The following is a 279,860-nucleotide window of genomic DNA, read 5'->3' on the forward strand; positions in this document are numbered from 1 at the left end:
TAAAAATCTATTCTTCATATGCAAATCTCTGTCACTAGTTTGTTTCTTCTGTTTTCTCTCTTGTTTTCAGGTTTCAATAATCTTGTAAGGAAAATAACTGGTGTTGGCTGATTGGGGTTTTTTTAAGATAGAGTAGTCCAATTTTATGTGAGGCTATTCTAGAAGCGTACAGTGAAGGACCTGATCACTTTAAGGTGTTGAAAGCTGAGACTTAGACTTATACCTTCAAAGCCCCCTATCAAACTAAAAAACAGTTTACACTACTGCTCAGACTATCAAACATCTCCTGTCTGAATAGTTCAGGTTACAGAAATGGTTGGTCAACCTCTGCTGTAAATTCACATTGATATCTCACTGTAAATGGGAGCAGGGTTCAAACTCTTTGAAGCAACAACTAAAAAACTCACAAAGCACATCCTTCTGACCAAAAATGTCTCTTTTCTAATTTTACATAGTAAAAAATACTTCACGAAGAGTAGGAGTAAATGTGACATCTAATAAGGTAACTCCTCCTGTCAGGTGAACAGTTTAAAAAAAATTAATGCTGTTCAATGTGTTGAATATGTTTCTTGCCAGACAAAAATTTCTCTACTTTAAAGCACAATGATGCCTGCCCTCCTTTCCTTGTCTGACACCTGCTCTGATATTCCAGTACCTTGCACTTTGTGTGTGACAAAATAAGTTTTTGACAAAAGCAAAGGCATCTTTTAAAGAAATTCACTCCTTCCGTAAGAAATAAAACCTAGCATCCACAAGTGTGTCTATAGTGGATTTTTACCATCACAGACTAAGAAAAGTGCCATTAAGTGGAATTATGAGGTTTGAGTTTAAAAGCAGGCTTTTCTCTCTGCAACAAAAAATGGACATACACAAATACATGCAATTTACAGAATGAATGTACAGCAATGCTTATTGCATTTTACTTTCACACAAGCTACTTAATATGCTAGGACAAGAAGGAGAATAGATGTTGAAGCCCCCTGAAAACTTCAGTGACAAGGATAAACAACAGCTCAGCTGATGGTGATTAAAAGGTCAGGTAAAAAATCAGAACTAACTAAACCAAATCTTTTCACTGGAGCAATGTCGTCATTGTCTTTTCTTGACAGCTTACCAGAAACGGGTCCAAACAGCAACTCAAACTCTCTTTTTCATTTAAGTGCTTTTTAATGATAAGCAACTGATAAAACAATGCAATATAAAAGATGTTCATATTCATTCATGGTGGATCACAGCCAAACTCGGCTCCAGATTTGGACTCCAAACGTGCCAAAATTTAGATATAGTCAGTGTTGGGTTTTCTATTCATTCTAATTTTAATAAAATTATTTCTAACTTCTATTCCACTTCTGGCTTCTGCTGGGAACTGGAAGGAGAAATCCCAAAATAGGCATATGCTGTACCATCCATTTATACACTTAAACAGGAAGGGAAAATACTAAACTCTGCAATGTGCAACAGGACTGTGAGTCAGAACTGCAACTGGAACCTGAATTTTGTACTTCCGGACCTTTAACTATTTTAAACATGTAGTCTCAACACTGAGCTGGCACGAGACTTTGCATTTCTAGTATAAAACAAGTACTCAGTACTCAAACACAACTCTATTTTCAGGAGCTGTGTAAGGAAGCAAAAGCTTTCCTGTAGCCTTGCTACTACTGCCTGCCTGTATTTGTTTCGTGGGCAGCTAAGTACGAGATGTCTGATCAGGGGAGTATCCATGCATTGCGAAATGGAGAAAACAGGTGAGCGGGTGAGGAAATTAGGCTTCACGCTTTTCTTCTAATCTAATAAATACTTCCATGAAAGTGTGTCGCTCACTCTCTCTGTCCTTTTCCCCCCACCCCACCTTTTCTTCACTTTTGGACACAGAATCAAACGACCCTCTCTTCACTGGGAGCTCTGTATTAGCCTTACCAAGAAATAAAAACAGTCTTTCGCACAAGAGCCTCGTTTAAGCTAGGGCTTTCGCCCTTGGCCCTGCCAGAGCTACGCTGCAGCAGCACCACAGCCATGCCCATGCCTGGCCACATACCCCACTGATGTGGACTCTGACACTACCCTGCAGACTCGATTTCCCACGTTGACCTTGGATGTGCCTTGCCACTACAGACTTGCCTGGCAATCACTGCACTGCGTCTGACCCCAGTTACTGTCCTGACCTGACCCGGGCCCCGACGCTCTGGCTGACTCCTCACAGCTTGACCTGCTATCATGGTTTAACCTGTCAGCCAGCAATCAGGACGTGACAGCCGCTTGCTCATCCCTTGCTGGTAAGGATCCTGTCACCTACCAGCCTTTTCACCATGCTGCCCCAGCTGTTCCCTGGCACTGCTCGTGGGCTTGCGCAGCAGCCCCACGGCTTTCCACCAGAGCTCTGACCCCAGCTAATCCCACACAACGTGCAAGGTCTAACAGGATCCCGCCAGAACAGCAATGTGGCTCAGGAGTCGTCTTTTCACCCATTTCTATTTTCCCAGGGATTCACCTTCTCTCCGTATAACGAGAAAGGAGGAAGAATGCAGCTGTTGCAAACAAGGCTGTCAAATCCTGTATTCACCTAAATTACTACCTCTAAGTTCTAGAGCTGAAAAACTCTCCATTGCTGTCTAGAATAGTGCATTTTAACATCTTTTCTTCTGCTATCGCTTAAAAGGTTTCCTTAATGAGCAAGTACCTCAGAGAGCAAGCTAACTATAAGCATGGATCATAAAAGCACATTCAGCAAGAACATCTCATACCACTTCCCTCTCCCTGTTGGCATTAAGACAACTGTATGCTCTGCGTTTTATGGATAAAAAAAAAAAATCAAAAAAACCCAAGTACATTATTTGCAAGTCTCATTTCCATAACAGATGAATAGTTTCTAAACAAGATCACATCAGTAGCCCATTACCATCCATTTTAAGACACTAGAAGGACACACTCTGCAAAACAAAAGAGGAAAAACTCGCACTTTTCAAAGATACATCTCTCACTAGACCCCTACCTACACTAGGGGTAAGGGAGACATGAACAAAGCGTCAGGAGGCCAAGGCAAACAAGTATTTCATGATGTGCAACAGACACTTATAGAATCATAAACATTTGAAAAGACCTCTAAGATCACCAAGTCCAACCGTCAGCCTCACCTCTTTGATCATCCTTTACATCCACCAAAATGGTGCCTAGCTGACAAAGACTGACAAGAGGCAAGAATGATCTGACAACTAGGACTGGTACAGAACACAAGACTTTATATCCAGGACCTGCCTCCTAAGATCTCTGTTGGCATACTGAAGCATGGCTTATTTGCGAGGAGCTGGCAGTGTTCATGGTGCTACACAAGCTGTAGGAAAATATAAACAAACTGATACAAGTCAGCACAAAAGCTCTGCCGACTCATATTGGTTGAAAATTAGCCCCAAAGATTTTGTTACCTAGACGACAGGAAGGAAGATAATTCTTCTAGCACCATAAGAATTGGCAAGACTGAGCTGTTTTCAAAGTCTGTTCTCGATCAACATTTTCAGTTTTTGGTTTATAAATTATTTGGGCCCCTCCATAAGGAGATGAATCATATCTGCCTTAACCCTTATTTCTTTTCTGAGAAATTCTCCGAGCTTGCTAAGCAAAATAAGACATCTGGTGCTCTAAGCAGGTGCAAACAACCCCATGGCTAAAGTACTATCAGCATCAGTCTGTATCAGACTTCTCACTATTTTTTCAGATAGAAATAGCTGACGATGCCTGTTTAAACCCAGTCTGCAGTTGGAACGTGTAGAGATGTGGCCCTAGAACTCTGAAGCGCTCTGACAGCACAGTGACAACCCAGACTGCCCCTGGGACAGGGGTTTCTGCTCGTTGGTTCCGCAGCAATGGAGAAAGAGGGAGTTAGTTTCCTCTAACTGGCTATACTAACAGCTATCGATACCAATACTGCTCCTCAAGAACACCTCTCAGGGATGCCCACCCCACAGAATAGGCTGTCAGGATTAATAGACGTGTCTGCAACTATTCTTTCTCCCTGCTCTGACATCTTTCTCCCTTCTCTGACAGTGACCAACGCAGGAATCGATTCTGAGCGTACAACAGCACTAAATTCCAGCCAGCTAAACAGCATACTCTTCAACTTCTACATTGCATCAGAGAGGAGCAAAAGGCAGCAGGAGACAGGACAGGCCAAATCTTGGCTTTACAAAATACACATGGGATTCTTAAAGTCCATAGCACAGTTTGTCTTGAAAGACTCATCACTCCTTCTTCCACAATGTAAATCATGCAACTGACTTTTGGGGACGTATGCTTCATAAACTAGAACGGCCTTCCCTGAACTTCCATGAGTTCACAGAAAACATACATCTGCAGACAGCAGTAGAAAAGACTGGGCTGGTTTATGATCTGACCTAAATGCATGCCTTTGTAAGGCACTGCCACTGGCTTCAGCAGGACCTGAATAGAACAGAAAAGAATCCAGCAACGGGTCCAAAACTCACATTATCCTTAGGATAGGCATGGCCCAGCTGAGTGTTCTCTGGGATCTGCATAACAGTTTTGGAAGGAAATTCCCCATTTCGGCTAAAAGGGACATACTCCTGCTATCCTGGACAAAGAATGGGGAAAAAATATTTCTAAATAAGTCCCTTCTCAGTCCCTTGCATTCTCATTTCTGTGGGAGAAAGCGATTAGACCCTTGATATTTAGGTCATCAAGCCATTCCTCCCTCCTTCACTTGAGACAATGCATTATAAGCATTACAGCAATCTCCTCATGAGGTTAAGGAAAAAACTAAAAAATTCAGTACTTGGAACAAAAATATACGAAAAGACTAGAACTAAAATTTTTTGTGTCTCTAAATGGAAAATTAGAAGTTTTTACCCCTCCAGTCCAGCAATATATCAATCTGCTTATTGTATTTATACAAACAAAATTATAAAAAGAGAACGTAGAGGCTATAAGAGTAGCACAGCAGCTGATGGAAAACTGTTTCAAGCAGTGGATAACTTTTTCCAATAGTGTTACAGCTTGGAAAAGCAGCTTCATAATGGAGGAAGGCACGAACAACACGCTTGTGGGCCACAGAGGAGACCTCAGTCCTTAGCCAGCCAGGGAAAGATTGTGCTAATAATGTGGGACTAAGGGAGGCACAGCTATCTTAATCTTCATTGGAAAGGGAACTCACTGTTTGGGTATGGCCAATACATGTCTCACTGAAGCAACGAGGCTATTAAAACAAAGTTTTCTGGAGCATCAGCTCATCTTGCAGGCTGCCTTTGTAATCCACCAGCAAATTTTGCCACCACCAGACAGAGTGCAAAGCTTGCCCCAAATATATTAAAATTTGGGTTCTGTAATACCAGAGTTCATAGACTCCAACCCTTGAAATACCCCAATGTTATAATATATGGATTTTCCAGAAGTGAGACCCGTTTCAGCCTTCACACACTGCTCCAGCAATATGGCAGCAGCCACAGAGCAGCACAGGGCCTGCATATACTTGTACAGTGCCACCACCATCTCTGTCCTTGGCACAGGGGCAATGACAGGGATGGGGGCATGATTGAAGCATTCTGTGCTCCAGAAACAGAAGCAGCTGGGCAAAGCGTCTGCAAGAGCACCCACGGGGACTGCTCTAATTTAAACTGGCCCCTGAGCAGCTGAGAAGCTGAGGAATAGAAGCAGAGATGGCCTCAAGCCACTGTTGTACTCTCTTCCTGAAACTGCACCTCCTGAAGCACAGCAGAAAATAACAGCAGATTGTAAAAAAGCCAGGAATGAAGCTGGGAAAAACAAAGTCTCTTCACTCAACAAAGTCTCTTTAACCCAGACACCAAAAACACACCAAAATTGCAGCCCTGCTGCAAGCTAGCATTGCTTGCTGTGTCACCTAAATAAGGATGAGGAAGAGTGAAATGGCTCAGCTTCTGACTATGTTTATCCCAGCTCTAGTAGTGAATAATGACATTTCACTTCCACAACATTGCTTTTGAATTACCCCTAGGAAACCAGGAGCAGCGAGCCCGTCTTGGCATACAGAACTATAAAAATTTGAGTTTTAATCTTGGAATCATCCCAGACAGTCAGAACAATCACTTTGAGACTTCTCGTAATCAGAGGAAGAGGGTTAAAGAGGTAACAAGCAAAGAACTCCACCATGTCTTACAATTAATGAATCTTACCCAAGCACAGTGCACTGATATAGCAGGACTGCCCATGTGAGATAGATTACATTGGTTGTGCAAATGAAAATGCTCTTCCCTAATAACACATGATTTCAGCGGGAAGAGTTAGGAAAGGGGTAAGAGGGGAGAGAGAGGGGAGCACAGGGGAAGAAAAAAAAGTAAATCAGCATTTGTTCCATGACACGGTGGATGTAGAGAAGCTGAAAACGGGAAACTGGAAAGTCTCCCACGTCCCATACAAGCTGTAATGGATGGTCTGGATGCTCAGCCCTGCTGGTGAAAGACTTTGGCAAACCCAGAAGGAAGAAAAGCATTCCCTTCTACCGGTGCTGACTGCTGTACGTCTGACAGCGGGGCACGAGTTCTAGCTTAGTAGAGTTCATTTCTCATTCGGACTCACTCACTTCGTATCTTAGAACTGGGAGGAATGGGATGGCCTCCAGATATGCCTCCAGCTATAATTCAGGCTTAAGGACATGGAGAATTCAGGATTTTATTTCAAACCAAATCAACGTTAGGCTTCTCCTGTAAATTTAAAAGTGATTCTGTGGAGATTCAGACCTGTAGGGCCCTCTGTGATCCACTGCATTTCTGGGAAATGTTGTGTATTCTTCAGTCTAATTACTGACAGATTTGAGCACACAACTAGATCTCTAGTCTCCAAATAACTTTAAATAGAAGTGCTTGGTTTATCAGCCAAACTCATCTTGAAAACTGAGTCTGCAGTAGCTACAGTATGCAACTGAAAGCGTTTGTCTTAACTGCCTCTCTTCAGTATCGGTCATCCTGCCACCCCTTGCCAGCACTGAATACAGATCATCACAAAAGAGAATGAAAACCTAGTGCTGAGCTTTCTTACATGGAAAGCCAGCACCCTCGAATCCTCTGGCCAGCACAGGGCACACTGACCACATGACGAGATGGCATTAATAAGCTCCCCATTGAAGCAGGAGCTTTCCTGAGCCCACCATGCACCATGTGTGCACACTTGGCCTGGGAACAAGAGGTGCCTCGTGGCACCTGGTCCCCGTCGCCCCCCCGGGGAATATCTTCACAAGTTATTTAGAGTTTCTCTGCCTTGGGGAAAGAGCATGTGCACACAGAAACTGGCAGCCATGAATGTAGCAGTAGAGGGGCTTTCATGCAGCTGGTGCAATACTCAGTGAAAGTCACCTTCTCCTGCATGACCTTCTTTCTCTGTACATCCTCCTATTGTTACTGTGAGGGTAACCACATTCCCCACCTTACATGGATGTTGCAAGAGGAAGTGCATCAAAGCTTCTAAGTGCTGTGGTAATCAAGTAAGCAAGTCTTAACTACATAAAAGGCAACAAGAATTTGTTTTGAAAGTGGAGCGGGCTTTGTAGATTTATAACAAGTACAAACCAACCAAAACAACAATGCCAATTTTCATGGAGGGTAACTAGTCTTTTTGCAAAGACAAGAAAGGCAAGAAAGCTATATTTTTAGCCTGATTAATCAAAACTAATGAGCCCCTAAAACCTTATGTTTCTCTCAAGCAGCATACTATCAGCAGTGACACTATACTAGTCTTTCTCCATCAAAGAGCAGCCCAGAGGCCATCTAATGACACTCCAGTGTGAGTGACTCAGAATTTCTCCATAAAGTAAAGCTTGCCTAAATTTCCAGACCAGATGGTTGAACTGTGAGACAATCCATCAGATGGCCCTGAAGCATTTAATACAATTAAGGATATGCAATCTGGAAATGCCCTGGGCTCCGACAATTTGTCCACAGATTTCTGTAAAGCTTTCAGAAACAAAACTGCACAGTCTCCTTCTGAACACGCTTAATGATTTCTTAGCCAACAGCAAGGGAATCGGCCATTAAGGGAAACAAACAGAACCCCTTGCTAATGCCTTCTCACCCCTGTAATGGGCAAGATAGTAAAGTAACAGAAGATCAACTGTTGACAAACATCATGAAACAAGCTCAGTTTCTCAATAGCAAACATTTCATCTGCATAGTGCTTTCCATGCAAGCAATGGAAACATTAATTCTCTCTACACTCCTCAGACTTGCACTTATACCTACTGTGCAAATAGGAAAGCTGAGGAACATTGCTGTGCAGCTTGTCTTCATTCAGAAGATTGTGGGAGAACCGGGCCTGCCTGCCTTTTCTTCATTACTCATGCTCTTCTCCCTTTCTTTGCTTTCCATCTGCACCACCATCAGCTGAATCGAGCAGCTCCCAACCCCCTAATGATTTCCCAAACTCAGGAAGACAGCTTGCCTTTGACACCAGGAGGGACAGAGGGCTCCAACTGGAGGAGACAAGCTCATGCTTCTCACTGCAAAACAGCAGAGCTGAGCGGAGAACGTGGACAGAACCACACCAACTGATGGTCCTAACTACTCTTGTTGATGTGATGGTTGACAAAGGGTATCTCGGTACCAGGAACAGGTGTACCTGGTAGCAACCATCCTGCATGTGACACCTCTCGCATATGTGCTTTGTCTACTGTGGAGTGAAGGGAGAGACTTACTGCCTAAAACATACATCCACAGAGACAGAAGGAGGAAAGGAAATGGATGGAGGAGAGGCAAACTGAGAGGCTGAGCTGCTGTAGCACAAAACTAAAAATTAGTACCCATGGGTGAGTTCAGGATCTCCTGCTTCCAGGTGTGCTTAGTGATCTGTTAAAAGGGAGCAGGGAGATCACCACAACACAGTTGGGCAAGTCAAATTCACTCCAGGCAGGGATTCATCCTCTTTGATCCCCAAATAGAAATACATGCAGAGCTTGAGAACACTTACCAATAACTTGAGGTACACTGTACATAAAGCATATTACATGTGTTTCAAAAACAAGCAGTGAAACTCCATGATATTCAATTTAAAGAAATCTGTGTTAGATCTGGAAGAACAGAGAATAATTGCATGGGTACAACTAAAATCTGTAAGTGCCTAGAGTCATGAGCTGTGGTTCCATGACTACTTTAAGCCAACATAATCACCAGTTGCTGCCAAAAATTACTCTCCCACTTCCCACTGCTGTCATTCCTTCCCATTCCCACTGACAACTGGGAGTTGTATTAAGCTGTACTGGTTTTTGAATGCTCGTGCCAGCGCTGATAGCAGGATCCGAGAAGGAGAGATGGGAGTGAAAGGCTGGAATTGATTGTGGCATTGTCATTCCAGATTAAATTCACCTTGCTTTAAAAGACACATGTAACTTCTTTTCCTACCCCTCATACTGACCTTGCAGCCCACAGGTCTGACTCTTCCTGCCAAAATGGTGCATGCCATGCTGCTTCCGCCAAGCCCCACAGCCTCCTCTCTATGCTGAGCTTCACAGCACAAAACACTTCCTTTTGACCCTGTAGCTCATGAAAGAGGTTGTTGTGTGGCCACACAAGTACCATGCTTACCACTGCCCAACAACCAGATGGGAAAAAACATGCGACTGCGCTGTTGAGAATTGTATTGAGAACTGTATTCATTGCACATGTTCAGATGGACAAATTAAGGCCTTAGATATTAGCTTCAGGTCCTGCAACACCAAATTCCTGAGTGTTTATTTTCATATTTTTTTTCTACTTCAGGTTTTCCTTTGTGATATAACTATGCATGCACAGAATATCCTCGTCCACTGCGCAAGATTCCTGATGTAGCTATTCCTGGTTAAATGTCTGTGCACCACACTACACAGCATACCTAAAAGTGAAAACCTCCTACTATGTTGGGGGTTTTTTTATGTATAATAAATGGAAATTGTGGCTGTAAGAACAGAGGGATGAATGTGACGCTAGACTTATCAAAGAGCAAACAGGCTGTCAAAGGTATTTCACACTGGAAGACACCATCTACTTACCTGCCCAGAAGGTCAGAACTCAGTTCAGTAAGTACATCTTTAACAATATAGGATTGCCAAGATTGAAAATGCAAATCCAGAGCACCTTACAGCCTTTAAACCCAAGGATTTGTGGCAGATCAAAACTAAAAAGATTGCATGCATTTGTGCCCTAATTATCATGTTTTACATCTCTCAGCATGCTGGGAGGATATGACACGACTTTCAGCATTCAAGGTGTTGGGCTGGCTGCTGAACACAAGGACACAACAGGAGCACTTACTGGGAGGCTGCATGCCCCCTTGCATTACGTTGCACATGGCCCACGTGGATCAGTCACTAGTTGGAAGCCTCACCAGCTCAAGATGAGTTTCAACCCGTCTCGTTCAAAGACGGGATATAGTACGAGCACCCTTCCAGTTCCTACACCACAAATACACCATCAGACTTTGCTCAAGCTAGCAGATGCAACGACACAAGAACTGCAGGAGCCATAGCAATTGAAACATCACTGTTTCCACCAGAAGATGTTCCCATGCTTCTCCTTGAATCATTGCTGTGCTAGGCTGGCAGGTTTAAGCAGAAGTGACCTGCTATGACCTTCTACATGAGCAAGTGAGTCCATTCTTTAGAGCTATCAAGCAGTGTTAAATTTATAGAGTTTTCATGCAGAATATTTTCAAATTAGTGTAGTATGTATCAGAGCTTTCTTTAGTGTTATGTAGCCAGTTGCACAAAGCGTGGCAGAGCTTGAGATAAATTCTCCAACTTCACTAATACATACTTGTAATCTTCTCACATGACCTGTCTCACACACTGCTCATTGGCTCCCTGTGCTCCACATTCTCACCTCCCAAGATCTCATCCTGCATGTAACATCTGCAAAAAAACCTAAAAACAGCTCCAGGTCCACTCTCAACCTGCTACACTCCCTCTCTCCCCAGGCTCATGAAAAACACCTTCCCTAGACAGCTGCTTCAAAGAAATTCTTGTCTACAGATGCTTTGATAAACAGCCTGTATTACCAGAAGGATGTATCTATTAGGTAGTGTAACTGGTAATTCTGAGATAGGGTCCCCTGGTACATTTTCACAGCATTTTCTTACTGCTATTATTCAGCAGAACTACTGATGAAAGTCCATGGGATGACGAAGATAAATAGTAAAAGCCAAATAAAGTCTTCATGCATTGTGCCATGGTCTCTCAAACACAGACAGCAACCTACAAAATGCTGAGCTTCATGCCATATGTGACCTAGCAGACTAGTGACACCATACATTATCAGCTGTCTAGCCTTGGCTGGAGGGGCAGAGAAAGGCAGGTGGCATTATACAGGGAAAATACTTATTTGGCTCCTGTGAGTAGTATGGAGGTCAGCAAATAGCTTCATCCTGCTCTAAATCTGAAACGTGGGACATTTTGGCTGACAAAGACAGCTCCCTTATTTTCTTTTTGATAGCAACTTTGGACAAAGTATTGTATGTGCAGTTTTATATATTCCAACTCTGACAGTTTCAGATTATGTCTTTTCCTGCACAACAAGGACATTGTCAACCTCAGTGTGTAATTCACATCTCATAATTTCATTGGACAATTGCAGATCAGAGCTCTGAAAAGGTCTCACTTTCTTCCCCCTGCTTCTGAGGCGAAAATGAAAACCAGAGGGGAGCACTTCATGAAGATTTCGTTGATGGGATCACCTACAGTTTCCTCTAATGGTACTGATCACAGCTTATAAATTCAGACATAAAGAACTGTTTTTATTAAATAGCATCCCACAAGGCAAATGATTTTTCCATCCTGCAGCAGCTATGAGAGACAGAAAGGACGTTAAACAGAGCAGCCTAGTTTAAAATGTAAGCACCTCAAAAGAATGTCCAGATCCTGAATTACATGGCTCAAACTGTCATTTAAAAATCATAGGCTTAGATTGTCATACGCTCAGATTGTCATCTAGCATAGATTAGAACTGCATAGTATAAGGTAGAATCTGGGCTTCACAGTGTAAACATGACACATGACTTGGTCCAATTCACTCCTACAAGAAAGAAACTATGTCCTTCACTTCTTTTCTGACCTGCTATGCAACGTATGTAAATTTCTCATCCTCCACAAAGTACATCAGTTGGATGTACCACAGCGCTCTCTCTAATACAGGGACTAGCTGAACTCATGATCAGCCAGAAGAGCTTTGCGAAGCTCAACCTGTAACATTAATTGAGTAAAAGATTCCATGTCTACAGCATAGCATAATTCATGCTGCCAAGCATACAAAGGGCCTTCACCTATGCCTGTCACAGGAGCACCCAGAATCTAGGGTACACCCACAGGGATCTGCAAGGCAGCCACTGTCAGATAAAGTGATCATTTAAAGTCTAACAGCTACATCCAAGCGTAAGGAACACTTCAGGAAGCAGCTTCCTCAAGGACAAAGCATTATGGCCTTCCACTGGTGAGGACTGATACCACGAATCTGGGACTCCTTGCACCAGGCAGTGCCCACCAGCATGAGTAAAACAGATGATACAGCACCCAAAACAGATGGGAGGTGGACATACACTCTTGCTGTATTTGGGTACTATGTACCAGAACAACATGTACGCGTCATTCCAATCTGGGCCACACCACAATGATCCACAGAAAGAGTACCAGCCTCAGTGATGCTGCTTTTCCAAGCAATGCTTACAGAGAACATGAGCTTTGAGCTTCCTTTTATTGCACCATGAGAGAGGTGCTAAAATGGGAACTGGGAGAATGAGCCTGGAGAAGCCATTGCAGGAAACAACCCTAAGTCAGAGGGCTGAGATAAAGGTTTTCAGGCTCTGCCAATTCATCTAAACAACACTGCAGTCAGGCCCCAAACGCTTTGGCATTTTCATCTACATAATCTTCAAGTTTATCAGACTGGCAAGTTTTCAGGTTTTTTTTTTCCTCTTGGCAAAGGTGTATTTGTAAAAGGAGAAGTATTACAACTAAGGTGGAAAAAACAGTCCCTCCCTGCTTCCCCCAAACACACACAGAGGACACTAAATGCACACTGCAGCAGTCAATAGCTGGTGTTACCAATATTTTCTAACCTGTCCCCCAGCAGGTCAGGTGGAAAGGGTCACTCTGGGGTTTCTTCAGCTGAAGTATGATTGATCAGCACTTGCTGAACCAAATTGTTTCTGTAAGTGCTTCTGTAAACAAACTAATTAACACAACCCTACTAGACTGCATTTAGTTTACACATTCAGCAGTGGCATCTGCACAAACTAAATCAGACTGGAGCGAGCACACCTACCTCTGGCACAGTATTTAGCAGAGTAAGCATATTAGACTTTTCCGCTCATAGTTTTCCTCCTTTCCCTCAAACCCAGTGACCCTCTGTGACAAAGATTTATTGAACTAGCAGTCTGCGGGGGTCGTTGCAGAGCAAGCAAGTATAAAATGAAAATGGAAGAGGTAACTGGAGATTAGCTTAAACCTAGATTCATGTTGTACAATTATCACTGTAAATTCAGGAGTTCAGAGGAGACAGCAATGTGCTATTATTTCTCACGAAGCATGTCAGAGTGATTTAGAACAAGTGACCATCGGTTCAGCTAGAAACCACAAATTGGTCTTGAAATTACCTTGACTTGCTACTTGCTGCTTTAAACATGAGCTGCGACAATCCACCTTCAGGTCTACAATTCTCAATTCTCATGAGGAAAGACAGCAAGATCTGAGATTTTCAGCAAGATATTTTTAAAAGCATCCCTTTTCTGGGACTGCTGAGGAACGTTCACTGAACAAAACGGAGAAATGAACACCAAAGAACAGAAAGTCTCTTTGCATTGATTTATTCTCCAGTTCACGTTCTTAGGCACTGAATTATCCATCTTCTATATAAAATGATGTATTTATTATTATCTATTTTCCAGACATCCCACAATATATACCAAGAATTCTCCTTACAGAGAACTCTCAGCCCAAGGACGTGTCTAAGGGGATGGGTACAAGCAAACGCACACTTCTTTGCCTTTCCTTCTTAGCTTAGTGTCCTAAGAACAATGTGTCTCCCTACTCTTTCTTTGTAGACATGTTCAAGGACTCCAAATGTTAAACATATACGTGAGGCATAAGAATGGTTTAGGACTGAGCATATGCACTCCACACTAACGCAAAAGTATTTGGTGGACTGGAGACTGAAGTAGTGCTTCTGTATCACTGCTGCTTCTTGTTCTAATCTCCAGAGGACTTTAAAAGTGCATATATTTATTCTGGGAAGAATCCAAACAAGTTTCATTCACTTGTCCTATAAAACCACAATAACCGAGTCAGTCTTTAAAAGCATTTCTCTGTTTAGTGTTGATTCCTTCATATAGTACCCATTTAGTTACCATAAATAGGAATGGACCAATTTTTATTTACTTGAAGATGTGACTTTTTTTTTTCCAGAACTGTTTAGAAGAGAAATTTCCCATCTTAATCTGTTGTATCGTGTTAATGCGCACTAGTGCCTTCAACCGTAGAACTAAATGAATAGTTAATTAATATTTTTTTACAGGAAAACAACAATCCACCACTGGCCAGATTTATCCCACTGCCATAACGGCTTTCACCAGAAGAGCAGCCAATTAAACAACAGGCAAATATAATTTTCAGTAGGTTTTTGCCTAGGATTGCACTGGTGGAAAGGTCACCAGAGCTGGATCCTCTGTAGGTAAGGCATCTCATCCTTTCTTTTGCAATTTTTCCAGAACACTGATTCAGAGCTTTTCCACCACGCAGAGGAAACGCTAGCAGGAAAATAAGAATGCCTCACAAACACGCCCACACCACCATCCCACAATCCAGTACTGTCTTAACTGTAAGACTAAGAACATTTCATAGAAAAGCTGCTAAATGATTCCCTGCTTCATAAGGGAAGATGTATTTGATAGCCTAGAAAGTATAAAGCCACTGTAAGACCTAACAAATACCAGGCAAAGGATATTCCATGTAATCTATATTTGAATTGCCCTGCTGATAAGGAATGTTGTCTTAACACACAGCATTTCATGCTCCGGGTCACAGTGGATGACCCGACTCTGTTTCACAGCCTGTATTTCAGCAAATGGACTGACTCCCTGTTCCTCTCCTCGTTCTCAATGGGAATGACTGGACATCAAAAAAAAAGAAAAACAATCAGTACAACAACAAACAAGGCTTCCTGAAGAGCAGCAACTCATTACACTTCCCAAATGAAGACATACTTAGAAGGCACGGAAAAGGACTATGGACTGGTAGAAGCCAGATATTTTAGCACACTTCTGAATACCATTGAAAGTGACACCACTTAAATATTCTGCTGATCTGAGATCTAAACAGGCTCAGATTCATATATACAAACTCCTCAAAGGATCATAGAAAAATTTGGGTAGGAAGAGACCTTTAAAGGTCATCTAGTCCAACCCTCCCTGCAAAGAGGAAGGACATCTTCAACTAGATGAGGTTGTTCATCACCTTCTTTCAATCCCACTGGCCATGCAGGTCCTGTATTTACCAATATAACTTGTAGACTGATTTGATTATCATTTATTTGGCAGAAGTGTCTCTGACCCTTCTCACTTTCTGCTTCTGACTACACAGAAATATTGACCTGGTCTTTCCACGGGGGTTGAATAAGTTCCAGTCCACACTGCAGAAATCATGGGCTTGGTAAACCCACTGCCCTTCAACCACTCCTGGCTGGAGGTTAAAAAGGAGTCACTTCTAAACTTACTCACATAACAGCAAAGTAAATTGGGATGAGCATTTCCCAACACATTAAGAGCATTAATACATCAGTTACCTAAGTAAATTACGATGCTCAAGATATCTTCTCTACCTTACAGCAGGTTGAGGCATCCTTCAATTAAATTTTGGTTAGGAGAAGAATTAATAGGCAAGTACAAGCTTTGAAAGAGATTTGTCATGTATGAAGAACAGCTGCTGATATTTATGCCCTACAGAGAGGCTCACTTGGAGTTTGATTACAATAGTTTAATGTTCCGATTTGTGAATTACGCTCAAGAACAATTTATCCCCTCATGCAGATGCAATCTAACCTCATCAGTCCCGTTTGACATTCTCAGTGGTGCTTTTAAAGCTTTTGGGCACATTTGATCATGCAGTCAGCTTGACAATTCTGCTTGAGGGGATTTGTCAAAGCCATTAGAGTGCAGATTGCATACCAGTGTCTGAAGGATGCAGTACCACCTGCGTTAGCCTTCATTAGCTCACCGGGACCTCAGTGGTAGATATATCTGCACTATTATATAGTGAGCTAATTTAAAAGACACAAGCCTCAAACCAAGAGCTTTATACAAAGCTCCAAATTCTCAAGATTCAAAACATTTTCATTCATTCCCTTCCCATTCATTTTCAGCTCTGCATGATGCATTGCATTTGGGAAAGCCAAAGAAAACAGACAGGACCGTGAGGAAGGCTGTACTCTCAGTATTTCCAACCCAATTGAAAGAAGGGAAAATGCAAAAGCAGACACAAACCCAATCACAAAGCTGAACCATGGTCCAAGCTTCCTCAAACGAAGGGAGGTTCAAGGGTCTGCAGACAGTTTGGTCCTTCAGAAACAAAGGAGGGACTTTGAAACAGTCAATTACTCACCACTTTGAAAACCTGACAATACTTTGTCAGTAAAAGCACTCTGAAACTATAGCACCTGCCTCAAAGCTGAAGGAGCTGAGATTTTCCACACTCAGTGGGCAGGCTTACAGAAACAGTGGCAGAAGATGAGCTGATCACTCAAAAGCCAGCCTTCAGATCTTTCCAAAATGTGGTTCAGGAAAGCTTTACAGCAGCAACTCTGGGAGGAGGGACTTCTACAGATTACTAGGATAAGGCTGCGAGCAGAATCGCAGCTTCCCAGCATTCGGGACCGGTCACGTCTCAGATTGTTTTCTGGCTCATTTCTAACAGAAATGAGATCTGAAGAAAGAATACTCGGCTGGTTTACTATCCTAAAACAAAGCCGTTGCTAGATTTCACGCAGTGAGGCTGCAGCATACCTATGAACTGGTTGCTATTTTTGTTCACCTCAAACTGTAGATATTCGTAACTTGGTCAGAGCGTACATAGGACCCTCAGCAATCTGGCAACTGAAGATAACAAAACCAGAGTACGCAAAAGTGCAGCCACCTGTGCAATCCATGTTCAAAACCTCGACCAGCAAAAGGAGCCAAGGGACTGGATTGCAGAGAAGAAGGACTTCAGTATGACACAAATTCACAAGTGGGGAAGTATACAGAAACTTTCCGTCCAACTTTTTTTCATTTCATTTTTTTCTGTGTCATATGTTGGTCCAGTCCAGTAACTGGGGAGATGAATGTATTCTCCTGGGAGAGCAGAGCAGAGGTGCTGAGCAACACACTTCATCCACAGAACAACTGATAGGCCTGTATGTAGACAGGACCATGCAAGTCCATCCAGCTTAACCCTAAGAAGAGAAAGGAATCTGTAAATTCCCATTCTCATTTGGTGTCCAGGGGCCACTGACCCTGCCTGGGGACTGAAACACCTGGTCCCGGTCACTCCTCCAGAGTGTGTTTCTGCTCCAGTAGAAGTGTCCCGGGCTGCCCACCCTGGGGTGGTGAGGACAGGTCTCCGAATGCCTGGAGTACAGCTCTCCTCAGGCACACATGGAAATAGGGGCAGGATATTCTGAACTAAGTGCACAGAAGAATAACGCAGGGCCACTTTTGTGACTATAACCCACAAACTGCTGTCTCTAGCAGCAAACATACGGCAAAATCAGAAACAGAGCTGGGAACAAAACTGTATTTTCAGTTCATTTACTTCTCCCAGGAGGAAAAAATACAAATCACCTAGCTCCAGTTATCACGTCTAGCACTTAAGCAACAGTTGGCTTTTCACAGTTCATGCATTTTATGTATTATTTATTATACATGCATCTTTCCTCCATCTACCTTATGAGAGCTCCAGAACAGAGAACAATTTGTTCCTTGATTAGCGTAGAGACTGTCTGCCTTTGGGACTCAGCTGTGTTTCACAGGAAAGGAAATGTGAGCACTTGAGGAAGGCCCCTGATAGTTGTGACAGGTCTTTCATTTTGCCTTTCCCGGTAACTGAAACCCAGAGCAGATCCACACATTTGTGTCTCGCTTGGGTAGCTGCATCCTCGGTTGAGCCAAATATTGAAACCTTTGCAAACAGGCCATCGCCGAGAAAACAGCCTCCCATCTACAGCAGTGCTGGCCACACCGGGACACGTCCCCATTTCCCTAATCCCATCGAGCTTCAAAAGGAACTTAGTACCTATAGCTTTACCGCTCCTTGGGAGAAACCATCACAAAAAGTTTATTTAAAACGAGGATTCTGAATCTTACCAAGAAGCTTTGTTCCTTGGGTCTAAAAACAGCAACAGAAAAATGAACCTGTTCATATGTTTTTTCAGAGGCAAGGAGTTTTGGGCTATCCTGTTGCTACATTTTTATTCCATTACAGCCCACTTGAAATCTTCCGAGTCTATTTTTACGCTGATAATAATAAGACTTCACATTTATAGAGCATGCTACAAACAAACACATCCGCTGTCCCTTTGGGAGGCTGGAAGTGCTGGAGAGCTATGGAAACAGGGCACAGGGTTAAGTAGCAGAGTCCGTATCAGTGTAAGGATGGGGGCTCTGGATCTCCTAGTTCCTCTGCCTCACTCTCATTCCCAAATTGTCCATTTTCCAAAGAATTTTAAAAGCTTGCTTGGAAAATGTGATCAGTACATTTTTAGATTGGCTTTCCTTGGAAAAAGGTTCATGTAACCACACCGGCTGTCAACACAACTCCCAAGTAACTTTCAAATTCATTAACTGGTTTCAGTCAAATATGAGAGGATTACAGCCTCCAAGATAGTCCTACAGTCCTGCACTTCTTGAAAACCAACAACTGAGCAGAGGCCTTCAGGTTAGTGTCTCCAGAGATGGAGAACACAGCTGCTCTACACTTTGCTTGGTGGCATAAGCGTGCATACTTGTGTATATACATACACAGCCACATGCATACATGTCTAGTGACAGATCGAGCAGCACGTGCACAGCTATGGGTCAGCTATTTCCTACCTTGTGGACTGCTACAGGGAACATGTGAGGACAAGAAGCTGGGCGATGGCAGCACACAGCTTTCAACGTGGTGTCTCCTTCGGGCAGCTGGCATAGCTGACACACAGACCAGGGCTGAGGGGCACCGTGCAGCCATGCTTCGCCTGCAGGGAGCCGTGGGCAGGTTCAACATGCTTCGGGGGGTAAAAAACACACCCAGCCAGAGGACACCACACGCAGCTCCACCGGTCAGAGCACGGCAAGATCTCTGTTACAGCACCTCCTTCACCCACCTCCTGCAAGACGCCAACCCCACTGGTGGCTCCCAGCAGGGAAGCCCTCATGCCCTCCCGGAGAAGTGAAGCGCTGGGTGATCTCTCTGTCCCTCCCCAGCTGGGCTCCAGGAGCGTGTGTCTTCAAGGCAAAGGCCAGGCATGGTCAAGTCCTCTTCTGCACTTTGAAGAACACTATGTCCTTTGGCTAAGATGCAAGCCTCCTAAATGTTTTTGACAAGGAGGAGATCTTTTTGATAGTAACACAAATAGACACAACTTCTTTTTAATCCAGGGCAGGGGAAAAAAACAAACAAACAATCTCCTCCTCAAACTGTCATGAAAACATCTGTCACTTTCAGCCAGGTTAGCTTGGAACAGGTAACTTCTTAATTTTTCAAAGATGCTAAGAGTTACCATCTACCTTATTATCACAATCAGAAATACTTTGTTATAACAAATAGCTTCAAATCTGATCTGGATCAGAGAAATAACTCTGAAGCAAACAAAATTAGATTACTCCTTTCCTGTTTCAGGAAGAAAATCATAAAGCACTTGAAGACAACATTTCTTCTGTTTGTATCCCCTACATTACGAAAAGTGCATAAGATGCATGTTAGCTTCAAGAAGGGGAAGAAAAAAAAAAAGTAACTTTATTGTGTTCCACAACAGGAATGCACAACGAGGCAGAGACAGAACCGTTACTCTGGAGTACGACTTGAGAATAGTGATGGCTTCTCCACGGAAAAGTACTAATGCTCAAATACGAGTGATGAGCACCACAACACCCGTTACATGATCTGGCCTATGAGCAAATAGAGATGCATGGAATATGATTGTCTTTACGCTTCCCTTGTGTGCTATGTCACCTTTCTGAAGAAAAAAAAGAGAACTGAATTTTCACAGACACATCAGTCCCTGACTCCTCTTCAGAGCTGCACAAAATGCTCTTAAAAAGGCAAAAAAATTTATTGCATGTGATAATGGATGTTTGTCCAAAAGAATAGTATTGAGACTACTAAAGTAATTTTGAAAGGTCACCTTATCAGTTGCGTGTTTGAACTTCTTTCCTATGGAAAGCCAAGTATCAGAGAAGGGGAAGGGTGCACACCAGCATCTCATGCTAGCATGGAGTAGGGATGCAAGCAGTGCACGAACTCAAACCTGGAAACAGCCTTCACAGCACCCTAACCAGCCTCTGTTACACAAGATAACTGTTAGTGGAAAAATCATAGGAGGTTAGTTTTGCTGATTTTTATCTAGTTCTAGCTCGTATTTTGTACCCAATGTTTCAAGGATGAGTGGATCATTCCCGTGTAACCTGAAGAACAATGTTTTTTAAAAGGATGGATTGGCTCAAAACTACAACAGGACATTTCCTCAGGGACATCTCAATCAAACAGGACTTAAGCTACACATGCAGAAGAGAAGGCAGGCCTCAGCCACATGTTGAGATCCTTCAATGCCTAAAATACCCCAAAGATCAGCTCCAAAAGCCACCCAAACTCAGCAGGAAGTGTTCCCCTGATTTTAATAACATTTTACTCATAAAAACTCCTTGCATTTGTGCAAGACAAAGTGATCCATCAGCACTTGCCAATTAAAATGAATAATATTAAACTCAGACACCTTTAGGTTACTACAGAGTTTCTTTAAGAAATAAAACCAACTGTACTGAAGCTGTCAAATAATTAAAGCACCCAGAACATCGCACTTCACAAAAAGACTGGAGCTGTGCTGCAAGTCCTTTCTCACAAAGGTTGACAAGGAAAGGCAAGCATGCCAGTTTTTCTGATCTGTACTTCTGCTGAGAATTCCAGGTGCATTAGGCTTCCCCCAGGACGCAGAAAATCACATGATGAGGAGAAAGGCAACAACCTGTCAGGAGACACACCAAGTCTGCAGAGAAAACAGTCACTGCTATTTATTTCACACCGCTGCAGCCCAAAACTGGTAGCTGGTTTGTGCAATAAAGCACTGAATCCTGCAAAACACCAGTAAAACTGAATTAGGCAGGGAACTGGATGGCAAGCCAGGCAAAGGAGCTTAGAAAAAGAGAATACTATAGCATAAGATAATTACTAAGGATAGTTCATGAACCAGGTGTCTGAAGAGTCATTTCTTTGGTTCACTTCTCCTGTTAGCATCTGAATGCAAGATATGGCAATAAGATCATATGGAGTATGCATGAGGTTAGCTCACTGCTCTTAACAAGATGGATGTAAATTAATGGCAGCACAGTTGACATCTGTGGACTGACACCAGCTTCACACACAGTTAAACACGCATTTGTTCAGTGGGGCTGTTAAGGACAGTCAGGAGCTACTATCAGGAGGAACCAAATAATTTTTTAATAACAGCCTCAGTCCAGACTGAGGGCAAAACTACACCTATTCTTACACTAGCCACTCTTTTTCTAGCTGGATGCCTGTCCTTGGTGTAGAGAAGGCCTAGTAGGTATCTTTCAGATCCTGCTCCTTCTTAACAGCTTTCATCAGGAAGAGGAAACTTTTCTGCATGCTGCTCCCAATAACTTTCAGCATGCCTCCCTACCCTGGGAGTGTCTGTCTTACAAAACTCTTCTATAGCAAAGAAAAAGCCAAATGTGTTACACCAGTAGGCAGTTTGCAAAGGGCCTGCCTGCCTGCTTGCTTGCTTGCTTTCACAGGGCCTTCGTTAAACAGCTGCTACTAGTCCTCCACTCTTACCAGCATTAATTCACTGAACCAGATGAAAAGTACACATGCTTGGGAAAGCTGGTTTTAGCAAGGGGGACACACAACAAATTTAATCTTACTGCAAATCAGCAGAAATTTTACAGAGCATATATAAACGTGGATTTTTAAACGTCTTCGCACATATTTAAAGGTAAATCGTCCTACAGATTGTTTTAAAAGCCTGTGTGGTAAAAATTCACTCTTTTCAGCACTTCCAAGTCTGTCAAAACATTTTCCTCATCCTTCCACGCAGTACTTCGGTTCCACCTAGTGGCTTTCAGCAGCAATAAGCAGAAGACTAGGCAGGCATTTTATTGCCCAAATGCTTAATTTTCAAAATCTGTGTGTCTAGTTGTAGAAACATTCATAGAGTCTTCTTCAGACATGTAATTTATCTTGCTGTCTCCCTAAAAATTCTCTTGGTCTTCTGACGGGAATTTTCCAGCTACAGTTATTCTAGTTTAAACATCAAAACCAAAAGGGTATTAAATTAAGCTAAAGCTTATTTCTGTGCAAACGAGGCTGAGAGGACGGGCTGGAAGAGCACTGGCAGCGTGCAGGCAGGAGCTCTGCAGTGCTGCCGTGCCTGTTAAATGAAGCAGCTGCTGTACCCCTCCAGAGCCAGGGCTCAGCAGGGTACCTGCCCACCAGCAGAGCTTGGTCAGGTACAAACCTGTCACGCCCACTGAGATGTGTCTCACTTCGCTGCTGACGTTTTCAGCATCGACCCCCTTCGCAGTCAACTGAGAAACCGGCACTTCTGGACCATGACTCAGGCGACCTATTTGAGAGGTTTACCTTCAGGTGAGATGAATCGCACCCTGTAAGTGTCTCATCTCCTCATTTCCATTACAAAGAGAAGCTAGAGGGCTTACTGATGCGGTACCTCCATTACGCATCTTGAATCCCACCCAGGGTGTCTGACTAAGACTCTGTCTGCTACGCAGCATTTGAAGGGTAGCCCACCTTGCAGTGAGCTCTAAGCAGGCAGCAAAAAGACTGGAAGCAGAGCAACCCTGGCAGTTACAGACTTTGCACCCAAGTTAAAAACCCAGTAGAGACAGGTAGCCATGCTATTCCAGAAAGCTTCAACACTGTGCTGTTCTCAGAATACACTTCACCCTGCTGCTCAGTTCTATTAGACTGATGAAGGTAGGTTTGTCTTCTAGCAGGAAAACTGTAAGACAGCTCTGCTCCCACCTACTTTAAGGTTATAAAACCAGATACGCTTATATTTCGGTTCCCTGAGGTATTAGCAGAACACTCACCACAGACATTTTAGCCCTCTTTGGAAGAGCTTTACCAACTCTAAAGAGCCACTATCTTCAAAGGGAAGGGGAAAAAAAAGCAACCATCAAACAACTGTGAAACTTCGTGAATTTATCAGCTGCCACATTTGAGGTCAAAAGCAGGTATTTTAAAGTAATTTTAGTGTCTTACATAAACAAGAAGACAGAGTTCACCAGAACTTCTCTAGTTTGTCCACAGAGATCATATCCATTTAAAGACAAGGTGAAATAAAAAAAGGAAGTTGACCTAGTTCATGATTTGTGGAGTGTGGGATGGATGAAAGGTCTTTAACTCTTTAATGCAGCTTTTTCTGTCTAGTCTCATTTCAAGGAGCTTTACTTTTGGTCAGACGCAGTTTGAGGCTTGCACCCAGCAAATCATGTCTGCTTTTCTAGAATGTGACTCCAGCGCGCAGCAGAACTGCTCAGATTTATTACTCCATAGCGGGGTGTCTCAGTTTCTTACCTTTTCACCTTCACCTAAGCTTTGATGGACGAGGGCTGCACATGACAGAGTGGCTCCTTTATGCAAAGGAAAGGAGAACAACTTCAATGGTTTCAAACTTCCTCGCTCTGTAAAAATGAAGAGAGAAACTAAGCCTTCACGATGCCTGTCTTGCTGGTGGGTTCATATCCCAGCCAACCTAGATTTGCAGTTTATTTGCAAGATAATTAAACCCTTTTTCCTGTAACAGTTATTTCACAAAACCCGAGAAGATTTACAACACCAAGTTGATTATAATCTTACCAGTTCAACTGACTTTTTTTTTCCCCTCCACTTCAGACAAAACCGTACATGTCACATCTTCACCCCCCAAATCTTGAATCGGCTCCCACCACAGGGAAGCAGCTGCTCCCTCCCTCACAGCGCAGAGGACACTGCTAGATAGAGGGGGGAACAGAGAACAGGCAGCAACCCTTGAAGCCATCTTTTCAGGAGCCTCAGTCTGCCACTGAAATACCTCTCCCTGCAATGGCAGTTTTACTCTAAATTTGCAGCAGGTGCTGAAGGCGGGGAGGCCCCCCCGGCCGATGCCGTGCAGGTGGGGCGGAGGGATTTGGATTTACACACACACCTCCGCCACGGGCAGCTCTTCGCGGTGGGGGAAGCGCCAGGGGCCTGGTGCTGAGCTGGGGGAGCCACAGGTGAAGCCCCCTCAGCGACCCCGAGGCGCTGCCGCCCCCGGCCCTCCGCCGCGGGGTGGGGAGGGAACCCGGGTGCGGCTTCCGCGGCTTCGCCTCTGCTGGCGCTACCACGGGCCGGCGCCCGGGCGGCGGGCGGGGGACGGGGCGGGCGGCTGCTGCCCGCCCGGGTGCTGCCCTCAGCGGGGCTGCTGGCACCGCCCAGGCCCGAGGCCTAGCCTGCGGCAGCCAAACCCGCGGCGCCCGCCGGGGACCGCCCGCCGCCGGGCAGACGCCTTGTCCGCCGCGGCCCGTCCGTGCGGCCACAGCGGCCGCGGTCCCCGGTCCCCCCCGAGCTGGCGGGCGGCGCGCAGGAAGGGGACCTGGTGAAGGCGACAGCAGCCATCGGCAGGGATAGTAGTGATAGGTGGCTCCATAGCTCAGTGGTTAGAGCACTGGTCTTGTAAACCAGGGGTCGCGAGTTCGATCCTCGCTGGGGCCTTCTTGAGGTTTTGTTTCCCCGTTTTCAGTTTTCTTCCGCCGAGCGGGCCGGGAGTTTCCCTCCGCGGGGGCGGAGGGGAGGGAAAGGCGGTCAGCCGCGCTGGAAGTCAGGGCGGCGGCAGCGCGTTGCTGCTTTTTGCGTCTCGAAGCGGCGCGGCCGGCGGGTGGCGGTAGGAGACGAAGGTGACGTGCCAACTGCAGGGTGATGCCACGTGCTTTGACGCCGGGGAGAGCCGTGGCCCGTAACCCCCCACCCAGGGTCCAGAACCCAGCCTGGGTGCAGGGAGGAGCCAGCTGATGGCTCGATCCAGTTACTCAGCCGTTACCGGGACTGGCGAGGCTTGCCTTGATTTGGTTTGTTTTTAAGATTGGCTGAACATTGCCAGCCCTTCCTGAAGCCTTTGGAACCTGCAAGTGATCCATACCTTGAAAACATATTGCTTAAAAAAAACCCAAAAGAAAACAAATGTCACTGTGTGAGAGACAACCACTCTTCAAATATACTTTTCACTGCATTTCAGTTAAAGGACAAAAAAAAACCAAAAAAGAGAAAGGTGAGGTCATTGATGTGTGTCTCTCATATTCTTGGATAAAAGATGCCAGTCCTGAAAGGTGGAGGCACCTGGATTAATTGGTCATACACAGCCAAATCTTACCCATGAATGTCCAGCAGAGACTCTCACCACTACTTACGTCAGAAAAGGATGCCACAGTAACTTTATTTGCAAATTCTGCTGTTAGGAGGCTGGTGCTGTGAAGGTTTAATAGAACATAGAGACTGCTAACACCGACATTAATGGAGGCGCACCGGGGAGCACTGGCGTAACATCAGCTGGTTCTCTTGTATTTGGTCACTATTCAAAGCAAATGTTTCACCATCTTATAACTTGCTTTTTCTGGGACACCACTGAGCTTCAAAAGCTTCTTAATCTGCTCGCCTTCCTCCTCTTCTCCAGTTTTTCCTTAGCTGGTGCCGCTTTCTTTGGAAGAAGCTTCCTGGTCCTGGTTAGGTGGGAACTCTTCTGTTTTGGCGAAGGTGGTGCTGGTGTAGTTCTGGAAACACGTGCCATGTTCTCTTTCTGCATTGGCTTGTGATGTTTGGCCTCGGCTTTGATTTTCTGCCTCTTCTTACCAGACAGAGCTGGTTTCACTGTTGATGATTTTATCGTGGTGGATGGGGTCTTTTTAGCTTTCTTAGAAGAAACAGTTGGCACGGCTGCAGTGGGGGCAGAAGATTTTTTCGGAGGCCTGGTTGTTGAAGGTTCATTAAGCAGCTCAAGGACAGTCTCTGAGGAAAGTAATTAACATGGTTCAGCATCCCTGCTTTAAGGTAAAAGGCCAATTCAGAGATATGACTGATACAAACCCTTACTAGAGCTACAGCTAAGAAAAATAGCTGACATTCTGAAAGAAGAAATACACATTATATAAACCTCTTTTCTTCCATCAAAAGAGACTTGCATTTCTTGGAAGTAAAATTTGTTTAGTTTTAGAAATGATGGATGTATATTTAAGGAAAATAAGTCCAGACAGAACATGATGAAACCTTGTGCACTTCTTTGGCAAGCTTAACAATACAAATTTTTTGTGTTACACTAATATCTGGAAATCTCAGACAAGATAACCTCAAATTGCTAAACACTTTCTAGTCAATAATAAGATGTAACCCCTGCCCTAGTTGCATGGGACATAGGACAGAGAACGACCAGAGAAACAAAAATTGACTCCTCTAGATTTACTGAGAAGGAATTATTTGTCTCAAGGTACTTGCCACAGAGCCAGGGACAGGTGCTCAGAACTTCCCAGATCAAATCCTATGCCTAAATATCCTATGCCTCCATCAGTTCCCTTGGGATGCCCATTTCCACTATTACTTGGCAACACTTAGTGGAAAAAAAAAAAATCAGAGACTGGGATTAAGAAAAGGCATGACATCTAGTAGATGACAGAAGCACACATTAAATGTGATAATCTAACTCCAGGATTCTTCCTGCTCAATGCTTTAGTTTTTAAGACTGATGAAGATTTCAATCACATGCCTGGTAAGTTGGTTATTTGTTTTGCTTCTCAGTAAAACTAAAGCCCAACAACTTACTTGCACGTGGAACAAATGGTATCCGCTTACTCTTTGTGTTCACTGGAACAGGCTTGTATTTACACTTCCCTGGTGGAGCTCTCCTTGAAAAACAGAAAGCAGATATCTGAGAGATTGTTAAGGAAGTTTATTTATTCCAGAGGCAGACATCAAACCCCCACTGACACTTGCCTCTACTGGAAGAGGCATGAAAGCACCTGGAGTGCAAAGCAGGTGGAATTTAAGAGCCTAACTCAGGGCTGCAAGCCATAAAATCCCTGTCTGAAGGGCAATAGCAGCTGGAAGGCTGCAGCTTCTCTTCTACCACCCTTCTGGTCAACTTCCTGCTATCAGGCAGTCTGAACTGTCTTTATCCAACATCAGTGGCTGGCTGGTTTGTGTGTGGTCTGCCTGCATGAACGTGTATCCCACCACTGAATTCAGGGATGCTGGTTAGGTGTGTTCAGCTACACAACCTGCTGCTGGAGGCACAGCGCAGCGCTGCTTCTAGGAGCCTGGTGAATGCACTGGTTGAACATCAGACTATCAGTCAGTTTGGGTTGTCCTCACCATACTGGCTCGTGCATCCCATCTTGAAGTGGAGCAGTCTCATACACATAAGGCTTGACAGCGACAGTGCTTTCTGCTCACTCAGGCTGCAGCGTAAGGATCTCTGTACACACAGCAGAACACTCCCACACAGCCCCATGGAAGGTATGGTGACCTTCAAAGGGTGTCACTTCGGACACAACATAGTGCTGCAGCAAAGGGGGGCGAGAAAGGAAAGGACCAGGCAAGGAGGGAGGAAGCAACAACTGCAAAGAGAATGTATCTGTGTTCCTCTCCTGCTGTACCCTGACAGCTTCCCACTGTACAAACACACCTCCAAAAAAGGCACATTTTCCCTGAGGTTAAGCTGTCATATGCAAAATGACAGGAAGGGGGTACAAAGAACAGCAACAGACCAGTGTTTTCTGTTCCCCACCAAGGGAACTGCTGTAGGACAAGTAAGAACAGGCTCTTTCAATCTAGCATGCTTGACAGCACAAAGCAAAGCAAAGTATGACTTAAGGCATCACATTTTCTCGTGATTAGCATTATCCTTCAGACATGGGCAGAAGCCAAGTGCTTCATCCACACCATTTCAATTAAGAAAAAAAAAGTTACTAAAGCAGGGTTGTTGGCATTGCTTGTGGCTTTTTTCTGAGAGGGTTGGTGTAGTTGCCCCCCCCCCGACACCTCTTCCCTCTGCTCCTGACCAAGGGGATTTGGTGCCAATCCAGGCAGAGGCACACCAGCCCCTCTGCTGTCTCCTAGAGCACTGCTGGGTAGGTAAGCTGAAGTGTGGCACAGGACACTGCTGCCATCACCTTTCCCGGGAGGTTCCTAGGGAAGTTTGAGTTGCCATCAGGCGGATGGCAGTGGCCCTGCCAACATTTTGCGTGTCTTGCTGCCCTTGCCAGCGTGCTTGCTGCAGTGCGGGCAGGAAGCAGGGAGTGTCTGGGCTGGACAAACTGGGACTGCGCCCCTCAGAGGTGTCAGAGGAGCCAGTTATCCCAGTGACCACCCCCAGCGAGATGGAATGGAAGAATCCCATAAACAGCATTAAAATGCAAAAGAGAAAGGAAAAATCTCCGCTTGTCATACAGTCAGGCGGAGGGCAGAGCACAGCCCAGGCTCTGGAGGTGTTAGGACTCCCTGCTCCAGGGCCAAACAAGCTCAGCCTCCAGGGGAACAGTCAGTGCTTTGCGCACCCTGGACAAGCTCGCAAAGTGCTTAAGCAAACAGACAAAGGGCAAAGCTGGGCAGAGCAGCATCCGAGCTAAGGTAAACAAGGGGAACCAGAAAATACAAGAATAAATTCCAAAGAGCCAAGGGAGTAAGTGCCTAATCCTCCCCTAGAAGTGATGGATATGAAGCTCCAAAAGCACAGAGGAGAGCCGGCTTCGTTCCAGAAAGCCCTTCTGACCAGTGAAGCCATCGCACTCCTGGCAGGGGCTTGCTGACCCCCGTGGAGTCACCGCAACACGGTGCATTACTGCACACCAGTCCTCAGGCAGGCAGCCTCCTGGAAAGGCTCCCACAGGCTGCTTGTAAAACACAGAGCTGCATTTCTTCCTTTACAGCAGCAGGAAAGAGAAGAGGATTTATCATCCTGGCAGTCTTCGTAGCGCATTAAGGAGTGGCATAGGGACTGCAGGGCTCTTTTTGTGAGAGCATGCTCAAACTCTCAATACTTAAATTAGCTCACAAGTTGGGTTTTTTTAGTTGAAAATATTACATTTTGGTCAGCCACAGTCAAGGCAGTTTAAAAGCTTCCTGACAGACAATAAGTTGTTAAAGGCAGGGGTCTCAAGTAGTTACAGCAAGTAAAAGACTCAAGTTCCTATTCCCATCACCTTGGTACGGAGCTTGAGTTAACTATCTAGCTTTGGATTTAACTTCCCAAGAAAACATCTTGTTTTCTCCATTTTGTTAGTGTCAGAAATCCCTGCAACAGCACAGGCACGTTAGTACTGTATCTACTTTTCAGGGTGATCTGAAACTCATTTAATGCTTTTTAGCAAGATCCAAAAGCCTGTGAGGAGAAAAAAATTACATAAACATGTTTATTATGGTAAAAACAGACTTTTGCAGGGACAACTGCTTAATGGGGAAAAACATTTTGCTTAGAAAAATGCAGGTTCAAGCTCCATTATTATTTGAACACTGCATGAACCAGCAGGTTTCACTCTTCTTTGTGAAGAAAACTAAACTGTGGGCTGCAATGTATCTATTTATATGAAAGTGCATCATGGATATTTGATCTCATGATCCTGAAGGATAAGCACTGTAATTTGTAAAACACCACTGTGCTATACTTCAGATATGCAACCAAGGAGACATTGTTTTCACCCTTACTGTCCCGGACCTTTAAGGTATCTGAACTCTGTCTGTTTCTGGGTGCACAGATATTACGAGTGAGGAATAAATTCACTAAAACTGATTAAAGTCGCACCAGATGTATGGTGGGTGTACAAAAACGAAGGACTGGATACAGAGGTCAGTGAGATTATGTATCAGTAGTACTTGGCATTCTTTCTACTGTGATAGCTGGAGAATGTATGGTGATTATAGAAGAATTTGGCATGGGAAGACATCCTTTATCACTAACCTTGCAGGATCAATAAACTTGTAGAGTGACCCGTGTGGTGCATAGGCACTGGGATAAGAAGTAGACATAAAATACAGCTCACCTAAATGGAAGTGAAAAAAAAAAAAACCAGTGTCAGATTCAAGTGCCCAAAGGCGAATCCCAGTTCTTCATTTCCCTCTCTTCCCTGGCTCTTCACTAGTTCACACAGTCAGAAAAGAAAGCCCCTTCAGGCACTCCCTCAGTTATGTTTTACTATCAAGAAGTGGGCTTTGGTCTCACCTTGCCTGTGCAGGTGGTCTCCCAGGGACACCAAGTGATCTCTGTTGGTCGCAGCAGGGTTCAACATAGAACCAGCAGCCCTCGGGTGGGCACAGTGCCTGAGCAGGACTTTCATTACCTCACGTCAGTGGCCCTCCAAAAGGCTACTTTTGTCTGTGTAAATATGTATTTTTTAAACTTGTTTGTACCAAAGCAGCAGCCAGAAGCTACAAATACAGGGGAAGACCACACAAAAAATATTTAGCTATCTCATAGTCATACCAAAAAAATCCAGTGAGAGCTAAATTGGTTAATCCATGGAAAAAAGACGCTTCTTATTCGTGTATGGTTGTCAAGGAGAGCAACTACTCCTCGTGCCTTCCCTTTAGCACCCACTAGAACAATATCCAGGCAAATTATAGTAGCTTGCAAAAGAGGCAAAACTGTTATATTTCAAATTACATGACAACACCATATTGGTTTCTAAAAGAACAACTGGTAGAAGAGATGTTTAACATCCACTCACTCCACGTGTTGTTAGAACAGTTAAAAATTGCACATATTTCATGACAAAGCCTGCATTTCCCTGAATCTTTGGCAGAATATGCTAGCTGGATGATCTAGGATCTTTTTCACTACAAGCAAATCTCTTTTCTGCTGAATCGTGAAGCATCAGAGCTCACTAAAGCACATCTGGGTTCTCAAAAAATTTACAGTCACTTTTTGTATTACATAGCTCTGTCAGGAAACTGTACAAAAGTGAACAAAGTATGCATTGGTGCTTTCACCTTGGTGCGAGATCCGGTCATCGTGACCATAGCAATAATCCTATGCAGTCAGGCATTTCCACTCAACTTTCAAATTAGTGGCTTTCCTCATCCCCAAATACAGCCTTGGTGTATAATCCAGAGTGAAGTGCTGCTATTGTGAATAAGACTGAGGAATTTATACTAATGAAGTGGGGGAAATTCAGATAAGCTGTAAGAACTCAAGTGAGGATGAGCTGTTACAATGAAAGAACAAATTGTATTGATATAGTCTTTTCATTAATGAAACAGCATGAACAAACAACAAGAGGACAGGGAAAGGCTGAAAGAAACACGAGTTCAAACTCCTGAGAGAACCTGGAGCATTCAGACTGCAAGTTCACATGAGGATCTGTCCCCTGAGCTCTCCATCAAGCCGATCTGCAGTAGCCTCACAGGGCAAGACACTCCTCTAAACCCCATACAAACGCTACCTGCCATGCTGAGACAGCCACAGACCTGTTTTGCAGTGCCTGCCCTCTAGCAGCATGTGAGGAGCAACAGAATTTTACACATTTGCCCTACAACACAGAACTGACAGTACAGTTTCCAATAACGGTACAGCTAGCATGATACCTACCTGCTTCATCCTCAGCAAATGAGATGATGAATTTGCTATAAGAACTGATCATTCCAGGGAAAGCACAAGCTTTTCTGCTGCCAATGCAGATATCTTGCTGCTTCCACTTATTTGTCTTCTCCTCTTCCTGTAAAGCCATAAGTCGACTAGATGAAAAAAATAAAACCCAGTGTTTTATGTTTCCATTATCAAGATTAGTTCCTGTCAAAATCATGCATTACTCGAAAAAAAATGCGAGTGAGGACCCTGACTGTTGACAGGCTTTAATGTTTGACTTTTGGAAAAATGGACCTAGACAAAAGCAAATCTATCCTAAGGACTCTAAATTGGAAGAAGTTTAGATTCCAACCAAAGTGGTGTTATAATAGTCAGAGCCCTTAATGTAATACACAGACATCTGGGATTCTCATTTACTCTAGCTCAAAAAGTTTCAGGATGCTCTGATATGCTTATTTGCCCAGATAAGGCAAATATGGGTACGGAATGGGAGCTGCAGAGAAAACAATTAGTCTCACCCGTTCATGAAATCACCAAAAATATAGAGGCCGTTCAAGTTGGGTGATTCACATCCTCTGTATACATAACCTCCAGTGACGGACTTCCCCACGTTGCGGCCATATGCAAATATTGGAAGAATGTCATCTGTGAAATATAGAAGCACAAGAAGCAAGGAAATTTACATCCAGAGAGCACCAAAGAGTAATTGCTCAATGACACCAACAGGCACAAAAATGACTAGCAAGGCTGGTACAGTTGAACAAACAGCATACTTAAATTTCAGTGGGAATTGAGTAGCTTACTCCAGGACAGAAGAGACCCAAGGGCTTTGAGGAGCTCTCTGTGTAGTTGCTTACCAAGGCTTAGTCGTGATGAGCTTCCATAACACATAGGATCAAGATCAAACAACTGCAAGTTAATTCAACATCTTTGTAAGTTTGCTGACACTCTCAGCACAGAACATGCAAAAGTGTGCTATCTCCATTTTATGTCATGAGTCTTATAAAATAAAGGCTTTGCCTCTGGCAATGTTAAAATTGAATTCAGCCCTTTCTTGGGTTGAATATCAGATCCCACAAAATTTTAGTCTTGTCCTCAGTTTTTCCCCCAGTTCAAGTAGCTTGTCTTCAATCTTTAATGATGAGGATAAAAATCAACAAATGCAATTCATTAAAAAACAGATGTTAACAGAAAAATCTAATTAAGTTTTGTTGTCAATTGAGAATTGGGCCATTAGAAAAAATAACCAAACAAAGAAAACCTTGAGAGCCATGTGGGTACCAGCACAGCAGAGGATAAATGTTGTTAACATACTCTACGCTTGCCTGCTCACACGAATGTTTCACAAACATCTACATAAGCTTGAGACCAGGTGTTTTCTTCCAACAGCTTAATGAACATTGTAATAATACCCAGTTCTTCTACCATGCTTTCCAGAGAGCTTTACGAAGACCACCAATATCTGCTCTCTTTTAAAGGCAGCAAGTGAGTTTGTCCATCACACCCACAGTCAGACCCAGAGCACAGCTTTTGGGTGTTCTACTGCAGCACCCTACTTGCGAGACACACTGCCTCTTCCACAGGGTTTGTTTCAGGGTCTCAGCATCAGCCTGGTCCACTCTTCTTAGCCTTAGCTGTGGCTCAAGAGGTTCTGAAGAAAACACAAGATTGCTCTTCTACTTAAGCCTGATCCATTGCCTTCCTAACTTCATGGGGAAAATTCTGTCTGTCTGCAAAAGGCACAGGCTTTGACCCTAAACACTTTGTCCAGTGCAGCGTATGACAGGGAATTTCCTGAATAAGCAGGGCATCATTTCATACAAACACTGCAGAGCTGGGAAGAAGGAATATTCTGCTCTTAAGTAGTAAATAATCTCTGTTTAACACACAACACTGGATAATTTATCTTCACTGGAAAAATGGACCTGTAGTCCAGCAAATACACATGTACAATAAAGTAATCTTCTGTAAGAAACTTCCTCCTTACCCAAAGAGGAATTGTGGCAAAGCTTTGTGTCGTAGCATTCAAATCCCTCCTTTGCTCTCCAGCCGTAGTTCCCCCCTTTAACAATGATGTCTATTTCCTCAAATCTGTTCTGCCCGACATCCCCACAGAATATCCTCCCTCTTCCCTTTTTCGTGACAGGGTCCCCTCTGTCAACTGCACAGCGCCACATGTTCCTGACCCCGTAAGCGTAAACCTCGGGGCGGGCCTTGGGATCAGACACAAATGGATTATCAGGAGGGATGCGATAAGGCTTTCCATCAGGGCTTTTTCCATCCACGTCAATCCTCAAGACTTTCCCCAACAAAGCACTCCTAAAGAGAATGACAGAAAAAGATAAATCCCAGCATGAGAGCCAACCGAAAATGAACAATTCTCTCCCTCGTCTCCCTTTCCAAAGCAAAAGTTATCTGGCCAAGAGATAAACCAACAGCTGGTATGTATTGCAACCTGTTTAAGTCACAGAAGACTTTACCTGCCCCCAAAAAATTAGGTTCCCTCAGCTTTCAAAACATAACACTTGAATTTTTGAAATACTGCATTGGACAGACTTGCAGAGGCACAAGCACTTTCAGGTAGCACTCTTACTTTATTCTTCCACATGGCCTCATTTCCAAACCCTGTGTCCTGGTGGACAAGCTCAAGGCTTTCAACTGCCCTCCTACTTACTTGTTCTGAGCATTCCCAAATTTTCCAAAAGGGTCTCCAGCTTTCCCTCCATCCCCTGTGAAGAGATACATATAGCCATCCACACCGAAAAGCAGCTGCCCACCGTTATGGTTTGCAGCCGGTTCTTCAAGCTCCAAAAGATTCCTGAAAAAAGAGAAAGAACTCCAGATGTAGCTACTGGAAAGGACTGAGTATTCAGGTAGGCCACAGAAATATTGCATCACTTCTACGATTTCTGCATTTCTTCTAAGAAAGCAAGATTTCCCAGCTGGACAGACGTGTCGGCTTTGTCAGATAGGGTGCTGAGTTGCGTCCTGTTTCTTGTGAGCTGCCTGCCTTACAGCAGAGCTCCTGTCAGTATGGCATCCCCTGAGGAAACGTGTTTCCCATGAGCTGTGCAGCACTGCAGCCGCCCCACGCACTACAGCTCTGACCTGCACTGCATTAACGCCTCTTGTGCTGCGGAGCTTGCCCACCGCCACGAGCACAGGAGTATCACAGCTCATCTGAAAACACGGCTGCAAATACATCACGTGTTCTTCTTCAGGGAACACTTGTCGCCCTTTAAACTTTGATTGCAGTAGGTGTGTTCTGCTTTCTTATATGAGAAACAACTGGTGAATTTGAGGGCTTCAGAAGCAGCTTATGGTGATTGTGAACATCCAAAACAAATAGATCTACTATTATCAAATTATTCTCCATAAGTGACAATTAGGATTTTTTCTTAGCAGGGCGACAAGGCAGGTGCATACATGTCAGATCAAATGGATGTATAGTACTGTAGTGAAGCATCCCAGTTCTTCTATGGCACAAAACACTTCTAGGGCAAATGTTAATTTCACAATAGGCTTAAGGATATTACTGCTCTTTAGAAGGCAATACAAGATGGAGAGAGAAAATGACCTCAAAATCTAGATCCTGGGTCCTGTTTTCGGTTTTGTTCCTAGTCTGCAGTGTGACCTTGATCCAACCTGTCTCTGGTAGCTTCATATCATGCCAGTTACACACCTGAACCAGAGTGACTGGGAATGTGCAGGTTCTGCAAGGGGGGAGGGCAGGGACAGAGAAAAATAGTTTCTCATCATGGCACAACAGTAGCATTCAACATGAACTTTACCTTTCAGAGCGTGGATCAGCTTTGTTGACATCAGATGCCAAAACCTTCAGTTCACTGATCCTGATCTTTTCCACTCGGTTCTTATCCATGTATGAGTAATAGATATAAAACTTCCCATTGTATTTGTACTTGGGGTGGAAAGCCATCCCCAGAAAGCCCCTCTCATCCCCTATCCATGGTGTAGCCAGCACTATACTTTTAATATCCAGAAAGGGCTCCTCCAGCCGGCTGCCATCAGGCAGGTAGACCCAGATCACGCCCACCTGCTCAGCTATGAACATGCGGTGGGTATGGTCGTTCGCGTGCACCATGACCACCGGGTTCCTCAGGCCATTGGCAACCTCAGCCAGACAGAGCTGGAGGCAGCCTTTGCGGTCCTCCACCACTGAGCCCAGGTTGCGGTTGAGGGCTGTGTTCTTCAGCACGTTGGGAAAGCAGTAGTCCTCATCGTGTAGGTGAAGCAGGTTGCAAAAGTGCGTCTTGTTTGTCTCACAGCACTCTTGGATGTGCTTATCACTTGTCAGCAGGCTGATGGCAGAGTGGCAGTTGAAGTGAAACTCGGAGCAGTAGTCAAAACAAAGTCCTGGGAGGTTTCTTAGGGGTGTCCGAGGGTTTTCTGCATCATAGAGATGTGCAGCATATGGAGAACATTCCTAGAAAGTAAAAGAAACTAAACACGTGGCTGTGTACACACATGCAGAAGCAGCCAATGCACCTTCATGGAAGCAAACCAGTTAGTAAAATGAAAAATTAGTAAAGCAGAGAACATAATGAGTCATCTTTGAAATGGTGTAGTAGAAGGTCACTCAGAATATTGCTAAAGGGGATTTAGAAGTCAGTAGTTGTTTTCTTTACCAAAGCAACCAGCTGCACCTAAATTATTCCCAACAGAAGGGGGTCTGTGGAGGCTGTGGATTCTCCGTTACTCGAGGTTTTGAAGGAAGTGACAGGCAATGTCATTTTGCAATTTCTTCTTACATTTGCTTTTAGAAATCTCCCTTAGTTTCCCATGCTAGATTTTGAATTCGGTATTTTATAACCTGTGCTTAACAGTTTGGGAGAAGAATTTAAATCCCTTGCCGCAGCAACCTTTTGCACTATGGAGAATGTTAGCCTTCATACTTCAGACTTCTCCCAAAACTCCCAAATCTGAACACCTCTTTTTCATCAGCCAGCATCACAGCCTTTTCCAGATACATTTAAGATTTTACTTAAGCCACTTAAGCCCATACCTAGGTCTAATTAAGCATCAGGAAAGAAAGAAAAACAAAAAAACTACAGGTTCACCTGCATCTTCAACACTGTGCACAGCTTTGGTCCCCCTCCCAAAAGTAACATCAGGAAACAAATCCACAAGCATAGTCAAAGATACAGAACAGCTAATTAAGATGGGACTGAGCAGTTTTGCAGAGAGGTGGTCCAAGTAGGGTAACGGCCTGACAGAGGTCTGTAGATATCACAAGTGACATTGAGAAGATGCATGCGGACCACATGTTCACCCTTTACCCCAGAAGAAAAATGAATGAGCATTAGATAAAGCTAGCAGGAGCGAGGTTTAAAAAGGAGGTGAAACTCTCCCAGAAGAAATTGTAGGTGCTAAAGATGTACATTGGTTAAAGTAACAGGCTAAGTTAATCTTTGGTCTGATGCTGTACAACTTTGATCATGTTCTTGCATGCATCACTAAAACAGACTGTAGTTGAGATTTAAAACTGTTTCAGATAATTAGATACCCTCTTATGCAATTCATGTAGCTACCATTGACTATATGTGATCTTCAGGAAAAAAGTACTGCAGGCAACATTTTCAAGTGTTGTGTATCTAAAATTACGTCCCTTCAAATATCATTAAGTTTTTAGCTGTGCAAAATGTAGGTTAAATACTGGAAATCAGGCATTCTGTTTGAATTTGTACCTAAGTTTAAACTCATCTTGCAAAAATTCTGGGCCAGAACTTCCATAAAATATTTCCATTAAGATCCCACCTCTATCTTAATCAGCACAAAACTGCAGAAGTTAAAACAGAAGGAGCTAAATTCTGCAGAAAGATAATTTTACCGGTTTTCTTGCCAGCAGCCTGAAACAATCTATCCAGAGATTTTATTGGGCACACGTGTAGGAAGGTAATTACATAGACACTTGATAAATGAAGAACTACTACACTAGTATTTTTTCTGCCTCATTAAACAAGTTTGCTTCATTAAACAAATATGGGGCAGTTATACAAGCAGTGACCTTTTTTTTTTGGTGCAAGTAGCAGCCTTTCCAGGATATTTGATGTGAAGGCTGTAGACCCTCATTCCAAACTTAGCATAGCAAACTGTTTCCTTTGCTCACAGAAGAACCCGAGGGCTTTTGGCCATACTATGAACAGATACAACCTGTAAGGAGTAAAGCCCTTTCAACTCTCAAATGGTGTGGGAAGTTTCTCACTTTCCATTGCTGCCATTTGGTTATAAAGCTGCACAGAACAAGTTGGTTTCTGCTGCTTTCACATTGCATCTGTAAGGAACCTCTCCTCCTCTTCCCAGATCAGAAGTCCCCAGTCTGCAAAGGGAAGCCAAGTCCACCAGGTCTGTCCTTGCAGCCTAAGCCCAGCCTTAGTTGGCAGAACCACACCATTTTTCCGATGTTTCAGGTCTTCCCAGAACAAGGAAGGGCACCGTTAGGCCAAGTGCCATCCCCAAAAGCCAAAGCCTCAGGTAAGTGCCTTTCTGTTCTCACCTTCTTGAAGGAGCGCAGCTTTGGTGAAGGCCTTCAAGAGCACTTGGCTGCCATATTCATCCGCTGACGGTTACTAAGTCCATTAACCATTGCTCACCCCCTCCACTTTCACCAGTACACACTTGCACACCCCCAAATATTGTGAGTTTCTAGTTACATCATAGTTTTCACAAAATATGGTGCTGATCTTAAGTGACTAGGAGACCAGGAGAGGTGACAGCCTGATAAGGTGTCACTAAGAAAAGGTGGGGGAGAGCAGACAGAGCCTAACCCATGCTGCATTTTGAGTCCCGGGAAGTTCCCTTGTCCCCGCTCGCACGTGGTGACTGCTGGCTCACTGCTCCCTTGTGCACAAGTCGCAGTCTAAAGCTCCTCTCAATTCAGTTGTGAAACAATTACTTTAATAAAGTCTTTGAAAACATTTTTAATTTCTCTCAATAAGTTGGGAACAGAGTCCAGCTCCCAGACCAGCAATCTGAGAAAACCAGCTTCCTCTGAAACAAGGCATATTATCACCACCTCTGAGCTCCACCAACAGTTTGCAGTATAAGGGTCGTGCAGTTCATCCTCCTGAGTAAGCGTAGCCCCTGAGTGGCTGCTGTGCTTTTCCAGCCATCGGGCTTTCCACACAGCGTTTGCCTGGCGAACGACGCCTGCAGCACACAGACCCAGCAAGGCACACGAGACGGATGCTGTTCCTCAGGGTCTACACAAACTCCCAGGATCAGGTGGCCTCACTGTTACCGCTGGTTGCCTGCTTTCTTCCACTCAAACGTGCATGAAACAATACAATTAATCTCACTGCTTCATAGAGCGGAAGAAGCAGAAGCTGCTAAGATCAAGTTGATACTTCTCTGCTGTTTTGCAATACTTTCCCTGCAAAAGGAGTGTGCATTCAGCAATCAAATCAGGCCTCAGATGAAAACCGGCTTAAGAAGTATGTTGCTTTCCCTGCGCTAGCTCCTGTCCCATGGTAATATCACAGCTTTCAATCAGCTCGGACAAGGCTTAATTGGCCTTTCTGGTTTTTTAAGCCTCTCCTGTAGGAGCTTTCTGAACAGAGAAACATCTTCTCAGCCAGCTTTTCAAACAGCTGTTTGAGCTCATGTAGCAAGGTTTGCATCCAGGGAATTTTTATAGCCACGCAACTTGCACAACACCTCCTTAAGAACATTATGGGCAGTTTTCAGAGTTCCACATTCAGTTTTTAAGATAAATCCTAGATCAGACTCTAAACCTATGAATGCTTAGAACAAGTGTAGCTAGCAAAAATAGACCCAGATTTTGCCAGATGCAAACCGAAGCAGCTCTACCAGCAGAGCCAGATTGCTTTAGATGCCTCTTCCAGCCTGTTAGTTTTAAAAAGAAACAGATCTGGTTCAGAGTGACAGCAGGAGATCTATGATCCAGCACACAACCCCATCTAATTGTCTTCTATCTGGTAAGAAACACACAGCTCCACTGCCAAGGTAAGGTGCACTCCATGGCATCCTTCCTGGGCTCTGTGGAACCAGCAAGGCTGCTGCAGCCACCAAAACCAGCTTCCTCTGTGTAACGCTCAGCACACCACTCATCACCATGCCAGGAAGGCTGGAGGGGGGGAAAAAAATTGTCTGTTTTTTTACTGTCTGCTGGTTTTGGCTCTGAAGGAACACCTGACTGAATGAGCTGCTTTGTTACAACGCATCTCTACTACTCTGATCTCCCCCAAAGACATGAATAATGCTGTTTTCGCTGAATTAGAGTGGCTACTAATCATTCAAGTTTAGCAAAAAAGCACCTACACCTCTTTCTTGAAATTTGTTTTGTTCAAAAGACAAAAGCTAATAATACTATTTTGTCTACCATTGCTTCTGAGTCTAATCTTTGCATTCCAAGTTCCATGCAAATAATATCAATAAAAGCACTTGTTACTGGCAGCAGTTTATCTGAAGTCTGCTGTACACAGCAGAAATAAGCATTTGGCACAATTACATCCTGATCACGTATATGCATCTGTCTTTTCAAATTTGACGTGGCACTAAGTACATGTCAACATTTTATGGGTAGTGACTACAAATTGTGAAGATACTGTGGAGGTGTTAGAATGGAGATGTCATTTTCCATCCCTTCCACATGAGATCATCAGTAACAATTTAATCCAGCAAAGTGACACCACTAAAGCAAAACCATTCGGTAGATCTTTGCTCCTCCACTCAAGCAACAGCCAAACAATATTTGTCAGACAAGCCAACCTTATTCCCATAGCATCACTAACTTGAACAGGAAGAGCAACACATAAAACAATCACAAGCTTCTCCCCAAAGATTTAACAGTAATCTTACTCCAGAAAGATATGAAAAGAGTACTAACTGATTACTTTGAAAATATAGAAGAAAATACATAGGGTGGGTTCACTTTTTTGCTACAACATACTCTTAAAACAAGTGCAAAATTAAATTATGCCCTGCAGAACGAGCAGAGGCAACAGGCACGTTTTTACAGTCTTTTTTTTTTTTCTACTTGCAACATGGTGAAAAATCTTCAGAACACCAGTGCTGGTGGTTCTGCTGGAGCCTGTAACACATCTTTTTCTGCTTTACCAGCTGTAAAATGACAAACAACCCTGATGCTACTTTTTTCAGCCCTGGTGCTGTAAGGGTGTCCCAGCCCTCCCCAAGGAGGTGCCAGAGTCCTGCCAGCATCCAAAAGGAGTGGAAACATTTTGGTATACAGATAATATTTTAGGGCTAAGGAAATATTAACCAGAAGAGTTTTATATGTTTTTAGTAAGACTAAGCATGCCTTTTGGCTGCTTTGTGTTTTGGCATGCAGGAACTCCAGCTTTGCATGACTAACATTTGTTAAAACAGCAAGTCAGTTCTGCCCTCTAATTACAGGGAGCAGGGAAGCTCAGGAAGAACAGTGTCTTTTCTCATTGCACAATGCCTGTTTCTGCAAGCCAGGAGGACAGTGGGCAGAAAGCACTGATGAAAATGCGGTGACCGAAGCCTCAGGACTTTGCAGCAGCTGTGTGAAACCACTGCCTATTGAATTTTGTTCTGCCTTAACAACCACACCATTTGGAGCATCCTCAGCAGGAACACAATCAAAACACGTCCTTCATGGGGTCCAGGGATCCAAACACTTTGATAATTCCCATATTTCATCTGGTCAAATTTAATCCAGCACCTAGTAGCTGCAAGCAGAAAGCAAGTATTGGTCTGCAACTCTCCCCTTTGTTACGAAAAAATTAGCAATGCAGCAGGATTCCCATCATAATCCAAGTTGGGCAATGCTTTCATAAATCACTATTGCTAGCAAATGTCATTAAATATTGCCAGACACCACAAAGAGATGCACTTTACACAAAGCACTTTGCAAAATGCATGCTAAGGATTAGGTACCGTTACTCTGTCAGCCCACATTTCCCCTCTTCCCACACCTCTTTTCACAGCAACACAGCTATGAGGCTGTCAGAACCACAACTGATCCCTCAAGTCAGCCCAAAGCATAGGATACAGACACTATTTTTCTGCCCTACCTGACACAGGATATCTTTGATATACGTTTCACATAGCTTATGCCCCTGGGGATCGATATAATCCATGATGTCCCAGTATTTTGCTGCAATGCTGTTGTCTCTCTCCTGGTCACAGCAGCCAAAATTTTCATATGCAGAGCAGAACTCCAAATGAAAAGGGGGCTGGAAAGGTGGCCCATAATCCAGACACTGAGGATGTCCCAGCAGACTGCCTACGAGGCACAACAAGCAGAGGCAAAGAAATACATGTGGGCAAGAAAAAGAAACTCCAGAGCTCCTGCTGCTGCTCCTTCCAGTGCATAGCCAAACATTCACTTCCACCAGTGCAGGTTTCTTGAGGTCAGATGTATAGAAATCCCGGACTTCTTCGTAGCATGGTTCATTCATCCTCTCCACTTTATCAATTGCCAGCCCCAAAGCACAGCAGTCACTCAGGTTTGCTTACATTCTCTCTCTTTTTCTCTCTGAAGTTTACTACTTGGCAGCAGCGAAACCCTCCGGGCTGCCTCTTCGGTGTTCCACACGTCACATAGCTGAACCCTCCCCTCTGGAAATTTCTCATGCCCCTAGAAGCACTCAGAAACCTAATCCTTACATCTTCATCTAAATTGACTGAGAAATCCTTCACCGAGAAATATGAACAACATACAGAAATATGAAATGTGATACCTATATACAGAACCTGATCATCTCTCCCCATTTACAAAAAGCACAAGATAAGTAATTTTCAATTGCTAACTACCATTTTACTCAACTCAAAATGCACCAAACTGGGGTCTGGTTTTATAAACACTGAACAGGGGTCATAAATTACAACCTAATTAAGGCAGCAGTTAACCATAGGTACAACTAATTTCAGGACAAAAAGCTTTACAGACATATTGCTGTTACCCACAAATCCAGGTATAAATTCAGGGTTAAAATAAGAAGAAATTCAGAAAGTGCGGAAGAGGAAACACACGTTTAAGGGACCAGAACAACGTGAAGTCCACTGATATTCTGTGGTAACCCTGTCCTTTAGGTAACCAATTTCAGTGGGCTTTATCTCAGCTGCCGTTAAACTGATTTAAAGATACACGAGATCTCTTTTCTGCCCACTAGTAACGAATGCGTGAGCAATCCCACCAGTCAGTCGGTGAGGTACAGCATCAGCTGCATATGGAGGTGTGCCACGTTTGTACACACTGTACTCAGCCTGCCTTTCCGAGAGTGACATTTCCCTGGTGTCATGGTTAACCCGGCAGCCGGCAACCGAGCGCCAGACCACCGCTCGCTCCCACCCCCAGCAGGATGGCAGGGGGAAAGGGACAAAAGGGAAAACTCATGGGTTGAGATAAAGACAGCTTAATAAGACAAAGGAAAAATATTAATACTATTAACATTACTACTAATAACAAATTGTGTAGCCAGTTCCCAAGCAGTGACTGCGGAACATGGAACTAACAGATTTTGCAGAACTCCCCCCAAAATGACTGAACTCACAGAAAAGTTTGAGCTCCCAGAAAAGAGGATCCCTGCTCCCCGCCCAACCCCTATTCATAAACTGAGCATGATGTCCATGGCATGGAATATTTCCACTGGCCAGATTGGGCTCTCTGCCTGGCTGTGCTCCCTCCCAGCTCCTGCACTCCTGCCCATCAGCTGAACAGGAGAGACCGGAAAAAGTCCTTGATTTCATAGCAACAGCTGAGGACATCAGTGTTATCAACATTCTTCTGGTACTAAATCCAAAACACAGCAGCTACTGGGAGGAAAATGAACTCTATCCCAGCTGAAACCAGGACACGTAACTCCACTCCTCCAGAAGCGGACCAAGAGCGCTTTGACCACAACCAAGCACTTTACCACAAAGAAACACTTTTCTCACTTTACCAGAAACAAACATTTTCCTCTCATGTACACATTGCTACTCGTAACAAGGCAACAAACCCACACGCACCCAGAGCGCTCATCACCACCGTGCTGTACGCACCACGAGGCACGAGTTAGGCTCTCGGTGTGTTGCTGTTCTTCAAGTGATCCAACACGGAGGAGTCAGGCACGATTTCCCTAGCAGCTGCGGGAGCCATCAGCCAGTCTGATGCTGTTCGAAAGAGGCTTTAGCATGCACCCACCCACTAGACATTTCCATACAGGAAAGCTTACTGGAAAGTTAGGCTTTGTGATCTGTTCCATTACTTCTGAAACATCAGTGAGGAGCCAAGCAATTAAAAAAAGCAATTAGCTGTTTCTCCTCCCCACAGATCCTAGGAGATATGGCCAATGCACAGATAGCCTTTGTGCTGTTACTAGTGCCTTCTTAGTTGCTGCTTTCCCTCCATGGAGCACAGGCAGAAAGTGGGGAAGGGAAGCTGAAGGCAGAATCTCACGTGTAGGGATTCTTCCACTCATCAAAAACTCTTTTCCTTCTCCCCACACGTCACCATTTACTCCAAGGGTCTATCTGCTTGTGGCTCAGCACGGGGGGAAGTCAAAGCTCCCAGTCCTAGCTTCCCAATGCAATAACCAGTGCAACATGCCAGCTGAGAATACTCCCTGATTATAACTCGCCTCAGAGTCTTTATTGAGAAATGACTCTTAAAAGATCTCTGTGTTTTTAACCATCACCTGTTTTGCCATGACCAACTTCTGGCACCTTGATCATCCAACAGCCTGCCAATAATAACGTCTCTGCTTAGGACTTCTGTGAACTGGAAACATGCCAGTCACAAGATTCAGCACTGTCAAAAGATGAAGCATTTTAAATCCAAGTATTTAAATCTGCTGAAGGATCAGCTTATCTCAGTTATTACTCTCATACACTGGAGACAGTGACTGAAATTAAGGCATTACTTTGGTGTCCCCTGGCAACTGACGTATTTTGCAAGCACAATGAACAGCAAGGATAATGAGTGAGATCATTCACATACTCTTCACTTGTAACTACAGCTGCAAGTTCCCTATGCTTTTAATTCCTTCAGCATTACTGAGCTCTTTGTGGTAACTAACATCATCATCCACCAGTTCAACCCATTCCTGTTAAGAGAATGTGAGCACTTCTCTCCCTTTCCTAGAGACACATCACTTGCAGATAAAAAACTCAGAATACTCACTCATGTAGAGAACTGCACTTTCCACTTACTGGATACTTTGGACCAGGAGGCAAGAAGACTCCTTGCTGCTCTTTGATGAGGGCAGAAAAGCTAGCACAGCTTTACTTGCATTTGGCAAGGAGAGAACGCGTGACCTCCCACAGCGCTTGCTGCTCACGTTACCCAAGGACTCCTTGCAGTGGGCAGTCCTTGGCCAACGCACCACCTCCAGCCATTCTTTAAATGCAGCAAGATAAGACTTAGTGGAACTTTACATTTACCATCGCAGATAAGAACGCTAACTATGGAAAGCCCTGAAGAACTGCAAATTTGAACCAGTAAAAGGCTCATCAACCCTCTGATTCTGCAGTGACTACTCCAATGGTAACATGCACCTGTTTAGCACTGACAATATGCTTAGACTGCTCTGAAAGCTCAGGCAAGGCCTGCCCAAGTTTCCACTATTAGCCAGCTGCTCAGAATACAGAGAGCACAGTGGGGAAGAAGGGGGTCAAAACACATGGGATCGACATCCTTTAAAAGCAGCTGACGCTTCATCAGCTTGCTTTGCTTGAGCGTCAGTAAAGACATTCTTAAAACAGGACGGCACAAGCAGGAGTATTGAAAACACACATGGAACAACAAGGAAAGATGACAGAGCTGAAGTGAATTGCAATTTTGTGTAATCATTATGTTAGGTTTTAATATTAAAAGTACCAGACCAAGAGATGGAATAACAGGACAACAGACACTGGGTCTGTGGACCAGAAGATGTGGATTCCCTGAACAAGTTCCTTGCCTCTGCATAAAGGAGATCAGCGGAGAGACATGCTCTTAGTTTCATGGTAGGGGAAAAAAACCTCACACAAGTTTTCCACACAGGATGAAGATGTTAAGTCATAAGAAAACCAAACCTAGACCACAGAATCCAGAGCCAAAGCAGAATATTCCAGTCTGCTACGAGTTACCGTATTCAAAGTACAACACACAAGCTTGAAAACACCGTACGCACTGAGTAACTTACACAGGAAATTACACTCAGAACTTGTGATCTGCAGGTTTGTCAGCGTAAGTAGTATGGTGTCAGGACACAGCAAGTTTCTTGCAGGACATTAAAGAGCAATGCTTAGGACAGTTATGTGAAAGCTGGGACTGTGCTGCTCTTCTACTTGCTGACTGCAGCATGATAGTTCTAGCACCAGGAGAGAACATGATCCCTCACAGCAGTCCTGCTTCCAGAGGTCACAGGAGAAAGCTGTAAGCACAATGGATAAACAGATTTGTCTCAGCTACATCAAGCTCCTCTTTGTCCTCTCAATTCTCCTTACTGCATTCTTCTCACCTCCACCCCAATCTCCGCTGCTTTGTTTCAAATTTCTTCCGCAATAAAAAGATGGTTTCTCAGTTGCTGCAAGGCATACATATCTCCCACAGGCAGCTAAGGAGACAGAAGGGAAATTATATGGGACCTCTCAACAAGCAGCAGGGGCTCTAGCATTCAAGTTTTGTACTATTCTCTGTTAGGTTATATGATAACAGGTCCTCTGCACACCCACAAAGGAGCACAGAGGGACAATGGAAGGGGGAAGCCCATATAATACCCTGCTGGGATGCTCCCAGGCCCATCACAGGAGAGTCACCAGCCCATCAAAGGCAGATCTCCGCAAGTCCAGAGGAGCAGAGGGTCAAATGGCAGGCAGGAAGCCAAACCAAGGACTCCAGGGAAGGGACACCCTGCCTGGTTGCCTTCTAGGCTGTCCCAGGACAGCTTTAGCCCCACTGACCAGGCATGAAACCTATCAAGATGAGTCACTGGGAGCAACAGTCTGGATCACCTTTTGGACTAAGTGGGAGTTGCTTCCCAGGGGTGTGGGACACATCACAGGAGTGAGGCAGGAGAAGACTGTTTTGAAACTTCACAATCTAAATTAAAACTGTCAAAACTCAGTTGAAGACCTCCAACAAAAAACTAGACTACTAAGGAACAAGTCAGCAGCATTATTAGGGAGTCGGAACTAAGCTAGCACACAGGTCTGGAATGACACGTAATTGTTTTGCGTTTGTTTTTTTTTTTTTTTGATAGAACATACAGTTATGGCAAGTAGCTCACTTAATGTTTAAGACACATTGTCTTGAGGCACATATCACAAGACCCATGTTAACCCATACCAAAATCACAGATAAACATTCAGCTTTTAAAAGCATAGCTGTACTTATCCATATACTACTATGCTATTAGAGATATCTTTATTTCATTCCCAGAGGTAGTTCAAGCAGTTCATCCACCAGAGTTCTACAGATCTGTCATTAAAACAGAAGTAGTATTTAGAAGCCATTTTGTTGTTGTTTGCAAGGAAACTTGAATGCTAGTTTGTGACAAAACAGTAACATTTGCTTTCCAAACACAGCAGCAGTGCATATTTCAACTCACAGGCAAGACTGCAAAAAGATTCTAGAAAGTCTCTTCCACCAGGCAGAGAAGTTTTCAGTAGTTCCGTGCCTCCACCCTTTCAAAGCACTGCAACACTAGCTTTCCTATGTAGCCATGCAGCTACAGCAACCTTTGACTCTCTCCTACCAATAACGTGAAAACAATCCCTGAACTGGACACACAACCCGTAAGTATGACATGTGGGAAAACTGCCTTTGGCTATGTTGAAATGTATCATCAATTTGAACAAGCTGCAGTAGATCTTCACAACCTATAATTCTTCTCAATATACAATGCAAAAAATGTGACACATGCCTCCCCATTTTCAATATACTTCAGGGAACAATCAGTTAGAGGCAGCAGGCTATGTAACCTTTACAGGTTGAGAAAGCATTTTCACTCTACATCATATCCTGTTCCTAGGAAGATACTACACCCATTATGAATGCCACTGCTACTCCTGAATGGATTTTGACCTACATTCCAGCAGTCATTTAAATCACCATCTATGCATCTAAATGTAGGGAGGATCAACCCTACAATACTACTGATACAGAAATTCCACACCATAATACTAAATATTTTCCAAGATGTATTTGAAATCAACGTTGTTTGCATTTTACACAGAAAGATGGGACTAATATTAAAGAAACTCCTGAATGGATTTTGACCTACATTCCAGCAGTCATTTAAATCACCATCTATGCATCTAAATGTAGGGAGGATCAACCCTACAATACTACTGATACAGAAATTCCACACCATAATACTAAATATTTTCCAAGATGTATTTGAAATCAACGTTGTTTGCATTTTACACAGAAAGATGGGACTAATATTAAAGAAACTCCTCAACCTTATCAGTGGATTTTATTCATTTTATTATAAAAAAATACAAACCAAAGCATTTTTACAAAAATATACGAAAAAGTCTAGTACTGAGTCCATAGAGTCTGCCTAGAAGTTTTAGAATAGCACCAATACAGAAGTCAGCTTCACAGAGAGGAAAAAAATACAGCAAGAACCTTAAGGATGCCTTCTAATCAAGGTTGTACAGAGGAGTCTGGAAGACCACATATTCTCAGGTAGACAGGATTGTGCTTATTGACAAATTTCTTCAGTATCCGAAACCTTTTCACCTGAGCTTTGCAGCCTTGGTGTGATACATATTTAAAGTACTTGCAATCTAAGAAAGAAAAAAAAGAAAAAGCATTGTAAGTTATACCATGCTACATGCAAATACGAAATGCTTTTACTGTTTAAATAACATGCAAACATCTAAGAAAGTTTTCAGTAACTAAAAGTAACAAAATAATCCAAGACATCCACATCAGAGACAACTGCAGCATTGAATAATCTGTCCTGATTTGACCCGTAAAACATTCTACATGTACAGAACTGTATGGTGTGTCCTGCAAAATATTTTTTCTCTTTTGTTTTTACTTTTCAAACAGATTAGAAAGTATTCAAGAGCGTAAGGAAGCATTGATCTCATACGTTAACTTATTGCATTGGATAAGGAGAAGAGAGGCTCATACTGACACCAAGAGCAGAAACTTCATTAAAGAGAATTAGACCTGGAACAATTTTATTAGCCATCTGGAAAAAATCTGGGAGACATTCGATAACATATTAATGAAAGCAAAACAGACCTTCAATATGAGAATTTGTCTTATGAAGTCCAGAAGATAAAGTTATAGAAAAGCTGACAGTGAATAAGTTGCCTGTCAACCAAATGTCGAAACCAGCATATGAGCCACGGTCTCCACACCATATTCTCATTCTCAGTTTAGCAGCTGCTTCTTGTCCTGATACTCCACTTAGTTTTGGCAGCATTTCAAAGAATGCTACTAAGGAGCTCATGATCTTCACCTTCTTCCCAAACTGCTGATGGTTTTCATTCTCTTTCCTGCATTACAAGACCCCCACAGTCCTTACTGACCAGCTGCTTCCCAGTATTTCCCAACTCACTGCCTAGACTGGCATCCAGCAAGCACGCTCTCTGCGGTTCTCACAATGTTCACTCAGAAGCATGTTGTGCATTTTTGGAATTGTGGTTTGAAGATTAAACAGCAAGATAAATAGTATTTTGACTGCTCAACAGGGCCAGATAAAACAGAACTCTAAACCAGAATAAAACAAGTTATGCAAAACATGCCTCGCTGTCAAATATCAAACCAATTTAAACATTTTTTCTTCTCAAGTTCAGCTTCAAAGACAACAATCTGTCCTAGAAAAAAGAAATTGCATTTCTTCCAGGGAGCAGATCAGCTGCCTGCTTTCTCATTAGGGCAAGAACTAGACATTATTTCTGTTCTACGTAGTGAGAAGGAAAGAATATTTAGTATTACCCTTTCCCAGCAAGATTCCAGCCACCAGAGCTTTTTCATGTGAAAGGCTTTCGTTTTCCTGCCAATTCCTTTTTGCCAAGTAACGGCTAAAATGGAAGGCTGGCCACCAGTCCTTTCTGGAGCTCCACTCTTGCTTGATCCAATCAAGATGCTTCTCAGAGCTGAAAAAAGATAAAACAAGTTACAGAAAAGCTTAAACTGGAATGAAAAAATTATTAGGAGGCACTGAATTTTATAACCAGCTTGCTACAAATCTCAAATTGCTAGGCTAGACACACTGACCTTACACTGCAGGCTGAAACACTGATCTAACCAGAAATAACCTTTTTTTTTTTAATCCCTGGCAACACTAGCGAGGCAGGAGGTGAACTCAAGCAGTCTTATTTAGACTTGGCAATAACACAGATTATGGTGTGAAATGAAGCAGCCTTTGACTTGTGTGCCAGTTTGTCAATAGTAATAAGAAAGTTTCTTGAAGTTTGTCAACATATTAGTAGTATGAAGGGGCTGGTTTGTTTTTAGAAAAGGTTTGTGTTGCTCTATGCATACTCAAAGACTAACTTATCCCAAAGACTTATCCCAATAACTGTTATGCAATAAAGACCTTAGAAACTACCTACAGCTGGGAAGTGCTGTTCCCACAAAATGACCAAGATGCCCAGTATACTTCAAGATACTCTGAAGTTGTGTCTTTAAATACAAAAATGCAGGCAAAGTTAGAGTATCATAACATTTTTACTAAGTCTATGCAACAACACTCTTAGCTTTAATCCACTAGCTTCTGGATCTCAACAGCAGATCCTGTGCAGGTGGCAATAAAACAGCAAAATGGGTCAAATTAAGTACTGAATTAATTTACTGTAGATACATAGGGCTTAAAAAACACTACACCCTGTTTGTTGGGTAAAATAAAGTCTAGACATTAGAGGCCTTACGGGCATGGATTGACCGAGATGGCTCCTTCTGAAATCAGAGGCCATGTCTGTCAAGTATTGGCAAGGACACATCAATCCCCAGGCATGTTGGCTCAGCTTTTAAGAATACACTGGCTGCATTCTGTAACAGCTACCACCATCGCATAACATGCCAGTCTGTACAGTACCAGTCATGCCCCTATCGCAGCCCAGCAGTTCTCAAACCAGCTTCAGATAATGCACACACAGTCACAGAGCAGCAGAACCAACAACTTGGTTTCCCACACCCCCCCAACCCCCAAAAGAGGGAGATAAGTGATGGGCAGTCAGTGCTACCTGAACATCTGAGTAACTCTTTCTGCATAAGCATATAACCTGGTAAAAAAAACCAACAACTTTTTTCAGGTGATGATAATACTGGAAATTTGGAATTATCCTCAATAATAATTTCTTCTTTTCTCCCAGTGAAAGCCCACTGAAGCCAAGTACTGCCACAGAACTCAGGATAGCCCAGATGATAATTCTGTTCACCAACAGGGAAGACAAAGGCTACAGAGTGTCACTCTGTCAACTGCCCTTTACATATTTGTTTTTAGCACATTGTATCAGAGATACTTACATTACGATTTGTTTCACCTGCCTTGCCAAACAGCTCCATGCTTTTACATTTTCCTTCCAGCCAGCATAATCCAATCCTGCAAAAATAACTTCTAGCCCCAGTCGACGTTTTTTTCTTTTCCCTGGAAAAAGATTAGGCTGATTAACAAATTGCTTAGATCAAGCTGAACTCATTAGTAAGCCACAAGTGAAATATGGTTCTCCACACACTGCTACTTTCCCTATCACTGAGGGTTCCCCCCATTGCCTTCTGCCTCTTCCAAGTGACAAAGTTAAGGAATACTTCCTGGCTCTAGAGCACAACTCATATCAGAGACACTCTGTCCCTACTCCCACCCTACTCAGTAACTGCTGGGTCAAGAGGTAGACATAGGACCACTCCCTTATCCCACAATGCCTGGCTTACAATAGCTGCTCTTTCCAAAGCTCACTGATCAGTGCTTCTAATGGGCACTGCTGTTCAATCTGTTCTTCCCATGGGAATGGAACACAGTGCCTCTGGAACACTTCAAATCCCAAAATGCCACCAAAAAAACCAAACTCAAATCTGGGACTGATATGAATAAAATAGACATTTCACATCAGTAGTTATACGTATCAGCAGAGTTCTTAAAACTACACTTGACCTGTTGCAGCAGGTAAATACAGGAAAAGTTATGTTTATCAGTATAAACTTCTTCAAAAACTAGATTTTCCTCATTAATATGGAAGTTAGCAAATGTACCATGCTTGAACAGAAAAAGGGAGGTTTCAGCCAGGAGGTTGTTTTTTCCGCCCTCAATGAGGAAAAGCAGAAGAGAGAACAATCTTGATTCAAGGACATTTCACCAATCTGCTGACTTGCTGGAACATACCAGGCACAAGAAGACAGACAGTATGGAATGCAATTGATCAGCATGGAAAAACAGTCTCCAGACTGGAAGACTTCTCTACCAGCCTGAAGATAAGGAAGATTTTGTTCTTTTACCAACAACAATGAACTAAAGTATAGATTCATCTCAATTCCTCCAGAAGAGAAAGAATAAATAAATAAATCAGGAACACCAAAGAAGGAATGGAGACCCTGACATTCAGAGTTGGGTACCTCAAAAAAAACTTTTCAAGTTATTTTTGAGACCCTAGCTGTGCCTTACAACAGTTTGCTTTGATCAGCCTTTAAAATGAGAAAGGCACTTTTTTACAGAGGTTTGTGACCGCCTGCTCACACATGCAACCTAAAGGTTCCTGTGATTGGAAAGCTGGGGGTTGGGCTTTTTTTTTGTTTTTAACTACTTCAAAAAGCAGAAAGAAGGCTGCAGAATAATTTCAGAATATTAGTCTAGATTAACATAAAGGAAAAGAGCAAAGATATTGAAAGACTTACTTGATTTTTGAAGCATGGTATTAAAATCTATCATTAGTTCATGAGAAGGAACAATATCATGCAAGATCTGAAAAAATAAAACCACAAAACCCAAATATATTATTTTAATGTGAAAACTTTTGAAAACTTCTACCTGATCAAGAGAAGCACAGGCTTCAGAGTTTTGAGTGTTTCAGTTAAGAAAATTAAGCAATCTAGTACCTTACTGCCTTGACATAAAGAATGAATATCTAGGTCCATTTTGCACATCTGCAACACTACTGTGACACAATGGATGAAATACCTTGATGGCTACTGAAAAACACTGCATGTGGCAAATACAGCGCTCTCAAGTAACAGCCCAAATCCACATACAGTGTCCCCTTTTTAGAAGGCAACATAATTTTGTTCCTAGACCAGTTCTAGCTCCTCTGTCTACTGCTCTGTGTGTTGGACCACGGTTTCTGGACCTATCAGACCAGTTCTTTGATTTGTCACTATCTTGTAAAAGACCAGTGTATAAAACCACTGCTAAAAAGCACTGAGATAATGCAATTCAATACATATATGCTACAGTTTAGAAGTATAAACTTTACGAAGCTTTTCTAAAACATCTGCCCTAATGAAAGCACGTTAGTGCCATCAAGTGGCAAAACAGGCTGCAAGACATTGTTTGCAAGAAGCTACCAAGATAAATGAGCCAGGGCAAGGAAAGTAGGAATTTAAAAGCAACTATACAAAAGCATAATACAGCAAGGCCTTGTCTGCTAACAGACAGAAGAAATTCACCTCTATTTTAGCTTTAATGCACGACTCATTGAAAACCAGCAGGGAAACTAATTACTAGACAGGATCAATATGTGAATGAGCAAGCATCTAATCGTTTCTTCAATACTGTAAAGATGAAACAGCAGCAGAAATCAATGCACGTTATGTACAAGACTCCTGATACAGGCTTCTGGAATCACGTAAACACACCCTCTGAACTCTAAGTCAGTAAACTTAAAGAATGTTTCAAACTTTAAGTCAGTAGACTTAAAGAAGTTATATAATGGATCAGTTAAGGGGAAAACAAAAAAAACAAAGTCTTTAATTCAAAGACAGTAAAGGATCCTATTTGCTCCACCCATTAGCATCCCTCCCAGTAACTTTCCTTTAACCCTCTGCTTCCCACACAGAATACAATACGGTAAATAACATAACAGGAATTCAACTGAACCAAATTGTCAGTTCACCATGCAGCATGAATGACCACAGACTGTATCTACAATATAATATATACCTTCAGTGCAGATATGAGCGATTTCTTTGATTCACCATGTCTCTTCAGGAAGTGATAGAGGTAAACATGAGCATTGGGATTAGCAGGAAACTTTGAGTTGTAGGCATATTCATTTAATACTTGGCGAGCTTCATCATGGTCTCCATAGAACTCCAACAACTACAAGAAGTTAAGTCTGTCATTAGTTTGCCACATATTAGCAATCGTACTCCTACGACTAACTCGGGGCTGCCACAGAAACATCCAATTGCAGTCTGTATTTAAGAGTGCAGCATATTAGACGAGGCTAACACCAAAGTATTTTCATTTTACTGGCTACTCTCTTATCACATATAGACAAAAATTCAAACATAGAAGCTGCTACAGGAGAAAATTCCTTTAACACTTATTTAATTGTCAAAGAATTACCAGCACTTGCACACTGGAAAGAGGCACTGAAGCAGCCTGCCATGTTTTTAAAGAGAGAACTTGGCAGCTGTCAGCACCAAACAAAACTCCGTAAGATGTGCTTAAAGAAGTCAGAGCTTATCAGCATTTACAAAAACTCAGTAATTTAAAAGATTTCAAGATTAACTTTAATTCTTAATTACAAATTTGAAGTAGATATTTTAAAAAACCAAACAAACAACCAACAAAACAAAACCCAGAGGGACTGCATGTCCGGTGTCTTTAACATTTAGTGTATCCAGAAAAGCACTGCCCTGCCAAATACAGAGAACTTGCTTTCAGGAATTTAAACAAAGCAGCTGTGCTCCAATTTCTGCACTAGCACCATGAAAACAAAATATGCAAGCTGTCTGTCTATTTCTTTTTTTTGGCAATGCACAGATAAAGTCCTTTTTGTACTCCGTGCAGACTCTGCAGCTCCACCAGGAGTAAATCATGCTCTAAATCAAAGCCAGTGAGATACACATACAGATGTGTTGCTTTTAAAATATTTTGTTGTCACCCCCATACACATAAAAAAGATGCAGACAGACATCTTAATGAAAATTAGACAGGGAAACACAAAAGGAAGTTATCTGTAAAACCTGCCCTTACATCCACATAGCATTTCACGAAGAGATCCCAGACTCCAGGTATTTTAATAATCTCCTTTAAGTTCACTGCTGCCTTCCGAAAGCAACTGTGCATTTCCTGTTCAACTGACAAGTCTTCAAATCCATCCTGATCTACCAAAACATGAAAGAACACCACAAAGTTAGCGTTGTTAATCAAAAGAGATCTTGAAGGAGAGGTGCACTTAAGAAATGATCACACTTCACTAAGCAAGGACTCCAATCAGCGAGTTTTTAGAAAAGAGGCCTCAGTTTCCTCAGTATCAGAACAAGAAATTTTCACTGCTCTTCATTCAAATTTATTATCAACCAATTTCAATTCATGGGGCATGACGAGCAGTATTCCAAGACAGGACACTGCCAGTGCAAGGTCCACAAACCAAATTCAATACTTAGTTTTCATAGAAACAAGCAGAGATCCAATGCAACTGATAACACACAGACAGCAGGTATATGCAGAATTAGACACCACACACAAGTAGCAACTTCTGGATCTTTAAAGAAACTAAAATTCAAACACAAGTTTTGTGGGCTTTTGCTAGCACTCAGAAATCTAGCAGCAGTCAAGCACTTACGCACCTACAAAGTAGCCACTGCTGTAGGTGAATACCTTCCTTTGATCACTGTTTTAGGTGATGCTGCCTGGATACAAGAAATGTGATTCAGGGGAAAAAAGTTTCAGAATAGCATTTCAGGACACTTCAGAAAAGCATGCCATTTTGGCACTGTCATCGTTGCTGATACGGAATTAGGTACCATCCATGCCATCACATTCTGAAGTCCAGTATTTCCCTCTGGGGCCTTCACGTGCAGATAAATGCAGAAGAGCCACCCGCATGGAAAAGGTGTCATTGCAAACCACGGTGTCTGCACGAGCAAGCAAGGTGAGGTTTACAGCCCAACACAAAAACAACTCGAGGACTTACCATGCTCCAACAGGATATTTTTCTGCTTAGACCAGCTATAGTAGTCCAACAGTCCCTTGTAAGCCTGAATCAGTTTCATTTCTTTATCCTGAATCACTGTTTGTTCTCCAAACCTCCAGCTTTCTGCCAGGGACAGGTTTTGGTAAGCTTCATCTATTAGTCCGTTACAAAGGAGATGAAAAGTGTGCTCTAAACAAACCTGCAATTCAAATAGTCCATACCACAGCGTTTCACATAATAAATGGAGAGAATCTCAGCAATACAGCAAAGTTCTACACAGATGTGCAGGGAAATAAGAGACTCATTACTGACATGCATATAAAATACTAAAAAAACAGTAAAGTATTTTAATTAAAAGAGCATTTTACACATACTCTTTTCTTCAAACTGTATCTTTACAAGGTATTTTGGAGAAAAATGCAGGAATGGGAGAACACAAGCATCACTGAGGGCAGGGAGATAAGCCAAGAACTTAAGTAATGTTTTCCATCTGAGGATGCTGGAGAAACACTAGTAATCGTATCTGATATACAAAGCTGTGTCCCTGGGAGGGAAAGGGCTGAAGCTCTTGAAATCTGTGGGGCAGCAAGACACCCACGTGGTGGCAGACACTCCGTCGTACAAGGCAGCACAAAGCAGTTGTCTCAAAAACCTGCTTGTCATTAACAAGTGCTGTACCTATTAAAGAAGGTCCAGAAATGACCTGAGGAAATCCAGATGGGTCACATTTGCTGATTTTTCATTTGGCTACCCAGCTGCAGAATACCTGAAAGAGGGATGCCCTACCACCCTATCATGCTGATTAGGCAGGAAAAGTCTAAACCTTCAGTTAGCTCTAGTAAACTCTTGTATAGAACTTCTGTTGAAGGCCTTGAGCAAATACAACAGAATGAGACAGAAGCATCATCACAAGTCAGGGTGTCAACGAAACCAAAACAATATAGGTTTTAATGAGCCACCACAGGAAGAAAAACTACAGCTGGGTGACACAGGGGTCCGCAGTAGGCCTACTGTTTTATATATGGATCAGTTACTTGAAAAGTGAGCTGATAACAATGGCAAAATTTAAGTACAAGTGTTTAGTCAGGAGAACAGGGGCCACATTAAAGACTGGAAAAAAAATCGGCAGGTGTTACCATGTAATTAGATGTTACTGGGTCACGCATGAAAGAATTTAACTGTTTCAAATTAGAAAATTAATTGAAGGATCTAGGTACTTTTAAGGACTGATAATATGCATCTGTGATAAAATACATAGACCAAATAGGATATGGGTAGGTACAGAATAACCTTTAAATTATCATGCAATTGGTAACTCAGATGTACTATCTTTTTTGACACTATTGTCAATAAAACACTTCAAGAGAGAGAGGTTAGGAAACTAATACTCAAACGTCCAGGTAAACATGGAAAATCATCAAGATTAAGTACACTCACCTTCAAATACCTTTTTACTCCTAAAGTTTTCATCTGTTCTATGAAAGAGTTGAACTCTTTCATGCTGCTATGGGAATGATGGCACAGAATTTCCGTTCCTATTCTCCAAATCATCTATTAATGGGGAGAAAGGGATTTAAAAACTAACTTTAGTGCAAAAAATGGGAACAGTCACCATACATACCATCTTATAAAACCTGTAGTTACTGTACATATGAATAAAATGGACATTTGAATTGCAAATAGAAAATGAATACTAAGTGTTGTCTACTGCTAGAGTCATCTAGATACTCATCCAGTAGTATTTTTACAACCATTCAGTGGGTGCTTCACAACTGCTCATTACAAATGCAGCACTCCAGCAAAGCTTGTGAAAATTGCACTTGTCAGAACGTTCCCCCTCCTGTTACTGAAAACAGGATGTTTCAAAGTTACTGAAAACTTATGGTTTCCTTTGATATGTCTCCACTGAGATGTAAGGTACACACAATTATTTGAACCCAGTAGTAAAGATTATTTCCAATTAGATGTAGCTTCCCATCTACATGCACTTGTTTTCAGCGTCTGCCTACAGAATGTAATTAAATATTCCAGCAGCCTAGCCTTATTCAAGTACTCCATTTACATAACTACTCTGATCCCTTCCCTCCTACTTCTCAGTACCTGCTAGGAGTCTTGAAAGGAGCCGATAAAGACCTAAAATAAGCCACAACTTTCGAACAGATTCTGACTGATGGCATGCCAGTGGAAAACATATCTATTGCTTTTCCATTTTAGAAGACTACATTAACACGACTTTTCATAGATATGCTCCTGATGCAATTAACATATACCAAGCCAAGCTTTCACCTGTTGTGTCAAGGGTCTGTTTAAAAAAAAAACAAAAACAAACAACAACAAAAAAACACACAACTGAAAGCTCCAACAAAGCCCACAAAACCAGCCTGCAAGCTCAGAAAACTTTTCAGGAGCACTGAACACTCAAGAAAAACATGAGGCAGCACTGCAGATTCTCAGCACCCCTGAAAGGGAGATATCAGCAGAATTCAAGCACCAGCAAGACTGGTTAAACCCACAGCAGAGGCATGCCTGTACAGAAGCAGACTTCTGGTGAGTAATTGGACAGCATGCTGCCTTGAGCACTACCAGTGATGAGGTCTGGTGTACTTTCTGCAGCCTGCCATCCAAGAATTTCTACATCAGCAACTGAATAGTTTCTTATTTGATTCTGGAAGCTTCAGTGCCTTTTTTTTTTTTTTCTGTAGAAACCAGTTTGGTTTATAAAAGTTGCCTAACTTTTCAGGTCTTGACATCTGATTTTTTTTTTTAATAAAAAAAATTGAGCCTATTATTAGTTAATTAAGACAAATGTTGGTCCGGAAATATTACAGATGCTTCTTGCAAGTATTTTTTCAACTGCAAAAGAACTCTGATACGGGACGCTGGCTTACCTCTGATGGACCCATGTATTGCGTAGAATAGTCTTTCTCTAGTGACTCAACATAGAAGGTCAGAAACTCTGCAGCCCTTTTCCACTGCTTTTGTAGCATGGCATCCTGAATGTAACTTAAACACACTTCCTTACTCTTCTTGAAGTTTAATTTGTGTTCACGGGAAGATGCTAAACAAACAAACCAACCAAAAAAATCACAACCAAGCCCACAATTGTCCCAGCCCTTATTCAGATAACAATGCGCCTACCATTTCATTATGTCTCTCATATCACCTTTCTCAGACACTACAGAAAGTGATCTTAAACTATGTGGTTTTGAAGTTAAATGCACCTGCTAGCCTGCAGGGAAGCAAGGCTAGCAAAAGCTGGAAACCTAATATGAAATGGCATTTTCCACAAGCAGCACACAGCTGCAGATACTTGAGACAGTGAAGAGCCAATTATTACACAATGCTGTCAGACCAGAAATAGAAGACCACAGTGCTTTGATAACTTCACAGTATGTTTTGTTATATTTGAGGGTCCATTCTCTTCCCTTACTAATTAGCATCTAAGTTTGTGACCCCACTGTATTAAAGATTTGCACACACACATACACACAGGCCCTTCCAGTACCAAGGCTAAACAATTCTCCCTAAAAACAAGGATACATGTAGAGAATTATTCTCTTTCTAGTACAAGACTGGGAAGCAGCCACTGACCCTTTTTACATGGATACTGAATCCAACTCCTCGTACAGCACAATACTGAAACCTCACTTCCACATCTGTTTAAAGCCCATGGCTGTATGCCACGGTCTAATGTGGCCCCACAGCAATGCTCAGGCCATAAGAGCCTTCTGCGAAGGACACACAGAGCTCACCAAACTACGACCTACCTGGACACTGTAGGCAAAAGAGTAACCCAAACCCTGGCTTGAAGCAGTTTTATTACAGTGAGTTCTACCAAATTAGCTCTAACCTACTTGCAGGTCTAGTCTTCACATCTATTTCTAACCTCACAGGTTCCAAGTACTAAAAAAATGAAACCCACAGTGAACACCACAAGATTAAACACACCGAGGATCATGGCTACGGTAGGGAAGTCCTATATGCAAGGTGCTGAGAAGTCATCCGATGTGGGCAGAGCTGACGTAAAGCGTTTCACTACAAATCTATTTTGAAACGAAACCTTCTCCAGAGGTTCCGCGGACCACCACGCTTTTGTTTTCAGCCATCTCATCAACCCTTGTTTTCCGAGCAGCGCGCTTGCCGCCTTCAAGCGCCTGGCATGCCGCCGGGCCGTCCGCACCCCGCAGCGAGGAGCCACCCGCAAACCCAACCGCCTCCTCGCCGGGAGGGGGCAGGCCGGCCTCACCGGCGCCGGGCACAGCGGGGGCAGAGGGCGGCGTGCCTCCCTCAGGGCCGGACGGCGGGGGAAGGGGACGGCGGAGCAGCTCCGCCCTTACCCGGTCGATAGAGGTGCGGCGGGAGGAAGGGCAGGTGCAGGGCCGGCAGCAGGGCGCTGCCCGCCTGCGCGGCGAGGCTCCTCTTCGCCGCCGCCTCGTCCTCTGTCTCCTCCTCCAGGAAGCTGTCCATGGCGCCCCGGGCAGGCCGTCACGCCCGCACTAAAGGCGCCTCGCCGCCCGGCGACAGCGGGGAGCGGCTATATCTTGGACCCTGCGGGCAGCCACCTCGCTGCGAGGAGACCTCACGAGCCTCCGGGCGCCCTCCGCTAACCCAGCGAAGCCGAACTCCAGCACCCACCGGGCCGTTCCGTGAAGGGGGCGGGGGGTCGGGCCGAGCTGCAGGCCGGGCTCACAGCGCGCATGCGGCGCTCCCGGGAGGCGCATGCGTCCTGAGGAGACATGGCGCGACTGCCGCCATGATGGAAGGGGCGGGGAGGGAGGGAGACGAGGAGTGGCGCGCATGCGCACTGAGGAAGCCGGGCAGAGCCGCCGCGATGCTGGCAGAGGCGCTTTCTCCCGCGCGCCTGCGCGGTGAAGGGGCGGGGTCACGTGGGCGGGAGAGCCCGCGAGCCGTGGCGGACCCCAGGGAGGGGCCGCTGCCGCCGTGACCCCGCCTCTGCGCGCTTGGCTGCGGCCTTGGAGAAGGCGTGGTTCGCCCTCGGTGGTCAGCGCCCCTTGGTCGCGGGGGCTGGGCTGGGCAGAGGGCGGTGCAGGCCTCGGGGGGCTCCGGCAGGCGCGGAGCCGAGCCGGGTGGCCGGGAGGTCGGTCGGTGGGTGGGACGGCCGGGTGCCGCCCGTTTAGATGGGGAGCGAGCGGCTGACATCGACGGGCCCGGCGCCACCCCGGGTACACCCTGCGTCAGCGGAGGGCACGGGCCTGTCTGCGGCTGTGGGCTGGCGGGGGGCGAGGGGCAGCCGCATGCGGGGCCGGTGCGGGCTGTGCCCGTGCTCCGCCGTTAGTCTGTGGTTCAGAACGTCGCGTTCCGCAGGAGAAAAGGGTTCCGAATCCAAACCCTGTGCGTTGTAGAGCAATAACATCGCCTGTGCTTTGGCAGAGTGCCTGGGTTCGAGAAACCTGCCTCGGCCACAGAGCCTGGTTTGTAGGAATTTGTGCTGGAACCGGTTTCTTTGGGTCACTGGCGGCAGCTGGCTGTGCCACGGAGTGCCGTGCTGCGTGGAGAGCCCGGTTTTCCGAGTGAGAGTTCACACGGGTTTTTTTCAGAACAGCTCTGCCATGTGAGGGTGAGTAAATAAACTGGGTCAGGTTAAAGGTTGGTGTGATCCGGTGTCCTGGTTCAGCTGTGATCAATAACAAGCGTCACGGGAGTAGCACAAGCAGGAGGGTTGTTTGTAGCGTCTGAACATTTAGGCTCAGTATCATGCCTGAGTATGACATTTAATAAATCTACGTGTGGGTAACAGAAGTCTCCCTTTACTTTTTTTGTTTTTTAAATCCTGTGTTCTTCCAATATGTGACCAGTATTTCAGTTCATAAGTGTTCTGTATTATTGATAGTTAACTTACTTGACTAACTTGGTGATAAACTGTTATATAGCATCACTTTAGCAGCGTCATCTTCTTTGTCTGTCTCATTGATCATTGGTGTTCCCCGAGTGTGGTGTCACTTCCTACAACCTTTCTGATCTTTTCTCACATCATTACCCTAATTTCACTGTCCATCTTATCCCATTTTACTTCTTAAAGTCTGCACGTTTGCTTAGAAGCACGTTTACATTTGGCTTGTTATTTTTATCTTCCTGTGTCATACATGAGTGAGAGTCTTTGCCGATTCTTACGTAAAATTAGCTAACTGATCTTGTCAATGGGTACCAGGTATTAATTTGGTGGATAGTTTATCGCAGCAGAGATGGGAGAACTGCTTTGTAGTGGTAGATACGTACAAGGTTTTAGATTCCTCATGTACAGCAGGACTGCTCTCATAGTTGAATACATCTGTTTCCAAGATTGGGGTTGAAGACTGAAGGAAATTTTGTCTGAAATATCTAAATAGAACTAACTGAAATACTTCTCTTTTATGTCACACATAAAGGAAAGCTGTGGGTACATAATTACTATGAAATACTTGAAATTGCAGGGAATGCTGCGTGATTGTGGTAGTAAACTCGTGTATGTGTATTGACTGAGAGCCACTGATTATTGCACAATAAAAGCAATGACTTAACGCAAGAACTATGTGATCTTGTTTCTTTTCACATCTCCTTTTCTTGCTGCTGTCTTTATTACCGCAGACACTGTTACTTTTTATCTTGGTCTTTTAATAAAGATAAGCTTGGTAACCTCATACTGACGGGAAATTACCAAACAGCTCTGTCTTCAAGTGCAAGTGGACTTAAAGATCAGGCTGGGAATTAAGCCACAAGAAATGTTAGTCAAGGGAGAAATGACTTGTCTTTCATTCATACAGTCATCGTAAAATGTGACTTGAATATATTTCCTTCCATATTGTAAATCGTGATAAAATTCACCTCTAAATTTTACGAGTTAGGGTTTCTTAGAGCTTTTTGTCAGCCAATATCAGCAATAGCAAGTAGGTATCACCTCACTTTACAGGATGTGAAATACCAAAATGTCGACAAAATTCCAGGGGGGCTGTCAGCAATGCTGTGTGCTATAGCTGTGATACTGCGCTGGGCCTGGAGAGTGTGTGTGGGCGCTGGGTGAATGAATCGTTGCATTCCTGTAGCGCGGATGTTTCCTTCATCTTGGGACAGACCGAGCTGTAAGAACTGGCAGGATGTCCGAGGTGCGTTGGCAAAGAGGTACCAGAGCCATTCGTTGCAGCACTAAGGAAGATACCTGTTTCTGTCTGAATGCTTTTTCATGTGATTAAAATATTAGAGTGCTCTAGGTGGGGGCTGAAAATGAAATGCTTACATATTTTTCAGAGATTGTGTCTCAGTAACTAAGCTTGGATCTCGGGCCCTGTACGATGGGGCTGTGGAAATGAGAGTATGTAGAGCAAAAATCAATAGTCGTGAGAATATGATAAGCACACAGCAGAGCCTCTAATGCAATCAGCAGTGGTGATTGCTAGCTCTTGTGCTGGGAGCTGGCAATAAGCGGAGCAGTAGGATCAACTGCTTCTATCATAGTTGCAGAACAAACCTGAAACAGCTGAAGTTAAGAGTGCTTGCAAATATATCATTCAAAAGGGCTCTTAAAAAATGCCTCAGCTGTTCAGAGTTCTCCTCCGACACACACATAAAGGCAGAATCCTTCACCTTGACCATCAGTTTTGCCAAGTGCCTATTCATTTTGGGAGCAGCGTCGGAGTTTGCCCTTGGGAAAGTGAATTTTTTTTTTTGTTGTTCATTTGATGACCCAACCAGAAGACTCTATTGTATTACCTACCCCTTCCTGGCTGCATCTTTTATTCCCTTTGCCCAGTCAGGAGCTGTGCTGAGCGAATCGCAAGGGCCTGAAAAGAGGAGGGAGAAGTTTTACACGTTTTTCTCCTGCACGAGACCGCTGTGACCCCTGCTGTTTACCATTTTACGCGATGGACGTACAGCAGAGCTAGCGAACCAGCGCAGGCACGGGTGCAAGCAGCACAGTTTTGCTTTGCAGATGTTCACAGCTCAAACGCAGCCGCAAGCGGAGCCCGGAGCCGCAGCGGGGCGGGCGCAGGCCTGCGGGGACCCCGCGTTTCCAGCAGCTCGGGCGCGCACCCCTGCCTGTGCCTGCGCCTTCCTCGGCGGGGCTGCGGGCGGGCGAGTCGGTGTCCGCCCGTTACCGCGGGTTTAACCTCGGACTTCCCGACGTCACCGGGGGACCTGACGGCCGCTCCTCTCCAGCGGAGCCGCGCTCTGGGGCGGCTCCCGTTGCTTCAGCGACCCTTGGCCAGTGACAGCCGCCACAGATGAGCCCAAAGACGAGCCCCGCTGCGAGGAGGGAGCCTGAGGAACTGCCCGGCTCCCGCCCGGCGCAGCTGGCGGGGGGTCCCGTCTCCGCGGGGGCTGGGTGGGGATCGGGAGGGAGGGATGGAGGGAGGATCCCGGCGCTGCCCTCCCTCTTCCCGCCGCGGCGGCGGGGCCGGCCCGGTCCCTCCCCCGCCACATCGCCCTCCCGCCGGCGCTGCTGACGTGTCTGCTCCCTCCCCGCCGTCGGCGACCGCCAACATGGCCGCAGCCCCGCCGCCGCCGCCGGACCCCCGGCTGCTCCTCGCCCTGCTGCTGCTCCTGCCCCCGCCCGCCCTGCCGGCTCCCGACCTGGGCCGCCGCTTCGCCGAGCGCAAGCGCTGCGCCGACCCCGAGTGCAGCAGTGAGTGGGGGGCGGCGGGGGGCCCCGGGGGTCCCTGCGGGTCCCTGCGGGTCCCTGCCCGGTCCCCGGCGCTCGGCAGGGCCGGGAGGCGCCCCCCCCCGGGAAGTTGTTACGGGAAGAGGTGGAAGCGCCGCGCGCGCGGCGGGGGCATTTCCCAGCGGCCCCCTCCGGCGCTGGCGCGGAAATGGGGGAGAATCGGGAAAACGGGAACGCGGCGCCGACACGCGGCCTTCCTCTCCTTTCCACCAAGTTTTCGGACCCCCGCAGCTCCTTGGGTGTTTTGGGGTTCCCCCCCCCCCCCCGCTGCAAACCCCTCTTGCGATGACCCTGCTCTGGAGGGGCTCCGGGGCCGATTCCGCAGGGCGGATGTCATCCTTCGGCCCCTCTAATTGAACACTAGCGATTCGCCTCGAAGCGCGCTTCTGAAACGTAATGCCCAAGTGCTTTGTGGAACGCTTGCCTGGATCAGAAAGCTTGTGCTTTCGTTTTATTTTTTTTTAAATAATCTCTTATTTTAGTTACACTTTCAGGTAAGTTCGTATCTCTTGCCCCAAGCTGGAAAACAGGAAACCGGTGCGTGCGGGAGACCTTGTTTGCTGCCAGTTAGCAAAGACCCTTTTCGGGAAACTGTTTTCTTATTATTATTATTTTTAAAGTAATACCCTTCTGTTTCCTTTGGACAGTGTTAATGTGCCGAGGGAAGGCAATGCAAGATTTCAAAGGTCCGGATTGTCGCTTTGTAAATTTTAAGAAGGGAGAAGCGGTGTACGTGTATTACAAACTAATAGGAAAATCGACTGAGCTTTGGGCTGGAAGCGTGAGTACTGTAAAGCATTTCTTCTGCTTGCTCTTCTTGCTGCTTTCTGTTGGTAATCTTTTTTCCTTCCCTATGCCTTGTATGTGGGAGAGCGCTTAGGGCTTTGAACATAGTTAAATAACATCATGAATGCCGTTTTGTCTTGAGACCAGCGTGAAGTGGGTTGTGGTTTGGTCAAACCAAAGGCATTAAGTGCTGTGAAAAGGGAGCAACGCTAATGTGTGCTAAAAACTGTTAGAAACGGCCTTTGTGTTGAAAACCTCCCATTGCAGCACAGTAAGCAGTGGCCCACGAGCCTGCCTGGGAGCTGAGCCTCCCTTCCCGTCTCGGGAGGCTTAAGCCTGTGCTTGTGTTTACCCGTGGCGTGGTCTCATCCTGCGCTCCATAATCCTGATCGTTCCACGTACGCGCTTTAATCATGTTTCTCTTCCTAGTGTTCAGCTGCTGTCTTCCCCTTTTTCATTAAGCTGCATGCAGAACTGTATGGAAAAAAAGTAGTAAAACTAAAAAGAACTGAGGTAAATTCAATGTTTCAAACGTCTATCTCTGAGCTTTAGTAACACGTTGTAGCAGCTTGCAGAGTAGTGGCCTTCTCCCAGTCCCTGTCATCTTTAGGCAATCAAGAGAGGGTTAATGGGAAAGGAAGGTCTCCATACTCGCAGTTACTGCATAGAAAACTCCTCTCAGCTTTCATGATAAACACCTTGTTTGCCTGACAGAAGCAGAACAGAGATACCCTAGAGGAAGAGCAGTTTTTGTGGGCTTTCCTTGAAAACACTGGCAGTCTGGAGGTTGCTTAGACCCAATCCCCGTTGCCCCCTCCCCAGGCTTCCCCTACATACATTCTTGTGTCCGAATCATTTACTTCAACCTCCTTTCTTACTCTGGTCTTCTACAACAGAGAGACAACTGCCTGGGACAGTGGTCTAGGCTGCTTGAAGCCACAGCTGGGCGTTAACCATGGGACCAGTGGTTTAGTGAGAGGCAGATGTATCACTTTCTCCAACCTGTTTGGGCTGGGTGTGGACAGCCAAGCTCTCAGCAGGAGCTGAATCCAATTAGAGTGATACAGAAGAAAGCAGAAAACTGCAGCACGTGGTTAAAGAAGAGTTTATAATTGTATCATGCTGGTAATTCCCTTCTGACATGTACTGTACCATAAATAATCTGGTTAATTAGCTGGTGCAGGTTTCCAGGGCTGCCAGTTCCTGAGACACAGAGTAGCAGCGTGGGGCCAATTTTGCATCTTTTAGCAAAATGTAATGCAGGCTGCAAGATCAGACAGCAGGTTTAGGTAATTGCTGAGTTAATATTCAGTTTAACTACTCACTGATAGGAAGCTCATGCAACAATTAGGTGTGTCTCCAAGTTAAAAGGATGTTTGCCTTGAGTGAACAAGTTTTTAACTTCAACACAGCTGAAGTTGGCAAGTCTAAAAGAATTGCAAAGCTCCATTTTATTTGTTGTGATTTTTTTAAATTGTGTTACGCTATTTTCTATGTTCCTTTTAGGGCAGTGATGACAGACGAATTCCTCCCAGTTCGTGGCTATAATCTTTATTTCTTTTTTTTCCCCGGTTTTATTGACTGCTGCTGCATTAATCGTAATACTGCAACAACCAGCGTGCAATCGCTGCGGCGGGGTCGGGGGTGCCCACCCTTGCTCACTGAGTAGGGGACCAGCATGCCTGACCCTGACCTTGCAGATAGCGTGGGGGTCTCTCTCATGCAACATGACTTCCCGTGCCAGATTCGGCTGGGCAGCTTGATTTATGCAGACCAGCCGTGCCTGCTGTGGGCAGTCTTGGAGCTAGGGGGAAGCTGTTGCTTGCTAATTAAAACCAGGCCACCTCGTGAGGTCTGTGTTCAAACAAATTCCAGCGGAAGGCATGTTACCTTCTGCCGCAGCCCTTTTGGGATCTCATCATGTGACTTTGTGTGCTCGTGTGTATCGTTTGATCCCATCTATCTACACTTCTGCCTTTTTCTATTCCCCAAAGTTTTGGGGGAAAGTGTTTGTTAGAACATGATGGAAGCTATGAAATCAAGGGATAACCAGTATTCTGGTGTTCAGATGGGGGCAGAGGTTAGGGGAGTGTGTGTATGAGAAGCTCCAACTACTGCAGCCTGGGGCTTATTTCAAACAAATTGTAAATACAGGCTCTAATCCTGAAATCGATTTTCAGGAGCCATAAGAAATACAATAGTGTTTCTGACCTGGAGGGAGATGATCTGATAAGAAAGGAGCCTTTCACCAAGGCTGAAAAATCTATAGCAGTTGGGTCTGGGCTTTATTTGCCTCTGCTTTTCTAATTCACTCCGCCCTTTTCAAGCCATTGTTGATTTTTTTTTTCTTTTTTTTTTTTTTCCCCCCTGTGCCAGCAAACATGCTGTATTTTAACAAAATATATCCTGTATCTTATGATCCCAGTCTTTTATATTTTATTGCTTGCGGAACTCCCATTTGAGTTTAGTGAGTGTTTTGCATGTGAAAAAATTCTGGAACCCAGCTAAGAATATATATTCTATATGTTATATAGCATGCAGTTTTTAGCAGAGCTGTTGAAACCTCATTAAAGCAAAACCAAATGCTTGGACAGTATTTTATGACTATTATTTTATGACTATTATGTTATGAATTTCATGATGGTGTCAGTTCCAGGAAAATACTTGATTTTTTTTTTTCCCAAAGCCAAAAGGTGGGGCACATCTGGAACTGTAATTGTCCAATGCACCCTGTCCTGCTCTAGAACCAGTCTCTTCTTCAGCATCCACCTCACATTGTTTACACCATCAAGCTGTGTGATGTAAACTTTCCTTCCGTCCATTTCTCCTGCCCTCTCCCCTCATCTTTAGCAGGGTCCAGAACTCCAAAACTACTTCAGATAATGCCAACTAGAAACTGCTGCTTTATGACAAAACATTTCGGCAAAGATATTTTAAATTCTTGCTGCAGAGGATTGTTATTTTATCTTGCGGCAAAAGGCTGAACTTTATTCCTTTGATTCAAGGTTAAGAAAACGATTTCTGGCCTCACATTATAAGAAATGGACTTGGCTGCAGATCGTGGCTTTTTTGAGTGGTGTGGGGTTTTTTGTTGTTCTTTTCAAATCTTAGGGCAATAAGAAAGAAGACAGGAGGGGTAAATGTAAAGTAAGACAGGAAGACAGAGTATGTCTGGAGGAACCGGAGGATCAGGGAATTTTTTCGTGCTGTTTCTGTATTTTCTTAACAATGCCAGCGTTCAGAAAGGGCAGACCAAACCAACTCTTCTTTGACCAGTGTTCTGCAGTTTTCGGTACCTGTGATGCTTGTGCTTTAGGGATGTGGGCTTTAATCATTTGAACATTGTGTTTCCCAGCGGTCTTGTTTTCTGCCACTGCAGTTGGTGGTGTGAGAAGCTGGTTTCTTGGTAAGAAGTGGTCAGTGAATCTGCTGCAGCTGGCTGCCAGACATGGGCACTGGTGGGGACAGATGCTGTGTGCTCAGCTATGTGTTTCATCCACCCACGGCGTTTTAGCTGGGAAGAGAGCAGAACTGAAGGATGCACTTTTTTCTCCCTTATGTACTTGGCATTCATAATGCCTTCCCTCTGTCGTGTCTGTAGAGAATGTAGAAACTTTCCTTCATTTGCACAATGGCGCATTTTTGTCCTTACAAGAGAGGACTTGTAAGGAGAGGAACAGACGAAATTTTGGGCATGCAGATCCCAGATGGTTCATAAACCAGATAAATGGCAAACTGGGTCACTGCAGAGGACTTGTATGGTCAGCAGCTTGAATTATGCTAAACGAGTTTAAAATTGTGATGCCTAATTATAATGGTAGTCATGGAGATTAGTCTGTGAGGAGGCTACTTTGAAGCTTTGGCTTTTGTTTTGAGAAAGATAATTTAAAACTTGAATAGGAGTTTATAGAGAGAAACTGGCCAATTTAGAATAAAACTGTATACTGCACAAGGACAAGCTTTGAATTTTACTTGTCTAGTTTAATTTGCCATTCCCAGTAATTCCCAGTAATAAACCTGCATACATTATCTCTTTTCTATAAGAGAGTATCTCTATATGTTTACAAAAGGTGGGAAAGTAATAGATTTTTTTTTTTTAATATAGATGTGTAACTAACTTCAGAGATAATCCACTACGGAAGGTAAAATTTGAAGGAGAAATAGTTAAAAAGGAAGCCCTATAATGTATCGGTGCTTTCTTCTCTTGCATAATTAAAAAAAGCCCAAACAAACAAAACCAAAAAAGCATTACTACATATTATTTTTCTCTTTTTTTTTTTTTTTTAATTCCATTGTAAATCCAGAAAACTTCAGCCCAGGTTAACCTATTTCAGTGGTATCAGTGTAACAATATGTATATCTATCCATAATTGTTTTCACATAACCGGTTTCCTTTTAAATTTGATCTTTAATTTAGTGCTCTTCCCAGACAAACTCTTCAAGAAAATTGGCAATTGTCCTGTTCCTCCTATAACAAAACATTGGGGAAATGACCAACGCTTTTCTTTCCCCCAGATACTCTTGTTGTCTAGGAACTCTGTACCTTTCTAGGTGTGTCTTCCAGGCTCTAATTGCCTGGATTATCTAATCGTGCAGCGATAGCATGCTATTAATATTGGCTTCTTGACAGCAGTTTTCAAAACTCAAGTGAGAGCATTACTGTGTAGATCTTATCTGGTCAGTGATAAGAGAGATTTGTCTTCCACTCTTTGCCTTGGCTTAGCACACTGACTTGCTTGAAAATAGGTATCTGCTACTGATTTTTGCTTGTATTAGTCACTGAGGAGCAACAATGCGTGTGCAGAGGGGGTTTTAAAATAGATTATTACCTCAGGTACAATTTTGCATTTTCCTAAAATCTGCTTTAAGATTTTTTTTCTCCTTTAAGCTACAAAGTGAGCATATTTCAGGCTATAATATTATGTGTGGATGTAAATCTTACTAGTCAAAGATCCTCTTCTGCTTACTACTTGAGAAAATACTTGAGGCATGTGTGGTGCCAGTGATAGCACACAATAGCAGTTAAAGCACATGAGCCAGAATGCCTGGGCTTCGCTCACAGCGCTCCTTTGTTATAAGTCAGGCTTTAAAACATTAACAGTAAAACTTACCAACTTCACAAGGGTGTTGTGAAATGTAAGTATAAAGCCTCAGTGAAAACTCCTGCGTAAACAAGGTATTGCTAATCTTTCTCTTTTATTCACTGTGTTAAACTTCATTTGGAAATACTTGAGAGTGAGTTTGATGTGTTTGTTACCGGTGTCTGTAAAAAGGATTTTAACATGATTTTGAAAGCTTCTTTACTGCTTTTTGTTTGCTTGTGTTTGTTTTGTGGCAGGTTGGAAGTGATTTTGGATATTTTCCAAAGGATTTACTTGAAATAAATCACAATTATTCCAATGAGGAGCTAGAATTACCAACAGATGTAAGTCTTACTTGTTATTCTTTAATTGGGCTTCTTACTGTTTCTTACCTTGCCATTCAATAAAATCCCTGAGGAGGAGAATGGGAATATCAGATCCTTAGTTACCTTTTGCTAGTAGGCAGCTACCTATATGCAGAGATGCACATATGTGTTGGGGGGTGGAATGTTTGTGCAGCTATGTGGATGGGTGTGTAAGCATCTGCCCAGAATGTGGGCATTGATCTTTCTTTTCTTGAATATTCTGGTCATCTTCCAACAAAATCTGTTTGGATTAAGCTCTAGAAATGGTGCTATCTGGCTCGCACAAAGGTTGTTTGATATGTGTTCAGAATTGTTTCTTTTTCTGAACTTTGGAAGTTTAAAGCGCTATCGGAAACAAACAAAACCCGATACAATTAGCCGTTTCATTCTAGGATTGGTCCTTCAACCCTTACACACATAAATGGCTTTCATGCACTAATAGCTGGTAACTGCAGAGCTGTGTGTAAGGCCCGTTTTGCGGATGCAGCTTCAGACCCTTACGAAATTGTGTTTGGTGGCTTGCAGTGCTGTTTAATTTATTTTTCAGAAATTATGTGACAGGCAGCTCCTGCTTGGAGGACTTGGTCATTTGAGGAGAGACCAGCTGAAAGAGACTGGGACAAATGAGCTTAGTGACATTCGTTTTCTTCTCCTCGCTGGCATTCAGTAACAGAATTGTTCTTAATTCAGGATACATGCGATCAGTAAATTATAATACTGTTGACTCCACTGCTGACTTCCAGTTTGTTCCTCACTGGGAGGTCTTTGACGAGGCTAAGCCGTAAGCTTTTTATTTAGTTTTTTAGCAGCCCTTGGGCAAAACTTTCACTGATTTCAAAGAGAGTTCTGGTTAAGGACTTAAGGGGTTAATTCTGCATGATTAATATAATCTATTTTGCTGCTGCATCTCTCTCTAACCAACCAAATGGATTTGGTCTCGTCACTGTAATAAAGAAAATAATATTTGTGACTACATATCATTTTCCATTTCAGGAAACAGACTTTGTTTGCTTTGATGGCGGAAGGGATGATTTTGATAATTATAATGTGGATGAGCTTTTGAAGCAAGAGATGATAGCAAATGAAGGGGAAACTGAATCAAGTGATCCAGGAGCAAAACCAGCTGAAGGAACTGAGAGGGATGAGGAGATTGAGCAGGCTGATACAATAAATTCCCCTGATGCTTTGGAGACAGCCAATCTTGAGCTAAGCACAGAAGAAGACAACGAAGCACTCGCGATGACAGAGGAATTAGATAGTTCTCTTACAGGAGGAACTGAAAATACTGGAGGAGACTCCAGTGTCAATAGTCATGAAGAAGACTCTCAGGGAGATCACGTTGCACATGAGCACTTGAAAGGAATGCTACATGGGAAACTAAAAGGGCTAGAAAGCGAAAATACCAAAAATACTAGTATTCCTCAGGGTGAAACCAGTCAACTTGACAAAGAGAGTGAAGAAGTCAATGCCTATACACTTTTAAACAGAGAGCTCTCTGTGAACTTGAAAACAAAATTTGGCTCAACTGCTGATGCTGTTGTATCAGACGATGAGGTGACTGGCCTTGTTACATCGCTGGAAGATGATTTTAATGAAGATTTGAGCATTAATACTTACGATGCAGAGGAGGAGCCAGACTTTGCAGATCAGTCTGAAGAAATCCCTTTACTGTCTTTTACAGCAGAGGAAGAAATTACATCCCCAGCGGATTTAGATGATGATGAAAATGATGACATTGAGTCACAAAATCATGAACTTGAAGATGCAAAGGGTGCTACAGAGCTAAATAACCAAAGAGACAATGAGGAAGAACATGATTCAGATGCATTAATTCTTAAGGATGCCTTCAGTAGGAGCAAGAAGTTAGGTGACAGTGTACATGAGGACAGGTTTGAATCTCAACAAATTAAAGAGAAAGAGGATGAGGTGATGATAATTAGTAAGAGAGAAGCACCAGCAACAACTCAACCTGGGGATCTCTCCAAAGAACTCCTTAGAAAGGAACCTGTAGGTAGAGGTGCCCTGGGTTCGGGAGAAAAAGCAAACGAAACTGAACAGTTTGAAGAGCAGCTCACGGTTGATGGAACTGAGTCATATACTGAAGAGCTGAAGAGTACAGCTGTGCCTGATCCTCATGTTTTGCCTAGTCCAGGAGATGATCTGGAGTCCAAATTACTGTTTAAAACCAAGCAAGATGCTTTAAAACCACCTGATGGTGATATCAATAATAGTCCAGAAAGAACGCTGCTTACTCAAATAGAGAAAGATGAGAAAAAGTTTGAGGATGACACCTTGGAAGAGGTCTTGGAAAGTGATTTAAAGCACAAAAATTTATGGGAGAAAACAAAAGAGAAAGGAAGAGCTGAGGACAAGCATTCTGTTGATGTTCCAGCCAAACTGGTGGAAGAGGTAAAAAATGCATCTCAAAGTGACTTAGGAGATACTGACCTCTTAAAAGAGAAACTGGAGCATGGAATGCCCGCTGTGGAGAAGGAGCCTCTAAGCCATGAAGAAGATTTGAAACAAACAGGGGAGACCGATCGTGAAAATCAAACAACGGCTTCTCTTAACAAAGAATCTGGAATAAAAAGGGGAAGCATGAAAGAAACCCCTGCAGGGGAAGGAGACCCAAGCCATGGAGGAGATGTCAAGCAACCCAGGCCATGGGAAAATGAGGCTGAGTATTCGGAGGCAGATACGAAAGAAGCGCTTTCAAGAAATCTTGGCAGGATGACAGTGTTTGAAGAAAGCATTGAGAAAAGTCTCCCTGAAGAAAAATCTACAAGTATTACCCAGAACACTAACACAGAACATCTTACTCGGCAAGGAACTGCTCGTACTGAGGATGCAGATTCAGACAGAAATCTTGGCAGAAATTTATCTAAAGAAAAAATGCTACAACCAGAATTGCAGTCTGAAGAGCCCGATGCTGAAGATGACCCTGATCTGAAACAAGCAGAGGAGGAGCTACTGGAGGATGAGAATGCTGCAAGTGCAAAGCTGTCACAAGCAAAGGCTGCAAATGCACAGGGTGATATGCTAAATGCTACAAGTGCAGACCCTGAATTAGAAGTAAGAAGTCAAGCTGTTCTGGGAACTGCAACTCTGACTTATGAAATAGGAGAGGAAACAAACTCATTTTCTAAGGAGGTTAAAAAAACAATCAGCATGCAAGATGCAACGGAGAGTGGGAACAAAGAAGTTGACATACCAGTGGGCGAAGATGCTAGACTGGATGAGATGGAACGTTTCATGGAAGATGATGAAGAGTCTTCTGAAGCTGAGGAACCGTCAGCTGTGGAAGAGCATAATTTCCAATCTCCTGATGTGGAAGACAACAATGACTTTAACCAAAGGAAAGACCATCTCCCAGAGGACATTTCACAAAAAGACTCAAAAGAGGTGCAAAATTCAGAGCATACAGGAGATGACCACCAGCAGCCTGCACATTTCCCCAGCCCTGCTGACAGCTCAGCAGCCACAAATGACACTGTAACAGACTTCAGTGAGTCTGTGAAGCGTCTCACTATAATCAGAAATTTTCTTGATGAAAAGCGTGTAATGCGTCTACGAAAGTACCTTGGGCTTCAACACATGGTTAGGATAGAAGCCATATTTCACGACATGAAGGTAGAGATGGAGCTTGCTCAGAAGGCAAGCCATAATAACGAAGATATAGAAAAAGCCTTGGACCAGATACTGGAGTTTTCAGAATCGAGCATTATGGATATTGTGGGAAAAGTTCTGGATTCTAGAGTGGCAGAAAATAAAGAGGAGGTGGTGAGAGAGATGGATTTGTATGATGACGAGAGCGCACTGATAGATGACCTTCAAGAATTAATATATTCTTTAAGGAGTAAATATTCATCTGCTAGTGAGAGCGTCCCACTTGCATTTATTCCAGAACAGGAAGATGATCAGCTGCACGTTCAAGGTAGGATGTTAAACCATTTAAAAAACAGATGAGACGGAAGTAGAACCCTCTTGCAGACAACACTGTGTAACCTAGAGCTTTAAGAAGAGGGTGAAGGAGCAGAATTGAAAGAGGCCCTGTGGAATCTGCCAGGATTTTGCTTATTTTTAATGCATTTTTTTGGCACTATAATGGGTCTCCCAGGGACAAATCCTGAGAGAAAATGTTCAGCTCAGCATGTCTGTTCTTACAAGAAAGTGGGTTCTGTGCAAGAAAGTGGGATCTGTGCATGGATATGGCTAGGAGCCACTCAGGTCATATCTATGCCCCTCCCCCTTTCAAGAAAACGGGATTCACATACACTAATGTGCTGAATGTTCTAGAGGGTTTAGGGCAGTCTTTTTTTCTGGACTAGCTAGCACCTAATTGTGAGAGATCTGGTGATTAATGCAAAGTTCAGGCACTAAATACATGCATCTAAAAATCTCAGGTGGTCCCTATCATGATATTTTTGCCCACATTCATAAAAAACTGCCTAAGCAGAAATACTGAACAAACAGGTCTTTTGATGAGGGAAGAACCGGGAGTAGAGTCTCCTGCAAACTTGCTGTTTTTTCTAATTAATGTGCAAGATGGTTAAGATATGCTCTTAGCAAGGCTCCTTTTACAGTAGTACCTGTTAAGTATGTGATTTCTGATAAAGTCACGAATGACAACAATACTTCGACTTGCATAATTCCATATAAACATTTAATTAGATGTTACTAAAAATTGATTGAGAATATACTGGAAGCAATACATAAGCCGAAGTGTTTAAAAAGTTTTTGTCAAATGCAGTATTTCACTGGAGACAGCTGCAGGTAAGAAATACACCTTAGTTCAGTGCTTAATTCGTGTCTCCCTGTCTGTCTAGATGGTGCAAAAGAGCCTAAATATGACAGAGTTTCTATCAGCAACGCAAATGCCATTGATAAGAGCAATCAGAAATTTCAGCAGCCTGAAGATAAGACTCCAGAACAGCCTATTGAGGAGGAAGAGGAGGAGGAGGAGGAGAAGAGGGCTGCTAATGTTCCCCCTGAGCACGAAGAGGCCAACTTCGCAGATAATAGAGAAGCTGAAGAAGGATACAATAGTGAAAGAGGATCACTGCTGGAAGATACTTCCTTTGGGCCAGTTGATTCGGGACAGAGTGCCAGAGAAGATACTGTTGCAGGTAACCTTTTGGATTTGGGTTGGTTTCTTCTTTTGCTTTCAGAGGAGCATGGTTGAATGGTTTTTAGGCAAATACCAAGGTTTTTCGCTAATGTTTTCACTGTCTGTTGCTATAATCCCAATGACTTTCACTAATGGGTGACCGTCGCTCTAGTGGCAGTATTGTCTTGGTACCACTTGTCTCAGCAGAGAGGTTTTTCTACTACCTTTTCATGGTATAGAAGAAAAGTGCCCCTGTAAGTGCCATATTCAGAGCGCGGTGCTCGGGCTGGTGGACTGTGTCTGAGGGTGGTCGTGGATAAAGAGCAGGCATCACTGGAAGCGTACCATCGGCCTAGGTTTCCTCCACTTTGTAGGGGGACTGACAATCTAACCATTAGACTAGAGAATCATGTGAGCTCTCTTCTCGCCCTTTTTAACCTGTGACTCTGGGCTGTGTGACTGCCAAAAATCCTTCTCCAGGGAAGATGAAGTGTAGCTTCCCTCAACCAGTTCAATAATTTCTGGCTAAGGTGTTTGTTGGAGTAGGAGAGATGTTTGGTTCCGCTGAGGACAAAATAAAATCGGGCCTTCTCCCTCTGGAGCAAGTGTGCTGCCCTGTGCTGACTGGTCACTGTGGCAAGGAGGGATCCTCTTACCGTCATCTTCCTCAGCTCTGTTTTGGCACGAAACTACCTTTGACTCCATTCTCGGTGCTAAGCTCAGCTTTGCTGTTCTGCATTCACCTCTGATTATGCTTAATAAATCTGGCTTCACTGAGCATTTAGAAAAAATTGCTTAGTTTTTGTATGCTACTGAGGTGCTGTACCACCCCCACAGCCAAACACTTTTGAGCAGCCTCTAAGTTCTGAGGGAAACTCTAGGTTGAATGTAAAGATACCTAATGATTTTAAAGTGGCTGGTGGATTACTTGTGTGGTTAAGCACTTGGAAGTTCAGCTGTATTTTAGACCATGTTCCATTCCTTCCTTAATGGTGGTTAGATGCTGTTTACCAGTAATTCGCTGGGAAGAAACAGGGCGGGTGCTCGCAGGATGGCTGGTCACGGCAGCGGTTCCACAGTGTAACGCCAGGCTGGGCAGGTGGTTATGTGAGTCCGCTAACCTGCGTTCGTAGCAACAGCAGCAGCCAGAGGAGGAGGCAGGCTTCAGATCAGGGTAGAAGTAAAGGCGGTTTAAAGCTTACGGCCGTACTAACAGTGGTGTAAACCTGCTGGAAGATGGAGGTTGATGGATGGAGGTTGATGGATGAGGAGCTGAGGAGCGTGTGCCGCTCTGCTGCCGTCGCCTTGCTGCTGAAGGAGCTGTACGCGCGCCGGGGCAGGCCTGGCAAAGCGACCTTGTGGCTCCATCTCCCTCCCCGCGGTGCCTTCCCTAACGCAGCCTGCGGAGCGTCGCCACCCCTTCTGAGGGCCTTCGCCCCTCTCTCTCCAGTGCCCCGGAGAACCGGGGACCGTCAGCTGGAATCTCGCCGAAGACGCCGCAGAAGCCCGGTGCGGGGGGGGGGGGGGAAGGAGCCGAAGCGGGTTCCGGCCGCAGCCCGCCGCTGTCCGCAGGCCCCGCTGCCGGCGGGCGCTCCGTCAGCTTCCGCCTCTCTCCCTCTCTCTGCAGGCCCCGCCGAGGGCGCCGGGCGGCCGGCGGGACGCGTGACGGAGCCACGCGCCGCCTCACGGGGAACCCTCGGCGAAGCGGCGCGCGCGGCGCGGGAGCTGCTGCGGCGGGTGAGTGGCGGGCGCAGGGCGCGGTGGCGGCGCGGCGCGCGCGCATGCGGGGCGGCGCGCCGCGATGACGCGCGCGCCGGGCGGCGGCGCGGGGGGTCGGTCTGGGCTGACGTGTGCCTGGAAGTTGGCTCGCGCCGCCATGGACCCGGCGGGCGGCGGCGCGCGCCCCGTGGAGCCCCCGGCGCGGCGGCTGCTGCAGGTGCGCGAGGGGGGGAGGACCGGGGAAGGGGGGTGGTCGCGCGCGGCGGGCGGGGCCGGCCGTTGGGCGCCGTTACCGGCCGGCGGTCCGTGACAAGCGGCGGAGCGGCTCCGCCGGTCGGAACCGGGGTGCTCGACGCGCCGGCTGTCGCCCTCCTCTCCCCGGGGGAGACAGTTCGGGAAGGGGTGGGGGGGTCGCCCCTGCCGTGCGCCCGCCCCGCTCCCGTCGCCGAGGGACGGGTTTTGCTGGCCCCCGCCCCACGGTGCGGGGCGATCCGCCCGCGTCGCGGCGGGCAGGGCTCGTTGCGGGGCCTCTGGCCGCTCCCCGGCGCCAGAGGGGAAGAGGGTGCCTGAGGAAGCACGCGCTCGCCCCCGCGCTGTGCTGTGCGGGGGGGGGAAGCGGATGCCCGCACGTGAATCCCACGCGTCCGTCGGCTGCGGCCGTCGCTGTGTGGCTGGAGCCGCTGGTGTGCCGAGCGCCGTGTCCCTGTCAGCCCGCGGGCTGTACCCGGCGCTCGCGCCCTTTGCGGGCAGTTGGTGCTCTCTGGCCGCCGTATGACCCTGGGACCCGGGTGACAGCGGCGAAAAGGTCCCGGCCGGTTTTACTGGGTTGTTACGAGCGTCCAGGTGTAAAGCTGGCTTTTCCCTATGTTTTTCCATACTTATAGCTCTGTTTGGAAACAGATCAAATAACTGCTAGTGCTCTGTGAGCCAAAACGTGTGTATCGGCCTACTTTGGCATAGCCGCTCTTTGCCCGCGGGTTGTTACTGTCAGGTGTCTTCCGGATACTCAGGCTTCTGAGCTGAAACGCAAGTGTGGAGCTGCTTTGTGGTTTGCTTCGTTTTCGGTTGACAGGAAAACTGCAAGAAATCTCTAGATGGTTCTCTGGTTTTATGAGAGGAATAAAAGTGTTTGGCAGTCTGCTTATGTTGCCTGAGTATTTAATGAAAACACATTCAGAATTGTCAATGTTGTCGGTTTTCAGCTGGTTGCTACCCTGCCTGAGGAAATTCGTCCTGGGCCTGATTTCCATGGACTTCCATGGGAGCCTGTTATTATCACTGCCCTGGTGGGAATTGCCACACTTGCTATAATTTTCTGGAGAACCTGCCTTTCAGTGAGTATAATTCACACTTGCCAGCCTGCTGATACTTCACTTACTGTGCAGTCTTTTGTATGGTTAAACTGTTTAAGCATTACTGGGGTCAAAGCAGTGTATAGTCTTTTGCGATTTTTTACTTTTTCCATTTAGAACATTAGTGTGAACTAAATGCTGGACTCAATAGCTGAAGTAAGTTGTAATTTTCTCCACGCTGAGAAGCATTTGCTTTAAGCTATTAATTGAAGATTTTTTAGTAAGGGGCAGTTTTGAAAGTGAAATAAGGGAGTATGACGTAAATCAAGAAGGCGGTGGAAAGGGTCAGCATATCTTTGAAATGGGAAGCCTTCCATGTGCTTGAGCCTGCTGCTGACCATCTCTAAAACAAGCAGTTAATCCTCCCCCCTTCATATTGTCCAACTGCTTGTAGGTGCCACATTTAGAAACCTAAACATCTGATCTTAGTTCTCCCTGGAGAGCCCTTTCCACTCAGTGCCTCTCACTTTGCATTTGTCCTCCTTTTCCCTGCACAGATAATTTTCTGTGCAAGAAAAATACCATCACCAGCTCTCAAGTATATCAGTGCATCTCTTAGGGAATTGACAGATTAAAACCAGATAGGTCAGTGTATTTTACAGCTGTCCAGTTCAGTGATGATATGCTCTGGAAGTCTGAAATACTTTGTCTTGGCTTGACAAAAGTAAATTAAAACTAAATATTATCTGTAACAATATTGGTGTTTTTTTTCCTTTCTTAGTTTTGATATTGAATACACTAGGTCAGTTTGAAATGCCAAGAAGTGTTAACATAACAGCATAAAAAAAGTACTTCTGAAATTCTTCTTTAACAGTGTTAATTTCAAAATGAGCAACTGCCATGTAGACATACATTGCGTTAAAAGGGTCAGAACTGGGATGCAAGTGATTTTTGTGTTTGCAAGTTCGTGAGTGTTGTTTGATGCAAAATGGCTTTATTTTCTTTGTTACAGATTGGATGTGGGCAGTTACTGCAACCCTTTTAGTGACTGAGTAAACAGACGTTTACTAAGGCTCTAGGACAGGGCATTAACCTAGGAGCTTTTATTAGAAAACAGCTAAGCTTGTTTGTAGTGTTATTCAACACTCTTGTTGGCAGCGATAGATGTGTTTTCCATATGCTTCTTGAATCTGCATATAAGTGGTGGCTTTTTTCTGTAGGGAAAACTAATGAAATTTTTCACTTACCACTTTTTATGACTAATTTTTTTTTTTTTTCTCTCCTGTAGGTAAAGAGTAGAATGTATCAAGGTAAGTTTCTCCATGCTTTTCAGTGTACTTGGTGCTTAGGCATGTAAAAGTTTTGAGTATTGTTTCGGAGGACCAAGTATTCATCTTCACTCCCTTTCAAGGAGAATGCTGAGTCTAAGGTTACAGTGTAAGCTAGACCAGTAGATGGTACTCACTTGAATATGAGGATTTCAATTTTGCTTTTGGTAATGCTTTGATAAGGAGAAACAATGCAGCTCGCACCTGCAAATTAAACAAACAAGGAAAAGCTCCACCTTATTTGACGTAAATGTGATCCATTGGTTTATTGGTACAATGGTAGTGGGACAGAATTTGTTTTGTTTTTCTGACTAGCAGTGGATGTGCTTTTGCTTGTTGCTTCTCACAAAAAGCAACAGCTGTTTCCTCTTGCCTTGCTGGACTGAGGGGAGCCTGAACTGATGGCTCTGCGGTTGCAAAGAGACCTTCTAAATGCAGACGTGAATATGCAGGTATTCCTGTGGCTAGCACTTTGCTTTTTACAGGATCATTTCTCCAGCTTCAAGTGTATAAAATTAAACTGTACTGAATGGAAAAGAAATAGAATTCAAAGTAGGGTGATTGCTGAAATTAACAATTGAATACAGAACAAAAACATGAAAGAATTGTCTTCACATGAACTATGAACTCTCTGCCTCTTTCTTCGTCACAAACAGTACTACTTATCAGTCATTGCTCTGTAATTTTGTTGTAGTTCTGCTGCAGTTTCCTTCTACACAACTAATGCAGAATTGATGAGCTGAAAAAAAATTCTAAGATCTGTAAAGTGATTTCTATACTGCAAAACAGTTATTGTTACTAGAGATGGGAGCGAGAAAAACATTGGTATTGGTTGTGTAGAAATTACTTCGCAGCCTGCTCTAAAAAAGTAGGAACTTAGGTCTAATCCCCCCCGATATTCTTCTGTGTGATACTGTATAAAAACTACTAAATAGACATTCTTTAAGCATGATAAAGGTCATATTGTTATTAAAATCTTAATGCAGAATATAGGAATATGAACAGTGACAAATATGCTTTAAAAGATGGATTATATTTGGAGTCCCAAAGGTAAAATCAATTATCTAATCTTCATGAGAGTAATAAAACTGGGAGACCAAGCTAATGCAGGGCTTCCTGCCCCCATTAAACTGATGAGAACTGTCTTGCACTGCAGCAGTGGCTTGTTGGCTCCCCTCTCCTGGAGCAGGAGAGGCTGGGGACCCTCTGGCCCAGAAGCCCTCTTGCCGGAGGGGAAGGAGGAGCAGCAGTTGTGTTGCACCCTGTGGGATGCAGCTGGAGCAACCGGAGCTTCCTGTTTGTGCGGCTGGATTTGTTGAGGCAAACGAGGCTTGGGGTGTTCAAATACAGAGGTGGTTTAGGACTTGAAAAAGAATGACAATTGGATGTTCTTTAATTTGCAATTAAATAATTTAAGTATGTTAATGATTTTCACTGAATCCTAAGGGTTGGTTGGTGGCCTGTTTAGGTTGAGAAACAAAAGACTGTTGCTCAGTCACAGCCCTTTTGAGGTCTGTTAGATAGCTGTGCAGTTCCTTGAGGGTTACTGATGCTGTCTGCTAGCTGGCAGTCTCTTTTCTGTTCTCAGTGGGTCTTTCAAGAACTTTCATCCTATTACCTTTGCTGACCAAACACTCAGTTTCAATACAGCAGGAAGAGGTCGTTGTTTGGGAAGGTGTTGCATCTCCCTGAGTGTCACAGCAGTAGTCTGAGACTGCTCTGACATCCTTACTGCCAGTTCTTCCCTTGAATAGACCTCATCTGTGCGTAGCCAGCACCTTACTGTGCTCTACTGTGTGTTCTCTGACCAGCTGCTGTGAAGTGGATGCGAGAGCTGTGTGCTTTGTTTCACTGTTCAAGGCTTTACTGTCTTGTTTTCAAGCATAACTTCAAATGAAAGCTGGAGATGCTTAAACTCCTGCAGAAAAGGTTGACGGCCAGGGAATTGACACTATCCTGATTTATACTTTAGCCCTTACTTGAAAATGTTCCCTGAAGTGGCAGTAATGATAGCTCTGAAGTACAGTTACTGGTAAGCTTTCTTTTTCTTCCTAGTGACTGAAAAGCAACTTGCTGAAAAGATTAAAAACCTTCTGCAAGAAAAAACAGAAATCTTAGAAAAGATGTCAGAATACAATCAAAAGGTATTGTTCTGAGTTCTCATCCTTTGCTTCCTAATTTTCTGTTACTGGTTGCACACGGTCAGTGCAACAGCCAATATCTTTTTATTTTCTATTCTTACTGAATATTACACTGACAATTTACTCAGTTCTGTGTGGTTGTTTCTGTGCTTAGATAAAGGAAGCAAAGGAATCTGTGAAAGTGGCCCAAGAAGAAAAAGACATTCTCTGCGATGAAACTGCAGGGCTTAAGGTAAGAAACAGTTAACTGTCTCTGTACTGAAAGCAAAAAACATCAGTAAAAGAGCTTGCTGTAGTCTCTTTTTTTTTTTTTTTTAGGACACTGTCAAAGGACTGGAAGAAGCAAACCGTCAGCTAGATGACAAAGTAAAAAATCTGCACACGATGCTTGAAACGGAGAGGAAGAAGAATGAGAAGAAACAGAACAAGGTAAGAGCAATCACACTCATGTCTTACAACGTCCTTAACTTAATGTGCCCTAAAAGCTGGTCATGACTTAATGGGTGAACAGAGAGAGGCAGAGTAAACAAGACGAATCATCTGGAAAAAAACAGAACTGAAATGGAATTTCAGATTCATCCAAGCTCAAGTGGGGGAATCTGTTGATTGTATTTAAATTTTTCTTTTTTTTTTTTTTTAATAAGATCTTGATGAACTTGTGTGGTTATGTGCTTTCACACACAAATGGATGTGTTCAAGTCATGGGCTAGTCTAATACTTCCTAGCCAGAGCCAGGAAGTTCCTTAACATCAAGGGCTGAAGGTTTCAGGTTGACAAAAGGCATTTTGTTGTAGTTAGAGGAAGCATCTAGTTCTATAGTAAGTGTGAAGATCTCCAGGCTGCCCCTCATTCTTGTTGTCCAGAGATGTATGTATGTATTAATTTATTTTTAGTGTATTTTCTTTTTTTTTTTTTTCCATACGCCTGATCTTCTGTAGTAACAGTAAGCTCCAACAAGTTCTTTGGTCTTGCTTTGATCAAAGGTTGTTGCTAATGACAGCAGCACGTGGTACTTCTGCTCTGGACTGTGCAGGTGTAGAGAACTTTCCCAGCCAGGCAGTCACAGGGGAAAGCTGATTCTAGTATGCTGTGTGTTTCTTGCTGATAAGGCAATCCTGTATTGCTGCGATTCTAATGGCTGCTCTAAATGGAAATTTGTTGGTGTTTTGGCTTGCTTTTCATGCTTCCAAAATATGTGGGTAAAGTAATTGCACACTTGGGCTAAGGCAAGTACCAGGCTAACACAAAGTCCCCACTCATCTTTTTCTTATGTAGATCTCTGAAACCCAGAAATCCTTGGAGAAACTTCAAGAGGCTATCAGTGTGCATTCTGTAGAGCTTTCAGAGGTAAAGCATTGTCTACATCCTCTTAACAGTCACAGCTACAGCTTCTTGTACCAGAAAAATTTTTATCTAGGATGTAATAAAAAATGCTAGCTTGGCAGGTTGCAGGTTGTTTATGCATATATTACCTTTTTCTTTTCCATTACCAGGTAATATGTAGCTCTTGCTCCATTACAGTTTGACTGTAAGTCGTCTTGTTCCTTTTTGTTTCATATGTAGGTACAGATAGCCCTTAATGAAGCTAAACTAAGTGAAGAAAAGGTGAAATCTGAGCTTCATCATGTGCAGGAAGAGAATGTTAGGCTGAAAACGAGCAAGGAGCAAGTAAGTTATGCCTAGGCCAGGGAACTTTGTTTCTCTTTTGAACAAAATATTTGGGCTTTATTTTTAGTTTTCTTGAATATAACTTCAGTGCGTCTCTGTTTTCTTAATGTGTCAGAGTTCCACATTTCATATTATCAAGATAAAATTTAAACCCCTTGTGCCTGCTTGCACAGGCTTTTTGTGCAGGTGAGCCACGTGTCTTCAGTATGAAGGCTTTGTCAGTTCCAGTGATTCGTTTTTTGTCAGCAGCTTCACAGAAAGTCTGTGCTGATGTGGTGGTCACTGCATGATCGGGCGATTGCTACTTGGGATCAGGACTGAAGGAAGTCATGGTAAAGAATTGCCAAAAAGCAATTCTGAAACTAAGCTAAATGGGGAGGACCTTTAGCCCTGAAATGTCATGACAGTTCTTTTACAGATAATTGTAAATATCCGTCTGTTTTCTTTCTCCATATGTGGAGGTTTGATTACCTCTGGACTGCAAATAATTCCTCATATTTTGAAGTGTGTGAGCACTTTGGTTCCGATGTTGAGATATTAGCTAAGAAAAGGTCAAATTTGTAAAATCACCTAATAATACAAAGTGCATAAAGATCACCAGCATCCAGTTCTACCAATGGACTAGTGATGAGCGTGATAACTGTGAAGTTTACCCTTTATCTGTGATCTATGGTGGTCAGTTATCACCAGAGCTGGCAGTAATATAGACTTTAATTAGATATACCCTGTACTAAAAATGAAACAAGTAATCATCTTCCCTTGGTGCTTCATACAGCTGCTAAAAGAAGCTGAAGGCTGGAGTGAGAGGCATACTGAGCTCAGTGAGCAGATCAAACTGTATCAGAAATCTCAGAAGGACATAGAAGAAGCACTTGCGTACAAGGAAAATGAAATTGAAGTAGGTTCTTTATAACAAGCTTGTTTTTGAATATTACACATCATAAAATACTTTGGACTACTTTACAAAATGCAGAGCGATTCTCCTTCAGTGAAGCTGTGATTTCGTTACTAGGTTTTAACCAACTGCATTATGCAGCTGAAGCAGCTCGACATGGATTCAGCATCTGAGGCCAAGAAGGATGGTGAAGGGGGTGAATGGAGCGCGGGAGACGATCTGGCCAATGGAGAGTTGCCAGGTACAGTAATCCTACCTGCTGGCCAATAAGTCCAGTGGCTAAAGCGTACGCGGTGGTACGTTCCTGTCATGTCATACAGGGAAGGGGAATCCAGGCATGGAGCTGCCTGTGGGTTAAGAGACTGCCAGCTTTAGTCTTCAAACACAAAATACCTCCTAAATGAAGGGAGAAACAGTTAAAAAGGCCAGTAATTGCTTTTGGATTACCTTTTAGGTATATCGTAAGTGTAATGACATGGTTTTAAAGGTTGCATGTAAAGGTTAGTAAATAAGCACATTCAAAAGCTGAGGATCTCAGCTTTGTTGTTATGCTATATTTATTTTTAGTATGGATTTTTAATGAGTATTGTGCTTACCTCCAGACAGATAACTAATGTAGGTAATCGCAGCTTTTAACTCTGAAAGACCGAAATACACATTTTCAAAACTACTCAGGAAGTTTGTCTTTCCTGATGTTGCACGTGTATTTGCCATATCCCTGGTTTTGGAGTCCTCTTTTTTCTTTTTTTTTTTCTTTCATTCTTCTCCTTTTTTCTAACCATACTGTAGATGTGGGCTGATTTTCACATACTATGTCCAGTAACAGATATTGCATTCACGTTAATATTAGTACTGTAGCTAGAAGAAGTGACAAGAAGGAATCTTCTGAATGCCTTTTGGAATAAATGTAGTAGTTATGCTGGTCACAGAATTGCTGTTGTGCTTTGTTCACTACCTGACTGCCCTATTTTTTTTTTTTTTTTTTTTTTGTATTTTGACCACATAAGGAGACCTATCCCAGATTAAAGTGTAGGAAGTGTTATTTTTAACAGCTGCAGAGTCCAGGATTAGGGTTAAGAAACAGGGAAAACACATATGTTTTTCTCTTCTAGATAATGAGAGTGAGAAGATGAAGACTCAGATTAAGCAGATGATGGATGTCTCCAGGGTATGCTGCACAAGATATCTAATAAATGCAGCCACATTACTGCTATGCCTGAGATCGTAAACTTTGTGCTCCTCCTTTCAGGTAAAAACTATGTTATCCATAGTTGAAGAAGACAGAAATCTTCTGCAGTCCAAACTGAGTGATGAAGTAACAGCAAGACACGAGCTGGAAGGTAGGCTTAGCAAAAGAATTGCTTTGGATGAAATGCTGCTTGTGGTTTAAAAAGAAACAGAGCGCTTAAGCGGCATAACTGTTCTCATTGCAACTTCCTTCAACATCTGCTTCTCCAACAGAGCAAATAAAAAAATTAGAACATGACTCCTGTTCGCTCCAGTCAGACAAAGCTCGACTGGAAAATGAATGCAAAACGCTACAGCAGAAAGTGGAGATTCTTGGTGAACTTTACCAGCAGAAGGAGATGGCGCTCCAAAAGTAAGCCTTGCATTACTCTTCCCCAGCATAGCATATTATTTCGTAGGCGCTACCCAAACGCTCTTTTCTCAGAAGGATCAAATAACGTGAAGCTGTGTTTGGAATGAAAAGTGACGACGACTACTGTTTCAGTATGGTTGAAGCTAGTACCCCTTTTTTACTTTTTCCACTATTCCAGAGATTCTAAAAAGGCTACCAAGTTGCACACATAATATTGCCTTCTACTATTAAAAAAACAAACAACTTTTGGAGAGGGGAGGTGGGTGGCTTGGTCTGCAAGTTCTGTGGTTGCTCACGTTGTCCAGAAATGTCAAGGAGAATATAGTGGCCGTTAAGATTTGTTTCAGTTACTCTGACCTCAGTTCAGTGAGTCTAATTCTCGTAATGTAGACACTCAGTATTTTAGCGTTGTGAGTTTTTTGCATTCTTGAAGGGCTAAATTAAGGCTGAGTACATGGTGGCAGCTGAGATGAATGAGCTGCTAGCACTGAAGAACTAATTATGCATCTGTGTTCATTCCTTATTTATTTATTCATTTATTTACTTACTGAAATGCCTGTAATACTATCTCAGTTTTGTGGGGAAAATTTGAGATAGGATCCAGGGACGTTTTCAGCTAAATTCTGTGGGAAAGCTGAAATTGTGAGGGAGAAGCAATTGACGGTTCTAAGGTTTGGGTGTGTCGGCTGGGGGGAAGCATGGGGCTGGAACAAGGTAATGAGTGGAGGCTGTGCAGTGCCTCAGCAGTGAAACTGCCTGACCTCGTAACTACAGGGTCCAAGTGTAGTAGACACATAATGGAGAGGTGAAGGATAGCCCACCTTTTAAGGAAAACTTCCTCTTGACCTCTCTGAAGGATTTCTATTCCTTCCAAAACTTTTAGGAAGTTAAACTGCCTGTTACTACTTCTTGATTAGAATGAAAGGCTTCCTGCAATTTTTCTTATTCTGGAAAACTGTTTCCACATGTAGCTAAGGAAGTAGATTGTGTTGAACTGGCTATTAGCAATAGTTAACTTACTAGTTTAATGGTCCCAGTTTTGTGGGATAGCTCTTGTAAGTTAGGAGCACATTGTGGACCTGTTAAATACTTCCAGAAAAATGTCAAAAATGGAACAAGTAATGAACCATGAGGTTATGAAAAGACTGTGGAAATTGGTCATGTAATAAATCGGTAGGGAGAGTACTTGGAAAAAGCTTCTTTCCACACAGTTGATGACTGCTGAATGTGTATTGAACCTGGGCCTTAAATTGCCTCTTTTTCACTACACGTTTATTTCTTCAGTTGCCTTGATTAGCTGTCAGTTTTGCATATTTCCTTGTTTGTACCTTTGTAAATCTGGATTACCATCTGTAGAATTGGTAAGTAAACTGCAGGATCTGAAGAGATGAACTGTCTGCAGTTGTTAGATTCTGGCAAATTTTTAGATGCTGACAGAACTTTCCAGTTAACTCTGCATCCTTAGTTTTCAGGTGTTATACACCAAGGGTTTGTTGGTTTTGAAAGGCAGTATTTCTGTCTCTTAAAAAAAAAAACAACAAACAAACAAAAAAAACCCACAAAAAAACCACCTCTCTTTATTCCCTCTCTGTATTCTCACACATTGTTATAGATTCTGATATCACTGTTGTTAGTAGGGCAATACTTTTTATTTTTATTTTTTTTTCGCCCCCCATGCAGAAAACTAACCCAGGAAGAATATGAGCGTCAGGAGAAGGAGCAGAAATTGTCTGCTGCAGATGAAAAAGCCCTGCTAGCCATTGAGGAAGTGAAAGTTTACAAGTAATTTCAGTTTCTGAAGACTGTTTGTGTTGGTTTTTTTTCCTTTATTTCAGCTATTGAAGCAAATTCATTTAAACCTTTCTCCTTCCGCTCTTTTTCCTTCTGTACAGGCAAAGGATCCAAGATATGGAAGAAGAACTGCAAAAAACAGAGCGATCTTACAAAAACCAGGTAAACTTCTTTCTTGCTGGTTAGTGTCACCTTTTACTGCATCATTCCAGTTCTCTGTAGCGAGTTATTGGGAGTACTAGTAGTTGGACAAAATAAACTAAACCACTTCTTTTCTTCTCAGATTGCTGCTCATGAGAAAAAGGCACACGACAATTGGGTAAGAATATTCTTCCTTTTCTGATGCAAACGGTTTGTGTTTGACTTCAGGTTGGTGCAGTTAATGCAGCTGGCAAAATTTTCCCTAACAGCTTATTGCGCGCTCTGCTGAGAGAGCTCTGGCTGAAGAAAAAAGAGAAGCAGCCAACCTGAGACAAAAGTAGGTACCATACAGAGCGCTTTTATTGCTCTCTGAACAGGCCGTGTGTGGCTTGGGAGAGAAGGAGCTCAAACAATGCAAGGTGCTCAGTGAGCCTGCTTGCTCAGAATGCGCAGTGCATATCTGAGTTGCTAACTTGAAAGTGTTTTGATGGTTAAAATAAGATTTCTTGGTGAAAGCTGTAACATTTACAATGTAGTTTGCCTGGTTACATTGTAACAAGTATAACTCACATGTATTATTTGACTAAAAATACTCTTTATTTTTAAAAATTAGGTTAATAGAAGTAAACCAAAAAATCGTCATGCTTCAAAGACCATTAATTGTAAAGCCAACGCCAGGCAGACCTGATCGCCAAGTCCCACCCCGACGAGGTAAATGCTGCTGTTTCCCCCAAAACTTTGGTCTTTGAGTCAGTATATCCTAAAAGCAAGGCTATGATAAATTCTCCTTTGGCATAGGGCCCTTAAGCAGAGATGGCTCTTTTGGCCCGTCACCTGTGAGTGGCGGAAATCCATCACCCACACAGATGATAGAAGTTCCTGCTCGGCCCCTTTCTGCTCCTCGAAGGGAAGGCTCAAGAGGTGAATTTGGTAAGCAGTGAAGCTTCCCTTCTGTGATAACTGTCTCTTATGCTACCAACCCAAGAATGCGAAGGTCTGATCTTGTTAAGTATTGATACTTGCTTTATTAGTACTCGGATGAGTGGTGGTGTGGTTTTTTAGGGGTTTTTTGGTGTTTGTTTTTTTGTGGTGTTTTTTTGTTTGTGTGGTTTTTCTTCTTTCTTAAACAAAAAAAAGAGCAACAAGTAGCTCCGGCATGTGTTGATGAGGATCTCTGGGATTCTTGTTCTTACGGTACAGTGGTAGACGGCCCCCCTGTTCCTCGAAGGCCACCAGAGTTACCTGGAAGGATGTCTGTTCCTGGTAAGCTATGTGGCCTGCAGCCAGCTGCAGCTCATTCAGTTATTCTTTCACTTCAGAAATGTAGTTTCAAAACCACGTTCCTTACCCCAAGCATACTAAGACATACACACGTGGCTCTCTTTACAGATCTCGGACCTGCTGTCGCGTCCTTGATCAGTAGTGGGCCTGGGCCAAGAACCTCCTCCCCTTCCACAGCAGTGGATGGAGTGGTAAGCTGAAGAAACCCCAGCCTTCACGAAGCGTTTCTAATACACGATTCACTGTACTTCCTGCTGCTTCTTTAACTGTATCATGTTCTGTCTTGTCTATATCCTGTCGTTATCCTTATTTGCTGTCCAAAAAAAAAAAAAAAAAAAAGCAGCCCTCTCCCAAAGAGCCTGAAGCCCCCTGTGTCACTACTGATTCACCTTCATCTATTGAACCGGCTACAGTGAGTATTCGGAGGCTGAATACGGTGTTGCTCTGCTTTGTTGGAGAGGAATAACAGGCTTGGTGTTCTGAACTGCTGAATAACAAAATGCTCTGCGAAACTAATCAAGGGCTTATACCTCTGTCTCAAAAGGTTTCTCTAATGATGAACAGTTGCTGTCTGGTTTTTATGGAATTGAGGAAATGAGATCTTTCTTGTTAAGGACTGCAGGCAAACACTTTGGAGTGACTCCTACAGTAATCCTAAGCAGCTGACTTACCTGTGGTATTTAAGCACAATTCCATACGTAATTAAAGGTGCCAGGCCCTTTACCAAAGGGGTCTCCACCCAGGACATTTCTAAAGGGATCAAACTTTTCTGTGAACAACTTTAGCTAAAGAAAACTTGTCATCGCAGAAGGTACATTCAGCGCTCACTCCTAGGTAGCGCAGGCAGTGTCCTGGGTAAAGGGACAGGGATGGTGCAGTAACTTTCCCTATTTTGTCCTTGGTTAATGTGTTTTGTGGTGTGGGTTTTATCTTTTTTTCGCTTGTTTTTCCTCTCTCTCCCACCTCTTGACCTTTGGGTGAGTGCTTGTGGTGTTCAGCAGTGTCAGTACTTCTCTGCAGTGAGTAACACGCTGAAGTATTAACCTGATCTTGCACAGGCTAATGCTAGTCCCAAGGGCCCGCCTTCCTTCCCTGGGACACCTATCATGACTGCCCCCGTGATGGGACCTCCGCCTCCGCCGCCTGTTCGCTACGGACCGCCGCCGGCTCCTCTCCGTGGGCACTTCGGGCCTCGACCTCTTCCTGTGCCCCTAGGTAGAGTTGTGTTGCTGCATGCTGAAACATAACTTTTCCCAGCATAACTTTACCCACTGTGCTTCTGGGAAGCCGGCTACAGAACGGCGATCTGCCATCCGCGAGCGCACAGCTGCCGCACGCAGCATGGGGCTGAGCTGTCTTGCCCAGTAAGCTTGGACAGGTGGGGTTTATCAAGCGTGCCTGATGCCACGCTGTTTTTCCTTGTTCAGTCTGAAATGGAAACCAGCAGCCATAAGTCACTAGAACGTAATTCGTGGCCTCTGACATCTGCATGTGCCAGTGACCCACCTCAGAGCTGCTCCAGAGAACGAAGAGCGAGTCGGGAGCTTCACAGGCTAGGTTAAAGCGAGATGTCGCTTAACTTGGTGTTTTCTTTTCGTTCTAGTTCGTGGCGCTCCCTTGCCACCTCCAGCTGCAAGAGACTTCTTACCTGGCCCACCCTTAGGAATGAGAGATCTGCCGCCCGGCCCACTCCCGCCGCCTCCGGATCCCAGAGGCTATGGACGTGGGCACCCTCCTTTTCGACCCCTAGGTCCTCCTGGCCCAAGAGATTATCCTCCCGGCCCGCGGCTGCCCCCGCCTGGTTCCAGAGACTATACGCCTTCTCCCAGCAGAGACTTGCCTCCGTCGGGACCTAGGGACTACCCCCCAGGCCCCCCACCGCCGCTGCCACCGCCGGCGGGCTCAAAGGACTACACCCAGCCTCCCGCGCAGAAACCCTGACCGCCAGCGTCTGGTCCGCAGCTCCACGGAATGGACTCCAGCGCCCTTCTTGTGGTCAGGATTTTAGGAAATGGCTCTCTCTTTGAAGCCGTTCGTCTCACTTCGGTATATTTCGGCTTTTGCGGGATTAATTTTTATCCAATTGCTACAGACATCTTATGTGCATTTATGATCACCTTAAACTCATCCATCCTCTTGGGCTGCAAGAACCGTTTTGTGATGGACTCAAACCTACTCTAAACGTGCAATAGAAAGGAAGTACCTGTGTGGCTAGTTTTAATTAAATGTAGCCTCTGTAACCAGTTGGTGAATGAACTAATTTCGTGAAAAATGTAAATCAGATCATTTCCTGTGGAAATAATTTTTAAGTAAAATGCTATCCTACCTGCCTTCTCCATCACATCATTAAGCTGCAGTTACTGTAGGCTGGGGGTTACGTGAGGACTGTGAGGTGGCTCCTTTTTTTTTTTTTTTTTAAAGGATGTCTGGTCAGAGATCAGAAGCACAAATGACACTGTATTCAAAGGAAAGTTATAATAAAAAGCAAAATTTCTTTTGCTAAACCCTGAAGGCTTTGTTTCAGTGTCATTTTTTTGTTCAGAAAGAACAGCAGTTCAGTAGTTTAGCCAAAGAACGTCACAGCTGTGCTGACCATGTTCAGGAATTGAATCGAGGCTGAGTAGCTGCTGCTGCGAGATTGATGACTGAGTTGCCCTTACACTGAGCCGGTCAGGCACGTAAGGGCAAGGGGGGAGTACAGCCTTCCTCAGCTGCAGGGCTGGTGGGGGCTGGGGGGTTCTACAACAATTGCTTTTTCCTTTCAAGACGGGCTTGCAGTAGTAAGCAAGGCTTGAGAGTGGACTTCTTCATCTTACTCAGTATTTAAGATGGATTCAGCTTCCTTAGCGCTAAGGCTTTATTTTTACAGCCTTTTCCACTTGCTTACATTAAAAAAAAAAATTTCCATAAAGCAGAGTGGGTGTATGTAAACCCTATTAACCTGTATTGCTTTACATCTGTTTGTGTACACAGAACATGGGACAGCTTTAAAAACACCCCCTGCACTTGTAGATGCTCAAAGAAGTCCCTGAAGGCGTTAATTCAAGGATGAGTATGTAGCACTTGGCAGAGCAGGCCCCTTCTCTAGACACTAAGGTTCTTCAGAAGTGCTCTGTACAAAAGTAAGCAAGGAGAAAACAACTGGGAATAATAAAAATACCCCTACTGAGAGGCCATTACAGCTTTACTGCCAGAGTACAAGCAGCCATTACACTTGGCATGGAGGTGTTACATTCTTACAGTACAAGTATTAAGCTTTAGACTTAAGATGAAAGACACAGAACATCACTAAAGCATAAAATAATACAAGAGCTTGTGTGGCGGGGAGTAGTAGTCCTCTCGGTGAAAGACAGTTCACAGAAAATGCAAAGGAGAGAAGCATCTTCAAAAATGATATTTCACACTCCACAGCCATGAAGTCACAATGAGTTAAATACAAAGCTCTACTCATGTATTTAACAAAAATGCTTCGAAGTTGACATTTCATATGACTGGAGTTAATACAAACATCTGCAAGCTGGGGCAGGGTCAAGGCAAGCAGCTGAAACAAGGAAGTGTTTGGTTGCAGGGTAGCTAACAACACCCACACCGATGAGCACGCATGTGTGACACTTCGGTTCTCCAAGCTGAGGAGCTCTGGGATGCTTCCTTGGCACCTCATCCCTCGCCCACCCCATCAGCAGGTGGCATCACCCCCAGGGAGCGAGCAGAGGGGTTCTGGGAGGCTCAGGCCTGCCTGACCGCAGCGCTCTCCTGGCCAGCCCGCAGGGGACCCAGGGGCAGCAGAGCCAGGACAGAGCCCCACAGCCACCCATCGCAGGGGGTCACGGTGCTGTGGAGGCAGAGGAGGAGAGCCAAGCCAGCCAGGGACCCCAGGCTGCTGACTGAGCTGGGATTCACAGCCACAGACCAATGCATTGCTCCATCCTTTTCCAGAGTTCAAAGGATGATTTTTATTTAAAGAATTTTTGTATCCTCCTTTTGGGTGGTATCCAAATGGTGCATTCAGAGGTATTTCCATACCTGAGGGATATCTTTCCAGGGCTTGGTATTCAACACATCAATCAGCTGTAGTACCACTGGGGTATTGTAAAGATGCACAAACAGAAAAATTCAACTGCATTTTTCTTTTCTCCTCCCCTGAGAGGAAGTGTGGCTGACTTTTGTCACAACACCTCAATAATTTCATCCCTCTTTATGCCAGAACAGAGGGAAAGCATGAAAATTAGGACATCCAAAAATAGGTTTTTATCCTAATCAATATGGTAAAGCCAAAAATGCTGAACACCTGGCTGCAGACAGACAAACATGACAAGGAAAAGGAACATCCTTCCCATCAAAGCATGATGTAACAGCGTAGGGTTACATGACACAAAGGAGGCCCTGGTGAGACATCTGCATCCAGACTGTTCAGAATAAACATACCTGACACTATTCTGGGAGCTGGGTCTTTTGTCAGCATAGCAGAGCAATTAGGCACTAGTTAGATACGCGAGAAGTATATCAAACCTTAAAGTATTGTATTAAATATCCACGCAAATATATGAAAGATTTGACTGGGTTCTACTTCTGACCCTTTATTCGGTCAAAAGGGGAATGCAAGTGTGTCGTAATAAGCCAATGTCCTGCAGCTTATTACACACCAGATTAAAAATATAGAAAATAAATGATATTCCTATCTACTTACTTACATAAAAAGGCAATTTTTAGACTAAGTTTCCAGACTTGCACCGCATACAATCAGTTTCCATAAGAACAGCAGTTTCAGGTGAAAGGTGGGTCAGCCCGCTAGCCAGATCGACTGTAGCAACAGCTCTGGAGAATTGACACTCGAACGCCGAGGGGCCTGTCCTGCTGTCACGAGGATGAAGCCCTGGAGGAAGGCTCTCTCCAGCCCCCATCCACCTTTGCAAATCACTCTGTGACAAGATACAGAAAAACTACCTCTGACGGTTAGGGAGTAACAGCGATTTAAAGGACTGTAACATCTATCCTATCCAAAACTCGGGTACCAGTGGACCAGGCAGGGCTGTTCCATCCTAGTTCAGCGTTCTCATCTGCAGTTGTCCTCCTCCCGGCCCGACCAAAGCAGAACAGCCAATGAGGAGCTCTGCTGTGGCCACCCCACCTGACCCAGCACCCTCCTCTCTCTCACTTTGAACCACTCGCAGTACTTCGAGCTCCTTCCTGCCCCACCTCGTCTTTCTCCCAGTCTTCTTCTGCCACCCAGCCTGCTACAGAGGACTCCGAAATGCAGATGAGAGGAACTACAATAGCACAGCAGTGTAAACAGGTTAGCAGGCCTGCCACATCTTTATTGCTACAGGTTTGGCAAAGGGGCAGTCTCCATCCTCAGGTGGAGTTTGAGGCAAAAGGATAATAACGGTTAAGATAAAAAGTGATGAACAGCAAAATTAGGAAAAGCAGTCAACACGTTTCAGGGCTCTCAGAAAAACCTGTATCTGGAAGGTACTGAAAAAGACTTGCGCTTGAGTGGTGGGCTTGCCTCCGGCCCTGAAGTAGTGCTGTGTGGTGTGTGATGGTCCCGTCCGACCTACTGGCGTGGATACAGTCCTGCTCCTGCCCCGAAGGCTACGGCTACGACACACAGCTACCATGACTCGTGGTTCAGTTCACAGAAGTCTCACAACTCGGGTCATTCCTTGTGCAATGTTTGATGGAGGTGAAGGTAAAGTGGTTTCTTGGTCAACAGTTGCAATTTCTTCCTTTTAAAGTCAGTGGGTTTTTTGTACCTGTAACCCCAAGAAAGTAAGTTAATCCAAGTGCTAATGGCTGTGCAGGAAGGTGAAAGCACACTGGAAAGCTTGTCCTGTACAGCTCTTATTACCATAATCCTTTATATACATCTGACAAGACTTACTGGAAGGAACAATAATTAACAGATTTACAGGAAGAAACTCAATCCAGTATTTTCTCTGTATTATTGTTTTAACAAAACACAGATTTCAATTTTTATATGAACATCAGGTTTTTGTAAGAAGAATTCATGACGTAGTACTCCGAGCCGCAGGAAGTGCAGTAGCTCCTAGTTCAGTACTCAGTATGCCCGTACTGCAGTGGTACTCCCACCAGCACAGACGAAGCACTCTTCCTAGAGATGCCCCGAATTGCAAGCTTCGCCCTCCTCCTGAAAAAAGCTCTCAAAAACCTCACCCCGACCTTCAGCCCCGCAGTAAGGGCAGGATGCACACCACAACCACTGCGGCATCACCGACTAATCTATTTCTTTGTCTATTTAGAGCGGGGGAAAAAAAACAACCACCCAACAATGCTCTGACATCTTCATAAAATTCAATTGCAAATCAGTGTCCCGTGTCTCCAATCACTTCTACCTTACAGAAGTTCTGTATCAGAAGATTGTGGGCGTTGAATTTTTAATTTTTTTTAAATACAGCTGCTCTGACACTCAAGCTAAGGTCAAAATTAAAATCTGTCATACAGAATTTGTTAACTTCATATAAAATTTAATTGCAAACAGCAGCATTTCATTTGGAAATAGTTATTTTTTGAGAAAGGTCTCTAACCATTTTGTCTAAAAGCACATAATTTTCCCTTCTTTATTAAAAATGCAATGTTCCTTACAGAAATCAATCTAACGAGTCCACAAAACCTTCCTTGATGCAACAAGCCACCCATTGTAACCAAAGTCTAGTTCATTTCCTCTGCCATTAGCATCTGTAATTGCAAGTCACTTACAGTTCTATAACAATTGCCCCAGGTTTAATTTCATCCATCTCCATGAAAGCAAAGCACTTGGTGCTAGTAAACCTTTTCTTAGGCTTATAGTGTTTGAATTCGAAGAAAATAGCTGCACCTAGAGAGGAAAATGGTTTAATAGAGAAGTTAGCAGTTACGGCCAACAGTTATTTGAAAACTTTTCTGCCATTAAGATGCTCTACAGACATTGGAGGGAATTATCTCCAACACTTCTGTTACTTACTCAAAAGCTACACCATGTTCTTACAATGCTCCTCACACTCACAAGAGCTTGTAATCTTCACTCACAGAATCACAGAATGTTAGGGGTTGGAAGGGAATTCTGTGGATCACCTGGTCCAACCCCCCTGGTGAAGCAGGGTCACCTACAGCAGGCTGCACAGGACCTCGTCCAGGTGGATTTTGAGTATCTCCAGAGAAGGAGACTCCACAGCCTCCCTGGGCAGCCTGTTCCAGGGCTCCGTCACCCTCAGAGTGAAGTAGTTCTTCCTCGTGTTCAGACAGAACTTCCTTCAGTTTGTGCCCGTTGCCCCTTGTCCTGTTGCTGGGCACCACTGAAAAGAGTGTGGCCCCATCCTTAAGATATTTGTAAGCATTTATAAGGGCCCCTCTCAGCCTTCTCTTCCTCAGGCTTAACAAGCCCAGCTCCCTCAGCCTCTCCTCATAGGAGAGATGCTCCAGTTCCCTCATCATCTTTATAGCCCTCCACTGGACTCTCTCCAGTAGCTCCTCATCTTTCTTTGAACTGTGGAGCCCAGAACTGGACAGAGTACTCCAGATGGGGCCTCACTAGGGCAGAGCAGAGGAGGAGGAGAACCTCCCTCGACCTACTGGCCACACTCCTCTTAACGCACCCCAGAATACCACTGGCCTTCTTGGCAACCAGGGTACTGCTGGCTCATGGTCCACCTGTCATCCACTCGATTATTCACACCCAGGTAACAGTTTGTCCAATGACTAAGCAGGTGATAAAGCAGCTCAATACCTGTGCAACAGAGCAGACTGCTGCTTTTTTATCTCTTTTCATTCCTCCCTTGTCTACAAGTCATCATGATGACCGATTTGAAAGAGACAGGATGCAGAGTTCTATTTTTATCCTTGTCTGGACCTTGAGCCCTGCAGCAGTGGCTGCTTAACAGGGCCCGTTTATTAGATCAGGAGCAGCCTAGTGTCTACGCTCTCAAAGCTCCTGGGCCTCGTTTACGGTCTCTGACACTGCATACCTTTCGCAAGTTTTTCAATGTGTTTCTGAATCTCGATGTCCACGTTAAAATGGACATATGTGTCCTCCTTCCTCAAAGCCACAGGAGTATCTTGCACAGGAGTCAAATCTATCCCATTCAAATCTGCAGGAAAGAAACAGCATGAGAACAGCAGAAGCTTCTCAGACCTTAAGGTCCTGCTTTCAGAGATTTACGAATCACTCCTAATACTGCCCCAAAAAGTCAATACACACCTGGATTTTTCCCCCAAACTTAAAGGGACAATCATGTTCCTTCACAGTCAGTGAATTTTCTTTTTGATTGCAGCATGAAAGCAGGTAAAGTTCTGACAACATTTAAGATCCAAATTTGGAATTAGCCCTCTTTGTATTTTTAAGAGCACTTTCCTTTCTGCTGCCGGCAAAGGATTCCATTCCCTCTGCAAGGGGGACTCCAGCAGGGCTTCAGAACTGCCAGCTGAACTGGCAGAAAGGGATACGCACCAAGGACTCCCCTCCACACACGGTCTGCAGGGCACAGCTGGCATGGCTCACACAAGCTGTATATGCCCTGCTCCCTAGACTCAACGTGCGTTATTCCTCTTGGTTCTTCCACGGGCAGAAGCACAGCGGGGCCATGGGTTGGTCTCCAGCTCTCAGCACTGGCCACCGGTTGTGCTGCTCAGGCACAGCCACCACAGACAATATTGTTTCTCACAGCCTCTGCTGTTCACACAAGTACATTTGTCCTCTCACTCTTTCGGAGCTCTTTATAGGAGCTTGCAAACAGAGCGCCACATGTCAACAGAAATAACTTATTAGGAGTAAGCCTAGCAACACACGGTCTCCCTCAGCTCCAAAAGGAAATGAGAGCTAGCTCTGAAGGCACGCAACAGTTTTAACAATACGTAATGAGAAAGACAAACACTTCAGTGGCAAGGAACAACGAATATTTGCTTTACAAGTTCTTATAAGTCCCAGGATCCAGTGTTAGAACCCAGCTAGGGCTGGTATTTTCCTGTTGGCTAAGAGAAACTCAGCATGAATTAATTAAATTTGATTAAACCCGCATCCATCCAGCTAGCCCCACCACTGAAGTCACCCATCCCTCAGCTTTCTGGCATACCAGAGGCAAAGAAAGATCCACAAGCAACTACAGAAACAGAGCCTGAAGAATAGTTACACAATCTAAAGTAATGCTGCAAACCTAAGGCAACACCATAAACAAAGAAATACTGCTTGTTTCCAAGGCTGAAAACACGAAAAGGCAGTTGTATCAGCTGGGGAGGGAAAGGTCATGCTCCAGCTTCCATCGCAACCAGGTGAACTCCTCAAAGGTCCAGAGAGAACTGGAAGGCTTCACCACTGGAAAATCATCACAGGAAGCGGGACTGGATAAAGCTTTCTATATTTTGGCAGGTAACATCTGAGAACGTCACTGGGATTCAAGTGACATTCAATACCGTGACCCTTACTTCTGCCAAAGTACTTGTCTGGTGGAGGGAAGCATCTGATCACACAACTTTACATATATATATAAGTATATGTATATAGTTTGGTATCCAACAGCACATCTAAAGAGGACACATACAAGGTCGCTAACACAACTGAAAATAACTGGACGCTGTTGGCTCAGCTACAAATTTTTATGAGATAAACAAAAAAAATCATACACTTCAAAACATCGTAGAGATAAGCATAAGTCAAGCAGGGCAGGTTAAGCGTAAGCAATTCCGACTATAGGTGCTTCCTTCTAAGAAAAGCAAAATGGGGAAGAGGCAGATGCTTCCACTAGAAAGAGTCTGAACACCAAAAATCTCAGCCTCAAAAGACATCAACCATGTTGTCATCTGAAACAGCGAGAAATCCTCATGTTGCCTACCCTGGACTGACAGTGAGAGAGGTTCTTCCAGATTCATGGAACCTCTCAGAGAGGCAGGGGCTGTTAGCCCACCAGGCTTTGGCCAAAATATTTCACCGCCAAGGCTAAAACATATTTCATATTTTATTTCAAATCTTCTAAACCTTAAGCTTCAGTAAGATGATATTTGTTTTACTAAAAAATTAGTTTAATGACAGGGAAAGAACGGAGCCAGCGGGCTGTGGTTCACCACCTCCAGAAAGCTCAGCAACCAGTATGTGTTGGGGAGTACAAGCAGCCCAAACAGATCTGTACTTGAGTCAGCTGAAGAAGCTGAAATAGAGAAGTACAGCCTGCCAAGTCACTGATACTCCGCTCCCAGCATGAGGAAGGCACCCAGGAGTGCACAGATAAGCACATCTCCTGCAGTGACTCACCTCCCAGGATCTCTCAAACACAGAATTTTTTTCACCCTTGATTAAAGCAGAAGTCTTAAGTCCACAACAGGAAATGCAAGTACCAACGCATATTTTTCCCAGCAGGTTGAAGAAATCAATACAGCTTTCGGAAAACGCATTCTCTCCCAACTAGAAATGAGGGGCCAGGAACAGAAATCATTACCCTTTACACTGACTGTGATGTAAGGATCAATGCACTGCCCAGCATCTTTCAGACCAATTTTCTCTATGTTGATGGTGAGTAATGTCATCCCGGGTTCAGACGGCAATCTGGGTAATAAAGTACCTGGAAAGAGTAAAACATATTATTAACCCTTTGTGTCATCTTACAGCAGAGGTCTTGCTTATCCCATCATCTCTCACAGAAGACGCTATTCTCCACAGGGGGTTCAAAGCCCAAGGATTCATATCCCAGTAGTACACAGCACTGTGGGAAAATCTGCGTGCACAGACACATAACATCATTCAACAGATTTCAAAGCCCGCACCAAAAAACTCTAGGACTGCCTCAAGCTAAATGAATTAATAAAAAAACTAATGTCATAAGAACAGAGAGGAGCTTTGTTTAAAATGTTCTTTCTTGTTCTCATGCAGAATAACTCATGTGTGGAACTGAATTTATATCATTTTTAAGGATTAAATTTGGGAGCCTGGATTCAATCTGCAGTTGCAGGAAGTTCAGACAGTTAATCAGGAGTCCCACCCCACTGAACATGACTTGGCTTCATGTTGAACGTTTAGGCTGGGAAAACGCGGAGGAAAATGGCATTGCTGCAAATCCCACTGGACATAAGGGAACCAGAAGAGAGATTCTTAATTATCTGAGTTCTACTGGCCTCTACTTAAAGGAAGGAGATAAAAATAAGTAAAAGAAAACAATAGCGTTTGCATTCCCCAGGTTCCCATCTGCCTTAAGGAAGGAGTTCCCAGCTCTACAACAAGGACATTTAGCATCAAAACTTCATGTTCATTGTAGGTGAATCCTGGCAGTGCTGAGGAAGACAGTGCACCTGGCAAGAAATCCACACTGTTCAAACTCACTAAAAGCCATGAGATTCTGTCATCAACAATGGAGTAGATTTCTTCATGCTGACTTTAGCAAAACCTTGCCCCTCTCCAGTATTAGGTAAATAAGCACCAAGACAGAAAATGCTTAGACTCATGAGCAAGTTTGATTTAAAGTTATGGTTTTCTAGTTTAAAAAAAAAAAAAAAAAAAGTTATCCCAAGGCTTGAGACCTAAACAAAGTAATAGTTTCCTTTGGCAAGTCCAGTACAGATTTGCCTTGACACTTTTTTTCCTCTTGATCTGCCTGAGGAGCTGCAGAACCAAGGAGTTTTTGTCCTATAAGAGAGACTGGCTTCACAAGAGGGGACCATGTATTCTGCTCTTAGAACTAGAGCCACAGCTTCAGCAAGGTTTCACAAGCACTCCCACACCCCATCCCTCTTTCGGGATCATCAGCAAGACGTGAATTCACATCTGTGAAGCAGTATGTTTCCGTATTTCCCGTCTTGGCTGCTAGCAGATTCATGACCTGTGAGGTACCACACCTGCAGGCACCGCACAACGTATCACGGCAGAATTCAACCCGCCTTTCTGAAGTAATGGGACAGGCTTCTGACCATAGTATGAGAAATGTTGACAAGCAAACTTACTAGAGAGTATCCATTTCTGCAAAGAAGCATACACACTCTAGTTCGTCTTGCTGTCTCTCTTGAACAGATGTTCAAAGACAGAGTTCTTCTTTCAATCTAAATGAGGGCAGAAGCAAGCCCGTCTTCTCTTTGGCACAAAACTTCGCTCTGCCATCTTTCAGTTGTCTCCAAAAAGCAGCATGCCCCCCAGGAGCCAAGAACAACTGTAACTTTCAGTTTTCCTATCCGTCACTCAAAGGGACTAAGTGATGGGATACTTGACACAAAAATCACCTGAAAGATGCATCAGACTGGCATTTATTATAAAAACAGTAGCTTAAGAAAAATTATTCTGTTCTTGAAAAATGCTTTCCAGAATGTGTGAAATCGCAGAGCTGCGACGAACAGAGAAACCAAGCTCCCTTCCAGCAGGTAAGAGAACAGCAGGACAGGTGGTCTCCAAGAAACATGGTTTCCTTTCTGCCTCAGCCAAGCCAGCAACGGACTACAGCAGCTGACTGTAACCTGTCTCACATGAGCCACAATCACCCAAGCAGGTCTTCCACTGAAGCCTGTGTAGTCATTCCACATGGGAGCTGTGAGCTGACAGTAACCTCTCTGTGGTGTGACTTTACCAGGGCCGGGCATCACACTGCCAGTCTGCCACCGCAGCTTGGGCCCACTGGCCTTCAGCTGGTTCACACTGGGGCTTTTCATGAGAAAACTGCCAGCCATTTCAGACAAAACCACAGGGCACCATTGCCAGAGGGGGAAGGAAGCATCTACAAATTAAGTAAGTGTCCTTGTAGAAATGCATATCAGATATACAAAGCTGAGCCCACCCAACAGCTCGCTGCCACCAAGACACAGGCGTTCAGTCTCCCCGTTCCCAAACTCCAATTCAGAGAAAGGGGAGAAAGTGACAAGTCTCCTGCAGGGTTCACAAATGGAAATGGGTCACAGAAGAATCCATTGCCAGCACAGCACTGGAATAAAGTAGTATAGAACCAGGAGAAAGGCAGGAAACCTTTGCTGTTAGAGGCAGCAAGCCATTGGTCAGTTCAGCTCCATACAGCACAGAAGTCCTGTTTGTGTAAGATTTCCCTTCAAATGTGTATTCCACTACAGAAAATCTGGCTACACCCACCTTTGGCTACACTGCAAGTCAGAACAACTTTGTTAGCACTGTAGGGCTTCTAGAGAGCTACGTAAGGTGCATCATCAAACACGACCTTCCCTTTTTCTAGTACTGAAGGCAAACGAAGATCAACAAATAGATGCCTAGTACTATGATTGTTACCAAAGATTGTATTTTGACGGTTGAAACCAAGAGCTGAATGAAGAGTATCACAGCTACACGAATGTGATCAATGAAATAACTGTATATACTAAAAAGTTATCATACCTTCATTGGCTCCTGGGTTAGATGAATGGTGCAATGTGATAACGATGAAGCCATGCATGTAGAAGACAAGACCACGGTCAGTTAGACAATACAGTTACGCAGTATGGATTAAAGGCATATAGAAGCAAAGAGTGCAACACAGTCTATCCTTTCAATATGGAAAGTCCACTTTACTTATAAGGCACACCTCAGAAGGCTGCAAACTGCTTTTGTTTAAGACTCATCACCCAGAGAAAGAGCAACAGACCAACCCCCAATCAGGTAAGAAGCACCACACTTATTTACATTCAATGGGGAAACAAGATCTGTGTTCAGGTAGTACAAAACCACTTTAGGAGTTTAGATTGTTGCAACTATGGGGAAGTTTACCTTAACGCAAAAACAAAAAAATCAGAAAAGTAAGGTACGCAATTTATGGAGTAGATGACAATGTAAAATATCAGTAAGTGCAGGAGTTGCTCTCACCTCCTCTTAAAAGCATGGGTTTATGGAGGAATAATTCTGTAACAAAGCATATGCCCCAAACCTCTCCTTGTTCCATTCTGGCTACACTAATACTTTGAAAATCACTTAACTGTAAACTCAGTCTGCCATCAACTTCGAGTCTTTGTCAGGCACATACACAGCTTCTATGTCCACTATACGTGCACAGCTCTAACTGTTGGCACTATGATAATGGTCACAGCCCTACTGATTCACCACCATACCAAAAGCTACTCAGGGTCTCTCTGCTGTACATTGGACAGACAGAATGCATCTTCAGAAATGGATTTATCATGGTGAATAATAGAGATAGTATATGTCAGCAATAAAATATCACAATAAATTATAGTCTATTTACGAGCTCAGCAAAAACAACTGTAGACTGTGCATACCTACATCAGTACAGCCTGCAGGGATCATATTCAGTAGCATGCATTGGCTCAGATCTGAGGACAGAAATGTGTTTTCTCCAGGCATAAGTAATGCAACACTCCAGCTCTTTTGACCACAATTCCAATACTAGTTTCCCTACTTGTTATCTCCTTCCTGAAATATGAAGTTTGCCAACCCGCTCTGAAACCAGAAATTTGTTTCTTCTGCAAAGAAACTACAGCAGGAACCAAAAGAACCTTGTTGGAACATCCTACCTCTCCACCCAGTAAATTGTCAAAAGCTGAAGTTACACGAAGACCTTCTCTAGAATCTGTAGGTATATCCAGTTCTACAACTGCTTTCACATGGACAAGCGCTTAAGCTATCAAACCCAAAGCTAACCCCTCTTTATCCTCTCAGAGCTTGTGTTTAGCCTAAGCCATTGTCTCATCAGATGATGCAACACAAAAATAACGAGCAACAACTTATCACATCTCTAGCAGGATGTAATGCTCCTTGCAGGAGAAACATTGCCAGAATTCACATTTGAATGAGTTTGAAACACTTCACATAGTACAGTTAAGAAAGTGCATGGAACGAAAATACTGAGCTTACATTAGCCTGTTGCTCCTCATCCAAACTTTTCAAATCAGAAAGGGGCTTCTCAGAGACAGAACTTACACACGCTGCATAGGCTGGCATGGCAAGGCTAGTGCCCCTACCTGGAACTCTAGCAGGAAAAGAGTCTGGAGACCCTGCTCCAGCTCCTCCTTCCTCATCATCCTCCTCAAACTCTAAGTGTTCCTCTTCTCCAGGTGCTAAAATCTTCCTGTAAAACATGAGAAAAAAGATTGAGACCAAAGATCATTCATCATCTGGCTTTCAACTCACAAGTCAGCATCTGAGTATAAAGCAGGGATAACGTGCTTTAATGTCAGTTCATACCTCTTATTAACTACTACTCGTACCTATAGAGACTCTGACAGAGATTTCAGGAGCTCAGCCCAATAGAAAGCACAGAGTCTAAAACCAAGAGACAATACTGGCAATTTCAGAGAGATGTAGCGATGTATCAAGTCCCTATTTTACCAAAAAGTATGGCTTTGATTTTTAGTGATACCTAGACAAACAGAATTCAAAAGTTCTTTTATTAACCAGTTTGCCCAAAGCAGTACAGCAAGTAGGTGGCTGTAGAAATTCTAGTGTTTCAGATGTACACCAGGTCCCGGGCTATGCTCCCTTTCAGATACATATCTGTACATGAAGTGTCCCAGTTCTCTCTTACCTGAGTGGGACAGGCTGGACATCAAAGGGGAATTCCTTATTGTAAGTGAGGATATTCTTTAAGACTGCAGAGAGAGGGGAAAAAAAATAAGAATACATAGCCATAAACAAGCATTAATTCTACTACTTTGCACAGCTATGTCCATTCTCACAGCACCTTCACACACAAACAAATAACACTACTTAAAAAATAATCAGATCATACAAAAAAACCCCCAAATCCTTCTCTCATACTTTAAACACCACTACAGTCCTGATCAGACCTATATCACTATAGCATTCAGACAGGCTAACTCAACAGTACATAATCACTACCACACTTACACAGACAGGGAGGATAAACACGGCAATAACCCAAAGAGACAAAGGTACAGGCCCTGGGGTAATGGTAGCAATCTTCAGTGGCTACTGAAAGGAGGGTGGTGCTGTGACTGGCACCAGCTCCAAACAGACTGGAGCCTCCAGAACTGACACATTTAAGCCCATGTGTAGGCTGCACATTCAGACAGCCACATGTGAGTCCAAGCACACTGGTAACACATAGCTTAGTTGAGATTTCCTACTTCTTCAGGCATGTGTGTTGGGTTTTTTTGGTGGTGGTGGTGGTGGGTTTGTTTCTTTCTTTTTTCTGCCCTCAGATGACTGGGCAGATCGGCAAGATTCAGAAGACGTACAGTGCAACATCTGAGCATCAAGCCCCAGAGACACTGACGAAACTCTCCACAATTCAGTGGGGAATGGCTTTGCTGTTCGTATTGGAAACTTTAACTAAAGTTTTAGTAAACACAACTTTAACTGCTATTTCCAAAAGCATTTACAAGTAAAAGCAAAATTTGCAAAAACATGTGAAAGAAATAAGCATTTCATGATGGCTAAAGGGCCTAAAATTTTACAGGGGAACACCTGCACGGAGAGGCACTCTCCTCCCACCAGACAATGAGTGCCCTAGACTGAGCAGTGGGAGAGGAGGTAGAAAAACCGAGTCCTCTCACTGAGCCTCACTTGCAATAAGCCCTCTCACAGCACTCTTTAGAAATCTCCCCTTAGGACTACTGAATGAGAACAAAACTGTTTTAAAACAGTGTTAAGATTACACAAACATCCAGAGGTACTTAAATACCAGTTATATCTAAGGAACCACTGCCAGGCCCCTCTGCACACCACAATTCAGCCAGCGCAGGAGAGCTTCCTTGTCTGTCTTCACATCCCTCCGTATGGGCTCCATCATTAACTTACCAGACACCATCCAAATGCTACAATGAATAACGAATCCCTCAGGAAAACTAGAAAGCACCCAAGAAGTCTTTCTAGTCTTTGCTCATTCTGATCTTTTTTTTTTTTTCCTGACTTCTGTACCACCACCTGAGAGGTTAGGTACTGCCCGATTCCAGCTGGACACAATACATAGAAAGCTTTAAGTTGCCTTCAGCCAGAGATGTGACAAACTGATGTCAAGTCTCTCTCTCTGAAGACTTCTACTCCAAGGGATCACTAACATGGACCTCAATGGGGTGGTGAAGAATCACAGCCACATCCCAAGAAAAAAGCAGCTGACTAATAGCAAACAGTCATCTTCCAGCGCAGCTGAGGTTCAGGAAAAGAAGGGGATTTTTATCACGCAGAATTCCCCAGCTCTTGGAGAGCTACATCATACTGGTGACAGAAAGTGAAACTGTCACAGGCAGAAAAATCTCAGTAAAGCGAGATCTCTTACAGATCATAGGCAAGTTATACAGAAGCAACCGGAATTACAGCAGCTTTTCTCCCACCTTCCAAAGGTTGGTAAGCTCTATAGATTCCTCTCTCTTCCCAGTAACCAGTTTCTCTCACGATGTCACTGAACATCCCCCGAGAAAAAAAACCTTCTAGTAGTACATTTCAGTCATCAGCAGAGGGCATAAAATACTCCACCGACCTGAGCATGAGGAGAAGTCAAACTGCTTCGCAGGGCTTGAGATCTCAGTGCTGCCCAGAGCCAGAGCTGAGCCCAGAGCCACACACACGGGTGTCCGCAGCGGACCTGTCCACAGGAGCCCGCTACCTTCGGACACCCGCGCCACACTGGTGGCAACGGTGATGCTCGGAAACACTCCTGGGAACACCACCCAGAATCTCTTGCCTGTTGCTGCAGAAAGCTGTGGATCAGGTTTTTAAATGGCCTTCAACTCGGTATGGCCACCAGCAGCAAATAATTTCGCGAAGCTGCAAGACAGCGATTTACTAAAGCGCTCCTTTGAACATCATGGGGATGAGAAGCAGATCTACAGCACTCAGCCCGGTGAAACGCTTACTCAAAGTCACTTAGAAAAAGCAGAGCAGTAAAACAGCAATGCAACAATCATCCTTTGAGAAAAAGGAAAATCCTCTTTACATCTATCACAAGCGTGAGTTTCAGTTGATTCAAATAAAAATAACCAGATCACAGAAAAAAACCACATTAGGTTACAATGAACACGAATTTCCCTTGCAATACTGCGTAAGACACCCAAGCTTTAAGAGGTTGGTTTGGGCTTTTTATGGTCTTTGTTTTGTTTTCAAAAGCACACGTCACCTCTGGGAGCAAGAGCACTCCCCCTCTGTAATGCTGCTGCTGAGAACATGAGGCACAGAAACTTCTCCACATGTGCAACCAACAGGCAGATCCCAGCATCGTGGCCTCCAGTTATGTTGCTTTTCCAACAGAAGTCCTTTTAGAATACTGTTCTGCAGGTTCTCATGCAGAAGCTGCCTTTTCTTTTGCGACATTGGACAATATCACATTGATTTCATCAGCAGTTGACTCTCATGAAGACTTCTAAAGAAGTTATCAACATGCGCCACAAGACCAGTACGCACTAACTTGGTAAAGACCACTGTCCATCTCAATTTTTAGTGACAGCCTATGATACCTGTACTTTTCTTTTTTTAAATAGACAACACAAAATAATTCAGACACCAGGCTCCCCAGTACAACCCAGTATCTACTCCTCTTACAATATACATACACTGACTTTGAAACGAGTCGCTTAGTGGCTAGAATTATCACACATGAACACAGGCACATGGATGTCCCAGCCTACGGATTTGTAACATGTACTATAACACCAGTGTAAGCTTTTACAAGAAAAGGATTTGTGAGATCCAGTGTGTTAGCAACAACTTCACACAGTGTAGTCTCAAAAGACCTATTTGTATGTACAGACCCTCCTGCAGCATTACTCCAGCACAAAAGATCCAGTGACAAATCCTATAAACAAACAAAACTGGCCAACTGCTTCACTTTCCAAGCAGCGTGAAATGCAAGCTTAAGTGGGAAAAGTTAGAACTTGACAACATGAGATTAAAAAAAAAAAAAAAAAAGGGTCAAATCTAAGGGCCCTGGTTGTTATAACAACACCTAAACCAAATTTCTCGGCCATTTTGACAGCTTCAGGCACAAAAGTAATTAAAACAAGCCAAATTGTGTGAATAGCTGTTTTCTTTCCACCCTAACAGAATGGCTTGACCTAACAAAGGAATCCCTTATTTGCATTGCCAGCCCAGGGCTTTTTGTGGGGTTTTTTTTAGCTTTTTCTGGTAGTACGAAAGAGAAAATAGACAATACACAAATTAAAACACTTCACGGTATATTTTATGAAATGGCTGGTGTTGGCCTGATTAAGATTTACTCTGTTCAAGATATACTTAAAAAGCACAAAACAGAGGCACAATTCGGAGAGAAAGAGGCCAGAACAATCCAAGTCAGACAGCAGCATTAAGAACATCAATGTTCAATCGTTGCTGTAGAAGCACCGGTTCTCCTCCAAGGAAAATAACTCAGTGTCTTTGAAAACTGACGGCCACACACTCTCGCTCAGTTTTAACAGAGTTGCTTGTTGTATGTGAGGCATGGGCTGAATGCACTTCACACTGCTGAAGAGTTTTTTTGACAGCTAAAAATCAATTCTCTGATGAAGGACAAGCTAAGTAACAGGACTGTTGCACCATAATTGAAATTTTGGCTTTTAAGAGAAGCAGCCATTTCAAGGGAAGCTTTACATCTGTTGGCAGAATATAAATTCTGACTAAACCCTTCAATAGTCACTTCTTTTGTTTTGTAGAACAGTTTGAACAATTAAAACACAATTCCTCTCCCTCTTCCATCATTGTCACTCGCAGAGCATTTTTACAATGGAGTCTAAAATCCACAGTCATTAAATGATTACACCATTTTAAACACTTTGTAAACAGAGAACAGGCATATCTATACAAAACAATCCCGAATTGGAGGATGCAGAGGCCAGACATGCAACATGTAGATTGACAAAGACCTAATACTTCCAACACATAGTTAAACCCTTTCATGACTTGCCGTCTTCACAGACCTAGCAGTCTTGTAACGCACCTTCACTTTCCATTTTCAGGGAACACTTTAAAAGCACTTAGACTCTATGTTTTGGTAGAGACATTAGGAAGCTCAATTCAATGCCCAGCTCCTTGACAAGCTTCCCTTTAGGATCCTGTGCAGGTTACTTAGAGACCGGGAATGCAGAGAGTCTCAGCTTATTAATGAAGTCGAAACCCTTGCCTGTCCATTATTTTTATCCCAACATTCCCCTTAACGATACAGTTGTGACAGGAGCAAACTAAAACCACCTTTGGCAGCCTGAAAGAAGCTCTTCTGCTCCTGTTTCCCAAGAACTGCAGAAACATTAGCATTCAGGATAATACTGCTTAGGTGTGGAAGCTCTGATCACAAGGATGCTTTGAGAATAAAGCAGCCAGTGTTATGAGAAGGAAAATGTAGCAGATAAATAGATACTTCCTACATGAAAAAGTTATTTCTGGATTGACATACCAAGAACTGACCCAGGATCAGCTAGGAAAAAACAACATCATACAAACCCCTTCAAAGACTGACTCACATCCTCAACTTTGACGCTTAACTTCGTTAGTCTGGTAGGATTACAGTGGTAGGTGACAGGTGATTGGCTACCATGAGCACAAGTGAAATACTTTTAGAAGAAAAAATAAATTTCATGGTGCAGGGAAGAAGACCACAAAGTGTTGGAATTCAGTGCAAATACGAAATATGCAGGTAAATTTTCCAGCTGATTATATACTGTACTACTGATTGCTTAAATTACTATTTTGTGCAAAAAATATCACAACCCAAAAAATTACTTATTTGACGAAAAAGACAAATACATTATCTGAAACATTAGGACTACCATACTTTGAAGTTACCCACATGACATTCTTTAATACACACCAGGTTTTGTCTACGGGGTAACAGATATTTGGAAGAACCACCTAAAACCAGCATTACTGTCAAACCACATTGTGGTCAGTCAGTATTCACGCTGCTGTCATATTTTCCACTGTAATAATAAAAGTCACTCACTTAAAATAAAAGGATACTACTTACTTGGTTCCAACTTCTTCAGATCCTCAAGCTTAAATTCATCCTGTGATTGGGTGGACTAGAACATTACAAAGAAAGAGTTAGAACTTGGCGTGCACCTTCCCCCTCAGAAAGAGCTACCACATCTTAGAATAAGCATGCTTCCTTTGTTGAAGTATACCAAGTTACTTCAAAGCTATGTCCTAAAAAAAGGCAAACAAAATCTCCCCAACATAGGCTAAGTTCACAGGTGAGGTGGAAAGCACATTACTTTTCATTTATTGAGAACAAATTTATCCCATGTTCCAAGCTCTAACACAATATAAATATTTTTAAAGCAACTAGTTGCTCTTTCGTACTTACTACGCACAGGAACATTAAGACAGGGGGACTTGTTTTAATTCTTCCCCGATCAAGTCATTCTGAAGCAAGATCAGCTGTAAGACTGCACTACAAAGTGATGCCCCAACAGGAGCATTCACAGTTCAAGACACAGGTCCAACCTTGTAACACTGGCAGAAATTACAGTATACAGCATGCGCTTGACAAAACACTCTAAGCTAAGAGCTCACTGCAAATGGAAGAGGGATTCCCATCTCTCCTTTCTCCAACTCCGATGGTGCAGATTCCTCATCTGCCTGGAGCATACGTCTGCGACTCAGTAAACCTACGTGAGTTACTAACTCAACAGAAAAGTTTTTAATTTTTTATTCTGAGGTAGTTCAGCAACAGTTTGGCAAGTCGAACTAACCTATTACGAGATGACAAGTGGCAGAGCTGGCATAAGAAAAGTGGTGCAAATAAGAGGATTGACACTAGACATCCTCTTTTAGGCAGAGAATCAGGTCTTATCTATTGTGTCATTGCACCCTTGACTTCTCTTAAGATAATCCATTGTTTTCTACATTTCTTTAAGACCTGACAGGCTTTTTTCCTGATTTTGCCCAAGTGTCAACAGGGACCTTCTGCAAGAGTACAGAAGGACAGTAAAGCGGCCATACCCATACCGGTAGAAGCATGAGAAAAGACGACCACATTCATTAACAGCTTTAGTCTCTGCTAAGAAACCATAACAGAACTGCAGCAAGTGAAACACTCCCCAAAGTGAAGTGCATGAGAAGCTCTAGTGCCCTCACACAACGTTATAAAATCCTTGAGTTACTCGTGAGGAACCAACAGCAAGGAAGACTGTTCTGCCAAGACATCATCTCTTCAGTTTGGTAGCTTATGACATTGCTGCATTTTCTGCTGTTACTTTGACATGTGACCTGACCCACGAAGCTGTCCCACATTGGAACGTGCCTGCCCTCACCACAAAGTCACACTCAGAACAAGCGCAACGCTGTTCAAACACCCCAGGTTAGATCAAAATAGAAAGACAGGTAGAGCTAACCAAATAATTCTGCAAACATTGCGCAGCCTTGAGACTGGTCAGCCTCCAGCTCATTAGCCCCGCTCCAGCATGCTGCCTTAATTGTCACTATATCCCAGCCTCTCAGACAATTGAAGGCAACACAACGGAGCTGCTGCAGCTTGTACAGCAACATGAAGTACTCAGGAGTGCTGCTGTGAGTAACTTGATGCAAAAATTGGATGTCACCACTCTTTGTTGGTAAAGAGGTAATCCAGTAACCCAAACTTTGCCTCAGTTGATTCATCCCTCCCCCATTCGCACTCTTTCGGAAACATCTCTCACTTCATGTTTGTTTTGGGGATAACATTGTGCTGCAAGAAAAAGAAATTCACTTCCATGACATCTACTTTCAAAAAGCCCAAAGAGTAGTTTCTAAATCATTATTTTCACACATTTGCCTACAGCACATCCAGTTTTCATGATGGCTACAAACTAATTTTTATTCTATACATTGTTCCTCATGCTCTGCTATGGTTTGTGAAGTGACTGAATTGGTGGAAGGGTTACTCCAGAGATCTTTTTACCATTGCACACAGGTTAGGAACTAATCAGTTCTGAAGGAGGAAATGAGGCTAAGAACCAAAGACACAAATCCTGCAGTTAAATTCCTGTACAAACCCAAATACAGGCTCAAATAAGCACTTTAAGGTTTTTAAGGCAGCTACCTAGTGTATCTTGTGGACAACCTGAAAAGTTCAAGGGTTTGCTCACCCTGCTTTCGGAAGTTTTGGCTATGACTGAAGACACCAAACTGGCTTTAAAAAGCTCAACAGTTACCTTTCACTAAAGTATGAAGTCACATGGAAAAAGACCTATACCTGTAAAGCTGCACTTCTCAGTTCCAAGCATGTTGCAATTTTAGCTATGGTTTTCTGAAAGGAAAAAAAAAAAAAATGTAATGCTGAAATTATATTCTTCCATATTCACTTTTTAAAAATATAAATAATCAACAATTTTTTCTTGCAAATATTTCAGATCTATTGTTCAGTACCAGATCATTCAGCATCAAAAGCTTTTTATATACACAAACAAGATTTTTCTGAAAGCTCAACAGATGAAACAGACATCTGCCACTTAACTCCCCTCCCACAGATCATCAACACAGATGGGGGTCATTCACTCAGCAGAAACTGTAATAATGCCTACCACATCATAAACTGCTTATAAACTCAACTGCTCTGAAGTGATAGGGAAGAGAAAGAAAAAAAAAATCCAAACCAACTAGTACATCACCTTCTGAGAGCCTGAGCAATTTGTTCTAATTCGGCCTTTTAAGAGTCTCGTCTACAGTTCCTCTATCGGGCTTAAAACCTCAATAGATCAAGTCAGCCCTCCTCAGAAGTTACAGAAGCCCAGTATCTCAGCACCGAAAAAACACAGTCCGCTTTTGTGGGTTTTGGTGGGAGAGGAAGTATAAAGGTGGATTGTTTTTCTAACTTTCTATTTTTGTAATTTTAAGACATTTAAACTCTGAGTGAAGCATGAAACAGATTCTTTGATTCAAACTTGTCAGCTATCTAAAATATCCCTGAGCAGAACTGTAAAGTATATGTTTCATTTTTATTCAAAAATGCAGAAAAGAGGGAAGGGCTTCAAAATAGCCCATTGCTAGCAGTATTACTTTGAAGAAAGTGCTACTTAAGCTTTTGTCTCACAAACTAAAAAGCTCAAGCAACAGTCACATTTGTTTCTATTACTACCAGCTGAAAATATCAAGTGGAATTCAGACTTCATAACCGACATCAAGTAGACACAACTGCTACCTTGCTTGACCATCACAAGTTTGTTCATTAACTAAAAGGTTTTAGCAAAGAAAAACTAAGTCCATCTGCAGAGATAAAGGTCAAATATAATGCAAAATGCTCTGTGGAACATGTATAGGGCAAGAACAATAGCAACAATGAAGCTACAAAGAAAATCAGGTTATTTTCAAAGTAAGATTTCCCCTCAGAAGGAAGATTAAAGTTGAAATACGCACCTGTAACTCATTCTCTCCTTTTAAACCAGGCAGTATAAAAACAGCTCACCCCAAGCTGGATCTAAGGGGAGGAAAAGCTTTCCTAGAGCACAACTCTAGCATCAAAGAACTTCAAGAGTATGGGCATCTGGTAAGTTATGTGGTATCAGACAAAAGCCAAAACTTCCCTTTAAAGAAGGGTTACATTGTAGGGCTCCAGGAGGTTTGGAGGAACAGACAAAGACTGGGTGTGCTTTCACAGCTGCCTTCCCCAGTCATCCACCTTGACTCTCCCGCAGCCAGAACTGCTTCTCAGCCAGCTCCTGGGCTACCACTAGTTTCACTAGGCTGGGCTAAAAGCTAAGTGGCTCCAGTTTCAGTTCACCTTACACCACACTGAAAGTTGAAAGAGTTCAGGAGCTAAATCGTAAGCAGATCAGCCATCAATACCTCAAGGGCAGAGCCAACAGCTGCAGTGTGTAAAAGCCTCAGATACCCAGTTTTCATCTGCCACCACAGGTTCATCAAAGCTTTTAAAGCCATTTCTCCCCAACTGGTATTTCCTTTCACCTCAAACACTCTCTTACATGGCATTAGCCCAGACTTTACATCCTCGTAGTTTGTATTAGTGTCCACTGTATGGAGGTCTTATAAAAATTTCAATTATTTTGAGCACCTTCCAGGGAAGTAGCGAGTGATGCACATTAGCACAGGACACACATTGTTTTCTCCTCTATCTAGGATGCAGCATGTGCAGCAGTGTGCTGTTTGGGAATTTTAATATGGAGCAATGTGACCATATGCATGCATGCAACATGGCAGAGTAAAAATACTACAGCTCCATTTCTGTCAAGGTTCATTTTATAGTCTAGGTTCAGTCACCAAACTTCTACCCCCCTGAAATAAATTCTGCTACATAACAGAGATCCATAGCTGGATCTCCAGTATAGCTTGGAACAACAGAGATTTTTGAAAAAGAAAGGAATATGTACAGTCCTGGATTCACTTTGACACTTTCAGACCCACACTCCACACATGGGTGTTGTGGATTTACACGTACCTTCAGGCTGGGTAGGAAGCTACCAAGCAGTACTACAGAAACAGACTCTCAGTCCCTAGGGTAAGAATGCACTACCTCCGTCTAATCGGCTGCAGCATAACAAAAGGAATTCCTTTTTATATTTGAGAACATCTGGAAAGATACATTTGCAAAGGTAGAATCTTAAAGAGGAAGGTGTGAAGTAATGGGTAAAAGAAAGGAATCCAGAGGTTCCCTAGGGAAGGGAGGGGAAATCTCTGAGGTTTGACTACAGCCCAAACATTTGTAAAAAAACAGCTGTTTCGATGGTTTGGGTGTTGACTGCCAAGAGCATGCCCATTCCGTGTCAGATCAAAACCCCTCCAACTGCACCACAGAAAGAGGGCGACGAGCTTGCAGGGTGCCAGAACTGACTCCGTGCCCCACCACGGAATCAGAACGTGTAAACAGATTTTCACACAACTATTGCCCTCCTGGTCTTGCATGCAGAGCATTAAGCCCACACCAGAAATACAGTCTCCAGAAGCACTACTCAACCCTTATCTCTTTTGTCAAGTCACCGATAAGCTCAGCAACATCCCTGTTCCTAGTCCTGTAGATTCGTAACGGTGTATTCTTAAGACTGCCTGAACTAGGTACCTCCTAACAGGACAAACAGCAATACAAACTGTGTGTCCTCTGGCTCCTGGGGGCTGAAAGGCAATAATGGCTCTAGAAAGAGAGTAATTGAAGAGAGTTTGGGAGTCTTAAAATAGTAAAGAATAGGTTTTATATGGAATCTATTGAAATATGGCAAGCTCCCAGCAGGCATTATTCATAACTATTTTTTTAAGGGACCACACCCAACCCAAAAGTTAAAAATGCAGCTAAACACTGCTATCATTTGCAGCTGCAACTATCCCATGCAAAGGCTCCTTTTTGCAGCAGGGAAAACATTCTGCATCCCACTAGAAGGACTGAAGCCATAATTAACTTTGCTAGTTTAAAACAGTTAAGATTCAGTTTTATGTAAACTCGTGATTAGAAATGGAAAAAGTCAGTTGATCTCGTAGTCAAGGTTTCTTCAGTGTAGTTGTGTGAGTAATGACTGTGCTAACTGTAATGCAGTCAAAGATGTTTGCATAAATACAGAGCCAGAGCCGAGTTTGGCTTTAAAGAGAGGTCTAGGCTGTTAGGAGACCAGTAGTTTAATGAATCATGCTAAGACTGTTCAACAGTGCTCTTATTTCAGCAAGTTACCATTGCATAAAAAAAGCATGATTTTCTAGTACTGAAGAAAACTCAGCCTAGCACAAAAACAGTTACACGAGAAGCAACAACTGCGGTTAGAAAAGTGCTTTAAAGGTCAAATTTATTGCATAGACAGCTGAGTGAGAGTAACTGTAGCTGGAGGCGAGCTGACAACCATGGCCAAACCTAACTGGAACGATTCATGTAGCAAAACACGGTGGTTGATCATGAATGAAGATGGGATTTTTAAAGAATGAAGGTAAAATAAAGAACAGCAGGACGCAGATGTTAAGACTGAAGTAAATCCACCAGTAACTGCATCTGTTAATATTGCATACTTGCAGCTTCTAGGCGATGAAATTGTTGCACAGCCTCCTTAAAGCTGTTGCAGGGTGACGAGATCTAAATGCAATGATTTGTTGTTTACAGTATTTATCTGCAAAGAAATTCTTCAACAAAATTCACAATCATTAATGAAGATTCCAGCACTGTCTATTATCCAGGTCAAGACAGAGCCTTCCCCAAGCACTAAAACTCCAGAACTATGTCAAGCAGTAGATATAACACAACCACCTTCCAGGAGCTCAAAATCCAGGAAGGAACAGCAAATTCTGGAGACCAGTCTGCTCTATCAAGAGAAGTAGCATGCAGTGTTTCAAAACACAGCCTTCAGATCAAGAGCAAAAAGGCAAGATGCAAGTATTTCAGAATCTGAATTCTTACCATAAACAATACATTTATTATAAGATAAATGATAACTGGCTCACAGTATGCCTAGGAAAGAAATTAGTGGTATCTGTCAAGTGTTGTTATATTAACAAATTGTATGATTACATTAGCAAGTAACATGCCATCAATTATGGTGTGTCTGTATCTGCACTGTAACACCACCTGTGATGCATGAAATAAACCCAAACATGGTAAAAGTTTATAGAGACAGATGGGGCTGAGGATTTGAACCCAGCCTTGTCCTTTCCCTGTAGCTGCAAAGCTAGTAGTTTTCCCCTGGTACAGAGGAATCACTGCTGAAATCCATCTTCCCCACAGAGTATGTGAAGAAAGAAACAATGACAGCCTCACAGTAATTCTCAGCAGTATCTATGGTCCTTTGGAAAACAGCTCATTGTAAAGCTACACAAAGACTGGAATAAGGGCAGATCAAGCAACTGGAAATCACCATTAGCTTCACAGCCTTGCCTTCTCCAGTCTATGAAATTCTGTGCACAGCCTTGCCCAGATAGCAGACAAGCAAACCCTGAAGTTTACACACTGTTCTACATTCGGAAAAATAAGAGGTGGCTCTTGTATGACATAGAGAACATCAGAAAGACAAGGCATTAGGGAAAGAGACTTTCTGGAACCAGGAGGAAAGAGTGTGCTGTACTTGCAGAAACATAGTTGAGCAGAAGTGGCTGCTTCGGTATGTAAGTTTTTGAAGAGTGGCAAGACAGAAGATATATTTCTATTTAACCAAATCGCTTGAAAACCCAGAAGTGTGCTAAACACTGCTCCTACCCGCCAAGTGAATGATAGTAGCAATGACAGTAATTGGTCATGATCTCTGGATGATACTGGCCAACCTCCTGCAGAAATAGGGAAGACCAGAACAGCAAGGAGCTTAACATCACACTAAAAGATTTTGCTGTACAGAGTTTTAAGTGCTTCTTTCAAAGCAATAGCAAGACTCTTATTTTCATTGTGACTAGCATTCTTCATGGTAGAGGAGGGAAAACGAATATTCTCCCACCAAAACACTGGGGAATTCAGTTGTGTATGTGGCTAATGAAATAGGCACCACCATTTAATAACCAGGCTCAAAGCTTCAGTGCATCATCCCCTTACTGACGTGCAAAAAAAAAAAAGCAAGGGATATGTCAACCTCTTTTGTAAGTTATGTCAGCTTTAGAAACAGGTATCACTCTGCAAGGATTCAAAACAGCCACTCCTTACTACTTCTTTTCAGAAGACTGTCGCCTTAAGACACGATTGCAGTTGCGCATCTAACATCTGAGGTCAGTTACCTCTGCTTCCTGAGCCCCCAGGCCTCCCCTCATGGCTGACCTCACTCACTTCCACAATCTGGTCCAAAGTCCTTTCCACAAGATCCAAGGAACATCTGGAAGCAAAGCCCTGCGTGGCTCTGGTTCCCACAGTGACAGGAGATGATGCCTCCAGTAGCGAGATTAACAGTTTCACCTTCATGAAGTAACCATATTTTCAAAAATATCCACAGAGCGGGGACACGCAACAAAGATGACTACAGCTGAGAATGACGGAGAAAGCTACCAGCAAGGCATAAGCGAGCAGAAGCTATCAAAGATCAAACAGCTGTCCAACATTAACAAGGCTCCCAAACCTTCAGGTCAGGAAAGGTCCGCCAAATCCTCCTCCAAGATTATGACAGTTTAAGGTGATCACAAGCCTTATTTGCAGAAGGTAAACAGAACATGAAAGACCAGCTCTTTGCTTTTCTTATAGGTACATGTTGAGGAAACAGCTACAAACCACTGTCAGACTCTACATAAAAGCGTATTTCTTTGCAATGAGTTTCTTGAAACACATCAAGCTAATCTCCATTTTCTGTAGTCGGGACTTGTTTTCAGGACCAACATTTCCAAACACAGATCCCATTACACTAGCACCCTATTACCACAGGTGGGATTCTGGGCTAGCAAATGTCAATCTTCAGGCAGCGCCATTGCTCAAACAACTGATCTTATGACTTGGAAATCTGGAAATACAGGGGTTCTCTAATTTAGTATTCCTAAAACAACCATGCCTTTAAATAAGACACAAAAATTTAGCATACCCTCGTATCTCAAAAGATTTTTTTTTTTCCTGAAAATGCTTGAGTGTATGAGACCTCAGCTAGCATTTTTCCCTTAAATCCTGTCTCAGAATTGCATTAACATGATGCTGAGACAAGAAACAGCCTTTTCAACTGAGGGGAGGGAGGAAGGAGTAAAATAATTTCAGTATTTTGAAAGATTTTAAACAAGTAACATTCTAAGAGACTCGTAGGGAGTATTTCTGCCAGGACCCTTCCCAGTCAGGTGTTACATGTTAAGCTAACATCCTCCTCACATACCCTCCATGTCTGCAGTTCAAGATGTTTTGTATTAAGACTTCACAACATAAATTGTGCTAAAGTTGTATAAGCAAGTTATCAAAAGGTCACCCAAAAAAAGAAACACCCAGGTTATGAAGGACTCTGGCCAGCATGCACGATATTCAATATTACACAGCAAAGCATCTGTCACATCCAGTGACAGCAACTGTTTCAGCCATGCTGGGCTCTCTGTTTGTGTATATCGAGGGAGGAAAAAAGGTCTCATAAGGCTCTGGTCTGCAAGATACAAAGAACCATAGTACATATCAACATCTACAAGTCAAGCTCCTTGACCGAGCAGACAACAACACTCACCTTTTGATCTTCTGTGAATTCCGAGTTGTTGTGCTGAGACTGCGCCTCTTTTTGTAGATGCCTTGCTAATCTGGATGGGCAGGGAAAGAAAATTGTGGAGTGGGAACACAACACAGAAACACAGACATCCCCCAGTCTCCAGAAAATGTGTCAGTCAAAAGGTCCACTGGCTGCTATTCCAAATAGTTTTGGGTTTTTTTTTTAACAAAGACTTCTATAACTGTGGTAGGCCATACTTAAAAAAAAGCCCAGAAGATGGACAAAGTATGCAACCCAAAGTATACAAGGTGGGAAAGACTACGTATATAATGTATCGTGAAGGCAGAAGGAGTGAGAAGGTCCTTCTAGCAAACAGCCTCTTTTATAAGCACTGACCTTTTCCCTCTTCTCATCCCCTTACTTTCTGACAACCGACCATACCCCCTGTGAAGACCCACTGCGGTACAAGCCCACACGATTTTGGGTGGAGCGTTTGAGGCAGGTCGGACTGCCGGGCGGCGCAGGCACCCGAGGCGATGGCCGCAGCTCTCCCAGCACTGGGAGCCAGGCGCAGGGCAGCTTGGCCCAGGCTGCCGGGTGTATCAGCTCACATTCGCGCCTGTCATCATCCCAGGAGGAGCAGAGACATCACCCCACCCCTTGTCAGCACAGAGACAGGAGTACCAAGGGGTTTGGAAAGTAGCTGTAAGTAAACAGCTCCAGAAAGCGAAAGGAAGCTAGAGGGAAGCTATGGGAAGAGTTACAGTTTCCGTCCGGGGAGGAAGGAGAACATTAAACAAGCAAGACCTCTGGGCAATTGTTGCCATTCCCTGTAATTTTTTTTTTTTTCTAAAAAGCAGAGGGGGAACAGGGGGTTGAAGGGAAACCCAAGGACAGCAGCAGTACTCAGGGCATCACAACGTGCTTCCATCTGGAATCGCACAAGTTTGCATTGTTAAAAAGATTCAGCCTCTTGCCGCCATTGCAGTGGGCATTAGCCTGTTTTTTTGGGGGGGTTAAAATACACACACACACACAGATGCATACACCAAAACAGATTACCATCAAAGCCTGTGTCAGAAACAAAAACCAGAAGTCAACTATTCCTTTACTTTTCCTAAAAATAAGCTCTATCAAAAGGACACAAATATTGAGGCCGCTGTAGTTTTTAACTGCACAACTCAGGAGCATTATGCCCCTTGATAAATGGGAAAAGATGGTGGTTGAGAAAAAGCAAAGCACAAACACTCCTGAACCCAAATATACACTCTCTCCCTACCGCCTTGCTGATATGACACCAGGGAAATACAGAAAGGGCATTGAAAAGTAACGATTTAAGAAAACAGATCACCATAGCAGCAATATGCCACACACAACAGCCAGCATCACAGTATTAACATTCCTGCAAGCATCAGTAACACAACCCTCTTCCCATTTGTCACCAATACAAAAAAACCCACCCTAATCCAAACAAACGCATCTCGTATCCCACTTGAAGCTGGTTCAAAGTCAGATCAGACCCAGTTCCACAGATGGAACACGCAACAGGGAAGGCACTGCCGACAGCTCAGAGGGCTCCTGTGCAAGTAAGTGGCTGGATAAACAAGGGCCAATCTTACCACCAAGCTTCCTGCGCTTCCAGGAGTAACACAGAGACGTGAGCAGATGTAGGTCCCCTGGACATGGGAGGCGAATAATTGTGTTTTACACCAGCAGCCATTAAATCCATGGAATGAACTAACGGAGATTTGGGAAGATCTTTCTCAGTGTCAGGAAACTCACCATAACAGCTTCTCCCCAGTCTTCCTGTGATGACCAGCAGAGACTTTACCGCCGTTAGCAGCATCTGGCTAACTGCAGCAAGACACTTGTTCATCCCATCTCAGGTTGCCATTTGAGAAGGCAGTGGCATAAAGCCATGCTGTTATGTCTCTCCAGAGCTACAGGTAACTACCTTGCCCTGTGCTTTTTATTTACAGCTTCTACCCTATAGACTGAAACTGTTTTTAATTTACCTGCTATATCTACAAGAAGCAGATATACACACTGAAGAGGTTCTGCTCCTCCCTAGGAAATATGTCCCTGTAATCCTTTGATCTTCTCTCCCCTTTCTCCTCCCTTCCATAACCACAGCGTTCATCTACTGACCACTACTCTATTCGGTAGAAACTCCCCAATGATACTTACAAGAGCAGCTTACAATACCACTACCCAAGAGGGAGCTTTCTTACAAAGATATCACACTGCTCCAAAGTCAGAATAAAGCAAGGGCACGAAGATCACCTCAGTTCTCATCAGACACAACCGATGCCGGGAGCAAGGGAACAAAAGTTATACTTCAACACTCAAACTGGACTATCTGCAAATGTTTAGTGGCCTTACTTCTCAACGAAGCGGGCTCAGAACGAGAAGCCTGAACACTTTTCATTCCGAAGAAACCTCACTACATGAAACAGACTGCTGAGACTGCCAAAATGGTTTCAAGCATTAGGGTCCTACTGGACTCCTCGTAGACGCCCACGTCAGGGCAGTTACTAAAATTATCTTCTTTTACTTTGCCATGACTGTTTTTTTCTTCTGAGATACAAATCTAGAAGAGAACTTCTTTTCACCCCTGTGCCAAGGTTTGTAGCAACAGCTTGCCCTGCTCTAAAGACCATCAGCAAACTCCATATGACTAAACTTGCACCATCCTGTCTGGCGAAGTGAACGAAATGATGAGGTTATAGCATCTCATGGCTACGTTGTATCCGGCCAGTAGTCTAGTTACTCTGAACGGCAACTGAACTGGTAGCCAGGATGGTTACAGCCCATAACTTGAATGGCCCTGAACACCGCTAGAATATCTCTCAGAGAGCATCTCTTCGCCTGACTTTCTCTTGGTGAACAAGCGCAAACCCTCTGGGCTTCTTCCAGAAAATTCACTGTAAGAAACCTAGGCTGCAACACTCAGATCACAAGGAAATAGCTTTCATCCTCGAACGGAGGATGAAACGGAGCACTAGAGGAGAGCGTTTGACCAAGGCTGCCAGGTGTGTTTCTCAGGATACCACCAACAGTGCCAACGCTTGTCTGAAACCCAGGGATTCGTGGACAGCGTGGTCCCACCCAGCCTAACCGGGGCCGCGCCAGCCGCTGCCCTCCCACCAGCGGGCTCCCCGCTCTCCCACCCCGGTTTCATCGAGGGCGAAACACGCGAGCGTGCAGTGGACCGATTTTCGCCCTGAAGGGGTGTCTGGGGGTTTTTTGGGGATGAGGCTGACGCTTCGGCAGCCCCTTTGCCTCAGCCGGGTCCCGTCCCCCCCCCTTCCCCACAAGCAGGACGACGGGACAGGACGAGGGTACCCCGGGACACCGGCGCCCGTAGCCACGGGGCTCCGCCACCCCACCGCCCCGTCGGGGCCCCGCAGCTCCACGCCAGCCGGCTGCCGCCCCCGCAGAACGACGGGCCGGCTCCGGGCGAGCCCCCCGCCCCGCCTCAGGGGACGGCCCCGCGCCTGAGGCAACGGCGGGGCACTGGGGGGGGGGGGGCCGCGGCCTAGGCCCGGCGATAGCCATCCCCCCTGGCCTGCCCCGCCCGGGGGCCGCTCCCCCCGTGCCCGCCCGGGCCCCGGGGCCGTGTGGCGGGGACCGGTCGGCGGGGCAGCGGCGGGAGCCTCCCGCCCCCGCACTCACATCTGGTACTCGTCGATCGCCTCCACCAGCTGCCCCCAGGAGTCGAAGTCGGTGCCCTTCCTGAAGCTGGCGCCCCAGCGCTGCAGGAGGCTCCGGGCCGCCTCCGACATAGCCCCACAGCGCTAAGGCACCATGCTCACCCCGGGCAGGGGCACCGCGCCGGGCAGCCGCTCCCGCCAGCCCCGCGCCCGCCGCCGCTGCCGGCCCGGCCCAGCCCAGCCCCGCCGCCGCGACAACCAAACGCGGCGAGCGCCTCCCGCCAGCGCCGCCCAGCGAGGTAGGCTGCGCCGGCCGCGCCCGCCCGCGCCATCGCCGCCGAGGCCTGGCGGGAGGGGGAGGAGGGGGCCGCGACTTCCGCCTCGGTGTGTGTCATGGCGGCGGTCACGTGGCTCCCGAGGGAGCCCGCCCTCCCGGTCGGGTTTCGGTGGCGGCGCCCAGGCAGGGACCGTTCCGCTCCTCGCTTCCGCTGCCGGCCGTGCCGCCGCGGGGCCCTCCGTCCCCCCGCAGGTGAGCGGTGGCGCCCCCGCGCTGGCGGGCTACCCCGCCGGGAGGGCCGCTGTCCGCTCCCGCCTCTGTCTGTGGCGTTGAGCGGTCCCTACCGGGGAGGGCTGTGAGGCCCCGTCCCGGAGGGAGGCCCCAGCCGCGGGGCTGGCGGCGGCGGCCTGGGGTCACCCGGCGAAGGGGGGCGCGGGGGGGGGATAACCGGCGGGATCGATGTGGTCGGCCCGCCATACCGCGCGGGTCGATGTCATCGTCTCTCCGCTGGCGCTGCCTGCGGCGGCGGGCGCGTGACGCAGCGCCGGGAGCCGGGGCGGGGCCGGGCGGAAGCGGCGGCGGGCCGGTACCAGGAGGGTCCCGCCGCCGTGTCGGGGCCGCCCGCGCCCGGCCCGGTGCTGTCGGCGGGGCTCGGGGAGCCGGGCGGCGCGCCGAGGCGGCCGCCGGTCGGTCGGTCGGCGCGGCCTGAGGCGGTCGGCGGTGGGCGGGCGCCCACTGAGCAAACCGCCCCGCGCTCCGTCGGGTGCGGGGGGTCGAGGCGGTCTGCGCCGGCCCGGCTGCTCCCGGGGCACGGCCCCTTTCCGCCGTGCGGGACGCAGGTGGGTGGAGATGTCGCGACAGGTGACTGGCGCGATGGGCGAGTCACCTGCTGGGTCAGGGAGACGGTGCGACGCGTGCCCTTACGATGAGCTTGGGAGGTTCAGAGAGGGCGGCGAGGTGGTGGGGAGGCCTTGGGGGTGTCCGGTCCGCAGCCCTGCCCAGAGCAGGGTCCGCTGCGAGGTCCGGCTGCGTGCCGCGGGGCCTGGTCCCCTCAGCTCGCGACAGCCGTGGAGGATGGAGACCCCAGCCCGTTCCTCGGGGCGGCTGTCCTCGGCAAAGACGTTTCTCCTTTCACCCGGTGCAGACCTCCCTCGCTGCAGCTTGTGCCTGCTCTGTTTCGTCCCCCCACCGCTGCTGAAAGCTCATAAAAATGGCTCGCCAGTGGTGCCACAATAAAAGCTACCAATGGTGTTCAGTTTTGGGCCCGGCGCTACAAGAAAGGCGTTGAGGTGCTGGAGCGTGTCCAGAGAAGGGCAGCAAGGCTGGTGAGGGGTCTGGAGAACAAGTCTTACGAGGAGCAGGTGAGGGAGCTGGGGCTGTTTAGTTTGGAGAAGAGGAGGCTGAGGGGGGACCTTATCGCTCTCTACAACTACCTGAAAGGAGGCTGTAGTGTGGCAGGTGTTGGTCTTTTCTCCCAGGTAACTAGCGATAGGACGAGAGGCAATGGCCTCAAGTTGCATCAGGGGAGGTTTGGATTAGATATTAGGAAAAATTTCTGTACTGACAGAGTGCTCAGACATTGGAGCAGGCTGCCCAGGGAGGTGGTGGAGTCTCCATCCCTGGAGGTGTTCAAAAAACGTGTAGATGTGGCACTTCAGGACATGGTTTAGTGTAGGCATGGTGATGTTGGGTGGGTGGTGGGACTTCGTGGTCTTAGAGGTGTTTTCCAACCTATGATTCTATGATAATAGATTTATCAGATACAGTTTAATGATCTCAGTGAATTGAGATATACCTGTAAACCCCATGGGAAATATTCAGTCTTGCGCAGGAGGTAACAATTGTGTTTTTTTCGAACAAGAAACTGTACACTAATACAGAACAGAAAAGGTTATAGCTTTTTTGCCCAACTTAAAATAGTTGCCTCAGAAAACGTGTGTTTCACCAGAGTGAAATTCTCAAACTAAGCACGTGGGTGATGAAGACAAGGCCTATGAAAACTTAGTGTTTCAAATGGGAATAAAAAATTTCTTCTCTGTGATTATATGTACAAGTTTGCAAATGAATTTCTTTCCTAATTGTTTACATTTAGAGTATATTTTTGTGAGCTGAGAAGCATGATGTATAGCACCTCAGCTGGACCTGTTCTTTCAGCTATTCGTTTCTTTCCACACCTTAGATTTGGCGTAAACAACACTACAGAAAGAAAATGACGCACTGGTTTCATCGCAACCCTTTGAAGGCTACAGCTCCCGTTTCATTCAATTTTTATGGGGTAGCGACCACTCCAGCTGCAACAAAGGTTTGCAAGTAAGTGTACTTGTGATTGAATTCACCCTGTCTCTCACAGTTTGGAGGGCATCCTTAAAAGTCATGGTTACTCTTCAATTCTTGTTTGAAGATGACTAGAAACATGTAGGCTGGGAGACAATAAGACAGTGATGACACTGAACGTTTAGTAACAAAGAACGAATTGTCTGGTTTTCAAGTCTCTGAGTGTATAGCAAGGCCTGTTATAACAACGCGGAGGGAAAAGGCCAAACGTTTCATTGTCTTTCTGATGACTGTGCATTCTTCTGCAAAAGATTACTTAAAGTAATTTCCATAAGTGAATAAGGCATGAATGCTCTGTTGTGGATAGGAATATAATGAAAGGAGGTCTCGGCTTATTTTGCAGATCTGTTCTTATCTCTTCATATGCTCATCCTGCTCTAAGGTTGAAGAATGTTCCTGTTTGTTACTTCTCTTTCCTCGCCCTGCACCCAACCTCTTGGTAGATCAAGGCATAGTTACTTTAGCTTGTGTTAGAACATTAGATTGATAATGAGTACTGATTATCCACTCCTGTTTGTCCAAACTGGGTTGTACTTTAAAGAGTCAATTATATGTATCCAGAGGAGAAAGGAAGATTTTTCTGTATGTGTTGGCATCTTCTTCATAAAGTACCTTTCCTTGCCTTCAGATAGCTAAATCGAATGCTTAGCTTTGCTTTCTTAGCCAATAGTGTGGTGGTGTGCGTGGGTGGGTACTTTCTTAACGGTACGTTTTTTGAGTAGAATGTCTTAGGTTTATTTTTTCTTCCCCCCCCCCCCCCCCCCCATACAGTGATTTGAGGTTATCTCGAACGCGACTGTTGGAGCTGTTTACAGACTCGAGTTGTAATCCAGAAATGATGAAGAATGCAACTGACTTGTACTTCTCGCTCTTGCAAGGTAAGGAAAGTTTATTAGCAATACCGCTAATACACCATGAGGTATGTAATTTGCATTTTAATGACACTTCTCAGAATGTATATTGTGCTGATCTTCTGTAAAGAAGCTTTGCACTTCTCGGGAAGGAGAGTATCTTCCTGGGTCCTGTGCTTGCTACCCATCATGGGTGCTCTCTAAGCCCTTCTACAGCTTTCAGTGTCCTCTGTGACCCTGCCAGTACTAAGTCTAGGCAGTCCTGTCCTCTTGCTTCTAACCTCATTCTGCTTCCTGCTGGAGGAGAAAAGCACCTGAGAATTGTCACACAGGAGCTGAGGATTCTCCCCCCAGAAAGGGGGCGGGATCAGTAGCCCAGCTGAAGTGCATCTATACCAATGCACACAGCATGGGCAACAAACAAGAGGAGCTGGAAGCCATCATGCAGCAGGAAAACTGATATAGTGGCCATCATGGAAACATGCTGGGATGACTCGCACAACTGGAGTGCTGCAATGGATGGCTATAATCTCTTCACAAGGGGTAGGCAAGGAAGGAGAGGTGGTGAGGTGGCCTTGTATGTTAGGGAGTGTTTTGATTGTCTAGAGTATTGAGTGTTCATGGCTAAGAATCAGGGGGAAGGCCAACAAGGCAGATATTATGGTGGGAGTCTGTTATAGACCACCCAACCAGGATGAAGAGGCAGGTGAAATATTCTACAAGCAGCTGGGGGAAGTCTCACGATTGCTGGCACTTGTTCTCATGGAGGACTGCAACTTACCAGATGTCTGCTGGAAATACAATACAGCAGATAGAAAACAGTCCAGGAGGTTCCTGGAGCATATGGAAGAGAACTTCCTGACAGAGCTGGTGAGTGAGCCAACTAGGGGAGGCACCCCCACGGCACCTGTTGTTTGTGAACAGGGAAGGGCCTGTGGGTGGTGTAATGGTTGGAGGCCATCTAGGGCACAGCGATCACGAAGTGATAAGAGTTTCTGATTCTCAGAGAAGTAAGGAGGGGGGTTAGCAGAACCTCCACCTTGGACTTTCTGGGGGCAGACTTTGACCTGTTTAGGAGTCTGGTTGACAGAGTCCCTTGGGAGGCAGTCCTGAAGGTCAAAGGAGTCCAGGAAGGCTGGACAGGAGGAAGTCTTTAAAGGCACAGGAGCTGGACATCCCCATGTGCCAAAAGATGAACCGTCGGGAAGAAGACCAGCCTGGCTGAACAGAGAGCTTTGGCTGGAACTCAGGAAAAAAAGGAGAGTTTACATCCTTTGGAAGAAGGGGCAGGCCACTCAGGAGGACTACAAGGATATCATGAGGTTATGCAGGGAGAAAGTTAGAAGAGCCAAAGCCCAGCTAGAACTTAGTCTGGCTATTGCCATAAAAGACAATTAAAAAATGGTTTTATAAATACATTAGCAGCAAAAGGAGGGAAAAGGAGACACTCCATCCTCTATTAGATGCAGGGGGTAAACTTAGTGACAAAGGATGAGGAAAAGGACGAGGTACTTAATGCCTCTTTGCTTCAGTCTTTAACAGTAAGGGAAGTTGTTCTCTGGACGCCTAGCCCCCTGAGCAGGAAGACAGGGATGGGGAGCAGAAGGAAACCCGCAGAATCCAAGGAGATATGGTCAGTGACCTGCTACACCACATAGACACAGACAAGTCTATGGGGCCGGATGGGATCCACCCAAGGGTGCTGAAGGAGCTGGCAGATGTGCTTGCCAAGCCACTTTCTATCATCTATCACCAGTCCTGGCTAACTAGGGAGGTCCCGGTTGACTAGAAGTTAGCTAATGTGATGCCCATCTGCAAGAAGGGCTGGAAGGAGGACCCTGGGAACTACAGGCCTCTCAATATGACCTCAGTGCCGGGGAAGGTAATGGAACAGATCATCTTGAGTGCCATCACGTGACACACAGCGCAACCAGGTGATCAGGCCCAGTCAGCATGGGTTTATGAAAGGCAGGTCCTGCTTGACTAAGCTGATCTCCTTCCATGACCAGGTGACCCGTTTAGTGGATGAGAGAAAGGCTGTGGATGTTGTCTACGTAGACTTTAGCAAAGCCTTTGACGCTGTTCCCCACAGCATCCTCCTGGAGAAACTGGCTGCTTGTGGCGTGGATGGGTGTACACTTTGCTGGGTAGAAAAACTGGCTGGATGGCCAGGGCCAGAGAGTTGTGGTGAATGGAGTTAAATCCAGCTGGCGGCCGGTCATGAGTGGTGTTCCACAGGGGGCCAGTTCTGTTTAACATCTGATCAGCGATCTGGACAAGGGGATGGGGTCCACCCTCAGTAAGTTTGCAGATGACACCAAGTTGGGTGGGAGTGTCGATCTGCTGGAGGGTAGGAAGGGTCTGCAGAGCGATCTGGACAGACTGGATCGATGGGCCGAGGCCAACTGTATGAGGTTCAACAAGGCCAAGTGCCGGATCCTGTACTTGGGTCACAATACTACCATGCAATGCTACAGGCTTGGGGAGGAGTGGCTGGAAAGCTGCCTGGCAGAAAAGGACCTGGGGGTGCTGGTCGACAGCCAGCTGAACATGAGCCAGCAGTGTGCCCAGGTGGCCAAGAAGGCCAATGGCATCCTGGCTTCTGTCAGGAATAGTGTGGCCAGCAGGAGTAGGGAGGTGATTGTGCCCCTATACTTGGCACTGGTGAGGCTGCACCTGGAGTACTGTGTTCAGTTTTGGGCCCCTCACTACAAGAAGGACACTGAGGTGCTGGAGCGTGTCCAGAGAAGGGCAACGAGGCTGGTGAAGGGGCTAGAGAGCAAGTCTTATGAGGAGTGGCTGAGGGAACTGGGGCTGTTTCGTCCGGAGAAGAGGAGGCTGAGGGGAGACCTTATTGCTCTCTACGACTACCTGAAAGGCGATTGTAGTGAGGTGGGTGTTGGTCTCTTTTCTCCCAGGTATCAGGCAATAAGACAAGGGGAAATGGCCTCAAGTTGCATCAGGGGAGGTTTAGATTGGATATTAGGAAAAATCTCTTCACTGAAAGAGTTGTAAAGCATTGGAAGAGGCTGCCCAGGGAAGTGGTTGAGGCACCATCCCTGGAGGTATTTAAAAGATGTGTGGATGTGGAGTTTAGGGACATGGTTTTGTGGTGGAATTGGCAATGTTCGGTGAATGGTTGGACTCGATGATCTTGAAGGTCTCCTCCAGCCTAAACGTTTCTATGATTGTATGTTTATTTGTCTCTTAGATTGTGGTGAATTGGTCCTGGAGTATAAATTGAGTCTATTAATTATTTGAAAGGAGTCGCTCTTTGGTGTAAACTTCTGGGTTGTCTAATGCTAGACAAGGGACTTGTTGAAAGTTTACACTTCTGCTGCTGCTTGTCTCAGATGTATGTATAGATTCTCATTAGCATAGTATCCACATTTTCAGTAGATGGTCGCTGCTGATGACGCATTCCCTTGAAACCTTCTTCCTGCCAATATTTTGATAATTCTCTCGTAGCAGTCAGGTGCTCAGACAAGTTTCTTAGGACTGAGTTTTCAGGAATCAGCTGATTTGTGGAAACTGTGTGATCCTTCAGTCTGTGAAGAGGATTGAAGCAGCTCAAGTTGGTGTAGTTCCCTTGGTCTCTGGGAGGGTATAAGCTAATGACACATTGTACATAAAGGAAAGGTAACAGTCCATGTTGCTGCAGATGAGATTTGGATAGAGTTTCTTCAGGAATGCATCATGCTTGGTCACTAAAATCTTCTGCACGTGAAAGGAACAAGTATTTTCTATCTTTATAAACATGTGACTACCTAGAGCTGTAGCCCCAGTAGCTGCTGTTGCAAGTCTTGAGTTCTTGGTCTGTAAGACCTGATCGGACCAAGGCCTGTCTTATTCCTCCCTGAAAAATTCCTTCGGCTTGCATTTCCTAGGATTTGAATATCCCATAGCATGAGCTTCATGCCACTGGCTGCTGCTTTCTGGGCTGCTGGACTTAAAAGAACCAATTTCCTGCAGACCTGGAGACAAAAGAGACGATGACTAGGCGAGCACATGCTTACAAGCCCTCTTCCCTCTCCCTGTTGACCAGGCAGCTGTTGCTGGAATTTCCCGATCGCCACTATGGTGTCAGGGATAGTGATAGTGCCTCACTCACCTTGAGCAGCCACAGCCGTCCTGTACCTGGGTCAGTCCAACTCCTAACTAGTCACCATATGGGACATGCACATATCTGCAAGGTTTTCGTTGATCAATCAAGACCCATAGGTTTGAACTGATAGTGTGCTGGGCAAGGAGTTTCTTATAGTACCCAGTTTGGCTTTTGCATGTCTTGTTCTCAAGATACTGAGGAATAACTGCCTCGGGAAGTAACATGGGTTTTTGAGTGGTACAGCAAGACATATTCCTTTGTATGTATCTATATTCTCATTGATCCCCATTCCTTCCTTACTTGTTTCTGTTTCTTAATTACAGATTGCCTGTCATGTTTTTACATTTTTTTGTTCTATAGGTTTCATCGTTTCACTGGATGACTCTTCCCAAGAATGCAAGTTGCGCTATATTCAGAATTTCAAGTGGACAGACACTTTACAAGGACAGGTTCCGAGGTACGTATGCTTTTATGATTACATATAGGGTATGCAGCTGTTTTCTTTTGGTCTGTTAGGTATATGCACGTGTGCCAGCACAAGTGTGAAGGAGAACTTAGAAGTATAGCAAAATGTTGGACACAAAGTAGTTTCCAAAAACTTGTTGCTTTGCGTTTTTGGTAATTGTCAGACTGTATTAGGTGTGCTGAAGCATGCGTTGCCTTTGTTTAAAGGCGTGATAACGCATGATAGTGGTAGAAGGATCCATTGTGTCTTAGTTGATCTAAAAACTATATCTACAGTTGGCCAGCGTAGTACAAAGAAGAACCTTGAGAGTATTGGTGACCTGAGCATGATAGCATAGATTACTACAGTTTAAAACTTTTTCGTTTGGCACTATTCTCTGACCAGTATCTTTGGAGTTTTTTGAGGTACAAATGTTGCTGAAGATCTGGTTTTGTTGTTGTCCTCTGAAGCTCCTAGTACATGTACTCTTGGTACAAGCCAACAAAGCATCTGTTATAAGTAGGAATATAGATCTGTAGCCTTCTGTGTTATTCAGTTGTGTCTTGCTATTGTAGGTAGTGGTGTTGTATAACCACACTTACAAATTTGTCAGTCTTTATCTAGAAGTGCTCAGCTTCCTCAGAACTTAGTTCCCCGTGGAAGACAACCTGTTGATTAGGACTCTCTTCTAATTTTCTCATGGTCACCTTTCTTTTTAAAGTTGACTAGTTCCTAAGCCATACTGAACTTGTGATTGCAAGTTCATGCTTTTCAAAGACCATGTTTTTAGCTTCTGCAATTTCCTGCTATTTGCACATGCTGTTTGACTGCAGTTACATAAATACTTGCAATAACATTCATTTGAGGGAGATGTAATAGACTCTGACTTATTAACTTAGCAGTTTTAACCTTAAAGTAGACATTCCAGAACACAGCTTTCCGTAAAATGTGCAATTTAAAAAAAAAAAAAAAAAAAAGGAAAACTGTCAGCCACACCCAAAGCTAAACAAATCTCAAGTGACTGTTTTAAAATAAAAGTTCTCAAACGGGAATAGTAGGCATCTGAATGTGAGAAATGATAATTATGGGGAATAACTAAAAAATTGAAGTCTCTTTTAGGCAGTTCAGCAAGTAGGAGGTTCTGAATTGGAAATTCTTGACTTCATAAATGAAAAATACTTTATGGAGAGAAATGTCAGCTTATGCTATGTGAACTGTCAGCAAAGAGAGCTTGTCAGAACAAAACGGAAAGCATTAAATTGGGGGTTTGTTTGGGGGGGGTTTTGTCTGTCTTTCTTTAGTGCCCAGCAGGATGCAGTGTTTGAACTGGTTTCCATGGGATTTAATGTAGCTCTGTGGTACACAAAATATGCATCAAGACTTGCTGGAAAAGAAGAGTAAGTGTTTTTCTTTTCTTAGTAATTCTATTGCAGCGAGATTCCACCAAAAAATTTAGCAGGTTCTGAGTTTTGACTGCGTTAGTGTACATCCAGCTGAGGCAGTAGGAGTTCCAGGAGGCAGCTGGCCTTCATTTATGTCCTGTAATGTCCAAGTGCACTTCAGTCGCTTCTTGGATCTGTGAACAAAATGTACTAGTGCCGCATGACTGCGGTACAGAGAAAGCATCAGCTGTGAATAAACCCTTCATCAGTCCTTCTCCAAATGTCCAAGTACAAAACTGAGATTCTCAAAATCACAGCTCTGCTGTCTTTTAGCCTTACAGATTTTTAAAGCTTTGGATTTTAACAGTGAGGCTACCTTTTACTTGAAAGTCATTACAAGGTCTTATTGTTCTTTTCTCAAGTGAGTTCTATTTGAGTATTCAATGGTTGGACACTAAGAACCCTCTTTACCATGAGGGTAGCACAGCAGTGGGACAGGTTACTTAAAGAGTTAGTGGACTCTCCATTCTTTAAGCATTCCAGATTCATCTAGAGAAAACCATAACTGACCTGATGTACTGTTGTTGATAGTCCTGCTCCAAAGCAGAAGGTGGGACTAAATGACACCTAGAGGTCCCTTCTAACTGGAATTTCGTTGATTCGTTCTGTATTCTTAGTATAACAGAAGATGAAGCAAAAGATGTTCACAGAAGCCTGAAGATAGCAGCTGGGATTTTTAAACACTTGAAGGTAGAAAATCTGTCTTTGCTGTCCGTTCTTTAAGTTGTCTCCAAGAACTTGACTTTTAGTCTTAGAAAAGCCTTTGCTTTTCTGATGAGGTTACAGAGTAAACAAATACCTCAGACTATCTGAATGATACAGGAAAAAGAAGGTTATTGATATGTTGTGCTACCACTCAATCCCTGCGGCTCTTTCGCAATGGCAGTGGAAGGGTAATCTGTCTGTCTGCCCAGTAGCACGTGCAGCAGTGCAGCTGGCCGTCTTGGGACCTTCACTCAGTGTCCCATCCGTTCAGGAACAAGGGGCTTGCTTTGCATTGGCAGCAGTGGTGTTAAGCCTAAACTAACTTTGAGACTTGCTTTGTACTTAGGAAAGTCACATTCCAAGATTGATTACACCTGTAGAAAAGGGAAGAGATTTAGAAGCTCGACTTATAGACTCTTACATCATACAGTGCCAAGCTGAAGCTCAAGAAGGTATCTTCAAATATACGTGTTTGCTGGGGGTGGGAAATGTCAGTTTTTGTGGGTTACCTTGATGTGTCGTGAAGTCTGTCAGCAGTGCCATTTTTTTCTTCTCCTGAAGTACCATCGCTTAGTGGGAAGAGTTGCTTCCCATGAAGCTTAAGTTACAATTACGGGAGGAAAATGAAAAAAATCAGTCTGATATTACAAATGTAACCACTTTGGAAGAACTTGTGTGTGACATTCCTCCCCTCTTCTTTCTTCCTTTCATGTAGTCTCTTCACTATCATGCTTGCATAACATAATTTCCCAGTTCCTTTACTTTAGAATATTTGCAGCTTCTGTTTCCTAGTTAGTCTTCACACTAAACTTCCTTCAGCTTTGTTCTTAATTTGGAATCATTCTGTCCAAGAAACAATCTGTCTTTATTCTGCAGTTTGCTTGACTGCACAATAGTTGTTTTCTGCTCATGCCAGGGTTTTATAATGCTAAATGCCTCTGCTGATTTGACGTGACATTTCCAATTAAACTTTAATACTGTGACGTGGAATTTTTTTTCAGTGACAATTGCTCGGGCTATTGAGCTGAAACACAATCCAGGACTAATAGCTGCTCTTGCTTATGAAACAGCTAACTTCTACCAAAAAGCTGGTAAGTGTCTTGTTTTGTATCCTTAGAGACCTGATTTGGGCGTTCTTGCCAGCAGACATACTTCACCAGCCTGTCAATTGCGATATTAACACTGCTTCTCAGTGGATGTGCTTCGTGTATTTGGCTGCTATTTAGTACATTTAAGGCTTCAGTTATCACTGTCACATGTATTTTTATGAGGTCTTTTGTTTTTGTGGGAATCTTTTTCTGTAGTTAGTGTTAGGAAATGTTAGTGAGGGGGGATAGATGCCAGAGTAATATCTTGAGAATATGTAACAACAGCAAACAAATGGCTTGATGTAAATAGAGTTTGCTTCAGCTGTCTTTGGGCAGCAGATTATGATGCAGACCATAAAGTGTATAGAGGGTTAATTATCTACATCCTTCCAAATGAGTAATGATTTTTCTTTTTGGAAATGTCTTAAAGAATAACTTTACATATATGTTCACAGATCAAACGTTATCCAGTTTGGATCCAACCTATGCAGGTAAATGGCGGAAGTACTTAAACTTGAAGACCTGTTTCTATATGGCCTATGTAAGTACTTCTTTTGACATCAGTCACAATTTTTAATATTGTTTAAGAGCTGGATAGGGAATGTAGGCTAAGTATTGCCCACATAGAAGTATTCTTTCCATGCTGTAAAGAGAGACTGTGCAGTGTCAGTGGCGTTTGAAGTGATTTTGCTGAGCCAAGTGAAATTACTGCAGTGTGGAATTTATTGTGATCACACGTCGTTAAATGAAGCAATTCAGGTTGAGCATAATACTTGTCTTCCATTATCTGCATCACAATCTGATTCTAGACATAATTCAGGGCTGATCATCTTTTTGAAGGCCCTGAATGACACTGCATCAAGTAATGTTAGGTTACATTCCAAGTGCTGTCCCTTTCTGTGAGACTGATCTCTTAGCAAGCGCAGTGGCACTTGGGATCATCAGCTGCTCAGTTTGCTGTTTATTTCTTGTAGCCTGCCACAGCCTGTAATCCGGCTCTTTCGTACTGTACAAAAGGCCCAAGCTAAGCAGTTAATACATTGGACTTGTAGCTAAAAGCTGCTTGCCTTATTAACAGGTTTGAGAGGTGGGGGGAGGGGCAGAGCTGTGGTACTTTTTTTTTTACATTTTGTGTAAGATGTACAAGGGTAGATTTAAGTAACACTTGCTAGACTGTGAGAACAGGCAGTAAAGGAAGGTCTGCAAGGCAAGCATTAGTTCATGGGATTGTTCCTTTACCTGTGGTATTTAGTGTTTAAACTCAGCAACTGCTGATAGTAGAAAAGAGGCCATTCATTTCTCACTGGAATGCAGTACTGCCTTCAAACAGGAGTGTGAAGGAATGGGACTTTTTGGGGTGGAAAAGTTATTTGGAGTATGGCAAAACAGCTCAAGCAGCAGAACGTCTCATTTCTGGATTCAGCGATGTTTGTTGCAGGTTCGGTTTTTGAGCGTTCGGGTAGTTTTAATTTTTAGAGCCTTTGGTTTATAAACTTGACGGGGGTTCATCCTTATTCTGTGATGGGGCTTTATGCCACACATTGATGCGGTGAGAGAGAGGGGTTTGAACTAGACCATCTACTAGTGCTTTTGGTAAAACAGCCTGCGTGAAGCTCAAGGTTATTCTTGGCCAGACTTCAGACAGCTTGCTTCATGCCTACCTCACGGTGTTTGTGTTGAACTGCATTGTTCAGTGAATGCTGCTTTGACTTGCATTCCCAGATCATCAGCTATCTGCAGGGACTGGCAGGTTCAAGGAGATGCAACTCTGCCGGAAGGAAGAGTAGGAGTGAGTTGGTGCAGGAGTGCCCAGTGACATTGGTAGTGATTTTGTCCTCTCCCATTAGGCATACTGTTACCATGGTCAGACTTTACTGGCGAGTGATAAATGCGGGGAAGCAATCAGATCTCTGCAGGAATCAGAAAAATGTAAGTGTGATTGAGACTGGGTTACAGGATCTGATGATGACATGCCTGTTTTGTTTTGCTCTATCGTGTTTATTTGGTCTCCCATAAACTGAAGATTTTATCTGTCACCTGATGAAAATCCAGCACACTTTTGAATAGAGACAGTATATTCTTTTTTTTTTTTTTTTTAATTACTAAAGACTGTCTTTCTTAGCGTTGCTGCAGAAAATTGCATCTTCACTTCTCAGCCTGTTAAAGACTGGCTTTGAACTGCCTGCAATACAGTGTAAAAATCAGTTTTCTGGTTATCGCATTTCCTGGTCTGGATGTTTAGTTGCTGCAGCCTTTTCTGCTTTGGAGGTTGCTCTGTCTTACATTAAATAGTAAAGCTAAACCTTGTTTGTTTGTTTGTTAGTTTTTAAACAGGTTTCAGTAACTTATTTCCTTTCTGTTCATTTGAAAGGTAGATAAAGAGGAGTTTGCAGTAGTTCAGGGTCTTCTGCACATCCTTCTCTCCTCAAAGCTATTGCTACTCCAATGGCCTGCATGGCATGACCTTACCATGGTGTATAAAAACCGCTCAAATCAGAAACCAGGAAACTTTTCATGTTAATTTTAAAAATAAATAAAAATCATTTAATAAGAACAAACTGAGTTGGATTGCTTGCAGTAAAATAAATACTGTGGTTTTTACTGTGCCTGCTGTTCAGAAAATAATGCTTCTTTTCCCACTCTATATTACGCATTATTTATTCTGGAGCATCGACTGCGTGGACACATTCATACCCTCTCTTTCACCCTACCATGTGGCACAGTTCTTAGGCTTGTTGTTGCATTTTGCCCCACACATAAGAATGCTTTCCTGCGTCTTCCTGTCCGAAAAGCTGTCTCTTTTTTTCCTGTTTTTCTTCACTTTCTGGGTGTAGTTTATTTTTCTTTCTAAGAAGCAAGAAGCCTGAATGGATTCTTGTATCTCCTAAAACTGAAGCACTGTAGATCAAAACTGTGATTTAATAGACTCGTGTAAATGATTTTTATTGCATTTCTTTCTTGCAAAGTTTTTGCCAAGTCTGAAGCATTGTGCAAAGAATATGGAGAAACCAAAGGACCTGGGACTACTGCCAAACCTTCTGGACATCTCTTCTTTAGGAAATTGGGAAGTTTGATTAAGAACACCCTAGAAAAATGTCAGAGAGAGAATGGATTCATGTAAGTAATTTGTGGTTGGTACAGTACTCTATATGAACTGTTGTTACCTCATTTGCCTTTATTTCAAGATGGGATGGTAAATTTTACTCTCCAGTTCTTATATTCCTTTAGGGCATGGCGTGTAACTTAAAGGTAAGTAATTTATATAGTTTTCTCTTAGCAGATTTGCGGTGGGTCTGTGCTGTCACCCTCTCTGCGTTCTGTGTCAGTTCAGGAGGGTAGGTTGGACTGACATGATGGAGAGGTTAAGCAGATTTTTTCCTTCATTCCTCAGCTGCTTTGTTTCTTTTACCTCTGTGCAAGATAAAGTCCTTCAGAGGCTGCTGTATTGCTCCAATGCCCTCTTCCCAGCTGCTGCATTCTAGTAGGCAAAAGAGGACAGGGGGGAAGTGGACAGGTAGCTGATTCTGCTTGGTTAGCAAGGAAGTCAAAACACAGTCATGCCTTCAGTGAAGAATATGCTTAGGGTGCTAGGAATTTAGCAGTCTATGTGTAATTAGTATTGCGAATAGGACTTTCTGTTAGCTAACGCCCCTTCCAAAAAGAGTTTGGAAGCAGTTTAAAATAGCAAGATTAGTTTGGCTTTAGAATTCTTTTGCTCATTTCTTTCTCCTCTCCTCTTATGATTTCATATTCCATAATAGGTTTGTTATTTCCCTTTTTATGATATCTAAAGACCTGCATAATAGGGGAATTGATTAAACAAGAAGGGTTGTCAGGTGCATCAAGCTGAACTGCAAATAGGAAAAGAAATTCTCTCCTCTGCTTTAGTTCCAATAACCATAGTCATAGCTTGCAATGACAGCATACAAGAGATTTCAAAAAATCCATGTCCCTCTAGAAAGAAACTTTGAAAGAGAAACCAGATAACCAGTGACTGTTTTGGGAGATGTGCCTGCCGCCGAGCTCTGCTGCAGCACAGGAAGTAAGGCAGAGTGTGTCAGTACTTGTCAGTTTTCAGCTCTTGTTGGTTTGCTGAGGGTAGGTGTGTACCCTCATCCAGGTTTTGTGTTGTAGCAAGTCTTTGCGGGTGTTGCAGTGTGGTTGCTGTTATGCCCTGCGGCACATTAAGACTGATCTAGGAAAAGAAGTGTCCTCTTCGTCTTTCTTGGGAAGTATTTTAAATCCTTGTTTGGATTTTGAAGGCCTTTCTGGACAAAAGGCACCCTTCTCATTGAAGTGCTGGGAATAAGGGTTATCAAGTAGGAAAAAACCCACCTAGCTATTAGGGGATAAATACCCAGAAGGAATTGCTTTTATCCTTGTGAATCACAGAATCACAGAATAGCAGGAGTTGGAAGGGACCTCTGTGGGTCATCTAGCCCAACCCCCCTGCCGAAGCAGGGTCACCTACAGCAGGCTGCACAGGACCTTGTCCAGGCGGGTCTTGAATATCTCCAGAGAAGGAGACTCCACAACCTCCCTGGGCAGCCTGTTCCAGTGCTCCGTCACCCTCAGAGGGAAGAAGTTCTTCCTCATGTTCAGCTGGAACTTCCTGTGCCTCAGTTTGTGCCCATTGCCCCTTGTCCTGTCACTGGGCACCACTGAAAAGAGCTTGGCCCCATCCTCCTGACACCCACCCTTCAGATATTTGTAAGCATTTATTAGGTCCCCTCGCAGCCTTCTCTTCTTCAGGCTGAACAAGCCCAGCTCCCTCAGCCTCTCCTCGTAGGGGAGATGCTCCAGTCCCCTCACCATCCTTGTAGCCCTCTGCTGGACTCTCTCCAGTAGCTCTTCATCTTTCTTGAACTGGGGAGCCCAGAACTGGACAGAGTACTCCAGATGAGGCCTCACCAGGGCAGTGTAGAGGGGAAGGAGAACCTCCCTCATCCTGCTGGCCACGCTCTTCTTGGTGCACCCCAGGATTCCATTGGCCTTCTTGGCAGCCAGGGCACACTGCTGGCTCATGGTTAACCTGTCGTCCACCAGGACACCCAGGTCCCTCTCCACAGAGCTGCTTTCCAGCAGGTCCACCCCAAGCTTGTACTGGTGCATGGGGTTGTTCCTTCCCAGGGGCAGGACCCTGCATTTGCCTTTGTTGAACCTCATCAGGTTCCTCTCTGCCCAACTTTCCAGTCTATCCAGGTCATGCTGAATGGCAGCACAGCCTTCCAGTGTGTCTACCACTCCTCCCAGTTTGGTGTCATCAGCAAACTTCCTGAGGGTACATTCTAACTCTTCATCCAGGTCGTTGATGAAGAAGTTAAACAAGACTGGGCCCAGTACTGACCCCTGAGGGACACCACTAGTTACCAGCCTCCAACTAGACTCAGCGCCGCTGACGACAACCCTCTGAGTTCTGCCATTCAGCCAGTTCTCAATCCACTTCACTGACCACTCATCCAGCCCACACTTCCTCAGCTTCCCTAGGAGGATATCATGGGAGACTGTGTCGAAGGCCTTGCTGAAGTCCAGGTAGACAACATCCACGGCTCTCCCTTCGTCTACCCAGCCAGTCATGTCATCGTAGAAAGCTATCGGATTGGTCAGGCATGATTTCCCCTTGGTGAATCCATGACTACTCCTGATAACCTTCTTTTCTTCCACTTGCTTCATGATGGCCTCCAGGATAAACTGCTCCATCACCTTTCCCGGGATGGAGGTGAGGCTGACCGGCCTGTAGTTCCCTGGGTCCTCCTTCTTGCCCTTTTTGAAGATTGGAGTGACATTGGCCTTTCTCCAGTCCTCAGGCACCTCTCCAATCCTCCAGGACCTCTCAAAGATGATGGAGAGTGGCTCAGCAATTGCATCTGCCAGCTCTCTCAGCACTCGTGGGTGCATTCCATCGGGGCCCATGGATTTGTGGATGTCCAGATCGCTTAAGCAATCCCTCACACAGTCCTCCTCGACCAAGGGAAAGTCATCCTCTCTGTAGGCTTCTTCTCTTACCTTCGGGGCCTGGGATTCCTGAGGGCCAGTCTTAGCACTGAAGACTGAAGCAAAGAATCTTGCTGATAAAATGCATGTTGGACAGTGCCTTAATGAAATGGAAGAGAGCAGCAATGATTGCCACTATAAAAACCCATATTGTTTTTCTTTAGAATTGCAAAGAAGACTTGCAGAGATAGTGCATTATGTTTTACATATATTGCTGTATTCTATTGCAGCTATTTTCAGAAGGTGCCAGCAGAGGCTCCCCAGCTGGAACTGAAAGCAAACTATGGCTTAGTAGAGCCTGTTCCTTTTGAATTTCCTGCCTTGAACGCACACTGGACTCCTGAAACACTTGCAGCATTTGATCTCACCAAGAGGCCAAAGGATGACACTGTAAGATAATCTTATGTACTGTTATTACAGTATTTCCCGTTAGCTTTGTTCTGTGTATAATACAGAGATACTGTTTTGCTCTTCTGTAATGCTCCCCAGCTCAGCGCAGGACATAGAGACAAGGCTACCACCCGAGCCCACGTTTCCACTGTGCTGGGAGGCAAGTCAGTTAACCTCTCTGCCACGCTGTCAGCATCTGGAAATTTGGAGTCATTTTTTTCTAAGTCCTGAATGGGAGGAAATTCTTTAATGTGCATAAGATGCTGAAATGCTACAGGGGTGAATGCTGCAGAAAGATTCTTTTTTAGAAACATATTCATTTAAGGATGCTGAAATAGAGAATATTTGGCTTTTCCCCCTTGCTTGAGGCTTGCTCAAAGCTTTCAGCCTTGAAAAGAGAGGGAACTGTTCGAGTAGAGTATGTAAAGTTAGCTGTGCATAAATACTGTGCGGACACAGTGGTTTGTACTTGTGGTATTTAGCTTTTTTTCCTTCTTGTTTGCAGGCTAAACCAAAACCAGATGAAGAAGTAAAACCTCTGAAGGAACCAGATATAAAGCCTCAAAAAGACAGTGGATGCCAGATTTCTTAAGTGCCATAAGTGCTTTGAATTCACTTTAAAACTGTATTGTTTGAACTTTGGGGCTTTAGTTCTGATCTCCCTTTTCCTGATTCTTATTTTTTAATTAGAAGACTAAGTTAATTTACTTTTGTTAGTATGGGTCTATCTTGCTTGAGAATGTGGTGGATTTCTGGGAGTTTATGTGACTTATTTTTGGGTTTAGTGGGATATCATAGAATGAGTAGGCTGAAGTGTTCCTACTGTGCCTCTAGAGAGTTTCTTTTTGTGGGTATAGTTTCTACCCACAAATAGCAAAGGAAGTATCATGATTGTAACACTTGAGGGTTTTTCCATTAAATTATATGCTATATAATGTCAAATTCTGCAAACAGAAGTTTGTATGAACAGTTATATTTATTCAGGTTTTGTCATTCAGGCTTAACACCCTGTCGTGTTCCAATTCACTAAATTGTAGTGAGCGAAGAAAATCTGGATTTGGTTTGTAACGCTCCTATGGTATTTCACAGGACTTGGAAAACCTTAGGTTCTGCATAATTGGAGCACAATTTGTATTCTTCTGAAATGATTAGCCTCTGTTCTTTCCTCTATAAATTAGGGTTCTTGTTTCAGAATTTGTAGTAAGATACTTTAGCTTGTCTGTCCTTAAATTAAAATCCTTTAATGTCAAAGTGTATGTGAAGGTGATGCAGCAAGTAATATGAAAGTGCTTAAAAATAATGCATCACAATGTCATTCATTCAAAGTGTTTGAATCTTGAAAGATTTGGTAAGTTTGAAAGCTGCAGACAGTTAACATCTCCTGGCACTATAAAAGCTCCATTTGAATTTGTGAAGTTGTCATGCATAAGGTAATGGAATGGTAACTAAGATGCTGTGTTTCCATCTGGGTAGCGTCTATAAGAAGCTGTCAGGAGAACAGAGAGGAAAGATGAGCTGGAGAGCTGATGGCACAACTGGGAAGCCAAGCTCTAGATTTCCTTTATGCCGTGTGTAAACAGTGCTATTTCTCAGCTTTTGCAGTGTTGCACTGAAATCAGCTCCTCATGAAGAGAACTTGCCAAAAGCCACGCCCCGTCAAGACTGAGAAAGAACTTAGTAGGACTTGCTTCCTTCCATTTCTGCCTGCTGTGGAAAATGTGATAACATTAATTTGTACTGAACACTCCAAAACACCCATGTCAACAAAAACATAGCTTTCTGATTTGCTCAGAATGCAAAAGAATATGATGCCTGTGTTGAAGTGAGGGTGTTGCAGTCTCTGGGTACCAGTTGCTGTACTTCACTTTACCTGAGAAAGTGGCTGAATAGCATGAAAACGTTTCTGTTTCAACAAAACATGATGGCACATGCACTTAGCATGGTGCATGCTGTTAACACATTACTCCCCTTGTACTGTTTGGATCGGTTCATCTTCCATGGTGGAATTCGGTGCTTCTGTGTTTGAAATTTTTCATGGGACTTCAAGTAACTTTGCTCAGAGGGCAGGTGTGGAGCTCCTTGAAGGCCTGTGGAACAAAAACTGTTGAGGAGATTAATGGGAAACCGGAGACTCTTCCTGAGATACTGGACCAAACTACAGAATTCGTTGCTGCAAAAGGCAAAGAGGATCTTAATGTTGGCTGTCGTGAGTGAATCGAATGTAGAACTCATTGCTTCCAGTGATGGATCTTTCTTTCATCCAGTTCTGCAAACAAAAATAAGTGTAAGATCAGCTGAATTGCTTTGGAAGAAGTTTCTGTTCTGCAAGGGCTTAGGTAGGTAGAGGATAATAAGTATAAAGAAGAATTTGTATCAAAAATTGGTCCATTTCTTCTGATGCCACACAGGGGCCTGGGTTGTGTTCTATGAAGAGTTACTCAGATCTGCTCATATCTTGAGCAGCTGACTTTTCAGAGTTGTTGCATTATTAAAAGACTAGCTTAGATTTTGCCAGAATGGAGTGTGGAGCTACTTTGGCTATGCAGATTTTAATTCTCCTCAAAACTTACTACAGCTGTAGTCATCTACATTTGCTTAGCCTGCCCACTTTAAGGATCAAGCTGCACTTAACTCTGTTTCATAATCATGATTTTTTTGTTACTCATTGTTTTTCAGATGCCTCTGTGTGTTAATATGTACATGTCTCAACCTAATTAGTTTTTTTCTGTGCAGACTAGATTCGATTTTCCCTCCGCCCCTCATTTTCCTGTCCATCTGCTGCACACTGTGACACAGACTTACCCTTGTTTGCTGATGAATGTGTAGGTGCCGGGACTCGTTTCCAATGAGGTTTCTGCCCATGGGTGTATTTCACTGTATGAGTATCTTAAAATAAAATGAACAGAGCATGACTGAAACATTCCCAAACAACTTCTTAGAAAAGATTCTGAATTCTTTGGACTCTCTCGCAAACCAAGTGGTTTGTTTGAATCAAGTTTACTGTAAATAGTTTGAGGCATAACCAAGTGGATTGTGTCAGATTATGGCATTACTTAAGCCTAGCTGTATAACCTCTTATGCCATAGCTGTCTCAGCAAATATGATGTAGTAGTTTAAAAATAGACTAATGGAACAAACACTTAACATGTGTTGCTTTTCAAGACAAACTTTGTTTACCCGTAGTTAAAATGCTGTGGCAAACATTGGATAGTTTTGCCCAAAAGTAAGAAACTGGTGACTGTTCAGTTTGCCAAGTATAGAGAGCTGTGAGTCAATGGGCAATTTTCTCCTTCGTTTTGTTGGGTAGTAGCAAGAATTATTGGAAATAATGTGTAGATTAACTGTCCAATATGCTTAAGAATATGCGTGAATTGACTGGGAGTTTCAGTTAATCTGGAAACCTAGCAGCCACGTTCCTTCTATTTTGATTTCCTTTAGTAATTTTTAAGAATGAGGTATTTTGAATGGTGACTTTTTAATACTCTAATGCTGCAGGAGCCTGTTTTTGTGGCCTCACTCTGGTTTTAGAGGCTGTCATGGCTAAACCTGCAAATCTTGTTAGTGTAAATAGTCTTTAAAAATTTGTGCCCAGTCTGAACTAGGACAAAACTGCAGCTAAATAAAATGCAGAGTGCTGAGCCGTCTGTTTTGTGCTTTTAAAAATGCAGTAATTGTCTTTAATCTACTACAAAACAAACCATTAAGCTTTTTGTAAGATGCCTATTTAAATACCTTCTTCCATGTATTTACATACACTTCCTCCATGTTTCATTTTCCTGGGTTTACAGTAGTTAATCTCCATCCAGCATGTAACACTCCCTAGAACTGAGGGACTAAATTTGGCCCTTGGATGCTGATGTCTGCCTCCCACAGGATTCGGTAGAGGAGTTTTACCTGTCAACCTAAGGATGACGCTTGGTCACTTAAGTGTTCAGCATGAATAGGTGGTGCGTCTGTAATGGTGGTATTGGTTCGTAGTATAAGCAAGAAAACAGGTCCCTGTATCCGTGTAGACTATAGCCAACTTTGCACTTTAGAAATTTCTGATCTTGCTATTTTGGTACAATACAATATCGTTGTAAATACTCCTTCCTGTCATTTTAATTTTATTGCACTGATTTCAATACTGTGCTATTGGTAAGATTTTTATGGGAAACATTACTAAAATGTATTTTTAATTGTCTGTGTATAAAATAAATTCATGAAGTGTATCTCTTTACCTTTAGTATTGGGGGAGCACGAGAGGAGGCAGTAATTCAGCTGCTTTCCATGTCAATCCAGTGAAATGATAAGTTTCTGTCTATTGGCTGCGGGGTGATATGTTTCATCCCATCCCTACACCTAGTATCTAAACTCAAGTTTCAGCACTGACATAAATCCTGTTCATACCTATTAATTATCCCTAAAAAAAAAAACCTGTCTCTAAAGATGGTTGCCAAATTATCATAGCAGCATAAGCTGCCTTTTTTTTTTCCCCCCCCCCCCCTCCCCTAACTGGCCCAGTTGATTGAGCAAAAAAGCGCAGTGAGTATGGCTGGCGTGGAAAAGCCACTCTAGGGGGTACCTGTCTCCAGATTTTGAGTGCAGTGTAAAGGCCTTTCCACCGTGACCATTGGTTTCACTCCAATCTTTCCCGGCTGGTGATGCTCTCAAATTCAAGAAATGTTAACTTGGTAACTACGGGGTCCTCGAGCAGCTTTTCACGTAGGAAGGCTTACCTCCATTGGTGCTGGTGCCTTCATGGATTACAACCTTTTTGGAGCCATGCTGTACTCTGAATAATCAAACTTCAATGAAATCAGCTCTGATGAGATTGGCTGAGCCGCCTTATTTGGTGAAGACAGTCGCCATGCAATTTTAAGCTTCATAGTTTGAAGATTTGTATATAACCACAAGTTTCAGAATACCATTTAAAATAAACAATCTTAATGTAACAGGTTTTGTTTCATCATTTTAAATTTTAAGTATAGTAGCAAGAAAAAGCTACAGTGAAGCACTTCAAGTCATGGGGTAGCAAGAGAGGAGGTGGAACTTTCAAACTTACGTTTGGGAAGGAAAAAGTAAGTGTGATTTTGTATGCCTATGCAAAATCCTAGTGCTTGCGAAGGTCTGTGGCATTGTAGGATATTCTGTCTACCATGCGAAGGGGTTATCTGGGAAGTGCAGATTGCTGGCCACTTCTCTGCGTTGCCAGCAGGTGGCAAGTACTTGTGGGATAAAGTGGATGACTGGACACTTCAGACCGTAAAATTGCCTTTTCGGATGATGTATAGATGTCTACACATTGCTTGCTTCTGTTTATATTGTGAAATTTTCTGCTGAAGCCATAACAGATAGAGACTTGGCTTTATGAAGATGGAAACTGAGATTTTGGTGGGCACCTGAGTAGCAAGTCCTATACTCATTTTTTTCAGCAACTTTGGAAAATGCAAGGCTCAGTGTTGTTACCCTGAACTGGATGATGTAGGAAAAGTCTGCAGGATTTTTCCCTAAACTGACTTCAGACCAGAGCAAAGCTGATGAGAAGCCTAAACAAATAACTCATCTCATGCTTTTGTGACTAGTGAATTCCTGTTATCTAGGCTGGTGATTTTTGGTCACATTTGTTACTCAATCATAAGTGTTATGCCACAATATTCTTTCCGGAGATTGATGCGAGTTGGCATTCTTTCACTTTTTCTTGTGTGCATGGTATGGGAACTCCTCTGACAGTACAGACTTACATTCTTAAATTATTTGCATCTTTAAAAACATAGCAAACCTTACAGTTTTATCCTAGTGCTCACAGGCAGCTGATGTATAATTTCAACACAAAAAAGAGATTATCTCCTGTGCAGCTCTACTTTCCATTACATCAGACATGCATAGTAGTTAGGATTTTAGAGAAGTCTGATGAAGGATGTTTCACAGAGGTTGCTGGTTTCTGTCAGTGAAGAAACAGCTGGAAGAAGCACAAGGATATCGAATGTGGTCTCCTGTTGGCTGCTTAATAAGCAGGTGATGAGGAGGCCCAGTTTTGAAGCACATGGTAGCTCTGAGGTTCAGATGAAGACAAGTGGTGGGATGGCTTTTTGTTACTGCTGCAACATGGAGGCAGCATGAATTCCAGTTAGGGCAGAGCTACTGGTGTACTGGCAGAGGCCAAAGCAATTCAGTGGGATTGACAGACAGAGATCCACTGCTGCTGCTGGGGTGACCTGAGGAGCATTGGGAGCTTACACGATGTGCCTGAGCTTTTGAGAGCTATGGAAATTGAGTCCTTGTAGTGGAGTCAGCCTGGAAAGGTTGGCTCTGCTTGCCGTCTTCTGTGGTTGGGAACATCTGTTTACTGTAAGTTGGCTTATATCAAGAGCACGAACCATTTGGGTAAGAAGCTATTGTTCTGGTCTGTGTTTCTGTAGCATTTGTTATGATCTGACTGCGGTCTCGTCTGTCTGGGAGATCTCCTGCAGAGAAGCTCTTGCACAGAAGCTCATTGTGGGTATTAGCAAGTTACTTTTTACACCTTTTTGGTGTCAATACATAAGTGAGTGCAGGGCATCAGTTCCCAGAATAGTTGTTGCTGACTCCTGTTTTCCTGGAAGGTCAATTTATTATCACAGTTTCTTTGTCCTGCACCCATCCTGCTCCCCATCATGGAGGTTCCCACTGAGTTCATCAGGGATGTCTCGCAACTCTGGCTGAGGAGGTATCCTTTCTCAGTGTGTTCACTGGGTCACCTTTTTGGTGGCTCCCGTCGATCTTTAAGTTCCCCTCATAAAATAGTGCTTCAGTTCCCCTGATCACCCTGAGTCCTTATTTGCATATGCAAATTCCTGTATCCTGATCCTTGAAAATCAGACTTCTGTCTAATACTCCAGAAGAAGCCTCACTAGTACGTGTTAAGTCTTTCCTGTCTGAACCAGACATGCATCTCCTGGTGTCTCCAAGAGCCACATGGTGGTCTCCAATCATTTTGCTGCGTGCCTCCAATCATTCTGCCTGTCTTTCCCGAAGAATGACTCACTTTCAGTTGATACTGTCAATTTTGATAGCCCCTAGATGTAAGATTGCATTTGTTCTGCTGAATTGCTGTAAAATCTTAACGTCAGGTACCTTCTCCGCTGTGATACCTGGATCGTCTTCTCTGCGGACAGTACTTCCCCAATTCTTACCCTCAGCAAGCTAGTCAGTACCTTCCCCCCCAAAATAATACAGCACACTGCATAACAGCACCAGAACAGCAGCAGTCTGGAATTTATAAAAAAATTCCCACAGTACTGTAGTGGGGTTATGGCCACTAAGGGTCAGCAGAGCCTGTATTTTTCTCCAGTTTTATGGTTTCTGGTCAACAGCATGAAGTTGGTACAGGCAGCAGACCCTCTAGATGGCTGCGTAACACAAATGGTATGCACACAGGAGTGGTATTGCAGCTTTAAAATGGGAAGAGATACAACAAATAACCAGTGACGGGACAACAGGCAATGGCCTCAAGTTGTGTCAGAGGTGGTTTAGCTCAGACATTAGGAAAAATTTCTTTCCTGAAAGAGTAGTGAAGCATTGGAACAGGCTGCCCAGGGAAGTGGTGGAGTCACCATCCCTGAAGGTGTTAAAAAAATGTGTAGATATGGCACTTCAGGGACGTGGTTTAGTAGGCATGGTGGTGATGGGTTGACAGTTGGACTTGAGGATCTCAGAGGTCTTCTCCAACCTTAATGATTCTATGATTCTACTCCACATGATCTGCATCGGGTTACCCTGAAAAAGACATCTTCGTAATTATTAACATGGTGACGTCCAGGAGCTCATGCATGCTCTGTGAGCAGGTGAGCAGCTACTGTTCCATAAAGGTCACTGCTAAGGCCACAGAGCAGGAGCACTGATGACCTCTGACAACCTCTCACCCAGTGTCCCAAGCAGCTGTGCTGTCCCAGGGCCTGGCAGCCTCTGCTAGGCGTCTGCCCTTTGGGGAGAACGTTGTGTGATGCTGTGTACGTGTGTGCAGGGTTTCTCTGAGCTCCTATACTGGGTTTACGTGGCAAGGATTTGGCTGCTGGGGTGGCTTGTCTGAGAACACACGAGAAGCTGCCCCTGTGTGGGACAGAGCCCCTTCCAGCCGGTCCCAAGATGGACAGACCCACCACTGGCCAAAGCTGAGCCCATCAGCTAGCCTCCTCCTGGCCACAGGGAAAGGGCAGGGGTAAAAGGCTGTGAGGTGGGCAAATGAGGCATTCTGCAGCTGAAAAAGTAAACTGACGCCTCTTGTGCTTCTCATACCACGCCGCCAGCGAGCAGACTGGAGGTGCAGAAGACGCTGGGAGGGGACACACTGGGGACATCTGACCCCGACTGACCAAAGGGACATCCCACACCATACAGTGCCATGCTCAGCAGTAAAACTGGGGGAGGAGGTTAGAGGGGGCTGCCCTTGCTCAGGGACTGCCTGGCCATCGGTTGGTTGGGGTTGAGCAACTGGGGTTTTTTGCATCACTTGTTTTTCTTGGTTTTGAGGGGTTTTTCCCTCTTTGTTGTTTCCTTTCTATATTTTTTCTTTTTTTTTTTAATTAAACTATCTTTATCTCAACCTACAAGTTTTTGCACTTTTACCCTTTCAATTCTCTCCCCCATCCCACAGGTCTGGGGAGTGAGCGAGCAGCTCTGTGGCGCTTAGCTGCCAACCAGGGTTAAGCCACAAGAGTCCTCTGTAAATTGTAACAGTAATCATAGAATCATAGAATCATAGAAAGTTTTGGGTCGGAAGGGACCCTTAGAGGTCATCTAGTCCAACCCCCCTGCAGCGAGTAGGGACACCGCTAACTAACTAATGTCCCGCTAACTAACTAATGTTGCTAACTAACTAGTATCACTAACTAACTAATGTCCCGTGCTCATGACATTCGAATGACGGGACACAGTCAGCATCCACTGAGCGTCTGTGGATTAGGAGTGCAGCAGCATACAGGAGGATTAGCCATGGATGTTCAGAAGAAATCACGAGCATGACAAGAAATCCATGCAGCAAAACATCAGTATTAAAACTGGAGAAAGTCAGGAAAACAAAAGGTGTGGTATTTACAAAGACAGCCAAGTGAGTCTTCCAATAGCCACGTTAAATACAACACAACTGAGGTTCACATGAACCCTCCATGTGGAGACCTCAGGCACACAGTTATGAATTCTTGGGAGAAAACGTGCAAGTTTGGCCTTTTTTGTCTTGTTTGGTTGGAAAAAATGGCAAACAGGACACTGGTGATTTATTTCTAAGGCTTGTATCTTTCCAAATTCAGATCCCTGTACAGCTGCTGAATATGCTAAATCTCCTTGCAAAATGTGCTGGTCATGGTGGGATTATTTAAAGCAAATAATATATTGGCTGAATCTGGCCAGTGTGAAGAGCCCAGTTCAAACAGGCTATGTGCTTGCTTCTTTGCAAACTGGCAGATCACATCATATTGCAAGCTGAACGGTACAGCACTGTGTTTCGTGCAACTTCATTGACAAGCTTGTCTTTACGTTCAAAGTTAAAACTTTCTTCTTGTTTCTGCTCTGTACACCACGCTCTCCTGGAGGCTGTATCTCCGGTTTTGGGCAGTTTGAATTGCAACTGCTTCATTTCTTAGTAAATTGCCATTTCTTCTTTTTTTAAATATGATTGATTATCTTACTTTAAGGAAGGATTAGCAGGAATGCTATCACTATTGAAGCAACAGAGCTGGTACTGTGCTGGTTTTTGTCCTTTTTTTTTTGATTTGCTGGCATTGTCTCAAGGGATTATCACCAAGATTTAAAACACATGATGATTATTAAAATCAGAGGTTTATTTTCAGTCAGATGATATAAACATTATCAACAATGAAGTAATTCCTAGATAGCTTGGTATCAGCCTATTGATCTTTTCCAAAGGACGTGTTTTACAATACCCAGAAAGGAGTTTTCTTTGCTTTTGGATCTCTAGAGGCAGCCTTATTGCTAGCAAAAGAGGAATTCAAAAAGAATATAAAAACCTGATCATCACGCAGGTAGGTAACAACCAGGAGTGCAGAATGTTACGAATTTTGTGCTATGTGCACAGTTAGACCAGAGTGGCAGAAAGCACTTGCAGAAGAATCAGAATAGGATGATTTTAATTAAGGATGGACCATTTTGTCTGGCTTCTTGCCCCAACAGAGATCGAGTTATTCTCGACAGGCTTGTCCAATTTATTCTTAAAGACTTCTAGTAGTGGTTACTGCATCAGTTGTAGTGTTTTTGAATCCTTTCACTAATAGAGTTTTCTTTATTTCATGTAGCTCACACTGTCTGCATTTTAAGTTCCTGTCTTGTCCTACCAACAAACTATCCTTTTGTCTTTCGTGATCTTTTCCTGTATTTGACTGTTACTGTGCCTCCCCTTAGCTTTTCCATCTGTAGACTAAACACCACCATCTCTTCCCATCTTTCTGCCTTAGTCTTAGTTCCCGAGATATTTAGTCGTTCTTACTACTGTCCTCTGGACTTTCTCTACTTTGTCCACATGCTTTTCAAATGTTGTCATACCCAAAACAGAACAGAAGCCTCCAGCTGGGGCCCACCAAGACAGAGTAGTGCATATCTGCTACCTAAGCAGCTGTTTCCCATCTTGTGTAAGTGCAGAAACCTGAAATTATTTCCTTGCATCCTGGTTTTTTTCAGAATGTTTCTTTTATAGACATTCTTTTGAACTGTATTCTTATTTTCCATGTTACTCTCAGCTGTTTGCAAAAATATATTTGTAGATGTATCTATTGTATCAACCTATTCACTAATGAAAATACTAAGTATCAATGTCCAAGGCAGAGCCCTGCTCTGTATATCCCTCTGTTCTAACAGTGAGATACTGGTAACTAATCCCTATATACTCTTTCTCAGAAAAGCAACTTTTCTAAGAAAAATCAGACCTGTAGCTGAACTTTTTTATTTGAAGCAACATGAAGCTCTTACTGCCATTCCATCCTCTCACATCAAATACGCTTCTTGCTGACGGTGATTTTTTAAATAAATATTGCATCTCCATATATAGCATTACAGCAGATGCTTAAATTAATATTTTTATTACTGTATGATGTATTAATTATAAATAAAAATTATTACTTTGAAGTTGAACATCAAAAAGCAACTTAAGACACTGAAATTAACTATGCAAAAAAGTATGAATAGCTATATGGAATCTTAATTCAGTCCTCCATCCTTATGCAGCATGAGAGGCATTAATTGCAGGGTCATGCACCGTTTTTTGCAGAGGACTTTCTGCATAGGATAGTTACTCATTCAAGAGAGCATGGCCTATTTTCGGTGTATTTCATATATCTGCGCAGTCTGTCCCCTTTTATTTGCTGTGCAAGATCAAAATGTAGTATGGAATGGGGAAGTGTTCATCTCCTCCTGGATTCTTGAGGAGTGGTGTCAGATAAGTATCTGAAAGCTCTGCAAATACAGTTTTTTACAACACAACAACAGGAGTCAAGATTGTCAACAGCCGACTAAGTTAGAGTATCCGGCTACAAATGTCACGGGACATTTAGCATGTTACACTGTGGATAGCATTCTGATTCTGTGCATCTGTAGCGACGATGCGTGGTCAACCCTCCTGCCAAAGGATGGCAAGTGTTTCGAACCAGAGCCCGGCAAGCACGCACCGCGCAGCTATGAGCTGCCAAAACTCACACGAAAATCGTATGGGAGCTGCAGGGCAGAGTCTGCCACGGTGTCTAACTCTCTGTGTCACCTTTCAGCTGCCTTTGTTATAAAACCATCTTTTCTTCCTTCTTACTCCTTTGTCTTCCGTTTAATTCACATCTTCCCAGCTCTCCATGACCGAGGGTGGGGTCCTGTAGACAACAGCTTTCCCTCACCCTGCAGTCCTGACCTGCTCCACAGGCAGTGCTCCAAAGTTCCCTCTCTCCTTAACATTAAGTAGGGGATTTGATGAAAAAATGTAATGAAGAAACTTCCAAAGCATGTGTCCTAACTTTGAACTACTGGTTCTGCCACTCAGTTTTCTTTTAGCTAAGTTCACTTTAAAGTAGTCTTTTCAAAAAGTCTAAGCATTCTGGGAAAAAAAAAGTGATTTTGTGGCTTGCCCTATGTCCCTTCCACATACGAATCATCTCTCTGGCTCGTATACTTGAATCTTGGGCAAATGATCAGAGAGATAGCAACAGCTGAACCAGTGACCGTCTCTGTCAGATTTCAAGACTCTGAAACGCCCTAGTTCCTCTGTGATTTACAGCAGAGGAGTAAACAAATAATTGTTTTAACATGGACTAGAGAAAAAATATTATATTACTCCTACCCATGTTTTCAAACATTTGGAAGTCCTTTTCTTCTGCACATGGGACAAAATACTTCAGTGCTAACAACGGGTTATCAGCAACCGAAAATGAAGTTTTTGATAAGTGTGAGTGACCTTTATTACTGTATTGCAATCAGTGTGACCTACAATATGGTACGTTAATAAGTAGGCAGCAAGTAAGGTGGTTTTGAGCTAAATCTATTGCGGTTTTATGAAAAGCAGTTGAGCATCTGAGGTGGGACCGGCATAACTGAAGGGAGAGCAGGGTGCAAATGTAGAGAGGGTGTAAGGACCAGTGAAGCAGGAGAAACTGGCCCAGAGGCAGGAACTGAGGCCATAAAGAAAAAGGGTCATAGCAATAACTGCTGCAAGAACATTGTCTCAGAAAGCTGACAGTAGGAGCGCGTTGGCTGAGGCTCACTCCAGGCAATCTGTCAGTTTGCCGTAGGCAGGGCAGTGCTGCGTCTGAAAAGGTGGGGCCTCAAAGTAGTCACAATGAGTTCATTTTCTTCAGCAAGTGCCTAAAAAATAAAATATGTCAGTTCTGTTGCTTATCCCCTATACAGAGCAAGGCACACGTACGTAAGGAGGTAGAAGTTGTAATTGTTCTGAGGTACTAATGAGGTCATGTAATGAATTAAACCAAGGTGAATTTGTCTAATTGAAACATAGCACAGATCATGCAGGAGATTTCTCAAGTGAGGAGAAGATTTTCACTAAGTAAATGTATTGTGCCCTGTGTCATCTCCTCTGCTGATCCTTTGTATTCATACGTATGATCGGTCCATATAATTTTCTGCCATCAAGTAAAATGCCTATTGCAAAAAGACTGCTAGTAGAAGGAGAATGTCATGGTTATTATTTCTTTTGTGTGTTTTCAGCTTGTGAACCCCTTGTACAGAAACTTGGCATGCTGTTTGGACTCAGAGAACTCAGATACAAATACGCAGTAGAGGAGTACTACAGGGCACAGAACCAGGTGAAGGAGACCTGTATCTTGCTGAGGAGAATGAAGCAGATGTGCTTCATCAGGCTTTATTTAACTCTGCTACTATGCTTTATGCCACAAGATGTTAAAAGCTGATTTCAGCCCTGAACAATCTACTGTTGGACCAAATTTGGCTCTGTAATACTTTTTTCACCATTTTACTTAAAGCTATTTGGAAGCTTTAGTACAGCTTTGAGTGTGATTATTAGTTTACGTGTCCTATTACTTGCACCAGTCCTCCTGTATTGCACATTCTGAAGTCACTGCATTTAAGATGGGTTTTGGTTATAAATGACATTTGAAAGTGACCAAACAAGAAGTCAAGACAACCTTAGAAGTTTTATTCCCCAGACTGATGAGATGGAGGTGCATGGCACAGGTGATGTAGATGCGTGGGCAGACTGTTCACTTCAGTATCACTGCTGGCAGCAGAATCAGAAATCAATGTTGGTCTAGGCTTTGGGGACAAATATGGGCCCCAGTTTTGGGGCCAATGTCAGGGTATTGTGTTAGCAGTACCTCCTGAGGAAAACTCTCAAGAAATAGAAAAGCACCTTAGAAAACTTTGACCAACCACAAAGGACTCTTGGGAATGTGGGTTATACAAAACCCCTTCCAAAAATCAAATTCTAAAATGTTTTTCTGTCACCAGCTCACTGAAAGTCTCTAAGGTACATCGCCCTGTTGCAACATTCCTGTTTTTATTAGTGTTGTTGGCTGTCGGGTAATCCAGCCAAATAATGTCATGTGACTCAAATTATCCTCTACTAATTCCAGCCAGGAGGAAAATAACCTGCCCTGCTTTGTCATGCTGAGAGACTGGTTATTGACGGCTGCGACAATGGTTATTGCACTGGACGTTTAGCTGATCAAAGGCACGTCCCAGTGCTTCTTGAGGAAATACTGCACAGATGATCAACCAGGTGAAATATTGTAACTAAGGATGGATGAAAATTGTGGTGAAGCTGAGTTTTTCTAGCAATAAAATTCTACAGAAAATATGGGATTTTTTTAAACATAAGGATAGAAGATTGTAAACTTTGTCATTTTAAGCACACTTTGCATTGTTAAGGACTGCCTATAAATAAAGGGCCCCCAAAAGTTGTTGAAACTGTCTGAGTCTGTATTTCAAGTTCTAGTTTGCTAGTTTTACACAGAATTTTAATTTTATAGATGAATCAGGCACAAGCTTTTGCAATTTAGGTGTGACACAGCTTCCCCGAAGGCCTGAAGTCCCAGCTTTGCTCTTTAAAATGAATGCCTAATTTGAAAAAGGGGATATGTAAAAACCCATATGCATGGGTTTCCAAATTTTATGCATGTTATAACTGAATTTTAAAAGTGGTCCTCAGCCCCTCAGGATATTCTGAGATATTCCACTTGAGCTTGATTCTTGTTCATCAAATGCTATTCATCTTTCTCTGTAACTGTCTTAAATTTGAGCCTTCAATACACAAATCCATTTAACTGTGTTTTATCAGGCTTGTGTAGGGGAGGGAGTAACTTGAGAGTAAAAGTGTAGCAGAGGAGGTTTTGCAGTTGGGACCCTGCTTGAAACATGAGCTGGAGGTGAACGCAGCTCACTCATCATGCTTTAACACCAACTTCTCGCAGCTTTTTGCTGCTGAAGTAAAACTGGTCCATTTCTGAAACATAACAGCAGATCTGTGTTTTGTGAGGAAGAACATAGCCTCTGTGGCATCTGCTGCTTTATTTAAGCTAAGGAGATAGCTGGAGCTTCTGTCATCTGGTTCCCGCTTAATTGAAACTCTTATTTTCTGATGCATGGATCTTGGATCTGTTGTTAGTTGATCACTTCTGAATATGGAAAGCTTACTGCTTGGACATACAATGCAGTTCAATATCCTGGTACACCTAACTCAGCCTGCAGAGCCTTCTTTTGTTCTGGGCAGCTGCAGATTTTTTTTCTCATTCATCAGAGCAGCAGAATGAAAAAAAATCCAAACTTTAGCTGACTGAAAACATGTAAAATTTACCTTCTAAAATATTCAGCAAAGCAAGTGGCTGAACACTAATAATCATTATTTTATTAATTCTTGCTTTACAGATTCCCTGTATTTTTGCAAACTAAAATGTTGGTCAGTATTCATAAAAAGGTAAATTGGCTTTATAGATCAACCAAGCTAATAAAAAAATACACTTATCCTAGTTGATGCACTGCTTCAGTAATCGCCTTATGAGCTACTGAGTATTGCCCTAAGCTACTCTTACTTGCACTTTTTTGATCATTTATACACACGCAGAAAGTGAGAAGAATATCTGGAAGAGTGCATTATGGAAAGGACTATGCAAGACAAGTTTTCTGGACAATACTGTTGAAGAGATGTCTAAATTATGCTTTTCCCTGACAAGTTCATTGTAGCTGAGAAAAAGCATGTCCAAAATTTGGTTTTGCATGGGTCTGTGTGGTTTCTGGCTGGCTAAACAGAATAAACAAAAATCTCCAGTTACTGGGTTGTCAGCTGAAAATGCAAATCAGTGCTGCTGCTCTGTTGTGTATGCTAACCTTTTTTCTTTTTAAAAAAAAGGTTAGACTGATTGCAGGGGTTTAGAGCACAAGGATTTTTTACAAGACTAATATTCCCCCCAAAAGCTGTTTTCTTTCTCAACTAGTGAACCCAAGTTTCAGAAATACAATCACTGAAAGCAGAAATTTCCTTCAGCTACATGCAAATCGCCACTCTAAGCCATGCTCGAGTCTCCCAGGGAAGACTGGAAGTGACACAACCTCCAAGCAAAACTGGGAGCTCAACCTATTTCTGCATAACAAGTGCTGTAAGTGATTGAAAGCCGTGAATTTTCCACCACTTTCTCACAGGCTGCCAAGTGTCTCGTTTCCTTGGTATTTCTGTTTCTTCCTAATGTCAGAATTGGAGAGTTGAATTTTTCACCTTTCAAATCCTGCTGTATAAACCAAGCAGAGAGCATCAATAAATGTTCCAGCTAAGATGGCACGCTCCACGGGCCTGTCTGCACTGCTGGATGAAATATTAAAACTTAAATTATTTCCATTACACAGAACTGTTGTCTTATGATAATTCTGCGGCACATTACATCCCAGGGTTTGATAATGTAATGCTGTGGTCAAAGCAGTGGAATTTATTCCCATTAGTCATTCTCTCATCTGTTTTCTTCATTTGTATTTTTTTTTTTTTCTTTTTTAATTTTACTTCTCTTCAGAATTTTATGCCTGTTGGAGAGAACTTACAGCTATGGTGTTCTTTGTTCACATTCTGAACTATGTCTTTAAGTGAGGGTTCTAATTTTTTCTTTCAGCTACCACCAATGCCGATAACACTGTCTAGGGGAGACCACTGTTCTGCATGTAGCATGATGAATCTTTGGGAAGGAACAATCATTTCCATCATCAGTTTTGATGTTTCAGTGCATGGCAAAAAATGCCCATACCATCCCTTTGCTTGCAGAGCTGCTCTTACTGGCTTTCTCCTGGTTTCATAAGTAAGTGAAACACAACACAGGAGACTTGCGATCAGCCAATTCTGTCTGGTAACAAACAAAGGAGGCTCCATTTCCACCCTACTCAGGTTTTGGCAGGTTGCTTCTCTTTGTTGCTTCTAGTTTGTACTGGATGATATCTGTGTTGGCAAGCTGAGGGTAAAGGTGAGATCTGGAGGCAATCTTTCAGTGAGGGGCACCTGCTGTGAACCTGCTGCTCCATCAGCTCAGTTGGTTTCCACTAGCTGAGAAATCAAATGGAGTTGTTTGCTTTATCTCTTTTTGGAAAGCAACTGAAATGAGCTTCTTCTCTTTCTGTGGCACCGTTTGTTCATATTTTGTCATCCATGAGCAGCCACGACTACATGCAAACTACTGCTGATAACTGAAGAATAAACCCACAGGGTTCCAGCCTAACTGCTTCTCTCTGTCACCCCAGGGCTGGAGGTTGCAGTTGCAGGTAGCAGATTCCTGTTGCCAGCGTCTCTGGTCTGATGTGGCAGCAGTTCTATACATACCTCCCAAAGAGGCAGCTGAGCTTTGATCCGTCCACCTCATTCCTGTGCTTCAGCAGCTGTAATTGGGGATCAAGTCCTGTTTTGCCAGGTGCTGCACAAGTATGAAATAAAAGATGGTCTTTACCAGCAAGAACCTACTTTTAGTTTGCAAGAGATGACAGCAGGCCGTGCACTGCGAGTGAATGGCAGCGCTCACGCATCCGTATAAGCTGGCAAGGACAAAGCAGCTGTGGAACAGAGCTGAGTCTTCAGTACCACACGGCTTCCCCAAACCTCAAAGTTCAACACCCCCATCACCTACCTGGCTTTGGGCTAGGGCAGTCTTCTGCAGCTTAAGTGATGGCAGGTTATTTCTGGCACTTTCTCCGCTGCTGAAAGACAGATACTTTCTAGTTGTTGACAAAAAAAAAAAAGAAAAATTCTGGATCCCAGTCTTTGTCCTCGTTCACCATTTAAAATGTCTCTTCTGGAGAACAGCTAGCTGCTTTTTAATCAAACCGACATTGAGGGTTTCCAGTGTGACATTATAAGAAGTGTGCGCTAAATGCTTTGACAAAAACCATGCACGCTCCAAAATGAAATCTTATTTACTGTGGTGTTATTAAAATACTAAATAGACAAACTCAGAGGGCTGGTAGGATGTGGGTGGGTGAATAAATGAGCTTTGATGCTAATGTCAGTCAATGCTAATTCCTATCCTTTGAAGAAAGTGTGATAAACACAGCTGCCAGAAGTGTAATCTGAATTTTCTCTAATTAAATTGAATTTTCACTGGCATGAAAGCAGCTGAGCACCTTGCTTTGTTTCCTTTTTAGCTGGACTAATTCAGAGGATAATGACTTTCCAATTCTTTCATGACCAGGCAGGGAAGGTAAGATTTGTTAAGTATATATAAGGATCTGCATACACACAAAACTATTATTGTATGAAATCATGTATTCATATTCCTTTAATTGTATCTGCTACTCAGTATTTGTACCGTAATTCAGAATCTGAGATCTTCACAGGGAAATTATCTGTACTGGCCGCTAAACACTTTCTTTGTAGAAATATGGGGAGATTTTCTGAGTCCCTCATGTTTGTCTCAAGTAAGTTTCTACGTTAATTGTAAAAGACAGACAAGGGTGTTTCAATGGTTATGAACTATTTAACTGCTGATCATGGACTGGGGATGAAAGCAAGAACTAGAAGACACTGTAAAGAAAAACATCAAAGGAGAAAAGGTAAGAAACTAAAGACAGATGATCTCTGGATAAACCCTCATTTTCTCTCTCTTCCTTGTTACAAAAACCACCTGACTCCTTTTTGTAGATGGACTGAAAAATCTGTCACTCCAAGCCTTGCAATTTATTTTGCAAGGAAAATTTTGATTTGGGTCTGATCTGGATGGCTATTCCTTTTCAGGAGAGCTGAAAATGAAGCAAGGTGATAGATTATTTCAGTAATTTTTAATATTTTTTTTTATGACTGCTATTTTTTGAAACAATCTAATTAGTTACAGACAACAGCATAGCCAGAAGTCAATAACTGATATATGTATCTCTTTGATTTGTGTTATTAATTTTAATTTAATGCAAGAGATCTGTCAGAATTTAATGCCATAAAATAAAACTATGAATTGATATATTTCTAGATTTCATATATAGAAATATTTTATTAATTTACAAAGACACCTTCTATCGGTGCTGTCTGTCAGTTTCCAAAATGTGTTAATTATGGCAAATCGAGCTGATTAGAAGAAATTCAATTAGTTACAGCATCTCTTCCACGCGTCAACGCTAGATGGCACTGAAAGACAGGAGCTGTGGTGTGGAAACCTTGGTATTTGTTGAGATTAGTGTACTTCAGCGGAGGATCACTGAAGCATAAATGGTACCCTGTAGATATATTCTGTAAAAAAAAAAAAAAAAAAAAAAAAGAGAGAGAGAGAAGCTTTCACAGGAATTACAGAAGCTATACTGCATGACCCATTAGTTGCTTGAGCCCATAGAAGAAATCAGTACAATTAGAGATGAAGTGGCAGAACGTGGTATTAAGTGACCAGGCCTGGCAGCAAAGTCGCTCTGCAGCTGGAGGGGCTCGAGCATTTCCACTTCCACTTGCTCTGCTGCTTTGCAGAAAATATATCTCCTCTAAAATTCATACGCTGTCTCTCATTCACTGTTGTGCTCCTCAAGAGCAGCACTAGTGTCAGACTTGACAGAGTCAAAAACATCAACTTCCACAGCATTTTGTTCTCTGATCGTACCCCTGTTTGACCAAAAACAAACTCTTGGGCTGTTACAGGAGACATGCCGCTGGTGTTTAGGATGAGATCTGAGTCAGAACTCAGGATTATAATGAGCCTTTAGTAAAAACCACATGGAGTGAACTCCAGAAGAACAATGAAGAGGCAGGGAGGGAGTCTGCGCCTCTGACTCAGGCTGCAAACTGTGACTCTCAAACCATCGACTGCCTGACCCGCGGTGTTTCACATGCTGCAGAGTGGCTTTGAGAGAGCCGATTACCCTCAAAATGGGATGAAAGTATAACAGCCTGTCATGCACAAGGGATCACTGCAGATTATCCAGTGTTACTTTCTGGTCTTAAAAATTATGAAGACATACTTTTATTCCAACTGCAAAAGCAAGTGCTCAAAGTTTAGGAAACTTTGCATCTCTGAGTAACAAGGCAGCTGTGTTCCAGTCCATTCTGTGCACTAAATAAGGCAGAGGTCCTTTGAGACAAAATGGTATGTAATCATGTAATTAAAAACCAAAGCATGTGCGCAAGATGGCACAGTTACAACTGCAGCAAGCTTTTCCTAGCATTTCAGCACTGGATTTACCCATCTAGATAATATTCTTTCCTATATGCAATTTTATACTCGATATTAACACTTTCTTAAAAGATCAAGGATGGTCCGTTGTGTGCACGGGGACACTGTGGGCCCCGCTGCAGGGGCCAGAGAAGGGCTGGAGCCCAGGATGAAACTGTCCCAGGGCCACTGCGGCTCCCACTGGGACCGCGGGCGAGGAGCCAGCCTGGGCCCCTCATCGCGCCCCACTCCTCCCTGCTGCTCCTGGCCTTGCCGCCATGTTCCCTGTCCCGCCGTGGACCCTCTGCAACCACCTCAAGTTACAGGCTGGCTGCTGAGCAAGCGAGATTTAGATTCTTAATTCCTCCAGAAAAAAATACAAACAGATTTTCCGCTGTTAGCACTATGCTGGTTTTCTTTTCCGTATTGTAGTTATCTTACAGTGAAGAGAGTTGTTCCAACGCCACATACAGCTTTCCCCCTGCTTACATGGCTTTTTAAAACTGTGTTAGGCTGTCGTTCTTTGTTGAGTTTTAGAATAACCTCCGCTCGTAGCGCCTCCCTGACATAGCACCTGTCAGTTCACGGGGCTTGGGCCCGGGGACCCGCCCGGGGAGGGGGCCTGGGACGCGGACAGGCCCTCGGGCGAGCTCTGCGGCCGCGCCACGCCCAAGATGGCGGAAGGCAGGCGCCGGGCCGGGCGCCGCGCTCAAGATGGCGCCTCCCCCGCCCCCTTCCCCGCCCTCCCGGCGGTGACTTCCGGAGGGAGAGGGCGTCCGTCCCATGGTAACTGCGCCACGGTGGAGACGCCGCCGCCGTCGCGGGGGCTGCTCGCTTCCTGCCGCCACCCGGGCCACGACAAGGGGCGGCCGCCTCCGGGGTCCCGCCGCCAGGTACGCGCCGCCGGGCGGGCCGGCGGCTTTCCCCGCCCGCCCCCGGTCGTGAGGTGAGAGGAGCCCGCCGGGGGCGGTCTCTCGGCGCCGCCGCCGCTGCTGAGGTGCGCGGCCCCCGCGGCGGGAGGGCGGTACCGGCCGCGTCAGCCGCAGCCGGCTCCGGCGGGCACCCGCGGGGCCCCGGGGCGCGGGGGGCGGCAGGCAGCCCTCCCGCCTCTCCTTGCCGGGACGTCTCCCTTCCTCCGCCTCCAGCCCCCCGGGGCTGCCCGGGCGCGCCGCGGGCCCCCTGCCCCGTCTCCCTGCGGGGGGCGGCTCCCCCCACCCGCGCTGTGGAGTAGGTCGGGCCGGCGGCTCGGGGGAGACCAGAAACGCGGCGGGGACGGACCCCGTCCCCTGAGGGCCCGTACCGGCGGGCACCGGCGGCTCCTCGGTCGGGGAGGGAGAGCGTGTGCGGGCGGTCGTGGCTGCCCCTCAGCCGCTGGGCAGCCAGCGGTGCCCTTGAGTCTTCTGAGCCTTGTTGTGAAACGTTACGTGGAAATGAATTAATGCTTTTTTACCTTCACTAATGAATTTTTGTGTTTATTTCAGTGGGAGCTGGGGCTTTTTTTCTCTTTCTTGAAGTGGTCAGGCACCTAACTTTCTTTCGCTCATTATGGACAGAAGTACCATCAGCCTTTCATGTGCTTTTGGTCTTTGTTCAGGCGTGCGCTGCTGGCAGTCGCCTTCCTCGTTAGGAGCGAAGAGTGTGAGAACAGAAGGTCTGTAGGCAGCGGTTCCTGAAGGGCACTCGCATGGCACCCTTTGTCTTGGGAGATCAAGGTACAGTAACCCCGACGTCTGTCACACAGCCGGCGTTCTGCTCATCTGCTCCAGCGTTGCCTCCAGTGGTGGTGGCAGACGCTGGAGATGCACTGGAGAGACCATGAAGGCAGAGCTCCATCCCGAGATAGGCACGTTACGAGTAGCGCACAGGCCTCTGCGGTTTCTGGGTCCAGTGCAAGCAACCGGTTGTCGCGTTGTCAGCGGTGGCATCTGCAGCTGCTGCAGCTCGCTGTCCCTGTGCTCCACGTGCAGAACGAGTGAGTTCCCACGGGAAGGGTAGCTCACCTGGTGGCTTCTTCCCGTCTTTCTCCTAGCAGAGGAGGAGAGGACGTTAAAAGTTTAATTGAAAACACTTCTGTGAGGAAGGCAGTAGGACACTCTGTCTGTTTACTCAGCCTCTGGATAAGATTAAAACAATGCAATTTTGCAGAATGGTTGATGATGTTGTGTGTAAGCAAGGGAGAGCCAGCTCTTCTCAGGAGAGGGGTGAAGACCTGTGGTTACTCAAAGCGTGTCTGTAGCATGTGTGCAATTCTGATCAGACAGCTTTTGTTCAAGTAGCTTGTTATAGAGTATCTACCTTAGACAAGCCTGGAAAATAGTAACAAACGCTTAGGATAAGGCATCCAAATTGTCAATGAACTTTTAAATGCACTCACCTTTGAAAGTGTTGACTGGTGGGACTGCAGGGGAATGAAGGTGGAAGAAAGCAGCTGGGACAGATGGGGACCAGCAGGAAGATGTGTTTTCTTAACTGGGCAGAGGGATAAGAGCCTGAAGCAAACAGCCTGCCATGATGGAGGTGGAAGAGATCTAGTGCGAAACAGCCAAGGGGGAGGGGCTAGCAAGCTTTGGAGTGGGGAAATGTGTATTAGGAAAATATAAATACTTAAAACATCAACATTTATAGACTCTTGTAGCAAATACTTAAGTTTGTAATCACAAAGTTGTTGCCTGTAACAAATAATAATGCTTATAAACATTCACAGTATGCTATAATGTTCTATTTAGTTTACATATATTTATGTTTTACTCTGAATGTAAAATAAATATGACTTGTGCATTAGTTTTTCAGTAGCTCCCAGAAACTGCAGCTGGCATTGGGATGCTGCTGTGCTGATTGCTGAATGTACAAGTGAATTTGGATTCAAATCAGAGGCAAACAAACATCCAGCGGCTTTTTTTTGCTTAAGTAATTGTTGTTAAACATTAAGTTTAAAGTAACAAAACGCAACAGCCTTTGACATCAGTGTTCTATTTAGGAATAGAATGGTTGAACTACACCATGATTGTAGCATAAGATATTTTGGAAGTCATTAATTAGAAAGGAAAATCACTTTCTGCAGAAATACTTATTTCCTGCCTTACAGCAAAGTGAGTAATATCCTGTAGTGATATAATAGCCTAGTTTGAGACACAGTTATCTTGAGATTAGAAGCGTAAACGTGTATGTCAGTTAAAAGCAGATGGATGTTGAAACTGTGACCTGAAACTATAGTAGTGCAAAATATGGAAGATGGCATTAGGATTTGAGACTTTGTAGCATAACGCAGGAGGGTTTGGGTTTTTTCCCCTTTTGGGGGGGCATTGTCTATACGTAGGGAGCAAAATGCAAGGATTGCATTTTCCTTTCTTTTTTAACCTCCTTTGAACTTATTGTAGTGGAGTTAATGTTGCTTGCGGGTTGTATAAAACGATAAATAAGGCTGCAGTGGTGACTACCTTCGTGGAACCTGGGAGAGAGCAGTTTTGGTGACTGGGCTTTCCTATAGATAGAGCAGCACCTTTGCTTCAGTTTGATTACCTTCTCTTGCTCAGATGCATGAGACGCGTGACTTCAGGATGAAGCATATTCTCTATTTTTTTAGCAGACAGGCTTACAACATTACTGAGAAAGTAGGGTTTTTCCCTTCAAATGATTTTTTTTTTTTCTTTCTCCTTTCCAAATCAACTACCATGGCAGATTCCGGACTCTTTTGGAGAACACCATGCGAAGCTGTTTTTGACTGATCAGAGAATTACTGTAGCAGGAACAAAAGACATTGATGAGGGAGAGCAGTCCCAAGGGGCCTTAAGAAGAAAGAGATGGAATTCAGATTAGTAGCCTCCGAAAAAAAAATCTTGCTGTAGAAGAGGTAAAAAATAAGACTATAAAAGAACAAAGGTAAAAAGAACATGTGAAAACACTTAGTTCTCATAATGTTACCCTTTCCCATGAGGAGGCTTTTCAAATGGCTTGCATAGTAATGTTTCTCATATGTTGACCATAGATTTGAGCAGTAAGCTTTACTTTTCCTCTAAGCCTTTAATAGAGATGATTGATTTATTAGCTTTGATAGAAGTGTAGAATTACTTTCAAACTCTAAAATACATAATAAGCGTCTCAGATAATGAGCAAGCCTACAACTGTCTCTCTTTAAAGTGACCAATGGCATTAATTTCATTTGGTAACCATGGCTATTTTCTTGTTCAGTGACCATATGGTATTTGTGAGTTTAGTGTGACTTCCTGTGAGCAGTTTTTACAAAGTCAGCTGGGCTTTGGTGTGAAGTGCAGCAAAAATTAAACACTATGGGAAGGTGTGAAAATGTTCTTATATTTAAAAAAAAAACAAAACCCGCAGGTTGCTTTCACTTTGTTAGAGGGGATTTGAGCCTCTTAACTCGTACATTCAGTGAGATTGTAATACTAAAACAGTCAACACTTGTAACTGCTGCTTGTTTGATACTGAATTTTTAATACAAATAACTATTAACAGATCAATGTTTTGTTGTAAACAAAATACTTTTTGTCTTTACTGTAAAAGTGAGACCCCTGTAACTTACACTTTTAAGGGGGTGCTACACACCTCTCTTCTTGAGGTGTGCTACACTAATGCTGTTGTTGCATGTGTCTTGGTGTTAATAGAGAAGCCACATGAAATTTGCATCTGAATTCTGATTTTTGAGGCTTGCTGTAGTCAAAAAGTGTGAATTTTCTGTCGCATGATTTTTGGAACACCAAATCCAACAAGTCAACAGCTTTTAAGAAACATTCTGAGCATCAAGGAGCACAGTCCAACTGAGTTGGTGAAAGCTAGAATAGCGGAGAGGATTCCTTGGTTGGGAAGCCCTGATCAGTGTGTGAAGCAATTTTAGAAAGGTGAAAGTTTTTTTTTTTTTAAACTGACCTTTACTCTCTGCTTATTAATAACAGGTTAAATTGCTCCACGAGAGGTTCTCCAGCATGCAATGTTAACAGGAATAAATCTGGCTGGGAGAGTTTTGGGGAAGGAGAACTGATATCAGATGGTGAACCTGGGAAGGAAAAGATCTAAAAGTAGAAGTAGTCAAGCCAGGTGAGTGGGGTAAAGAAAAGCAAAGAAAGAGGTATTGGGAAATGGAGTGGGGCAAAGCTGGGGGTTGCAGGAGGCTAAGGTTGCTAGTGGTGATGTAGGGTAGCATAGACCTTGCAAGAATAAAGTTTTCTGGGGAGGGAAGGTGACATTGAGGAGAGACCAAGGGAGGAACTGGTTGGTATATAGTCAGGAAAGTGCCCCTTGAAGTTAAGTAGAAATACATCTGAAAGGAGTGACAGGCACCAGAAGAACAACTAGTGACTGTGAGGTGCATGATCTCGCAGTATGTGGATGGAGATGAGAACAGGGGCATGCAAAGCCTGCCCCTCCGAGGGGAAACCTGAGTGCTGAGGTGGGGAAATGAGGGACTTGGTGTATGGAGACAACTTAAAGCTTGCGGCTCAAAATGAGAGAAGCTGTGCTGGTACCCTCAAGGGATGTGGTAGGGTGCCATGCTGGGCATCCTCAGTGGTGCAGAGCCCAGAGTGGTGGTCGCAGTGTGCTCAGCTTACAGAAGCTGTGAATGAAACACTCTGCCCTCCCTGTTCTTATTCCTCCATCCACCTTTATCCTCTATGGTAGAGGTGAAAAACTTTCTGATGGGTTGTTACAGTCAACCTATGACTGGAAGCAATGTTAGCTTTCTGCATTGAAGTCTCTCAAGAAAGGTCTTACTGTGTATCTTAGTCTACAGCGTTGTTGTTTTTGCAGAAACAGCCAAATACAGCATGATAAAACCATTCTTGTGCTGTCTATAGTACAACATAATTCTTGTGCTATGTAGCACAAATTAATAAAAATTACTAAAGTAAGCCATAACTCTTAGCAGATGGATACTGTGTTTTAGTCTTGTATAGTCTCTCCTTGTTAATGAACTTGACATGCAGATAAAATGGGAAGGAGATAGCTCTGGCTTTAACAGGAGGAAATGTTTCCCTTGTCATCTAAAAACACTTAGTTCTGGGGTGAAGTGTGCATGCTCAGCAATAGTGCTTTCTCATGCAGAGCCATAGCGTTTAGAAATTAAACTACTTTTATTCCTGGATTGTCAAGAACCTCTCCCCCCACTCTCTAGAGCTGTAATTCTTTATCTTCTATCTTTATGTAACTAAGGTTGGTCAAGGGCTGTAAACAGCCTTGGTTTGGACTTCCTGGTGTTTCTCTATGCCATTGCCATCCCTGCATGTGATAAGATGTGCCTGCTGGAGCTGTACTAAGGAGTAAATCTCAAAGGCTGTAAGTTTTATTGCCACAGCTAATACTGTGGTTGTGGCTTGCTTTTCAAAAGTATTGCATTTGCTGTTTTCCTGAGTGTTTGAGGAGAATATTGATAAGCGTTGTTTCAGGTTTGAATGTTCAAGTATGGCAGCATCTTCCTGTGGCTTGTACTTGACTGATCAATGAGTATGCTTTAAAAATACTTTAGTTGTAAAATGATGGACTTAAATTGATTCTTTCAATGCACATTTCTTTAAGGCTTTTTTACCAATGTCATATTTAATTGTATGTGTAACAAGAATTTTTCTATGTTTTAGCTTAGGAAAGATGCATTTAGCACTGTGTGTTCAGGCTGCCTTTCATAAAGTGCTTGTCTGTGATTAAATATTTATATGCAGGATGGAGCATAAGTAGTGAGATTTGAGAAGACATGTTTTGTAAACACAAAATCCATTCTCCCTGGAATGTGAGTGGTATGATACAGCTCAAATTACACTTGTGCTTCGGGGTAGTGCTGGAATTAAAGCTGGGGTTTGTTGTTTTTTGTTTTTTTTTTGAGGCCTCGTCTGTGATCTTTGAGTTTTGCACTTTCCTGTTAATTGTAAGACATGGTGGGTGTTTGATACCTATCGACTTAGACTGAAGATGCTTCTGGACTTGATATGAACTTAAAAGACTTTCAGTGAACAGACAGGGGAGAAATTCCTAAGAAAGTAGTTGCTATGCTCAGCAATACAGCTGATAGGATCCATTTCTAAAGGTAAAAATATCTGATGTTGAAACACCCTATTTGGGCAGTGGTTCTTGAAGTTGCATAAAAACTAGGTGATATGGAGATATCTTTGGGTGGGTGGAAGGAAGAGGGGGTTTTTGAGAACTAAGTAAGTAACTAAAGATTGCTGCAGTTACAATGTTTTGGCCTTAGAAAATTAGACTACTATGCCACATGGCTTGAATATGTAAGTTAAAATATTTTCTTTACTACATATGCTGTTCAAAATAATTATATAAAGCTGAAGGGAATTTTTGCCTCTTGAAATAAACTTTACCCTAGTCTTCAACGTATGTTTTCACTTATTGTTGATAGCTTCTTTAGTACCATAAAAAACTACAGCAGGTATTGCAAGAATTCAGTAACTTAATCTTAACCCTTTGAAGTTAAATCATGTGAAATGTATGTCATGCTGATATTTTTTTAAACCATAATAGAATTAAACCCAAAATCATCATTAAAACTAGAGTAAGATCATTAATATAGTTTAGAACTCCCTTCTATGACAGTAAAGTCTAAGAGCCTGAGTAGTCTAGAAATTTTGTGGGCCTGAACTAGTTGTCATGTATTTTCTTTGATGGTGAAACTTTATGAAACAAAAAAGCAAGATTTATATCAAAGTTTTGGGAGTATATTATTTGTAAATGTATCATTGGGTAATAATGTTTATATGTTAAGACACTGAAGAAAGTAGTGTTATGGTTGACTGTGAGTTTTAACTGGCTTTTTTTGTGTATAACTGCCTAACTGTTGTATTACTACAGTGTTTTCCTCTGCTTAATCTGCTCTCAAGCAAAGCCAGTTTAAGATCCGCTGCAAACTCAGTACTTTGGCAACTTGTTCTCTGTTAAAAAATGGTAGAGATGGCATTAGTGGGGAAAACAATTACTTGCTTTATAAGTAGTGCTGTTGAGTTATGACTAAATATATTGATTTGCCTGGCCAACACAAACTCCAGACAGGATTTTTTTTTTTTAATGGCCTTTCCATGAGAGGGTCACATGGCTGGCTGTTATTGCCTTGGATATTATTGAGTTCTACAAACCAAACTGCTTTCTGGGGAAATGGAAAAGTTTTTAAATGATCTTTTTGCAAATATATTTTGATCGCTGATGTGTGATGGTGGATGGATTGAGGGGAGGCTTGTCCCTCTTCTTAGCTGTTCAAAACCTGTTACTTTGCACAGCTCTGTTCTCTTTGTCATGGCTTTACTGATAATACAGACAATAAAGAGGTTATCGACTTTCAGAAATATATGAATTTCTAAGCTTTTTTTACTGTCTAGGCAGGACAAACTAGCATCTGTTTGTGCCAAACATGTTTTTGTTTTTTGTATAATTGGTATCTTTTCCTCTAACCCCCAAAAGTGATTTGAATATACTGTTCAGAGTTCCTAGCTGCATTTATAACTTCGGTTGCTAAATCTGTAAAACCCACAAACTGAAGCTATAATAATGGGATTATGAGTTGCTTAGGCTTCTTCCTACTTTTGAGGTCCAGCAGTAATTAACAGAGCTCCCTCTGCTTACTCTGCCTTTCAGTATTGCCATCTCCATTTCAGGGAAGGGGCCAGTGGTCACTGCCTTAGTGTCAGAGGTTCTGGGTTAAAATTTAGTAAACTGGTAATAGGGTGTCTGAATGATATCCCGAAATGGTTATACTGCTTTGCTCTTCAAGGCTGAATGCTAGCTCTTTTGTCAGCCCTGTTAAGAGGAGGTTCTGTGGTATCTTGTTTGCCTTTATTGGAAACTTGTATTCCTATTTGTGTTACGAATTTTCTCTACTGTATTAGAGCTCTAAGCAGAATGACTGGGGTGGAGTAGGAAACAGAAATAGACTAAGTAGAAAGACTGAGCAAAGTAAACATTTTGTTAGTTCTTAATGAGGTGTAGTTATCTCATGTGTGAGCTGCTTCTGGGTAGTCTTCCATGATTTACTGTTTAGTGTAATAAAAAAATGGGCAAAAACAAGCAATCCCAGTTATTGCATGGAGAGGGGCAGATGGGGGTGGTAGGAACTGATCCAGCAATTTTGTTCCACTACTTAAATCTTCCCTTCTTGTAGTTACCTTCTTTTGTTGAATTTAGATTTCCATAAGCTAGCTTTCTGAGAGTCTATCTATAATTAACAGTATCAAGTGTTTTAGTTGCTAGATGTTGCTGCCATGTGCAGCAGCTGTGCTCTTACTGTGGGTAGTATTCTAGGTTGGGTTGGCAGCCCTTGTTGGGAAACACAAATCAAACTTCCTACTAAAGCATGCAAGCCCAGTCACGTGGTCTTGTTTTCTGCTTATGTGTTTGTGGCATAAGACTATACAATTTGCTAAGCCAGAAGAAAACTGCTTGCTTAAGTTAGCTTTCTGATAAGCAAGTTGAATGGTCAGATGTGCCCCAGCGTGACTGGTACAGCTCAACCAGAACAGGAGGCAAGAGACCTCATTTGGCACTAAGGAGGCAAGAGACCTCATTTGGCACTAAGGAGGTATTTGGTAATCAGATCATTTCCTTCTGTAACATAAGACATTGTTTTCCCAGTTTACCAAACTGGACTGTTGGTGACTTGAATGTGAGATGCTGCTGGATATTTACTAAATAAGAGCTGGGTGGTGAAACTAGTCTAAGAATAATCAATTGGTTGCAACCTTTTTGGAAAAGGTTTGGTTGAACTTTTTTCACAAAAATACTTAAAATTTCTGGTTTCATACTTTCATTAAATCATGGATTTCTTTCTCTAAATTTGGTGAAGAGCACGTATGGGGTGAGAGTTCTGAGAAAGTTATGTTAAACAATTTTAGAATAAAGATTAAAAGGTAGATCTGGGTAAATAACATAAATGCATGATACAAATGCATTATACTGTACAACAAGCCATTTACATTAGTGTGTTCCCGGCTAGAGAGGTTTTTCTACAGGGCTAGCCCTTCCTCTCTGTCTGTTCAGGCATGTTTGATTTGAAGGGCATCCTCTTATGCTTCCTACAATTAAGATAGAACAGTTTGTATGGTGATGAGAAGAATAAGGGGGTGGCTTGCTGCAGAGTGAAGAAATGTAACATGATGCTGAGAAAACTGTATGTTTAGTGCAGCTGTTGCTTCAGATTTATCTTTATTGCAGGATAAGCTGCAATTAGACCTTACCCCAGAAACAGAAGCGTAGGAACTTTCCTTAGATAAGGAAAATAGTGAAGAACACTTACAAAAGTGCTAATTTGAAAAGCAGGTGAAATTCAAACAAGGTTATTTTGCTTCACCTGATTCCTGGTTTCAGAACCATTAACAGTTTTCAAGTAGACAGATAAAGTTCTTTAAAGAGGAGGAGAAGCCAAGCCAGTATCTATATCTAAGAGGGGCAGGTGGAAAAGAACCACCACAGAACTGGAGACCGTTTGTGAAAACATTGTAACAAATATGAACTATTTGGTAAGCTCCTCAAGGAAAAAGTACAAAGATGTTAAATAAACATAAATGTGAATTTTCCTGAAACAAAATTCACAAGCTGTCAAATCTCCTTTCATGACATGGTATCCAGTCTTGTTTGGGAGGAACAGATATGTTCTTAGTTTAATGAGCTATTCTAATGATTTTTATTTGTATTAAAAGCAAGGAAGTGTTTCTCGAAATACTGTAAATTTGGTGAAAAACCTTAAATAGTTTTGTGGATCACTGTCAGACCAGAGGTTGTCTAGACTGAATGGTCTTTGCAGGGTTCTGTCACTAATTTTGGCTTAAGTGAAACATTAAGGCTGTGCAATATTAGCAGCAGATGGTACTAAGCTAAGAATCGCTGCAAGTGCGTTGGAAAACATGGTTAGGGTTCAGAATGGTTTGAGGAAAGTGGAGAAGCAGTCTGGGGAAGAATATGTGTTTTGGATAAGGACAAGACTCAAGATGTGTACAAGTAGACAATGGGGGAGTAGAATGGGTTTTGTGCAAAGGATCTGGGGATGTTGCAGTTAAACTGGATGTGATTCTGTTAACACAGATGTTGCAAAAAAGTCAGGTGTGCTGTGATACATAAGCAGGATAACTTTCCATAAATCATGTGGCAGTCCTTTGTTTTAGGCTTAGGCATTCTGCCTCAGGAAAAGCTAGAGTCCTTAGAGACTATACAGGAAAGTAAAGAGATCAAAGTCTTGAAAATGTAGTTATTTTACTCGCAGAAAGGTTTAGAACTGTTTCCCTTGAAGAACAGGAGACTACAGGGAGAAAGAACTGTCTTAAGGTGAGATATAAGCAAGAATGGAGGAGAGCATTTTTCACTCTAGCCACTCTGACGACAGAACCACTGGTAACGTGCTTAAACTGCACAAAGGTGGTGTAAATGCACACTAGAAAGAAATTGTGAACCACTGGAACAGATTGCTTGGGAAGACTGTGGTATTTCCATTTTTAGAGTGCCTTGTAAGGCACAGATTAGCTATGTCTAGACCATGCTTTTTTCCTCTAGTCCTGAGAGGGTGTATTAGCTGATTTATTGAGCTCCTTTTCAACCATTATTTTATAGTATTAGAGTATGCTAGAAGGGTTTCTAGAAAGCAGGGACATACAAGTTAAAAAGGTGTCAGAGTGGTTAATAGCATTGGGCCCATGATAATCACTTTCTCATTTTGTGCTAATGGGTCGTGCTATCAAAATAGCACATCTGTGCTCCCTGCTCTTCAAAGAAGAGTAATATTGCATTGGGCGGAAGGGGGAAAATACTTTTATAAATCTTCTGGCTCACTTCCATTTCATGACTGTAAATATCTTCCAGTTGATACACTAAGTGTATACTGGTGGCTACAAACTTCCAGAATAATCTTTCTTCCCCAACTTTGCATAAAATTGCTTTGGGGACAAGGGAGAAATTAGACTCTTCAAACCCCATGCTAAGTGTGATATCAGATTCTGAGATTTCAGACTGCTTTGCTCATTACTCTGAGTTAGAATTAAGATATGAAATAACACATTCCCTCATTAGCAGATACCAGCCTTCATCTTGCATGCCCTTTTTCCTAAAACTAGCAATTAAGATGCATGAGTAAGAGGCAGCGTAGGCTGGTGGCAGGAACTTGGGCCTGGGAGACAGAACTGTCAGCATTTTAATCTTAGCTATGATGTTGAGTTATGATTTGCTGAAGGGCATGTTTAATTCCTGGCCCTGTTTTCCACACAGATAACATAATGCTGTAAGGATTACTTTTTATTTGTAGCTGCAGAGATGAAAACTCTCAAGACATGTATCTCTTTCTGCATTAAAAGTTAGTATGTAAGCCCAAGGTTTTATTTCATGGATTCTTAGGTGTGTTACTTCTGCTACGGTATCTTCAGGTTAAAGAACAACCATTTAAAATTTTGGTAGGTTAAAAATATGTATCACGGTAGAATTTGCTGTGGTGTTTTCCCTAGTCTTTGTACGTGGAAAATGCAGCCTCTTGTTTTCTTCCTTTGCCTTTTTTTTCCTTCCCCGCTACTGTTGAGGACTGCTACTTTCTCAAAGACTTCAGACTTATGTTATAGGCTCCATTCATGATTTAAATTCTACACTCTTTCTGTACCCTTATAAATTCTATTGGAATCCCAGTTCCGTTTGCTGCCTAGCTTTTGGAAGTTGAAGAGGCTGCATTGGTATAGACTGATTTGACTTTTAGCATTGTTAGGGCAATACAACTATCCTATGCATTTGTCTTTTAAGTTCCTGAAGAGGCTGGGGGCCATGCTAGTATGATTTCATTTTGGTTTGACAAATCAGCAGTGTTGAAGAATGACAGGGCATGTGGGGTCTTTAAGGCAATGAAGTACCTTATTTAAAACTGGTGGCATCATACTGAAATTGCTGTGGGCTTATTTCTGCAGGTGCAGGTTTTAAGTTGGGCCTCCACTGACGTTTACATTTAAATTTATGATTGCAGTGTCACCCTACATGGTTTATCGTTCCTTCAGTGAATTCTTTGTGAAAGAACTGGCATCATTTTTTAAAAGGTTATGTTGAATTCTGGTTTCCACAGCACAAGTTGCCATGGATATGTCAGGTTCTTAATGTTTGTTTGCGGAGGAATGAGGTAGAGAAGGTTCATGCTAGCTATTTTCAAATGATGCTGTTCTCGCTGGGAGTTAACTGACCAGTGAGCATAAATTCTACTGTCTGGCTCTAAAATGGATTAAGTTCACTTTGGAATGAGTTAATGCAGACATGTTTATGTGTATATCTTTACTTTGAACTAACTTGTCGGTTGTTCAGGTTGCTTTTTTCCCTTTGCAGTAAAATAAGCTTGCTGATTTTATGTGCTCTGTAGTACTTTGGAGTCCTGTCAATCAGTAGTTAAATAGGTAAACAATGTATATGCATTATTGCGGTGCCCAGGAACTGACATGTGCATCATTGCCACTGCAAAACCTGCTCTATTTAGTGCATCTTCATGAAGCAAGGAAAGGTCGTAGACTTCCCATGATCTGGGAAAAGAAGATGGTGGATTTTGTTTGGCAAAGAGCTGGTATGACAAGGAAATTAAACCATAAAACTCCTGCGTGCGTAGATCAAATGCACAGGAGAGGCTACTTACGTAATAGACCCTTGAAGTATGTTTCTGGTCAGTCCTCTGCCTTCTAAACTATCTGCTTTGTTCCCTCCTAACTGCTCATTTACTTTTCTCCTCTTCCAAAATAAGGATCACAAAGATGAATGTGTTTAACCCCTCAAATCTTGATTCAGAAGTACAGACTGCTGACTTTGAAGCCCATGCGAACTACCTGCACAGCACACCAGACTGCTGTTAAGTCTGGAAAAAGTATGCAATTAAAACAGAAGTCGAACATTAACTTGCTGTTTTCCCAGGTTACGCTGGAAGAGGTGTGGGCAGGCATGTTTGAAAGCTGAAGAAAATGAACCCTATCTCTGTCTGTGAAGACAAAAGTAGACTAAGTAGTGCTCATGTCTCATTTTAAGCTGTGCAGCTCTTAAGGACACGGTGAACAACTGCTGCAGGACACATGGTTAGTTTTTTGGTCAAATAAGCCAAAAGAGAAGCCAAAAGTGAAGCGGCAACATAGTGGAAAAGAATGAAAAAGTGAACATCCTCATGTGAAAAGTGAAAGTAGAGTAAGGAGAAAAACACCTGTGAAAGAAGCATCTCTGTAAAAGATAGTTGACTACTTTTAATGGATCAAAAGAAACTATTAGCAGCCACTTTATTGGTGAAATTAAGCCTTGTGTACATGCTGAGATAAACTTAATTCTGGAACTCCACATGTAAAGCTTATTAGAGGTATTTGTGAAAGTGTGATAGTCTTATACCTTGTGTGTTCTACAAACCTGGTCTCTACACAGGAGTGCCTTGTGTATTTTAAAATGTGTAAATAAAATACCCTCAGTGTTCTAATTTTAGTGCAGTACATCTGAACTGAGTTTCCAAATGGCGGTAACAAGATGTTCTACTGATTTGGTATCCGTAGCAATAGCCAGAGAGGTGTCTCTGTGAAGTGATAGGTATAGAAATGTGTTATAAACTATGCCTGTTAATAGAAGAGCTCTTTCCATTGCTTTTGTAGATGTAGTGCAAAATATCTCAAATGATTAATGCACGGTAAGTACCACTTAGCAGCCACCACCACTAAACATCTTCATTTTCCATTCAGAATCTGAAGCACATACTCTGTACATTCTGCACTTGTTTGGGAGATACGGTTTAGGTGGGTCCTTCCTCCTAGCCAAACATCCAGTTATGGGTGTGTGTCAGGGAGGGAACCTTTATCTCGAAGAACAACGAGGCAAGCTGTAGTCTAGTTTCTTTTGGCACAAGTTAAACTTCTTTGGGAAGAAAGTGGATATGGATTTGAAGAGGCTAGTGTGACATGTCTAGGATTAAATGAAGTTGTCATAATCAACACTGGAATCGCTGAGAAACATAGATTTCTAGCTTTGGGTTTTGAGGCCTGGTATGGTATGACTCCCCTTGCTGGCTCTAATATAGCCCATGTACTGCAGCTGTGCAAGTTCACCAGGATGTTATGAAATGACAGTGCTTGGGGGTGAATGCTTTTTTTCAGTCTATGCTTATTTCATATTAGGTGTTGTCTTAACAATACCAAAGTGGCTCTATGCTGGTAATCACTAGTGACCAAGCCCTCTAGGGTTAGTCTGCTCTTATAGCAGTTCAAGCTTACTTTCCAAATAGATTTCTAGGTAAAAGCTACCTTGTGTTTTTTTCCAATCATCCCGTATTTCTGTTTTCCATACTTGGAAATTGTGCTGCAGGCAGAAAATCCACTTGGGCTGGTGACAGGGGAAGAAAATCCGAAGCGCTGTATACATCTGCTGGATTGCCTCATTTGCCATCAGTCGTCTTGGCTTGACCCAACAGTTAGCTTCCAAAGCCTACGCTACCAGCCATCAAGATCCTAAATATCCATGGTTCAATCTCTATTAAATGTTTTCAGATTAACCCTTAATGCACAGGGAGAAAACACCTCAGATGCAGATTGTCAGGGGAAAAAATATGAGATACTAACTTGGAATGGTGTTCCCTTATTCTAAAAGGGGTGACTGCTCCTGTGAGTGTGTTGATATGAAGGAAGCTGAGCAGCCACCATGTTCTCAATCTATACTTGCCTCCATGTTACTGTTCTGAAACAGCTCATGTGATATGAGGTATATTTTGAACTAAATAACCAAGTAAATGAGGCATTAAAGTGAGAACGCTCAATCTATGGAAATCTTCACTGGGGAAGACTTAATATATATCCGTTTTTTCCTCAGTGTGTTCACATAAAAGATTCCCTATCTCATGGGAGAAATTGAAGCTTGTTCTATGAGCCATAAAAATCAGTCTTAATATTCTGAATTTGAGACTTAATTCTTCAGTATAGTTTCTCCATGATCTGGTTTTGATGTTATTTTCCTGTGAGAGAGGAGTCGATGTGTATTACTGTTTAGTAGATTCACTTTTGAGAAGTTTGTGCCAAACAGTAGGTTAGGCTTAAAATTTTAAGTTCCCCTAGTGTGCCAATGGCATGTGGGAGTCTCCTGAGAGCTCACAATTTGCAATTTCATGCTGCTTTATGCAAACAGTACTTGATAGCGGGAACTTCTCTCCAACTGTGTTGTTGCAGACATTTGTTATTCTTGATCTGTGGGGGTATTGCTTGTTGAATCCACATGCTCTTTATTAATCTTCTGTGCTGAATGCCTGAGATAAACTGAAATAGGTAGGTATGCTCAGTTTGATAAGTGAAGGCATTCTGTTATCTATTTGAAATTTAAAAAGACGACCTCTTTGCTGGCTAGAGCTATGTATGTAACTGTTCCGTAAGGCTGCCAGGTTTTGAGAAAATTCATACTGAATAATGGTATTTTTATAGTTAGTTTCTTGAAGGGTGTGGTTGAATTCATACTGCTCTGTCTTTTCTCTCATGTTTCTTATGTGGGTAAATGCTGTATCTTGATTATCTCTTAAAGTTGTGAAGAGTAGATGTGTGAAAAAGAAAGGAATAAGAAATTACTCTTAACATACTTTTTCATTCACACTTAAATAGCTGAACTATTTAATCATGTTGGTGGCTGCTTTTAAAGGTAGTGTAGTTGAAACTCTGAGAGAGAATTCTTTGCTTCTGATGCTCTTGATGTCCATCGTCTATAAATCTCAACATCATGACCAAGGCAGAGACCTAAGGCCTTGGATGCCTTTTGTGTTTTGTTTTTTATGTGTGTGGTGGTGTGTTTTTTGTGTGTGAAACGTAAGTGTAGTAGTCTAAAGTATCCCTTCTTCCTGTATTATTCCTTTCTCTTGGGATTAACAGAAAAACATTTATCAGCTATTTAGTATTAGAATGCTATCTTCTAATTTCTGCAAAAGGAACCACTTAAATACAGGCGATTAATTACTGTGAGCAGGTGATGTTTTTGTGAAACTCTGAACTAAGCATATAAAGTGACTCTTTTGAATGTCCTGACATGCTAGATGGAAGGATGTCTACACAGGGAGAGTTCTACATACTTTTGAAAGCATGGCAAGAATGTCAGTGTTCATAAGTAAACTTTGCACTTTCAAATAAAGTGGCAATGTGTTTGAAATTGATGTTATAAAGGCTATTTCCTGGGTGATCAGTGATCTATAATCCTTAATTTCTTGCTGTATATCAGTTTTTGCATATTTTAGGGAATAAACAGTTAATTTTTAAATGACTGAATCTCAACTTTTCTGTTTGGACTGGAATTTGTAGGCTTGATATCTCCTCTTGAGCTGGTTATTTGCTCTGGTTTATATGTTCCTGGTTAAATAGCATGGATGGACGTGTTAGGGACGAGTACTGGAAAGTCGCTGCTAGGGATTTCTTAAGTATGTACAACTCTGGAAGTGCAGAGACTGCTTCCTCACTCTCCTGTTCTAGGAGCAGTTGTTACACACTCTCTTGCATTTTTGCAGATAAAGAAACTTAATTTGGGTGTTACAATTGTCTTGAAGAGAATGCTGTGGAAAGCGAATATACGTTCCTAAGTATTGTATGTATTGTAATGACTCATACTTAGCAAAAGACTCTGGATTGCATCAATCCTGCATAGCTGTTGTTAAACTTTTATTTCTTTTCCCTGATATTTTAGATTTTTAGCAGCTGTCAGTAATTGTGTGGTTGAACAGTTTGAATGCTAGTTGGAAACAGGTGGTGCATGCTCTAAATACCTTGAGATACAGACAATGTTGTCATTGAAAATGTAGGTATTCGTGTCAGCCTATCTGGATTTCGTTTTAGCAGAACTTTGATATTCTTTGCTGTGGAGAAAGCATTCCAAAATGAACTTAGGAGTAAAATGTTGCTGAGACATCAGTTCATTATAGATGGCTAAGCCTGTACAAGACCAGCATACAATTTGCTGGCTTAATTGTAGAGGGTATGGATTAAACCAGCAGCAGAATGTCATGACTCTTAGCTGAAAGACAGCTTTGTATGAACCATTTCATTTAGTATTCTGTGATTCCCACCCAGAATATTCCTATGTTCACTGAATGTGGCATGTGTATTAACTTAGAGATATACTTGCATAACACAGTGAAATCTTTTACAAGCAGACACTTTGCAAAGGCTTAAACTTCAGGCAGGATCTGTTATTGTGCAGATTATTTGGATAGTAAAAACATCCAGTTTGCGATAGCTTATCCTGTGGTGTAGCATTACTTTTGGGTCTTATATCTGTTTGCAAATTGAACCTTGTAGACTTGCAGCTAAAAGTGCATAGTTTTGGGTGCACTGTAATCTAAGACTTTAGAGAAGAGGAATCAAATTGAGGCAATTGATTGGGCCTCCTTAATTAAATCTGTGGCTGAAACACCCTTATAATTAAATCTTTTTAAGGTATTATCCATATCTCTGTAAATTGTTGTACTGCCTAATCTATTCAGTTGGGTAAATGAGGGTTGATTCAGACCTTTCTCTTAAGCAAAGTCCCTAGACCATTAAGATAGCTAAAATAAATTTAGACATTTGGTTTTCATTAGTGTTGTAACTGAAACAAAAACATTTTAATGACTGATCCCAGAGTATTTTGAAGTTTGTGTGACTTTGCTGGGGAAGGTATTTAAACTGTAGTATCAGTTGCAAGTTGGCCATAGGCCAGTTTTTCGAAGCTGTTTCAAAGCAAGATGTTGGGTTTCCAGAGTGTTAAGAAAGAGGAAAACTTTGAGAGGGCAGAAGCAGTGGAAGGTAGTTACAGTAAAATTTGCACTAATGAAATGAAATTATCTGCTAAAAGGAGACAGTGACAATGTTCATGCCATACTACAGTTTACTGTTTTGTGAAAGAGCTGTTAGAGTTATCTGAGAAGAGATACAAATCTGGGCTTTAATGCTTATATTGATATAAGAATTAACTACCCAAGGAATCAGTGGGCTTACAAGACCTAATTTGAAAAATACTTCTGGGGAATAATATTTGAATTGGTCTTGGGGGAGGGTGGCAATAAATGCTGATAAAAATTAGCATGTGGACTTGGTCTTTGACAAATAAAATATTAATCTATAGCTTTACATTCATGGGAGATGCTGGAGACTGTTAAAGTGCTGTAAGATGAGGATTGCGTATTCTGTATCATGCTGTAATTACAATAATGTCTCATGGAAAACCTGCTGAAGTTGTTGAAACATTCTGAGTGATCAGGGATCATTTAGGGATCCAGGGACTGGATATCCAGGGCTTCATCATGTCCAAACTGGACCCTTGTGTTTGCTGCTTGGCCTGGGTAGACAGAATGCCAGTAGTAGTGTTTGCCAGAGTAATCTTAGGTTTTGGTGTCTCTATTTTTTATTTACTTTTTTTTTCCTTGGAGGTGATTTGGGATTAACTGGCAATTAGAAAAAGACCAGATTACTTCATTTAGGCTATTAGAAATTGATAGTGGTTTGAGCAAGGGCAAACTAGCACTTCTGGCAAAAAAATACTGCTCAGATGGAATTACTGAATTGTCTGTCTGAACAGGTGCAGATTTTGATGGATTCATCTGCACAGTATAACCTCAGTTATACAGTGATTTAGCTGTAACTGACTGATGAAAACAAAGTGTTCCCACAGAAATCCACCTGTGATAAGCAAGAAGCAGTGATATCAGAGTGACTGGAAGTCTAGGTAGCTTCTGAGAGTTTCATCCTTATTTTGCAATTGATATGTTTGTACTTGATTTTATATATTGACTTTTTAGGAATAATGTTCCTATGTAGAATGTGTATAGCTAAGCTGAATTTAAGTAAATTATTGTTGTATCTTCTGCAACTATTATGTTGTGTGTGTGTTCTGTTATTTCAATTTACAGTATCTCGTGTACAATATATACTTTTTTCATTGGCTTTCTAAGGATTCTTTAACTTCCTTTGGTACATTATGAACAGAAATATAGCATTTTACAACAAATTTTACCCAAAGTAGTAAAGTGGGCCTCAGTCTTTTTAAGAGACTGTTCAGTACATATCATGGAAGTTTTATTTGAATGCCTGAATTAAAAGTTTTTATAAATGTGAAATAATGCAGAGTTGCTGCTTTTCTAGGAAAAGTCTGAAAGGCGGTATGGCTTTCCTTTTCTCCCGTATTCTCTCTGGGATATTTCTTTTGTGATTTCACTATTGGGATATTCTAGGTGAATTGTTTTGTCTACTAAAGCTTGTAGGAAATAGATGCAATTCTGAGACTGAATTAAAGGAATGGCCCATTTCTCATGTGTGTGCAGTGCTGAAAACATTGTGTGCTTACACTTTCATGTTCTGTGAATGGAAATAATGGAAGAGATGCAAATGCAGGTTTACTTTGGTACCTATAGACATGGGTTAGAAATCTGATACCATATTCATTTTGTTGACTTCTTTTTGCTAGGCCATGTAAGTTATCTGACCACAGGATCATAATAAAGATAAAGACTTTTACTATCTCCTGTGGTTAAGCTGAGGACACCTTGCTCGAGCTGAAGATTTTTGGTAGTACTATTGTGTGTTGTTCAACACATGAGGGGAATTTGAATACTGAAGGACTGCATAGTTTGTCATAATTCAGTGTAAGGAAGGTACCTTCATTTTCTGATCATGAAATGCTATAAAACTCATATAGTTGATACTGTGCTTTGAAACTGCTTCAGCCAGACTTCTTTATATCTCCTCCCATCCTAATAGTCATTGGAGGTTTTTGAAATACTATTATTTCTAGAAGATTTAATTTTAGAACTTAATTTCTTGAGAAGACTTAGTTGAGATTTCTTATTGTTTGGTAGCACAATCTTGATACTGAAAGCAGACATTACCTTGATGCTGGTACTAACATGAAAAACATCAGATCTACCCTCAGATGTGAAAAGCCTTTTTAATAAGGCGAGAGCTGTCCAGTACCACTTTTATACCAGTTTATTCATTACTTTGTTTTAATATTCTGGTAGTTTGAGTAGAGATGAGATAGAGATGGCAGAGCAGTAAGCATTAATAGTAGTGAGAGCCTGAAAGAAGTTAAGTCCCTATTTGAACAAGGCCTGTCAGAATGCCAGGTGTGTAGGGGATGCTCTTGCAACCATAGAGGAAAAGAATAAGCAGGAAGAAAGTGAGTGCACCATTAAAAAGCTGGAGGAAAAGTATATTTAAGAAGAATGAAGAAAGAAAGTACATGGGATGTCTGGGGAGAAGTAGCAACAGAAAATAAGATCTGTCCTCGACAGAGACATTTAAAGAATATAGAAATGGCTGTGTTGAATTTGACTTGTAATCTGGCTGCTTCCTGCGTCATAGCTGGTGTCAGCTACTGCCAGAAGATTCAGACGCTGTGGAAAGTGCTGTGGTAGGTAGTTGGGAGAATCTGTCTGCTGGGGCAGTCCGCTTCATAGTTTAGGAGAGAGCTCATCATGGATAAGCTTGGCTGTTTAAATGGTTAAAGGACCTAGTCAGTGCTAGTCATCCAGGCTCTCTTTAGAATAAAGGAAGAGAGACTTGCACCTTTAAAATGTCATTTTCAAAGACAGCATTAAGACAAATGTTTCAGCAAGCAGCTAAAAAGCTTCCTCTTCTGAAGGTGAAGTTGCACACTGCGCTAAGCCAGTGCGATAGCCTTGTCTCTGCACCAGCTCTGGCGTGCGTCGGGTCTACCTTTGAGTCAGCTTGCCTCGCCAACCAGGCAGAAATATAACCTAGTGTGAGGGGGCTCGGGGGAGAAAGGTTTTCCGTGGTCTTTGCCAATAGAAGCAGCTCAGTTCAGGGGCTGAAAAGCACCAGGGCTGGTGGGGCAGGGATGGGGCTGGAACCTTATCGTAAGGAATCTTACTACCTTAGAGAGGGTGAGGTTATTTGTTATGGTTTGTGCCAGAGACATGAACAGTTTAGCATCTTAAACATCAGATTTTTATCTCTCTGCCAAGAGTCTTTCCATTGGCATTACTAGTGTGAGCAGCTAGATGTTCTTGTCAAGCATAACAATTTGCAGTGCACTAGATCTTGCTGTATTCCATGTTTAGTATCACGTGACAGTGAATTCTAAAGGCTCATTGATTTCAAAGATATTAAGGTGCCAAATTTAGATTTTTGTTGAATGCTGTCTTGTCATGAGCGGACAACTTGCTTTACTTCTGTTGTATTTCTCTCCACTGTTAGACTGCAACTGGGAACAATATTCTTTCTAATGAGACTTCTGTGTGTGGAGCTCCAGTAAGAGAAACAACAACTGGCTGTAATAAGGGTTTGTTCTTTCTCCTGCTTTGATTTCTGCATGCCAAAATCTTGGTGGCTTCATCCAGCTGCATCTTCCTCATAGGACATGAGGTGTGGGGAAGAAAATGAAGGTGCTGGTCGCAAATGCATGAGGTGCAGGCAGCTGAGGGGGAAATGATGTAAGGTGGGAATATAACATGCAAATCTCATGAATGTATGAGACTTCTTACCTCTTTGAGACAATGAGGACAGAAATTCCCGATTCTGGCTGACTTCTCTGTGCAGTTATTCTCCATATGTGGGTGGGATGGAAGTTGGGTAGAAGCTATGGAGGATGAGGTCCTGCGGTAGGGGAGGGTGTGCCTTGAAGATTGTATCAATGCCTAGCTTAAGCACTGATCATGTCCTTGGAAGCAAAATAATTTCCGTGGGATTCATGGGTTTGTTGAGTTAGGGTTTTTTTTCCTCCTTCTGTTTGCTTTGTTGCTTGGAAAAGTAATGTAGTGAAGTCTGGAGGTGACTGTAGGAACGTTTACTTGAAATTTCAAATGTTTTTTTTCATTTGACAAAAGGAAAAATACAGCTGTCTGGGTGAAGGTACTGGCACAGTTTTTCTATGGAAATGGAAAACGTATGGGGTTTTTTGGTGAAACTTGCAAATAAAACTTGCATGTATGTGCTTTCCTGCTTCTTGCGTTCACATTACCCAGTTAACATCTTTAAAGGACAGTGACTGAATAGCAGGCTAGGAATACTTAGTTTCTACATTTCCAAGCAAAACAATACAACGGTACCTACAGATTAGAAATTTTTTCTCTCGCTGGTCTGATAGCTGCTTGTACTTGACAGTTCTTTCTGAGTAGCAGTTTTCATTTGTGACTCTTGCTGTTTGCATCACAGTCCAGTGAAAAGACAAGAGGCAATGGGTACCAATTGAAATACAAGAAATTGTATTTAAAAAATAAGGGGAAGAAAGTTCTTTCACTGTGAGGATGATTGAATGCTGGAACAGGTTGCCCAGAGTGCCTTGCTGTCTGTGCCCATCTATGTTGATTTATTGTGTGTCCTTCATGTATGCCATGGCAGTTTTAATCATTTAATTGCGAAGCATTACTATGATAGGGGAAAACAGTGTCCAGCTTTAACAACGTCTACAAATGTATTTGCTTTATATTAATGCAAAAATTGCAGTTCTTAGAAGTATGAGGTGGAGTAGAAGAAGCATAGTTTATTTCGAAATCGGAAAATCTGGCTATATGGTTGCAGAATTGATATTGTAGAGATAGAGCCTCTGCCATATATAAAAATTATCTTAAAAATATATATCTTGGACTCCAAATGTGAAATTTTACTCAAGCAGTAAAAAAAAAAAAACTTTCATAGCTAAGAATGTATGGTTCAAACAACTTCTAGGGTAAACATTCTGCATAGTTGTCCATCTTTTAGCAGTCATACTTTTCTCTGAAGAATCAGATATTTTGTGATTTTTGAAGATTGGGAAATCCATTATCTTGTGGATTGACTCAACATAATCATTCCTATGTTTCAATCACAGAAATGTAAATACCTGCAGTTGTATCTAGAGCAGTGTATAATATTGTAGCTAAGTTCTACAAGAGGACTGACTTCATGAGCTGTAGAAAACAGTAATGCCTTTTCTAATCCATAAATAAGTTCGCTTCAGTATCATTGCTAATGGTTTCTCATAACTTGATAAATGTTGAAGTGTGTCATTTCTGTACCGATTTACATGTAATTTCTCTTACAGTAGGTGCATACCTGTCTAAAAAGGTGCAAACCAAACTAACCTGACTCTGAAATCCTCAAGAAAAAGGACTTCTGGCCATCTTCTGGAGGAGAAGATTCTTAGTTTTGTTTTTCTTACTGAACTTTCACTTTCAGTGGCCCACTGCTGCCATTGATGACATCAAAGATTCCAGAAACAAAATTTTAACATGATTAACCTGAGGTATTAAGCAGAGATTAAGTTAAAATTTCTTAAGCGTTCTTGGTTCATGGAAAGCAGAGCAAATCAGCAGACTCTGAAATAGCAGTCAGTCTGCCTCAAAGTTTTAAGCTAGGAGTGGGAGTGCTGGAATGCCAGATTTCTGCCTCCACCCTGACTTTTCTGTTACTTTTTGAGATTTTGTACTGCACTTTTTCAGGGAAAGGTCATGAGTAGGAACATAGTCCTCTGCTGTTCCTGAGAGCTCAAAGTTCTCTACAAAGGGAGAGTGAGTGGAGTGATAAACTGCTTTCTCTTTCCATTACCTCATCCTTCCACCTCCTTGTTTTTTCAGTATAAGGCAGTGTTGCAGACGCTACTTCTTTTGCACAATCTTGTAGCAGCCTGATAGTCAAATGCATGTTATAATGAATTAGTGCAAGAAGCCTGATTTTCACTCGTGCTGTGCTGTAAAAGGAAAGTGTACATTTACTATGTTGCTGCTTAGCTTAACAATTGCAAGAGAAAGTGACATTGATGTTAGTCTTTTAATTTCTCGAAGCTGTATGAGTAGCTTTCCAAAGCTTGTTATGGGCAGAGGTGGCAGTGACAACCACCTCACTACCTGCATTTACTTTCCACCCCATCCAGCTTTGCTGCAGTCTATAAGAGCATGTCCTGCCTGGGGAAGGGAGGAGAGTTCCTCAAATGCATTTCAGCTCTGCGAGATATTTAGTGGCAACAGCTGCTTCCATCTGTGTGCATGTGCAGGAAGAGTTGCTCAGCTGAACAGAAGGCATTCTCTTTTGATTGTGGTATGCATAATGCTGGCATATGTTCTCAGTTTGTAAATCTGCAAAATAGGACACATTTTTTCTGAAGCTTATTGAACAAAATATGACTGAAAAAGAGTGTATGTATTTCTATTTTAAAAAAAAACCCAAACAAAAGCAAAAAACCACCCTGAATCCTGTTGTGGTAATTTGAAGACATAACATATTTGGTCATCTATCTAAATTTTCTGTTGTAAGACGGATATGTTATTTTCTTTCTTTGTGTATTCCTTCTTGCAAATGAAGTATTGCCTTCTGCTAGGTCTCCAGAGAAGGAGCCAGGGCTTTTGGCTTGTACTCCCAGTTGTGACAATGCACCTAGACTCTATTTGCAGCTGGCTGACATCATCTCAGGCAAAGTTTCAATTCACTGAGCCTGTGCACCTCAGTCCACAAAATGTATTTTCATTGCAAATCTGTCTGTTTGGGCATTGGGATGTAGTCATCATAAATACAGAATTGCAGATTTGTTTATAAAAAAAAATGAAAACAAAAAACTGAGGAGTATGAATTCTATTTTAGGATAAAGACAAGTGCATTTCCCCTTCTTCTAAAAAGTCTGGATCTTGCATAATAGCTGTAACTCCTTTTTGCCGAAATAGTGGTCAGTTGCCCTACTAATGTCAGCTACTGTTTTGCAGCACCAGGTAACTTGAAGCCCAGCAGCCAATTCTTCTCTCTGGTACTGCAATTTAAGCATTTGCTTCTCTTGTGCTTGCAGGCTGAAGGGAAGGAGTGGTCTAAGTCCAACTTTTGCGTCAGACAAATGGGATAAAATTAATATATTGGCAGCTTTTGTGGAGAGGAGTTGCGACCTGGAAATCTTTTGAGGGAGTCGGTGAGCATGAGGGAAGAGTTTATTAGGAATAATCAATGTTTGGGACAATCCCAGCAACGTAATATATGTGTGGCACAAAGCAGTGTTTTCTCTTGATTGCAGAAGCTTGGAGTTTGAAAGTAGAAAATTAGCAGAAGAAGAAAATTAGACAGAAGAAAGAAGCTGAGATGTTGGCACACACGATATATCAACAGAAGTAGTATCACGTGGGATGTGAACTGGAGCGGAGACATTAGACACATGCTTCTGAATTCAAACACGACGAGTTCAGGTGCGGTTCTACCGAAGGTCAGCTAGAGAGAAGACAAACTGGATTTGCAGTACCCTGCAGTTGGCACAGAAAGATTAGGAACCATGGCATAACTAATGTTTAAAACCATTCTAATTATGTTGAGGTATTCGGAGCCAACAGCTAAGTTCTCCTGCTTGGAAAGAAGTATTTGTATACGGGCATAAATAACGTTAATTGAAAATTGGACCTGCTTAAATATTCTGTCAGTCTGTTGTTGTGTTTCTTGTAGAGTACAGATTCTTTTAAAAATATGTATTTTATTCAAATGCTGTTTAAAGTACTGACTTTCCCCTTCTGCAATACTGTATGTTCCAGTGATCAGTATAGACACGTTCCACTTTGAAGTGGTCTGTACTTAATTACCTTGTTGAAATTCCAAGCAGAGCTCCATTTAATTTACACTGAAGATTTCTTCCTGCCCTCATAAGGCTAATCAGTTCAGACTCTGTTTATTTTCAGTCCAGGTGCAACTATTGCTTTTTAACTCTTGCAAACTTTAATAAAGATTGGATTTCATAGAAAAAATATTTAGAAAGTGTTAATTGGCATGATACTCTGATACTGATAATGAGAAACTTTGTTCTGATCTCCCTCTTAAGTATCCTTTGCAGAGATGTGATCTTGGCAAGTGAGCACAAATAGTTTGTGCAAGTTAATTTTCCACCTCACGTAAAGAACATATAAACATGAGAGCATATTCCTGACATAAATCAGGTTTTAAGAGTATTAGAAATCTGCCATCAGCTTGCACACAAATATTTGCCTTTTGGTTACTTAAATTATACAGATTTGATTACATTTCGCGTACTGAGTAAGGTACTTTATATTCATATAGTAGGTAAGATCAGCATGATGCTTACGGTTCCTTGGACTGCTAATTCATGTAGCTTTCTGCACGCAGTGCAAAATGCATAGTATTTATGCAATATGCTTGGGAGTCTTCTGACCTGGTGGTAATCTTCAAGGTGTGCTAAAATAATTTGAGGCCATTCTTGAAAGCAAGTCTGATCCCTTCTCATCACTCCTGAGGTTTCTACTGAGTAAAAGCTTTCTGCTGTGGAGAAGTGAGATTTCTATAAAACAAAACAAAAACAAAAAAAAAAAAAAATTGATGGTTTACTGCAATGGAAACAGGTTCCAGTGTGCCTAGAAATTCTTGACTCTGAGACCATCAGTTCTGAAATTAAGCCTTCCATTCCATTCACATGAGCAGTGAAAAAGCTGTCTGATAACTTTTTTTAGTGGATACTGCCTGAAGCTGTCTATCAACTAGCATGTTAGAGAACTTCATTTCTTGCTACTGATAGCTAAGCTGTATTGTTACTTTCTGAACCATTCTGCGTGAAGTATATTTAGTGTTTTGATATCTCATAAGTTCTCAATCCTTTTTGTCGGGTTAAAAAGCCATTTAAAATTTTCCTTATTTTTAATACTCAGAATTTTATAAGTATTTAGCTATTTGTTGATAGTTGCTCTGTTTTGTTGGTAATGTATAAACTTAAATACAGAGAGTAGATACCATCCTCTTTCACTTTTTTGAGACTTGAAAATTTTTGCTTGACGATACTGTAGATGAAATAATAAATCCATACCAGTTACCTTTTAGAGAGAAGGAGGATGTGATGTTATGCCTACTAATCTTGTTATGTAAAAATCATATCTTGGTCTAAAAGCCCCAAGTTAAACATGGTTTTGACAAGAAGTCATCATCTGGGAAAAGTAGAAGCTAGATTTTAATTGGATTAGACAAACTAAAAGAAAGGGTTACTGGTGAAGCAGCACAAAAGGGAAAAAAAAAAATCGGTGTCAACCTGTTTTAACAGAGGGGTTTGCAGAAAAATTTTAAGGACTCATAAAGATGTTGGGCTGGTAGTACTTGGACTCCCTGGATAACAGTAGGGTGAAGTTACTTGTAGCTCTGTGGCTGGCTCAAAAACAGCAAAAGTATATGGGACTCTTCTGTTGAAACTCTAGTGATATGACTGGTTCAGGTGAATAATCAACAAAGTACGTGAAGAGAATGACTGCAGCCTTAAACTCTCTTCTGTTCAGAGAAAAGCTGTGCTACTTCTAGGCAGCCAGGTAGTCACTACTCGGAAACAATTCAAGTCTACAAAGACTCTGTAAGAAAGCTAATAGATGCCTCCAGATGCTACCAGCCAGAAGCTTTCAGAAACGGAAAATGTCCATTTTTACCTTCCTAGTCTAAGAACCCTCTGTTTTTCCAGATTGACACGTGGGGAAATTGATGTGACTGTCATTTCCAGGTAATGGAAATTATCCTTGCATCTCATTGCTTTAGGTGACTTCTCCAAGACAGTGATGTTTTGTTAGTAACCTACACAGCTTACAGCCAACTGCTGCATCCCTACTGCCACGAATATCTCCAGCCAGTGTACCTCTGTCTCATTAGTTAGAGGATCCAGCCAACACTCTGCTGCTCTAACTCATGACACGATATCCGGATATAAGGACATCTGTACTGAAGAGTTGTAGGAAGTTGAAGGTAGCTGAAGGCAGCAACGTTCAGCAGGCAGAGAAACTGTGCTCCTGCCAGCTTGTTCAGATGGCAAGTTCACTTCATGTTGCCTAGAATAGAGAGAGCCTGTTACAAATGGGAGAATGGAGCTGAGAGCTGCTGTTGGGAGTGGACTGAAATTGTCCAAGCCAGGACGTGCAGCTGTCCTAGCTGGGTGGCGTAGCAGTACAGGGGGAGCAACAGAGACCCTTCGTTTTTACATTCCTGGAGACAAAATGCTTACATAACTGGTAAGTTGACTTATCAAAATTATGTGCACCCATGTTTCTGTCTTGTTCTAAGAGTTTATTAAAAGCTTTGTTTCTCTTCTCTTCCCTGCCCTCTCCCCCCACCACATACAGTGCGTTGTATGAGGGGAAGGGGAGGGAGAATCTGCCTTGACAAAGGAATTTCTAAAGCTCATCTTAAGCTTTTCCCATGCAAAAAGCATAATGAGTCAGGAGTGGACAAAAGTTCATGCTAACACAAACAAGATGCTGAAGTGGGATGCAGAATGTTGCATGTGAGAGCAGTCTTCTCAACACATGCACACAGTGAATCAGCAGTGCATAGGTAGCAGATGACAGCAGTGTCATGGGATTTCATAGAACTGCACGTCATACACTAAGATTTATGACCTAAGATGTCTCGGTGTTTTAAGGCTATTTCTAGTGTGCAAAAAACATGTACAGGTTTGCACGGTGAAATGGTTAATACATTTGCTGTGCTAACTCTTCTCAGGACAGTGAACTTTCATGTACAGCAGTTGAGAGGCACAACCTCACTCCATATACAGACTTAACTTTCCATTTTTGGAAACTAAAGTTATGTGTATTTGCATGTATCTCTGTGCTACCTCTGTCTCTTGATGTGTTATATTTGTTCTGCTTATGAGTTTTCAAGTAGAACAGCTGTAAAAGACTTCTGCTTGCTTGGAATCCATTGTGGATGGCACGGAATGTAGGAAGGAAGGGACATCAGTATTGCCCAGTAAGCTGTGACAGTGAATGCCTGATAATCTTAATACTTTCCAGTGATTGTACTGATTGAACCAGCAAAATCTGTCCACAAATATTGTGACATCTCTTAAACTGATAAGTCAACTTTTGACCTGTGACAGGCTGCTTTGGGGATTTTCACTTCTTTTCATTTTTTTCCTTTAAAGGAGGGAAGGAGGATTTTTATCATTGTTATTATCAGCCTATATTTTGGCCAGATCCTCGGGTTCCAACCTGATGATGATGTACAGTCTCTCTGCTCTTCTGTGATATTACTCTGGTCCTTAGGCAGATTCACCAGCTTCAAGTCCTTCAATTAATCGAAAAGGCCAAAAGAAAGGATATACTTTCAAAGGCATGGTATTTCCAGCAATGCTGGGTGTTTGAGCCCTTCACATTAAGGGCAGGTTGAGGTCCTGCTTTGTCATGTGTCTTTTAGCTTTTATTTGTCTGATCTGAATCTCTACCTGGTTCTGACTTATTCTTGTGGCCTTATTGAGAGGCTCTCCTGTAGTTGATGAGTTTTGGCATGCCAGTTCTGGTTTTTCCTGCTGACCTCCCATCACAAATCCACAGCAGATATCTGAGCTTCTGGCTAGGAAGCCACATTTTGGATGCTGAAGGGTGATATACAGCTTGGCGTCTGTTTTGTTCTGTATAGGTAGTAGTGTGGGGAACCTCGTGGAACCAGGTGCTCAGAATATGAGATACCTGTGTACAAATAGTGGTAGTGGTTGGGCAAACACCCTCTAAGTGTCTAAGCATAGCGTAGTAAAAGCATGGCTTTAGTTAAAACACTATGATTCCTTCCTAGACAAGAGTTTGTTTGCAGCGTATTCTCCATTCAGTTCTCTTGATGTTTAGGTTTTTTTCATGTGTCAAAACACCAGTGCTCAATTCAGCTATGTAACTCTCATTGCTTGGATTTTTTTCTACCTGCATGAGACTTTATTGCTTTTAAAAGTATTTTTAAAAGGAACACTTTCTATGGCACTTTAACCCAATATTCTGTTTGATTATGTCATGAATAATTAAGATAATTTTCTTATAGTATCAGTAATAGTGTCGGTATACGAGTTTTGACATTTATTTCTTCTGTGGTGAATACACTTTTAGAAAGAAGTCTTTAGCAGTTTTTCAGTACACTGCTCTAAAATATATCTGTGTCATTTTTTTCCTGACTTTGCTGTTGGAAATGCAAAATATGTAGATACCTGAACTGCATTCCATAAATGACCTACTAGCAGGCAAGAAGATTTCCTCTTCGGTGCTGCAGTTCATTAGAGCTGTAAACAGAAATGCTGCAAAAGTGTACTGTGGGCATGTGATGAGAGATTTCTGATAACCTCAAGGCTGGCTCCCAAATGATCTTATTAATTCTGTGAGTAATCCGGGGAAAATCAGTAGGGTTCTTTGACTTTTGCCCTCCGAGGCTGCAGTTTTTACAGCTTGGAGCAGCTATTAGTAACAATGGCTCTCAAAGTGTAATTTAAAAAACCCCAGGAAATGTGTTCCTGTTTTTCTTTCTGATGCAGTTAGAACTGACAACTCCTCTTCCTTTAGCGCCTAATTCAGTGTGCTGCTGTTCCTGGAAACCTGTCTGGAATGTTATAATGAAGTTTTTCACTTGGCTGAAGTACATCAAATGTAATACATGAGCCTGGTTTCCAGTGGAGACTTCATTCTGCGTGCAGTCAGCTGTTTCTCATGAGTCACACGGTTGGCTGGGTGAGGAAGGAAAGGGTCACTTTGTGCAGGCTCTGGGAAGTTCGTGATTTTATTTCTGCTATATCGCAAAGGCTTCTGTTACAGTTGCCAGCTCATTTGTGTTTAAGGTAACTAATCCAGGACCAGAAAGTGACATCTTTTCTAGCTCTTAGTGACAATTAAAGCATCGATTAAAACTTAGACTGTAGGAAATCTGGACCTAAAGTGTCATGTTTTGCGATAGTGGATGGAAGAAAAGTGCAGTAACTATTTGCATCTGTTCTTGTGAATACATTCTCTTTTTTGTCTAGCTTGAAGTTTTTTCCCTCTGTTTCGTTTTGAGAATTGTTTTCAGTATCATTATCTTATCTTGAGGAGTAACACAAAGAGCTATTTCCAATTGCTTTTCTCCTCATGCAGAGTCTTGCAGAACAAACTAGGCTACCTCTTTCTAGGTGCCTTTTCTCCTCCTGTTCATCTTGCCTCCACTCCCAAGAGTTGACATCACACAGTCTGAGTTGCGGAGGGCAAGATTCCTGAGAATATCAGATGTCAACTGTTTTGAAAGGCTTGTATCTGTGGCCTGGTGTCTGGATGTTACTTACATATATAACTTAACTACATATATAAACATTTCCCATTTTAAGACTGTTCCCTACTATGCAAATTAACCTTGGCTGTTCTTTAGAACTGTTGCTTTTTAAAACTGCTTTTCAGCTTACGGTAGGCATGCTTAGCTTGCTGTTCTGTGTTAGCAGTGTATTTCTTTGACTCATATCCATGTAACTTTGACACTATTGTGGTTTTCCAGTTTGGCTAGCTGCCTTATGTCTCTGCTTTTGAATCAGATTTGGTTAAAGTATACCCTTTCAAACCAGGTAAATGGGAAAGCACATAATTTGATGCAACAAAGAGTTCTAAAAAGTTTGATCTACTCTTCAGTAATATTTAACCTTTGGTTACTGCAGTGAGGAGATTATGAAATGTTTATTTTCTTTTTCAGCTTTTTAAAATTTTCTGGTAATTACTAGTTTTGAAGCCAGGAGCTGTGTTACTCAGTGCATCAAACAAGTATATAATATTATTGCGATTAAACCTGTCTTTGTAAATTTTTCCATTGTTTGGTATCTGTTAAGTGTAATAATATTAACCAGCTATAATGAATATTATGACTTTTCAGGATTATAATGTGACTTTGGTATTATTTTCGTTATCAACTTAGAAAAATCATAAAATCCATTAATGCATTAGGAAGCGTGTTTTTTTTCTCCAGATAGTTTTGATAAGAAAAGCTACCTTCTATAGCTTGCTTGTGAACTAGATAAATTGAGAGTTCATATTTGATTTTTTTTTTTTCCTAGTAGTTTTCTTTCAATTATCTGTCACTGTTCTTCAGAGACTGAAAGATAACAACAATGTCTTCATGTCTGATTTCAGGCAAAGGCAAATACAAGTTAACCAGTGTGTTGTATTTACATCCCAGGACCAGGCCATAGGAAACATCTCACTCACACTCTTTTATGTATAGTATATGTAGTATGGCTGTTGATGGCATTTAGGCTTGTTCTGCTGCTGCTCACTCTTTCTAGTTAAAAGAATGAGGTCAGTCTTATAAAATAGTTTCTTAAATACTGTTAGAAACATGTTAAAGTATGTAAGAATTATTTCCAAATTATGGTTAGTGACATACAACACACCTTGGCTTACCTGTGTTGTAAATTAGATTCATGATATTTTCAGGGTTTAGATAATCAGAGGAGATATAGCATTTTAAGTGTTTCATGATTATCAGTTATTTTGAATTCTGGTACTCTCAACTGATCACAGATCCATTGCAGATGGGCTTGGGTAATGTGCCTTTATTCCTTCAGTAAGCATATAGGGCCGGCTTCTAACTGTTCAGCTATGAGTTTTAAATGGTAGAGGTAAAGAATCGGTTTGTTTTTCCTTCTTATGACTTCTAAAGCAGCTTTTATAAGTGTAAAGAGAAGTTAAGGAAAAATAAGTACTGACAATTTGTCAGTATCCACTGTTATTTTTAAAGTTCTAGCAGTGATTTTCAGTATTTTCTTAGAAAGATAGGGTCTTTGGTGCTAAATAGCTAGTGTTTGTTCAGTGGTCTTTTGACAGTTTAAAGCATTGACTGGCTTGACCTGAAAATGGTGAAATGTAACTGTACTGTAACTTGTCAGTTGAGTAAAAATCATTTAGAAAGGGTTTTCTGAAATATTTTCTTGAAGTCATTTTGTAAAAGCAAAATAATTTTAATGATTACTTTGTATATTACGGTTTCTCACCAATCTTAAGAATAAAATTTCTGATTTAATCTTCCAACTGTTTCCCTTAGGAGGATAAATAGCTTTGAAATAGTATTAGCCTAAATTGGCAAACTCGAGACATGCCTCATCAATGAGCTTTTTGGTGCCTGACCACTTCAGTGTTGTGGAAGGGGCAAACGCAGTGCAGGTCACTGGAATGGTTAAAAGGTGAAACTGGCTAATGGAGTCTGTAGAACCTGTGTGCCCACAGAAACTTCTTGGCTATGTGTTAAAACTGTCTTGCACATCTAAACTTCTTGCAATGATAGATAGTGTTTATGCAGATAGGTATTCTACACAGCAAGACTGCCTGCAGGACAGATGCCGAGATTTCGCCTTTCCTACCTAGACTGCTGCTTCTAGAAATTAATCTTCTGAGTTTCTGGTTCTGCTGATTCAGAACATTTTGTAATTAAGAAAATTCAGGAACAGAAGAGATATTATAAAAATAAAAGCAGATGATGAGAAAGAAGCAAAGGTCTATAAGAAAAAGAGAGAAATAGTGTTGTACCTGGAGCATAAGGAGAGACAGTTATTGGTAGACTGGCATAGCTGTGTGAAATGGGTTTGGTTTTAACAATACCCTTGAAGTATTTTTTCTGGTTTTATAGAAATTGTGATTTGTTCTTAATTATTTTGCTCCCTTAGACTTAAAAGCAGATTTTGGCAGCCTCTGCTTTCTTTCCTCTTCCCCTATTTGCTTGTCTGGTGTTCTTAAGGAATTCTGGAATATATGGGCATGATGATCTCATTTAGTTTCTTATTCTCTAGCTTTTCAGCAGCCATAAGGGGGGTGAATCCAACTTTATCAGATGAAGTATACACACAAAGAAATGTTTGCTTTGATAACGAAAGAGCCTCAGTACTCAAAAAGATTTTCTGGAAGGGTTTCCTTCTAGTGAGAGTGCATAACTTGACAACTTTAAAAAAAAAAATACTGTAATACATTGATAATTTTATTCACAGCTTCAGCTAAGATGGCATCATCAATGGCTTTAGCGGGTTTTAATTAGTCCTCTGTTCTGTTGCCATGAGAGGAATAAATGCCTTGGCAACAGATTTCTGTTAAGTAAGAGAATTTAACTTAGCGTGTGCTTACAAAAAGAAGAAAAGGAAAACTGCTTTTGTCTCAGATTACTCCACAGCATCTTCTATGTTCACATCTCCTTTAGATTTACTGTAGATTAACTTGTTAGATGATGGGTTTGATTCTATAAATAAATAGAATATGGAGCATTTCTCTTGTAGATCACTTTGATGAATGCATGTGATGCCAGCAAAGACCAAGCTGGCTTCCCACTTTGGTAGCACTGGCTGAGCTGTGCCTGCAGAAACTCCACAACATTCACTAGCCATAAAACTGGCACTTGTTTTCCTTTTTCATGTTGTTTAATGCTTGCATTTTGTCTTTTCCTAGGTTTTTTGATTCAGCTTTTACTGAATCCTTATCTATAATGACAATTTAATTTTTTGGAAGATAAATTGAAGTGGCGTATACAGGAAAAGAACTTTTCAACAGCATAGTGCTAGGTATTTACAGATATGGATGCAATTTTATCACTTCTACACTTTATGAAAAATGTAAATCTGCAGTTCTCTAACGAATGTTTATTAATACCTTTAATGTTTATCACTGTACATGCGGAAAGTATACATAATCCCTCTGTTAGAAAGACCCTTCAATTTAAATTTATTAAAGATTACTTTACCCTGTCATGAACAAAGTGTCCCCTAAATCCAGTTCCCTCCCATGAAAGCGTGAGAATTTCTCTACTACTTGGAGTCTGTGCAAATCATCTGCACTACAAAAGAACCCCAGCTTCTTCCATTTTAGGAATCTGGGAAGGGTAAATATTTAGAAGTGCTGGCATAACAATAGCAGAAGTAGAAGGAAATTAAAGTTTGGGATCCAGTGCTGAGACACATTTGGCTTGAACTGTGGTTGGAAAAAAGAAAAGCTCTTTAGTAAACTGGTGAAAGGTTATGATTTTCATTTTTTGGAGTAAGGAATAAGCAGAAATCTATGTAGAAGAAACTACCCAGTTTCACAGACAAGAAGTCTCAGTTTTGAAAATGTAGCCTTTTTGTTCTTATATAGGTTTTCTGCTTTTTCTGTCAGACTGGAGTATGTTGTTCAGTTACTCTCTGACAGGTTGCAGGAACTAGTATTTCACTGAATGAAGACTAACACTGTTAAATGAACAAGTCTTATTATGGAAGACTGCTGCTGGTATGAAAACTTCTTGAATGCAAAGCTTAGAGGCTGTAGGTTGAATGAATATGTGAAATAGACTGAAATTAGGACCATAGCATAAAAATTGATTTTCTTACAGAAACCCTGGTGTTTAGGTTGCAAAGTATTTTGCTCTATAAAAGTTTTTCTATATAATCTCTTAAGAGTATTTCCAGCATCTGTTGTTTGCAACAGCTGTTAGATATTGAGCAGAAAGATTCATCTGTCCTTAGAATAGCAAAAAAAAAAATGTATTCTTTATCTTGATAAATTCGGTTCAGGTTGAGTAACTCTTCAGGTATTAAAACCTGTTTTCCTGGTGTATTTCACTTATCTTTGGGAGATTTTTGGCACTGTGTTCAAATACCTAAACATATATGTTCTAAAGACTGAAGTCTGTTTCTGCCAAAATTTGCTGTGTGACTTATGAGCCTATATAAAGACCACTGTAGTAACTTAAGCTGATACTTGGCTTGTGTTTATGCAAGATAACTCCAAATAATCCTTTAACTTAATTTTGAACAGTGCTACGTTTTTCATAAAGAGACCATATAGAGTTGGCTGGAGAAAAAGAACTGTACTTTTGCAAAGAATTTCAGTGTTTTGAAAATGGTTTTTAATCCAATTTAAAAGTTAAAACAAAAATTTCTGGACTTCTTTATAGAAGGAAATAGAGTTTATCTCCAGGGTGTTTATCTTCACAGGGAGGAGACTCCTACCCTGCTGGGTAGCCTCATCTGATGCCTCGGGGCTCTTAGCTCTCACTCAGCTTGCTCTAAGTTGTATGCATCCTCAGAAGAGGCAGGTTTCCAGTTTAGTTCACTTGGAAGGTTGTCAAACTTTACCATCACCATCATGTTTTTATAGTATTTTTTTGTCACCCTTCATATAATTTTTATTTTTACGGTTTCCAGATGGTAGATAATTTAGTGCGGCCCCTGACAGAGCTTGTTGATTTTCATATCACCTAGTGTCTTGGAGGCTAGCAGAAGGTGCTCTTCAGATTTAGGTGCCAGTTGCTGCAAGGGGAGCTAGACCCACAGAAATTTAGCCCACTGCAGGACTTCAATACCTGAGGCTTTTTTACAAGTATCTCAGTATTTTGGTTACTTGCTTATATGGATGTTTAGTATCTTGAATTTTCATTTGCGGGATGACAGAATAATTCAATGTTGAAGTGCCTGTTCCCTCTTGGCTGAATGTTACTGAGAGTGCTCTGCAAATTCTGCAAAGTGGAGCTATTCAAAGAAATTCCTATTTCATTGAGATTATTTGTTCAACCTAGACATCTGAAGAGCTAAACTCAGTGCCCAGGAGGTAGCTGAACACCGTGATCTTCCTCTGTACCACAAAGGTAGAGAAACTGGCACAGCAGAGAAGAGTGCTTGCCTACTTTGTTCAGAAGCATATGCACCCTGCACAGTGGGATTCAAGTATCTTTGCATAACAGCTTTCTACTGGTAAAATAAAACATAACAGAGTATGTTTTTAAAGTCTTTAAGGCTTATGGAACTATGAAAACTTTAATTTCCTGTTCAATACTAATGAACGTGGCTTAGTTGTGACAGTGAGGTGACACTCATTTTAGTGTGAGATTTCCCATGACCATTTTGTGGTGTGTCACACTTCTTCCCCAGTATAGTATTCAGCTATAGCATCATTTTACTTGTCAGTTCCATGTAAACCAGCAGAATTAAAGATGCTTATTTTGCACTGTTTAAAAATAGGGATTCCGAAATGCTAAAAAGCTAGGATAGTGTCATTACTTCTAGAAGTTCTTCTGGCAGAGTATGTCAGAATTTAGGAGAGACAACAGGGATGAAGGCCCTTATTGCATGAGGGAGGAGTGGAGAGCTTGCTATTAACAAATGCAATGCTCCAGACCCCTTGCAGTCCAAGCATCAGGGTATACTGCTGTGTTGTAGAGCAGAGCCTGTGTCCAGTCCTCTTTTGACTGATGCTTCAGTGTCTAAGTTCCACTGTGACAGCAATAAAGAAGTGTCTCTGAATGTCTTGCAATACTTTAATTGCTGGGCAACTGCAAGAAGATGATGTGGATTTTATGCCAAACTCCATCTGGAGGATTTCAAACTCAGGTTTCTCACCAAGTAGTGGAGATTTATCTACTCAACTACTTAGCTGTTTACTAGATTGGGATTAAGGGCATCTTTCATACAACTAGGGACGTAAAATTTAGAGAACCAGAGCGAGGGAGCACAAGCAACAGAAATAAGATTTTGCGACCCAGTGATGAGGTCACTTGCCTGGGAGGGGGGGAATAAGTTGTACTTTGAGGACTGTATATGTATTTTACATGAAACAGTACACAGAGTTATTAGCAGTCTTGAAAGCTTAAGCAGAACTAAGCATAGCCTATAAAGTGGTAGACTGAACAATTTCTGTCTAAGGTCCTTTGTAAATAATTAAGCAAAGCTTTAAAATGACAGTAATAAACACAGAATGAAAGTGAGGTTTTTGTGCATGTGGTTTCTTGCTTTTTCAAGATTCTTCATATTTGCAAAGTTAATTCATTTAATAACAGAATTTTGCATGGTGAAAGCTTTTGTTTAATCCTGTTTTAAGCCTCTGTTTAATCTTATTTTAAATGGTTTGTGTACTTGCCAGAGAAGTTATTCTTGATTTGTGTTATAGTTTTAAGAGAAATGAGCATATTGAAAAATCAATAGAAATTCTACAGCCACATATGTGGATGTAAAATGTTGATGTAGTAGTGGTGCATGCCAGCACTCTTGTATTTCTTGGTTTATAAGTTCAAAGTGAAGAAAATGCAAATGTATTGCACTTCACTGCATGACTAAATTAGGATATTTAAAACAGGTTCTTTATTATGTTTATCTCTAATTTTGATAGTTTTAAAAAACTCACTTGTTATTAGCTAAATTTACAATGGCAGTTTTAGGTTTCTAGGAAGCTCTAGTGACCTCTGTAAAGAGGTAATTCAGTGAACTTGTCAGTAATAATTTCATTCTGCAGCTAATAGTAATGGGTTTAATCCAGAAATTATGACTTGGGGCCCCCTTCCCTGAGGGAAGTATTTCTTTATATCTTTAAATGTAAGGGGGGGTGAGCGTAGTAAATTTAACAGGACCTGGCTGTTCTTTTATTTTTGAAGTCTGAGGCTTTTGCGAAGTACTATACAGAATTCAGTAATACACAGGACAATTTTTCTTAAATTACCTCCATCTGAAGGGAGACATGTTTCACCCATTCCATTTTAATGGAATACAGCTTTGTTTGCTGTCACTCGCATGTTTACCTGTGGCCTTGCAAACTAGCTCGAGATGGCTGGTATCCTTGAGATGTGTTCTGTGCACAAGAAGCCTGACCGTTTCAATCATACTCTCACTAATAATCTGAAGCATATTGATGCTTCTGCTCAGTGTTTACTGTAACCATGCAAGTAGATTAGTAATGCAGCAGTTGTGAAGAAAGTCACGGGAGATAATGACATTGTTGAACTGTTGACTTGTTTAGCTCTGAAAGAAAAAGTGCAGTCATTCAACAAGAAAGCAAGAAACCTGGGAAAATGCCTTCAATGGCTTTACCAATTGTACCCGATGATGTTGTAGTGTTGAATTAGAATGCTAATCACCGAGTTCCTCTCCATCTTGTCCTAATGAAAGAAACTCCTGTATGTAGGGGACTGGAACTTCAGTTTGTAAGCATTTCAAACACAGCCCTTTTCTGCTTTGTTATTTTGTGAGAATTTGAAATTAGTTCAGCAAGAACACTCAAAACCAGGAATTATGTCATGCCTATCCCTTCGATTTGCAGTTCTGCTTTTCATGTACTGTGTACTACATGTTTTTTCTTCAGCAAAATTTTTTTAACAAGTTTCTATTTAGTGCTAAGTATCAAATCTAAAGCCTATTGCTTTTACAGTATGCACTATAATTAATATACACATTATATGCAGTCATTCACCGAAGTGGACCGAAATCACCAGTGCTGCTGAAAGAAGCACATCTACCCACTCCCGCTGGTTATTCTTGCCTGTTATGGTTGCCATTCTTATGCCAGCAAACAAGCTTGTTGTGGGTGTGTGGCGAGTGGTATTTAGAAAATTTATTGGGATTAAAACTAATCTGAGGAGGAAGCGTGCAGGTGAGCGTCTTAGCACATGTTCCCTTGATAGGCATTTGCCTCTTAAAATTATCACCTAGCTTTGAAATTCCTCGCCCTCTGACCTCGGGCCGAGCATTCCAGGTTGTTTTCTCTCCCTTCCTCCCTGCCCCTCTCCCCTTGAAAGGCACAGCTTGCTCTCACCCCTGTCTTGTAATGTGCCAGTAACCAAGGAGCTCAGGGTCACCTGTTTCCACTCGCTGTGCACAAATACTGCTGGTCCTGCCTGACATCTTGCACTCGGTTGTACTGGAAAGGCAGCAAGAACACTGGCGGATATTCCAGTCTTTTCTAATGCCTCGCAATGACTGTCTGTGCATTTAGCTTTGAGTACTATGACCAGATCCATGTGATACCTTTTTGTTCACTGTGAGGAAAGAAATACAGTAGATGTGTCATGCAAGCATGAAGAACAAGTTGTTCAAAATTGACTGGGATGCTTTCCTCAAGGTTAGATTTTTTTTTTTCTTTGTCTCTGAAACAAACTCTTTGGGAAAGGGTGGGGGTTTTTTTGCTGGCAAAGTTCTGTCTAAGTTGTTTGGGAAAGGACATACGCAAAGATTACTATCTTCTGACAAATGAAACAATCTTTCTGCGGCTGCTTTTCTGCTTTCTATACCTGACTGGGCCGTGAGTTCTTGCTGGGAAGGTCAGTATCTTATGCATGTGTTGCTCATATTAAAATAGTATCTGGCCGATGACTGTTAAATACTGTAGACTAAACAAGGCTGTTCTGTTAAATAAGATTTAAAATTGTAAAAAGAATATTCAGGTTTTAATATCTGAACACTGCCATAAAGGTTCAATGGCTTGGTAATAAACCGATTTCTTAGCTTTATTAAAATGAGCAGTGCCCGTGCCCTGGAACAGGTACGTGGCCCAATTAAGTGAGCTGAAAAGGAGGGAGTTGCAAAGGGACCAAACTCTTCTCCTAACCACAGAATGGCTGTGCAGCTGCTGCTGCTGCAGGGCTGCCAAAAGTCTTCGGCAGCTGCTGTATGCCTGTCTCCGTGTCTGATATGGAGGTGGCTTACTGGTGTTGACTTTGTACAGCTGTGGTACTGCTGGCATACACCCAGTCACTTTTCTTTGCCAGGATGTAAAAAAATATCTGCACGGTCTTACTCTGTAATGACCAAAAGTTACTAGTATTCTCGTAATTCCCATACCCTGGTTTTCTGTGCAGAAGACTGGTAGTAATCCTGCTGCTTCAGAGTCCTGGGATGCTTCTTGATCCTCAGTTCATGGGTACGGAAAGAAACTGTACTACATACATTTCAGTACCTGATCCTCTTCAGATTGCTTAATTCTTATGCGAAGAGAGTTAATCTGATAACTGAAATTCATGTAACCAGTGGAGAAACAAATCCTATTCCAGTGAATCTCCTGGAAACATGTATGGTACATACAAAATGGGTAGCCTGTAGTAACTGGAAAAAGCAATATTGTTTAACTGAATTGCCTACATATATCACAGGCTGTAGCAGAAATAATGTAACTAAAGTCTGATCTTGAATTTGATCTTTAAATAGCTATCCAACTGTATTTATGGAATGTAAATCTCAAGAAGTACTATCAGGTTTGAAAAGCCTTCAAGTACATCATCTTAGACACTTGGTCAATACTAGACATATTCAGTATAAAAATTTGATTTGTTAAATGGACCTCATGCAGAGAAATAACCTATCTGGCTTTGTAGTACAACTGTAATGCAATTTCTGTATACCCTGTGCTTTTCCAAATGATTTTTTGTTTTCAGAATTGATCAGGAAGGTATACAGTTGCAGTTTTGTACCGACAAGAATACAGCTCAGAACTGTGTGGCTCCAGGGAACCTGTGTGTGCTACAGAAAATGCTAAATCAGGTTTTTGAGAAGATACACCTCAGGATCCCTAGGCATCATATAAAAGGAACAGAGATAGCATTTAAAAAAAGAAATGTAAGGGAATGTTATATAGATGTTTCATAGTTTAGACTTGTCTCAAGGTTTTTGACTTAGAGTAGCAGGTGAAGCAGATATGTATCAAACTAACTTCAGTGAACAGCTCTGGAAGTTGTGACTTGTGTATGATAGACAGTAACTGCGGTTTAGTCTAAACAGTGTGAAATCAGAAGGTCCCAGAGAAATCTGACATGTCCTTCTAAAGCTGTGGAGGTTGGTGCTCTGAAAGGTCTGGTTCTTGATTTATCTGAACATCTGAGAAATTCCCAGGCTCGCATCTGTTTGCTGAGAGACAGCTAGAAAAGATTGACTTCCCGTTGCAGGAGCTGTGTTTGGGGAACCCTCCGGCAGGCAAGCAGCCTAGTGAGCAAACAGTGAGTCTGTGCTCAAATAGCATTTTCTCTTGCCTTGTCTGTCAGGCCTTCATTAGTGTGGCAGTAAAGCTCACATCACATGAAAGCTCCTCTATGGGCTTCAGCAATGCTTGCTTACTCCAAAAACTTAGATTTGTTTGTTTTTTCCTGCAGATCAACTTTGGTGCTTATTTCACTTTCCTAACAAGGAAAGGTGAAGGTGTGATGTGGATTGTGCACAAAATGGGGGGAGCTCTTTCATGCGTTGTTTGAAGATTTAGGCAGTTAATTTTGAAAATCCTTTAAAAAAATGAGTGATTAAGAGGCTGGTAGGGGTTTGCTTGCCTGTTACTTTTACTAAGCGAAGGGAGCAGCACACTAGGTTGAAGGTTGAACTTGCACTAGGTAGAAGAAATGTTTCAGAACTACAGTCATCACCTAATTTGCTCTTACATGAATAACAAGAACCTTCTACTTTCTTTGGCTGTGAAAGTCAATGAAATGAACAACAAAACAAATAATTTTCTGATACCTGCAACATAAACGTTTGTTTTTCAGAAGTGTTTATATTGTGCACATATTATATGGCAATACTTAGGCAGTTGCAGTAAATATTGATTTTTACGTGTTTAATTTGCCTGAAATTAAGTGTGAAACAATGGTCCCTATCTTAAAAGTAATTGATACCTTAGTGTTCTAAAAGAATTGCTTACATTTCAAGACTTTGCTGTTTCCTGAACTAAGAATATGAATCTGAAAAAATGGCTTTTCCTTTGCTTCTCTAGCTGAAATAGAAATAGTGGTAGTTGTGTTTTGTGGCCTGTATGAATGCCTCCAAACGATGGAAGAAATGCAGTTCTTCATTATTTCTTTGATTATAGAGAAGTTAAGATTAATACGGTAGTTACTGTAACAATAGTGGTCAAGTGCATTTCTCCTGTCGCTTGGAAAAAAATGATACTGCCATGGTTGCTTTCACCATGACATCAGGATAGTGATTGTAATTTAAATACTGTCATTGGACAAATGATGGAATTGCTGCTTTTTATGTCACTCGTTTATTTTATGTTCAGATAAACCATTCTGTTAGTTTTTTCCTTTGGTCAGTCTGGACTGTTTTACAAGTGACATTATACATGTGTGCACTTACATAAGATACACTGTAGTTAGTTCATAGAGAAAAGGTACACCTGTGAGAAAGGAGTTGAATGAGAAAACGTAACGGTCTGTAAACATATTTTTGCAGCTGCATTTGAATGTAGCTTATTATCAGAGCACTCTGGAGAATAAAACTGTTACAATTGAAGACAAGCTATAAAAATTCATTTGAAACAGTGTGAGCTATAGATAAATCAAAAGTATAGATCTTCAGTTCTGCTTCCAGATTTATTTGTACTTTTAACAAGTTTTCTTCGTATTAGTATCTGAAACCTATGTGAGATGTTAATAAAACTCTTACAAACTTTCCATATTAAAGCATTTTTGCTGTTTTTTCTGTTTCATAACTAATACACAACTTTATTTACATTACTAAAATAAAATCCAATTGCTTCTAATGGGGGGAATTTTTTAAACTTAATAGCTTTGCAAGACTTGTGATGTGGGACTTGAGTTACTGTGGAGCCTCTGGCATTTCAATTCAGAGTACATGTGATTTGGAAACATGCAAAATAAAAGATTTATATTTATTAGATCTTCACCAAAAAATCATTAAAGTGATGTTGTTCTGTAAGTAGATAAAACAAGAGAGTCCTATATTTCATAAAACTCAACCTTCACATGACCTGGTTTAAAACCTCAGGATTTCAATGAAAAAAGATAGAGAAATACTGCTAGTGTCTCTTTTCAGTTGGAGGAGGAAAAAAAGAAGACTGGAAAATGTCAGTATCATACTTTGAGAGCTTTTTAAAAAAATCCATAAAGGAAATAGTTTAGAATCCTGCTGTATTTGTTTGCAATATCATACTGAACTGACTCTTTAATTACACTAGGGATTGCGAGCACATTGTCCTAGGCATTTCAAGGACAAGGAAAGACCCGCTTTGTCCCCAGAAATTTATTTCTGTGCATTGACTTTCAGCATTAAGACGATGTGACCTTAAATGTCCAGTTTCCAGAATATTAAAATAATATGTTGATATCTGCTTTATTGAATATGGTATATGGAGTTTAAATTTCCCAATTACAAGCTAAAAGTTCTTTGTTTATCTAAAAAGACAAAGAGAGCATGGTCAGCAGTAATGTCTAACATTTCCCATGTCACTAGTGCTGGAGAAGACTGCTTTGCAGGGCTTAAAGACTTTTCAGCCTCTACTCATTTAATTCTCAGCCTTTCTTGAGGATATCAATTACGAAAGGTTTTGTGATGAAGTCTGGGTGAGTGGAAACTGGAGAAGGATAGCTAATTTGCTTCATATCAACTATTGATGAGACAATGTTTCATCCTCATGGAGCTAGCAGTCTGAAAGCGGAAGGCTCAATGCTTCAGGCTTCAGCCATAGGTGTATGATAATGCTGAACCAGTTTTGCTTATATTACTACCTATATTTATATGAAGGCTTGTCTATTCCACCCCCTGGGGAAAATAAAAAGAGCGTCTGGAAGAATGCCGGTGTAGGAGGGATGTGAGTTTTTAAATTTGATACCTTGCATTTCATTCACTTCCTTTTCTTCATCTTGTATCTCAAACAAGCCCACGGACCCAAATACAGGGGTTTTTCACTGCTGGATGCTTTTGTTTTTATCTTTTACAATACTCTCTTTCATCTCTGGATGGGTAACACAGGTTGTGAATTGACTCCGCTGTCTGTCCAGAGGCTCCCAAATGCCACTTTTGAGGGTTTCCATCTCAGGTGTGATGCCTTATGAACAGAGCTGTTCTGTTTTCAGGCTCAGTTTAGGTCTAGGAGCTAGGAGATGACTCACATTTGTGTGGCTGCAGTCTCAGATAAGTCAGTTTGTGTCTTTGGCTTGTATTTCTGGACCCAAGAGGACTTGGGAGCCCTGTGTAGGCACTTGGATATCTCTGCAAAATTGTCAGGTGTGACACAATCAGTGGCGGTCTAGACCTAGTATTCTCTAATGGATCAAGCTGACTCAGTCCACTTAACTTTCACAATACCGTACTCCGGGCATGTCCCGTGTACTGCTAGAATCTGGAAGATCCCAGTATGTGCCCTATGTGCCTCTGAATAATTAAACTAGCTGCTGCTATCGCAGTTATTACCTCAAGTGTTGCACAAGAATATACTTCGGTATAAATAGTAGTAAATAAATGGTTGGTCCCTACCATATTTCTCCACTGCATAGTTTGTTTTAAATAGCATTTGCTACATTGCCTTTTGCAAGTACTGTGCTATAGCATCTAAGATGCAATAGAAAATACTGTGTCCAAGAAAAAAACACCAGTCAGGAAATTCTGTAGGTGGATAGGAATTGTAGTAAAAATTCAATGTAGCTATAATAAAATATTTGCAGAGTACATGTGCTATGTACAGAACTCCTTCTGTCAATTTAACCTCTAATAAGCGCTCTACTTCTATTCCATATTCCCTCATTTTCCCCAGTTCATTAGCAATTCAGCAGAATTTCAACAGCACCTCTGGTGCCCTCTCTCTGGCCTCCAAGGATTTCAAAAGCCTCTGTGCTTTTTCCTTGAGCACTTCCATAGTCCTTCAGCATCAGTCTGTCCCCAGAGCACCCAAAAAGGCCACCAGCTCTCCTGTTCACGTCCAACACTGTCAATATCCTGCAGCTTCTTCTGAATTTCTCTGTCTTTAAAAGACACTGCTGTGACAAGAACAATCTGTGATTAACGTTGTATCAATCTCAGACAGGTATGTGAAGGCATCCAGCCAAGAAAAGGTACAGAGAATAGCTACAGTGTTGTGAGGGTGGTAGCTCGGTAGCAGCTCTTGATCATGGGCAGCCAAAGCTCGCAGAAGTGGCTAGCACTCGATGGTGTTACCTAGTGTCTTCAGCTTAGCCTCAGGAGAGGCTATGAAAGGATCATGGCCAAGAACTGCAACTTTTTGTATCTTGTTTGAATAGAGAGAATGGTCAAACTTCGTGCGTAACAACACAGTATGTCACCTGTACCTTATATTTATAAGCTTTAATTTTTTAAGCTTCTCTTCTTATAGATGATAGAAACTATAGTTAATTTGAATCTTTAATATGGTTATCATCATAACAGTGTTTATTTTTTTTCCTAAAGATTGTATATAGAATTCTGGGAACTGTAGTGGTGTTTTTACTACTACTTGATTTTACTGGTTAAGCATACTATGAAATATGTTGTTTTAAAATGTCAGTTAAAAAAGCCACTTACCATGGTAAGTTATGATAAGAGATGGTTTGCCTGTTTTTCTAAGTTTAAAGGATTTTTCTTTGATCAGAACATGCGAAGTATTTTTTTTTTGCCTAGAGCAGCCTGTCTGTCTTCAAGGGCTTGAAATTCAAATCACAAATTTTTGTAATCCATGAAATTGAAATCTAGAAATAATAATTCATCTTAAAGGTGGTATAATAGTCAAATTTTATTCTGCTCATTTTCTGTTTAATGTGTAGGGAAGCTTTGAGAGTTCATCTTATTTACGATAGAAATTCTGTTGCTTGTAAAAATGTATTGATCCGTAGGTAGATGGAAGTTCCTGGTGGATTGAGGATTTTATTGACTTAAACCAAGGCTGAATTGGTAGCGCGGATGTCCTGCAGGCTCTCTGCGTGTATGCATTTCCAGGTGGCCTCCACAGACCAAATTTGACATCCCTGATCTGCTTTAAATTGGTCTAAATTCTTCCATCCTTCTCCACCTTCCCCCAGTTCTCCTGTACCTGCGCTCCATATGCTGCAGAGCTCAGCTGTCTTTCCTAATCATGTACAAATGAAGCAGTCAGCATTTGTCTGATGTCGCTGGAGGTGAACAGTGGAGTAAGTAGCAACATTAGGAGTTGAACATAGTGTAGAAGGGGATGTTAAAGGGTGGTGTCAGAACCAGGAGTTTGTCGGGTGACATTGGGCGATTAAGGCTCCATGGGGATAGAGCGTAGCGTGGGGGGAGGTTTCTCAGCCCTCACAGTGCTGAGTTTGCTTTTCAGATACTGTAAAGGCAATAACTGATGACAAGTCTGTAATTCAAATATATGATACAGTATTTAAATCCAATTTGCACAGGAATAATTTTATTAAGCATAACCTATGAACATACATTAAACACTCACTTGACTGTCGTCCTTGGGAACAAAGTAGCCGTAGTAAGTGGCTGTGCTAAGATATAATAACGTTATTTTCTACAGTACATATAATCTAAGAGCTTTAATATAGTGTAATCCTTTAGATTTTTATAGTTATTTCCCTCCCAGAGATCAAAGCAGTGAGCAAATATTATGTGCCTTTTGTCACTTCTCTGAGGTGGTTAGTAAAGACAAATGATAATAGTATCTGCAGTGAACTGATGCACAGTAATATTTACATATTTAAGAAATACTTTCGTTGGTAGATATGTTTTTACCAAATCCTTTTTTTGTGACTTTGGAAAAGTAGCTTTGAGATTATTCTTGGGATGCTTTTGGGCATATATTATGCATTTCACATATTCAGAAAGTGAACACCATATTGTAGTCCTACTTCCATTTTGAATTGTAGTTTAAAGTTATCTGCCTTGTAGTATTGCTATTTTTTTTCAATAAATATATCCGAGTTTCTTGTATAAGAACTGTCCTGGATCATTAGCACTGAATGGCTCTACATTGGATGGAAAGCGAGTTTTCTATTAGAGCATCCATTAATGTTAGAAAAATTATGTTCTAGACAGGATTCTGATAGTGTGTGGAGGTGGAGACAGGGCAGCCAATGCCAGTGAATTTTTCCAGTTGAAGCTGTGAGAAAGACAAGGAACACTGGGTTAAAAAAAGAAGTTTCCCCTTAGAAGTGGGGAAGCAGTGTAGGCTCTCACCACCTGTTACAGACCAGATCCAATGAGCAGGAAGAGCTGCCTTGTGTAAGAACTTGAACCAGGGTTAGGATGCATAATTCTGCGGTCACGCAGAGGGAAGCTGAACCCCAGTGTTTCCTTTGGTAAGATTTTTTTGCTTTAGAAAGAGTAAAGATGCTCGTGGATGAGAAGTTCCTTTTGCTACAACCAGCTCAACTTGACCCCGAAATCAGAGTTCCTGTAGTTCAGCAGAGTGGAGAGCGAGCTCTCCTAAAAAGACGGTCCTAGGTGGATTGTGGCCTGCTTTAGAGTGGTGGGGGACTGGTTTGTAAGATCTGCCCTAGGAGGATGCCAGTTCTGACGTTTGCATCTGAGGTACCCAGAGCTGAGGAAAAACCAGGAGTCTCCTCCCAAAACGTGAGGCTCAGCAGTTAGTCTGAGCGTACCCTGGCAGAGCAGGTTGAGACCAGCTTGGGGCATTTCCCATAGCAGAGTTTTTAAAAGTTCTTCATCAGCTCTGTGGATGGAGTACAGTGTTCCCCACCTTAGTACTAAGGTCTTTCTAAGCATGACCTGCTGCTTTATCCTTGAGGTCCTGGAGCTGAGGGTTTAAGCATGCCCAGAATTTGACCATCTCTGTTTTTACAGTTTGACTTGTGACCAAGCTGTCTTCTCTGCTCTGAGAGTTTTCAGCTTTTTGCATTAGTAGTCTGCAGTAACCCAGTTTGTGTTTATGAAGTCACTTTAAAAAGATGCGTCTGAGGAGTATGTGGAGATGGTCACTTTTGGACTGCCAGGTCCTCAAGTGCTCAGGCTTGAAGGAAGCTCAGGAAAAAAGCACTTTAGGTACAAATATCTTAAAATCTGCTGGGTGAAAAGGCTGGGTTTTCCAAGCTGGGGTTTTTTGTTATTGAAGAAGCGTCAGCAATTTGTAGCTACGCGTTGACATTTTGTAAGAAGCGCCCGACAACCTCGCGGAGATATTTTGTCAGCCATGCCTGACAACCGAACGATGAAGGGCGGGCGAGTGAGCTTGGGGCTGGGGGACAAGAACGCTGCTACGAACTACGGAGCACTGAAGTGAATTTGTATAAAAAAAAATAATAATAAAAAAAAAACCCCAGCAACACAAACCCACTCCGAAGGACCCTCGGCTTCCATTTTGGGCGTCGCGCCTTCCTCCACACGCGGGGGGCGAGGTGAGGGGCGGCTGCGGAGGGAGGAGCGGGCCGGGGCGGCTGCCGAGCGCGGCTCCCGACTGCGGCCCGGCCCTCGCCAAACCGGATCGAAGAGGGCCGGGAGGCGAGGGCGGGGAGCAGGCGGCGGGGAGGAGCCGGCGGGTCGCTGCCAGCTGCCGGACCTGCGGCGGGGAGGGGCGGCCGGGGGGGCGGGCGGAGGAGCGGGGGCGGCTGCGGGGGGAGCGGGCGCGGTGGCGGGGAGGGGGGGATACCTGGGTCGGGAGCGGGCTGCTGGCGCCTTCGCTGCCGATCGGCTCCGGCTCGGGCCCGGTGAGCGCTGAGAAGCGCGTTGGGTCGGGTTGCTCCCACCCTGGCGCGTTCCTGCGGTGTGCCCTGGGTTACAGCTGAAACAGCCCGGGCTCGCAGCAAGCCCGAGGATGTAGGTTTAGCCAAGACGGCTGTGTACCTGCCGTTTACTGACACCGAAACGCCGCTCCGTAATGCCGGTAGGCTCCTGGCCTTGTAAGAGACTACAGCTGGGTCGAAACGCCGGAGAGCGCGGAACAGGACCCTGCCAGCGCTGGAGAGCCTGGTGAGAGAGAAAACCGACCCCGCCGACTGGAGACCCAGTGTTTCAGCATTTGCGCGATCATAAAAGCGGTATATGGGGTGTATGGTTTGGCCTTCAGAGCGCGGCTCAGCAAATAGGAGGCTTAAAACCAGCGTACGCTTGGGAAATGGGGGGGGGGGGGGATCGATTCTTGCGTGTTTAGCTTTCGAAGAAAATGAGTGTTGGGACTGCTGGTGTAAAACAGTTTTGCTATATTTTCTGTAGAGAAATGCAGAGAACGCTCAGTGTTTATCGGATAGGTGTGACTGTTGGTGTATGCCTGCTTCATGTGCCCCGGCTTTCTCACAGGGTGTTTTGCTTGCTTAACATACAGTAGTTGTAAAATTATGTGAGTGCTTCTATTAAAATATGAAGAACAAGTGCTATTGTTAGTAACAGATTCTTTAAAGGTTTTCAAATATTGCTTTCAAATTTGGGCGGAAAACAAAAGATCTGCTTCTAAACAGATGCCCGAGAGGTTTCTTAACCTCTTATGTGACACTAACACAGCTTGGATGATGGTAGGCATAGCTGGAGCTGTGTCCTAAAGAGTATTGCTTTTGTGTCCCTTTACAGCTGTAATAATGTAAAAGTTGATCCCACAGCACAATGAAGTAAAAACCTGTGGAACTTTCAATGTGAGTAACTGCTTTTACATCCAGAAAGAGACATATTTGGTTTTCTGCGCTCCATGTAAGCAGGATTAGAGCTATTTTGGATCAGAATATTTCAATTACAGAAACTTAAATATTTTTCATATGGTAATGGAAAGTCAGTAAGTTGTGTAAATAAGATTTAGTGTGATGAGTGTCCCGGCTGTAAGCAATGCTTGGGTTTTTTCTAACAGCTTTCCATGCTTCTAAACTGTGCTGAGGTATCCCTGCTTTTCAGAATGATGCACCTTTTTTCCCTGAAGTAGTTTGTTCTAATATTTCTGTTTGTAGCTGTATCTCTTCCCTAAACTCTGAGTATATGAAGCTTTTTCGGCTTTTCTTAATACATTTTTTCCATTTTGCCTACAAATATATGCTTAATTTTTTTATATATAAAATTTTGGGATCATACAAAACTTCTGGAAGAGATTTTTCAGGGCTCCTTGTTGTTTTTATATCTATAGTTTAATGATATTTATTACGAATTCTGACTGTGAAAAAGACTTTGTAGTTAAAGCACTGCAATTGATTTCTGTAAATGGACTGCTGCTGCTGTTTTACTGTTTGTGCCAGGAGAAGTAACTTCAGCTTAAAAGCAAAGCAGAATTTATTTCTGAAGTTCTGGAGAATACTGTCCCACCCTTTGCAGTCTTTCCCAGATCCCTCACCCCACAGCTGTGGCTGGTGGGTCAGTTCGCATGCCAGCTTGGCAGCCCTGGTTCACTAGGGCCTGTCTGTGGCATGATCTGTGGTCCTGGCACGGTGACATCTGGAAACTCCCTGTCACAGGAATCGCAGTTCCCGAGCCAGCCTGGGATGCAGGAAATGAGCTCGTGGGGTCTCGGGTTTGGGACGGGACAGCTTCGCAGCCTCTCGGGCTGCGGAGAGGGGTGGCAGGGCTGGCTGGCTTTTGAAACCCTTGCTACAAAATGGAGGAGGGGAAATTTCCCTGCTGAAAATCTCTTCTGCTTCAGAATTGTCTTCTAACTACTATGGCATGGTAAAAGGACTTAGATTGCTGAAAATCTGCTCGTTAACAGGGAGACATTAATTGAGGAAATGGGGGGCGTTTATAGACGGTGCAGAGAATAATCTGACCATAATGGCATTTCTCAAAAACAGGAGCTACAAAAGTGAAGCAGTTGCACTGAAAAGTATATAACCTGAACAGCTGTGCTGATACAATATGATTTAGAGAATCTTACTGAAGATGAAATATGTACTTTTAAAATATACTTTAAATACTTGAAGTGGAAGGGACAGGGAAGGCTTGTTCTAGTAAGCATCTGTATTTTGTATAGTGAAACCTTTTCAGGGGAGACCTAGTGGTTAACAGCTGAAATGGAAAAGCAAGAATCAGGGTATTGAGAGAAACCAAGCACCACATACGAACGCATAGGAGTAAGAGCTAGAGAATTTGAAAAATGTCTAGCTGAGAGCCAAAGTGGAAATCAACAACCATAAAACATTAAAAAGCTGCCTGACTTGCTAAAGACCATTGCAATGATAGATAACTAGACGTCTCCCATAAAACCCAGTATCAAACACCAGGCACCACCTGTTACTTGTGCGAACAATGAGAAAGAGCAAAGATGCAAAGAATTTTGGTGCTGTGAAGGAGGAGAAAGCCCTCTGTAAGAATGGCTGTGCACTGGCTGGCACAGCAAACGAAGTCTGGAGAGGATGTAACTGAGTTTATAGATTGAGACCGTGTAACCTATTTGCCACATTAAAAACCTTTAGCGTCTTAAGGGACTATAAGTCCATGATAATATTTCATCTGGAAGGACACTTAATAGGTAGCACTGGGCTTGTTAAATGTTAGTTATTCAAGAATGCCCTACTTCTAGAATCCAGCTGTTTCAGATGAACTTTTGACATGAAAAGACATTTTTGTTACTTCAGACATCATGTTCATCTCAGAACCATGGTGCTTTGTAGCTGACGGGTCTGCAAGGTCCAGAAAACCTGGACTGGTTCAGCCGGCTGAGTGGCACTGTGCTGACTACAGCTGAAAAGCTTTAGGTAACTTTTAAATTAAATTTGAGAATTAAATTTGAGTTTTGTTCTACCTTAAATGAAAAACATCAAGTCTTATAACCAGGTGATTTTAGTGCAAGGTACAAATCTATGGGATTTTAATTTTTTTTTTCTTGTATGGCTAAAACAACCCTCAACACTTGGCTGTTTTCTGTCATCTTCTAAAGATCTATAAATTATCTATACTAGTGTACTAGGTTATACTAAATTTCCACTACATCATTCCCTCTTGAATTTGCACTTCTGTCATTCTCAATTGCAGGCATTATGAGTCCAGATGGAATTTGTTGAACCAATGTTTTTTTAAGTCTGTTTTTTTAAAAAAAAAACTTTGAAGCAAAGAAAAGTTCTTTCAGTTACAGCCAAAGGAACAGGTGAACTTAATCCAAGTCTAAAAAGAACACGCTAGTTAGGGAACACCAAATCCTACGTAGTTTCAGTGTGGTACAGCATTACTTTATTTCCTGAAGGGCTTGCAGTGCAGATGGCAGATGTCTGCTGGGTAAGCTGCGTTCATTGTTAGCTCCACAAATAATAGAGGGATTACTTCATAAAACTGTCACTAAGTAACATTGCCTCTGCAGATCGTGGTACTTTCCAGATATGACACCCTTCCAAGCTGTTTTGAACTGCATGGCTCAAGTGCTTTCTTAGCAGTTACTGTTATCAAGTGTGCAGTAATTAGATAATTCTAATTTTCTTTCCTTAGCAGTCCAGCTGGCATAATTGCTAAGCAGATGTTAATATTTAAAAAGCAGTGTGTCCAGCTAGAGGTATACCTGAGTGTGATGTATTAGGTAGACATGTAGGTTAACACTTTTTCTAATTGTGTTTAATCTTCTGTTAAGTAGGGCTGTCTATATTAAAACCTATATTATCTAAAACCTTATTACTCAGAATACCTGTCCATTGCTTCAAAGCCTTCAGATGTAAATTGGAATAAGTCTGAAAACCCCCACTATTGGAGAATACTGAATCCTAAAGCATTCTGAGGAATGCAACAAAAACAAACTTTCAGCATTGAAAGAATTCAGAATTCTCAAAGACTACCTTTTCAGAAATTCTTATTTTTAGATTTTTTCATGATGAACAGGTTCTTTGATTTCCCATGTCCATGTGTTATTAAAGTCTCACTGTGCTTTTACTTGTTGCATTTTAACTGGCTTATTTGTGCATTCTCTAAAGGAGAGATTGTCAGTTAACCGTTTCCTTGGGCCATTATTACATCTCTCAGTAAGTTCCTAGTCACTGCAATTGCGTCAGAGGAGACAAAATATAGCAGGGAGATAAGAATACAATCTAAGACTATATTTTGGTGTGACAGGTGAACTTTTGCTGTTAGTGGTGTTGTGGCCACTTGTGTAGAGGATGACACAAATGAAGTACCATAGTACAAAGTTTTTAACACCCTCAAACATGAGTGAAGCAAAACTCGGGTAACATTAAACTTGTGAAGTGACATCAACCATCTTACATTTGTTAAAAAAAAAATAAAAGCTGCCAAACCAAATAAAAATGTACAGCCTAACTTGTATTTTAGAGAATTGGTTTGAGTCCCAGTTCTTCTTAGCTGTGACTGAGTAAAAAACTTACTCAGATAGCTACCTTAAGTATGCAAAGTAGTCTTGCTTTCTTTAATAAGCCATTGAAAGAGCTTCAAGGTAAGCAGGTGCTTCCATTGCCATGCTCAAAGACTCTATGAAAATGGACAGAACTCAATAGTTTCTCAAGGCTTAGGAAGAAAGAAAGAAAGAAAATCAGCTTGCTCTGTTAGAATTTTTATAGCTTGAGATATTTCATGAATAACCTGTTCGAAAGGAGAACAAAGGCAGAATTATGTGTTGTGGTACTGATGATGATGATCTTTGGCTTTTCTTTGAATTTACTAGTTTCTAAAGAGTTATTCTGAAGATTGTGTTTAAACACAAAGTCATGTAGGTAGATGTTACATCTGTTGAAAATAAAGTATTTTATCCTTGATCATATTAAATGGAAGCTGCTGGACTGTCTGGAACAGAAGTTGTAATTCCTGTGTTGGTGTTCACGAGGGGCACAGAAGGTCCCAAGCCTGTGTGTCTGTGCTGGGATTGCCCAGCTTCTGCAGGTGCAAGTTAGCGTGCATCTCTGGCATATGTCTGCCTGGCGCGTAAACGCGTGGTTTCCTTTAGAAAGTGATTTGAAACAGCTACTGAAAACTGCGTCGTGTTATCTCAATTGCTGCACACACTGGGTTTAAAGCAAAAGGATGGTGCATCTGTCTTCTTAAAGGGCTAGATATCTGCAGCATCTCCATACCTCGTTTTCAATTATGGTGGTAGCCTGTGGAACTGTAACTTCGATCAGTCTACAGCAGTCTCAAGCGATATGGATGTATCAGACTAAGTTAGAAACAGAGGTGTAGCAACATCACCATGCAGCTCATCTCTTATAGGAGTGAATATGAAAATAAGCAGTCAGAAATTCCTAAAATGCTGCCAGGCAACTGGAGAGGAGCTTCCTCTGCCTTGATGTCCAGCTCTCTGTCCGCTTCAGCAGGCTTTGAAGTTGCCAACGGTGCGAGAGAAAACCGGACCGTTCAAACCCAGCAGCATTTCACGTAACTAACAGGTCTCTTCAGACTGAAACCAAGTTTAGCCACCCACTTGAATTTACTCTCTGTGCTCAGCAGAGTCCTCCATGGCTTGACTTGCCTGGGCCAGGGGAGGGGGTGCTGCCAGGAATGTGTGGAATTGGAGGCTGGAAAAAATATGCTTGTTGAGCAGCGTATTCTGTTGAGCGGTTATCTAAATGAAAGTGATTTCCCAGGGCATCTGGCTCTGCACATGATCTAGAACAAATAGCAGAGGATTAATTTTCGTTTCAGAAGTAAAGGATTTAGCTATGTCTAGGGGAGGTGCTGCACGGGGGGGCTGTCGGGGGTAGCATTCCACTCTGCAAAGCACTTTCTGCTCAGAATTAGCATTCAGGCAATTAAATAGCTCAGCTGGCTGGGCAGGCTTAGCTCTCTGAGCACTCAGCAGAGGTATAGGGGAAGAAAACGGGTTAGAAATTTCCTCACTTATCTGTCTTAATCTGTATGTTGTGTCTTTCTGTGAAGTTCAGTGTCTGTAATGCAAGCCCTGCAATTCGGACTTGGAATGTTGTTGATTAAGTTCAGTATCAAAAAGGTAATATGAAGTTAGGCAAAGCAGTTGTAATTAACTGATTCTGGTTTTTAAGCAAGTGTTGATTTATTCTTCTAAATAGTACATAATGGGTTCTTTCTTCCTCCTCCTCCTGTCTCCTCCTCCCTCCTCCCCATGTAACTTGGGAAACAAATTCTTATCTAAGTGTGATGTTTGACCTTTTGTGTTATTTATCAAAATAATAATCTCCAACTTATTTTCAAAGCTTATTAAAACACTATTCTGTTAACATGGGGGAGACTGGCTGCTGCGAGCACCTCATACAAGTTTTGATTTTGAGTCAAACTCTTCAGTCACCATTCCAGTGTTAATAGTTTTCACTTATTTACGTTTTGCTTGAAAAAAACCAAGAAGAACTTTAGAAGAAAATCTTTAATATCCTTTATTCACAGCACAGTGCATTTCTTAACTGCCTTTAGAATACGTGTCACTCGGAAGCGAGAGCTTCTCAATTGGCAGTAATTGAATCCTGGGATTATATTTTTTTTTAAGCTTGGGAAAAGCACGTGATTGTATTCTATTGTAATAAAATCATAGAATCATTCAGGTTGGAAAAGACCTTTAAGATCAAGTCCAACTGTTAACCTAATGCTGCTAAGTCCACCACTAAACCATGTCGCTAGGCACCACATCTATGTGTCTTTTGAATACCTCTAGGGTATCTTTTTAGTATTCGTAATGGTTCATTCTGAGCTTCTGCTAAAGACCTAGTCTACCATCCAAAAATTTTGACAGATGTCTGCTGACGTAGCTTGATTTATTTAAATATGGCATTTTAAATTAATTTCTTCAAAAATACAAATATGCCTTGTTTTCAGTAGAAGCTGGAGATAGGAAAGGAAGTTACTGAAACCAGCACATTAGTGATGATTAAACATTCTCTACTGTGTGGTCCTGTCTTCTGCTGGCTTTCAAAGCACACAAGCAATTGCAGTGCATGGTGTGGATGGTTACACAGTTTATACCAGAACAGTCACTATTTATGAAAACAGGTTACTTAGTCTTGTGCAAAATGATGTTGTTCCCATGCATCTCGACCATTACTTGTTAGCTGTGATGCAGAGACTGTCAAATACCTATTCATTTGACTTAAATTTTGGTTTAATCACTGAGCATTTATGTAACTTCACTCTTAGCTTTTTGTTGAACAAGTGAAAGTCCTTCAAAACATTCCTGACAGCATGTGTGTTGACTTCTTTCCATTTTCCTGTGTTGTTAAAGATGAGAGAGGAGCTTTGCTCATTTTAATCTAAAGTTATTTCTGAGCATCTGAAAACACTGCAGATCTGTAAACTTTGCTTTATTTGTTTCTTCAGGAGCATTGCGTATCCATCAAGAACTTGGAGCATGGCTATGAGCAATGTTAGTGACTCTGTGGTTCTGAGCAATGGCAGCATCTTGTCAAATGCTACTGGTCCAGGTATCATTGCAGCTAGTGACGGAGACGTCGCAGTACAACAACTCCCATCTAAGGAAACACCAAGAACAAAAGCGAGTCCAAATGGCTGCCTGCAACTTAATGGTACAATCAAACCATCCTTTCTGCCTTTAGACAACCAAAGAACTCAGCAGATGTTGTCACAATGCTGCCACCCTTGTCCATACCATCATTCTTTAAGTAGCCATAATAGCAAGCAAGAATGTCATTCAGTGGTTGGCAGCTCAGCACCATCTCCTATGACTTCGTGCTGCATGCAGCCACATACTGAGTATTCAGCATCTATTTGCCAAAAACACACCCCCATTTATCAGCCTGCCTGCTGTCTTCAGCCCTCCCCATCCTTCTGCCTTCACCATCAGTGGCCTGAACATTTTCAGCATCAGCCTGTGCAGCAACATATAGCCAGGATAAGGTAAGAAGATTGTATTGCTTGTTAGTTCTCAGTATGGGTAACCTTTTTCATAACTGTTTCATTTTCTTACAAAAGCAGAAGATCGAAAAGAAAGATGAACCACATTTCTTCCCTGGTGTTTTTACAAGTTAATCTGATGCATTACCAACTTTTTTTCTTTCAGAAGAAACCAAGTCTGGAAACTAGTTTTGCTGTGCTACGTGAATATTCCCGAAGTGAATTAGTTCTTTCAGAGGAGGGGAGGGAGGGGGAAGGGCTGTTTTTTCTTGGGGATTGTTTGGAAGTTCATTAACTCTTTTAGAAGACACAGTGTACGCCTATATTGTGTGAAACAAACCAATTCAGAGATAGCTAAGAAAACACTGAAAAAAATGGTATGTCTGAATAGTCTAATCAAAACCTGTATTTCCTGAAAAAGATGCGTTGAAAAATACTTTCAACAATTCTAGTCATAAGTGGCTTTTCTTTGTCAGGTCAGCTGGTTCAGTGAGTTGTCCCCATGTCTTCTGAGTGTATGTTTCTGCTAAACTTCAGAGTTGTGCTTGGATTCAGAAATTTTGGATTGTTCCAGGTTTTAATCCTGTTTATCCTCCACTTCATCTGAACTTGCCTCTTTGTATCTGTTAGCTTTGGTGTTCCAGTGGCAGTAGTCCCAGCTACAAGGAGCAACAATCACAAGGAAAATCTTCTGCAACCTGCTGGTCCTGGGCAAAATCAGTCAGTCCAAGAGGCAATTTCTGAAAATCAAATTTGCTTTTGCAGTAAGACAATACTAAGCTTTTATGCAAGGTGGTTTTTTTTTTCTGGGTTGCAATGGAGGCAACCTGGATGAACTTTCACTGGGATAATAAAAGCTACCCTTTTCCCTGCCGTCCAACATCTGCATCCTTGCTTGAAAACTTGGAGCTACAAGTATTTCTCAGTCAGTTGTAATGATTTTGTCTTGATGAAATGCATGAACTAATTTTAAACTCAGAAGATCAGACTGGGACAAGTATGTAATGTGGAAAAAGTCAAAGTGAATAAAGCTTTTATTCCTTAAGGTGAAAGCAGATGAAAATAAGGATAATAATACAAACTGCAAATCAGCTTTCCCCTGCCAGTTACTTCTCTTATAAGTGGAAAAAATCGTAGTTGTTGGAGCTGCTTACAATCAGACATGTTTTTTCCACCACATACTCTATTTAAATGTTAAGTAAAGATGAAAACTTTTATATGATTTTGTATGCAAAGGCATGCAGGAGGTTGAGCCATTACAGAATCAGTCAGTCGTACTTCTCAAACTGTCACAGAATCACAGAATAGTAGGGGTTGGAAGGGACATCTGTGGGTCATCTAGTCCAACCCTCCTGCTGAAGCAGGGTCACCTACAGCAGGCTGCACAGGACCTTGTCCAGGCGGGTCTTGAATATCTCCAGAGAAGGAGACTCTACAACCTCCCTGGGCAGCCTGTTCCAGTGCTCCATCACCCTCAGAGTGAAGTTCTTCCTCATGTTCAGCTGGAACTTCCTGTGCCTCAGTTTGTGCCCATTGCCCCTTGTCCTGTCACTGGGCACCACTGAAAAGAGCTTGGCCCCATCCTCCTGACACCCACCCTTCAGATATTTATAAGCATTTATTAGGTCCCCTCGCAGCCTTCTCTTCTTCAGGCTGAACAAGCCCAGTTCCCTCAGCCTCTCCTCGTAGGTGAGATGTTCCAGTCCCCTCATCATCCTTGTAGCCCTCCGCTGGACTCTCTCCAGTAGCTCTTCATCTTTCTTGAACTGGGGAGCCCAGAACTGGACAGAGTACTCCAGATGGGGCCTCACCAGGGCAGTGTAGAGGGGAAGGAGAACCTCCCTCGTCCTGCTGGCCACACTCTTCTTGATGCACTCCAGGATTCCATTGGCTTTCTTGGCAGCCAGGGCACACTGCTGGCTCATGGTTAACCCGTCGTCCACCAGGACACCCAGGTCCCTCTCTGCAGAGCTGCACTCCAGCAGGTCCGTCCCAAGCCTGTACTGGTGCATGGGGTTGTTCCTCCCCAGGTGGAGGACCCTGCATTTGCCTTTGTTGAACCTCATCAGGTTCCTCTCTGCCCAGCTCTCCAGCCTATCCAGGTCACGCTGAATGGCAGCACAGCCTTCTAGTGTGTCTACCACACCTCCCAGTTTGGTGTCATCAGCAAACTTGCTGAGGGTACATTCTAACTCTTCATCCAGGTTGTTGATGAAGAAGTTAAACAAGACTGGGCCCAGTACTGACCCCTGGGGGACACCACTAGTTACCAGCCTCCAACTAGACTCAGCACCGCTGATGACAACCCTCTGAGTTCTGCCATTCAGCCAGTTCTCTATCCACTTCACCGACCACTCATCCAGCCCACACTTTCTCAGCTTCCCTAGGAGGATATCATGGGAGACTGTGTCGAAAGCCTTGCTGAAGTCCAGGTAGACAACATCCACGGCTCTCCCTTCGTCTACCCAGCCAGTCATGTCATCGTAGAAAGCTATCGGATTGGTCAGGCATGATTTCCCCTTGGTGAATCCATGCTGACTACTCCTGATAACCTTCTTTTCTTCCACTTGCTTCATGATGGCCTCCAGGATAAGCTGCTCCATCACCTTTCCCGGGATGGAGGTGAGGCTGACCGGCCTGTAAATGGGTCAAAATGGGTGCACAAATCTTACAGTTTTTCTCCCTGCGCAGCAGTACTGTTGGACTTCATCTGTAATCCATAGTCTTGACAAAGGGAAAAAATGTGATCCATAATCTGTGTTTCTGTTCTTAGTCTAGAAAAAAGAACAGTGAAAAGCTCTTCCAGATATAGTAAAATAATGTTTTCCATAGCACTTCACAAATACGAAGACTTTGTTTGAACTGCTCTGATTGGTATCTTGAGCCAAGATGCTTTTTTTGGTCTTGTGCTTCCTCACCATGGTGTACACTTGTACATAAATGTAGGTCAATTGTAAATAATGATTTATGGTAAATGTTTGTCTTGCTGTTAGCAGTCAAAATAAGGATACAATGTGACCTTTAAAGCACCTGTGCTTATTAACTCCAACTGTATGTGTCAGCATGCTTTACATATGTGTCAAGTGGTTACTGTTTCATTTCTGAACTTCCTCGATAAGGCAACTGAATTTTCTCAGCACAAAAGATACTTGCACTATGCCTCACAGGTCAGCAAATTAAATGAATCCATCTTCTAAAAGCCAGCTAGCTTCTGTTTGCTGTTACCTGCTCTTTTAGCTCTAAACACGTGGTAAATAGGACTCGGGTCCCATGCTGTGTTGGGGAAGCTGGGCTTCTTGTATGCATTTTAAGTCCTTAAACTGTCCATGGCTGCATTAATGGACAGTGCATCTATCTGACTGTATTAATTGTGTTATTAGCATGGAACCAAATAATTCTCTTCTCTCTGAATGTTCTGCCAGGTGTGTCTAAATGTTATAGTATATAGATGGTAAAACCAGGGAGCAACTGGATGTGACCTTGCAGCTGAATGGATACATGCTCAGGAAGAAGCAAACTGTCTCGTTGGTAGTTACTTTGCAGTGCTAAAGAGAATAGGTGATACATGTCTATTCACTTTTTACATGCTCAGATAATTTTCTGTACACAGAAGAGTAACACTTAGGTATGTGATATTTTTACATGATCTCTGTTCCACACTTATTTTATTATATTTTGAGCCTGTGATCTGCACCACAGATTCTTCTCTAGATATTTTTCTTACAAGGCTAACTGGAAATCGTCCAGTTTTATAACATGCATATTTTAATAGGGTTATTTAGAATGCAGGTTCTCATCCAATACGTTAATTAAATTCAGTGTGTAGTCAAACTGCCTTTCATTTTGATTCTTAATATTTTTAAAAATTGCATTCAGATATTGTTATAGTTTCAAGTTTGGGGGGGGGGGGGGGGGGGGGAACGTGTGATTAGATAGAGGAGGATGAACACTGCTCACAAACTGTGTCGCTGATGCTTACAGCTCTGGGCAGGTAACCAATTGTTTCAGCCTGACAGGTTTTCTCAGGTTTTGAAGCCCAAGGCTTAACATTTGTCAGTGACCTAACATTAAAGGAATGTGGCTCTGGTATATCATTGCAAATTGGAGTGTATAAAGAAGACAGATTGAAATAGTACCACACTTGTCCTGTGCTCTTAAAGCTGGCTGGATCTGGAATTTTGTAGTGTATTCAGCTTTGAAGTTTAAACTAAATTACACAGAAATGCAATCTATACTGCATAACTTCAATGTCTGGGCAACTGGTAATTTTTTAGATTGATGAAAAAGGCTTGTAGCGTAAAAGAAAATACTTCTAGTAGTTGGTGGTTTACAACGTGATTGGCAAAAAATTCATTTGTAAAGGTAGGTAAAATAGGTCAACTGTTGGTCGTAATGGTTCTGATGATTTTTAAATATTTTCTGAGGTTGGAAGATGTTGAGCAAAGTTTTTTATGTTATTATGTGGACATATTTAAGATGTAATTAATTTAAACATGTTCACACCTTTTTTCAGTGAGCATAATATCTTGACCGCACAGACACTGGCTGGGAAATTCCAGCTGCCTCTCCATATCAGAATGCGATTGGCCAGGAGCTTGATTTGCATTCTGACAAGCAGTTTCTAAACTTCCCTGTTTGGAGTGTGGTATGGGTAGCTCTTCTTTTCAGGTACTGTTGGAAGATTATTTTTTTTTTTCCCCCACCCTGCCCCTTTGGAGGGCTCATGTTGAAGTAACCTTTTTAGACTGAAAGCACTTAGGTATCTTAAGAAAACTGTGGGGCTTGGAGCCACTGGGAAGGTGGGTAGTTACTGCCCCTGCTTTGCTACCATCTGTTTCTGTAATCATCAGCAGCCTTCAGTGAGTAGGCAGTAGAAGTGAGGAAAAGGAACCAAGTAGGGCTGTTAATCTGAAGAAGTGGAAGTACTGTGAAGACTGATGCTTGACAGCTGGAAGCACGGAGTTAGGAGTCACTAGGGAAGAGTAAAACTGTGCAGTGTAGCAGCATGTTTAGTGGGATGAAAGGACAATAAAATAAGTAATGAAGGTTGCATATTCTAGCAGAACTAAACATTGTAGTAAAGAAATGGAAAACCAGAAAGCTCTTAAAATTGTTTCTGGTATTTTTCAAAATCTATTATCTATACAGGAATGTATGCATATAAAATAGGACCAGAAGAGGAGAACGTGCAGAGATCGCTCAGTAATTCATCTCAGGGTTGAGGAAAGTACAGGGTAACAGTGCTGTGTATGGCTGTTGTCTCTGGTACTAAATTGAATTGCTTCTCTCAGACTTGGGTGTGAACTTTTTAATTCGAAAACAGCAGTTCAAAGCTACCTGTATCTTTCCTAATCTTCATGCCAACTCTTTTGGAATCTCTCTTTGGTGATACAGTTTAGAAAACTTAGGTCTATGGACTGGGAGACAAAAGGTAGGGGAGAAGAGGTCAGGGAGCTGTGGAAGAACTGATGGTACTGCTGATGAAGAAACTGCTGCAAACTGCCAGTCTGTGTAGTGCTTGCACTTCTGCAATATCAAACCAATAAATACATACGAGTACTCTTTGCTCAGCATAGACCTGTTCTGTATCACCTACCATTATTTACATGTCAAGACTATACTATTAATGCTTTTGGCTAAAGCAGGTAAGTAAAGAGGACTTGTCCTGAAAAGCATCTGAATTCTCTCTGGTAAAAAAAGACAGGATAAAAGGACATATGGGATCATATATCTGTGATCATGCAGTCATCTCAAGCTAGAACATGAAAATACAATCGGTTGAAAGCCTCACAGAATCAGTGGTTTGGCTAAGATTTAAGACTTTGGGATATATGGAAATCTCTCCTCATCCCCCACCAGCCTAGTTTGAAGGTTTTAGCTCCCAGATCTTAGTTAGTTTGAATTGCTGGATTCAAAGTTTTCGCTTGCTAGACCAATTCATGTTCTAAGCAAGGCAAAAACCATAGTACTTCAGAGCCAAGGAACTGGTAAAGCATTACTATCTTCAGACTTATTGTACGTCTTCCTTTCAGTTAGATTTAAGCCTTCTTTTGAACTGTTTTGGCATTGCAGATTTATGTAACAGTTCTGGGATTCTGAGTTCTGCTGTATCTCAGAGTGCGGTGCAGTTTAAACAGTATTGCAGACATACTTGAATACTTACACTTTAATTAGTACTTTAGAAAAGAGATATATAAAAATGAAAAAGGTGTTAAGTGAGGATAGAACATTATAGCTGCCTCTTACCCATTTTCTGTTTTCCTTCTAGTTACTTGGCATAAAGATTGGAACCAGAAGAAATAAAAAGCTCTTGTTTTTTCAAAAAGCAAGGGGATGTTTGCCAAATACCAATCTTAATAACAAGACGTTGTTATGAAACAGTTCCCTGCTTGATTCCAGGGAAAGGATAATTGTTATCTAGTACATTCTGCATAGCTTACAGAGCTCATTATACATATATATGTGTGTACAATATTTTCAAATATTCTAATTTCAGCAATATTAACTGTTCACAAGATTTCTTAAATGAACTTTTTAAACATGGTGTTTTCCACCTATGTAAATATTTGCCATTTTGAAAATTACTGGCTTCTGCTGTATTTGATGCATTAAAAGATACCTTTGTTTTCACTTTTTGTATGAAATGTGTCCTAATCTATTTTGTACAAAATACATATGCATATACTGTGTTATAGATTAACAAAAGATACTTACTCCCCCTGTAAGAGTAAAAATAGATATCTTCAAAAAAAAAAAATTGTTTAGGTCAGATTTTTAAAGGTTGTTTCTGAAACTTTTTATCAGTGCAAAAGCTGTTACCATAATTTCATTCAGTGTTCAGGATGTTGCAAATATCTTAATTCGTGCTGTAGACCAGGAGTTCCGCTGTGTTGGTCATTTGTATGGAAACAATACAAATTCAGGCTCTGTTCTTATTTAAGCCATTTATTCCATACTAAAATAAGAATTCTTTATCCAGTGGTTTTCTAGAATGAAGAGGCTGCAGGCACATGGGAACCATAAACTAGATGCTCCCTTTCATGTCGCAGCATTAAGAGCCCAGTGGCATACTTGGGGATTTTAATGTAGTTGAAGAAAGGAAAGGGAGTGCACAGCAGCCTCGTGGATCCTTCTGAATCCGAGTCCAAATGTGGGATTCTCTGTTGTGCACGTGTGGAAGAAGAGCTCTCCCTGCAACTGAACAAATAAACTGGTTGTTCTTCTTTCTCTGAAATAATTTTTCATGGCAGTCAGTAATTTGAGCTGCACTCTCTCATTTTTTGCTCATTTTGTTCATTTTTACTTCTAGTCTTACATTATCCCCTAGTGTGATACCTTAGGAGGTTTATTCAGGTTTTATTAATTCATTTACTCTTCCCATGATAATTATTGTGCATTGTTGGCCATGCAAACAGCGTGCTGCAATTTCTATTAGTCTTGCATAGAGCTGAAAGCAAAGGGCTGATACACAGACACCAGAATACAATTTAAAATGCCATTTATAACTCAGTGGCTGAACAAATTAAAAATAATGTGCCTGGAAAAAAAAAATGAAATGCACTTAAAAAACCATCTCATTGATTAGGTAGTCCGAGGGTAGGCTTTTAATTGTACTAATTAAGCATTTGTATTTGTCTAGACTTCAGATTGATTTGAAGCAAGCATTTCTGCAATAGCAAAAAAGGATTTTGATGGTTCCTGCTCTGGTGTGAGTGCAGCTGAGTACCTGGCAGTATTTTGAGCTTTAGTCTCTGCCACTTACAAACTCCAGGTTCTGTGTGTGCTTGAAGATGAATTTCCCATGCCCTGTATCCCTCAGTTTTGCTTGAACAACAGAAGAACTAGTACTTCACTAGGATTCTGCTGGGCCTTTGAACTGCAATCTTCAGAAGACATGAAGCTGATGATGTGAGTGAGATGGTAAAAAACACGGGTCCATTCTTTTGTACTAAATTGACTGGAAAACCAGCATCGGCTGTGTTCATTCTTGAAAAGGACTGATCAGCGTGATTTTTGAGATGGCTTTTAAAATGGAGTATTTACATACACACATTTAGAAAAAAAATACCACATGGCAGAACAGCCGAAACTACAGCAGCTTGTTGGAATGCTTTGACTGTGTATAGTTTTTCTCATCCACTTTTAATTTAATAGTAGGTTGTGATAAGGTTCAAACGTGAAACAAGACAACACTAGACAACAAAGAGCAAAAGTCTAAACTAAATGTAGCCAATGACCTGATTTTCAGCACTCTTTAACAGATGGGATTTGAAAGATTTGGATATTCCTACTTCTTAAAAGTTTTCAGTCTGCTTTATGATGGAGGGGGGGGAGGAACACAGGGACACGGGACAGGACACATGCAGAAGGGGGAACATCAACTTTGGAAAGATCATTGTAAGTTGCCATAATTGTCTCTGTAGCTGTAACAGTTTTGATGATATTACATCTGTTTTATAGTCTGTTTAATCTTGCAGTGCTTCCTTTGGGTCTCAGCTACAATATCTAGAACCTTTAAATCTACAGTAAATATTCCCTTTTTTTCATTGCTTCTGACTGAGCAGACAAAACATTTAATCTCAGGAGGTACAGAAAGTGATGTCGTGTTATATATGTCCAGTTTTCGTCTGTGTCAGCAAAGCTAAAGAGCCTTCTTTGTAAGATTACATAGTAAATTCTTTTAAATTTTTTAGTTGTGTTGAATATACACTTATTTTATATAATTTAAAAATTACGACTTTCTAAGTGACTACATTCACAGACTTTGGAAGAGCAGCTCAACGCTAAAATGTATGTTTGAAATGAAATAGTTCACTAAATTTAGGACAATTGCTAAAGTTACAGTATTTTCATTTGCTGTAAGAGATGAACTGTGTGGAAAGCTGAAAACTAGTGTTTGTCCCCATAGTCAGTCTAATAATTTGGAGAAATTGTAAGGGCTTGTAGTCTATCTTCAAAAACGCTCTTTGGTCAAAGGAAGTTTTCTAAGAACAGAACTGAACGCCCTGATGACTTACATTCACAAATTCTTGCATCTGCACAGGAAGGAAGACTGAAGCGTGTACCAGTAGAAGCGTGATATATGACAGTCTGAAGTCTCCGTGCACCAGAGTCAAACTTACATATGCTTAATATCAGTCATTAATGCCTGTAGCAACATGGATTTCAGCCTTTGTGGAGAAATACCTTGATAAAAATAGGTGGTCTTCTACAGCTCTTTCATTCTCTTTGGTACCATGGGATGGAGTTTTTCTTGGGTGTGTGTTGTGATTTCTTGGGTCATGTTAATTTCCTGTCTGTTAGAGAAATACAAGATGTGACCATGACCTTGCGTTGCTCCGTTCAACTGGGAAGTGTAATAAAACCAGCTTTGAAATAAAGTATTTCTAAGGAAGGATTTTTTTTTTGCCAGTAAAAATGCTGAAAACTGCTCTAGTCATCATTTAAATCCCAGAACATATCTATTAATTTCACTGTAATTACTGAGAAAAGAAAAAAGACTAATGGTTTTAGACTTGTGAAGGATCTTGAAATAATATTAGTCTGCTCCAAATTAGCTGTTGGCTTGTTTTCAAATAATGATTCATGGTGGTATTTTACTAAGCCTTTTTTATTGTCTTGAATAGTTCAGAACTTTTCGCTTGCCAAGCAGTACTAGATGTGTCCTGCCCTTAGTGCTTCAGAAGTTAAAGGAATATATATATAGCTTCAATTAAACCTTTTGAAGAAGAATATACTTTAAATTATGTATAAACTTTGCCATTTAAAGCTGAGACAATCCAGTTTAACTACGTTTGGCAATTTTCTTATTGACAGTTTGAGAGCTGTGTTTAAAAGTGGCCACACTCATTAGAGAAAAGTTTAGGGAAAGAAGAATAGAAGAAAAATATTTTTAGGATGTGTATTACTTGGCTTCTTCATACACTGTCAGATTTTCCTACAGAGAAGATCATTTGCTTCCTGTTGAAGACAAGTGAACCAGGTAGATGCTATTAAGGAAAAGAGCCAGCTTTCCCAGCAGTTGATAATATTTAGTCAGTTGTTGAAGATGAAAGAGGGAAGGCATTAGAAGTCAGTATAGCAAAAATGAGTTTCTAAGGAACCTTAAACTGAAAGCTTTGTAAGCAAATGCTGGGCTGCTGCATGTATACCATCCGTATGCAGCAGCAAGGAAAAGGAGGGGGGCCGACCAAACCTTGTAGATATTTGTAGGAGCATTTCAATTTCGAGTCATCTATATGCTATAAATTTATGGAAATTTTAATTTTAACATATAATGAATCATAGGGATACTAAACTTACCAAAAAAACTTCCAAATGAAAATACATATGTATAGGATGTCAATATGATTGCATTGACCTTTTCCCATCTCTGTTGACTTGATGGAAACATATTTTCCTGTTGTATTTTGGCGTGAGCCAGAAGTTTCTGACTGGAAGATGTCAAAGCTACCTGTTACCTTTTCAGAGTAGGTTAATAAAGTTTAATGTTGATTTCATAGCAGAAAAAGTGAGCAAAACCTTGGCTTAGTTAAGTATACAGGGTTTGCCACTGATGTTCAAAGAATCTGGTTTTACCCAGTGTGCATGCTGTAGGTAGGGAAAGCATACACTTTTATGCTAAATTGGAATTAGAGCAAGGATCACTCAGACAATTGTTTTAGTATTGTTAACACCTTCCTTACAATTGCTTTCCTTGCAGAAAGGTAATGTTATTTGCTCATACTTGCTGTGAACATAAAGCAGATCCTCAGTTGCAACTGAAGAGGTAGGTAAGCATACAAGAAGAGCAGACAAGAACCTTTATGAAGCTTGGTATCTCAGCTATAAAAATGTGAATCAACATCTCTAATACCGTTTTCAAATAGCATATTGACTTTTGGTGTCACTACTGCAAGGATTTTAATTTTTCTTAATTTTATGCATAAGAATAGTCTTAGCAGAAATAGTTCGTAAATAGAGGGTTAAGCAGAGCTGCAACATTGAGATTTCACGCTTTTTAATGGGGTGAAATAGCAGTTAGCTGCAGATCATCTCTCCCTCATGATCTAGAGATTAAAAAATAAAATTATTTTGGGTTGTTCCTTGACATTTTATGTGGGAGAGAAGATGATGATGATGATTCTTTGCATTTTTCTTGCTTTCAATAAAGCGTTAAAAAAAAGCACCTTACCAGAAAACTGAATTCTCTGTCATCTTTACAACGTCCTTCTGCTGTGGGTTGTCCTTTTCTTCCTTTATAGATGTAAATAAGTAAAGGCAAGTTCAGACAAATACAATAAACGCTATATGTTTAAAAAACTTCTAGAGAGAGTTTGTGATTAGAATCAAGGAAAATTCTACACATCATAGCAAAAAAATAAACTGGGAGGCTTGTAAAAATTTTTTGGGCAATCTGTTGGATTTGTTGTCTGAGTAATTGTAGTGATTGTTAAATTTATGAAGCACGTAGTTCTTATGTCTGATACAGCAGCAAAAGCTAGCTTGATATTTAAGAGTAATTCAGATTGTTCTCAGGGGTCAGTGGCATTCTGAAAACACGAGGATTTTCATTCTCTGCAGAGATTTAGTTTGTATTGTATGTTCTAATGGAAGGTGTACAGTATGATGCGTATCTCATTCTATCCTGCAGGGATTTAGCTTACCCTTGAGTGTAATAATGACAAAAAGGTATGTTTTATCACTTCTTGTAACCAGATCTACCAACAAAGGGAATAGCTTCCCTCTGGCAAAGTAAAGCATTGAGGTTAAACACCTCGTAATCCTTGGACAGGGGAGTCTTTATACTGATTTTTTTTTTTTTCCCAGTAAGTACAGCTATTTATTGTAACTTAACATCTTTTGACTCAAGTGAATCTTTAAGTGAAAGGCAAGAGTGTAAAATTAGTTTTTCTGCTATTGGCTTTTTAATGATTAATTTTTTGGTATTGCTGTGTTTAGGCACCTGTGGTATACAAGGTACTTTAAAAGGAACATATAGTTTGTGTCCTAAAGAGCGTACTATATCACAAATAGGCTATTTTTTAAATGGATTTGATGTTATGTGTCTCAAGAGGAATAATACATCGCTTTTGTGAATACCTGCATGAGGAGAGTAGAGTTAAGAGCATGTGAGACAATCAGTGTTTCTCCGTACTGCCAGAAACTGAAGGTGTTACAGATCTACTGCAACGTCTACAATTTTAGTTTATTCTGGATCCCATTCTGCTGGAGTAGTTGTCATGATTGCTTCTGCTGCCGTGTTATCTGCGGCACTATTGGTGATCATTTACAGCCCTGTGACAACTACTTTATGATAAATAGCTGTAAGCTATACATTTATTTTCAAAATTTTGCGCAGTTCAGCCAAAATGAAGGAGACCAGCCACCCCACCGGTTAGTTTTTGCTGAATGATTGTTTGGAAAATGGGGCTTTTGCTAATCTGTCAAGTTTCTGTCAGTGACCATTTCCGTGCTACGCTTGCACCTGGGTTGGAGCCTTGAAGTTATGGTTGGCTGTCACTGTTCATATTCAAACATCACCGAGCATGGATCTCAGCTGGATTTGCTATGGGATGGCATTTATCAGCAGTCAGTACTTTTTTATCTGAGACCAGTTCCTGCAGTGAAGTAGGAAAACTGGCTGCGAAGACTGGTGTGTATTGTTTTAAGAGGCTTCTAGGCCATTCAGCTGGGAGGGTTCGTGATAAACTGCTTGATGGCAGGTGGTGGTCTGAAGAAGAGCAGTGCTGGTTCCAGCTGGGAGAGGCTACCTGTCAGCCAAGGCTGGAAGCTGGCTCATCTGCAGCAAAGCACCAGAATCAGCTGGATATTGCTGCTGGAAGTGAAGCTTTCTGCTTCCCTGAGCTGCTCTCTCACAGGGATGAAATGGAGGAGAAGCGTCTGTACTGGCAGTTATGGGTTCATCTGTGATGCTGTTAGTTGTTTCCTTACACCTTAGAACAGGGCACAACAATCCCAGGCAGTGTCTGTGCTGCCTCATGTCAGGGTGGTAGCCCCACAGGCATTAATTTTAGCTCAAAGTCTGACTGCGTTGTGGTTCCTCCAAGGAAGAAAGCCCTTCTGCATCCAAGCTCCAATCTCTATGTCTGCATAAGGTGAAATAGAAATTAAGTGCATCTAAGTGACGTGGAATGAATCAGAAATTGAATGTTTAACCAGGGCAATATCCAGAATTATAATAGGAATTTAAAATGTTTTAGGAAGGTATTGTTTGGATGTTAGTACAAACGAATGTTTTGGAATGTATTTGTGCTTTTAAACTGACTTAAAAAAAAGTTACTATCAATGTAGGCAAGAATGTTCCTGTTCAAAATCATATTAGTATCTCTTTCAAACTTTTAGCTTAGTGATGACTGCTAATACTTTTTTAAAATGCTGGTTGCTCCACAAGAGGTAGAAAACTCTCTTCAAAATATGTTCCAAAACAGAGCCTGTCATCCTAATTTTCTGTTTCATGGCTACCATCTGCCAGGTTTCTTGCACCCACTCAGGAAGCAGCTAGCACTGATACCTTGCGGTGTGAGGCAAAGGGGGTTACTTCATTTGATACCCTTCTCACAGCTGAGGTTTGTGAAGGAAGGCTGCAAAAGAATGTCTTGAAATATCTAGATACTTTTATTGTCCAGGTTTGTATTCCCCTGAAATGTATTAGATTAATGGAACAAATGCACTGCAAAAACAGTAAACCATCCATAATTTTATTATTGTGTAAATTCATTTTGAACGGTCCTACGCTGAGGAACATGTCTGTGAAATGTTGCTTTGTGCTGTGTAATGTCCAGGTGACATGAAGGTTATAGAACTAGATTTAATAATGCTTACGATTTCCAAAAACTCGCCTTTCCATTGTGGTTCTTGAAATTAGGACCAAACTCCCCTCTCTGTTACACCCATGCCAATCTGATAACTTTTGTGAGAAAACCCGTTCAGTGCTGTAACTGAAAGGAAACTTTGGCTTCATTGAGAACCTGAAGGCAGGATGTGGCAGAGTGGCACAGTGTGTCAGGAAGCTAGAGCACTAGTCATCATCTTTCTCAGACTGAAAAATATATAAAGCAACAGCATTTTTTTTGTATGTGTGAACTGCCCCTATTTGAGTTGGTATGTACACAAAGGCACAAATGTTTTCTATTGCCTGACTGTTCAAAATATTGGTAGAAATGCTGAGGTTAAGTGCTTACTTAGGCTGGAGAGGTGAACATTAGAGCTGTAGTAGTCCAGTCCAAACTGGTGCCCTGATCCATCCTCCTGCTACTTTTGTTGTTTTCTACAGTAAACTTTCAGGTATTACTGAAGCACTTTTTAAAAACACCACTCCTCCTTTTCACCATGTTGCACAGAAGGATGCTGGTCAACCAAATACATTTTGTATTGAGAAACATCTGGGGGTTTTAACCAATCTATCTATCATTTCTTTATGTAGTTCCTAATTGTATGATGCTCAGTCTAAACTTGCCATTATGAAAGGGCAGGATGAAGCAAAGCATCTGTTGAACAGGGGCTGAGACTTGCAATAAATGGTGGTAGAATAGACCCTGTCCTTTTCTTCCCCCTTCCCTTCTCCCCGTTTGGTGTATAGTATGTATTAGATTTTAATCACCGATTTTAATTTATGTAATAACTTGGTTGTGCTAGTCCCATCGTAAACAACAGTGATTGTCACTTTCTGCCATCAAACTTGTGAGAACTAAGTACAGAGGTAATTTAATACATAGATTAACTTGGCTTTTGTCCCAGCAAAATAATGGAATTCACCATTTCTTTCTCATAAAAACTGATGAAGATTTCTTTTTTTGTCTAGGCTTTTTTTTGGAGGTTAGTGATGTTATTTAGACTGGCTAAGTGAAGCTATAATACTTCAAAAATTAGATACAGCAGCATTAATTAAGTGGCAAAGATCCAGTTTTGCCATGCATTTCTGTATTTTAGAGCATAACTAAAGAATTTTTGGGGCGTAGTTTTCAGGGATAACTTTTCCTATTGACCGATATAATAGAGTCATCACAACAGCTGCAAGGGATTGGTTACACTGCTGGAATTCACCCGGGTGTACAGAGGTTTTTTTAATGCATGCTTTTCGAAACAAAACAGTTTGGGAGCAGGTGTGACCTTTAACCCTCCCTAACTTTGAAGAACTTCGTCATCATCATTTGTTCAGCACTGAATATATTTTGCAGGTGGAAGAAACAGAGGGAAATGTAGTTTGGGTTTGATGAGAAAGGGGGAGAGGATGAGGAATGGTTGTGTTGGTATTTTTACCCCTTTTGAGTAAACCAAATTAGACAAAGTTAGTTTTTGAAAGTTCTGTGTAAAACAAATTTTACGTTCCATTAAGAATCTGTTTTGTCATATAGTTACAGAGACATAACTGAAAGACAGAGTAAAGCTTGAAAAGAGAGATTTAAAACATGTCCACCTACAAGATTTTGCACGCAGAAAGGGCAGGGAGAGCTGTGGAAGGAGTGAATATACAAGAAGGTACATTGAGAAGGTGCCTGCATCGTCCCCAGAGCGTTATCAGTTACACATTGGACCTTCCCAACAAATGTTCTCCTTGCCAGCTTTTTGGTGGGGTTCTGTACCTCACTGTCTGAGCAAACCCTTGTATCTGGGGGGAGCACGTAGTGATGTGGACATGGCTCTTTGGATGAACCAGCTAACACTTTACGGAGTCATGGAGATCACGGTAACGATCATGCAGCGTGGTGTATGATGATGTGGGTAGCAGTGTTGCAGCCCGTGCAGAGCAGAACATTGCCTCTATGGGAGTTAATTCTCAACTAAAGTACCTGGTTGTTTTTTCAACCTTGTAGATTAACTTTGTTGTAAAAATGGATACTAAAACTTACTGAGGATACGGAAGGCAATTTTATCTGCCATTATAAACTGGAATTGTCATATAAACCTTTATACAAGTCAGCATAATTACAAATCTTGTACTCATCATTGTCCTTGGATGGCTGTTGGTTGTGCCAGATAGGTGCATGGTATTGTTGCTCCTGGTAGGGTCCATTATGACATGGGTGAAAACGAGACTCACTGTCTCAAGTGACTGAGCATATATGGAAATTCAGATCTCTACAAATAAAAGCTAGAAATTCATGCCTGAGACACCATATTAACAGTAAATATGTATGTATTTCTCTCCTATCTGTAAACCCAAGAGTGTATGCTGCAAATACAAATGTCTGTAGTACTTGACTCTAAACCTTTGTCCCCTTTTTCGTAGAGACATGGAAGTACACATTCAGTTTGCACTCTGCGTTGATGCTGAATCACCACAAGGGTGTATAGTGATAGCACAAGGGGGAGTGGCTGTAAACTAAAAGAGGGCAGGTTTAGTGAGTTCTGACTCTTATCATCCAGTCTAGCCTTAGTTGATAGAAGTTTGTTTTATGGTTGAGGCTGTAGATAGGATGGTGAGCAGTCCCCCAAGCCTGCCACAACTTCTTTTCAGCTTCAGGCAATGTACTGTTGCAAAATCATTTGAGAACTCAGTTTATTTGGGTTTCTGTACAGTTTGGCTGCTGACGAGTCTGTTGTGGTGGTGGTACCAGAAGTTCTAGTTTGTGCATCTTGGACTACAGTCAGAAGGTTGGTGACATTTCATAAATGTAATCTTAATTTCTGTGGTTGGATTTAACAGAAAATCATTGTCTGTACATTTCCCTAATCCTTGAGTTACTGCAACTGCACATTGGTTATTCTCCCTTTCTCCTCCTTTTCTCCCGCTTCCTTATGGCTGCAAGGAGCAATTTTTACTACCATGTACTACCTATGGGCATATCCCAGTTAGCAGCGCTACTGGTTTGTTGGGTTTGGAGCATTTCCAGACAGCAGTGAATTACAGCTGATAGAAATTTGCTTTTATACAATTTTTATTTCTTACAACAGTTAAATTAAAATGGATTTATATTTCTTGAGGAGATAAATACAATAGCTTTATATTTCTTGATGGAATGTTCCATCATAGTTATATTTATGCGCTGTATTGCTTGAGACACACCATGAATGAACATGAAGAGGGCTTAGCATCTTTTTAGCTTTGCTAGTTTAATATGTTCTTCCATCCTCCCTGCTGAGGAAAGGGAGAATAGAAACAGTCACATTTGTATTACTCTACGCTGTCAATTACATTTTCATCATCCTTTTGCTATCCTGTTAGTTAGCAGTGCTTTGAATATGTGTCTGAAGTGGCCTGTTACTGCGTTAAAAGCTGGTTTGCATTTGATTATACTTTTTGTTTGGTGTGACAGAGCATGGTGTTTCTGAGGTTCAGTTTTACATGGATTATTTTTTCTTCACTTTTACAGTTGCTCAGAGTTAGAAATAGATACAGTCTAAGCAGTACTCGCATTTAGTATGGGCATGGTTGCAATTACCTTGAGATGATGATGCCAGAGCGTTTTGGTTTCCCTGGACTAGAATTTCAGCCCAGTGTGTTGAATCTTGCCCTTTGAAGGACAGCAAATCTCATTCCTGAGCACTGAATGAAGGTGTAAGCTCTTGTGAAAATCTGAGGAGTCTGAAGTTTGAGCTGTTTATCTGGCGGTGTGAAAGCATACAAACCTGCACCTCAGCATAGAAATACCAAGTGATCTATTTTATGGAAGCAGCGGTTTCTTAATTCATTATTTTCTATACCTTTTAGAAGAAGTAATATTAAATATGTCCTTGGTGGTAAAAGAAAAACAAGTCCATAACTTAGCTGAAGCCATAATATGGTTACATCTTTGAAGTGGTTGTATGTCATATTCATAGGCAGGAAATTCTTGAAAGAACTTACACGTTCTTCATGGGAATTTTTTTAAGGGAAATTTATGTGAAACTTACTGATCTAACAGCTAACAAAATGAAGTGCTCCCTGAACAGCAGCAGATGCGAATAATTTGCATTTGGAATTACAAAGTAATGTTGCTTATATCAGATTTTTAACAGATAACAAGAACTTGCATAGGAAAGTTATTTTATATAGGTACCTTTTGTCATTCTATTTCCTGCATTATGACAAGACAGAATTTATGTTCAAAGTAACTTTTTTGTCGTGGAGTTAAGAAGGACAATAAAGAAGGTTTGCAAATTGCAATGTCAGAACATGGTGTTTTGGTTATCCATTCCTATCATATGCAAACTTTGTCATGGTTTTCAATGGTACTGAATTTTTATTGTGTCAGTTTATTTGGTCTCTTGTTGAAAACTGGAAAAGCCTCTTAAATAGTAATCCCCAAAATCAGCTGCATAAGCTCCACTTTTGAAAACCCGTCTGTCTGTAGCTGTAATTATTCTCTGAATTACTTGTTTGCAAAGACTCAGTTGAATATGATTGTATGCCTTTTAAAATATTCCTGTTCTAAAATATCTGATTTTTATAATTTAGCTTTTTATCCGTGTATGGGAAGAATTACACAAATTGGCATGTGCATGTATATTTCATATGTTTTCAATGACTCTCTTCTTTTCCTGCTTCCAGGCCAGCCAGACCATTCAAGTTACCAAAAAGGTAAGGTCTAATACTGTCACAAGTGAGGTTTGCAGAATCATAAAGGCAGTAGATAAGTTGATGGCAAAACTGTTATTCCTCACACGATGCAAGAGTAAGGAACGTTCAAGGAAAATAGTAGGCAATCAAATTAAAACAGATTTTTTTTAAATATTTCTTTATGCAGCAGGTAGTGAATTTCTGAAGCTGCCACAGGAGGTTGTGGAGGCAGATAGCATCACCAAGTTCAAACAAAATTTGGAAGAATTGATCTACAATGGGCCCCTAAGTAAACACTGAAGGGAGGAGCCAGGGACAAGCCCTTTAACATCCCTAATCACACATCTGTGAATCCTGGGGGAGCAGGAAGAGGACAGACCGCAGATGGTGGCCAAACTCTAGTGCTCCCTGTAAATAGTCTTTCCACAAATAGCTTTTTTTGGAGAGGCTTTTGGAGAGTATACTGGGCCAGAATCTTAAAATCTATGCAGATTTCAGTGTTCATTTTTGGCAAATATTTTATGGTATTTTTTTACTACAGTCCATGCCATTCTCTTTGTGTGCAAATACACTTTCTGCACAAGCATAAAAATTCTGACTCTATCTTTCTGATTGAGGGTTATTCTGAGAAGCAGCTTGGTTGTATCATCAGTAATGATAAAACAACTTGACATTAAAGTTCAGAAATTTCATCATAATGATCTTTTCTTCTTTCAAAAACCAGAAACCTGAGACGGTCAAGAATACTAGGTTTGGACTGCATATGCTCTGAAGAATGGCAGGGTCAGAGGACACAACAGGGAAACTTATCTAAAACTGTTAACTATTTGCCTTCAGTAGAGAAAAGTCTGTTTGCTAAATATCTCTTGAGTTACATAAATCTGTTTGTTAGAATGAATTCAGCCACACAAATAACTATTGCTCATAGTGACCTTTTTATGATAGAGAAACTATATATTGTATGTTTCTGTCTCTGTATATGAGACTGGGTAGTGAAGCCCCAAACCTTTTTCAGGTGTGTGAAAAACATCAAGAGGAAAGAAATCAATGAAAACTATATGCATTTTAGTGGCAGCTTAAAATAGTATTACCATTCTAACAACTAGATTCAAAGCAGGCAGAATAGTTTGGAGGAAAAAAAAAGACGATAATGTATCAGTGTAGCTAGATGTGTAGCTCATTGCGCAACTTCAGTTTTAATTAGGCATCAAAAAGCAGGAAGTATTACCCTGATTTAGAGAAGTGCTAAAGGATGTGCTTAGCACTAAGGATGTGCTTTCTGAATGTGATTGCTTGACTGAGGAATTGATTTAATGCTTTTCTCTTGGCCTCAGACATGCTCAAGCAAGTGGTCATTTACGCAGAATCTAAGTCAGGGCAGTAGCTTACTTTTCACAGAGAAAATAAAACGTAACTAAATTCATTGTATGGCTTTTTAATGGCTGAAAAAGAAAATTACTGCCGTATGTTTAGCTACTTATGGTGGGTAAGGATTGGGGCTGGCTGTAGGCAACGTGATTGGAGCCAGAGCCCTCAGAAGCACCAAATGATGCTCAGACAAATGAAATTAAAATACAGCGTGGATAGTCCTTTTTGAATTTCTAGCCCAGGTCAGCTTTGCTTATCTGAATTTCAGTATATGATCCAAGAAACAGGACAAATTTGCTGATAGAAAGAAGCACTTGATGTCTTCTGTGTGTGGCTTATTAACATGTTAAACACTTCACTTAGGACATAGTTTCTTTTACAACTGGTGACTGAAGAATTTAACGAATTTGAGCTGCTCAGCTGAGAATGGAAGTGTAGAGACAACATGTCAAATGGTAAATCTGGCACTAGTGATGAATAGGAAAATAAATCATTTGGGTATAAATTTTATGACTTCAGAGCAAATGTCTATAATAGCTAGTCAATCTAGCTCTTGGTGTTTATGAAAACATTTAGTCCTATAAATAGGAAAATTCTGTTAGGTCACTTACTTCACTTCTGCTTTGTACACGTGCTCATTTGGCAAGCTGCCCCTTTGTGATTCACTTTAATAAAAACTTGCACTTCAGACTGCTTTTCAAACTTTTGCTAATTAACCTTGTGTGAGAATGTAAGAATTATTCCATATTTACCTAATGGGAAATTGAGGTGCACTCAGTGCTTTGGACTTCCTTGCTCCTTAAAGCTGTAGTTAGACCCCTAGACCATACCTATTTCCACATGCTATGGAAAGTCAGCAATAAGCTTGCTCGCTGCCATTGATTTTACAGTTAGAAAACTGGGAAGCTGTTGCGGGAGTGAGGAGCTGGGCATTACCTCCCTTTTTAGCAACGGGACAGAAAATTTCTGTAGAGCCGATAACTGAATCTGTGATTAGATAATGAGTTGCTCTGAAATTGAAAAAGAATCATAACCTTTTAAGACAGTAGAAATAAGTAGAGCACTCTGCTATAAACTTTCCTGTTACATTGCACAGAAGCTGAGGAGGAAATAAGAGCATAGATCTTCTTGACCAATATTTAGTGTGCACAGAGACTATCAGTATAGAAAGATTCATAGCCTATAACTATTTTTCTAATGCCTTTTAAACTTGGTGGGACTTTCTGTATTCTCCATGCTCCCAAGATTAGATGATGTTGCCCTTGAAACATAAACTCTATGAAATCAAGTCTTTACTATAAGAAAAATTCTTAAGAAATTAAGATTTCAGGGTTTCATTTTATTGTCTGATACTTTTCTATCAGTTTAACGAAATAAAAATATTTTTTGAAAATGATGAAAATTACATTTCCATATAAAAATTCTTGTACTCCTAAAACTCCTAAAATTTAGAATGAACTAGGAGCTAAAATCCAAGGATATGTGTTAATACCAGAAAACTAAACAATTAATGCTGATTAGTTTATGTATCATGACGCAACTCCCTTGCACCAGATTTTATGGATCATTAGTATACAGGGTTTGAGTATTTTCTTTTTTTTGATGACTGTTCTAAATATAGAGGAAATGGTTTTTTTGGGGTTCGACTTTAAAGTCGATTTTTCCTCTCTCTGATACTTTTCTTAAAGAAGAAATGATGTTTTCTACCATTAATTTTTTAACAAAACATCTATTTTCTACTTGTCCCCAACCATACATAACATCCATGTCAGAAGTTCAGAATGAAGTTATAGAAAAAGTATTTCTATTAAAAAAAAAGTGTTTAGTCTTAAAAAACAGTTTTCACTTCACATATGCTATTTTCCATTTTTTGTGTAAAAGCATTTTATGTAAATTACTGCTATGGCAGTTTTAAATACTGAACATGTACTAAACAACAGAAATACCTGTTTCAGTAACCCGTAGTTAATGACCTCTGTAGTAGCACAAAGAAAATCTAGGATAAAGCCTGCAAATCCTGAGGGGAAAAATATAGTCTGATATGAAAAGCTGTTCTATATAAGAATAGGAAGTTTCAGTAGGGAGATTTTGATACAAAGTGGTTTTCTTACTTTAAAAAAAAAACACAGAAAAAAATCTGTTTCCAAACAGTTTCCATCCACGTGTGATAGCCAGTTTAATTTCCTGCAAGTAAAACAAAGAAAAAAGGTCGTGGTTCTTTAGAGAAATGTGAATGAATTATGTGTATAATTCTTATGTCTGTAACATCTTTTTCTCTGCTCCTCTCCTTGTAGCTATGCTGCGCTGATAGCTGACTGGCCCGTGGTGGTCCTGGGCATGTGTACTGTGTTAATAGTGGTGTGTGCGCTGGTTGGAATACTAGTTCCAGATCTTCCAGATTTCTCTGATCCATTGCTGGTAGGTAGATATTAATCAATTGTACTGTCAAATAAGTATTTTTGGTTTGCTGGTTTTTCAGTGATACCAGTAAACAGCAGATGCAAGTACAGCAACTCATACATTCCTCTTAAATTAAGATCTGCCCAGAGGAGAAAACTGACTCTTAAAGTGCCTGAAAAGGTTCCCTGTACTGTGAATCTGCCTGGGAATCAATTTTCAGAGAGCTTCAGTTGGTAGGAAGCTTGCGGAAGCAAGTTGTGTCTAATGAATCCACAAAAGAAATGAGGTGTTAAAGAGCCTTGTGATTCCTCTAATTAAAAAAAAAAAGTATTAAATCTTGATATTGGAGCAGCTAACAGTGATACAAGGATGCAGTTCCCATCAGAAAGTGTTATCCACTAGTTCAAATTCCTTCTGCATTTTGCTATTGAAAGCTCATATGTCCTTCAACAGAACTGGTGTACATGGAATAATGTAAATTTATCCCAGTTTTAGATGTGCAGCATGGTACAACACAGACCATACGATCTAAATTAGGTTTCAAAGAGTGAGGGTCAGGATCTATTAAAGGAACAGGGATTCCAAGTGCTTTTCTGGGATGAAATGATATCCATATTGAAAGTCTGAAAGTAATTTTTATCAGAGTCTATTAAATACTGCACTCCTTTCCTAGTTTTTATGAGCTCTCTTACCCATGAGTAGCTTTCAGAACTTTTATTGAAAATAATATATTTAATTATTATCCTCAGATAAAATATACTGTTGCCATAAGTTACTGTTATTTATATTATAGCAGCTTATATCTGTATATATCCATATGTAATGGATATTTCTTGAAAACAGCCAAGTTATTAAAATTGTTTCAAAATCACTTTCAAAATTATTTAAAGATTTGCCGTATTCTTGGAGAAATAGAGAAGATCTGCTTCAGTGTTTTTTAATCATATTTAATCAGTAAAAGTGACAATTGAGATACAGAAGAAGACTTTGCAGAACACCCTTGCTCTGAAAACTAAGCGTTGAATGTTTGGTAGACTAAATCATCATCCTTCTCAGGGAGAGAAGTAGTACATGCAAAAATTCTTAATCCCTTGTCAATATGCAGTTGGTCATTATTTTGTCTGGCCTGTCATAAAGCGTTTAAAAGTAGATGCCTGGATTAGGTGTGCTTCATAATGAATACTGTCTATCACTTTGATCATGTTTCCACTTTCCTGTTTGAGCTAAAGAATGAAAAGTATTAGTGGAATTTTGTGATGCTCTTCTAGGGTTTTGAACCAAGAGGGACAGCCATAGGACAGAGACTGGTCACATGGAACAATATGGTGAAAAATACAGGGTACAAAGCAACACTTGCAAACTATCCTTTCAAATATGCAGATGAGCAAGCTAAAAGGTAAGAATTTGTATTAAAAATGCTTTTTATGTTATTGGAGGTTTTTTGTATGTACATAGCACTTGCTCTATTAACGGAAGTTAATATATATACTGCCACTGATTTCAATAAATACTGAATCTGATTATCTACAATTCTTAAGGTGTTTCACATTGAACTAGATAATTGCCATTGCGAGCTCTTTAAAAGAAGTGTACAATTTTAGTTTTCTCTTTGAATTACGGATATTTTCAGTACTGACCTCAGTGTAATTTTCTTTGAAGTATCTAATTTAAAGAAAAAAATCAATGAATGTTTCAGTTTTTGTATACCAAAGTCACATTGATAAAAATATGTCTTCTCATCTGTAAGAGCTATAAAGATGTGTGACTTGTTTGGATGCTCCTTTTATTAGCAATTCTTTGTGAGGTAAAACTATTTATTCTGGTTTAGTCATCAAGATGACAGATGGTCAGATGATCACTATGAAAGAGAGAAGAGGCAAGCAGACTGGAACTTTCACAAGGATACTTTTTTCTGCGATATTCCAAGTAAGTGGAGAAATGATCTAAGGAAGGCTAAAAACTTCTGCCACTTGAAGGATTTCTGAGCTCTTCTGTATATTGTACGCCTTCTTAGGAGAATATTTGTTGCTTAGTATATTCAAGGTAAGCACCTTCTTTCTGTGTGCAGAAGTCTGAAGAAATGGGGCTGAAATGTTGTGTTCCATTGGTTCTTCCTAGGAAGCAACTGTATTTACTTAGTGCTGCTTTTAAGTGGTTCGATTTCATGTAAAGATTTTTATTAGTTATTGGTAATGCTGATCATTGTAAAAGCCGTGTTTTGTGTATAACTATAGAGGTAGCACTTCATTCACACTAGGGAAGTTGTGTTTTAGCTGTACCATTAACTTAACTCTAAAAAACCTAAATCAAAATACTTATCTTGTATATGTCCTAAAAGAATCCACAGATCATATCTTGTCCGGAGTGTAGGGGTTTGTTTAGGAAGGAAAAAACAAACAACACAAAAAGCTACACACACACAAAACCTCAAACAACACACGCACACACACACACACACACACCCCCCCCCGCAAAGAAACAAAAATCAGACAAAAACCCGACTTTAAACTACTGAAGGCTTATGAGGCTTTATAAGTTAGGCTAGAGGACAGAAAAGACAAAGAAGTCTGTATTGACTTTTTACAAGGCATGCTGCAAAACCTTGATAAGTCCTGTTCTGGCAGAGAGCGTGCATTAGCAGATGTAGATCTTGCCTTTTTTCTTATAATGACCTGAGCTGTTTTGCAGCTACTTCAATGTGTGAGGGCTGATAACGGAGCACAGAAACATAATTGTGAAATTATTTGTTTATATTACTTGATCTGAGAGAGCAATGACCAATAAAAATTGGGGTGACAGATTTATGATTCCCCCCCCCCCCCCCCCCCCCAATTATGGTATGGCCTTACATCTAAATGAGAGGATGTGAGCAAGGTCATAATTTCTGCTTCTGTGAGCAGAACCAGATTAGACTGAGCAGATCTTGTGTAAAGAAGAGGAAATGTACTTCAAACTCTACTGAGCATTAACTGCAGCTTAAAGCAGAATTAAATCCTCTTACCCTGCTTGCTGTTTATGCAGAGTCTCCCTCTCATGCTTCGCATTACTGTTTCTGCATAGTCTCAGTTGTGGCAGTCATGAAGGAATTGTGCTTCTATGAGAAATTTGCCAGTCCATTATGTAAAGAAAACAGTTGATTTCCTCTTGACCCATATTTGTCATTCCTGGTATCTTTCTTTGCTTCAGGATCAGCAGATTTCAGTTTCCTTGATCCTAAGGCACAGTCAGAGATCATAAAGCGCTACCACTGAGTCTTTTCATTACAGTCTTGTGAAAGGCAAAAATCCTACACATTCACAGCAGTGGGAAAATTTCAGCCTTTTGGTTTTTGGAATATTCTAATTAACATGGTAATGCTTCTTAACCCAAAGTCCCATATTGCATTACGTGGTGTCATGTATTTGTGCTTGTGTATATGTTTCCCTTGTTAGCTATGCATAAAGTTCTCACTGCCACTAAGTAATTGCATCCTTTCCTAAAAGCTGTCTTCTAATAAATGGGATTTAATTTGTAATTTAGGCTGTATGTGTCTAAACTGTAGAATTCTTAAAAATGGCCTCAAGGATATCACAACAATTTGCACTGCAGTCATTTGCTTCTGAAGCAAAAACATTCTTGTAGAAACAGCTTTGTAATTATTATTTATATTCTCAAATGACTTACTAAATCAGCCTTTGATTACTATTATCTGTGCACTACCATTATGCTGTGCCAAGAATTTAATAGTTTGCTGATTAGATCTTTTGATATTTATTTGTCATATTTCAGAAAATAGTTTGCTTGAATAGAAGTCTGTAGAGCTTCTAAGTGGTATGTAATCCTGAAGATGCCATATTTACTATAAGCACTTTAAGGAAACTGAAACTTTAATGTGGAGCGAGTCTTACAGATAAATAGCTCATCTTGAAAAGCGGGTGGATTCCCATGACCTGACAAAGATTTTTATCTGCATCATTTGAATGGTGGGATTTTGTCTCAGTCTTTGATACCAGACACACCCAAATAATCCATAAATTCCCCTCCTGTAATTTCAGGTGATCGCTATTCACGAGTGGTGTTTACATCAACAGAAGGAGAAAATTTGTGGAATTTGAATGCAATTAAGTCAATGTGCAATGTAGATAACCTGAGGGTAAGTAAAGATGGAATTTAATTTGTTTAACTTTCAGATAGGAAGCATGTATTTGAAACTTTATTTTGCTGTCCATTGCAACCCAGTTGCATATGAGAGGACTTCACATTGTTCACATCCTTTTCAAATGGTCAGCCAGCAAGCAAAGTTAAAACACAACTTTCGATTTGTACAATCAGAATATATAAGGGATTTTGGGTTTGCTACTAATACTATCCAGAATGGGGTGGAGGAGGGTTGCTTCAGAAGTTTCTTTGCAGAAAGGACTATCTTAACTTTTGCTGTGTGTTTACTCTTAGGATATTATTCCATGGGTTTTTGTTCTTGTTTCCCAGCAAATAATTCCATTTTTCTTGTTTCTTCACCTTCAGGTGAACTGGCTGCATCCTCATAGCATATGCAGTTTTCTCTGACAGGCAGTGGCTCACTCGGCTTGGGTGGGTTGTTTGGGGTTTTTTTTTTTAGATCAAAAAAGGCTAGGTTGGACATCAAAGTAACATAGATGCAGTAGCTAGAAATATAGCCCAATTAATTAGATGTGGATAGTGATAATTTGAGAGTAGTAATAATTTTCCCTTTAAAACTGAAAAAAAAGAAAGATGACATTTATGGGCTTGTCTGTCTGGCCCCATTGTAATTTTTCTTGGCTTTCCTTCAACTCAGGACCTTGCACAGTCAAAATAATGATTGTAACAGCCAGCTTCAGAGGCTACCATAGCTTCTTTTACATGCGTTAGTTTACTTAGAAGATAACTCTATCTGAAATCAATGTCCAGTTTCAACTGATGGAAGTTAACTGACAAAGGCTAAAATAAAATAAGCGATCAGATGGTACATTTGTAAAATATAAGCTTGACACTTGCTGGAAATGAGTACATTTCTTCCTTTGAACTGCTGAGTAACCACAAATTTTTGTGTACTTGTGACTTTGTATGGAAACAAAGCAATTTGGTTTTCTTCTATTCATAATGGTCCATTTATTTCCAAATTTTTCTCCTCAGAAACAAAAATAATCATAAACAATTAACTTCATATTATACCACATGTATTTCATGAGGAATATTTTCCTTATTAGATTTGTTTATCATTGCTTTTTAGACCACTGTATTAATGTAGCGAATTCCCAAGCAGCTTTCCCTAACAGCTGGCATTTGCCTGATTAAAACATTGAGCTGTACTGAAACATGGTATTGTAATGAATCTGCCCTGGCAATCTGCTGATAGGCGTTTTGTCCTGGTTGGCCTCTGCTGGTGTAAGTTTTGTCCTCACATGCTCATGAAATGTTCCTGATTTCCCCATCAGAGATTACTGCACCTACAGGATGGCTCATGTGGTTACCATTTATCTCTTTCAAGCAGAGTGAGCCAGGTGAGCAAAGTACAGTATTTAAACTAACCCAGCTCAGTTTTGAATGAACTGAGCTAGGGAGTAATCCTTTGCAGCCTGCTCTAGGTGACCCTGCTTCTGCAGGGGGTTGGACTAGATGACCCACAGAGGTCTCTTCCAACCCCTAACATTCTGTGATTCTGTAATCATATCACCAGGTCAGTCAGGAGATATAGTGGAGAATAATCTTTTACAAGGGTAGAAATTGAGAGCTGGGGAAGCTATATTAATCTGTGCACTTAACTGTAGATGTTTAGTCACACAGACGGCTAATGCAGGTAAATCCCAGGTAGTATAGATCATTGCAAAGCAATGCAGTCCGAATAAGAAAAATATTTCTATATAATAGAATAAAGACAGTTAATTACCTGTGAAGAATAATCTTTCTAATGGTTGCATTACTCTCGAGGAATTTATCTTTTTTTTTTTTTTTTCCTCCCTATATGCACAGTTTGATAATAATGTATTATTTCAAATGCTGCTTTACTTTCTGGGGGAAGGATGAAACAACTTAAAAACACAAACACCACATATCTTGTGTCCATAAAAATAGCTCTTCCATTGCAATAAGAACACATCAAAAAATTAACCGTTGGCTATTTCAGCTACACCTACAGTTGTGTAGATATTTATAAATACTGTTGCAGATAATGTTTCTATGGCTTTTTTTTGTTGTTATTTAAGTAGTTATTTAAGAGTATAGTAATTTAACATCTCAGCTGAGCACAACAGTGCATCGTGAGCAGCACTGATTTTTAGCTAGTTAGTAGACAAAACAAATTGATATGGTTAGCTTTTGCAATTATTGCTGGTGTATATTTGTAAATTTGTAATAAGAATTGGATACAGCTGAGAGAGGGCTGAAGTTTTTTTCATTAAATTTTTAAAAAATGCTTGTTACTTACAAAGAACATGTCTAAATAATTTGAACACTTTCTAACAATTTCAAAGCACTTCTGACACTTCTTAGAACTCATGAATTGCTGTGATATGCTCCACTTCGGAGCGCTAAGATCTGCTAGCAGCCAGTCCCTGGAGAGGGTGCTGACTTGCACTGCAGCTGTCGGAAGAACTTGATGACTGCAGTGACCTCCTGGTCTTACAGACTCTCTTCTGGCTGTAGTTATTTTTATTGTTGAATTCATGCTTGTTTAGGGCCACAATTCTGTTGAAATAAGTGGCAATGCTTCCTGTATTTGAAGACAGGAAAATCAGATGCTGTCTTCTGGAAATGCAAACCGTAGGATTTATGTATTTTTCTGATGATAAGCAGGATTTCAGCAGCAACTATTTGCTTTAGAATGAGCTAAGAATATATCCCCTGTGCGTTAATTGTATTCCCATCTGCTTGTAACCGCTTTAACTATATGTTTTACTGACACTTAGGGGCTCCATCCTGCAGCTGCTCAGCATATGGTAGTCCTATAATCTTCATGGAAACATTATATACAAAATAGCTATGGGAGGTGTTCAAATTTTTTACTACTTGAATAAGAAGAGCCATTTCTTTCACCTGTTAATTACAGAATGTTTTTCCTATAAACCGTAAACAACTATTTTATAAACTTCAAAGACTGGTTCCCCAAACCCATGTACTTGTGATTCTCAGTCACTGCGTAGATCCGTTTGGACAGACCTGTCCACAGATACAGCATGCGTGCAGGTTGCACAGCTTGGGTTCTTTACTTGTTCCAAAATAAATGAAAACGTTGCCAGTGGCAGAGCCAGTCTGGCAACAGCAAAATGGCCTTTTCAGTTCCTTTGGATCACCAACAAAGCCCAGTGCTACAATATAATAACATTTTACATAGTATTTTAATGAGCTATCCGGAGCTAAATTTTGTGTTTTAATTTGTGATTTCCAGCTGCCAGCTCATTTTTACTTTATCTTTGGCAACAATTACTTTACCAGTGAATGTTTATGGCCTGCAGCAAGTGTTGAAGAACAGTCCCATTTTGAACTCGAATACATAGACCAGACAATACAATCCTTTCCTCCCGATTTGCCTATTATATCCTCTTAGGATTAACCTGGAGATGTGCCATGAAAAATACAGATATGCTATTCCAGTGCTTCCTTTTATTTAGTAGGTTGTTCAGTTTTTCCTGAGTTTGCATGCGTGAGTGTTTTTATCTGGAAACAATCAAATGTGAATTATCCTGTTTTTTTGGAATCCCAGTTTGTCATTGTTCAGAAACTAGATGACAAAATGAAGTCCATATTAAAGCTTTTTGTAACTGCCATAAGAATCCCCAAGTGCTGTTTTTTTAATCTGCATTTTAAATAATTGCTAATAAGAAACCTGTGCAATTTTGCTAAAAAATAGCAAAGCGGTATATTTCATATCACCTAAATTTAAAACATACATGGATAATGGTTTCAGTGCCCAATCCTGTAAACTCTGAAACACATGGCTTTATTAATGTGAGTGTACTAACATGTGTGCATTCTACGTGACTTTATTAAGACTGAAATTTTACATATATCTAAATATTTGAAGGATTATTTCTAATTTTTCACGTATAACAAGCCATACATTCTGGCTTTAAGACTTATATTCCCTTTGCTCTATGAAGATTGAGTTTTCCCAATGAGAAAATTTCCCTGATCTAACCTTGGTACCTAAGAGTTTCAGTTCTATTTTATAGATACTTTCAATTTTGCCCATAGTGGTTATGGCGGTTTAGCTAAGTCGAGCTCATGCTGGCTTCAGCTAAATCTGGAATACTGTTGAAGTGAAAGAGTATCCACATAAGGGATTAACACTCATTTAGCTAAGGGGATTCCTTAACCTTAAAAAGTCAAAATTGCTATCATTTTTGTAAAGCTCTGGTGGGAGTTCCTAGGCTCTGGGCACTGACAACAGCAGTCCTCCCCCATGACCCAGCTCTGTGCCCTGTCTGCGCTTGCCACCAGTGCCTGCTTGTCCCCGTGACTTCTCTGGCCTTGCTGCTGCTGTATCTTTCTGCACTCCACTCCTGAGTCAACTCTTGGGACTTCGTCCCATGGTGGGTGCAGCATTCAGAGGTGTGACCACTCTCTCTGTGCAGCAGGGCCTGTTTTGGAGTGCTTCATGCCACAGTGGAATTATCTTGTGCTTGTGCCTGGGAAGTGCTGCATGACTTGGGGACACGCAGTGCCTGGGTGGCAGGCTGACCTGGCTGCGGAAAATGTCTGTCAGCGGTGCAAGGGCTAATAAAGACTTGTAAAGTGAGGGTTGTAGAAGAGGTCAGAGGATGGAAGCTGTTGTAAATCTGTCACATCCTTTCTTTCTGTATGCTAAGTCCATGCCTCTCCTAGGAACATCAGTATGTGATTCCAAGCAGAATGAAACTTTGAGGTATGGCTGATTGTTCATTTTCAGGAGTATAGCATGAGATAATAGAGGGGAGTTAACAGTCCTCAGTCTGGGGAAAAAAAAAAACAAAACGACAAAACCTCAGTGAATCTTCAAACAATAGAGATACAATATTCTTAACGCTGCTGCCAATTTTATGCCACAAAACTGATCTACTGGTGGTTTAGTCCGCTGCATGTAAGAGGTTGCTGATCAGAAACAATGCGCGTGGAAACAAGGATTTAAAATGTTAACACAGAGGGACCGTAAGCTGAAGTTTCATCACTGTGGGATTTTATTTTTGTGGGTGAATGTTTCTAATAATTCAGACTATTACTTTAAACTGGATTTTTTGCCCTGCCTGTCTTTCTACAGATCAGATCCCATTCTCAGTTTGGTGATCTCTGCCAGAGAGCCACTGCTGCTTCGTGCTGTCCCAGCTGGACACTGGGCAACTACATTGCTATCCTAAACAACAGGTCATCTTGTCAAAAAATTGTCGAACGGGATGTCTCTCACACCCTAAAGCTGCTTCGCACATGTGCCAAATACTACTACAACGGAACCCTGGGGCCAGACTGCTGGGATATGAATGCCAAAAGGAAGGACCAACTCAAGTGTACAAACGTGCCTCGCAAATGTACCAAGTACAATGCTGTTTACCAGATCCTTCACTATCTAGTGGACAAGGATTTTCTAAGCCCAAAGACAGCTGACTATGTCTTACCAGCTTTAAAATACAGCATGCTCTTCTCTCCGACTGAGAAAGGGGAAAGCATGATGAGTATTTACCTAGATAACTTTGAAAACTGGAATGCTTCTGACGGTGTAACAACCGTCACAGGGATTGAGTTTGGGATAAAACATAGATTGTTTCAAGATTACCTGTTGATGGATACTGTGTATCCTGCCATAGCCATTGTAATTGTTTTATTAGTTATGTGTGTATACACGAAGTCCATGTTTATCACGCTGATGACTATGTTTGCAATAATTAGTTCCTTGATTATTTCTTATTTTCTCTATCGGGTAGTATTTAATTTTGAGTTCTTTCCGTTCATGAATCTCACTGCGTTGATTATTCTTGTTGGGATCGGAGCAGATGATGCTTTTGTCTTATGTGACGTTTGGAACTACACAAAATTTGACAAACCTCATGCTGGAACCTCTGAGACAGTGAGCATCACGTTGCAGCACGCTGCTCTTTCCATGTTTGTCACAAGTTTTACTACCGCTGCTGCCTTCTATGCTAATTATGTCAGCAATATCACAGCAATCAGGTGTTTCGGTGTTTATGCTGGCACCGCCATTTTGGTGAATTATGTTTTAATGGTTACATGGCTACCTGCTGTAGTTGTATTACATGAACGATATCTTCTCAATATTTTCAGTTGCTTTAAGAAACCTCAGCAGAGGGTGTACAACAACAAAAACTGCTGGACAGTGTTGTGCCAAATGTTCCACAAGATTATTTTTGCTGTCTCGGAAGCATCCAGGATATTTTTTGAAAAAGTTTTGCCATGCATTGTTATCAAATTTCGATATATTTGGCTTTTCTGGTTCCTTGCCTTAACAATTGGTGGAGCATATATTGTGTGTGTAAATCCAAAGATGAAATTGCCGTCCTTGGAGCTCTCCGAGTTTCAGGTATTTAGGTCTTCTCACCCATTTGAACGCTATGATGCAGAATACAAAAAGCTTTTTATGTTTGAACGTGTCCACCATGGAGAGGAGCTCCATATGCCAATTACGGTAATCTGGGGTGTCACACCTGAGGATAATGGTGACCCTTTAAACCCTAAAAGTAAAGGAAAGCTGCAACTAGATAGCAGTTTTAATATCGCTAGCCCAGATTCACAGGTTTGGATTCTGCGTTTCTGTCAGAAGTTAAGAAATCAAACATTTTATTATCAGACTGAAGAACAAGACTTCACAAGCTGCTTTATTGAAACATTTAAGCAGTGGATGGAAAATCAAGACTGTGATGAGCCATCTCTTTACCCCTGCTGCAGCCACTGGAGCTTTCCATACAAACAAGAAGTCTTTGAATTATGTATCAAGAGAGCTATAATGGAGCTAGAAAGAAGCACAGGGTACCATTTAGATAGTAAAACCCCAGGGCCTCGCTTTGACCTAAATGACACCATCAGAGCAGTGGTGTTGGAGTTCCAAAGCACCTACCTCTTCACGCTGGCTTATGAGAAAATGCATCAGTTCTACAAAGAGGTGGACTCATGGATTTCAAGTGAGCTTAGTTCTGCTCCTGAAGGTCTTAGCAATGGTTGGTTTGTGAGTAACCTCGAATTTTATGATCTTCAGGACAGTCTTTCTGATGGTACTCTGATTGCCATGGGTCTTTCAGTTGCTGTTGCATTTAGTGTAATGCTTCTTACAACTTGGAATATAATTATAAGCCTTTATGCAATAGTTTCAATAGCCGGAACTATTTTTGTCACTGTAGGCTCTCTGGTTCTTCTTGGGTGGGAGCTAAATGTGTTAGAATCTGTCACTATTTCAGTGGCTGTTGGATTATCTGTAGACTTTGCTGTTCATTATGGAGTGGCTTATCGCTTAGCCCCTGACCCTGACAGAGAGGGAAAAGTAATTTTTTCTTTAAGCCGTATGGGTTCTGCTATTGCAATGGCTGCATTGACTACATTTGTAGCTGGAGCTATGATGATGCCCTCTACTGTGTTGGCGTACACACAGCTTGGCACTTTTATGATGCTTATAATGTGCATTAGTTGGGCTTTTGCAACGTTCTTCTTCCAGTGCATGTGCCGATGCCTTGGACCCCAGGGCACTTGTGGCCAGATCCCACTACCCAAAAAACTGCGGTGTAATGCCTTCTCTCAGACCTTTTCAGGTACCCAAGGAGGCAGAGGTCAAAATAAATCACATACTGTTGGCAAATACCAGCTGGACTCCAGAAGTCAAAAACCAGAAATGGAGCACGAGCACTATGAGCTCGAGCCTCTGGCGTCACAAACCGGTATCTGTAACCCTGCAGAGGAAGTGACTTATGAAGAAACTCATATCTGCTCAGAGCTCTTCAGCAGCAGGCCCCAAAACACATGTATACCTATGCATTCAGCCTATAATAGTGAAGTGAGTAAAAGCATAAAAAACGTTACTAGCTCAGCTGTGCTACAGACATCTATTGACCAACACACCATATGCCCAGTTTTCTCTCAGAGCAGGCAGTGTAGCTGTCCTGATGCGTATAAGCAAGTGGCAGTGAAGTGGAGTCCACACTCATGTCAACAGTTAAGCGATACCTTCTGTTACCAGTGTTCTCCTTCACCAGGAACTGTGCAGATCCAAAGCTCTGTAGCTCCTATAAATGCTTTACAGCAAGCCGCCGAAGGTTACGTGCACCCAGTCCATCATGTCCTCCACTGCAGTTGCCTTCAAGGAAGGCTGAAAAGAACGATGACACAGAACTCTCTGCCTAAAAATTTTTTCCTCCAGTCAGTGCAACAGTTTCAGGCACATCAAAGAATAAATAGGACAGATTCACATTCTCATCAAAACCCAGAGGAAAACGTAAGAACTGTTCCGAAGGTGATGAGCTCCTCACAGTTCCTCTGCCGAAACGCGGGACCTCTAATAGTGCATTGTTCCGAATGTGAGAATGGCGTATCAAATAACCAAAAGGGATTCTGTCAGCAGGCAGACAAGTGTGATGAGAAGGGTGATACAGAAGTGAATGGGGTTGAAAGCAAGAAAGCCTCTCTGTCAAAGCAGAAAAAGAAAGGCGAGAGCAAGATAGATCAGTGTTCTTTGCAGAACGACCGGGTTTTGAAGGCTGACCAAAATGATAAAAAACATCTGCTGAATAGGTCAGTGAGAGAGGCTCACTATGAGGGCTGCTGTGAAAATTCACGCTGTTGTAGCAAGGCTATCGCAGTGAAGTGCAATTCTGTTGACTGTCAAATGCCAAACATCGAAGCCAATGTGCCTCCTATGTTAATGCGCCCAGAACTTTCCAATGAAAGTTTGTTAATAAAAACACTATAATAAATCTTTAATTTGGCAATCCTGTGTCTTTCTTTTAAAAGTAAGTTTAAAACACTAAAAAGGAAAGTCCTGAATAAATACAAATTATAATTTACATTTTGGAATGAAAAATGTATTTTATAGAACAGTAACATTTATACATTTCATAAAGCCTTTACACATAGTAAAACCTGATGTTGTCCAGAATGTTGGGTTTTTTTGCTGTAACTGGATTATGCTTAATACAGTTTTTGTCCCAGGACCTTAGAATTTGAATTCTCCTTACAAACCATCTCAAGGAATAAAGCGTTACAAAGAAACTCTCCCTTTTCTGAAGCCAGGGCTTGTGAGACTGATAGCGTTTGGGGTCGATGGAGGTTGCCACCTTGTCGGAGTACATCATTTGCCTTTATTCCACTGCTTCCTTGGCAGGCTTGTGCGTACCTTGAAACGGCAGCGGGACTAGAGCTGCCTTCATTCAGGACTGTCTGAAAGACCAGCTCTGCGGGGTAGCCTGCTCTGGGAATATTTTTAACTATTTACCCTAACAAAATCTAAAGAGAAGCTCTTGGAGGTCAACAGCACTTGCACCACCGTTGTTGCGTGTCTGTGTATATAGTGCAGTAAAACAGTTGAACTGCCCTTTCTGGCCATTCCTGTATAGACTTACCATTAAATACCAGAGAATACAGATGGAAACAATAGCAAGTGAACATTATTTACTTCTCAGTGATGACAAGAAAAGTATAATTCATATGTATGCATATATATATATATGCATAAAATAAATATATAAAATATATAAAATCAGGAGTTACAAAATTGGGCATGAAGTGCCTTGCAATACTGAACTTTTTCCCACAAAGCGTGGAAATGGGAAGTGAATCTGCTGTGGAGAAAGGCGGAGTTAGTGCACATGTTCTGGACTTACTGTCAATAGTATCAGATTAAGTCAATTCAAAAGGCTCAAATACATAAATTAAAGTGCTGTGCTCTGAGTTTTCTTACCCAGAGGAGTTCCAAGATGTAGTTACAAATATTGAACTCAACCATGTAACCAAGAGATTGGATTTCAGACATTGTATTTGTGTAACTATGGGGTTTAGTCAAATGACAGCTATGGTTTGGTCATGGGAATGCCTCTTGGTCTCATGATTCAGGGAGAGTGGATTTGAGAGCTGGAACGGTGTACTGTGCCATAATTGGTATGCATCTTAATGACAAATCTCTCATAGAATCTTTTGGTTATGCTGGTTATGTTGATTTGCTATACACAGATAACAGAAGATAGATTTCATGGAGTGATGTGATATCATGTACTTGATGTGTTGTGCATCACCGAAGAAAAAGCCTGGCTTTCTGTTCTAATGTTCATGTTGAAGGGACATAGAAGATTAGTGTCGTATGACAGACTGCTTTGGTTTGTCTGGGAGCAGCGATGTTAGTGCTTATATATCCCAGTGTCTGGAACAGAGTAAGAGGCTGAAATCTACAGAAAAAGCTAAGATCGTTTTACATGGTTCCCAGAGAGTAGCATACTTTCTTAAATATAAAATAAAACTCATAATTTAGAACCAGATTCTTTCTAAATGTTTGCAATGAGAGCGATTAAAGGATTTTCTGTGCACCATAGAGGCTATTAATTATAAAGAGCTGGGACTTGCAGCAATTTAAAGAAATTAAAAGGGATAAGAAGTAAACTGGGCTGTTGCAGTTGTCCAGCTTTCTTTCTGACCACTGCACCTGCTGGAGTGCAGTTTCTGTGAGGGTTGTGTGTAACACGCTAAGCAATAAATCGTCCTGAAATAAAAACAATGTTATGATAGTTTAATTGACCTGCGGTCAGACCTTGCCAAAGAATTGTGTAATGCTTATGTAGTGCCTGTCACAGCAGCTGTCATTCACAGCTGTGCCTTTGAGACATGGCCCTTAGGGGAGGTCCCCAGCTAACCCATCTACAGAACACAGGACATTTTGAGCTGGTGAGCTCAAAATTGAGGTTTTTTTCTGAAGCCAGCTTTCCACAACTGCATTTTGTATAAGAAACTTCCGACTGCTTATATTAATAACTACTTTTATAATGATGAGGTAAGCGATGAAGATTAATGTTGTGTTTTCATTAAATTTATATGTTCTTAAAGGCTGATACAGTAAAAAAAACATAGGGCAGATAAGGAGTTGTGATGTAATGTACCCTTAGAAAAGATTAAAATGAGCTAAGGTACTTGGCTAGAGAACAGGATCACTGTTGTATTTGCCTTTTGTGACTTTGCCGTTGCTTCCCTGCCAACTGCTTTATACTTTCCAAATCACGTCGTTGGACAAGGAGCAATCATGGAAATAAATGTTTAATATTTACATATGTAGCACCACGTGTATGCCTGTGTGCCACATCTATGTCAATTCATGCACTGACTCTAAAATCCAAGCCAGTACAATTCCGGGAGAGTGGAAGAGAACAGGGGTTGGTTCTGGTGACAGCTGAAGGCTGATGAGGCTATGCATTACTCTCTTCCCAGAAAACTCATGAGAGAAAAATATAAATATTAATACTTAAGTGTTTACAGGCTACTAGGAGCAAGCAAGGAGAGGTGGGATCCTGTTCCGCTCCATGAAGTCTTAACAAGGACCATTACATGCTACTGAGACATCTCTCTAAGAGTTGCCAGTGATTGCCAAGTCCCAAGGGAAGCTGATGAGCGTAGAACACTGATTTTCATTAACTGATTTGCCGTCGCTGAGGTCCTCCCTTGCATTGGGATCACACAGTGAATCTGGAGGTGTGCATCCCGCACTGCCTACTGCTTCCACCATGAAGTGACACGGTCCTGTCTTTAGAAGATGTAGAGCTTTAGTTCTATGCATAATCCATGCTGGGGTGTTTACCAAGTTGGGCAGGGTATTGGGCAATTGTTCTAGCAGTGGTGACACGTGTAGCTTGGGGCATGACAGGCAAGCTTTCTGCCTTTTCGAAGCCTAGGAAGGACTTGACTGAAACTTTTACGTGCAGCGAGGCTTTAAAGTGACATCTCTTTGATTAGCCAAGGGACGAAAGAGAGACTTTATGTGGGAAGACAGTGATCTGTTTGTGGCTCTGAAGGTGCTAGTGTACTTTTTTCAGGAATAAAGAGTCTTCCTGGGAACAGGACTTGCATCTGAGACCAACTGTCTCAAATTCAGTTCACTGGGGGAACAGCATTATATTTAGCAGATTAGGTAACTTAATTGTCTGTGTTGTCCTTAGGGTCTGTGTTTTCCGGATTACAATCACATTTATAGTGTGGGCAGTACAGTGATTAGTTGAATAAAAAATCATATAATTTAAAATAAGTCCTTCAAAATATTACACCATGCTCAATATATAATCATTCTGATTGCAGCTACCTCATGCAAAGTATTGGTAGATGGGTAAGTAGCTGGTATGGTAATGCAAAGGGGTTTTTTAAGTTACTATTTAATTGTTTGTGTTTTTTTAAGAAAATTAAAATCCATCTTTTTACAATCACCTGCGATCACTTAAATTTGATCTTTTTAGCTAATGTGGGAGAATTGCTTTGAAATGCTTTGGAGTAGGAACACCTCTGATGATGCCAGATGGAGCCCTCGGCAGTCAGTCCAAGAGAGATCTAAAAATACAAGTTGACAAACGACAAAAATTCTAGCACTGTAAGTAATGTCAAACGTGATCAAAATTGAATATGTTTTATTTATATAGAGAATGTTCTACTACATAATATAGGTAGCAGATGGGTGATTCAGGCCAAAATCACACTGACTTCATTGAATTGGACCTTAAATTTTTTCCACATGCTGGCAAGCTATATTAAAATTTACTTCTGCCAATAATATCCGAAGTACCTGTACATCTAACATGATTTACGATGATGAGTTGGGACACCATACTACTACGTATTGCATATTCTCACAGTGTAAAACAACATTTGCCTTTGCAAAAAAGCTCAGTCTCTGTAAATAAGAGAGACTGCAAGAAAGGCAATAGCTGGTCTGAGTTCATAACAGATCTCCAGAGGCTCCTGAATTTGGATCCAGTGTCACTGTTGCAGAACTACCCTCGCTTTAACATTGCTGTCCTTTGACTGTTCGTTCTGTGTGTAGTATCGGTCTGGCATCAGTCATTCCGCCTCTGCTTATCTCACCGGTTCACTCGCTTCATCAGAACCGGGTCCCTGAGGTCTGGAGAACCTGTGAAATAGATCGTGTGCAGCTTAGAGACGCTGCAGTTTTTAGGTACTACCATGCTGTAACTTCTGAATGCTAAGCAGTCTTACGCACCGAGGACTCTTGACTTGGCTGTTTCCCTTTACTTGGCAGCTTCTATTCCAGGTGTTTTTCCTAAGGTCTCCACTTTAGAGAGTTGCATAGACTCAGGTGCTTCCTGGAGACACGTAATTTTCAGTTGATTCCTGAGATGTATTAAAGGTAGTATGTCTGTCTTGGGTTTGGAATCCATTTTTTAGGTTTTGATAAATGTCACTTTACCTGCAAATGGATAGACATATTCCAGAGGAGCATCTGGTTATTGCTTTTGTTCAGTTAAAAATGTGTGTTGAGTCTAGTTCCCAAACCGTTGCAGTTCATTAAAACTGGTGCTGATTTGTCGTCTTGTTCTGTTGCTGCAGGCTGGCCACAATGATGGCAGTGTTAGAAGTTGAACTGTTCCAGCAATGAGTCTTTGGAGCAGATGGATGGCTTTGCTTTGAGGCCTAAACAAACTTTCTTAAACCCTTGTAAAACTTTAATGAAAATTGTCTATAGATTTATCTTAATAGCAATTCTGGCACATTGTGGCTTAGGAAAGGAGCAAATTATTCATAACTGATTCGTTAGTAACACTGGCTATATTACAGTGCCCTGATCCTCAGAAAACAGTATGACTAAAATAAACCGAGTAACGTCAGACCCTTAAAAATTTGACCCGAGCCGTGTCTTCTGCATACAGTAATATTTTAAAAATATTACTCAGTAATAGCAAATGTCATAGTTTAAATTTTAAGATGGATGATGTACTGAGATTATTACTGAATTTACTTATATTTGAAGTCATTTTCAGGACAAATGAAAGACACATGAGGACAGCTTGGCTTGGGATGACGGACGAGGTGGCACCTCTGGTTGTCTGCCCTCACCCAACCCTAGCAGCAGGTCACCTGAAGTCACCTTGCTGTGAACAGCAGCATTCAGGAGCTGACAGAGGAGCAGCCAGGTACCTGCAGCGTGGGGGGAGCAGAAGGGCAAGAAGTGCATTAGCCACCTCTTCTCCCATTTCCTCACTGGTGAGGTTCTTAATTTTGTAATTAAAAAAACCCTTCTGGGTGTTGCGTGCTGGGACAATAATTCAACTTTAACTTAAATGGTATAAATCAAAAGTAAGCAAACTGGAGTTACTGGAGCTGTGTTGGTATAAGAAGAGAGGAATCACAACTGCTGAGTTCTTGGCTCTCATAAAAATTCCTAGTGTACTGCAGTGTTTGGCCCTAAATCCATTTTCGAAGAGAGATGTTTATGTGCAAAAGCAGAACCCATGGATGTCCTTACCGTCCAGGTCCAGGTAAAGATGAACAGAATCAGGCAACTGAAGGCATGTGAACTCAGCGCCAAAAAGATTGACCAGAAGAATGGGTTTAGCAGTGCTTTCAGTAGAGAGTTCTGTTGGTGCCATCCTGTAGAACAAGGTTAGATACTCTTCTTCACTTTTTCTTACAAAAATAGTCTGCTTAAATATATATTTTAAAATCTATGTTTTTAAAATTTACGTTTTAAATATCTATTTTATAATATATTATAGTATTATCCCAAATATTTTCCAACTGATCTGATATGGCATGGCTGAACATCAGACCTTTTTCCTAATACACACTCTTTTCAATCTGACAGAACTTGAACTCATGGCTGTCATAGCAGCAAAGCTGTCCAAGACTCTTATTCAACCTTTCTTCTGTTCTGTGTTCTTAGTATAGGTTCTTGTCTGATCTGACCCTAAAATTTTGGGCTTTTCTTAGATGGCCAAAGAGCTTGATTTCTTTGCTGGCATAGTACTGAATCTGTTAAGTGCCAAACATAGCTCATTTTGACATTAATATACGCTAAAGGTAACGAATTTGCCCTGTACTTCATGTATTCGTAAAACTGCATGTAGCAGGCTGCCTGCTCCTTTTGTTGATTCCTATTTTGCTTGAGTTTTTGAAATACAACTTGCGTAGTTGTGTAGCATAATCTCTTTGATCCTTTCTTATTAGAGAAGCTTTATTTACATTTAGGGAGTATAATATGTCAGCTTTTTAACAGTTCCCAGCAGTATTATACTACTAAATAGGGCAGAAATAGAGAGTACTGTGTTACACTGACACTAGTTTGAATACTTCTAACAGTAGGTGGTTACATGATTTGGAGGTGTTTTATTTGGCATAGCACTGAAAAGTATAATCTTCACCAAGACAAGCATTAAGAATTTTGTAACATAAGTGACAGATAATGACTTACTCCTACATTCTTTTGTGTAGCATTATCTTCACACAAACTTAAAAAAAATAAGTCAGGAAGTATTAACCAAAACAACATAAAATTGAAGAATGCTCAGATTGCAGTGGCTTGCCAGGAGGTAAGCTCTGCTACTTTCTCAATTCTGTAAGCACTTTTTAAACCACTCAGCTTAATATGTCCCAGGTGAACAGCATGCAACAAGAATTCCAGAAGCTGTCCTCTGACATCTCCAGACAGTATCACTTTCCAGAGAAGTCTGGATATGTGAAATCATTTTAACAGCACTGGGGAGCTTCTGTCTTACCAAAAGAAGGTGTCGTAATGAAGGGTATCATTCAAGTGTTACTCTATCTGGCGTTTTCATCGTTTGCAGCTGCGAAGCAATATGGGACTTGAACTACGGTATTTTAACTGCAAGATACTCAAGCCCGTATGCAAGGATTTGAGACAGCTCAGTAGGTGCATTGGGTAACTTAGGTATATAACCTTCAATTAGTCTGGTTAAGATAGTGGGAGAGGAGGAGAGAGGTACCCCACATCCTTATTTGCTTTGAAATACTCTTGTACACAATACAGAGGGAGTAAATGTCTTGGAAATGTGGGTCAGCCACAATATTTGAGACTACAGTAACGTTTATGATCTCAGAGTAATAAGCATTAATCAGAGTTGCAAACTATAGCATGGGAAAGATGACTGATGTTTAATTAGGGAATTTTAAACTTCTGTGCATTTAAAATTGGCGCTTTTTAAAAAGAATGCATTCCATGAACCTGGCATAAATGTTGGTACTTATTCAAGATGACGAGTAACTCAGTACATCCAAATAGTTTTCAGTGCTGTGACTTTGATGTACCTCGACTTTGCATCTATTACACAGATTCACAGGCACATCGGTGCAGCAAATTTGGCTGTTGCCAGTCAGGACTTTGGATGGAGACTGAACTGCCTCCTGAATGAGCAGCTCGCAGCTGAGACCATCTGCAAAAGCAGAACGTGAGCGTGCCTTTTTGTGGTTTGCCAGGTGCTGGCTTGTTCTAGGCAACGGAGGAGGGAGGCTGAGATCTTGCGCTTCTGTTTGTCCCCTGAAGATGGAAGCTGATAACTTTGACCAGCACGGGTGTTTCAAAATTCAAAAGGCAAATGAAGTCCTCATGTGAATTCGCTGCGATGGTCTGTACATCTAGCTGAGGTTGCGTGTACGTGCTTGGATTCTGTGGTGTTCCAAATACATACTTGGACTTTTGTAGCTGAGAAGTTACTGACATACAAGCTGATTGTTTGATTTTTCACTTCACCCTGGCTAAGTGTAAAAAGTGGCCTGATCTATTTCTGTTTTGGCGCTTTCAAATAAATACTATGGTCTTATGTTTAAATTCATATTTATTTTAAATATATAAAATCTAGCATAATGTGCCCCAATCTTAAACTCCTGTTATTATAAACTGATGTTTAATGTTATCATTACTTCAGTATTTTATAAATGGTTCAGCACTGTAGGGACACATAAACTCTGTTTTCATTTACCGTTTTTAGTACTTCATGATTGTATTTCATGATGCCTTTAATAAAGTCTGTGTGCTAGGCCTGGACACACAGATGATTCAAAGTACCTAATCTAGCTTTAAAACTGCTTGAAGCAACTGGGGAAAAAAAAGACAAAACACTTGACCTGTAATAGTTAAACAAAAGCCTAATATACCTCATTACTAGCGAGTCTGTATACCCCTGCCTCACATCTAGCTTGCCCTTTTCACAACCCTCCTTTGAAGACTACCTCCACCTTTGTTCTGCCTTCAGCTTCTCCTTTCCAGCTCAGCTCTGCTTTCCTTGCAGTGTCTGAACATGAATCCTGAAGGGCGAGAGCTGGTTTTCATACTGCAAGGGGCCAGCCGGTTCGGAGGGGCTGCAATTACGCCATTGTGTGCCTGCTTTTCAAGTCTATGTTCCCAGACTCAGAGCTTGAATAAGACCCATGTTACATCTCGCCTGGTTCCCTGCCCACAGAGGAGTGACCGATCTCAAGCAGCAGAGCAGGTGGGATGGCTTCTGAGCAGGGGGGCACTGGGCCGTGCAATCCCTCAGGATTAGTGTCCAGTCATAAGAACCCTCAGCAATTTATCTTCCTGATACTAGGTCTAAATTTTCCTTTTGTCCACTGTCATTGTGCTACTCTGCAAGTTATCCTCCCTCCGCTGGGCAACCAAGAGCGGCTCCCTCTTGGTGCCTGCATTCCTCAAATCCCTGCAGTCGCGGCGGGCTGCAGAGAGGCCCTGCTGCTGGAGCAGCCCCTGCGACGTGTGTGCAGCCTTGTCCGACCCCTCGGCTGCAGGCGAGAGCTGGCCGGGTTCATTCATTTACGTAGCCTTGCCCCAGTTATGGATTGTGTTGTAACCTCCTCTGCTGCCTCGGGACTGGGAATGGGGCAGGGGCAGCATGAGCTTCCGCAGTGAAACTGTAAATCTAAGGACTGTGGGTTTAAACCTGTTTTGTTGTCTTCTATGCATGAACTCAGAAATCATCCTGACATCTAACATTTGCTGTCTCACTCCTGTTTTTTGCTACACTTTAGCCTGAAAAGCTCGATTGATGTGGAAGCCTGCTGGAGTCTTCAGCTTTCACACTTGCTGTGGTTTCACATTGTTGTGCTTTAAATTAGAAGAGCAAAGATTAATGTCAGATGTTGTTGCTGCTAGTGTCTTCCCCTTCCCTCCAGCCAAATCCATGCTATCTGGAAATGGGTCCACCCTTCCTTAGGAAACCCAGACAGCAAGGAAGCCACAGCTTCTTCATGTTTTTACATTTAGATGCGCCTGACTGAGTTTAGATTTCCTCAAAGCTATCTCAGCTCTCAGATTGGTTTGTTTTTCCTTTAGAGTGTCTGAAGTTCTATCTCAGTGTATACAACTAGATACGACTCTGATTTGTAATCTCTCGTACAGCGGAGGGGAAATGGGGAAGACAAACTGGAACTGTGTCAAAAGACTCTTGTTGTCAATCTCTTCCATCCCTTATCTGTAGGACAGTGGCTCGTCTTTAACTGATGATCTGAACTGAGGATTTGGCTCCCAGCTACCATGTTTTGCCATATAGTGAAATAGCTCAGTAAAGTGAGATCTGAGAACTCCAGCCTGCCTAGGTATGGATGCAGCAGACAATAAGTACACCAGCACCTAGAGCTGACTACTGCCACTAAGAAAAATTACGTGCATCCTGGGCTGTGGTGTCCTGCCTGAAATCCCTCTGTTCTCACCATAGAAAACCCACAAATTAAAAGTGGTACAGGAAGCTACTGACTGCATAATACCAATCCAAGACATACTCCCCCTGTCGCCTTCAGACACCCAATCCAGGTGCAACCTTCTGGAATTACCTCTGTCTCTTCCCAGTGACTATCCAGAAAGCCCAAGGAGCAGTGAATTGTACCTGACTTGGAGGTTCTCCCACTGAAGGTTTCCAGAGGTTGAAATGTCTTCTTGGCTAACAATGCAGTATAGTCTTTTTCTTTCCTATTAACTAGTGTACAAGCAGATTGAAACCTGGAACTGCAATAACATGGGGAAGCTGGACATGCACAGGAAGGGGTGAAATATTTCATTCCTCTTTGAGATAGAAAGCTTGGCAAAGGGGCTGCTTCGCTTCCATGAATCTTGTTATTTGACTAGGCAAAGGTAGACAGCCTTACCTGGGATACTTGCCCTGCTCCCTTTAGCCACCAAAGGAATTGAGCTGGGACAGCACAAGCTCTGGCCTGGCTTTTTTATCCTGCCTCAAGCTACCACACGTATTTCTGTGCCACGGTATGGTCTGCAACAGGAAATTAAGCCATAAGTCAATGATGATTTCTGTTGGAAGTCATCCTATACATTAGTCTTTAGTAATTGCCTCTCAGGGACAGAGTACCTCCTTTTCTGGGTAACTGGTCACCTTTTTCGTGATAGGGTGGAATCAGTGGTTATGGTAGTCCCTGGGCCCAGTGCTCTGAGCCCAGCTCTTGTCTCTTGTCTTCCTCATGCTCATGCTTTAAATCCAGTTTATCTTTGTGCTAACAGCCAGCCATCAGCTCTGTGCTGGCTTTGGAAAGCTTCATTCAGTTGACTAATCTGTTGTTCCCATTTGTTTGTTTGCATAGGTTTTAATAGGAAAAGGCACGGGTTTTAGTCTATGGCAGCAGACAGCTGGACCATGGTAATACTTCTTCATGCATATTAATTGAGAAGTTGTAAATCTTGTGTGCTTTTTGTAAACTAAAATACTGGATTTCCAGTTCAGAGTCTTCAAGTATGTAAAAACAGAGGCTGAGAAATACAGATGATCTACTCTTGTTCTTACAGATCAGCAGTTTTCTCGCATGCCTCTGTACTTAGACTTAAGAGCCATCATTTGATTTTGATTTTGAACAAACCATCTCTGACCCTGGAATTTACAGTCATCCTTTCTTATAAGAAGAAATGAAGTGAGTCATTTCCAGCAGGAAACATTTTTTCTGGTAAAGTTCTAGCATCATATACATATATGTAAATGTGTGTATAAAAATATAAAATAAATAAGCAGGCATAAACTCAGATTTCTTTAAAGGTTAGATCTGGTCATAAAGGCTGATGCTGTTAAAAAAAGTTTTTAAATCTTGTTCTTACAGTGTTTTGGCCAGCTGGAGCTTTGAGGCACATCAGCAAACTTTGCTTGAGGAAGCTCAGGTTTACATTAGTTTCTAAAAATGTAATCTTTCACTTCCAGCTTTCTAAGAAAGTTTCGCCTTTCTTCCTTACACAGATCTGGTCACATTATGCCAATTCATTCATCACCCCCAGACTGTGTTACTGTGATTTGTTCTATCTATCTAAAGCTGGGTTTGAAGGTGGTGCACAGATTTCAGTGGGGACAGCAAGTGATTGCCTGCCTGCGTTCTCCACGCTTCAGGCCACAGAGGGCATCTAAAGCCTGCTCTCTGCTGCCTTCCATTTAGTTTCAATACCAATTTAAGGCACCGGTCTAATTTTCAAATCAATAAATGGATCAAGATTCAGCCACATATTAATCTGTGTACGACTGTGGCTGCTGCATTCTTGTAGGATGACACCAGACGCACAGCCCAGACATCCCCATTGTCTTGGCGATTGACAAGCAAAAACCTCTCAAAAGATATTAGATGAATCTAGAATCAGAACTCCCTGAGGATACATTTAAGAGCTTGCTTAAAAAGCCTTTTTATACTTGGGTACTTAAATTGTGAACTTCATTCTTGTATCTCTAAATATTCTCCCACCTGCCTTTTCTCTGCTAAAACTTTGACCCCAATGAATGTTGACCTTCAAAAGGGAATACTGCTGGGCACTGCATGGTATCTGCTTCATTTCTGTAATATTGCAGATAGGGCAACAGTGAAAACAATGCCAAAATAAGGCAGATAGTTTGATTGTCCAGCATTTTTAGTTCTATATTGCTTCTGCAACCTTTTGTGGATGTTCCAGGACTTACAGGTAAATATAAGGTCAACCCTGGAAGGCAAGGATGTTACCAGAGAGAAATAGATAGACTGTAGGGAGAGCCAGGTAGTTAATATACATATTAGCTACTCCTGACTCAGAACTGGCACAGCTGCAGGAGAAGGCACCAGCTCCTAAATTACATCTCCACTGTGATTGCATGATTATTCTTCTCCTGAGAGTGTCTATTACTGTCTTGTTGAGTAGTGGACTTTAATGCGTTCAAGGTGAGTTGAGATGAGCTGCCAGACTTAGCGAAGGCAGTTTGACCTTGCAGGAGCAGTGATTAGGACAACTAGAATTAAACAGTGAGTACAGAAGTGTAATATGGGTCCTTGGTGTATACGCCGACAATATGCTGTGAAGTAGCTGTAGTACCTTAGCAGACACTCATTAATGTGTTGGCATGAATTGCAGCAAACAGCCATATGTGGCTCATCTGCCAGCATTTCAAGAGCAAAGCCAAAACTCCTTTATTACCTTGATCTGGCTTGCTACCCTGTCTATTTTTTTGTACTGCTATAGGAATTTTGGGGGCAAGTTGTCTGGTCAAGTGTTTTCTTTCCAGTGCTTCCAGTTGTGGCTGTTTCAAGAAAGGTTTAAATTCTCATTGTGTTCCCATTGTAATTACGCTGAAGAGTTGTGCGGGTGAGGGTGGGGAAGCTATTCTTTCTTGACCTCAGCTGGTGATCAGTTTATCCCCTTGAAGCATGACAGTTGATATCCTTGGACGTTTTTCATTAGCTTGTGTAATATTAGATACTATTCTTATTCATACAGATGTCTAATCCAACTTTTGTTCTCTGAGCTGGCTCTGCCAGAGGATATCCGAGCTGAAGAGAGTTGAAGAACAAGGAAGACAGTGTACTGATGCGGTGTGACTGATGTTTCAGGGAATGCGTAACAGTAATTGCAGGTTTTTCCTGCCCTCGTTTCCTCTTCCTGTTGGTACTGAAGTTGATGAGGATTTGAAATAATTCTTCAATATTGTGTTAGTATAATAATTATTGATATTATGAACAATGAAGGCTTTATACATTCAGCATACTGACATGCCATCAGGAAACTTTAAGTGTTGTTTCTGTGTGTGGTGGGGTCACAGAAAATGCAGTGCAAACAATATTTGCTCAAGTGAGGCAAGAAGTCAAAACCCTCCCTGAGCCTTTATAGTTCAGGAATTTGTTCTAAATTTTGCCAAGAGAGCAACGTGTCTAAGAAAGCAGTTTCTGGAGTAAATCAAAGTCCTCGTTGCCCTTAGGGCCTCACTGAGATGCTCTTCTCAGATATTAGCTGCATGAGAGATGAAAATAAGTGTGTGCGTCTGACTGACTGCTGTTCTACCTTGTCTTTCCAGCAGCTGGAGAGAATGAACACAATCACAGACCTGGAATGAGCATGGAGTTGTCAGAAATCTCAATATTTAGGAGGCCCGAGCTTTAAGTGAAAACCTGAGAATGTGGCTGAACTAGGAAACTCTTAATAAAAACACAAATATAAGCAATTTAACCATTTAAAGAAACAAACCCTGTTTATCAGCCCTGGAAATTACTGTCTTTAGCTGTGTCTGGCCATGGATTGGCAGTAGCAAGTGCTAGTTTTGTTCTGCTTGCCATTCGGCATAGGACACTAGGCAGGAATAAGAAACCCTGAGCCCTGTACTCCTGTGACTGTTGTCTTTTAAAAAGAGACGCTGGAGAGAGAATAAAAAAACAAACCATCATGTTATGCACCTTGTTTTCAAACTGATGCTGACTAATACCTGATCCAGAGCCTCAGACCTCCAGGATTATTGTGTGTTTAAACTGTTCTTGCTATGATTTTATTCAAGTGCAGTTTGGAAAATCTTGAAATGTCATAAATGCTTTATAAAACTCAGAGTGTTATTTTACAGCTTGTGGACTAATGCTAATAGAAAAATGACCTTTAAAATGTTTTAATTTTGAAGGCCTTTGCATACAGCATAAACACCTTATTAATTCAAAATATCTCACCAGCATTTGTAAATAAAATGTCCAGGTTTCTTTGTGACTGCTTGACATTTTCTCTTTTTCTCTCTCTCTCTCTGAATCTTTCTGTTTTGCCACTGAAAAAGCGAAAGAAGAGGAAAAGTGGTAAAGGAAATCAACCAAATTAAAAAGATAAGAAAACTGAAGCTTCTTTAATCCAGCATTTCGTTTTTTAGGAAGATGATTCTGACTATAAGAATTTTGCTGGAAATTCATATTTTAAATGTTTCCTGAGACGAAAAAAAGCCTCAATCTGATAAGGATAGCTTGTTCTGTTTAAAAACTTTGATCTCTTTCCTGCCCCTGGCCTTTGTGCAGCCTTGTCTCCCCTTTGTATAAATCCCAGACTGGTCTTTTCACTCCAATTTGGGAAGAATGTCAGGTATGCTTGTGTCAAATTAACCACATAACCTTCACTGCTTTAAGGCACACACTGACATTAAGTTGTCTCTGTGTGACAGCATCCAAGGTATCTGGTTTATCTCTGTCACCTCAAGGTAAAGCCACCTTCTACACTTTTTCAGGTAACTCGGTTAAAATCAGTATCTGCCCAGAAATGTCAGGTCTGCTACGTGTACCTAACAGCATGGCAGCACCAGTGCCCGCAAACCGAGACCACAGATGAAATCCGGCTCCAGTGAAATCTGAATTCCTGTTAACTTTAGCACCATAGGACCTTAAAAAACACAGGGCCTTTCTTTCTCCCATGTTGATGAACTTTCTACACGGAGATGGCTAGATCTCCAGAATTCTTCACCTTCTTTCCATCTTTTCTCTTAGGAAAAGTTACATCTTCGTTCAAGTGCTGGCATCCCCACAGCCCATCAGCGCTTAAAAAAATTTGGGTGGTTTTGATTCTCATGAAGATGTTCATACAGTGTTGTGCCAATTTCCCTTGCTGTATACCTTAATTTCTGCTTGCAATTTCCTTCTCTTGTAATCTCAAATTAGTCTGTCCTAGTAATACTTAGTTCTGCTTCTTTGCTTATTTTCATGTTTCACACAAAAACTGTTTATATTTTGATTAGCAAACGTACTTGGAAATTAGGGGGTGTCATAAGAATAACTGTGCAATGCAATTACTTTTTTTAATCTAACCCAAACCTCCCTCCCTACGAAGCAAAAGCTTTTACAAGTCAAAAAGAGGCAGGTCGTCAAGACCGTACAATGAAAACTGCTATCACAGAAAATTGCTTGTATTCCCCGCTGAGGTGTTTACTGTGTCCACCCAGTCCCTGGGTAAAAACTGAGTCCTGTGACTAAGCTGAGAAAAAATTACACTATTTGATTATTCTTTCAAAGGATTTTGGATGGTCCAAGAGGTAGTTAAAGCAAGAAACATAGGATTGTTATTCTGGCCCAGACCCTGGCTTTTCTAATCATAGAATCATAGAATCATAGAGTGTTAAGGCTTGGAAGGGACCTGAAAGATCATCTGGTTCCAACCCCCCCTGCCATGAGCATGACTCATACCATTTAGTTTCTCTGTGCTCTCAAGTCTGAGCAGTGGGGAGGATAATGCTGATATTTCAGAGAACTGAGGAAAGTTTACAAAGTACTCTGAAACTGCAGACTGCTGTTGTATAGCGCAAATTATCAACAGTTCATCCAGACATTCCTAATCTGCTACTGAAAGGGACTACCTAGTAACTGAAGGCAACACACCAAAAATCCCAAACTGAAAAATCTCACCCTCTCCCAACACAGATAGGATGATATGACCATGAACGAACAGCGAGGAAATGTGCAGAAATGTGAGATGAACTTCAGCTTGTCATTGCACAGTTCTGGTTCCAGAGCCAGCAGGACTGAGATTGGGTCTTGGCTGTGTCTTTGGATTTGTCTTCTGTTGGAGCACAGATTCAAACCAGTTTTGTGAGTTTTGGAGTGGTTTGGGTTTTTATTTGTATGAATTCTTTAATTATTCCCCAAAATTCTGTAAATTCCATTTCCCATGTTGGACATTGCAGCTCTTCAAGATCTTTATCCAGTGTTGTCATACTTGGAGATATGTGTTAGCTTAGGTTCATCCCATATGTCAAATATTGCTTGGAAATGAGACAGAAACCACTAGGCTGGAGTCTGACTTCTTGCATTTGATAGTAATGCTATATAAAAAGAAATTACAGATGCAGAAATTCTTCCATGACTTATCTGTTCTCCCAAGGTACTGGCACTGAACCATCCTGTGAATCTGCTTTGTCCTATGTCTGTTGTATATGTATTTAGCTGTTGGAAATAGTTTTGTGTGGTACCATGTGCAATGGAGTAGAAGTCACAGAAGCCACTCGTGTATAATCCAAAGCTAAATATGGTACTCAAAGAATTTTGCCTTTAAAGTGCCTTTGATCGATTCTCCAGTTCTTCCTGTTCCAATAATAGCTTCTCTGATTCTTCCTCTGAAAAATGAAATCACTTTATGAAATTGCATTACTGTGCATTGAGAGAGTACCAGTTATCTGATCTGACATTTTATACATTGATTGAAACTCTGAGAGACAAGAAAGTCATGATTTAGAACAGTACAGCGAAAAACTGAGAAACAGATGAGGTAAGGTCACAAAACACGAACAGTAAATGCGAGTGGAGTGCACTCAGCTTCTGCGAAGAACAAAATCTACTGATAGTAGGAACATATAGTAATATCTAATCCAGAACTTTTTGTTTATAGGACTCAAAAATAACTCAGAAATGTAAAGCAACAGAGATGTCCCAAGGTAATTACCTAGCAGGTTGGTGGGGGAGCCTGCAGGAACCCCAGTCCAGAAGCCTGTTCTTTTGGCTGAATTGCCTCTAACCATGAGAGCAAGGAAGGGTGATGTCAGGATTCTGTTGTCATCCACAGTTTTAAATAGCTGGGCAAGTTACATTTAACTTGAACTGGTTTGTGTGGCATGTTTGGCTTTGTAAGCCTGCCAACCTTGGCCACTGAGGAAGAGCACGCAGTATCTTTTAGGGTAGGGTTTTTTAAAAACAATATTTTTGTTTTAATTGCTATTTACACGTTCCACCCTTTGCCCTTTTTCAGCTGCAGGAAGATCTTGTTCTATTTTAAAAGCTAGGGCAGGAACTTGAGGCTAGAGACTGCAGCCAAATCAAACAGGAATCTCACCAACCTAATAGCGGGTTGGCTGATAATACAGTCTATCTTCCCAAGCCTTTAAAGCTCTCTTCTTCCAAAGACACTCCCTTATCTGAAGCCTCTGGCTTCCCATGAGAGGGTATAAACATCTCCCTATGCGACAGGGTACCCTTTGACATTAAGAGGAAAGTACAACTCAAGATAAGTTGAAGAGGCTTTTATGTCTAATCTCAGTAAGCACTCAGAGGCTGTGAATGTCTTTTTATCCTGAGTTGTTGAGGTTTGTTTTGTGTTTTTGGCTGGGAACACATTTTGCTTGGAGTTTTATTACATCCCTCATGGCTTTTTCTTTTTTTTAGCTGAGCTGTCAGTGCAGTACTTGTTTGGTCAAGACTTGTGTGTTTACTTGGCATCTTCAGTATATAAAACTAGTGCTGTTCGCACGGCTTCCATGCAGGCAATTCTGCTAATATTTTAAGGCTCTGACTAATGTGGCTTGAAGGTAAATGTTTTCTGACTTGAACGTTGTACCTTGCTCACAGGAGCCAGTGTTGATGGCTTTTTTTTCATTGGCAGAGGTTTCAATTTTGTCAATTCACTGTTATTTCTCATTAGAGGTTTTTTTAAAGAGGTGGCAATGTTTTTATTCTTTTTTCGTAGCTGTTGGGATCCCACCAGTGAACAGTTCTTAGAAAACCCAGCTCACTTCAATGCAGATGCGGTAGTATGTCCGTGTGGTTGCTGAAGGCAAGACCCCTACGCTGCCGCTGCAGTAACAATCTCTTCTAGGAGTGCTGGGCGCCGATGTGCTCTCCACAACCTGTTCGCTGGTTCTTGTTTCGTGTCCCTTCTCAGCCCTTGCATCCCAAGCACCTTTCTGCCTGATGCAGAGCAAACGGGATCTCGTTCAGAGCCTGGCAGAAGTGGCCCCTTTGCTGTCCCTAAGGACTTATGCTGAAGGATGTGAGGTCCTTCATGCCAGCCCAGGGCTGTACACTTGCTTCTGCTGCACTCCAGACTGCCTGGCTGGGAAGATTCTGGAACTGACCTTTCCTTCCCAGCAGCAGTGCCAAAGGCCTCTCTCTTCTGCTCGCTGGGAGCCAATTAGAGAGCAACAAAGCCATTTCAGCATAAGATTTACTCCTGTGGCTTAGCAACAGTGGTGAGCATCAGTGGAGGCTTTACTTAACGGCTGTCTTGAACCTCCTCCTCCAATCCCATGAATGAAGACTGGGAGTAACCACCACAAGCTCTCCACACTGGCTGTTCCCCCATGTTCCAGCTACCTTCAACTACTTTCATTTCTTTGAAAAGGAAAACGTCCCTTGAGGCTCATGATGCGAACTTGTTTTTAGATAAAGCACGTGTATTCCACTACCATAATTAACCTTCCATTTTAAAACCTCCATTTTCAGATCAGGTCCCTGCAGGCTAATTTTTCTGTTTGCAGGAATGTGTGAGGGGTGCACAGATGCTCTGTCGGGATACTTTACCTATTCATTAAGTTTGATTAGATAGCATTTGCTCTCTGCCATCTAAGAGTGCGCCACTTTCTGATGTAATTAGTGTTCCTCCAATTAGGATAAATGGCTGTTTCATTACTTTCAAGTGGGTCATTAAAGTGCCATTCCTGTCTCATGCCTCTGGAGCTGACAGGGGTACCTGCACACTCCTTCTCACAAAGTCAAATCTAATTTCAAAAGGCTAATGGGGAAGGTAATGTACCAGGGCAGATGCTGCATGTGACTCCTGCTGAGAGCAGTTCCTGGGTAGTCGGTTCTCCTGTGTGCTTGATACTCTGATTTACTGATGGAACAGAAGTACCTATTTGCTAAGGAGCCTTTTGAAGAAGTTCCTGGAGGCATCAGAAACCGGGAATTATTTAAAATACATATTGATAAGATTCTGTTACCACAGGAATTCCTGTTATGACTGTGAAAGTGTGTGGTTGTCACAGAGAAAACACAGAGATTGTTGCCTTATCAAGAGCAATCCTTGCATGTTTGTTTTCTGGTCCCCACATTCATCCACAAGGATCTCTTCTCTCCAGGGGTCGTGCTATTTGCTTGCAACCTGGGCGTAGCAGCCCCTTCTGTTACTCCAAGAGGCCTTTGCAATTCCTGAGTCATTAGATACTGCAATGCTATAAACACCATTTTCTGAGAATTGGAGGGCAGATTTCTGGCCCACACCAAAAAATTGTGACTCACAGTTTGGGAAGGGATAGAGACATCTTTTTTGCAAGGGAGATTTGAGAGCAGCGAGTCATCGTGGTGGTCTCTTTTTGTGACTTCTCCATTTTAGATGTGGAATTCAGAGACAGCTGCATATTTTAAAAATGCTTAAGGCACTTGTGCAGGAGAATAATCTTGATCATTCTGGATGCTGTGAGTCAGAAGCTGGTCCAGGGCTGAGATCATCTGATTCTCCTCATCAAGATCTAATACTGTTTTTTAAATTTTTGAAGAAGGGCTGGGATTTTGGAAAACAAAGATTATACTTCTTGCTGTGGGATTAATCTACTCAAGATGTAGTAAAAATGGCTTTTTTTTTTTAACTAAAAGATTTATGGAACTCCCTGGGTATTTTTCTATTGATGCAACTGGGTCAGATCTTAGATTGCTTGAAATGTAAAAAGCCCATTTGTTTTTCTCTGCATTTTTTGTTTTTCTCTAGTTTTCTCTGATTTTCAAGACCTTTTGTTTTCTTCTGCCTTGTGGTCCCTGGTTCTCCTTTTACCACAATGTCACTGTGTAAGACTTCTCCTCCCCAGTTCCTCCATCTTACAACCACCTAGATATTTCTCAGGGTCTCATCTCAGAAGACTCATGAAAGCCAAAACACCCATTAATCAGTCACCATCTGACTGATCAGGCTTATTTCTAGTTAAGCGTATTGGTACTGAAGAAGAAATTGTTCAAAGATGTTTTTCCCATCCTCCTCAAAGTCAGTGGGTGTAGGGCAGGCGGGCTGCAACCATTATCCCCTTCAACTGCTTCTCAGTGGGTAGATCGAAACATGCAGAGTAGTCACAAAAGGCAAGTGGGAGCTAGGCAGGAGGGATTAGACCTTGAGGAATTTTATTTAATTAGCCTTCCTGCTAAAGAAATCACATCTCACTTCGCAAACTCTTACCCTCCCAGGTCATGTTTTCTCTATCAAACTGTGAAGTAACACACAGAATTATATAGCTGCTTTGGTATCTTTGATTTAAAAAAAAAAAATCTGAAGTGACACGAAAGTATAAATAGATGGAGTATGAATGTATTTACTACTGCATAAACAGTTATCAGTCTGTCAAAAATCTACACAGCTGCTGGATCTCCGTGGGAGTCAAGCCGGAGTCTTGCACCTTGAGCCACTTGTAACAAAAGTTTGCATTGATCCCAGATGCTACTTTAAAAACTGAAGCTTGATACATCTGTAGCCTTTGCAGGAAGTCAGAATAAATCTGGCAGCTTCTGTTGAAAATCTCTGCTGGTTTTGCTGTGGATGGTGTTTTGGTGGCAGAGCATCTTTTAGGAAGATTCTGGCTTCAGATACATGCCCCAGGAGAGCAGAATGGTATTTTGCAGAGCTGAATTTCAGTGACTAAGGCATTGAGCTCATCGCGATAGCTCATCAGGCATTATTAATGCATGTATCCCGGAGCTCTAAAGAAAGACGGTCTGGCCAAAGGTTCATAGGTTCAGGCAGGATGTGCTGCTTTGTCATGCCAATGAAAAACAGTCAACAGGATATGGGGAGAACTCTAACCCGATCGTAAGGGCTACCAAAGGGTCACTGAAAGACAAGCTGCTGCTTCTGTATGGTGAAGTACAATCTGTATCTCTCCAGAGCATCTCCTGCTAAGCTTCTTCCTTCTGAGGGGTAAAGCCAAGGTCAGAGAGCAGTAAGTGATTAATTTAAAAACTGCATTCTGAGGTCATCTGAAAAGCAGCAGAATCTATAGCATGGCAGAAGGAAGGGTGAGGTCTTGCTGAGAAGAGCTGCTGTTGTGCTTCTGCAAGATGTAGGTCTGCTTGGTGGATTTCATCACCCATTGCTGCGTCTCGTGTATGTGAAGTATGGGCCAGTTTCTTGATAAACGGCCTGCTTCCGCGGGAGAAGAGTCATATCAGAAATACCACCTTTCCCTGAAAATTGAGAAGGCAGAACAGCCCAGCCACAGTGGTTACTTGCAGCTACCAACTTTCTAAAGTATGTTTCTGCAGGTATTCCTGGCAGGTCCCGAAGTTGTAGTGCCAGGACTCGTTCCTAATACTGAGTACGTGGAAACCTGAGGTGAGTCATGGGACCCTTCCTAAAGCTTGGACCCTGCAAGGAACCTGTTCGAGAGTAGGTGAGTGGCAGAAATTATCGTTTCCTAAGAACAGTGTCCCTGGTGCTGCTCCCTGCAGTGAGTCAGTGGTGTCTGAGCAGATGTCCCAGGCTGCCTGTTGAATGAGAAGAGAAAGCTGGCAGAGTGGCCACTGCCACCTCCTCGTTCTGTTGTTTAAAACTTTGATTTAAGTAGCTTCTTCAGTCTGGCAGCCACTGCAGTATCAGCAGGACAGACTGTCCCTGAACACCTCTGCTAAAAAGGTGCCTCTCTGGTGCCTTTGGCAGCTGCAGCAAGTACTCTGGAGCTGCGTAGAAAACTGCAGCATCTTATTTGTTCTTCTTCCTCAGGCTTCGTATGACTGGGCAGCCCTTTTATCTTCTGGCAATCTTAGGACTATAACATGTATGCTGACATCGTGGAGTTGTGCAGAAGAAGTGTCAGATAGATTTTGTAGCTGTGTGCTTTATAGCGCTGTAATGCGAATAAGGTAGTTTAGTTCTGTCTCTTCAGCTAATACCAAATTGTGTTATAACCCACGGTCAGACACGCTAACATTTTCTGTATACGCTGGCCATACCTCCTCACAGGGCACAGTGCAAGTAGCGGAGCAGCTGATGGGTCCCCGGCGTGTGCACTGCGCTTGGCCAGCTGCAGCCTGGCCTGCCCGCTCTTCAGGGTCGGGCTGCTGCCCGGCTGGGTCGGTCTTCCCCAAATTATTTACTATGGCTACTCTCAACCATTTTATAGGCCTTCCTCTTTATCTCTTAGCTTGCAGGTAGCTTATTGCTCTCTCATGAGGTGTACAGTACGCGTTCTGACGGCACACATGTCCCGGTGTGGAAACAGTCACGGTGCCAAATCCTCTAAATATTGTAAAATTCCAAGACTCAGTCCAAGTCTCCTAAAATAGCATGTCTGAGCAAACTTCCTGGGGCTTTTTAAACAGACCTCTGGTGTGTGTGCTGGGGTATGAATGGAACTGCGGATTTCTGAAGTGTCAAGGGGGCGAATGTGTGTATACCCAAATGAGAATATTATGAATGAGTCTCTTCAGAGAAGAACACTGATGAAAAGGACACTGTTAGCAAAAACGACCACAGAAGTATGAGAAAATACTCGAAAGGAAGAACACCCAAGGGGAGTGGGTTCCCACTTTCTAGTGAACTACATTATTTTCTTTTCAGAAGTCATGCTAAATAGGAAAGATTTTCCAGTTTTAGCAAAAAAAATGAAATAACGTCTGTCCTCAGTGAAAGTTCTTCTGGGTGTGAAGACAAGTGCCAGTGTACTTCCATGGCTGTAGGACAAGCCTATGGATCCCTCTCTCAAAGGAGAGTAAGTTGAAAAAAGTTAAGCTCTTATCTGTCTTCTGTGTTTGCGTTGCTCCATTGGCGTGGTGTTTAAATGTCTCTCGATTTTAATGTATTTACAATTACAGCACCCTTAGGATAGAGGGCTTGTGCTACACTTTCCATGAAAAAGATGAAGAAATGAGGCATGAAGAGGGTGATTTGCACAAGATTATTCAAAAGTTTAATTTCTCTCCTTTATTTCAGGTTACTGGCACCTTATACCATTCTTCACCTTTCATTTAGTCCCTGCAACTACAATATGAATAGGTAGTGAGTTGGCAGGGACAGTGCCCTCTGTAGTAATGCAGCTCCTCTTTCCTCACACTGGAAACTTCTGCTAGCTTTAGATATAATTTTCTTGCAGCCGTTGTTGCTGGTAGTTCTTTTGCTTCTCTGGGTTCTTCAGCTCTCAAACCAGACTACAGATCTTTTGCAGCCTATCTTTTCTTTCATGTTTCCATCTTCAGCCAGAACCTAGGCCAGGAGAAATGCACAAAAATTACAATATAGGGCAGAAAACTGAATGGGCTTTACTAAAGCCTGTCTCAAGTTTTGGGAACAAAAGAGAAGAAATTCCTTTATTATTTAAACTAACCAAGCTCTGTCATTCCCAGCCTGAGTCTGTTCTCCATCAAGTCACATTCCAAATTATTCCTGATAAAGAATTGCAAAGACAGAACTGAGTGAAATACCACTCACTTTGTATTAACCGACAGCCTACATTTTCCTCTTGCTGGATGTGTCCCTGGAGAGTATTGAGGGATCTTTGTAAAGGTGCTGTGTGTTCTGGATTTCTCTTTGTTCCACACGAACTTGTATTTCCCCTTGTGCCACGAGGTCTGTCAGGGACAGCATCGGCTGCTACAGCTGAAGGCAGAGCTGGCATCTTCTTAAAAAGTCGTGCCTCTGGCAGGGAAAGTGCAGTCCAGACTTCAGAGACATGAGGAAGGGCTGTGATGAATCCGGGACTGTTCTGAGAAATCTGGGTGGCGAGTACAGTAGACATACCTAGCTAAACGGTTTGTAGATGTTTCCTAGCTCATATCTGATGGCACACACGTTCCTGCCGTGCTGCATTACGTGTCAGCTGTTGTCAGTCCACACTCCCAGCGCAGGATGGTCCTTTCCTGGGTGGGTAAAATCCATTTGCAACAAAAGATGGTCTCCAGGGATGTATGACAATGTGGAGCTGGGGACATCACAAAAAGGAGTTACAAAGCAGTTGAAGTTAAAGAAGCTGACGCTGAGACCTGCAAGATGCTTCCGACAGGAGAAGTTGGGATGCATTCACTTTGCAGCTTGAAGGCTATTCTCCATAGCAAAAGAGTGAGAAATTCAAGGCGTGCTGCTCAGGAGTGGAGGGCTGCAGGTGCTAACACTCGTGTAACAAAACAAGGGGTTTGCCCTGGCATTTCACACCATGCCACAGGGAAGGCTGGGTGCATGGGCCTAGGGTTTTTCTTTCCAATGAGCAGTTGTGGGAGTAAATTCCAGACCATCAGATCTTTGGAAAAAGGAGGTTATAGTTGGGACACGTTTGTTCATTTCTTGTACTTCCTACCATTAATTGTCTCATCTTTTTTTTTCCCTTATTCACACTAAATTCTTAGGCTTCATTGTTTTGAAGCAACATATCCAAATGGCTCACTCCAAAGCTTTTTGCTGATCATTTATGAAATTTTAGTATATTAGAGTTCTCAAAAGAGAGTTCATGTGTTTAGAAATACTTTGCCTTCTCCCTCTTCTCCCTACTCCATCCCACAGGTCCCTCTTCACCCGGATTAGGCCATATGTCCTCCACTGTTTTTTCCTACAGTTCTTAATTTGCAAGCCCTCATTAGAAATACCAGCCCATGTGGCTACCTGAAAAGCGTTATCAGCTCCCAGTGAAATGCCCAGTGAGTTCTTGCTTCTATCCTGAATAGGCTTAGATCATCCCAAAATCACTGGCATTCAAGTTGGCAGCTCTCAATGAATCTTTAGCTACCTTCTCCTCCCTGGAAAACTAGTTCTGGCCCACACAGGCAAACTGATGGCACATAAAGTGAGTGGAGACCTTACACTGTTAATTAGTTCTGCAGATAAACAGAAGACTTTGGTTTCCAAGGTAATAAAAATGCACGTTGTAAAACCCCTACAAAACAGAGCAAACAGACCTAATAGCTTATCCTTTGTAAAACCTGAGTTCTCTTCCCAGTGCTGCTCATGACAAAAGGTATGTAACTTCATTCTCCATGCCTCAATTCTTCCATCCTTAAAGAGAAGATAATAAAAGGCACTTATCTTCATAAAGCACTTCCAGTTTCCCTATTACAAGGTGCCACATGTACCAAATATCTATGTTTTGAAATTGCATCTAATCACAATGCTGAAATCACATTGCCAATTCAATTTTTAGGAACAGTGTCAACAGAATTCATGGCTTGAAGTACTTAGCTTTGAGTGGCAACATGAAAAGGTTGCACAGCCTGGTATGTGTAATCCTGATGCAAAAAATACCCTGCCACATCAAACTGTTGTTTTGTAGGAGCATTCTGTTTGTTCCACTCCTCTCCATCACTGCTCTCCATGCAGGCTTGAGGCAGACTGATAATGCTGTTCTTATGCTGTGGAAGCTTGCATACAGGTGATCAATCCAGTGCAATGACTGCTCATAAATCCATTTTTGCGAGAGGCTGGTGAACTGGTAAAGATAAACATACTCTAAACAGCAGTGTAGCATTTGGGACACAGTGAATCAAGAGTGGAGCCTTCTTTGATACTTATTGATGTTTACATACCAAGTAATTATTATTATCATTGAAAATTCCGACTTCCTTTCTTTGAACATAATGTCTAAACAGGAAAAAGCTAACCTTCCTGCTTGGAGAATTGTTAGTTTCAGAAGAAATATATTTTTCTCTCTTACTTGCAGTTTTCAAAGATTTTATTTTTAATACAAATGGAAAAGACAAACAATAGGCTATCTAAAAGGAAGGAAAACCACATGTCTGAAACAAACAGAGTCTGCTATGAATAGATAGTCTGCGCTATGAAATAACTCATGTCATACCTATATACTGACATTTGCATATTGGGAAAGGAAATGTAGACTTATTTTTGGCACCCACTACACTGTATGTGCACAATACAGAAAGCAAAGGGAAAGAGAAGCCTCCTGTCAATCTGCACAAAGAGCAAGAAAGAATCATCCAGGAGTTGGACTGGCCCAACAATAATGCCTAGATGTGATGCAAGACCAAGATGCTCAGCTCATCCTTGTGAGGGACAAAATAGAAAACAGGTAACTAAAAGCTATGTATGAAAAAGTGCTTGTACCCAAAAGCAGAACGAGCTGTTTGGCACCCCAAAGGTGTTTGCTGCTTCTTGGAGACTGAGAAGCAGCCCAATGGAATTA

At 42.2% G+C, this 279,860-nt stretch overlaps 6 protein-coding genes and 1 non-coding gene across 16 annotated transcripts; 4 read left to right on the forward strand and 3 right to left on the reverse strand.

Moving 5' to 3' along the window:
• Positions 1–24,861: 24,861 nt before the first annotated feature.
• TRNAT-UGU (transfer RNA threonine (anticodon UGU)) lies at positions 24,862–24,934 on the forward strand. Its single transcript has one exon. It is a non-coding gene; the product is annotated as a tRNA-Thr (tRNA).
• An 884-nt stretch (positions 24,935–25,818) lies between these two features.
• Positions 25,819–42,208, reverse strand: HHIPL2 (HHIP like 2). The gene is made up of 9 exons (XM_009937381.2): positions 41,822–42,208; positions 35,576–36,228; positions 34,459–34,602; positions 33,772–34,103; positions 32,303–32,429; positions 31,788–31,933; positions 30,162–30,243; positions 27,029–27,111; positions 25,819–26,221 (listed from the first exon to the last, which is right to left on the reverse strand). The coding sequence occupies exons 1-9, from the start codon at positions 42,206–42,208 to the stop codon at positions 25,848–25,850; spliced, it is 2,328 nt and encodes a 775-aa protein (XP_009935683.2). The 3' UTR covers positions 25,819–25,847.
• A 5,968-nt stretch (positions 42,209–48,176) lies between these two features.
• Positions 48,177–60,493, reverse strand: TAF1A (TATA-box binding protein associated factor, RNA polymerase I subunit A). Its single transcript, XM_075413045.1, has 10 exons — positions 60,152–60,493; positions 58,703–58,872; positions 57,252–57,365; positions 55,815–56,013; positions 54,872–55,002; positions 53,831–53,989; positions 52,570–52,636; positions 51,208–51,328; positions 49,675–49,835; positions 48,177–48,509 (listed from the first exon to the last, which is right to left on the reverse strand). Exons 1-10 carry the CDS (start codon positions 60,279–60,281, stop codon positions 48,367–48,369), a joined length of 1,395 nt encoding a protein of 464 aa, XP_075269160.1. The 5' UTR covers positions 60,282–60,493; the 3' UTR covers positions 48,177–48,366.
• Positions 60,494–64,281: 3,788 nt separating this feature from the next.
• MIA3 (MIA SH3 domain ER export factor 3) lies at positions 64,282–92,173 on the forward strand. 3 transcript variants are annotated; one of them, XM_075413042.1, is made up of 29 exons: positions 64,282–64,431; positions 65,115–65,248; positions 70,592–70,678; positions 71,693–74,633; positions 75,526–75,825; positions 77,434–77,543; positions 78,728–78,859; positions 80,106–80,127; positions 82,201–82,289; positions 82,441–82,518; positions 82,605–82,715; positions 83,562–83,633; positions 83,850–83,954; positions 84,730–84,852; positions 84,967–85,090; positions 85,962–86,017; positions 86,099–86,189; positions 86,311–86,449; positions 88,130–88,231; positions 88,342–88,402; positions 88,524–88,559; positions 88,651–88,718; positions 88,995–89,092; positions 89,180–89,311; positions 89,582–89,644; positions 89,771–89,853; positions 90,003–90,074; positions 90,721–90,877; positions 91,266–92,173. In XM_075413042.1, the coding sequence occupies exons 1-29, from the start codon at positions 64,290–64,292 to the stop codon at positions 91,601–91,603; spliced, it is 6,066 nt and encodes a 2,021-aa protein (XP_075269157.1). In that variant the 5' UTR covers positions 64,282–64,289; the 3' UTR covers positions 91,604–92,173. The 3 variants fall into 3 exon arrangements, with proteins under 3 accessions (XP_075269157.1, XP_075269158.1, XP_075269159.1); XM_075413043.1 differs by having other exon boundaries at positions 90,006–90,074; XM_075413044.1 differs by lacking the exon at positions 90,003–90,074.
• Positions 92,174–94,956: 2,783 nt separating this feature from the next.
• On the reverse strand, positions 94,957–123,395 carry AIDA (axin interactor, dorsalization associated). Of its 2 annotated transcripts, XM_075413048.1 has the most exons (11): positions 123,182–123,395; positions 119,528–119,597; positions 112,696–112,749; positions 110,488–110,542; positions 105,103–105,166; positions 104,540–104,646; positions 102,963–102,974; positions 100,084–100,206; positions 97,624–97,746; positions 96,380–96,497; positions 94,957–95,415 (listed from the first exon to the last, which is right to left on the reverse strand). In XM_075413048.1, exons 1-11 carry the CDS (start codon positions 123,289–123,291, stop codon positions 95,319–95,321), a joined length of 933 nt encoding a protein of 310 aa, XP_075269163.1. In that variant the 5' UTR covers positions 123,292–123,395; the 3' UTR covers positions 94,957–95,318. The 2 variants fall into 2 exon arrangements, with proteins under 2 accessions (XP_075269163.1, XP_075269164.1); XM_075413049.1 differs by lacking the exon at positions 102,963–102,974.
• Positions 123,396–123,601: 206 nt separating this feature from the next.
• BROX (BRO1 domain and CAAX motif containing) lies at positions 123,602–145,001 on the forward strand. Of its 2 annotated transcripts, none has more exons than XM_075413046.1 (13): positions 123,602–123,688; positions 125,616–125,746; positions 126,542–126,648; positions 131,087–131,183; positions 132,473–132,568; positions 133,231–133,303; positions 133,665–133,770; positions 134,320–134,409; positions 134,862–134,947; positions 136,254–136,335; positions 137,373–137,523; positions 140,631–140,790; positions 141,296–145,001. In XM_075413046.1, the coding sequence occupies exons 2-13, from the start codon at positions 125,646–125,648 to the stop codon at positions 141,380–141,382; spliced, it is 1,236 nt and encodes a 411-aa protein (XP_075269161.1). In that variant the 5' UTR covers positions 123,602–123,688; positions 125,616–125,645; the 3' UTR covers positions 141,383–145,001. The 2 variants fall into 2 exon arrangements, with proteins under 2 accessions (XP_075269161.1, XP_075269162.1); XM_075413047.1 differs by lacking the exon at positions 123,602–123,688 and adding an exon at positions 124,128–124,275.
• A 16,629-nt stretch (positions 145,002–161,630) lies between these two features.
• Positions 161,631–253,746, forward strand: DISP1 (dispatched RND transporter family member 1). 6 transcript variants are annotated; one of them, XM_075413052.1, is made up of 12 exons: positions 161,670–161,752; positions 162,454–162,571; positions 164,538–164,738; positions 165,770–165,911; positions 167,025–167,147; positions 218,076–218,612; positions 237,082–237,111; positions 240,753–240,876; positions 242,127–242,254; positions 242,687–242,784; positions 244,893–244,990; positions 250,091–253,746. In XM_075413052.1, exons 6-12 carry the CDS (start codon positions 218,107–218,109, stop codon positions 253,733–253,735), a joined length of 4,629 nt encoding a protein of 1,542 aa, XP_075269167.1. In that variant the 5' UTR covers positions 161,670–161,752; positions 162,454–162,571; positions 164,538–164,738; positions 165,770–165,911; positions 167,025–167,147; positions 218,076–218,106; the 3' UTR covers positions 253,736–253,746. The 6 variants fall into 6 exon arrangements, with proteins under 6 accessions (XP_075269165.1, XP_075269167.1, XP_075269168.1 ...); XM_075413053.1 differs by having other exon boundaries at positions 164,538–164,709; XM_075413054.1 differs by lacking the exons at positions 164,538–164,738; positions 165,770–165,911; positions 167,025–167,147.
• The last annotated feature ends 26,114 nt before the right edge of the window (positions 253,747–279,860 follow it).

This window comes from Opisthocomus hoazin, chromosome 2, assembly GCF_030867145.1.
Source record: "Opisthocomus hoazin isolate bOpiHoa1 chromosome 2, bOpiHoa1.hap1, whole genome shotgun sequence".
Classification (NCBI taxonomy): domain Eukaryota; kingdom Metazoa; phylum Chordata; class Aves; order Opisthocomiformes; family Opisthocomidae; genus Opisthocomus; species Opisthocomus hoazin.

Bases quoted from the DNA above. Each gene is read 5' to 3' on its own strand.
- HHIPL2 (XM_009937381.2), bottom strand. From the start codon at position 42,208: ATGAATGAACCATGCTACGAAGAAGTCCGGGATTTCTATACATCTGAC. The intron at 31,934-32,302 runs GTGAGACTAATT...TTTTTCATCTAG, and splicing joins TTTGGTGATTTCATGAACGG to TCGACTTATGGCTTTACAGG. The intron at 27,112-30,161 runs GTTAGTGATAAA...CTGTTTTTCAAG, and splicing joins AAGTTTATTGATCCTGCAAG to GAGAGCTCCACCAGGGAAGT.
- TAF1A (XM_075413045.1), bottom strand. From the start codon at position 60,281: ATGGACAGCTTCCTGGAGGAGGAGACAGAGGACGAGGCGGCGGCGAAG. The intron at 53,990-54,871 runs GTAAGGGCAGGT...AACTTCTTGTAG, and splicing joins TCGTGAAATGCTATGTGGAT to TTGTTGGAGTTCTATGGAGA. The intron at 52,637-53,830 runs GTATATATTATA...TTATTTTTTCAG, and splicing joins CGCTCATATCTGCACTGAAG to ATCTTGCATGATATTGTTCC.
- MIA3 (XM_075413042.1), top strand. From the start codon at position 64,290: ATGGCCGCAGCCCCGCCGCCGCCGCCGGACCCCCGGCTGCTCCTCGCC. The intron at 78,860-80,105 runs GTGAGTATAATT...TCTCTCCTGTAG, and splicing joins TCTGGAGAACCTGCCTTTCA to GTAAAGAGTAGAATGTATCA. The intron at 83,634-83,849 runs GTAAAGCATTGT...TTTCATATGTAG, and splicing joins ATTCTGTAGAGCTTTCAGAG to GTACAGATAGCCCTTAATGA.
- AIDA (XM_075413048.1), bottom strand. From the start codon at position 123,291: ATGTCGGAGGCGGCCCGGAGCCTCCTGCAGCGCTGGGGCGCCAGCTTC. The intron at 119,598-123,181 runs GTGAGTGCGGGG...CTGCCCATCCAG, and splicing joins GCGATCGACGAGTACCAGAT to ATTAGCAAGGCATCTACAAA. The intron at 105,167-110,487 runs GTAAGTAGTATC...CTCTCTCTGCAG, and splicing joins TCTGAAGAAGTTGGAACCAA to TCTTAAAGAATATCCTCACT.
- BROX (XM_075413046.1), top strand. From the start codon at position 125,646: ATGACGCACTGGTTTCATCGCAACCCTTTGAAGGCTACAGCTCCCGTT. The intron at 136,336-137,372 runs GTAAGTGTGATT...TTTCTTGCAAAG, and splicing joins TCTGCAGGAATCAGAAAAAT to TTTTTGCCAAGTCTGAAGCA. The intron at 137,524-140,630 runs GTAAGTAATTTG...ATTCTATTGCAG, and splicing joins CAGAGAGAGAATGGATTCAT to CTATTTTCAGAAGGTGCCAG.
- DISP1 (XM_075413050.1), top strand. From the start codon at position 161,643: ATGGTAACTGCGCCACGGTGGAGACGCCGCCGCCGTCGCGGGGGCTGC. The intron at 240,877-242,126 runs GTAGGTAGATAT...ATGCTCTTCTAG, and splicing joins ATTTCTCTGATCCATTGCTG to GGTTTTGAACCAAGAGGGAC. The intron at 242,785-244,892 runs GTAAGTGGAGAA...CTGTAATTTCAG, and splicing joins TTTTTTCTGCGATATTCCAA to GTGATCGCTATTCACGAGTG.